Genomic DNA, 288,358 nt, shown 5'->3' with positions numbered 1-288,358 from the left:
CAATCACACGAGCGACCAGCCACACAATCACATGAGAGACCAGTCACATAATCACGAGCGGCCAGCCACACAATCACACGAGCGACCAGCCACACAATCCCACGAGCGACCAGCCACACAATCACATGAGAGACCAGCCAGGCAATCAGATGAGTGACCAGCCATGTAATCACACGAGCGACCAGCCACGCTATCACACGAGCGACCAGCCACGCAATCACACGAGCGACCAGCCACGCAATCACACGAGCCAGCCACGCAATCACACGAGCGACCAGCCACACAATCACATGAGAGACCAGCCACGCAATCACATTAGAGACCAGCCACGCAATCACATGAGTGACAAGCGACGCAATCACACGAGCGACCAGCCACGCAATCACACGAGTGACCAGCCACGGAATCACACGAGCGACCAGCCATGCTATCACTCGAGCGACCAGCCACGAAATCACACGAGCGAGAAGCGACGCAATCACACGAGCGACCAGCCACGCAATCACACGAGCGACCAGCCACGCAACCAGAAGAGCGACCAGCCACACAATCACACGAGCGACGAGCTACGCAATCACACGAGCGACCAGCCACACAATCACATGAGAGACCAGCCACACAATCACATGAGCGACCAGCCACACAATCACACGAGCGACAAGCAACGCAATCACACGAGCGACCAGCCACACAATCACATGAGAGACCAGCCACACAATCACATGAGAGACCAGCCAGGCAATCAGAAGAGCGACCAGCCATGTAATCACACGAGCGACCAGCCACGCTATCACACGAGCGACCAGCCACGCAATCACACAAGAGACCAGCCACACAATCACATGAGAGACCAGTCACATAATCACGAGCGGCCAGCCACACAATCACACGAGCGACCAGCCACGCTATCACACGAGCGACCAGCCACGCAATCAAACGAGCGACCAGCCACGCAATCACAAGAGCGACCAGCCATGCAATCACACTAGCGACCAGTCACACAATCACATGAGAGTCCAGTCACATAATCACATGAGCGGCCAGCCACACAATCACACGAGCGACCAGCCACACAATCCCACAAGCGACCAGCCACACAATCACACCAGAGACCAGCCACACAATCACATGAGCGACCAGCCATGCCATCACATAAGCGACTAGCAACGCAATCACACGAGCGACCAGCCACGCAATCACACGAGCGACCAGCAACGCAATCACACGAGCGACCAGCCACGCAATCACATGAGTGACCAGCCACGCAATCACATGAGAGACCAGCCACACAATAACATGAGAGACCAGCCACGCAATCACATTAGAGACCAGCCACGCAATCACATGAGTGACAAGCGACGCAATCACACGAGCGACCAGCCACGAAATCACACGAGCGAGAAGCGACGCAATCACACGAGCGACCAGCCACGCAATCACACGAGCGACCAGCCACGCAACCAGAAGAGCGACCAGCCACACAATCACACGAGCGACGAGCTACGCAATCACACGAGCGACCAGCCACACAATCACATGAGAGACCAGCCACACAATCACATGAGAGACCAGCCACGCAATCACTTTAGAGACCAGCCACGCAATGACATGAGTGACAAGCGACGCAATCACACGAGCGAACAGCTACGCAATCAAACGAGCGACCAGCCACACAATCACATGAGAGACCAGCCACACAATCACATGAGAGACCAGCCAGGCAATCAGATGAGCGACCAGCCATGTAATCACACGAGCGACCAGCCACGCTATCACACGAGCGACCAGCCACGCAATCACACTTAGCGACCAGCCACACAATCACATGAGAGACCAGTCACATAATCACATGAACGGCCAGCCACACAATCACACGAACGACCAGCCACACAATCACACGAGAGACCAACCACGCAATAACACGAGCGACCAGCGACGCAAGCACACGAACGACCAGCCACACACTCACATAAGCGACTAGCCACGCAATCACATGAGCGACCAGCTACACAATCACACGAGCGACCAGCCACACAATCACACGAGCGACCAGCCACACAATCACATGAGAGACCAGCCACACAATCACATGAGAGACCAGCCAGGCAATCAGAAGAGCGACCAGCCATGTAATCACACGAGCGACCAGCCACGCTATCATACGAGCGACCAGCCACACAATCACATGAGAGACCAGCCAGGCAATCAGATGAGCGACCAGCCATGTAATCAAACGAGCGACCAGCCACACAATCACACGAGCGACCAGCCACGCAATCACACGAGCGACCAGCAACGCAATCACACGAGCGACCAGCCACGCAACCAGCCACACAATCACACGAGAGACCAGCCACACAATAACATGAGAGACCAGCCACGCAATCACATTAGAGACCAGCCACGCAATCACATGAGTGACAAGCGACGCAATCACACGAGCGACCAGCCACGCAATCACACGAGTGACCAGCCACGGAATCACACGAGCGACCAGCCATGCTATCACTCGAGCGACCAGCCACGAAATCACATGAGCGAGAAGCGACGCAATCACACGAGCGACCAGCCACGCAATCACACGAGCGACCAGCCACGCAACCAGAAGAGCGACCAGCCACACAATCACACGAGCGACCAGCTACGCAATCACACGAGCGACCAGCCACACAATCACATGAGAGACCAGCCACACAATCACATGAGCGACCAGCCACACAATCACACGATCGACAAGCAACGCAATCACACGAGCGACCAGCCACACAATCACATGAGAGACCAGCCACACAATCACATGAGAGACCAGCCAGGCAATCAGAAGAGCGACCAGCCATGTAATCACACGAGCGACCAGCCACGCTATCACACGAGCGACCAGCCACGCAATCACACAAGAGAGCAGCCACACAATCACATGAGAGACCAGTCACATAATCACGAGCGGCCAGCCACACAATCACACGAGCGACCAGCCACGCTATCACACGAGCGACCAGCCACGCAATCAAACGAGCGACCAGCCACGCAATCACAAGAGCGACCAGCCATGCAATCACACTAGCGACCAGTCACACAATCACATGAGAGTCCAGTCACATAATCACATGAGCGGCCAGCAACACAATCACACGAGCGACCAGCCACACAATCCCACAAGCGACCAGCCACACAATCACACAAGAGACCAGCCACACAATCACATGAGCGACCAGCCATGCCATCACATAAGCGACTAGCAACGCAATCACACGAGCGACCAGCCACGCAATCACACGAGCGACCAGCAACGCAATCACACGAGCGACCAGCCACGCAATCACATGAGTGACCAGCCACGCAATCACATGAGTGACCAGCCACGCAATCACACGAGCGACCAGCCATGCCACCAGAAGAGCGACCAGCCACACAATCACACGAGAGACCAGCCACACAATCACATGAGCGACAAGCGACGCAATCACAGGAGCTACCAGCCACGCAACCAGAAGAGCGACCAGCCACACAATCACACGAGCGACCAGCTACGCAATCACATGAGCGACCAGCCACGCAAACACATGAGCGACCAGCCACATATTCACACGAGTGACCAGCCACAATCACACGAGCGACCAGCTACGCAAGCGCACGAGCGACCAGCCACACACTCACATAAGCGACTAGCCACGCAATCACATGAGCGACCAGCCACGCAACCAGAAGAGCGACCAGCCACGCAATCACACGAGCGACCAGCCACGCAATCACACGAGCCAGCCACGCAATCACATTAGAGACCAGCCACGCAATCACAGGAGTGACATGCGACGCAATCACACGAGCGACCAGCCAAGCAATCACAAGAGCGACCAGCCACGCAATCACACGAGCGAAAAGCCACGCAACCAGAAGAGCGACCAGCCACACAATCACACGAGCGACCAGCTACGCAATCACACGAGCGACCAGCCACATATTCACACGAGTGACCAGCCACACAATCACACGAGCGACCAGCTACGCAACCACACGAGCGACCAGCCACACACTCACATAAGCGACTAGCCACGCAATCACATGAGCGACCAGCTACACAATCACACGAGCGACCAGCCACACAATCACACGAGCGACCAGCCACACAATCACATGAGAGACCAGCCACACAATCACATGAGAGACCAGCCAGGCAATCAGAAGAACGACCAGCCATGTAATCACACGAGCGACCAGCCACGCTATCACACGAGCGACCAGCCACACAATCACATGAGAGACCAGCCAGGCAATCAGATGAGCGACCAGCCATGTAATCAAACGAGCGACCAGCCACACAATCACACGAGCGACCAGCCACACAATCCCACGAGCGACCAGCCACGCAATCACACGAGCGACCAGCAACGCAATCACACGAGCGACCAGCCACGCAACCAGCCACACAATCACACGAGAGACCAGCCACACAATAACATGAGAGACCAGCCACGCAATCACATTAGAGACCAGCCACGCAATCACATGAGTGACAAGCGACGCAATCACACGAGCGACCAGCCACGCAATCACACGAGTGACCAGCCACGGAATCACACGAGCGACCAGCCATGCTATCACTCGAAAGACCAGCCACGAAATCACATGAGCGAGAAGCGACGCAATCACACGAGCGACCAGCCACGCAATCACACGAGCGACCAGCCACGCAACCAGAAGAGCGACCAGCCACACAATCACACGAGCGACCAGCTACGCAATCACACGAGCGACCAGCCACACAATCACATGAGAGACCAGCCACACAATCACATGAGCGACCAGCCACACAATCACACGATCGACAAGCAACGCAATCACACGAGCGACCAGCCACACAATCACATGAGAGACCAGCCACACTATCACATGAGAGACCAGCCAGGCAATCAGAAGAGCGACCAGCCATGTAATCACACGAGCGACCAGCCACGCTATCACACGAGCGACCAGCCACGCAATCACACAAGAGAGCAGCCACACAATCACATGAGAGACCAGTCACATAATCACGAGCGGCCAGCCACACAATCACACGAGCGACCAGCCACGCTATCACACGAGCGACCAGCCACGCAATCAAACGAGCGACCAGCCACGCAATCACAAGAGCGACCAGCCATGCAATCACACTAGCGACCAGTCACACAATCACATGAGAGTCCAGTCACATAATCACATGAGCGGCCAGCAACACAATCACACGAGCGACCAGCCACACAATCCCACAAGCGACCAGCCACACAATCACACAAGAGACCAGCCACACAATCACATGAGCGACCAGCCATGCCATCACATAAGCGACTAGCAACGCAATCACACGAGCGACCAGCCACGCAATCACACGAGCGACCAGCAACGCAATCACACGAGCGACCAGCCACGCAATCACATGAGTGACCAGCCACGCAATCACATGAGTGACCAGCCACGCAATCACACGAGCGACCAGCCACGCAATCACACGAGCGACAAGCGACGCAATCACACGAGCGACCAGCCACGCAATCACAAGAGCGACCAGCCACGCAATCACACTAGCGACCAGCCACACAATCACATGAGAGACCAGTCACATAATCTCATGAGCGTCCAACCACGCAATCACACGAGCTACCAGCCACGCAACCAGAAGAGCGACCAGCCACACAATCACACGAGCGACCAGCTACGCAATCACACAAGCGACCAGCTACGCAAGCGCACGAGCGACCAGCCACACACTCACATAAGCGACTAGCCACGCAATCACATGAGCGACCAGCCACGCAACCAGAAGAGCGACCAGCCACGCAATCACACGAGCGACCAGCCACGCAATCACACGAGCCAGCCACGCAATCACATTAGAGACCAGCCACGCAATCACAGGAGTGACATGCGACGCAATCACACGAGCGACCAGCCACGCAATCACACGAGTGACCAGCCACGCAATCACACTAGCGACCAGCCACGCTATCACTCGAGCGACCAGCCACGCAATCACACGAGCGACAAGCGACGCAATCACACGAGCGACCAGCCACGCAATCACAAGAGCGACCAGCCACGCAATCACACTAGCGACCAGCCACACAATCACATGAGAGACCAGTCACATAATCTCATGAGCGTCCAACCACGCAATCACACGAGCTACCAGCCACGCAACCAGAAGAGCGACCAGCCACACAATCACACGAGCGACCAGCTACGCAATCACACAAGCGACCAGCTACGCAAGCGCACGAGCGACCAGCCACACACTCACATAAGCGACTAGCCACGCAATCACATGAGCGACCAGCCACGCAACCAGAAGAGCGACCAGCCACGCAATCACACGAGCGACCAGCCACGCAATCACACGAGCCAGCCACGCAATCACACGAGCGACCAGCCACACAATCACATGAGAGACCAGCCACGCAATCACATTAGAGACCAGCCACGCAATCACAGGAGTGACATGCGACGCAATCACACGAGCGACCAGCCACGCAATCACACGAGTGACCAGCCACGCAATCACACTAGCGACCAGCCATGCTATCACTCGAGCGACCAGCCACGAAATCACACGAGCGAGAAGCGACGCAATCACACGAGCGACCAGCCACGCAATCACACGAGCGACCAGCCACGCAACCAGAAGAGCGACCAGCCACAAAATCACACGAGCGACGAGCTACGCAATCACACGAGCGACCAGCCACACAATCACATGAGAGACCAGCCACACAATCACATGAGCGACCAGCCACACAATCACACGAGCGACAAGCAACGCAATCACACGAGCGACCAGCCACACAATCACATGAGAGACCAGCCACACAATCACATGAGAGACCAGCCAGGCAATCAGAAGAGCGACCAGCCATGTAATCACACGAGCGACCAGCCACGCTATCACACGAGCGACCAGCCACGCAATCACACAAGAGACCAGCCACACAATCACATGAGAGACCAGTCACATAATCACGAGCGGCCAGCCACACAATCACACGAGCGACCAGCCACGCTATCACACGAGCGACCAGCCACGCAATCAAACGAGCGACCAGCCACGCAATCACAAGAGCGACCAGCCATGCAATCACACTAGCGACCAGTCACACAATCACATGAGAGTCCAGTCACATAATCACATGAGCGGCCAGCCACACAATCACACGAGCGACCAGCCACACAATCCCACAAGCGACCAGCCACACAATCACACCAGAGACCAGCCACACAATCACATGAGCGACCAGCCATGCCATCACATAAGCGACTAGCAACGCAATAACACGAGCGACCAGCCACGCAATCACACGAGCGACCAGCAACGCAATCACACGAGCGACCAGCCACGCAATCACATGAGTGACCAGCCACGCAATCACATGAGTGACCAGCCACGCAATCACACGAGCGACCAGCCATGCAACCAGAAGAGCGACCAGCCACACAATCACACGAGAGACCAGCCACACAATCACATGAGCGACCAGCCACATATTCACATGAGCGACCAGCCACACAATCACAAGAGCGACCAGCTACGCAATCACACGTGCGACCAGCCACACAATCACATGACCGACTAGCCACGCAATCACACGAGCGACCAGCCACGGAATCACACGAGCGACCAGCCAAACAATCACATGAGAGACCAGCCACGGAATCACATGAGAGACCAGCAACGCAATCACATGAGTGACAAGCGACGCAATCACACGAGCGACCAGCCACACAATCACACGAGCGACCAGCCACGCAATCAGAAGAGCGACCAGCCACGCAATCAGAAGAGCGACCAACCACGCAATCAGAAGAGCGACCAGACACACAATCACACGAGTAACCAGCCACACAATCAGAAGAGCGACGAGCCAACACAATCACATGAGCGACCATCCACACAATGACATGAGAGACCAGCCACGTAATCACACGAGCGACCAGACACGCAATCACACGAGCGACCAGCCACGCAATCACACGAGCGACCAGCCACACAATAACACGAGCGACCAGCGACGCAAGCACACGATCGACCAGCCACACAATCACATGAGAGACCAGCCACATAATCACACGAGCGACCAGCCACGCAATCACACGAGCGACCAGCCACGCAATCACACGAGCCAGGCACGCAATCACACGAGCGACCAGCAACACAATCACATGAGAGACCTGCCACGCAATCACATTAGAGACCAGCCACGCAATCACATGAGTGACAATGACGCAATCACACGAGCGACCAGCCACGCAATCACACGAGCGACCAGCAACACAATCACATGAGAGACCAGCCACGCAATCACTTTAGAGACCAGCCACGCAATGACATGAGTGACAAGCGACGCAATCACACGAGCGAACAGCTACGCAATCAAACGAGCGACCAGCCACACAATCACATGAGAGACCAGCCACACAATCACATGAGAGACCAGCCAGGCAATCAGATGAGCGACCAGCCATGTAATCACACGAGCGACCAGCCACGCTATCACACGAGCGACCAGCCACGCAATCACACTTAGCGACCAGCCACACAATCACATGAGAGACCAGTCACATAATCACATGAACGGCCAGCCACACAATCACACGAACGACCAGCCACACAATCACACGAGAGACCAACCACGCAATAACACGAGCGACCAGCGACGCAAGCACACGAACGACCAGCCACACAATCACACGAGCGACCAGCAACACAATCAAATGAGAGACCAGCCACGCAATCACATTAGAGACCAGCCACGCAATCACATGAGTGACAAGCGACGCAATCACACGAGCAACCAGCCACACAATCACACGAGCGACCAGCAACGCAATCACACGAGCGACCAGCCACGCAATCACATGAGTGCCCAGCCACGCAATCACACGAGCGACCAGCCACGCAAACAGAAGAGCGATCAGCCACGCAATCACACGAGCGACCAGCCACGCAATCACAAGAGCGACCAGCCACGCAATCACACGAGCGACCAGCCACGCAACCAGAAGAGCGACCAGCCACACAATCACACGAGCGACCAGCTACGCAATCACACGAGCGACCAGCCACATATTCACACGAGTGACCAGCCACACAATCACACGAGCGACCAGCTACGCAACCACACGAGCGACCAGCCACACACTCACATAAGCGACTAGCCACGCAATCACATGAGCGACCAGCTACACAATCACACGAGCGACCAGCCACACAATCACACGAGCGACCAGCCACACAATCACATGAGAGACCAGCCACACAATCACATGAGAGACCAGCCAGGCAATCAGAAGAGCGACCAGCCATGTAATCACACGAGCGACCAGCCACGCTATCATACGAGCGACCAGCCACACAATCACATGAGAGACCAGCCAGGCAATCAGATGAGCGACCAGCCATGTAATCAAACGAGCGACCAGCCACACAATCACACGAGCGACCAGCCACACAATCCCACGAGCGACCAGCCACGCAATCACACGAGCGACCAGCAACGCAATCACACGAGCGACCAGCCACGCAACCAGCCACACAATCACACGAGAGACCAGCCACACAATAACATGAGAGACCAGCCACGCAATCACATTAGAGACCAGCCACGCAATCACATGAGTGACAAGCGACGCAATCACACGAGCGACCAGCCACGCAATCACACGAGTGACCAGCCACGGAATCACACGAGCGACCAGCCATGCTATCACTCGAGCGACCAGCCACGAAATCACATGAGCGAGAAGCGACGCAATCACACGAGCGACCAGCCACGCAATCACACGAGCGACCAGCCACGCAACCAGAAGAGCGACCAGCCACACAATCACACGAGCGACCAGCTACGCAATCACACGAGCGACCAGCCACACAATCACATGAGAGACCAGCCACACAATCACATGAGCGACCAGCCACACAATCACACGATCGACAAGCAACGCAATCACACGAGCGACCAGCCACACAATCACATGAGAGACCAGCCACACAATCACATGAGAGACCAGCCAGGCAATCAGAAGAGCGACCAGCCATGTAATCACACGAGCGACCAGCCACGCTATCACACGAGCGACCAGCCACGCAATCACACAAGAGAGCAGCCACACAATCACATGAGAGACCAGTCACATAATCACGAGCGGCCAGCCACACAATCACACGAGCGACCAGCCACGCTATCACACGAGCGACCAGCCACGCAATCAAACGAGCGACCAGCCACGCAATCACAAGAGCGACCAGCCATGCAATCACACTAGCGACCAGTCACACAATCACATGAGAGTCCAGTCACATAATCACCTGAGCGGCCAGCAACACAATCACACGAGCGACCAGCCACACAATCCCACAAGCGACCAGCCACACAATCACACAAGAGACCAGCCACACAATCACATGAGCGACCAGCCATGCCATCACATAAGCGACTAGCAACGCAATCACACGAGCGACCAGCCACGCAATCACACGAGCGACCAGCAACGCAATCACACGAGCGACCAGCCACGCAATCACATGAGTGACCAGCCACGCAATCACATGAGTGACCAGCCACGCAATCACACGAGCGACCAGCCATGCCACCAGAAGAGCGACCAGCCACACAATCACACGAGAGACCAGCCACACAATCACATGAGCGACAAGCGACGCAATCACAGGAGCTACCAGCCACGCAACCAGAAGAGCGACCAGCCACACAATCACACGAGCGACCAGCTACGCAATCACATGAGCGACCAGCCACGCAAACACATGAGCGACCAGCCACATATTCACACGAGTGACCAGCCACAATCACACGAGCGACCAGCTACGCAAGCGCACGAGCGACCAGCCACACACTCACATAAGCGACTAGCCACGCAATCACATGAGCGACCAGCCACGCAACCAGAAGAGCGACCAGCCACGCAATCACACGAGCGACCAGCCACGCAATCACACGAGCCAGCCACGCAATCACATTAGAGACCAGCCACGCAATCACAGGAGTGACATGCGACGCAATCACACGAGCGACCAGCCAAGCAATCACAAGAGCGACCAGCCACGCAATCACACGAGCGACCAGCCACGCAACCAGAAGAGCGACCAGCCACACAATCACACGAGCGACCAGCTACGCAATCACACGAGCGACCAGCCACATATTCACACGAGTGACCAGCCACACAATCACACGAGCGACCAGCTACGCAACCACACGAGCGACCAGCCACACACTCACATAAGCGACTAGCCACGCAATCACATGAGCGACCAGCTACACAATCACACGAGCGACCAGCCACACAATCACACGAGCGACCAGCCACACAATCACATGAGAGACCAGCCACACAATCACATGAGAGACCAGCCAGGCAATCAGAAGAACGACCAGCCATGTAATCACACGAGCGACCAGCCACGCTATCACACGAGCGACCAGCCACACAATCACATGAGAGACCAGCCAGGCAATCAGATGAGCGACCAGCCATGTAATCAAACGAGCGACCAGCCACACAATCACACGAGCGACCAGCCACACAATCCCACGAGCGACCAGCCACGCAATCACACGAGCGACCAGCAACGCAATCACACGAGCGACCAGCCACGCAACCAGCCACACAATCACACGAGAGACCAGCCACACAATAACATGAGAGACCAGCCACGCAATCACATTAGAGACCAGCCACGCAATCACATGAGTGACAAGCGACGCAATCACACGAGCGACCAGCCACGCAATCACACGAGTGACCAGCCACGGAATCACACGAGCGACCAGCCATGCTATCACTCGAAAGACCAGCCACGAAATCACATGAGCGAGAAGCGACGCAATCACACGAGCGACCAGCCACGCAATCACACGAGCGACCAGCCACGCAACCAGAAGAGCGACCAGCCACACAATCACACGAGCGACCAGCTACGCAATCACACGAGCGACCAGCCACACAATCACATGAGAGACCAGCCACACAATCACATGAGCGACCAGCCACACAATCACACGATCGACAAGCAACGCAATCACACGAGCGACCAGCCACACAATCACATGAGAGACCAGCCACACAATCACATGAGAGACCAGCCAGGCAATCAGAAGAGCGACCAGCCATGTAATCACACGAGCGACCAGCCACGCTATCACACGAGCGACCAGCCACGCAATCACACAAGAGAGCAGCCACACAATCACATGAGAGACCAGTCACATAATCACGAGCGGCCAGCCACACAATCACACGAGCGACCAGCCACGCTATCACACGAGCGACCAGCCACGCAATCAAACGAGCGACCAGCCACGCAATCACAAGAGCGACCAGCCATGCAATCACACTAGCGACCAGTCACACAATCACATGAGAGTCCAGTCACATAATCACATGAGCGGCCAGCAACACAATCACACGAGCGACCAGCCACACAATCCCACAAGCGACCAGCCACACAATCACACAAGAGACCAGCCACACAATCACATGAGCGACCAGCCATGCCATCACATAAGCGACTAGCAACGCAATCACACGAGCGACCAGCCACGCAATCACACGAGCGACCAGCAACGCAATCACACGAGCGACCAGCCACGCAATCACATGAGTGACCAGCCACGCAATCACATGAGTGACCAGCCACGCAATCACACGAGCGACCAGCCACGCAATCACACGAGCGACCAGCCACACAATCACATGAGAGACCAGTCACATAATCTCATGAGCGTCCAACCACGCAATCACACGAGCTACCAGCCACGAAACCAGAAGAGCGACCAGCCACACAATCACACGAGCGACCAGCTACGCAATCACACAAGCGACCAGCTACGCAAGCGCACGAGCGACCAGCCACACACTCACATAAGCGACTAGCCACGCAATCACATGAGCGACCAGCCACGCAACCAGAAGAGCGACCAGCCACGCAATCACACGAGCGACCAGCCACGCAATCACACGAGCCAGCCACGCAATCACATTAGAGACCAGCCACGCAATCACAGGAGTGACATGCGACGCAATCACACGAGCGACCAGCCACGCAATCACACGAGTGACCAGCCACGCAATCACACTAGCCACCAGCCACGCTATCACTCGAGCGACCAGCCACGCAATCACACGAGCGACAAGCGACGCAATCACACGAGCGACCAGCCACGCAATCACAAGAGCGACCAGCCACGCAATCACACTAGCGACCAGCCACACAATCACATGAGAGACCAGTCACATAATCTCATGAGCGTCCAACCACGCAATCACACGAGCTACCAGCCACGCAACCAGAAGAGCGACCAGCCACACAATCACACGAGCGACCAGCTACGCAATCACACAAGCGACCAGCTACGCAAGCGCACGAGCGACCAGCCACACACTCACATAAGCGACTAGCCACGCAATCACATGAGCGACCAGCCACGCAACCAGAAGAGCGACCAGCCACGCAATCACACGAGCGACCAGCCACGCAATCACACGAGCCAGCCACGCAATCACACGAGCGACCAGCCACACAATCACATGAGAGACCAGCCACGCAATCACATTAGAGACCAGCCACGCAATCACAGGAGTGACATGCGACGCAATCACACGAGCGACCAGCCACGCAATCACACGAGTGACCAGCCACGCAATCACACTAGCGACCAGCCACGCTATCACTCGAGCGACCAGCCACGCAATCACACGAGCGACAAGCGACGCAATCACACGAGCGACCAGCCACGCAATCACAAGAGCGTCCAGCCACGCAATCACACGAGCGACCAGCTACGCAATCACACTAGCGACCAGCCACACAATCACACGATCGACAAGCAACGCAATCACACGAGCGACCAGCCACACAATCACATGAGAGACCAGCCACACAATCACATGAGAGACCAGCCAGGCAATCAGAAGAGCGACCAGCCATGTAATCACACGAGCGACCAGCCACGCTATCACACGAGCGACCAGCCACGCAATCACACAAGAGAGCAGCCACACAATCACATGAGAGACCAGTCACATAATCACGAGCGGCCAGCCACACAATCACACGAGCGACCAGCCACACAATCCCACGAGCGACCAGCCACACAATCACATGAGAGACCAGCCAGGCAATCAGATGAGTGACCAGCCATGTAATCACACGAGCGACCAGCCACGCTATCACACGAGCGACCAGCCACGCAATCACACGAGCGACCAGCCACGCAATCACATTAGAGACCAGCCACGCAATCACATGAGTGACAAGCGACGCAATCACACGAGCGACCAGCCACGCAATCACACGAGTGACCAGCCACGGAATCACACGAGCGACCAGCCATGCTATCACTCGAGCGACCATACACGAAATCACACGAGCGAGAAGCGACGCAATCACACGAGCGACCAGCCACGCAATCACACGAGCGACCAGCCACGCAACCAGAAGAGCGACCAGCCACACAATCACACGAGCGACGAGCTACGCAATCACACGAGCGACCAGCCACACAATCACATGAGAGACCAGCCACACAATCACATGAGCGACCAGCCACACAATCACACGAGCGACAAGCAACGCAATCACACGAGCGACCAGCCACACAATCACATGAGAGACCAGCCACACAATCACATGAGAGTCCAGCCAGGCAATCAGAAGAGCGACCAGCCATGTAATCACACGAGCGACCAGCCACGCTATCACACGAGCGACCAGCCACGCAATCACACAAGAGACCAGCCACACAATCACATGAGAGACCAGTCACATAATCACGAGCGGCCAGCCACACAATCACACGAGCGACCAGCCACGCTATCACACGAGCGACCAGCCACGCAATCAAACGAGCGACCAGCCACGCAATCACAAGAGCGACCAGCCATGCAATCACACTAGCGACCAGTCACACAATCACATGAGAGTCCAGTCACATAATCACATGAGCGGCCAGCCACACAATCACACGAGCGACCAGCCACACAATCCCACAAGCGACCAGCCACACAATCACACCAGAGACCAGCCACACAATCACATGAGCGACCAGCCATGCCATCACATAAGTGACTAGCAACGCAATCACACGAGCGACCAGCCACGCAATCACACGAGCGACCAGCAACGCAATCACACGAGCGACCAGCCACGCAATCACATGAGTGACCAGCCACGCAATCACATGAGTGACCAGCCACGCAATCACACGAGCGACCAGCCATGCAACCAGAAGAGCGACCAGCCACACAATCACACGAGAGACCAGCCACACAATCACATGAGCGACCAGCCACATATTCACATGAGCGACCAGCCACACAATCACAAGAGCGACCAGCTACGCAATCACACGTGCGACCAGCCACACAATCACATGACCGACTAGCCACGCAATCACACGAGCGACCAGCCACGGAATCACACGAGCGACCAGCCAAACAATCACATGAGAGACCAGCCACGGAATCACATGAGAGACCAGCAACGCAATCACATGAGTGACAAGCGACGCAATCACACGAGCGACCAGCCACAAAATCACACGAGCGACCAGCCACGCAATCAGAAGAGCGACCAGCCACGCAATCAGAAGAGCGACCAACCACGCAATCAGAAGAGCGACCAGACACACAATCACACGAGTAACCAGCCACACAATCAGAAGAGCGACGAGCCAACACAATCACATGAGAGACCAGCCACACAATCACATGAGCGACCAGCCACACAATGACATGAGAGACCAGCCACGTAATCACACGAGCGACCAGACACGCAATCACACGAGCGACCAGCCACACAATCACACGAGCGACCAGCCACACAATAACACGAGCGACCAGCGACGCAAGCACACGATCGACCAGCCACACAATCACATGAGAGACCAGCCACATAATCACACGAGCGACCAGCCACGCAATCACACGAGCGACCAGCCACGCAATCACACGAGCGACCAGCAACACAATCACATGAGAGACCTGCCACGCAATCACATTAGAGACCAGCCACGCAATCACATGAGTGACAATGACGCAATCACACGAGCGACCAGCCACGCAATCACACGAGCGACCAGCAACACAATCACATGAGAGACCAGCCACGCAATCACATTAGAGACCAGCCACGCAATGACATGAGTGACAAGCGACGCAATCACACGAGTGAACAGCTACGCAATCACACGAGCGACCAGCCACACAATCACATGAGAGACCAGCCACACAATCACATGAGAGACCAGCCAGGCAATCAGATGAGCGACCAGCCATGTAATCACACGAGCGACCAGCCATGCTATCACACGAGCGACCAGCCACGCAATCACACTTAGCGACCAGCCACACAATCACATGAGAGACCAGTCACATAATCACATGAACGGCCAGCCACACAATCACACGAACGACCAGCCACACAATCACACGAGAGACCACCACGCAATAACACGAGCGACCAGCGACGCAAGCACACGAACGACCAGCCACACAATCACACGAGCGACCAGCAACACAATCAAATGAGAGACCAGCCACGCAATCACATTAGAGACCAGCCACGCAATCACATGAGTGACAAGCGACGCAATCACACGAGCAACCAGCCACACAATCACACGAGCGACCAGCAACGCAATCACACGAGCGACCAGCCACGCAATCACATGAGTGCCCAGCCACGCAATCATACGAGCGACCAGCCACGCAAACAGAAGAGCGATCAGCCACGCAATCACACGAGCGACCAGCCACGCAATCACAAGAGCGACCAGCCACGCAATCACACGAGCGACCAGCCACGCTATCACACGAGCGACCAGCCACGCAATCAAACGAGCGACCAGCCACGCAATCACAAGAGCGACCAGCCATGCAATCACACTAGCGACCAGTCACACAATCACATGAGAGTCCAGTCACATAATCACATGAGCGGCCAGCCACACAATCACACGAGCGACCAGCCACACAATCCCACAAGCGACCAGCCACACAATCACACCAGAGACCAGCCACACAATCACACGAGCGACCAGCCACGCAATCACACGAGTGACCAGCCACGGAATCACACGAGCGACCAGCCATGCTATCACTCGAGCGACCAGCCACGAAATCACATGAGCGAGAAGCGACGCAATCACACGAGCGACCAGCCACGCAATCACACGAGCGACCAGCCACGCAACCAGAAGAGCGACCAGCCACACAATCACACGAGCGACCAGCTACGCAATCACACGAGCGACCAGCCACACAATCACATGAGAGACCAGCCACACAATCACATGAGCGACCAGCCACACAATCACACGATCGACAAGCAACGCAATCACACGAGCGACCAGCCACACAATCACATGAGAGACCAGCCACACAATCACATGAGAGACCAGCCAGGCAATCAGAAGAGCGACCAGCCATGTAATCACACGAGCGACCAGCCACGCTATCACACGAGCGACCAGCCACGCAATCACACAAGAGAGCAGCCACACAATCACATGAGAGACCAGTCACATAATCACGAGCGGCCAGCCACACAATCACACGAGCGACCAGCCACGCTATCACACGAGCGACCAGCCACGCAATCAAACGAGCGACCAGCCACGCAATCACAAGAGCGACCAGCCATGCAATCACACTAGCGACCAGTCACACAATCACATGAGAGTCCAGTCACATAATCACCTGAGCGGCCAGCAACACAATCACACGAGCGACCAGCCACACAATCCCACAAGCGACCAGCCACACAATCACACAAGAGACCAGCCACACAATCACATGAGCGACCAGCCATGCCATCACATAAGCGACTAGCAACGCAATCACACGAGCGACCAGCCACGCAATCACACGAGCGACCAGCAACGCAATCACACGAGCGACCAGCCACGCAATCACATGAGTGACCAGCCACGCAAACACATGAGCGACCAGCCACATATTCACACGAGTGACCAGCCACAATCACACGAGCGACCAGCTACGCAAGCGCACGAGCGACCAGCCACACACTCACATAAGCGACTAGCCACGCAATCACATGAGCGACCAGCCACGCAACCAGAAGAGCGACCAGCCACGCAATCACACGAGCGACCAGCCACGCAATCACACGAGCCAGCCACGCAATCACATTAGAGACCAGCCACGCAATCACAGGAGTGACATGCGACGCAATCACACGAGCGACCAGCCAAGCAATCACAAGAGCGACCAGCCACGCAATCACACGAGCGACCAGCCACGCAACCAGAAGAGCGACCAGCCACACAATCACACGAGCGACCAGCTACGCAATCACACGAGCGACCAGCCACATATTCACACGAGTGACCAGCCACACAATCACACGAGCGACCAGCTACGCAACCACACGAGCGACCAGCCACACACTCACATAAGCGACTAGCCACGCAATCACATGAGCGACCAGCTACACAATCACACGAGCGACCAGCCACACAATCACACGAGCGACCAGCCACACAATCACATGAGAGACCAGCCACACAATCACATGAGAGACCAGCCAGGCAATCAGAAGAACGACCAGCCATGTAATCACACGAGCGACCAGCCACGCTATCACACGAGCGACCAGCCACACAATCACATGAGAGACCAGCCAGGCAATCAGATGAGCGACCAGCCATGTAATCAAACGAGCGACCAGCCACACAATCACACGAGCGACCAGCCACACAATCCCACGAGCGACCAGCCACGCAATCACACGAGCGACCAGCAACGCAATCACACGAGCGACCAGCCACGCAACCAGCCACACAATCACACGAGAGACCAGCCACACAATAACATGAGAGACCAGCCACGCAATCACATTAGAGACCAGCCACGCAATCACATGAGTGACAAGCGACGCAATCACACGAGCGACCAGCCACGCAATCACACGAGTGACCAGCCACGGAATCACACGAGCGACCAGCCATGCTATCACTCGAAAGACCAGCCACGAAATCACATGAGCGAGAAGCGACGCAATCACACGAGCGACCAGCCACGCAATCACACGAGCGACCAGCCACGCAACCAGAAGAGCGACCAGCCACACAATCACACGAGCGACCAGCTACGCAATCACACGAGCGACCAGCCACACAATCACATGAGAGACCAGCCACACAATCACATGAGCGACCAGCCACACAATCACACGATCGACAAGCAACGCAATCACACGAGCGACCAGCCACACAATCACATGAGAGACCAGCCACACAATCACATGAGAGACCAGCCAGGCAATCAGAAGAGCGACCAGCCATGTAATCACACGAGCGACCAGCCACGCTATCACACGAGCGACCAGCCACGCAATCACACAAGAGAGCAGCCACACAATCACATGAGAGACCAGTCACATAATCACGAGCGGCCAGCCACACAATCACACGAGCGACCAGCCACGCTATCACACGAGCGACCAGCCACGCAATCAAACGAGCGACCAGCCACGCAATCACAAGAGCGACCAGCCATGCAATCACACTAGCGACCAGTCACACAATCACATGAGAGTCCAGTCACATAATCACATGAGCGGCCAGCAACACAATCACACGAGCGACCAGCCACACAATCCCACAAGCGACCAGCCACACAATCACACAAGAGACCAGCCACACAATCACATGAGCGACCAGCCATGCCATCACATAAGCGACTAGCAACGCAATCACACGAGCGACCAGCCACGCAATCACACGAGCGACCAGCAACGCAATCACACGAGCGACCAGCCACGCAATCACATGAGTGACCAGCCACGCAATCACATGAGTGACCAGCCACGCAATCACACGAGCGACCAGCCACGCAATCACACGAGCGACCAGCCACACAATCACATGAGAGACCAGTCACATAATCTCATGAGCGTCCAACCACGCAATCACACGAGCTACCAGCCACGAAACCAGAAGAGCGACCAGCCACACAATCACACGAGCGACCAGCTACGCAATCACACAAGCGACCAGCTACGCAAGCGCACGAGCGACCAGCCACACACTCACATAAGCGACTAGCCACGCAATCACATGAGCGACCAGCCACGCAACCAGAAGAGCGACCAGCCACGCAATCACACGAGCGACCAGCCACGCAATCACACGAGCCAGCCACGCAATCACATTAGAGACCAGCCACGCAATCACAGGAGTGACATGCGACGCAATCACACGAGCGACCAGCCACGCAATCACACGAGTGACCAGCCACGCAATCACACAGCCACCAGCCACGCTATCACTCGAGCGACCAGCCACGCAATCACACGAGCGACAAGCGACGCAATCACACGAGCGACCAGCCACGCAATCACAAGAGCGACCAGCCACGCAATCACACTAGCGACCAGCCACACAATCACATGAGAGACCAGTCACATAATCTCATGAGCGTCCAACCACGCAATCACACGAGCTACCAGCCACGCAACCAGAAGAGCGACCAGCCACACAATCACACGAGCGACCAGCTACGCAATCACACAAGCGACCAGCTACGCAAGCGCACGAGCGACCAGCCACACACTCACATAAGCGACTAGCCACGCAATCACATGAGCGACCAGCCACGCAACCAGAAGAGCGACCAGCCACGCAATCACACGAGCGACCAGCCACGCAATCACACGAGCCAGCCACGCAATCACACGAGCGACCAGCCACACAATCACATGAGAGACCAGCCACGCAATCACATTAGAGACCAGCCACGCAATCACAGGAGTGACATGCGACGCAATCACACGAGCGACCAGCCACGCAATCACACGAGTGACCAGCCACGCAATCACACTAGCGACCAGCCACGCTATCACTCGAGCGACCAGCCACGCAATCACACGAGCGACAAGCGACGCAATCACACGAGCGACCAGCCACGCAATCACAAGAGCGTCCAGCCACGCAATCACACGAGCGACCAGCTACGCAATCACACTAGCGACCAGCCACACAATCACACGATCGACAAGCAACGCAATCACACGAGCGACCAGCCACACAATCACATGAGAGACCAGCCACACAATCACATGAGAGACCAGCCAGGCAATCAGAAGAGCGACCAGCCATGTAATCACACGAGCGACCAGCCACGCTATCACACGAGCGACCAGCCACGCAATCACACAAGAGAGCAGCCACACAATCACATGAGAGACCAGTCACATAATCACGAGCGGCCAGCCACACAATCACACGAGCGACCAGCCACACAATCCCACGAGCGACCAGCCACACAATCACATGAGAGACCAGCCAGGCAATCAGATGAGTGACCAGCCATGTAATCACACGAGCGACCAGCCACGCTATCACACGAGCGACCAGCCACGCAATCACACGAGCGACCAGCCACGCAATCACATTAGAGACCAGCCACGCAATCACATGTGTGACAAGAGACGCAATCACACGAGCGACCAGCCACGCAATCACACGAGTGACCAGCCACGGAATCACACGAGCGACCAGCCATGCTATCACTCGAGCGACCATACACGAAATCACACGAGCGAGAAGCGACGCAATCACACGAGCGACCAGCCACGCAATCACACGAGCGACCAGCCACGCAACCAGAAGAGCGACCAGCCACACAATCACACGAGCGACGAGCTACGCAATCACACGAGCGACCAGCCACACAATCACATGAGAGACCAGCCACACAATCACATGAGCGACCAGCCACACAATCACACGAGCGACAAGCAACGCAATCACACGAGCGACCAGCCACACAATCACATGAGAGACCAGCCACACAATCACATGAGAGTCCAGCCAGGCAATCAGAAGAGCGACCAGCCATGTAATCACACGAGCGACCAGCCACGCTATCACACGAGCGACCAGCCACGCAATCACACAAGAGACCAGCCACACAATCACATGAGAGACCAGTCACATAATCACGAGCGGCCAGCCACACAATCACACGAGCGACCAGCCACGCTATCACACGAGCGACCAGCCACGCAATCAAACGAGCGACCAGCCACGCAATCACAAGAGCGACCAGCCATGCAATCACACTAGCGACCAGTCACACAATCACATGAGAGTCCAGTCACATAATCACATGAGCGGCCAGCCACACAATCACACGAGCGACCAGCCACACAATCCCACAAGCGACCAGCCACACAATCACACCAGAGACCAGCCACACAATCACATGAGCGACCAGCCATGCCATCACATAAGTGACTAGCAACGCAATCACACGAGCGACCAGCCACGCAATCACACGAGCGACCAGCAACGCAATCACACGAGCGACCAGCCACGCAATCACATGAGTGACCAGCCACGCAATCACATGAGTGACCAGCCACGCAATCACACGAGCGACCAGCCATGCAACCAGAAGAGCGACCAGCCACACAATCACACGAGAGACCAGCCACACAATCACATGAGCGACCAGCCACATATTCACATGAGCGACCAGCCACACAATCACAAGAGCGACCAGCTACGCAATCACACGTGCGACCAGCCACACAATCACATGACCGACTAGCCACGCAATCACACGAGCGACCAGCCACGGAATCACACGAGCGACCAGCCAAACAATCACATGAGAGACCAGCCACGGAATCACATGAGAGACCAGCAACGCAATCACATGAGTGACAAGCGACGCAATCACACGAGCGACCAGCCACAAAATCACACGAGCGACCAGCCACGCAATCAGAAGAGCGACCAGCCACGCAATCAGAAGAGCGACCAACCACGCAATCAGAAGAGCGACCAGACACACAATCACACGAGTAACCAGCCACACAATCAGAAGAGCGACGAGCCAACACAATCACATGAGAGACCAGCCACACAATCACATGAGCGACCAGCCACACAATGACATGAGAGACCAGCCACGTAATCACACGAGCGACCAGACACGCAATCACACGAGCGACCAGCCACACAATCACACGAGCGACCAGCCACACAATAACACGAGCGACCAGCGACGCAAGCACACGATCGACCAGCCACACAATCACATGAGAGACCAGCCACATAATCACACGAGCGACCAGCCACGCAATCACACGAGCGACCAGCCACGCAATCACACGAGCGACCAGCAACACAATCACATGAGAGACCTGCCACGCAATCACATTAGAGACCAGCCACGCAATCACATGAGTGACAATGACGCAATCACACGAGCGACCAGCCACGCAATCACACGAGCGACCAGCAACACAATCACATGAGAGACCAGCCACGCAATCACATTAGAGACCAGCCACGCAATGACATGAGTGACAAGCGACGCAATCACACGAGTGAACAGCTACGCAATCACACGAGCGACCAGCCACACAATCACATGAGAGACCAGCCACACAATCACATGAGAGACCAGCCAGGCAATCAGATGAGCGACCAGCCATGTAATCACACGAGCGACCAGCCATGCTATCACACGAGCGACCAGCCACGCAATCACACTTAGCGACCAGCCACACAATCACATGAGAGACCAGTCACATAATCACATGAACGGCCAGCCACACAATCACACGAACGACCAGCCACACAATCACACGAGAGACCACCACGCAATAACACGAGCGACCAGCGACGCAAGCACACGAACGACCAGCCACACAATCACACGAGCGACCAGCAACACAATCAAATGAGAGACCAGCCACGCAATCACATTAGAGACCAGCCACGCAATCACATGAGTGACAAGCGACGCAATCACACGAGCAACCAGCCACACAATCACACGAGCGACCAGCAACGCAATCACACGAGCGACCAGCCACGCAATCACATGAGTGCCCAGCCACGCAATCATACGAGCGACCAGCCACGCAAACAGAAGAGCGATCAGCCACGCAATCACACGAGCGACCAGCCACGCAATCACAAGAGCGACCAGCCACGCAATCACACGAGCGACCAGCCACGCTATCACACGAGCGACCAGCCACGCAATCAAACGAGCGACCAGCCACGCAATCACAAGAGCGACCAGCCATGCAATCACACTAGCGACCAGTCACACAATCACATGAGAGTCCAGTCACATAATCACATGAGCGGCCAGCCACACAATCACACGAGCGACCAGCCACACAATCCCACAAGCGACCAGCCACACAATCACACCAGAGACCAGCCACACAATCACATGAGCGACCAGCCATGCCATCACATAAGTGACTAGCAACGCAATCACACGAGCGACCAGCCACGCAATCACACGAGCGACCAGCAACGCAATCACACGAGCGACCAGCCACGCAATCACATGAGTGACCAGCCACGCAATCACATGAGTGACCAGCCACGCAATCACACGAGCGACCAGCCATGCAACCAGAAGAGCGACCAGCCACACAATCACACGAGAGACCAGCCACACAATCACATGAGCGACCAGCCACATATTCACATGAGCGACCAGCCACACAATCACAAGAGCGACCAGCTACGCAATCACACGTGCGACCAGCCACACAATCACATGACCGACTAGCCACGCAATCACACGAGCGACCAGCCACGGAATCACACGAGCGACCAGCCAAACAATCACATGAGAGACCAGCCACGGAATCACATGAGAGACCAGCAACGCAATCACATGAGTGACAAGCGACGCAATCACACGAGCGACCAGCCACAAAATCACACGAGCGACCAGCCACGCAATCAGAAGAGCGACCAGCCACGCAATCAGAAGAGCGACCAACCACGCAATCAGAAGAGCGACCAGACACACAATCACACGAGTAACCAGCCACACAATCAGAAGAGCGACGAGCCAACACAATCACATGAGAGACCAGCCACACAATCACATGAGCGACCAGCCACACAATGACATGAGAGACCAGCCACGTAATCACACGAGCGACCAGACACGCAATCACACGAGCGACCAGCCACACAATCACACGAGCGACCAGCCACACAATAACACGAGCGACCAGCGACGCAAGCACACGATCGACCAGCCACACAATCACATGAGAGACCAGCCACATAATCACACGAGCGACCAGCCACGCAATCACACGAGCGACCAGCCACGCAATCACACGAGCGACCAGCAACACAATCACATGAGAGACCTGCCACGCAATCACATTAGAGACCAGCCACGCAATCACATGAGTGACAATGACGCAATCACACGAGCGACCAGCCACGCAATCACACGAGCGACCAGCAACACAATCACATGAGAGACCAGCCACGCAATCACATTAGAGACCAGCCACGCAATGACATGAGTGACAAGCGACGCAATCACACGAGTGAACAGCTACGCAATCACACGAGCGACCAGCCACACAATCACATGAGAGACCAGCCACACAATCACATGAGAGACCAGCCAGGCAATCAGATGAGCGACCAGCCATGTAATCACACGAGCGACCAGCCATGCTATCACACGAGCGACCAGCCACGCAATCACACTTAGCGACCAGCCACACAATCACATGAGAGACCAGTCACATAATCACATGAACGGCCAGCCACACAATCACACGAACGACCAGCCACACAATCACACGAGAGACCAACCACGCAATAACACGAGCGACCAGCGACGCAAGCACACGAACGACCAGCCACACAATCACACGAGCGACCAGCAACACAATCAAATGAGAGACCAGCCACGCAATCACATTAGAGACCAGCCACGCAATCACATGAGTGACAAGCGACGCAATCACACGAGCAACCAGCCACACAATCACACGAGCGACCAGCAACGCAATCACACGAGCGACCAGCCACGCAATCACATGAGTGCCCAGCCACGCAATCATACGAGCGACCAGCCACGCAAACAGAAGAGCGATCAGCCACGCAATCACACGAGCGACCAGCCACGCAATCACAAGAGCGACCAGCCACGCAATCACACGAGCGACCAGCCACGCAACCAGAAGAGCGACCAGCCACACAATCACACGAGCGACCAGCTACGCAATCACACGAGCGACCAGCCACATATTCACACGAGTGACCAGCCACACAATCACACGAGCGACCAGCTACGCAACCACACGAGCGACCAGCCACACACTCACATAAGCGACTAGCCACGCAATCACATGAGCGACCAGCTACACAATCACACGAGCGACCAGCCACACAATCACACGAGCGACCAGCCACACAATCACATGAGAGACCAGCCACACAATCACATGAGAGACCAGCCAGGCACAGAAGAGCGACCAGCCATGTAATCACACGAGCGACCAGCCACGCTATCACACGAGCGACCAGCCACACAATCACATGAGAGACCAGCCAGGCAATCAGATGAGCGACCAGCCATGTAATCAAACGAGCGACCAGCCACACAATCACACGAGCGACCAGCCACACAATCCCACGAGCGACCGGCCACGCAATCACACGAGCGACCAGCAACGCAATCACACGAGCGACCAGCCACGCAACCAGCCACACAATCACACGAGAGACCAGCCACACAATAACATGAGAGACCAGCCACGCAATCACACGAGCGACCAGCCACATATTCACATGAGCGACCAGCCACACAATCACACGAGCGACCAGCTACGCAATCACACGTGCGACCAGCCACACAATCACATGACCGACTAGCCACGCAATCACATGAGCGACCAGCCACGCAATCACACGAGCGACCAGCCAAACAATCACACGAGCGACCAGCCACACAATCCCACGAGCGACCAGCCACACAATCACATGAGAGACCAGCCATGCTACCAGAAGAGCGACCAGCCACACAATCACACAAGAGACCAGCCACACAATCACATGAGCGACCAGCCACATATTCACATGAGCGACCAGCCACACAATAACACGAGCGACCAGCCACGCAATCACACGAGCGACCAGCCAAACAATCACATGAGAGACCAGCCACGGAATCACATGAGAGACCAGCCACGCAATCACATGAGTGACAAGCGACGCAATCACACGAGCGACCAGCCACGCAATCACACGAGCGACCAGCCAAACAATCACATGAGAGACCAGCCACGGAATCACATGAGAGACCAGCCACGCAATCACATGAGTGACAAGCGACGCAATCACACGAGCGACCAGCCACGCAATCCCACGAGCGACCAGCCAAACAATCACATGAGAGACCAGCCACGGAATCACATGAGAGACCAGCCACGCAATCACATGAGTGACAAGCGACGCAATCACACGAGCGACCAGCCACGCAATCCCACGAGCGACCAGCCACACAATCACATGGGAGACCAGCCACACAATCACAAGAGCGACCAGCCACGCAATCACAAGAGCGACCAGCCACGCAATCACACAAGCGACCAGCCACACAATCACATGAGAGACCAGTCACATAATCACATAAGCGGCCAGCCACACAATCACACGAGCGACCAGCCACATAATCCCACGAGCGACCAGCCACACAATCACATGAGAGACCAGCCACACAATCACAAGAGCGACCAGCCACACAATCACATGAGAGACCAGCCAGGCAATCAGATGAGCGACCACCCATGTGATCACACGAGCGACCAGCCACGCTATCACACGAGCGACCAGCCACGCAATCACAAGAGCGACCAGCCATGCAATCACACTAGCGACCAGTCACACAATCACATGAGAGACCAGTCACATAATCACATGAGCGGCCAGCCACACAATCACACGAGCGACCAGCCACACAATCCCATGAGCGACCAGCCACACAATCACATGAGCGACCAGCCATGCAATCACATGAGCGACTAGCGACGCAATCACACGAGCGACCAGCCACGCAATCACACGAGCGACCAGCAACGCAATCACACGAGCGACCAGCCACGCAATCACATGAGCGACCAGCTACGCAATCACACGAGCGACCAGCCAAACAATCACACGAGCGACCAGCCACACAATCCCACGAGCGACCAGCCACACAATCACATGAGAGACCAGCCATGGAACCAGAAGAGCGACCAGCCACGCAATCACACGAGCGACCAGCCACGCAATCACATGAGTGACAAGCGACGCAATCACACGAGCGACCAGCCACGCAATCCCACGAGCGACCAGCCAAACAATCACATGAGAGACCAGCCACGGAATCACATGAGAGACCAGCCACGCAATCACATGAGTGACAAGCGACGCAATCACACGAGCGACCAGCCACGCAATCCCACGAGCGACCAGCCACACAATCACATGAGAGACCGCCACACAATCACAAGAGCGACCAGCCACGCAATCACAAGAGCGACCAGCCACGCAATCACACAAGCGACCAGCCACACAATCACATGAGAGACCAGTCACATAATCACATAAGCGGCCAGCCACACAATCACACGAGCGACCAGCCACATAATCCCACGAGCGACCAGCCACACAATCACATGAGAGACCAGCCACACAATCACAAGAGCGACCAGCCACACAATCACATGAGAGACCAGCCAGGCAATCAGATGAGCGACCACCCATGTGATCACACGAGCGACCAGCCACGCTATCACACGAGCGACCAGCCACGCAATCACAAGAGCGACCAGCCATGCAATCACACTAGCGACCAGTCACACAATCACATGAGAGACCAGTCACATAATCACATGAGCGGCCAGCCACACAATCACACGAGCGACCAGCCACACAATCCCACGAGCGACCAGCCACGCAATCACACGAGCGACCAGCAACGCAATCACACGAGCGACCAGACACACAATCACATGAGCGACAAGCCACGCAATCACACAAGCGACCAGCCACACAATCACATCAGAGACCAGCCACATAATCACACGAGCGAACAGCCACACAATTTCACGAGCGACCAGCCACACAATCACACGAGCGACCAGCCACGCAATCACACGTGCGACCAGCCACACAATCACATGAGCGACCAGCCACGCAATCATATGAGCGACCAGCCACGCATCCAGAAGAGTGACCAGTCACGCAATCACACGAGCAACCAGCCACATAATCACACGAGCGACCAGCCACGGAATCACACGAGCGACCAGCCACGCAATCACACTAGCGACCAGCCACACAATCACATGAGAGACCAGTCACATAATCACATGAGCGTCCAACCACGCAATCACACGAGCTACCAGCCACGCAATCAGAAGAGCGACCAGCCACACAATCACACGAGCGACCAGCTACGCAATCACACGAGCGACCAGCCACGCAAACACATGAGCGACCAGCCACATATTCACACGAGTGACCAGACACAATCACACGAGCGACCAGCTACGCAAGCGCACGAGCGACCAGCCACACACTCACATAAGCGACTAGCCACGCAATCACATGAGCGACCAGCCAAGCAATCACAAGAGCGACCAGCCATGCAATCACACTAGCGACCAGTCACACAATCACATGAGAGACCAGTCACATAATCACATGAGCGGCCAGCCACACAATCACACGAGCGACCAGCCACACAATCCCACGAGCGACCAGCCACACAATCACATGAGCGACCAGCCATGCAATCACATGAGCGACTAGCGACGCAATCACACGAGCGACCAGCCACGCTATCACACGAGCGACCAGCAACGCAATCACACGAGCGACCAGCCACGCAATCACATGAGCGACCAGCTACGCAATCACACGAGCGACCAGCCAAACAATCACACGAGCGACCAGCCACACAATCACATGAGAGACCAGCCATGGAACCAGAAGAGCGACCAGCCACACAATCACACGAGAGACCAGCCACACAATCACATGAGAGACCAGCCACGCAATCACATGAGCGACCAGCCACATATTCACACGAGCGACCAGCCACACAATCACACGAGCGACCAGCTAAGCAATCACACGTGCGACCAGCCATGCAATCACACGAGCGACTAGCGACGCAATCACACGAGCGACCAGACACGCAACCTGAAGAGTGACCAGCCACACAATCACACGAGAGACCAGCCACACAATCACATGAGCGACCAGCTACGCAATCACACGAGCGACCAGCCACACAATCACATGAGCGACTAGCCACGCAATCACATGAGCGACCAGCCGTGCAACCAGAAGAGCGACCAGCCACGCATTCACATGAGCGACTAGCGACGCAATCACACGAGCGACCAGCCACAAATCACACGAGCGACCAGCAACGCAATCACAAGAGCGACCAGCCACGCAATCAGAAGAGCGACCAGCCATGCAATCACACGAGCGACCAGCCACGCAATCACACGAGTGACCATCCACGCAATCACACTAGCGACCAGCCACGCTATCACTCGAGCGACCAGCCACGCAATCACACGAGCGACCAGCCACGCAATCACAAGAGCGACCAGCCACGCAATCACACTAGCGACCAGCCACACAATCACATGAGAGACCAGTCACATAATCTCATGAGCGTCCAACCACGAAATCACACGAGCTACCAGCCACGCAACCAGAAGAGCGACCAGCCACACAATCACACGAGTGACCAGCTACGCAATCACACGAGCGACCAGCCACGCAAACACATGAGCGACCAGCCACATATTCACACGAGTGACCAGCCACAATCACACGAGCGACCAGCTACGCAAGCGCACGAGCGACCAGCCACACACTCACATAAGCGACTAGCCACGCAATCACATGAGCGACCAGCCACGCAACCAGAAGAGCGACCAGCCACGCAATCACACGAGCGACCAGCCACGCAATCACACGAGCCAGCCACGCAATCACACGAGCGACCAGCCACACAATCACATGAGAGACCAGCCACGCAATCACACGAGCGACCAGCCACGCAATCACACGAGTGACCAGCCACGCAATCACACTAGCGACCAGCCACGCTATCACTCGAGCGACCAGCCACGCAATCACACGAGCGACAAGCGACGCAATCACACGAGCGACCAGCCACGCAATCACAAGAGTGACCAGCCACGCAATCACACTAGCGACCAGCCAAACAATCACATGAGAGACCAGCCACGGAATCACATGAGAGACCAGCCACGCAATCACATGAGTGACAAGCGACGCAATCACACGAGCGACCAGCCACGCAATCACACGAGCGACCAGCCAAACAATCACATGAGAGACCAGCCACGGAATCACATGAGAGACCAGCCACGCAATCACATGAGTGACAAGCGACGCAATCACACGAGCGACCAGCCACGCAATCCCACAAGCGACCAGCCAAACAATCACATGAGAGACCAGCCTCGGAATCACATGAGAGACCAGCCACGCAATCACATGAGTGACAAGCGACGCAATCACACGAGCGACCAGCCACGCAATCCCACGAGCGACCAGCCACACAATCACAAGAGCGACCAGCCACGCAATCACAAGAGCGACCAGCCACGCAATCACACAAGCGACCAGCCAAACATTCACATGAGAGACCAGTCACATAATCACATAAGCGGCCAGCCACACAATCACACGAGCGACCAGCCACATAATCCCACGAGCGACCAGCCACACAATCACATGAGAGACCAGCCACACAATCACAAGAGCGACAAGCCACACAATCACATGAGAGACCAGCCAGGCAATCAGATGAGCGACCAGCCATGTGATCACACGAGCGACCAGCCACGCTATCACACGAGCGACCAGCCAAGCAATCACAAGAGCGACCAGCCATGCAATCACACTAGCGACCAGTCACACAATCACATGAGAGACCAGTCACATAATCACATGAGCGGCCAGCCACACAATCACACGAGCGACCAGCCACACAATCCCACGAGCGACCAGCCACACAATCACATGAGCGACCAGCCATGCAATCACATGAGCGACTAGCGACGCAATCACACGAGCGACCAGCCACGCAATCACACGAGCGACCAGCAACGCAATCACACGAGCGACCAGCCACGCAATCACATGAGCGACCAGCTACGCAATCACACGAGCGACCAGCCAAACAATCACACGAGCGACCAGCCACACAATCCCACGAGCGACCAGCCACACAATCACATGAGAGACCAGCCATGGAACCAGAAGAGCGACCAGCCACACAATCACACGAGAGACCAGCCACACAATCACATGAGAGACCAGCCACGCAATCACATGAGCGACCAGCCACATATTCACACGAGCGACCAGCCACACAATCACACGAGCGACCAGCTAAGCAATCACACGTGCGACCAGCCATGCAATCACACGAGCGACTAGCGACGCAATCACACGAGCGACCAGACACGCAACCTGAAGAGTGACCAGCCACACAATCACACGAGAGACCAGCCACACAATCACATGAGCGACCAGCTACGCAATCACACGAGCGACCAGCCACACAATCACATGAGCGACTAGCCACGCAATCACATGAGCGACCAGCCGTGCAACCAGAAGAGCGACCAGCCACGCATTCACATGAGCGACTAGCGACGCAATCACACGAGCGACCAGCCACAAATCACACGAGCGACCAGCAACGCAATCACAAGAGCGACCAGCCACGCAATCAGAAGAGCGACCAGCCATGCAATCACACGAGCGACCAGCCACGCAATCACACGAGTGACCATCCACGCAATCACACTAGCGACCAGCCACGCTATCACTCGAGCGACCAGCCACGCAATCACACGAGCGACCAGCCACGCAATCACAAGTGCGACCAGCCACGCAATCACACTAGCGACCAGCCACACAATCACATGAGAGACCAGTCACATAATCTCATGAGCGTCCAACCACGCAATCACACGAGCTACCAGCCACGCAACCAGAAGAGCGACCAGCCACACAATCACACGAGCGACCAGCTACGCAATCACACGAGCGACCAGCCACGCAAACACATGAGCGACCAGCCACATATTCACACGAGTGACCAGCCACAATCACACGAGCGACCAGCTACGCAAGCGCACGAGCGACCAGCCACACACTCACATAAGCGACTAGCCACGCAATCACATGAGCGACCAGCCACGCAACCAGAAGAGCGACCAGCCACGCAATCACACGAGCGACCAGCCACGCAATCACACGAGCCAGCCACGCAATCACACGAGCGACCAGCCACACAATCACATGAGAGACCAGCCACGCAATCACACGAGCGACCAGCCACGCAATCACACGAGTGACCAGCCACGCAATCACACTAGCGACCAGCCACGCTATCACTCGAGCGACCAGCCACGCAATCACACGAGCGACAAGCGACGCAATCACACGAGCGACCAGCCACGCAATCACAAGAGTGACCAGCCACGCAATCACACTAGCGACCAGCCACACAATCACATGAGAGACCAGTCACATAATCTCATGAGCGTCCAACCACGCAATCACACGAGCTACCAGCCACGCAACCAGAAGAGCGACCAGCCACACAATCACACGAGCGACCAGCTACGCAATCACACGAGCGACCAGCCACGCAAACACATGAGCGACCAGCCACACACTCACATAAGCGACTAGCCACGCAATCACATGAGCGACCAGCCACGCAACCAGAAGAGCGACCAGCCACGCAATCACACGAGCGACCAGCCACGCAATCACACGAGCCAGCCACGCAATCACACGAGCGACCAGCCACGCAATCACAAGAGCGACAAGCCACGCAATCACACTAGCGACCAGCCACACAATCACATGAGAGACCAGTCACATAATCTCATGAGCGTCCAACCACGCAATCACACGAGCTACCAGCCACGCAACCAGAAGAGCGACCAGCCACACAATCACACGAGCGACCAGCTACGCAATCACACGAGCGACCAGCCACGCAAACACATGAGCGACCAGCCACATATTCACACGAGTGACCAACCACAATCACACGAGCGACCAGCTACGCAAGCGCACGAGCGACCAGCCACACACTCACATAAGCGACCAGCTACGCAATCACATGAGCGACCAGCCACGCAACCAGAAGAGCGACCAGCCACGCAATCACACGAGCGACCAGCCACGCAATCACACGAGCCAGCCACGCAATCACACGAGCAACCAGCCACACAATCACATGAGAGACCAGCCACGCAATCACATTAGAGACCAGCCACGCAATCACAGGAGTGACATGCGACGCAATCACACGAGCGACCAGCCACGCAATCACACGAGTGACCAGCCACGCAATCACACTAGCGACCAGCCACGCTATCACTCGAGCGACCAGCCACGCAATCACACGAGCGACAAGCGACGCAATCACACGAGCGACCAGCCACGCAATCACAAGAGCGTCCAGCCACGCAATCACACGAGCGACCAGCTACGCAATCACACTAGCGACCAGCCACACAATCACATGAGAGACCAGCCACGCAAACACATGAGCGACCAGCCACATATTCACACGAGTGACCAGCCACACAATCCCACGAGCGACCAGCTACGCAATCACATGAGAGACCAGCCACACAATCACATGAGAGACCAGCCAGGCAATCAGAAGAGCGACCAGCCATGTAATCACACGAGCGACCAGCCACGCTTTCACACGAGCGACCAGCCACGCAATCACATGAGCGACCAGCCACGCAATCACACGAGCGACCAGCCAAACAATCACACGAGCGACCAGCCACACAATCCCACGCGCGACCAGCCACACAATCACATGAGAGACCAGCCATGGAACCAGAAGAGCGACCAGCCAGACAATCACACGAGAGACCAGCCACACAATCACATGAGAGACCAGCCACGCAATCACATGAGCGACCAGCCACATATTCACACGAGCGACCAGCCACACAATCACACGAGCGACCAGCTAAGCAATCACACGTGCGACCAGCCATGCAATCACACGAGCGACTAGCGACGCAATCACACGAGCGACCAGACACGCAACCTGAAGAGTGACCAGCCACACAATCACACGAGAGACCAGCCACACAATCACATGAGCGACCAGCTACGCAATCACACGAGCGACCAGCCACACAATCACATGAGCGACTAGCCACGCAATCACATGAGCGACCAGCCGTGCAACCAGAAGAGCGACCAGCCACGCATTCACATGAGCGACTAGCGACGCAATCACACGAGCGACCAGCCACAAATCACACGAGCGACTAGCAACGCAATCACAAGAGCGACCAGCCACGCAATCAGAAGAGCGACCAGCCACGCAATCACACGAGTGACCAGCCACGCAATCACACTAGCGACCAGCCACGCTATCACTCGAGCGACCAGCCACTCAATCACACAAGCGACAAGCGACGCAATCACACGAGCGACCAGCCACGCAATCACAAGAGCGACCAGCCACGCAATCACACTTAGCGACCAGCCACACAATCACATGAGAGACCAGTCACATAATCTCATGAGCGTCCAACCACGCAATCACACGAGCTACCAGCCACGCAACCAGAAGAGCGACCAGCCACACAATCACACGAGCGACCAGCTACGCAATCACACGAGCGACCAGCCACGCAAACACATGAGCGACCAGCCACATATTCACACGAGTGACCAGCCACAATCACACGAACGACCAGCTACGCAAGCGCACGAGCGACCAGCCACACACTCACATAAGCGACTAGCCACGCAATCACATGAGCGACCAGCCACGCAACCAGAAGAGCGACCAGCCACGCAATCACACGAGCGACCAGCCACGCAATCACACGAGCCAGCCACGCAATCACACGAGCCAGCCACGCAATCACACGAGTGACCAGCCACGCAATCACACTAGCGACCAGCCACGCTATCACTCGAGCGACCAGCCACGCAATCACACGAGCGACAAGCGACGCAATCACACTAGCGACCAGCCACACAATCACATGAGAGACCAGCCACGCAAACACATGAGCGACCAGCCACATATTCACACGAGTGACCAGCCACACAATCACACGAGCGACCAGCTACGCAATCACATGAGAGACCAGCCACACAATCACATGAGAGACCAGCCAGGCAATCAGAAGAGCGACCAGCCATGTAATCACACGAGCGACCAGCCACGCTATCACACGAGCGACCAGCCACGCAATCACAAGAGCGACCAGCCACGCAATCACACTAGCGACCAGCCACACAATCACATGAGAGACCAGTCACATAATCACATGAGCGGCCAGCCACGCAATCACACGAGCAACCAGCTACGCAAGCGCACGAGCGACCAGCCACACACTCACATAAGCGACTAGCCACGCAATCACATGAGCGACCAGCCACGCAACCAGAAGAGCGACCAGTCACGCAATCACACGAGCGACCAGCCACGCAATCACACGAGCCAGCCACGCAATCACACGAGCGACCAGCCACACAATCACATGAGAGACCAGCCACGCAATCACATTAGAGACCAGCCACGCAATCACAGGAGTGACATGCGACGGAATCACACGAGCGACTAGCCACGCAATCACACGAGTGACCAGCCACGCAATCACACTAGCGACCAGCCACACTATCACTCGAGCGACCAGCCACGCAATCACATGAGCGACAAGCGACGCAATCACACGAGCGACCAGCCACGCAATCACAAGAGCGTCCAGCCACGCAATCACACGAGCGACCAGCTACGCAATCACACTAGCGACCAGCCACACAATCACATGAGAGACCAGCCACGCAAACACATGAGCGACCAGCCACATATTCACACGAGTGACCAGCCACACAATCACACGAGCGACTAGCTACGCAATCACATGAGAGACCAGCCACACAATCACATGAGAGACCAGCCAGGCAATCAGAAGAGCGACCAGCCATGTAATCACACGAGCGACCAGCCACGCTATCACACGAGCGACCAGCCACGCAATCACACGAGCGACCAGCCACGCTATCACAAGAGCGACCAGCCACGCAATCACACTAACGACCAGCCACTCAATCACATGAGAGACCAGTCACATAATCACATGAGCGGCCAGCCACGCAATCACACGAGCGACCAGCAACGCAATCACACGAGCGACCAGCATCGCAATCACACGAGCGACCAGCCACACAATCACATGAGAGACCAGCCACGCAATCACATTAGAGACCAGCCACGCAATCACAGGAGTGACATGCGACGCAATCACACGAGCGACCAGCCACGCAGTCACACGAGTGACCAGCCACGCAATCACACTAGCGACCAGCCACGCTATCACTCGAGCGACCAGCCACGCAATCACACGAGTGACCAGCCACGCAATCACACTAGCGACCAGCCACGCTATCACTCGAGCGACCAGCCACGCAATCACACGAGCGACAAGCGACGCAATCACACGAGCGACCAGCCACGCAATCACAAGAGCGTCCAGCCACGCAATCACACGAGCGACCAGCTACGCAATCACACTAGCGACCAGCCACACAATCACATGAGAGACCAGCCACGCAAACACATGAGCGACCAGCCACATATTCACACGAGTGACCAGCCACACAATCACACGAGCGACCAGCTACGCAATCACATGACAGACCAGCCACACAATCACATGAGAGACCTGCCAGGCAATCAGAAGAGCGACCAGCCATGTAATCACACGAGCAACCAGCCACGCTATCACACGAGCGACCAGCCACGCAATCACACGAGCGACCAGCCACGCAATCACACTAGCGACCAGCCACACAATCACATGAGAGACCAGTCACATAATCACATGAGCGGCCAGCCACGCAATCACACGAGCGACCAGCAACGCAATCACACGACGACCAGCCACGCAATCACACGAGCGACCAGCCACGCAATCACAAGAGCGACCAGCCATGCAATCACACTAGCGACCAGCCACACAATCACATGAGAGACCAGTCACATAATCACATGAGCGGCCAGCCACACAATCCCACGAGCGAACAGCCACACAATCCCACGAGCGACCAGCCACACAATCACACGAGAGACCAGCCACACAATCACATGAGCGACCAGCCATGCAATCACATGAGCGACTAGCGACGCAATCACACGAGCGACCAGCAACGCAATCACACGAGCGACCAGCAACGCAATCACACGAGCGACTAGCCACGGAATCACATGAGTGACCAGCCACGCAATCACACGAGCGACCAGCTACGCAATCACACTAACGACCAGCCACTCAATCACATGAGAGACCAGTCAAATAATCACATGAGCGGCCAGCAACGCAATCACACGAGCGACCAGCAACGCAATCACACGAGCGACCAGCCACACAATCACATGAGAGACCAGCCACGCAATCACATTAGAGTCCAGCCACGCAATCACAGGAGTGACATGCGACGCAATCAAACGAGCGACCAGCCACGCAATCACACGAGTGACCAGCCACGCAATCACACTAGCGACCAGCCACGCTATCACTCGAGCGACCAGCCACGCAATCACACGAGCGACAAGTGACGCAATCACACGAGCGACCAGCCACGCAATCACAAGAGCGTCCAGCCACGCAATCACACGAGCGACCAGCTACGCAATCACACTAGCGACCAGCCACACAATCACATGAGAGACCAGCCACGCAAACACATGAGCGACCAGCCACATATTCACACGAGTGACCAGCCACACAATCCCACGAGCGACCAGCTACGCAATCACATGAGAGACCAGCCACACAATCACATGAGAGACCAGCCAGGCAATCAGAAGAGCGACCAGCCATGTAATCACACGAGCGACCAGCCACGCTTTCACACGAGCGACCAGCCACGCAATCACATGAGCGACCAGCCACGCAATCACACGAGCGACCAGCCAAACAATCACACGAGCGACCAGCCACACAATCCCACGAGCGACCAGCCACACAATCACATGAGAGACCAGCCATGGAACCAGAAGAGCGACCAGCCAGACAATCACACGAGAGACCAGCCACACAATCACATGAGAGACCAGCCACGCAATCACATGAGCGACCAGCCACATATTCACACGAGCGACCAGCCACACAATCACACGAGCGACCAGCTAAGCAATCACACGTGCGACCAGCCATGCAATCACACGAGCGACTAGCGACGCAATCACACGAGCGACCAGACACGCAACCTGAAGAGTGACCAGCCACACAATCACACGAGAGACCAGCCACACAATCACATGAGCGACCAGCTACGCAATCACACGAGCGACCAGCCACACAATCACATGAGCGACTAGCCACGCAATCACATGAGCGACCAGCCGTGCAACAAGAAGAGCGACCAGCCACGCATTCACATGAGCCACTAGCGACGCAATCACACAAGCGACCAGCCACAAATCACACGAGTGACCAGCCATGCAATCACACTAGCGACCAGCCACGCTATCACTCGAGCGACCAGCCACACAATCACACGAGCGACAAGCGACGCAATCACACGAGCGACCAGCCACGCAATCACAAGAGCGACCAGCCACGCAATCACACTTAGCGACCAGCCACACAATCACATGAGAGACCAGTCACATAATCTCATGAGCGTCCAACCACGCAATCACACGAGCTACCAGCCACGCAACCAGAAGAGCGACCAGCCAGACAATCACACGAGAGACCAGCCACACAATCACATGAGAGACCAGCCACGCAATCACATGAGCGACCAGCCACATATTCACACGAGCGACCAGCCACACAATCACACGAGCGACCAGCTAAGCAATCACACGTGCGACCAGCCATGCAATCACACGAGCGACTAGCGACGCAATCACACGAGCGACCAGACACGCAACCTGAAGAGTGACCAGCCACACAATCACACGAGAGACCAGCCACACAATCACATGAGCGACCAGCTACGCAATCACACGAGCGACCAGCCACACAATCACATGAGCGACTAGCCACGCAATCACATGAGCGACCAGCCGTGCAACCAGAAGAGCGACCAGCCACGCATTCACATGAGCGACTAGCGACGCAATCACACGAGCGACCAGCCACAAATCACACGAGCGACTAGCAACGCAATCACAAGAGCGACCAGCCACGCAATCAGAAGAGCGACCAGCCACGCAATCACACGAGTGACCAGCCACGCAATCACACGAGTGACCAGCCACGCAATCACACTAGCGACCAGCCACGCTATCACTCGAGCGACCAGCCACGCAATCACACGAGCGACAAGCGACGCAATCACACGAGCGACCAGCCACGCAATCACAAGAGCGACCAGCCACGCAATCACACTAGCGACCAGCCACACAATCACATGAGAGACCAGTCACATAATCTCATGAGCGTCCAACCACGCAATCACACGAGCTACCAGCCACGCAACCAGAAGAGCGACCAGCCACACAATCACACGAGCGACCAGCTACGCAATCACACGAGCGACCAGCCACGCAAACACATGAGCGACCAGCCACATATTCACACGAGTGACCAGCCATAATCACACGAGCGACCAGCAACGCAATCACACGAGCGACCAGCCACACAATCACATGAGAGACCAGCCACGCAATCACATTAGAGACCAGCCACGCAATCACAGGAGTGACATGCGACGCAATCACACGAGCGACCAGCCACGCAATCACACGAGTGACCAGCCACGCAATCACACTAGCGACCAGCCACGCTATCACTCGAGCGACCAGCCACGCAATCACACGAGCGACAAGCGACGCAATCACACGAGCGACCAGCCACGCAATCACAAGAGCGTCCAGCCACGCAATCACACGAGCGACCAGCTACGCAATCACACTAGCGACCAGCCACACAATCACATGAGAGACCAGCCACGCAAACACATGAGCGACCAGCCACATATTCACACGAGTGACCAGCCACACAATCCCACGAGTGACCAGCTACGCAATCACATGAGAGACCAGCCACACAATCACATGAGAGACCAGCCAGGCAATCAGAAGAGCGACCAGCCATGTAATCACACGAGCGACCAGCCACGCTTTCACACGAGCGACCAGCCACGCAATCACATGAGCGACCAGCCACGCAATCACACGAGCGACCAGCCAAACAATCACACGAGCGACCAGCCACACAATCCCACGAGCGACCAGCCACACAATCACATGAGAGACCAGCCATGGAACCAGAAGAGCGACCAGCCAGACAATCACACGAGAGACCAGCCACACAATCACATGAGAGACCAGCCACGCAATCACATGAGCAACCAGCCACATATTCACACGAGCGACCAGCCACACAATCACACGAGCGACCAGCTAAGCAATCACACGTGCGACCAGCCATGCAATCACACGAGCGACTAGCGACGCAATCACACGAGCGACCAGACACGCAACCTGAAGAGTGACCAGCCACACAATCACACGAGAGACCAGCTACGCAATCACACGAGCGACCAGCCACACAATCACATGAGCGACCAGCCGTGCAACCAGAAGAGCGACCAGCCACGCATTCACATGAGCGACTAGCGACGCAATCACACGAGCGACCAGCCACAAATCACACGAGCGACTAGCAACGCAATCACAAGAGCGACCAGCCACGCAATCAGAAGAGCGACCAGCCACGCAATCACACGAGTGACCAGCCACGCAATCACACTAGCGACCAGCCACGCTATCACTCGAGCGACCAGCCACGCAATCACACAAGCGACAAGCGACGCAATCACACGAGCGACCAGCCACGCAATCACAAGAGCGACCAGCCACGCAATCACACTTAGCGACCAGCCACACAATCACATGAGAGACCAGTCACATAATCTCATGAGCGTCCAACCACGCAATCACACGAGCTACCAGCCACGCAACCAGAAGAGCGACCAGCCACACAATCACACGAGCGACCAGCTACGCAATCACACGAGCGACCAGCCACGCAAACACATGAGCGACCAGCCACATATTCACACGAGCGACCAGCCACAATCACACGAACGACCAGCTACGCAAGCGCACGAGCGACCAGCCACACACTCACATAAGCGACTAGCCACGCAATCACATGAGCGACCAGCCACGCAACCAGAAGAGCGACCAGCCACGCAATCACACGAGCGACCAGCCACGCAATCACACGAGCCAGCCACGCAATCACACGAGCGACCAGCCACACAATCACATGAGAGACCAGCCACGCAATCACATTAGAGACCAGCCACGCAATCACACGAGTGACCAGCCACGCAATCACACTAGCGACCAGCCACGCTATCACTCGAGCGACCAGCTACGCAATCACACGAGCGACAAGCGACGCAATCACACGAGCGACCAGCCACGCAATCACAAGAGCGTCCAGCCACGCAATCACACGAGCGACCAGCTACGCAATCACACTAGCGACCAGCCACACAATCACATGAGAGACCAGCCACGCAAACACATGAGCGACCAGCCACATATTCACACGAGTGACCAGCCACACAATCACACGAGCGACCAGCTACGCAATCACATGAGAGACCAGCCACACAATCACATGAGAGACCAGCCAGGCAATCAGAAGAGCGACCAGCCATGTAATCACACGAGCGACCAGCCACGCTATCACACGAGCGACCAGCCACGCAATCACACGAGCGACCAGCCACGCTATCACAAGAGCGACCAGCCACGCAATCACACTAGCGACCAGCCACTCAATCACATGAGAGACCAGTCACATAATCACATGAGCGGCCAGCCACGCAATCACACGAGCGACCAGCAACGCAATCACACGAGCGACCAGCAACGCAATCACACGAGCGACCAGCCACACAATCACATGAGAGACCAGCCACGCAATCACATTAGAGACCAGCCACGCAATCACAGGAGTGACATGCGACGCAATCACACGAGCGACCAGCCACGCAATCACACGAGTGACCAGCCACGCAATCACACTAGCGACCAGCCACGCTATCACTTGAGCGACCAGCCACGCAATCACACGAGCGACAAGCGACGCAATCACACGAGCGACCAGCCACGCAATCACAAGAGCGTCCAGCCACGCAATCACACGAGCGACCAGCTACGCAATCACACTAGCGACCAGCCACACAATCACATGAGAGACCAGCCACGCAAACACATGTGCGACCAGCCACATATTCACACGAGTGACCAGCCACACAATCACACGAGCGACCAGCTACGCAATCACATGAGAGACCAGCCACACAATCACATGAGAGACCAGCCAGGCAATCAGAAGAGCGACCAGCCATGTAATCAAACGAGCGACCAGCCACGCTATCACACGAGCGACCAGCCACGCAATCACAAGAGCGACCAGCCACGCAATCACACTAGCGACCAGCCACACAATCACATGAGAGACCAGTCACATAATCACATGAGCGGCCAGCCACGCAAACACATAAGCGACCAGCCACATATTCACACGAGTGACCAGACACAATCACACGAGCGACCAGCTACGCAAGCGCACGAGCGACCAGCCACACACTCACATAAGCGACTAGCCACGCAATCACATGAGCGACCAGCCACGCAACCAGAAGAGCGACCAGCCACGCAATCACACGAGCGACCAGCCACGCAATCACACGAGCCAGCCACGCAATCACACGAGCGACCAGCCACACAATCACATGAGAGACCAGCCACGCAATCACATTAGAGACCAGCCACGCAATCACAGGAGTGACATGCGACGGAATCACACGAGCGACTAGCCACGCAATCACACGAGTGACCAGCCACGCAATCACACTAGCGACCAGCCACACTATCACTCGAGCGACCAGCCACGCAATCACATGAGCGACAAGCGACGCAATCACACGAGCGACCAGCCACGCAATCACAAGAGCGTCCAGCCACGCAATCACACGAGCGACCAGCTACGCAATCACACTAGCGACCAGCCACACAATCACATGAGAGACCAGCCACGCAAACACATGAGCGACCAGCCACATATTCACACGAGTGACCAGCCACACAATCACACGAGCGACTAGCTACGCAATCACATGAGAGACCAGCCACACAATCACATGAGAGACCAGCCAGGCAATCAGAAGAGCGACCAGCCATGTAATCACACGAGCGACCAGCCACGCTATCACACGAGCGACCAGCCACGCAATCACACGAGCGACCAGCCACGCTATCACAAGAGCGACCAGCCACGCAATCACACTAACGACCAGCCACTCAATCACATGAGAGACCAGTCACATAATCACATGAGCGGCCAGCCACGCAATCACACGAGCGACCAGCTACGCAATCACACGAGCGACCAGCATCGCAATCACACGAGCGACCAGCCACACAATCACATGAGAGACCAGCCACGCAATCACATTAGAGACCAGCCACGCAATCACAGGAGTGACATGCGACGCAATCACACGTGCGACCAGCCACGCAGTCACACGAGTGACCAGCCACGCAATCACACTAGCGACCAGCCACGCTATCACTCGAGCGACCAGCCACGCAATCACACGAGTGACCAGCCACGCAATCACACTAGCGACCAGCCACGCTATCACTCGAGCGACCAGCCACGCAATCACACGAGCGACAAGCGACGCAATCACACGAGCAACCAGCCACGCAATCACAAGAGCGTCCAGCCACGCAATCACACGAGCGACCAGCTACGCAATCACACTAGCGACCAGCCACACAATCACATGAGAGACCAGCCACGCAAACACATGAGCGACCAGCCACATATTCACACGAGTGACCAGCCACACAATCACACGAGCGACCAGCTACGCAATCACATGACAGACCAGCCACACAATCACATGAGAGACCTGCCAGGCAATCAGAAGAGCGACCAGCCATGTAATCACACGAGCAACCAGCCACGCTATCACACGAGCGACCAGCCACGCAATCACACGAGCGACCAGCCACGCAATCACACTAGCGACCAGCCACACAATCACATGAGAGACCAGTCACATAATCACATGAGCGGCCAGCCACGCAATCACACGAGCGACCAGCAACGCAATCACACGACGACCAGCCACGCAATCACACGAGCGACCAGCCACGCAATCACAAGAGCGACCAGCCATGCAATCACACTAGCGACCAGCCACACAATCACATGAGAGACCAGTCACATAATCACATGAGCGGCCAGCCACACAATCCCACGAGCGAACAGCCACACAATCCCACGAGCGACCAGCCACACAATCACACGAGAGACCAGCCACACAATCACATGAGCGACCAGCCATGCAATCACATGAGCGACTAGCGACGCAATCACACGAGCGACCAGCAACGCAATCACACGAGCGACCAGCAACGCAATCACACGAGCGACTAGCCACGGAATCACATGAGTGACCAGCCACGCAATCACACGAGCGACCAGCTACGCAATCACACTAACGACCAGCCACTCAATCACATGAGAGACCAGTCACATAATCACATGAGCGGCCAGCAACGCAATCACACGAGCGACCAGCAACGCAATCACACGAGCGACCAGCCACACAATCACATGAGAGACCAGCCACGCAATCACATTAGAGTCCAGCCACGCAATCACAGGAGTGACATGCGACGCAATCAAACGAGCGACCAGCCACGCAATCACACGAGTGACCAGCCACGCAATCACACTAGCGACCAGCCACGCTATCACTCGAGCGACCAGCCACGCAATCACACGAGCGACAAGTGACGCAATCACACGAGCGACCAGCCACGCAATCACAAGAGCGTCCAGCCACGCAATCACACGAGCGACCAGCTACGCAATCACACTAGCGACCAGCCACACAATCACATGAGAGACCAGCCACGCAAACACATGAGCGACCAGCCACATATTCACACGAGTGACCAGCCACACAATCCCACGAGCGACCAGCTACGCAATCACATGAGAGACCAGCCACACAATCACATGAGAGACCAGCCAGGCAATCAGAAGAGCGACCAGCCATGTAATCACACGAGCGACCAGCCACGCTTTCACACGAGCGACCAGCCACGCAATCACATGAGCGACCAGCCACGCAATCACACGAGCGACCAGCCAAACAATCACACGAGCGACCAGCCACACAATCCCACGAGCGACCAGCCACACAATCACATGAGAGACCAGCCATGGAACCAGAAGAGCGACCAGCCAGACAATCACACGAGAGACCAGCCACACAATCACATGAGAGACCAGCCACGCAATCACATGAGCGACCAGCCACATATTCACACGAGCGACCAGCCACACAATCACACGAGCGACCAGCTAAGCAATCACACGTGCGACCAGCCATGCAATCACACGAGCGACTAGCGACGCAATCACACGAGCGACCAGACACGCAACCTGAAGAGTGACCAGCCACACAATCACACGAGAGACCAGCCACACAATCACATGAGCGACCAGCTACGCAATCACACGAGCGACCAGCCACACAATCACATGAGCGACTAGCCACGCAATCACATGAGCGACCAGCCGTGCAACAAGAAGAGCGACCAGCCACGCATTCACATGAGCCACTAGCGAAGCAATCACACAAGCGACCAGCCACAAATCACACGAGTGACCAGCCATGCAATCACACTAGCGACCAGCCACGCTATCACTCGAGCGACCAGCCACACAATCACACGAGCGACAAGCGACGCAATCACACGAGCGACCAGCCACGCAATCACAAGAGCGACCAGCCACGCAATCACACTTAGCGACCAGCCACACAATCACATGAGAGACAAGTCACATAATCTCATGAGCGTCCAACCACGCAATCACACGAGCTACCAGCCACGCAACCAGAAGAGCGACCAGCCACACAATCACACGAGCGACCAGCTACGCAATCACACGAGCGACCAGCCACGCAAACACATGAGCGACCAGCCACATATTCACACGAGTGACCAGCAACAATCACACGAGCGACCAGCTACGCAAGCGCACGAGCGACCAGCCACACACTCACATAAGCGACTAGCCACGCAATCACATGAGCGACCAGCCACGCAACCAGAAGAGCGACCAGCCACGCAATCACACGAGCGACCAGCCACGCAATCACACGAGCCAGCCACGCAATCACACGAGCGACCAGCCACACAATCACATGAGAGACCAGCCACGCAATCACATTAGAGACCAGCCACGCAATCACAGGAGTGACATGCGACGCAATCACACGAGCGACCAGCCACGCAATCACACGAGTGACCAGCCACGCAATCACACTAGCGACCAGCCACGCTATCACTCGAGCGACCAGCCACGCAATCACACGAGCGACAAGCGACGCAATCACACGAGCGACCAGCCACGCAATCACAAGAGCGTCCAGCCACGCAATCACACGAGCGACCAGCTACGCAATCACACTAGCGACCAGCCACACAATCACATGAGAGACCAGCCACGCGAACACATGAGCGACCAGCCACATATTCACACGAGTGACCAGCCACACAATCACACGAGCGACCAGCTACGCAATCACATGAGAGACCAGCCACACAATCACATGAGAGACCAGCCAGGCAATCAGAAGAGCGACCAGCCATGTAATCACACGAGCGACCAGCCACGCTATCACACGAGCGACCAGCCACGCAATCACACGAGCGACCAGCCACGCTATCACAAGAGCGACCAGCCACGCAATCACACTAGCGCCCAGCCACTCAATCACATGAGAGACCAGTCACATAATCACATGAGCGGCCAGCCACGCAATCACACGAGCGACCAGCAACGCAATCACACGAGCGACCAGCAACGCAATCACACGAGCGACCAGCCACACAATCACATGAGAGACCAGCCACGCAATCACATTAGAGACCAGCCACGCAATCACAGGAGTGACATGCGACGCAATCACACGAGCGACCAGCCACGCAATCACACGAGTGACCAGCCACGCAATCACACTAGCGACCAGCCACGCTATCACTCGAGCGACCAGCCACGCAATCACACGAGCGACAAGCGACGCAATCACACTAGCGACCAGCCACACAATCACATGAGAGACCAGCCACGCAAACACATGAGCGACCAGCCACATATTCACACGAGTGACCAGCCACACAATCACACGAGCGACCAGCTACGCAATCACATGAGAGACCAGCCACACAATCACATGAGAGACCAGCCAGGCAATCAGAAGAGCGACCAGCCATGTAATCACACGAGCGACCAGCCACGCTATCACACGAGCGACCAGCCACGCAATCACAAGAGCGACCAGCCACGCAATCACACTAGCGACCAGCCACACAATCACATGAGAGACCAGTCACATAATCACATGAGCGGCCAGCCACGCAATCACACGAGCAACCAGCTACGCAAGCGCACGAGCGACCAGCCACACACTCACATAAGCGACTAGCCACGCAATCACATGAGCGACCAGCCACGCAACCAGAAGAGCGACCAGCCACGCAATCACACGAGCGACCAGCCACGCAATCACACGAGCCAGCCACGCAATCACACGAGCGACCAGCCACACAATCACATGAGAGACCAGCCACGCAATCACATTAGAGACCAGCCACGCAATCACAGGAGTGACATGCGACGGAATCACACGAGCGACTAGCCACGCAATCACACGAGTGACCAGCCACGCAATCACACTAGCGACCAGCCACGCTATCACTCGAGCGACCAGCCACGCAATCACACGAGCGACAAGCGACGCAATCACACGAGCGACCAGCCACGCAATCACAAGAGCGTCCAGCCACGCAATCACACGAGCGACCAGCTACGCAATCACACTAGCGACCAGCCACACAATCACATGAGAGACCAGCCACGCAAACACATGAGCGACCAGCCACATATTCACACGAGTGACCAGCCACACAATCACACGAGCGACTAGCTACGCAATCACATGAGAGACCAGCCACACAATAACATGAGAGACCAGCCAGGCAATCAGAAGAGCGACCAGCCATGTAATCACACGAGCGACCAGCCACTCTATCACACGAGCGACCAGCCACGCAATCACACGAGCGACCAGCCACGCTATCACAAGAGCGACCAGCCACGCAATCACACTAACGACCAGCCACTCAATCACATGAGAGACCAGTCACATAATCACATGAGCGGCCAGCCACGCAATCACACGAGCGACCAGCAACGCAATCACACGAGCGACCAGCATCGCAATCACACGAGCGACCAGCCACACAATCACATGAGAGACCAGCCACGCAATCACATTAGAGACCAGCCACGCAATCACAGGAGTGACATGCGACGCAATCACACGACGACCAGCCACGCAATCACACGAGCGACCAGCCACGCAATCACAAGAGCGACCAGCCATGCAATCACACTAGCGACCAGCCACACAATCACATGAGAGACCAGTCACATAATCACATGAGCGGCCAGCCACACAATCCCAAGAGCGAACAGCCACACAATCCCACGAGCGACCAGCCACACAATCACACGAGAGACCATCCACACAATCACATGAGCGACCAGCCATGCAATCACATGAGCGACTAGCGACGCAATCACACGAGCGACCAGCAACGCAATCACACGAGCGACCAGCAACGCAATCACACGAGCGACTAGCCACGGAATCACATGAGTGACCAGCCACGCAATCACACGAGCGACCAGCCATGCAACCAGAAGAGCGACCAGCCACACAATCACACGAGAGACCAGCCACACAATCACATGAGAGACCAGCCACGCAATCACATGAGCGACCAGCCACATATTCACACGAGCGACCAGCCACACAATCACACGAGCGACCAGCTACGCAATCACACGTGCGACCAGCCACACAATCACATGACCGACCAGCCACGCAACCAGAAGAGTGACCAGCCACACAATCACACGAGAGACCAGCCACACAATCACTTGAGCGACCAGCCATGCAATCACACGAGCGACCAGCCACACAATCACACGAGCGACCAGCAACGGAATCACACGAGCGACCAGCCACGCAATCACATGAGTGACCAGCCACGCAATCACACGAGCGACCAACCATGCAACCAGAAGAGCGACCAGCCACACGATCACACGAGAGACCTGCCACACAATCACATGAGAGACCAGCCACGCAATCACATGAGCGACCAGCTACGCAATCACACGAGCGACCAGCCAAACAATCACATTAGCGACTAGCCACGTAATCACACGAGCGACCAGCCACACAATCACACGATCGACCAGCTACGCAATCACACGAGCGACCAGCCACACAATCACATGAGCGACTAGCCACGCAATCACATGAGCGACCAGCCGTGCAACCAGAAGAGCGACCAGCCACGCAATCACATGAGCGACTAGCAACGCAATCACACGAGCGACCAGCCACAAATCACAGGAGCGACCAGCAACGCAATCACATAAGCGACCAGCCATACAATCACATGAGAGACCAGCCAGGCAATCACATGAGAGACCAGCCACGCAATCACATGAGTGACTAGCGACGCAATCACACGAGCGACTAGCAACTCAATCACATGAGCGACCAGCCACACAATCATACGAGCGACCAGCCACACAATCACAAGAGCGACCAGCCACGCAATCAGAAGAGCGACCAGCCATGCTATCACACAAGCGACCAGCCACATAATCACACGAGCGACCAGCCATGCAATCAGAGGAGCGACCACCAACACAATCACATGAGAGACCAGCCAGGCAATCACACGAGCGACCAGCCACGCAATCAGAAGAGTGACCAGCCACGCAATCAGAAGAGCGACCAACCACGCAATCAGAAGAGCGACCAGACACACAATCACACGAGCAACCAGCCACACAATCAGAAGAGCGACCAGCCAACACAATCACATGAGAGACCAGCCACACAATCACATGAGAGACCAGCCACACAATCACATGAGAGACCAGCCACGTAATCACACGAGCGACCAGTCACGCAATCACACGCGCGACCAGCCACACAATAACACGAGCGACCAGCGACGCAATCACACGAACGACCAGCCACACAATCACACGAGCGACCAGTCACGCAATCAGAAGTGCGACCAGCCACGCAATCACACGAGCGATCAACCACCAATCAGAAGAGGGACCAGCCACGCAATCACACGAGCGACCAGCAACATAGTCACACGAACAATCAGCCACGCAATCACACAAGCGACCAGCCACACAATCACATGAGAGACCAGCCACGCAATCACATGAGAGACCAGCCACGCAATCACACGAGTGACCAGCCACGCAATCACACGAGTGACCAGCCACGCAATCACACTAGCGACCAGCCAAACTATCACTCGAGCGACCAGCCACGCAATCACACGAGCGACCAGCGACGCAATCACATGAGCGACCAGCCACGCAATCACAAGAGCGACCAGCCACGCAATCACACTAGCGACCAGCCACACAATCACATGAGAGACCAGTCACATAATCACATGAGCGTCCAGCCACACAATCACACGAGCGACCAGCCACACAATTCCACGAGCGACCAGCCACACAATCACACGAGCGACCAGCCTCGCAATCACCCGAGCGACCAGACACACAATCACATGAGCGACAAGCCACGCAATCACACAAGCGACCAGCCACACAATCACATCAGAGACCAGCCACATAATCACACGAGCGAACAGCCACACAATTTCACGAGCGACCAGCCACACAATCACACGAGCGACCAGCCACGCAATCACACGTGCGACCAGCCACACAATCACATGAGCGACCAGCCACGCAATCATATGAGCGACCAGCCACGCAACCAGAAGAGTGACCAGTCACGCAATCACACGAGCAACCAGCCACATAATCACACGAGCGACCAGCCACGGAATCACACGAGCGACCAGCCACGCAATCACACTAGCGACCAGCCACACAATCACATGAGAGACCAGTCACATAATCACATGAGCGTCCAACCACGCAATCACACGAGCTACCAGCCACGCAATCAGAAGAGCGACCAGCCACACAATCACACGAGCGACCAGCTACGCAATCACACGAGCGACCAGCCACGCAAACACATGAGCGACCAGCCACATATTCACACGAGTGACCAGACACAATCACACGAGCGACCAGCTACGCAAGCGCACGAGCGACCAGCCACACACTCACATAAGCGACTAGCCACGCAATCACATGAGCGACCAGCCACGCAACCAGAAGAGCGACCAGCCACGCAATCACACGAGCGACCAGCCACGCAATCACACGAGCCAGCCACGCAATCACACGAGCGACCAGCCACACAATCACATGAGAGACCAGCCACGCAATCACATTAGAGACCAGCCACGCAATCACAGGAGTGACATGCGACGCAATCACACGAGCGACCAGCCACGCAATCACACGAGTGACCAGCCACGCAATCACACTAGCGACCAGCCACGCTATCACTCGAGCGACCAGCCACGCAATCACACGAGCGACAAGCGACGCAATCACACAAGCGACCAGCCACACAATCACATCAGAGACCAGCCACATAATCACACGAGCGAACAGCCACACAAATTCACGAGCGACCAGCCACACAATCACACGAGCGACCAGCCACACAATCACACGTGCGACCAGCCACACAATCACATGAGCGACCAGCCACGCAATCACATGAGCGACCAGCCACGCAACCAGAAGAGTGACCAGCCACACAATCACACGAGAGACCAGCCACACAATCACATGAGCGACCAGCCATGCAATGACACGAACGACCAGCCACGCAATCAGAAGAATGACCAGTCACGCAATCACACGAGCAACCAGCCACATAATCACACGACCGACCAGCCACGGAATCACACGAGCGACCAGCCATGCAACCAGAAGAGCGACCAGCCACACGATCACAGGAGAGAACTGCCACACAATCACATGAGAGACCAGCCACGCAATCACATGAGCGTCCAACCACGCAATCACACGAGCTACCAGCCACGCAACCAGAAGAGCGACCAGCCACACAATCACATGAGCGACCAGCTACGCAATCACACGAGCGACCAGCCACGCAAACACATAAGCGACCAGCCACATATTCACACGAGTGACCAGCCACAATCACACGAGCGACCAGCTACGCAAGCGCACGAGCGACCAGCCACACACTCACATAAGCGACTAGCCACGCAATCACATGAGCGACCAGCCACGCAACCAGAAGAGCGACCAGCCACGCAATCACACGAGCGACCAGCCACGCAATCACACGAGCCAGCCACGCAATCACACGAGCGACCAGCCACACAATCACATGAGAGACCAGCCACGCAATCACATTAGAGACCAGCCACGCAATCACAGGAGTGACATGCGACGCAATCACACGAGCGACCAGCCACGCAATCACACGAGTGACCAGCCACGCAATCACACTAGCGACCAGCCACGCTATCACTCGAGCGACCAGCCACGCAATCACACGAGCGACAAGCGACGCAATCACACAAGCGACCAGCCACACAATCACATCAGAGACCAGCCACATAATCACACGAGCGAACAGCCACACAATTTCACGAGCGACCAGCCACACAATCACACGAGCGACCAGCCTAGCAATCACACGTGCGACCAGCCACACAATCACATGAGCGACCAGCCACGCAATCACATGAGCGACCAGCCACGCAACCAGAAGAGTGACCAGCCACACAATCACACGAGAGACCAGCCACATAATCACATGAGCGACCAGCAATGCAATGACACGAGCGACCAGCCACGCAATCAGAAGAATGACCAGTCACGCAATCACACGAGCAACCAGCCACATAATCACACGACCGACCAGCCACGGAATCACACGAGCGACCAGCCATGCAACCAGAAGAGCGACCAGCCACACGATCACACGAGAGAACTGCCACACAATCACATGAGCGACCAGCTACGCAATCACACGAGCGACCAGCCAAACAATCACATGAGCGACTAGCCGTGCAACCAGAAGAGCGACTAGCCACGCAATCACATGAGCGACCAGCCGTGCAACCAGAAGAGCGACCAGCCACGCAATCACATGAGTGACTAGCGACGGAATCACACGAGCGACCAGCCACACAATCACAAGAGCGACCAGCCACGCAATCAGAAGAGCGACCAGCCATGCAATCCAACGAGCGACCAGCCACATAATCACACGAGCGACCAGCCATGCAATCAGAGGAGCGACCAGCCACACAATCACATGAGAGACCAGTCACATAATCACATGAGCGGCCAGCCACATAATCACAAGAGCGACCAGCCACGCAATCACACCAGCGACCACCCACACAATCACATGAGGGACCAGTCACATAATCACATGAGCGGCCAGCCACACAATCACACGAGCGACCAGCCACACAATCCCACGAGCGACCAGCCACACAAACACACGAGCGACCAGCCACACATTCCCACGAGCGACCAGCCACGCAATCACACGAGCACCAGGCCACGCAATCACATGAGCGACCAGCCACGCAAACCAGAAGAGTGACCAGCCACACAATCACACGAGAGACCAGCCACACAATCACATGAGAGACCAGCCACGCAATCACATGAGTTACAAGCGACGCAATCACACGAGCGACCAGCCACGCAATCACACGAGTGACCAGCCACGCAATCAGAAGAGCGACCAGCCACGCAATCACACGAGTGACCAGCCACGCAATCACACTAGCGACCAGCCAAACTATCACTCGAGCGACCAGCCACGCAATCACACGAGCGACCAGCGACGCAATCACACGAGCGATCAGCCACGCAAGCACAAGAGCGACCAGCCACGCAATCACACTAGCGACCAGCCACACAATCACATGAGAGACCAGTCACATAATCACATGAGCGTCCAGCCACACAAACACACGAGTGACCAGCCACACAATCCCACGAGCGACCAGCCACACAATCACACGAGCGACCAGCCTCGCAATCACCCGAGCGACCAGCCACACAATCACATGAGCGACAAGCCACGCAATCACACAAGCGACCAGCCACACAATCACATCAGAGACCAGCCACATAATCACACGAGCGACCAGCCATGCAATCAGAGGAGCGACCAGCCACACAATCACATGAGAGACCAGTCACATAATCACATGAGCGGCCAGCCACATAATCACAAGAGCGACCAGCCACGCAATCACACCAGCGACCACCCACACAATCACATGAGGGACCAGTCACATAATCACATGAGCGGCCAGCCACACAATCACAGGAGCGACCAGCCACACAATCCCACGAGCGACCAGCCACACAATCACACGAGCGACCACCCACACAATCCCACGAGCGACCAGCCACGCAATCACACGAGCACCAGGCCACGCAATCACATGAGCGACCAGCCACGCAACCAGAAGAGTGACCAGCCACACAATCACACGAGAGACCAGCCACACAATCACATGAGAGACCAGCCACGCAATCACATGAGTTACAAGCGACGCAATCACACGAGCGACCAGCCACGCAATCACACGAGTGACCAGCCACGCAATCAGAAGAGCGACCAGCCACGCAATCACACGAGTGACCAGCCACGCAATCACACTAGCGACCAGCCAAACTATCACTCGAGCGACCAGCCACGCAATCACACGAGCGACCAGCGACGCAATCACACGAGCGATCAGCCACGCAAGCACAAGAGCGACCAGCCACGCAATCACACTAGCGACCAGCCACACAATCACATGAGAGACCAGTCACATAATCACATGAGCGTCCAGCCACACAAACACACGAGTGACCAGCCACACAATCCCACGAGCGACCAGCCACACAATCACACGAGCGACCAGCCTCGCAATCACCCGAGCGACCAGCCACACAATCACATGAGCGACAAGCCACGCAATCACACAAGCGACCAGCCACACAATCACATCAGAGACCAGCCACATAATCACACGAGCGAACAGCCACACAATTTCACGAGCGACCAGCCACACAATCACACGAGCGACCAGCCACGCAATCACACGTGCGACCAGCCACACAATCACATGAGCGACCAGCCACGCAATCACATGAGCGACCAGCCATGCAACCAGAAGAGTGACCAGCCACACAATCACACGAGAGACCAGCCACACAATCACATGAGCGACCAGCCATGCAATGACACGAGCGACCAGCCACGCAATCAGAAGAGTGACCAGTCACGCAATCACACGAGCAACCAGCCACATAATCACACGAGCGACCAGCCACGGAATCACACGAGCGACCAGCCATGCAACCAGAAGAGCGACCAGCCACACGATCACACGAGAGACCTGCCACACAATCACATGAGAGACCAGCCACGCAATCACATGAGCGACCAGCTACGCAATCACACGAGCGACCAGCCAAACAATCACATGAGCGACTAGCCACGCAATCACATGAGCGACCAGCCGTGCAACCAGAAGAGCGACCAGCCACGCAATCAAATGAGCGACTAGCGACGGAATCACACGAGCGACCAGCCACATATCACACGAGCGACCAGCAACGCAATCACATGAGCGACCAGCCATACAATCACATGAGAGACCAGCCACGCAATCACATGAGAGACCAGCCACGCAATCACATGAGTGACTAGCGACGCAATCACACGAGCGACCAGCCAACGCAGTCACACGAGCGACTCGCAACGCAATCACATGAGCGACCAGCCACACAATCATACGAGCGACCAGCCACGCAATCACACGAGCGACCAGCCACGAAATCAGAAGAGCGACCAGCCATGCAATCACACGAGCGACCAGCCACTTAATCACACGAGCGACCAGCCATGCAATCAGAGGAGCGACCAGCCACACAATCACATGAGAGACCAACCACGCAATCACAAGAGCGACCAGCCACGCAATCACACTAGCGACCACCCACACAATCACATGAGAGACCAGTCACTTAATCACATGAGCGGCCAGCCACACAATCACACGAGCGACCAGCCACACAATCCCACGAGCGACCAGCCACGCAATCACACGAGCACCAGCCACACAATCACATGAGCGACCAGCCACGCAACCAGAAGAGTGACCAGCCACACAATCACACGAGAGACCAGCCACACAATCACATGAGCGACCAGCCATGCAATCACACGAGCGACTAGCGACGCAATCACAGGAGCGACCAGCCACACAATCACACAAGCGACCAGCAACGCAATCACACGAGCGACCAGCCACGCAATCACATGAGTGACCAGCCACGCAATCACACGAGCGACCAGCCATGCAACCAGAAGAGCGACCAGCCACACGATCACACGAGAGACCAGCCACACAATCACATGAGAGACCAGCCACGCAATCACATGAGCGACCAGCCACATATTCACACGAGCGACCAGCCACACAATCACACGATCGAACAGCTACGCAATCACATGAGCGACCAGCCACACAATCACATGAGCGACCAGCCGTGCAACCAGAAGAGCGACCAGCCACGCAATCACATGAGCGACTAGCGACGCAATCACACGAGCGACCAGCCACAAATCACACGAGCGACCAGCAACGCAATCACATAAGCGACCAGCCATACAATCAAATGAGAGACCAGCAAGGCAATCACATGAGAGACCAGCCACGCAATAACATGAGTGACTAGCGACGCAATCACACGAGCGACCAGCCAACGCAATCACACGAGCGACTAGCAACGCAATCACATGAGCGACCAGCCACACAATCACAAGAGCGACCAGCCACGCAATCAGAAGAGCGACCAGCCATGCAATCACACGAGCGACCAGCCACATAATCACACGAGCGACCAGCCATGCAATCAGAGGAGCGACCACCCACACAATCACATGAGAGACCAGCCAGGCAATCACACGAGCGACCAGCCACGCAATCAGAAGAGCGACCAGCCACGCAATCAGAAGAGCGACCAGCCACGCAATCAGAAGAGCGACCAACCACGCAATCAGAAGAGCGACCAGACACACAATCACACGAGCAACCAGCCACACAATCAGAAGAGCGACCAGCCAACACAATCACATGAGCGACTAGCCACGCAATCACATGAGCGACCAGCCGTGCAACCAGAAGAGCGACCAGCCACGCAATCACATGAGCGACTAGCGACGCAATCACACGAGCGACCAGCCACAAATCACACAATAGCGACCAGCAACGCAATCACATGAGCGACCAGCCACACAATCACAAGAGCGACCAGCCACGCAATCAGAAGAGCGACCAGCCATGCAATCAGACGAGCGACCAGCCACATAATCACACGAGCGACCAGCCATGCAATCAGAGGAGCGACCACCCACACAATCACATGAGAGACCAGCCAGGCAATCACACGAGCGACCAGCCACGCAATCAGAAGAGCGACCAGCCACGCAATCAGAAGAGCGACCAACCACGCAATCAGAAGAGCGACCAGACACACAATCACACGAGCAACCAGCCACGCAATCAGAAGAGCGACCAGCCACACAATCACATGAGCGACCAGCCGTGCAACCAGAAGAGCGACCAGCCACGCAATCACATGAGCGACTAGCGACGCAATCACACGAGCGACCAGCCACAAATCACACGAGCGACCAGCAACGCAATCACATAAGCGACCAGCCATACAATCAAATGAGAGACCAGCAAGGCAATCACATGAGAGACCAGCCACGCAATAACATGAGTGACTAGCGACGCAATCACACGAGCGACCAGCCAATGCAATCACACGAGCGACTAGCAACGCAATCACATGAACGACCAGCCACACAATCACAAGAGCGACCAGCCACGCAATCAGAAGAGCGACCAGCCATGCAATCACACGAGCGACCAGCCACATAATCACACCAGCGACCAGCCATGCAATCAGAGGAGCGACCACCCACACAATCACATGAGAGACCAGCCAGGCAATCACACGAGCGACCAGCCACGCAATCAGAAGAGCGACCAGCCACGCAATCAGAAGAGCGACCAACCACGCAATCAGAAGAGCGACCAGACACACAATCACACGGGCAACCAGCCACGCAATCAGAAGAGCGACCAGCCACACAATCACATGAGAGACCAGCCACACAATCACATGAGAGACCAGCCACACAATCACATGAGAGACCAGCCACGTAATCACACGAGCGACCAGCCACGCAATCACACGTGCGACCAGCCACACAATCACACGAGCGACCAGCCACACAATAACACGAGCGACCAGCGACGCAATCACACGAACGACCAGCCACACAATCACACGAGCGACCAGTCACGCAATCAGAAGAGCGACCAGCCACGCAATCACACGAGCGATCAACCACCAATCAGAAGAGCGACCAGCCACGCAATCACACGAGAGACCAGCAACATAGTCACACGAACAACCAGCCACGCAATCACACAAGCGACCAGCCACACCCACATGAGAGACCAGCCACATAATCACACGAGCGACCAGCCACACAATCACATGAGCGACTAGCCACGCAATCACATGAGCGACCAGCCGTGCAACCAGAAGAGCGACCAGCCACGCAATCACATGAGCGACTAGCGACGCAATCACACGAGCGACCAGCCACAAATCACACGAGCGACCAGCAACGCAATCACATAAGCGACCAGCCATACAATCAAATGAGAGACCAGCAAGGCAATCACATGAGAGACCAGCCACGCAATCACATGAGTGACTAGCGACGCAATCACACGAGCGACCAGCCAACGCAATCACACGAGCGACTAGCAACGCAATCACATGAGCGACCAGCCACACAATCACAAGAGCGACCAGCCACGCAATCAGAAGAGCGACCAGCCATGCAATCACACGAGCGACCAGCCACATAATCACACGAGCGACCAGCCATGCAATCAGAGGAGCGACCACCCACACAATCACATGAGAGACCAGCCAGGCAATCACACGAGCGACCAGCCACGCAATTAGAAGAGCGACCAGCCACGCAATCAGAAGAGCGACCAGACACACAATCACACGAGCAACCAGCCACGCAATCAGAAGAGCGACCAGCCACACAATCACATGAGAGACCAGCCACACAATCACATGAGAGACCAGCCACACAATCACATGAGAGACCAGCCACGTAATCACACGAGCGACCAGCCACGCAATCACACGTGCGACCTGCCACACAATCACACGAGCGACCAGCCACACAATAACACGAGCGACCAGCGACGCAATCACACGAACGACCAGCCACACAATCACACGAGCGACCAGTCACGCAATCAGAAGAGCGACCAGCCACGCAATCACACGAGCGATCAACCACCAATCAGAAGAGCGACCAGCCACGCAATCACACTAGCGACCAGCAACATAGTCACACGAACAACCAGCCACGCAATCACACAAGCGACCAGCCACACCCACATGAGAGACCAGCCACATAATCACACGAGCGACCAGCCACACAATCACACGAGCGACCAGCCACGCAATCACACGAGCGACCAGCCACGCAATCACACGAGCGACCAGCCACGCAATCACATGAGTTACAAGCGACGCAATCACACGAGCGACCAGCCACGCAATCACACGAGTGACCAGCCACACCCACATGAGAGACCAGCCACATAATCACACGAGCGACCAGCCACACCCACATGAGAGACCAGCCACATAATCACATGAGAGACCAGCCACGCAATCACATGAGAGACCAGCCACGCAATCACATGAGTTACAAGCGACGCAATCACACGAGCGACCAGCCACGCAATCACACGAGTGACCAGCCACGCAATCACACTAGCGACCAGCCAAACTATCACTCGAGCGACCAGCCACGCAATCACACGAGCGACCAGCGACGCAATCACACGAGCGACCAGCCATGCAACCAGAAGAGCGACCAGCCACACGATCACACGATAGACCAGCCACACAATCACATGAGAGACCAGCCACGCAATCACATGAGCGACCAGCCACATATTCACACGAGCGACCAGCCACACAATCACACGATCGACCAGCTACGCAATGACACGAGCGACCAGCCACACAATCACATGAGCGACTAGCCACGCAATCACATGAGCGACCAGCCGTGCAACCAGAAGAGCGACCAGCCACGCAATCACATGAGCGACTAGCGACGCAATCACACGAGCGACCAGCCACAAATCACACGAGCGACCAGCAACGCAATCACATAAGCGACCAGCCATACAATCACATGAGAGACCAGCCAGGCAATCACATGAGAGACCAGCCACGCAATCACATTAGCGACTAGCGACGCAATCACACGAGCGACCAGCCACGCAATCACACGAGCGACTAGCAACGCAATCACACGAGCGACCAGCCACGCAATCACATGAGTGACCAGCCACGCAATCACACGAGCGACCAGCCACGCAACCAGAAGAGCGACCAGCCACACAATCACACGAGAGACCAGCCACACAAATCACATGAGAGACCAGCCATGCAATCACATGAGCGACCAGCCAAATAATCACACGAGCGACCAGCTCCGCAATCACACGAGCGACCAGCCACAAAATCACATGAGCGACTAGCCACGCAATCAGAAGAGCAACCAGTCACGCAATCAGAAGAGTGACCAGCCACACAATTACACGAGCAACCAACCACACAATCACATGAGAGACCAGCCACGCAATCACATGAGAGACCAGCCACGCAATCACAAGAGCGACCAGCCACGCAATCAGAAAAGCGACTAGCCACGCAATCACACGAGCGACCAGCCACATAATCACACGAGTGACCAGCCACGCAATCAGTACTGCGACCAGCCACACAATCACTTGATAGACCAGCCACACAATCACATGAGAGACCAACCACACAATCACACGAGCGACCAGCCACGCAATCAGAAGAGCAACCAGTCACGCAATCAGAAGAGCGACCCGCCACACAATCACACGAGCAACCAGCCACGCAATCAGAAGAGCGACCATCCACGCAATCAGAAGAGCGACCAGCCACGCAATCACACGAGCGACCAGCCACATAATGACACGAGGGACCAGCCACACAATCACACGAGCGACCAGCCATGCAATCAGACGAGTGACCAGCCACACAATCACATGAGAGACCAGCCACACAATCACATGAGAGACCAGCCACGCAATGACACGAGAGACCAGCGACATAATCACATGAGAGACCAGTCAGAGCAATTTGAAGAGACAGAAACAACTACACACACACTCACTGACACACAGACACACACACACGCATTGACACAGACACACAGAGACACACACACACACACTGACACACACATGCCATTAAGATTTCAGCGATGCTGTTCAAGCACATTGTAAATATGGATTATTTGACACATTCTTTTTTCATAATGGGAGCTGGCAACTGGGAGATTGTCAACAGATATTAAAAACACGCTTGTAAAACTGAGAAGAAGAATGGAGGAAAGAGACGCCGTAAAAATAAAAAATATCAAACTTCACCAGAGCATGGATTTGAATCTCTGTGCTTGTATTTATTGAAGCACAGTGTAGGTGTGTTTATTATATTTGTATAAGGATTGTTGGAGTTTATTTTCAGAGGAAGCGTTTGAAGGGCTGTAGGATCTCCAGAGCTTAAAGTGTTTCCCATGTCAGTGATCTGTGAGAGTCCAAGACATGCGCGCAGGTTATTCAATTATTCACTGTAAAAAACACTAGCTCTGAGGAAGAGGATTCCTAGTGCAATCACACCGAGCTTTCATAGAAACACTGGTAGTCACCCAGGAGGGGAAAAAGAGAAGGGGGAAGAGAGAGAAAGAGAGAGAGAGAGGGGAGAGGGGGGAGAGAGAGACAGAGGAGAGAGAGAGCAGGAGAGAGGCCTGTGGACACTGGCTTTGTAGAGCTGCTCAAACCCTGAGCTCCGAGAGAGAGAGGGAACAGACTCTAGCAGCAGCACAGGGACTTGTCACAAGTCAATAAGGTGGCTAGTCATACAGTAGGGATTAAACTCGGAGCTACTTCAGTATATTGCAGGCACATCAGTATTGGCACTGTAGAGACCTGTATCAGCAGTGTGAGCTCTATATAAACCAAAAGAGAGTTAGAAGTGCAAGGAAGTCAATCATTCCCCCCACAATGATCTCACCAGCTTTGTTCTTTAGAAATCTCTTTCACTTAGATGAAGGCTGCCTGGCTGGGGGAAGGAGGGAGAGAGGCAAAGAGAGCTGACAAAACAGTTTTCATTGTAGTTTCATTTTCATCATCATAAATAATAATAATAAAAAAAATCATTCCCACATGACATGACAAAAAAGCTAAAAAACAACCCACACAGGCAGACAGACTTATAAAATATACAGGAGCAAATAATGCATGCTGAGGTTAGATTGATGGAGTTTGTCATGCTGATCTGCACATGGCTGCATGCTGAGCTCTGAGGTTAGATTGATGGATTTTGTCATGCTGATCCGCACATGGCTGCATGTTGAGCTCTGAGGTTAGATTGATGGAGTTTGTCATGCTGATCCACACATGGCTGCAAGCTGAGCTCTGAGGTTAGATTGATGGAGTTTGTCATGCTGATCCGCACATGGCTGCATGCTGAGCTCTGAGGTTAGATTGATGGAGTTTGTCATGCTGATCTGCACATGGCTGCATGCTGAGCTCTGTGGTGCCTGCAAAGGAGACGCCTCTGTGTGCAGCTCAGACTGGCAGCTGTGGGCACAGCCTCTGCTCCCAGCAAGGGCAGCCAGGGGCACAACGAGAGCGTTGGCCATAGATGCAACTACAAATTCATGATTGTACAGTCGCATTTACACGTACTGTATGGAAGCAGTGTGGCAAACATCGCTTTCAACCAATAAAAACCATGTATGTACACAGCTTACAAAATGCGACCAATGGAAACTTTGCATGTAGGCAGGTGCTTACCAATGTTTTCCATTTAGAAAACATACAGCTCACTTCTGGGAAAAATAAATATGACAAAAAATAAAATCACAGACTTTTTTCCCTTGGTGCCAGCACCAGTATTATCATCAAAACAGCCTCGATCTCCATCGGCAGAAAAAAACGAAATCAAGGAAAGGGCCAAGTAGAGATAATCTCGACTTTTCCATGACAACGTGTGAAAAAAAAGGTTGGTTTCTTTTGTGATCATGTGACAGCAACCGAATGGTTGTACTGCTGGACACTGTAAATGGCAAGAAACAGAAACATACTTTTCAGCACAAATAGCTGGCGTACAGTGCTGCACAGCCGGGTGGATTTTGTAAATTCTGTGTGCCATTTGCACCTGGCTGCGTTACATGAATCGAGCAGAAACTCTGGAGGCTTTACAAACTATAAAGACGCCAAAGAAGTCTTAATTTCTACGAGATTACTCAATATCATAAGAACACACAGAAGGCCAATGACTTATTTTAAGTGTTCAGTGACAAGAGTACCGATGTTACAAATCTTATTGACATTGGCAGGCAAAAGGCGGTTGTAAGAAATCGGGAATGTCTTGTCCACATCTTCAAAATGCTTCAGTTTTGTGGATGTGAAGAGCTGCCTCTCAGAGGGCATCGTGGTTATGGATCATTTCAACTGGAACAGACGACTGTCAATGAAGGAACCTTCCGAGCTGCATTACGTCTTTGCTAAGAGGAGAAAGTCAAGCAAAACGTTCAATCCACTCCAGGAAATGCATTATAACTGAGCTGGAAAATTCAAAATCAAATAGCAGCTATGGGCCATCAAATTCAACAACAAATTGTTGCCAATGTTTTGAGATTTCTGTTCGGTGCTCGCTGACGAAACAACAGACTTGTCCTGACTTTTTTGAGGATGCAACATTGAAAATGGATAACTGCAAAGCATACGACATGGTTTATTCAGATTTCCAGAAAGCTTTTGACAAAGTCCCGCATAAAAGATTAATTCTCAAACTGAACGCAATAGGGATTCAAGGAAATGCATGCACATGGATTAGGGAGTGGTTAACAGCTAGAAAACAGAAAGTACTGATTAGAGGCGAAACCTCAAAATGGCGCGAGGTAACCAGTGGTGTACCACAGGGATCAGTATTAGGTCCTCTGCTATTCCTAATCTACATTAATGATTTAGATTCTGGTATAGTAAGCAAACTCATTAAATTTGCAGACGACACAAAAATAGGAGGAGTGGCAAACACTGTTGAAGCAGCAAAGGTCATTCAAAATGATCTAGACAGCATTCAAAATTCGGCAGACACATGGCAAATGAAATTTAATAGAGAAAAGTGTAAAGTACTGCATGCAGGCAATAAAAATGTGCATTATAAATATCATATGGGAGATAGTGAAATTGAAGAAGGAACTATGAAAAAGACCTAGGAGTTTATGTTGACTCAGAAATGTCTTCATCTAGACAATGTGGGGAAGCTATAAAAAAGGCTAACAAGATGCTTGGATATATTGTGAGAAGTGTTGAATTTAAATCAAGGGAAGTAATGTTAAAACTTCTACAATGCATTAGTAAGACCTCACCTAGAATATTGTGTTCAGCTCTGGTCACCTCGTTACAAAAAGGATATTGCTGCTCTAGAAAGAGTGCAAAGAAGAGCAACCAGTATTATCCCGGGTTTAAAAGGCATGTCGTATGCAGACAGGCTAAAAGAATTGAATCTATTCAGTCTTGAACAAAGAAGACTACGCGGCGATCTGATTCAAACATTCAAAATCCTAAAAGGTATAGACAATGTCAACCCGGGGGACTTCTTTGACTTGAAAAAAGAAAAAAGGACCAGGGGTCATAAATGGAGATTAGATAAAGGGGCATTCAGAACAGAAAATAGGAGGCACTTTTTTACACAGAGAATTGTGAGGGTCTGGAACCAACTCCCCAGTAATGTTGTTGAAGCTGACACCCTGGGATCCTTCAAGAAGCTGCTTGATGAGATTCTGGGATCAATAAGCTACTAACAACCAAACGAGCAAGATGGGCTGAATGGCCTCCTCTCGTTTGTAAACTCTCTTATGTTCTTATGTTCTTATCTGTACGCTGTGTTCACAAGGATACCATAGGAGCTGAGTATCTCTGTACGCTGTGTTCACAAGGATACCATAGCAGCTGAGTATCTCTGTAAGCTGTGTTCACAAGGATACCATATCAGCTGAGTATCTCTGTACGCTGTGTTCACAAGGATACCATAGCAGCTGAGTATCTCTGTACGCTGTGTTCACAAGGATACCATAGCAGCTGAGTATCTCTGTACGCTGTGTTCACAAGGATACCATAGCAGCTGAGTATCTCTGTACGCTGTGTTCACGAGGATACCATAGCAGCTGAGTATCTCTGTACGCTGTGTTCACGAGGATACCATAGTTGAGGATTTTTTAACTTACACCGACGTGGAGGATGCAACCGGCTCTGGCTTAGCTTCTGGAATTTTTCAGGAGCTGCAAAACTCCACTCAAGACTCAAGCCCATGTGTGAAACCTAGTGGGTAGATCACCATGACGGTGTGGTTGTACAGTGCCTTGCGAAAGTATTCGGCCCCCTTGAACTTTGCGACCTTTTGCCACATTTCAGGCTTCAAACATAAAGATATTAAACCTTAATTTTTTGTGAAGAATCAACAACAAGTGGGACACAATCATGAAGTGGAACGAAATTTATTGGATATTTCAAACTTTTTTAACAAATAAAAAACTGAAAAATTGGGCGTGCAAAATTATTCAGCCCCCTTAAGTTTATACTTTGTAGCGCCACCTTTTGCTGCGATTACAGCTGTAAGTCGCTTGGGGTATGTCTCTATCAGTTTTGCACATCGAGAGACTGAAATTTTTGCCCATTCCTCCTTGCAAAACAGCTCGAGCTCAGTGAGGTTGGATGGAGAGCATTTGTGAACAGCAGTTTTCAGTTCTTTCCACAGACTCTCGATTGGATTCAGGTCTGGACTTTGACTTGGCCATTCTAACACCTGGATATGTTTATTTGTGAACCATTCCATTGTAGATTTTGCTTTATGTTTTGGATCATTGTCTTGTTGGAAGACAAATCTCCGTCCCAGTCTCAGGTCTTTTGCAGACTCCATCAGGTTTTCTTCCAGAATGGTCCTGTATTTGGCTCCATCCATCTTCCCATCAATTTTAACCATCTTCCCTGTCCCTGCTGAAGAAAAGCAGGCCCAAACCATGATGCTGCCACCACCATGTTTGACAGTGGGGATGGTGTGTTCAGGGTGATGAGCTGTGTTGCTTTTACGCCAAACATAACGTTTTGCATTGTTGCCAAAAAGTTCGATTTTGGTTTCATCTGACCAGAGCACCTTCTTCCACATGTTTGGTGTGTCTCCCAGGTGGCTTGTGGCAAACTGTAAACGACACTTTTTATGGATATCTTTAAGAAATGGCTTTCTTCTTGCCACTCTTCCATAAAGGCCAGATTTGTGCAGTATACGACTGATTGTTGTCCTATGGACAGAGTCTCCCACCTCAGCTGTAGATCTCTGCAGTTCATCCAGAGTGATCATGGGCCTCTTGGCTGCATCTCTGATCAGTCTTCTCCTTGTATGAGCTGAAAGTTTAGAGGGACGGCCAGGTCTTGGTAGATTTGCAGTGGTCTGATACTCCTTCCATTTCAATATTATCGCTTGCACAGTGCTCCTTGGGATGTTTAAAGCTTGGGAAATCTTTTTGTATCCAAATCCGGCTTTAAACTCCACAACAGTATCTCGGACCTGCCTGGTGTGTTCCTTGTTCTTCATGATGCTCTCTGCGCTTTAAACGGACCTCTGAGACTATCACAGTGCAGGTGTATTTATACGGAGACTTGATTACACACAGGTGGATTCTATTTATCATCATTAGTCATTTAGGTCAACATTGGATCATTCAGAGATCCTCACTGAACTTCTGGAGAGAGTTTGCTGCACTGAAAGTAAAGGGGCTGAATAATTTTGCACGCCCAATTTTTCAGTTTTTTATTTGTTAAAAAAGTTTGAAATATCCAATAAATTTCGTTCCACTTCATGATTGTGTCCCACTTGTTGTTGATTCTTCACAAAAAATTACAGTTTCATATCTTTATGTTTGAAGCCTGAAATGTGGCAAAAGGTCCCAAAGTTCAAGGGGGCCCGAATACTTTCGCAAGGCACTGTATATGTGGAACTCTTCATGGCTGTTACTGATGCCCCAGAAGAAATGAAAAGCATGCCACATAGGGAAGCTGCACTCAAAGCTCAAACGGTGCCGTGAACAATAGTCAATTTAATGTCGCCTGACAGTCATAGAAAGTATTTTGAGTGGCGTCCTGCCGTTCTCCAGAGTACTACAAAAAACAAACCTAGACATTTTTGCTGCTAATCAGTTAGTGGAAGAAGTTACTTTACTAAAAAAAATGACAAGGTAACCATGAAAGAGTATTTAGAAACACCTTTACCAATGCAGTTAGAATATGTGAAGAGCTGAGCATTCCTGTAACAACTCCAAGGCTAGCAGGTGTACAGACATTGCAGCAACTACGCAACACCTGGCTGGCACTTCTGACCAATCAAGAATGGAGCCACTTCAGGTAAGCGATTACATATTTTGTATGGTGTTGCTACTAATTTGCAAATGGGCTTGGTTAAAGAATATATTCACAGGATTTAGAACACAAAATATGATTTAATTTTACTATGGTGTGAAGGATGGCGATGATCATTTTATAAACGAGTGGAGATGGACTCACTTTTATAAACGAGTGGAGAGGGACTCACTTTTATAAACGAGTGGAGATGGACTCACTCTTATAAACGAGTGGAGATGGACTCACTCTTTTATAAACAAGTGGAGATGGACTCACTCTTTTATAAACAAGTGGAGATGGACTCACTCTTTTATAAACAAGTGGAGATGGACTCACTCTTTTATAAACAAGTGGAGATGGACTCACTCTTTTATAAACAAGTGGAGATGGACTCACTCTTTTATAAACGAGTGGAGATGGACCTGCTCTTTTATAAACGAGTGGAGATGGACACTCTTTTATAAACGAGTGGAGATGGAATCGCTCTTTTATAAACGAGTGGAGATGGAATCACTCTTTGTGGAAGGGTGGTGGGTAATTCACTGACACAGGAGACAGAGAAATGAGGCTGAAAACACCGCACAGGTGCCCAGTTTTATTAGAAACTTATTTTGGGTTCAGCCCGCAGAGGGCGCTGTTGTCTGTGGCCTGCCGTACCAACTATGGTAGCGACAGAGCCAGAACTATACCGGAGCGGTACAGGGTACAGAGGTTAGAACAAGAATACTAATCAAAAGGCAAAAGAAACAGAGAAAACAAAACACAGTAAACAAAACTACAAAATAAAAAGTGCTGCACTCGGCAGCTTCACCCCAACCGTCGCTACTCGTACGGCCCGGGTCTCCGTCCTACCCTAGCGGCTCCCTCAGCCTGCTATCCACTTTATCGGGGCTGCCCAAGAGTTTTTCCCCCGCTACCGCTAAATCTTTCTTTCTTTCTTTTATTATTTATTTGTCTCGCCGGGATTTTCGTCCCGGCTGATTTTCCTCCAGCGCTTCCGCACGCCGTTTACGTCTCCGTGGGCAGAGCTGAGGGAACAGCAGAATGAAACTTATAGGGTCAGCAATTCCCCCAAGACCCGCCTCCCAGCCACTCAGAGAGAAGGAAAGTCCGCACACCCACTCTCCCCCCTCTCCGTGTCACTGCCATGACTGACAGGCAGATATTGACGAGCTGCTGCCCTCTCCCTGCAGCACTATGAACACGTCAGAAGAGTCAGCACAGGTCTCCCCCTGTTACACTCTTTTATAAACAAGTGGAGATGGACTCACTCTTTTATAAACGAGTGGAGATGGACTCACTCTTTTATAAACGAGTGGAGATGGACTCGCTCTTTTATAAACGAGTGGAGATGGACTCGCTCTTTTATAAACGAGTGGAGATGGACTCACTCTTTTATAAACGAGTGGAGATGGACTCACTCTTTTATAAACGAGTGGAGATGGACTCACTCTTTTATAAACGAGTGGAGATGGACTCACTCTTTTATAAACGAGTGGAGATGGACTCGCTCTTTTATAAACGAGTGGAGATGGACTCACTCTTTTATAAACGAGTGGAGATGGACTCACTCTTTTATAAACGAGTGGAGATGGACTCACTCTTTTATAAACGAGTGGAGATGGACTCGCTCTTTTATAAACGAGTGGAGATAGACTCACTCTTTTATAAATGAGTGGAGATGGAATCACTCTTATAAAGGTGGAGATGGACTCACTCTTTAATAAACGAGTGGAGATGGACTCACTCTTTTATAAACGAGTGGAGATAGACTCACTCTTTTATAAATGAGTGGAGATGGAATCACTCTTATAAAGGTGGAGATGGACTCACTCTTTTATAAATGAGTGGAGATGGACTCACTCTTTTATAAACGAGTGGGGATGGACTCACTCTTTTATAAACGAGTGGAGATGGACTCACTCTTTTATAAACGAGTGGAGATGGACTCACTCTTTTATAAACGAGTGGAGATGGACTCACTCTTTTATAAACGAGTGGAGATAGACTCACTCTTTTATAAATGAGTGGAGATGGAATCACTCTTATAAAGGTGGAGATGGACTCACTCTTTTATAAATGAGTGGAGATGGACTCACTCTTTTATAAACGAGTGGGGATGGACTCGCTCTTTTATAAACGAGTGGAGATGGACTCACTCTTTTATAAACGAGTGGAGATGGACTCACTCTTTTATAAACGAGTGGAGATAGACTCACTCTTTTATAAATGAGTGGAGATGGAATCACTCTTATAAAGGTGGAGATGGACTCACTCTTTTATAAACGAGTGGAGATGGACTCGCTCTTTTATAAACGGGTGGAGATGGACTCACTCTTTTATAAACGAGTGGAGATGGACTCACTCTTTTATAAACGAGTGGAGATAGACTCACTCTTTTATAAATGAGTGGAGATGGAATCACTCTTATAAAGGTGGAGATGGACTCACTCTTTTATAAATGAGTGGAGATGGACTCACTCTTTTATAAACGAGTGGAGATAGACTCACTCTTTTATAAATGAGTGGAGATGGAATCACTCTTATAAAGGTGGAGATGGACTCACTCTTTTATAAACGAGTGGAGATGGACTCGCTCTTTTATAAACGGGTGGAGATGGACTCACTCTTTTATAAACGAGTGGAGATGGACTCACTCTTTTATAAACGAGTGGAGATAGACTCACTCTTTTATAAATGAGTGGAGATGGAATCACTCTTATAAAGGTGGAGATGGACTCACTCTTTTATAAATGAGTGGAGATGGACTCACTCTTTTATAAACGAGTGGAGATAGACTCACTCTTTTATAAATGAGTGGAGATGGAATCACTCTTATAAAGGTGGAGATGGACTCACTCTTTTATAAATGAGTGGAGATGGACTCACTCTTTTATAAACGAGTGGGGATGGACTCACTCTTTTATAAACGAGTGGAGATGGACTCACTCTTTTATAAACGAGTGGAGATGGACTCACTCTTTTATAAACGAGTGGAGATGGACTCACTCTTTTATAAACGAGTGGAGATAGACTCACTCTTTTATAAATGAGTGGAGATGGAATCACTCTTATAAAGGTGGAGATGGACTCACTCTTTTATAAATGAGTGGAGATGGACTCACTCTTTTATAAACGAGTGGAGATGGACTCACTCTTTTATAAACGAGTGGAGATGGACTCGCTCTTTTATAAACGAGTGGAGATGGACTCACTCTTTTATAAACGAGTGGAGATGGACTCACTCTTTTATAAACGAGTGGAGATAGACTCACTCTTTTATAAATGAGTGGAGATGGAATCACTCTTATAAAGGTGGAGATGGACTCACTCTTTTATAAATGAGTGGAGATGGACTCACTCTTTTATAAACGAGTGGGGATGGACTCGCTCTTTTATAAACGAGTGGAGATGGACTCACTCTTTTATAAACGAGTGGAGATGGACTCACTCTTTTATAAACGAGTGGAGATAGACTCACTCTTTTATAAATGAGTGGAGATGGAATCACTCTTATAAAGGTGGAGATGGACTCACTCTTTTATAAATGAGTGGTGATGGACTCACTCTTTTATAAACGAGTGGGGATGGACTCACTCTTTTATAAACGAGTGGAGATGGACTCGCTCTTTTATAAACGAGTGGAGATAGACTCACTCTTTTATAAACGAGTGGAGATGGACTCAATCTTTTATAAACGAGTGGAGATGGACTCACTCTTTTATAAACGAGTGGAGATGGACTCACTCTTTTATAAACGAGTGGAGATGGACTCACTCTTTTATAAATGAGTGGAGATGGAATCACTCTTATAAAGGTGGAGATGGACTCACTCTTTTATAAATGAGTGGAGATGGACTCACTCTTTTATAAACGAGTGGAGATGGACTCACTCTTTTATAAACGAGTGGAGATGGACTCGCTCTTTTATAAACGAGTGGAGATGGACTCACTCTTTTATAAACGAGTGGAGATGGACTCACTCTTTTATAAACGAGTGGAGATAGACTCACTCTTTTATAAATGAGTGGAGATGGAATCACTCTTATAAAGGTGGAGATGGACTCACTCTTTTATAAATGAGTGGAGATGGACTCACTCTTTTATAAACGAGTGGGGATGGACTCACTCTTTTATAAACGAGTGGAGATGGACTCACTCTTTTATAAATGAGTGGAGATGGACTCGCTCTTTTATAAACGAGTGGAGATGGACTCACTCTTTTATAAACGAGTGGAGATAGACTCACTCTTTTATAAATGAGTGGAGATGGACTCGCTCTTTGTAACACTGGAATTTGTTCTGTTTGCATTTTGTATGTATCCGCTCTTGCTCTAAAACCTGAACATTCATTGCTTACAAATAAAAAATATTTATATTTTTGTATCTTTGTCTTTTGAATGAGTCCATTTCGAATGAGTGCACTTCTCCTGAGGCGATCATTGTATGTCATTGTAGGTGTATCAGTCAGATGTGACACAGCAGCTGTGGTTGCTGCTGAAGTAGACTCAGATGTGACACAGCCGCTGTGGTTGCTGCTGAAGTAGACTCAGATGTGACACAGCAGCTGTGGTTTTGCTGAAGTAGATTCAGATGTGACACAACCGCTGTGGTTGCTGCTGAAGTAGACTGCTGACATGACCCACCCACACTCATCCACATACACAGGAGAGATGGTTCTTTCGTCGTGTAGGAGGGTGGTACTGTAGCAAACTGTGTTGCAGTGCACTTTTATACAGTTATCAATTACATCTTTGTTCAGCAAGTCAAAAAGGTATGTGGGCAATAGTACACTTAACAGGCAATTAAACTACATCTACCCAGATCTAAAATATCATATTTTACATGTTTGTTTACAAATAATTTTGTCATGAGATATTTCCTTTTTACAAAATATTACAACTATGGGGGTGGGTGTTGATAATTTAGCACCAGTAGGCTCTCTGGTGCTTAACTTTCAAAACAGTTTAGCACCAATTTTCTAAATGATTTGCACCCGTGACGCTGTAGCTGCAGCTCATCATGTTGGCCCCTCGCAGGTATGAGTCCTGTGAAAATGCTGCAGCACATGCATGGAAACAGAGGAGCCGACAGAGCATTCCACTGACGGCTGCTTCTGGTCAGTGCCGCTTTGCCAGGCTGAAACTGATCAAGACGTGTTTGCACCCAATGAGGCCTCAAAAAAGATTGTCAAATTTGTACATACTGTCAAATGAGTGCGAAGCTGCCAAGAATTTAGATTCAGATTTGATGACTTTGCTGCGGAGCTGGGAAAAGGTATTTGTAATGTATATCAGGGCAGCAGTGTGGAGTAGTGGTTAGGGCTCTGGACTCTTGACTGGAGGGTCGTGGGTTCAATCCCCAGTGGGGGACACTGCTGCTGTACCCTTGAGCAAGGTACTTTACCTAGATTGCTCCAGTAAAAAAAAAAACCCAACTGTATAAATGGATAATTGTATGTAAAAACAATGTGATATCTTGTAACAATTGTAAGTCGCCCTGGATAAGGGCGTCTGCTAAGAAATAAATAATAATAATAATAATAATATATTCTTACATCATTTAGAACATAAAATGAAAAAAAAAAGTATTTGATAATGCCCAGGGATTCATTTGATAAAAAATAAAAATGTAAAAAGTGGCATTGCACACAGTGTCAAGTGTCTAAGAGGATTTTTATCATTATTATTTATTTCTGTCTGGTTATTCTCTTCTACGACCTGACAGAACCCACTTATAGTCGGGCATTACAGTATTTTTCAATAGGCCTACTGGGACAGGGTCATTTTAGTAAAACTTAATACATGATATGTTTGAAGTAGACTGGAATTCTGAGTGCTTTAAAGTTGTGCATTATATAAAATGATAAAGTCTAACAACCGAATGGAAACAAGTTTTAATATCATTAATATTATTTACTGTATCTTAACGTTAGTATATGTGGGTGCATATGATTACATGATGCACCTGTATACCATACTTACTTTAAGACATGGTTGCTACTGTAGCATTCATTTGATGTTCTGGACCCTGCACTTAATCATCAAGGTATTGACAATGTCCACCCAGGGGACTTTTTCAAACTAAAAAAAAGAAACAAGGAGGACGTGTCAGCACACGTTAAGCAGGAGGCAACGTCACCGTGGGGCAGAAGTGGGGCAGAACACAGGGCTCTGAGCGTCCATTGAGAAAAAAATGTCAAGGAGGAAGTGACGTCATCACGGGGCGCAGGAGCGACAACAGAGCTGCAGGATCAAAACAAAGGGGCCTTGAGGCAGAGATGGCTGTAGGGGTTACATCAGACAAGGAAAGCACTACACAGACAGAGGCACCGGGTTGAAAACAGCCATAGCCGGATATTTATTAAATAATAAATCAATAAACACTTTCACAAAACACAAAAGGGCACTACCCCTCTCCACGCTCCACTCCAGCAACTATACAGCTCCGCTCCAGAAACTACCCCGCTCCACACTCCGCTTCAGCAACTATACAGCTCCACGCTCCGCTCCAGCAACTACCCAACTCCACGCTCCACACCAGCAACTACCCCGCTCCACGCTCTTCTCCAGCAACAACCCCGCTCCGCTCCAGCAACTACCCCACTCCACGCTCCGCTCCAGCAACTACCCCGCTCCACGCTCCTCTCCAGCAACTACCCCACTCCACGCTCCGCTCCAGCAACTACCACACTCCGCTCCAGCAACTACCCCCCTCCACGCTCCGCTCCAGCAACTACCCCGCTCCGCGCTCCACTCCAGCAACTATACAGCTCCGCTCCAGAAACTACCCCACACCACACTCCGCTCCAGCAACTATACAGCTCCACGCTCCGCTCCAGCAACTACCCCGCTCCACGCTCCACTCCAGCAACTACCCCGCTCCACGCTCCTCTCCAGCAACTACCCCGCACCACGCTCTTCTCCAGCAACTACCCCGCTCCACGCTCCGCTCCAGCAACTACCACACTCCGCTCCAGCAACTACCCCTCTCCACGCTCCGCTCCAGCAACTACCACGCTCCACTCCAGCAACTATACAGCTCCGCTCCAGAAACTACCCCGCTCCACACTCCGCTTCAGCAACTATACAGCTCCACGCTCCGCTCCAGCAACTACCCCGCTCCACGCTCCACTCCAGCAACTATACAGCTCCGCTCCAGAAACTACCCCACTCCACACTCCGCTCCAGCAACTACCCAGCTCCACGCTCCTCTCCAGCAACTACCCCGCTCCACGCTCTTCTCCAGCAACTACCCCTCTCCACGCTCCGCTCCAGCAACTACCACGCTCCGCTCCAGCAACTACCCCTCTCCACGCTCCGCTCCAGCAACTACCCCGCACCACTCTCCACTCCAGCAACTATACAGCTCCGCTCCAGAAACTACCCCGCTCCACACTCCGCTTCAGCAACTATACAGCTCCACGCTCCGCTCCAGCAACTACCCCACTCCACGCTCCACACCAGCAACTACCCCGCTCCTCGCTCCGCTCCAGCAACTACCCCGCTCCACGCTCTTCTCCAGCAACTACCCCGCTCCACGCTCCGCTCCAGCAACTACCACACTCTGCTCCAGCAACTACCCCCCTCCACGCTCCGCTCCAGCAACTACCCCGCTCCACGCTCCACTCCAGCAACTACCCCGCTCCACGCTCCTCTCCAGCAACTACCCCGCTCCACGCTCTTCTCCAGCAACTACCCCTCTCCACGCTCCGCTCCAGCAACTACCACACTCTGCTCCAGCAACTACCCCCCTCCACGCTCCGCTCCAGCAACTACCCCGCTCCACGCTCCACTCCAGCAACTATACAGCTCCGCTCCAGAAACTACCCCACTCCACACTCCGCTCCAGCAACTATACAGCTCCACGCTCCGCTCCAGCAACTACCCCGCTCCACGCTCCACTCCAGCAACTACCCCGCTCCACGCTCCTCTCCAGCAACTATACAGCTCCACGCTCCACTCCAGCAAGTACCCCTCTCCACGCTCCGTTCCAGCAACTACCCCACTCCACGCTCCGCTCCAGCAACTACCCCGCTCCACGCTCCGCTCCAGCAACTACCACGCTCCGCTCCAGCAACTACCCCTCTCCACGCTCCGCTCCAGCAACTACCCCACTCCACGCTCCGCTCCAGCAACTACCACGCTCCGTTCCAGCAACTACCCCACTCCACGCTCCGCTCCAGCAACTACCCCTCTCCACGCTCCGCTCCAGCAACTACCCCTCTCCACGCTCTGCTCCAGCAACTACCCCACTCCACGCTCCGCTCCAGCAACTACCCCGCTCCACGCTCCGCTCCAGCAACTACCACGCTCCGCTCCAGCAACTACCCCTCTCCACGCTCCGCTCCAGCAACTAACCCGCTCCATGCTCCACTCCAGCAACTATACAGCTCCGCTCCAGAAACTACCCCGCTCCACACTCCGCTCCAGCAACTATACAGCTCCACGCTCCACACCAGCAACTACCCCCCTCCACGCTCTGCTCCAGCAACTACCCCGCTCCACGCTCTGCTCCAACAACTATACAGCTCCGCTCCAGAAACCACCCCGCTCCACATTCTGCTCCAGCAACTACCCCGCTCCACACTCCGCTCCAGCAACTACCACGCTCCGCTCCAGCAACTACCCCTCTCCACGCTCTGCTCCAGCAACTACCCCGCTCCACGCTACACTCCAGCAACTATACAGCTCTGCTCCAGAAACTACCCTACTCCACACTCCGCTCCAGCAACTATACAGCTCCATGCTCCGCTCCAGCAACTACCCCGCTCCACGCTCCACTCCAGCAACTACCCCGCTCCACACTCCGCTCCAGCAACTACCCCGCTCCACGCTCTTCTCCAGCAACTACCCCTCTCCACGCTCCGCTCCAGCAACTACCCTGCTCCACACTCCGCTCCTGCAACTATACAGCTCCACGCTCCGCTCCAGCAACTACCCCGCTCCACGCTCCACACCAGCAACTACCCCGCTCCACGCGCCGCTCCAGCAACTACCCCACTCCAAGCTCCGCTCCAGCAACTACCCCGCTCCGCGCTCCGCTCCAGCAACAACCCCACTCCACACTCTTCTCCAGCAACTACCCCGCTCCGCGCTCCGTTCCAGCAACTACCCCTCTCCACGCTCCGCTCCAGCAACTACCCCGCTCCACACTCCACACCAGCAACTACCCCGCTCCACGCTCCGCTCCAGCAACTACCCCGCTCCACGCTCTTCTCCAGCAACTACCCCGCTCCGCGCTCCGTTCCAGCAACTACCCCACTCCACGCTCCGCTCCAGCAACTACCCCGCTCCACGCTCCTCTCCAGCAACTACCACGCTCCGCTCCAGCAACTACCCCCTCTCCACGCTCCGCTCCAGCAACTACCCCGCTCCACACTCCGCTCCTGCAACTATACAGCTCCACGCTCCGCTCCAGCAACTACCCCGCTCCACGCTCCGCTCCAGCAACTACCCCGCTCCACGTTCCGCTCCAGCAACTACCCCACTCCACGCTCCGCTCCAGCAACTACCCTGCTCCACGCTCCTCTCCAACAACTATACAGCTCCGCTCCAGAAACCACCCCGCTCCACGTTCTGCTCCAGCAACTACCCCGCTCCACACTCCGCTCCAGCAACTACCACGCTCCGCTTCATCAACTACCCCTCTCCACGCTCCGCTCCAGCAACTACCCCGCTCCACGCTCCACTCCAGCAACTATACAGCTCCGTTCCAGAAACTACCCCGCTCCACACTCCGCTCCAGCAACTATACAGCTCCACGCTCCGCTCCAGCAACTACCCCACTCCACGCTCTACACCAGCAACTACCCCGCTCCACTCCAGCAACTACCCTGCTCCACGCTCCGCTCCAGCAACTACCCCGCTCCACGCTCTTCTCCAGCAACTACTCCGCTCCACGCTCAGCTCCAGCAACTACCCCACTCCACGCTCCGCTCCAGCAACTACCCCGCTCCACGCTCCTCTCCAGCAACTATACAGCTCTGCTCCAGAAACCACCCCGCTCCACGTTCTGCTCCAGCAACTACCCCGCTCCATGCTCCGCTCCAGCAACTACCCCGCTCCACGCTCCTCTCCAGCAACTATCAGCTCCGCTCCAGAAACTACCCCGCTCCACACTCCGCTCCAGCACTATACAGCTCCACGCTCCGCTCTAGCAACTACTCCGCTCCACGCTCCACTCCAGCAACTACTGTCTGTCTACAGGGATTGAAGCTGTATGTGTGTCTATCTGTCTGTCCTCAGGGATTGAAGCTGTCTGTCTGTCTGTAGGGACTGAAGCGTCCGTCTGTCTGTCTGTAGGGATTGGAGCTGTTAGTACTAAAAAAATAATAAAAACACCAAACACTCATGGTATAGCAATGTATTTAATATACATTTATTTAAATGTACAGCGTGTTGTCTGATCACAAATTCACCTGCTTAGGACAGGTCTCCCAAATAAACTACAGTATTTATTTCATTCTGTACATACAGGTTCCCCTGGGTCCTGGCTATAGTTAACAGCAACAGTGGATTACATTGATATGAAATGCAGCCGGCGATAGACTGCAGTGCTGCTCAAAGCAGATTTAAATAGATATTTCTTCCTGGTTGAAGCAAGACCCAGAGAAGGAGTGGAGGGTTAAACCCTCCCTATTGCAGAAGCTCAGCAGAGTGATGTCTGAACAAGAGCAAGGCAGACAGTCATATCTAGATATAGATAGATAGATAGATAGATAGATAGATAGATAGATAGATAGATAGATAGATAGATAGATATATATTCAGGTATGTATTGTAGAGTTCCAGGGTGCGCTGGCGCCCCCTCATAGCTGCACTTCCACTGAGCTGTTTGTGACTCGAACCCCGAACCAGCCGTCCCAGTACTTGGAGTCCTGACCTCCATGTTCAAAACTAACAAAGCGAACTCCAGGGCCGTAACCCTCAAAGGTGTGTGTCACCTAGGAGAGAAGAGAAGAGATGAGAAAAGGAGAGGAGGAGAGGGAGAGGGAGGAGAAGAGAGAGAGAGTTAGGTAAGTGGAAAGGAGAGGAGAGGAGATGGACATAGGTAGGAGGAGAGGGGGGAGGGAGGGGAGGAGATGAGAGGGAGAGGGAGGAGAAGAGAGTTAGGTAAGGGGAGATGGAGATAGGTAGGAGGAGAGGACAGGAGAGGAGAGGGGGAGAGGGAGGAGAAGAGAGAGAGAGAGTTAGGTAAGGGGAGAGAAGATGGAGATAGGTAGGAGGAGAGGACAGGAGAGGAGAGGGAAAGGGAAAGGAGGGGGAGGGAGAGATAGGAGGAGGAGAGGAGAGGTTATATGGATCTAAGAGTAACCACCCTTCCTTTCACTGACACACACACACACTGACACACTGACACACACACACTGATGCTGACACACACACTGACACACACACACTGATACACACACACTGACACTGACACTGACACACACACACTGATACACACACACTGACACACACACACTGATACACTGACACTGACACACACACACTGATACACACACACACTGACACACACACACAGACACTGACACACACACACAGACACACTGACACAGACACACACACACACTGACACTGACACACACACACTGCTACACACACACACATACACACTAACACTGACACACACTGACACTGACACTGACACACACACTGATACACACACACAGAGACAAACACACACACACACTGACACTGACACACACACACATTGACACTGACACACACACTGACACACACACTGACATGCACACACACTGACACACTGACACTGACACACACACACACACACTCTCTGACACACACACACACACACACTGATGCTGACACACACACACTGATACACACACACTGACACACAATGACACACATACACACTGACACTGACACACTGACACTGACACACACACACACTGACACCCACACACTCTGACACCCACACACACTCTGACACACACACACACTCACACACACTCACACACACACACACACTCTGACACACACACTCGGACACACACACACACACACACTGACTGAAACACACACACACACTCTGACACACACACACACTCTGACACACACACACACACTCTGACACAAACACACACACATACTCTGACACACACACACTGACATACACACTGACACACACACACTCTGACACACACACACACTCTGACACACACACACACTCTGACACACACACACTGATACACACACACTGACACTGACACACACACTGACACACACACATTCACACTGACACTGACACACACACTGACACACACACATTCACACTGACACTGACACACACACACACTGTGACACACACACTCTGACACACACACACACACACACTGACACACACACTCACACTCTGACACACACACACTCTGACACACACACTGACATACACACACACTCTGACACACACACACATTGCTGACCTGGCTCCAGCTGCAGTCCGAGTTCTCCGGCTCCAAGCTCACAGGGTCTGGTTTGAACTCCTGGACCGTCTCCTGGCTCTCATTGAGCAGAGACACACACAGCTGGTAAATGCAGCCGCAGTCTGAGCGCCCCGCATACCTGCACAGTACAGAGAGGGAGGAGAGGGCAGTGACTCACCCAGGAGAGAGGAGAGGGCAGTGACTCACCCAGGAGAGAGGAGAGGGCAGTGACTCACCCAGGAGAGAAGAGAGGGCAGTGAGGGAGGTAGGGAGAGAGGAGAGGGCAGTGACTCACCCAGGAGAGAGGAGAGGGCAGTGACTCACCCAGGAGAGAGGAGAGGGCAGTGACTCACCCAGGAGAGAGGAGAGGGCAGTGACTCACCCAGGAGAGAAGAGAGGGCAGTGACTCACCCAGGAGAGAGGAGAGGGCAGTGACTCACCCAGGAGAGAGGAGAGGGCAGTGAGGGAGGCAGGGAGAGAGGAGAGGGCAGTGACACCCAGGAGAGAAGAGAGGGCAGTGAGGGAGGCAGGGAGAGAGGAGAGGGCAGTGACTCACCCAGGAGAGAGGAGAGGGCAGTGACTCCCCCAGGAGAGAGGAGAGGGCAGTGACTCACCCAGGAGACAGGAGAGGGCAGTGACTCACCCAGGAGAGAAGAGAGGGCAGTGACTCACCCAGGAGAGAGGAGAGGGCAGTGACTCACCCAGGAGAGAGGAGAGGGCAGTGACTCACCCAGGAGAGAGAAGAGAGGGCAGTGAGGGAGGCAGGGAGAGAGGAGAGGGCAGTGACTCACCCAGGAGAGAGGAGAGGGCAGTGACTCCCCCAGGAGAGAGGAGAGGGCAGTGACTCACCCAGGAGACAGGAGAGGGCAGTGACTCACCCAGGAGAGAAGAGAGGGCAGTGACTCACCCAGGAGAGAGAAGAGAGGGCAGTGAGGGAGGCAGGGAGAGAGGAGAGGGCAGTGACTCACCCAGGAGAGAGGAGAGGGCAGTGATTCACCCAGGAGAGAGAAGAGAGGGCAGTGACTCACCCAGGAGAGAGGAGAGGGCAGTGACTCACCCAGGAGAGAGGAGAGGGCAGTGAGGGAGGCAGGGAGAGAGGAGAGGGCAGTGAAGGAGGCAGGGAGAGAGAAGAGGTTAAGACACATTCTCACCAGTCTTGCACCGTGATCTTGGGCTGCACTGTGTCCAGCAGCTCCTCAGAGTAGCCCTCAGCTTGCAGGTCCAGCACCTGCTTTTTTAGACACAGCCTGTAGAGCACAGAGGGGCAGTTAGGAGTCTCTGACGATGGAGAGACAGAAGGGCCTGCACAAGGGGCTGGGTATGAGGAGGCTCCCCAGGGGTACATTACTATTTGATTAACTGGGAGGAGGGAGGAGGGTGTATGGAGCAAAGAGTAGAGAGTTGGGGGCCAGTAGGGGGCAAAGAGCTGGGAGTAGGGAGCTGGGAGGAGGGAGCTAGGAGTAGAGAGTAGGGAGCTGAGAGTAAGGAACTCGCTCGTACTCAAAGGACGTAGCAAAGTAGCTCTGGACCGTCTCGTCTGGGAATTCCTTCCCACAATCTCCTGGGAGCTCCTCCACACGCCACTGACTGCCACCATTCTCTGTGATCTCCCAGCCTTCAAACTGCTCTGTGAGGGAGTGAGAGAGAGAGAGAGAGAGAGAGAGAGAGTCAATTCAACTATATATCAATACCCCAGCCCTCAAACTGCTCTGTGGCTGAGGAGAGAAAGAGAGAGAGGGATATCCCTCTTTATAGATATCTGGCAGCCCTCACACTGCTGTTCTGGGCTTTACAAATCTCACAGTGTGGAGAAACACGTGCAGTAAAAAGCAAAGTAAAAGACAACACAAACAGCGCAGCATGACTGTGGCGGAGTGTCCCACCCCTTTATATATATATATATATATATATATATATATATATATATATATATATATATATATATATATATATATATACAGTACTGTGCAAAAGTTTTAGGCAGGTGTGAAAAAATGCTGTAAAGTAAGAATGCTTTCAAAAATAGACATGTTAATAGTTTATATTTATCAATTAACAAAATGCAAAGTGAGTGAACAGAAGAAAAATCTACATCAAATCAATATTTGGTGTGACCACCCTTTGCCTTCAAAACAGCATCAATTCTTCTAGGTACACTTGCACACAGTTTTTGAAGGAACTCGGCAGGTAGGTTGGCCCAAACATCTTGGAGAACTAACCACAGTTCTTCTGTGGATTTAGGCAGCCTCAGTTGCTTCTCTCTCTTCATGTAATCCCAGACAGACTCGATGATGTTGAGATCAGTGGGGGCCATACCATCACTTCCAGGACTCCTTGTTCTTCTTTATGCTGAAGATAGTTCTAAATGACTTTCGCTGTATGTTTGGGGTCGTTGTCATGCTGCAGAATAAATTTGGGGCCAATCAGATGCCTCCCTGATGGTATTGCATGATGGATAAGTATCTGCCTGTACTTCTCAGCATTGAGGAGACCATTAATTCTGACCAAATCCCCAACTCCATTTGCAGAAATGCAGCCCCAAACTTGCAAGGAACCTCCACCATGCTTCACTGTTGCCTGCAGACACTCATTCGTGTACCGCTCTCCAGCCCTTCGGCAAACAAACTGACTTCTGCTACAGCCAAATATTTCAAATTTTGACTCATCAGTCCAGAGCACCTGCTGCCATTTTTCTGCACCCCAGTTCCTGTGTTTTTGTGCATAGTTGAGTCGCTTGGCCTTGTTTCCACGTCGGAGGTCTTCCATGAAGGCCACTTCTGACCAGACTTCTCCGGACAGTAGATGGGTGTACCAGGGTCCCACTGTTTTCTGTCAATTCTGAGCTGATGGCACTGCTGGACATCTTCCGATTGCGAAGGGAAGTAAGCATGATGTGTCTTTCATCTGCTGCAGTAAGTTTCCTTGGCCGACCACTGCGTCTACGGTCCTCAACGTTGCCTGTTTCTTTGTGCTTCTTCAAAAGAGCTTGGACAGCACATCTGGAAACCCCTGTCTGCCTTGAAATTTCTGCCTCGGAGAGACCTTGCTGATGCAGTATAACTACCTTGTGTCTTGTCGCTGTGCTGTCTTGCCATGGTGTATGACTTTTGACAGTAAACTGTCTTCAGCAACCTCACCTTGTTAGCTGAGTTTGGCTGTTCCTCACCCAGTTTTATTCCTCCTACACAGCTGTTTCTGTTTCAGTTAATGATTGTGTTTCAACCTACATATTGAATTGATGATCATTAGCACCTGTTTGGTATAATTGTTTAATCATACACCTGACTATATGCCTACAAAATCCCTGACTTTGTGCAAGTGTATCTAGAAGAATTGATGCTGTTTTGAAGGCAAAGGGTGATCACACCAAATATGGATTTGATTTAGATTTTTCTTCTGTTCACTCACTTTGCATTTAGTTAATTGATAAATATAATCTATTAACATGTCTATTTTTGAAAGCATTCTTACTTTACAGCATTTTTTCACACCTGCCTAAAACTTTTGCACAGTACTGTATGTGCACTGTTTATTATTATTTGTATTATTGTTTGCGGCGCAGATGAAAGTGCCGTGTATTTGTTATTTTTTTTGTATTTTTAAAAATCTTGTGAGGATGCGTGACTGATCAGCTAGTGATTTATTTAGCTAGCTGACAGTCATGCATCCTTATTAAACTCGTGCAGACAGTGACCATCTCGGGAGATGGTCACTGTATATAAACCTGCAGCTCTCTACCCTCGGGGAGAGTGTACAGAGGAGAGTACGGGAGAGCGAACGAGGAAAGGAATTAAATAGAAACAACTGCTAAACGTGCTGGTTTTTCCACCAGCACGAGACTTATTTGTTTATTTGTTTGGCCAACGCGCCTTTTGGTTTTGTTGTTTGTTTAAATCTTTTGTTTGTTTTATTATTTAATAAAATAACTGAGCAACGTAGCGCTCAGTTTCACCACCACCATTCCTTGTTTTGGTTCCGTGACGTCACCACTGCAAGCCTTTATTATTATTATTTATTTCTTAGCAGACACCCTTATCCAGGGGTACTGCATTGTAAAAGAATACGGAAGAGGGAACAGCAGGGACTACTGGATAGCAAGGAAACTGCACCAAATGAACATCAAAACTAAAGCTGAATCACAGCAAGCAGTCACCACAGGCCTCCGATGCATCATTGAATAAAAGCACAGGCAGGGGAGCTGGGGGTGCAGACCTGCTCCATGGGGGTTCTTGATGAGATTCCTCTTCTCCAGAGACAGCAGCTCTGCAACCATCTCCTCACTGAGCTCAGACATCCTCACGCAGGAACCTGCCAGCAACCGAAGGGTTAAAACTAGATCCACAGGGACTGCTTATTACTGTAGCATTGAAATCTACAGATCATAACATTGACCAGAGAGGCTGTGTCCACAACACTGCATTACCACACATGATCCCTCCCTGCTCACCCCTCAGACTGCATGACCACACATGATCCCTCCCTGCTCACCCCTCAGACTGCATTACCACACATGATCCCTCCCTGCTCGCCCCTCAGACTGCATTACCACAATCCCTCCCTGCTCACCCCTCAGACTGCATTACCACACATGATCCCTCCCTGCTCACCCCTCAGACTGCATGACCACACATGATCCCTCCCTGCTCACCTCTCAGATTGCATGACCACACATGATCCCTCCCTGCTCACCCCTCAGACTGCATTACCGCAATCCCTTCCTGCTCACTCCTCAGACTGCATGAACACACATGATCCCTCCCTGCTCACCCATCAGACTGCATTACCACACATGATCCCTCCCTGCTCACCCCTCAGACTGCATTACCACACATGATCCCTCCCTACTCACCCCTCAGACTGCCCTGCAGAGCACAGACACACAGACACAGCTGCTGCTAGGAGTGCTGGGGTTTTAAATAAAGATTATTGAAGTGAGAGAACTTGACCTGTAGCAGAAACAGCACCATCACGCTTATTGACACCAAAAACAAAATCTAAACTCAATCTTTGATTCCCAGCAACTTGTACCCAGTTTAGAGGCCCCACCATTCCAATTCCAGTGGCTCAGTGTACTCACCCTTTGGGGTTTGAACCTGGATCTCCAGCCCTCAGTAAACACTGAAGCAAAAAGCAACCACACAAGCAGTGACACAGCGAGACTGACCTGTTTGCTAGTGCTCTGGAAGTGCATCGACGGTCTGTGTTATGAGAGGGCACTGGCTACGCCCACCCTCCGTCCCTCCCTCCCTCTCTCACTGCAGAGCTAGGATTGCAGACAGTGCAGTCTCCGCAGGTTCTCTGCAGTGTTTCTCTTAAAGGGACAGAGTGGGTTGCACACTCACATCAGCAAGGCCCCCTGGGTCACATTGCCAGGAATAGCCCTGGATCTCTCTGGAGCTGCTTGTGCCTCTTCCTGGTCTGTGTCTGGTCTCTCACATACTATTGCAATGGACTGCGGGCTGGGGGAGGGGGCATCATGCACATAGAAATCCCCTCCAGTTTTCACAGGTACTCGTATTGAATTAGAAACCTCTAGATAATCACATGCTGTGTGTGTGTGTGTGTGTGTGTGTGTGTGTGTGTGTGCGTGTGTGTGTGTGTGTCAGTGTGTGTGTGTGTTTGTGTGTGTGTGTGCATGCGTGCGTGTGTGTCAGTGTGTGTGTGTGTGTGTAAGTGTGTGTGTGTGTATCAGTGTGTGTGTGTGCGCGTGTGTGTGTGTGTCAGTGTGTGTGTGCGTGCATGTGTGTGTGTGTCAGTGTGTGTGTGTGTGCGTGTGTAAGTGTGGGCAGGTATTAGTACAAATGTGCAGACAAAATTTGAGAAAATGTCCCCACAAAGATAGTAACTCCTGAAAAAACAACATTGTGGGGACATCCACACTTTGTAAAACACCTTTTTAAGAACTACATGACTGACTGGAGTTTGAAATAGTAAATAAAAATATAGTGAGAGTCAATGAGAAGTCCCCACAAATATAGGAATGCAAACGTGTGTGTCAGTGTGTGTCTGTGTTAGTCAGTGTGTGTGTGTGTGTTAGTGTTGGTGTTAGCAGAAAGAGGAGGGGAGAGGGGGGGCTGCATATCTCAGAGTGAAACAGACTCATTTCACTTCACTTCTATAAAGGGTACAAATGTGCACAGAGCTCTCATTTCCTGATTTGCATGTTGTTTGATGTTGCTGCGTTATGAAGAATTCTGTATTTCTTTGAAGTTAAAGTTTGCACTAGTGACCGGCCTGTAGCTGCGTGATTGTAAAATATACCCCACCCCCACCCCAGATGCATTCCAGTTAACGATGCTTTCATTTTTAATCAGAGGTTACAAAACTAACAGAAAGTGAAACCGCGAAAACTTCTTTCTCGGTGTGGCGCGACGCTGCCGAGCTCACAGTGAGATCGTCAAGCCTATCCTTCCGTGCGCAGTCTACGGGTTCAAAGGGTGAGCTGAAATAGCAAGTTTCTGAAATGTATACTCCCTGCCGCACAGGGACCGGGATATTGTATTACAGTGTGCTGGGATGGATGGGGATATTACAGTGTGCTGGGAGGGACTGGGATATTGTACAGTGTGCTGGGAGGGACTGGGATATTGTACAGTGTGCTGGGAGGCACTGTGAGAGAGCAGACAAGGATGAACACGCATGATGTAAGAAGTAGCCGTACAAGGCTTTGTTATTTACTGTGTATATAACACAGAGGATCGTTGTTCCAAAGTGTAACCCATCCTGTCTTCACTTCTCGTTGCGTAGGACAGTCTGGAAGAAGAATGGGCCAATCACAGGCAAAGAAGGAAAGCTACGTAAGGAAGCCGGAAGGAACGGTAAGATAATACAGTGGCCTTCATCCTCACGGTTAATTAGTCAGTTTTTAATTAAAGCACGGGAGAGGGACAGGATGAAGAGGCGGAACTTTAATTTTGTCATCGTACTTGTATGGCTTCTTGTTTATTTGTCGTTATAATGTAGCAGTACAGTATATCGAGTGTGACAGGGGTATGTTTATTGTTTATGAGTAACCGGTCAGCTACTTACGCGATTTGCGCTTCATTTCTAACTTTAATTTTGCGCAGAAAATAATTCAGCTGCAGATACCCGGTTGTATTCTCCACCACTTCTGTGTTGTAGTCGTTATAGAGCTCCTCTCGTGACTTTGAATCATGTCTCATGTTTACTTCGTCAGTGAGCTCACAGACAGTTTAGGTGTCTTTTAGGTAAAACAAATAACGACAAGAGGTATAAACAGCTTTTTACAGAGGTCTGTTCTTGTGAAAATAAGAACTGAGAATGAATACATTTCCTGTTGTAGACCTACACTCAGCTCCCAGCTCAGAGTAAAGGGTTATTCCCTGCCTGTGTGAACACAGGGTTGCTGTACCAACACTTGCCACTAGATGTCCTTATTGTTCTGTACTGAAGAAAAAAGAAAGTTGTTTACTGCTATATATAAATACACACACACACACACACACACACACACACACACAGTGGTTGGCAGAAGCATTCACACCCCTGCAAAGATTTCATATTTTGTTGAATTACAAATATGTATGCACAGCTTTTCAAAATAACTTTTTTTTTATCCAAAACTGTAGTGGTTAAACTGAACACTGTTATATGAGGAGGGGGTTAAATGTCAGCAAAACTTGCAAAGAAAATGTACACAATGAAATTTACTGGTTGCATAAGTATTCATCCCCTTAAGTCAGTACTTGGTAGAAGCACCTTTTGGAGGTTGGAAACAAATTAAAGAACAAAAAAATTTAATATTGAAGGGAAAATAATACTGTTAATGCTAAAAAAAAATAATAATCAAAGAAAATAATTAAAATAATGATATATATAAAAATAAATACAAAATAAATAGTACAGTGGCTACAAGTAATACATTTCCTCTCCTCCCAAGTTGTGCTCCTCATGCAGAGTGTCACTGCGTGCCCCTTTGGTTGTGGCAGGCGGCTCCGTATTGGGGCTGTATGTCCCTCCCCTAGGAGTACAGCCAGTGGGGCTGTATGTCCCTCCCCTAGGAGTACAGCCAGTGGGGCGGTATGTCCCTCCCCTAGGAGTACAGCCAGTGGGGCGGTATGTCCCTCCCCTAGGAGTACAGCCAGTAAGGCTGTATGTCCCTCCCCTAGGAGTACAGCCAGTGGGGCTGTATGTCCCTCCCCTAGGAGTACAGCCAGTGAAGCTGTATGTCCCTCCCCTAGGAGTACAGCCAGTGAGGCTGTATTTCCCTCCCCTAGGAGTACAGCCAGTGGGGCGGTATGTCCCTCCCCTAGGAGTACAGCCAGTGGGGCTGTATGTCCCTCCCCTAGGAGTACAGCCAGTGGGGCGGTATGTCCCTCCCCTAGGAGTACAGCCAGTGGGGCGGTATGTCCCTCCCCTAGGAGTACAGCCAGTAAGGCTGTATGTCCCTCCCCTAGGAGTACAGCCAGTGGGGCTGTATGTCCCTCCCCTAGGAGTACAGCCAGTGAAGCTGTATGTCCCTCCCCTAGGAGTACAGCCAGTGAGGCTGTATTTCCCTCCCCTAGGAGTACAGCCAGTGGGGCGGTATGTCCCTCCCCTAGGAGTACAGCCAGTGAGGCTGTATGTCCCTCCCCTAAGAGTACAGCCAGTGAGGCTGAATGTCCCTCCCCTAGGAGTACAGCCAGTGAGGCTGTATGTCCCTCCCCTAGGAGTACAGCCAGTGGGGCTGTATGTCCCTCCCCTAGGAGTACAGCCAGTTTTTCTGGGTCTGCCATGTTTGGAAAATGTGGAATACTTCCCTTGTTTGGCTGTATTTCTTGCAGTGTAGGAGAAAGTGCAACTCTGTCTCGACCTCTCCTGTCTCACAGTGACCACAGAGCCTCTCTCTGGGTAGCCAGGTCTGCCTGTGACGGCCTTTTTCTATGGCCAGGTTGTGGTCACTGAGCCTGTACTTGATCAGGACCTGTCTCTGCTTTGTATCTCTGACAGTGGAGAGATACTCTGCTTGGGTATAGTTTCTTTTTAGGGCCCGATAACAATCAAGTTTATTTGGGGATTTTGTTTCTATGTCCCAATGTTTAACATAGGAGTTTTTGGTTTGTTTTATAATTTGGTTTACTCTGATTAGGGGCTGATAGTGTTGACCTGAAGCTGGTTTGTGTTAGTATTAGTGGGGGTCAGTGCAGTGAGCTTCAGGGCCAACAGACTTATGGGACTCTTTTCAGGGCTGAGCTCTTGGGTTTGGAGGGCCTTATATTGGAGTCTGACTCACTTTTCTTTAGATGCATCCAAAATTGGAGTGCTGTTTTTTAATATTTATAAGTGTTGGGTAGCGGCCAACACTTATAAATATTTGATTTGGTGTTTTTCTTTGCACCGTATGTTTTTGTAGAGTTCAGCATGCAGGGTTTCGATTGGGTGTTTGTCCTATTTAGTGTAATCCTGTTGACTGAGTGGACCCCGTACCTCACAATGGGCTGGATGACGCTGTCAATTAATTTAGCCATATTTTGACAGGTAGATTAATTTCATAGAATGTTTTTTGATGGCATAAAAAGCTCTTCTGGCTTTTTCCTTTAGTGCATTTACTGTCAGGTTAAAGCTCCCTGACGCACTGATAGCCAGGCCCAGGTCAGTGTAGTTTGTGGTGTGTTCTAGGGTGGTGTTGCCTAGGGTGAAGTGGTATCTGTTTCCCTGAGATCTGGCCTTTTTTTGAAAAAATCATTATATTGGTCTTTTTAAGGTTTAAGGTTTACTGCAGGTTCCGCTGCAGCCCCTGCTCTGTGGGCGACAGCAGGACCAGGTCATCTGTGTAGAACAGGAATTTAATTTGTGTGTCGTGGAGAGTGAGGCCAGGGGCTGCAGACTGTTCCTGCATCATCGCTAATTCATTGATGTAAATATTGAACAGTGTTGGACTCAGACTGCAGCCCTGTCTCACCCCACGGCCCTGAGTGAAGAATTCTGTTCTTTTGTTGGCAATTTTTACTGCGCACTTGTTTTATGTGTACATTGATTTTATTATATCATAGACTTTACCCCCTACACCACTTTGAAGAATTCTATAATATAAACCCTCATGCCACATGGAATCAAATGTTTTTTTAAAGTCACTGAAACAGGCAAAGATTTTGCCTTTACTTTTTTGGTGTACATGTTTGTCAATTAGGATGTGGAGGGTGTAAATATGGTCAGAGGTGCGGTGATTTGGTAGAAAGCCAATTTCACTCATACTCAAGACACTGTTCGATAAAGAAGGCTATTATGCGGGCATTGATTATACTACAGAATACCTTCCCCAGATTACTGCTCACACAGATGCCTCGGTAGTTATTGGGGTCGAATTTGTCTCCACTCTTGTGAATTGGGGATATAAGTCCTTGGTTCCAGATTTCAGGGAAGTAACCAGTACTTAGTACCATGTTGAATAATTTAAGCATTACCTCTTGTAACTCAGGGCTGCTGTGTTTGACCATCTCAGTACTGATGCTGTCAGGGCTGCAGGCTTTTCTGGGTTTAAGTGCCTGGAGCTTCTCAGTTAACTCTTGTAGGGTGATTGGAGCATCAGTTGTATTTTGGTTATCTTTAATTGATTGTTCTAGTAATTTTCAGTTTTTCTCTAGTTAAATTTTGGTTATTTGTTAGATATTTTTGTTGTATATCTTTATAAAGGGTTTCAAAATATTTTTTCCAAATTGTTCCATTGTGTATTGTTAATTCTTGTTGTTTTGTTGAGTTTAAATTATTCCACATTTCCCAGAACTGGTTTTGGTCGATAGATTTTTCTATGTCTGTGAGGGTTTTGTTTGTGTGTTTTTGTTTTTTCTGTTTGAGTGTGTGTTTGTAGTGTTTTAGGGTCTCACAGTACCTCAGACGTAAATCTGGGTTTTGTGGTTGACAGTGTTTTTGATTAGATAAATATCTTAGATTTGTTCGTATGGATTTACATTCATCATCAAACCATTTTTGTGTGAGTTTTTGTTTCTGGTTTATTTTCTTTTTGTTTTTTTTGAGATTTGCCATTATGGCTGCATTTTCAAATATGTTATTGATGTGTTTAACTGCCAGATTTCGTTCTGTCACATTTGGTTGGCACTGTGTGTTGAGGAAACTGTTCATGAGGTTTGTCATTTCCATAGAACTGATTGCTTTGTTAAATTCCTCTGTGCTGTTTGGAGCCCATCTGTATTTTTTATTCAGATTGTACAGCTTACTGGGCTGTGTCTGTGTGTTGTTAGGCTGCCCTCTTCTTTTCAGGAACACAGTGATTTGATTGGTCCGACAGGGGGGTTTGTTGCCTGACATTGAATGCATTAAGAGAAGAGGGGCCCATGTCAGTGATGGCATAGTCCATTTCACTTTTCCCAAGAGCTGAGCAGTAAGTAAACCTCCCTAAAGAGTCCCCTCTGATCCTTCCACTAACGATGTACAGACCCATGGCTTGACAGAGATGCACTAACTCTCTCCCATTCTTTTTTACAGCACGGTCAGGGTTGTTTCTCTGTGTTGTGGTAGGTGTGAGGTACGAATGGGTCTGTCCAAATATATGGCTGTTTCCCAGAGTGTTTATACCGTCAGGCTTTGAGCCTGTCCTGGCATTGAAATCCCCACAGAGCAGCACATTTCCCTGGGCCTGGAAATGGCTGATCTCTGTGTGGAGGGGGTTAAAATACTCTTTGTTATAATAGGGGGATACAGAAGGGGTGGTGTATGCTGCACACAGGTACAGTATATATAATTTTCACACTGGGTCATTCCCTTGTTAATTTTGAACCATGTGTGTGTTTGACCCTGTTTAACTGGGCTGATGTAGTTGGCGAGCTCCCCTCTGTACCACACTATGTGGGAGGAGCCAGACACTCCCGTATGTGCTGGATGTCGGTGGGGGTGGGTTGGTTGCTGTCTGAGGTTGGAGCTGAATCTTCAGGGTCGGTGTCCTTGGGGTTGTTGGATGTAGTGTGTGTTTTCTCTTTCTCTGCCGCCTCTTTTAGTTGTTTAAAGGTTTTTTCGAAGGAGGTCAGGCTAACCTCACTGCCCTGGATCAACAAGGTCCCATTGTGGTAGACATTAATAATCAGGACTGTGCTGTCTGGGTCAGAGTCTTCTCTTAAAAGGATTTGTCTACCTTGGCAGATCCCTCTTTTTGTAATGTTGTTGTACTTCTTACACACAGCAGTGTGCCAGGCATTGCTGTGTTCAGTATAGAAGATGAGGTTGATTTTCATCTTGTTGTCTCCTGTCCCAGAGTAGTCTGTGTACAGACACTCCGGGTTCTCTCTCAGCACACTCAGTTTGTGCTGCTTCCTGACCTGTGCCCGTGTCAGTTCAGCAGGCTACTGGATCTCCCTGCTCTCTGCACTCTCACTGCTCTCCATGGCAACCGTGAGAATTTGCTACAATTTGTTGCAGTTTCTAACTGTCACTGCCAACTGCTGCTTTTCTTTTGAAAGTAAACTGAACTTTTTAAAAGCAAACTACTACTCTGTCTCTCTCTCTCTCTTTCTCTCTCTTTCTCCCCCTCCCCCTCCCCCTCTCCTCTCTGCAGCCCGGCAGCATGCAGTCCCGGTTCAGTGAAGTGTCTGTATTTCTGTTGGAGGAGATCCTGGTGCAAGTGCCAGCCACGGACCTTGTCCATCGCTGCCGGCTGGTGAGCTCGCTGTGGCGTGACGTGGTGGACAGCGCCTCCCTGTGGAAGAGGAAGTGCAAGAGGGAGGGGCTACGACCAAGAGACCCCACCTTCTCACCGGTGGACTGGAGACTCTTCTACTTCCTGAGCCAATGGAGGAGGAACCTGCTGAGCAACCCGCGAGCTGAGGGTGGGTACAGAGGGGTCAGAGAGGGGTCCCATTACAGGGGTCCCAGGAAGGTCACATCACAGTGAGGTCACTCTATATTGCACAGGAACTCTGAGCACTTTGACAGAAATGTGTAAGAGTACAGTCCAGTAGTATTGAGAGACTGGGTTATGTTTCAGAGTGAACAGAGATCAGTCCAAGACACTCTAGGAGTGCATTCTAAACTAGGAGAGGGATCCAGACTGACCCAGTGCTCCTCTGTCTGTCTCTCAGAGGGTTTTAACAACTGGACATTGTGCTCAAACGGAGGTGACAAGTGGAAAATCGAATCCATTGAACCGGAGCATGCCCTCCCTGATGACACCGTCCAGAAGTACTTTGTCACATCGTACTCGTGAGTACCTCCCCAGACCCGCTTTTACACAGGTTTCTACCCTCCACATGAAATAGAAATATATTCATTTGATGTCACTGACTCTGTCCTCTCAGTCCCTGCATGAAGTCCCAGTGTGTCTCTGACTCTCTCCTCTCTCCTCTCAGTCCCTGCATGAAGTCCCAGTGTGTCTCTGACTCTCTCCTCTCTCCCCTCAGTCCCTGCATGAAGTTCCAGTGTGTCACTGACTCTCTTCTCTCAGTCCCTGCATGAAGTCCCAGTGTGTCACTAACTCTCTGCTCTCAGTCTCTGCATGAAGTCCCACTGTGTCACTGACTCTCTCCTCTCTGCTCTCAGTTCCTGCATGAAGTCCCATGTGTATCTGACTCTCTGCTCTCAGTCCCTGCATGAAGTCCCAGTGTGTCACGGACTCTCTCCTCTCAGTCCCTACATGAAGTCCCAGTGTGTCACTGACTCTCTGCTCTCAGTCCCTGCATGAAGTCCCAGTGTGTCACTGACTCTCTCCTCTCAGTCCCTGCATGAAGTCCCAATGTGTCACTGACTCTCCTCTCTCCTCGCAGTCCCTGCATGAAGTCCCAGTGTGTCTGTTGACTCTCTCCTCTCTCCTCTCAGTCCCTGCATGAAGTCCCAGTGTGTCACTGACTCTCTCATCTCAGTCCCTGCATGAAGTCCCAGTGTGTCACTGACTCTCTGCTCTCCATCCCTGCATGAAGTCCCAGTGTGTCACTGACTCTCTGCTCTCAGTCTCTGCATGAAGTCCCAGTGTGTCACTGACTCTCTCCTCTCAGTCCCTGCATGAAGTCCCAATGTGTCTCTGACTCTCTGCTCTCAGTCCCTTTAGAAGTCCCAGTGTGTCACTGACTCTCTGCTCTCAGTCCCTACATGAAGTCCCAGTGTGTCTCTGACTCTCTCCTCTCTCCTCTCAGTCCCTGCATGAAGTCCCAGATCGTTGATCTGCGGAAGGAAGGCTACTCAGTCCGCATGCTTGATGAGATCCGGCCCGACATCGTCTGCAGCGACTGGTGAGAATTCCCCTGTCTTTCCCTGTCTGTCTTTCATTCAGTGATTCATTAGTGTGGAGTCGGGACAGTGCCCTGGTGGTGCAGGGGAGCTGCACCCAGCTAACCTCTCTCAGCATCTGTCTCTACCTGTTCCCAGCTAGCCAATTGTGTGCCGCCCCCTGGGAGCTCCTGTCCACCGTCGACAGTGGAATAGCAGTGGACAGTGGGGCGCCGTTTATTCTCAAACAACAAAATAAAAGGTTTGAACAAAAATAAACACAGAGTAAAAATAAATAGTCAAACAAAACAAAATCACGAACACTAAGCAATACAAGTCAGGCTGGGCAGTAGCCTTCATTGATCCTTGATTTTTAGTTTCTTTCGTTTCAGACGCCTTCTCTCGCTCTCGTTCCCTCCACTACTGTCCACACAGAGCACAGAAAACTGCAGGCTTTTTATACAGGTGACCATCTCCCAATTAACAACAATGAATCAATTAATTGACGGGAGATGGTCACCTTCTGCACAAGGTTTTTATGATGGGTCTTAACCCCATCCATGCGCCAAACAATAACAAAACACACACGGCTATTCGCCGTCATTTATAAACAATAAATCATAATACAATAAATAATAACAGCGCACATATACTATATACATAGGGGGCAGGCACTTTGCCACATACCCCCCCCCCCCCCCCCCCCTTGTGCGCAGCACACATGGCCTCAATGGCCACCTCCCCCCTTAGTCCCAAAGTCCCAGGGCAGCAATGGGGCAAGGCTGGCGGTCATGGTGTGAGGTCCTCCTCCCACATCAACAGCTGTAGCGGCCAAGCTGACCGCACACAGGCAGGCTCCTCTGGCCAAGGCAATCCCGGCAGCCGAACGGCTGCTTGGGGGGTGGTCTCCTGACCTCCCTTCTTTGTAGCTGGCAGCTCCCTCTTCTGGGGCTCTAGCCACAATATCTCCGACAGTGAAAGTCCTGCTAGGGAAGGTGGTCTCCTGACCTCCCCCCCTTCTTCATGGCTGACAACTCCCTCTTCCGGGGCTCCAGCCACATGCTCTCCAGCAGCGAAACTGCGACGGCGGCAACAGCCCCGAACCCTCGGGAGGTGAACTCGGGAGGGGAGCCCCTGGCCATGAAGGTGGCAGTGGGAGCTCCACTTCTCCTTCGTACTCTGTAACTGGTGGCTCCCCAGGCGATGCGGAGAAGCAGGCAACCCCAGGAGATGTGGAGCAGCAGGCAACCCCAGGCGATGCGGAGCAGCAGGCAACCCCAGGCAATGCGGAGCAGCAGGCAACCCCAGACGATGGCAAGGCAGGCATCCTTGGGCGGTGCAAGGCAGGCATCCCCGGGCGGTGATGCGAAGGCATCCCCGGGTGGTGACGCAAAGACATCCTCAGTGATGGCAAACCGGCATGGGTGGTGGAGGTAGCTCCAGCTCCTCTAGTGAAGGAGGTGGGAGTGGCAAGCAGTCCTCCCACGGCGGAGGAGGCGAAACCAGCAGGTATTCACCCTCTACTGGTGGAGGTGGGCAGATCTCCTTCTTAGGCTGTGGACACACAAATCATAATACAATAAATAATAACAGCGCACAGCTATATTTGTCCCTAAAGCCAGGAATATCTTCTGCCTGGGTGTTATTAGTATTGGATGTTACATCATTTTCTAATGTTGAATTCAGATAAAACAGAGGGTATGCTAGTGGGATCACAGAACCAACTAAAAGGAAATGTGGGATTACATGAGCTTGACCCTTGCAGTCTGTCATCAAAACTTAAACTAGAAATTAAGAGTTTGGGGGTCATCTTTGATCCTGATCTAGCATTTGAGACTCATATTAGGGAAGTTACTAAAGTTTTACCATTTGAGAAATATAACTTAGACCAATTATTTCTGTATCTGATGCCAAGAGACTAATGTTTCATCTAGAATTGATTATTGTAATGCACTTTTTTCTGGTGTCCCAAAATGTGTGGTATCCCGCTTGCAGCTTGTTCAGAATACCACTGCTAGAATTCTGACTAAAACCAGAAAAAGTGAACATATTACCCCTGTTTTGGCCCCTTTACATTGGCTCCCTGTGCAGTATAGAATTGATTTTAAGATGTTGCTGTTAACTTAGAAGGCCCTGAATTGATTAGCACCTAGTTATTTGCAGGAGTTACTGACCCCATATCTTCCAAACCGCACTCTGAGATCACAGGATGCGGGGCTGCTGGTTATTCCTAGGGTCAAAAAAAGCAACACGGGAGGTAGGGCTTTTTCTTATAGAGCTCCTAAGTTATGGAATGCTCTGCCTTCGTTTGTCAGGGAAGCTGGGACCGTTACAGTTTTCAAGTCAAGACTAAAAACGCACTTTTATAAAATGGCTTTCTTATCTTCGTGGGTTTTATTGTAACTTTAAAATTGCTGCTTTTGTATTATGTGTATACTGTTATTTAAATAGTCTGAGTGTTGTGGTTTGTATTTTTTTCTGCTATGCACTGTACAGTGCTTTGTGATACTTTTGTATAAAAAGCGCTATATAAATGCAATAAATAAATAAATAAATAAAATCTAATTCAAAAGAGTCTTAATTGGCATTAAATAATAAATTATGTTTTGCCAAAGCATTTAAACAACTGATCAATACAAACAGACAACCCCGTACCCCCCTCCCTCTATACACCCCTCCATCTCGTATACAGCCCCCCCCCATATTCACTGTTGTGACGGGTCCCAGTGCAGAGTGCCTCTTTGGCGTCTTTTAGGCAATGGCAGGCAGCTACATGCTGTGCAGCTAGTTCTGCTGCCTGCTGTCCCTCTCCTAACAGGACTGCCAGTTTCTCTGTGTCATAGTCCAGGGAATTCTGTCACCTGATGGGCACATTTGGGGAAGTACATGTCTCTGGTGTGTTTGTATTTGGGGCAGTGTAACAGGGAGTGCAGCTCTGTCTCGACATCTTCCATTTCACAGTGACAGCACAGCGGGTTTCTCTGGCGCGCCAGGATATTTTATGTCGGCCAGTTTCAATGGCCAGGCTGTGGTCACTGAGTCTGTACTTGGTCAGGATTTGCCTCAGTGTTGTGTCTTTGACCCTGACCAGGTATTCAGCCAGGGTAAAGTCTCTTTTTAGGGCCCGATAGAACTCTAGTTTGTTCTGTGTTTTTAACTTGTCTTTCAAATGTGAGAATTTTAAATTGATGTACATTTTTGTCATGATTTGAGTCTGAGTTGATTTTTCTTGTTGGTGTTGTGACACTCACAGCGGTTCATTGAGCTCAGTTGCGTGAGTTTCAGTACCAGTTGGCTGAGGGGATTCTGTTCTGGGTGCAGTGTGTCGCTCTGCAGTGCTGAGGGGATTCTGTTCTGGGTGCAGTGTGTTGCTCTGCAGTGCTGAGGGGATTCTGTTCTGGGCGGTGTGTCGCTCTGCAGTGCTGAGGGGATTCTGTTCTGGGCGGTGTGTCGCTCTGCAGTACTGAGGGGATTCTGTTCTGGGTGCAGTGTGTCGCTCTGCAGTGCTGAGGGGATTCAGTTCTGGGCGGTGTTTCGCTCTGCAGTGCTGAGGGGATTCTGTTCTGGGTGCAGTGTGTCGCTGTGTAGTGCTGAGGGGATTCTGTTCTGGGCGCAGTGTGTCTTTCTGGAGTGCTGAGGGGATTCTGTTCTGGGTGCAGTGTGTCGCTCTGCAGTGCTGAGGGGATTCTGTTCTGGGTGCAGTGTGTCGCTCTGCAGTGCTGAGGGGATTCTGTCCTGGGTGCAGTGTGTCGCTGTGCAGTGCTGAGGGGATTCTGTTCTGGGTGCAGTGCGTCGCTCTGCAGTGCTGAGGGGATTCTGTTCTGGGCGGTGTGTCGCTCTGCAGTGCTGAGGGGATTCTGTTCTGGGCGGTGTGTCGCTCTGCAGTGCTGAGGGGATTTTGTTCTGGGCGGTGTGTCGCTCTGCAGTGCTGAGGGGATTCTGTTCTGGGTGCAGTGTGTCGCTGTGCAGTGCTGAGGGGATTCTGTTCTGGGCGCAGTGTGTCTCTCTGGAGTGCTGAGGGGATTCTGTTCTGGGTGCAGTGTGTCGCTCTGCAGTGCTGAGGGGATTCTGTTCTGGGTGCAGTGTGTCACTCTGCAGTGCTGAGGGGATTCTGTTCTGGGCGCAGTGTGTCTCTCTGGAGTGCTGAGGGGATTCTGTTCTGGGTGCAGTGTGTCGCTCTGCAGTGCTGAGGGGATTCTGTTCTGGGTGCAGTGTGTCGCTCTGCAGTGCTGAGGGGATTTTGTTCTGGGTGCAGTGTGTCGCTGTGCAGTGCTGAGGGGATTCTGTTCTGGGTGCAGTGTGTCGCTGTGCAGTGCTGAGGGGATTCTGTTCTGGGCGCAGTGTGTCGCTGTGCAGTGCTGAGGGGATTCTGTTCTGGGCGGTGTGTCGCTGTGCAGTGCTGAGGGGATTCTGTTCTGGGCGGTGTGTCGCTCTGCAGTGCTGAGGGGATTCTGTTCTGGGCGGTGTGTCGCTCTGCAGTGCTGAGGGGATTCTGTTCTGGGCGGTGTGTCGCTCTGCAGTACTGAGGGGATTCTGTTCTTGGTGCAGTGTGTCGCTCTGCAGTGCTGAGGGGATTCTGTTCTGGGCGGTGTGTCGCTCTGCAGTGCTGAGGGGATTCTGTCCTGGGCGGTGTGTCGCTGTGCAGTGCTGAGGGGATTGTGTTCTGGGTGCAGTGTGTCGCTGTGCAGTGCTGAGGGGATTCTGTTCTGGGCGCAGTGTGTCTCTCTGCAGTGCTGAGGGGATTCTATTCTGGGTGCAGTGTGTCGCTCTGCAGTGCTGAGGGGATTCTGTTCTGGGTGCAGTGTGTCGCTCTGCAGTGCTGAGGGGATTCTGTTCTGGGCGGTGTGTCGCTCTGCAGTGCTGAGGGGATTCTGTTCTGGGCGGTGTGTCGCTCTGCAGTGCTGAGGGGATTCTGTTCTGGGCGGTGTGTCGCTGTGCAGTGCTGAGGGGATTCTGTTCTGGGCGCAGTGTGTCTCTCTGCAGTGCTGAGGGGATTCTGTTCTGGGTGCAGTGTGTCGCTGTGCAGTGCTGAGGGGATTCTGTTCTGGGTGCAGTGCGTCGCTCTGCAGTGCTGAGGGGATTCTGTTCTGGGCGGTGTGTCGCTCTGCAGTGCTGAGGGGATTCTGTTCTGGGCGGTGTGTCGCTCTGCAGTGCTGAGGGGATTCTGTTCTGGGCGGTGTGTCGCTGTGCAGTGCTGAGGGGATTCTGTTCTGGGCGCAGTGTGTCTCTCTGCAGTGCTGAGGGGATTCTGTTCTGGGTGCAGTGCGTCGCTCTGCAGTGCTGAGGGGATTCTGTTCTGGGTGCAGTGCTATGTGCTGGTAGGCGCGTGGGTGGGCCTGGTTTAGATGGACACTTTTATTGCTTCTTTTAAATTTTGAGGAGCAATGGGAACCGACCCAGTTCAGCCCTGCACACATTGTTAGGTACCAGCGTTCCCTCTAAGCTTTTTAGATACTGAGAAACTTGCCGTTTTGACTGAGAAAGTGTACATTACACCGTGTAACAATTTTTTTTTTTTTTTTTGGTTCCTGGGTAGTAAGTGTTATTTCCTAATTGCTTATGCCTCAAAAGTATAGAAAATGGCTATTATTCCCCACAAACTTTGCTATTTTCCAGAACATTCCAGATAGATTCAGTGCTGAGTAAACTTGGAGTAACTTCTAGAACTTTCTAGAACCTTCCAGTAATATAAATAGTAGTATAAATACAGGGGCTTTAAGCCCACCAGTTCAGTTTAGTTCCACTTGCCTAAGTGGATACATATCTGCATTTTTCTGAGATGGCAACAAGAGGCTGCAAGCTTCTGGTAGACGCATTTTGCTATGTCTGCGGCCAATTTATCAAGACAAGAGCGAAAAAGTACTCCGTGGAAGCATCTGCTAAGATGTGTGAGGCCTACAAGGCATATTTCGGCATGCCTGTCGGGGATCAAGACAAACCCTGGGCACCTCATTTCACCTGCGCGCACTGCAAAAAAACTCTGGAAGGTAAGATGGACAATTGTTGCTCGGAATTTTATGTTATAAAATTTGTTAAAATTTTTTAAATTGTAAAAGTTTTTAATTTTAAAATGTTTTACAATTTTCAATGTTATTGAAAAAATATATCATATATGAAAAATGTTGCGAGAATCTCTTACACATTAGTCATGGGTGAAATAAATGTATTTTTGTAGGATGGTACAGAGGGGAAAAGAGAGCCATGAAGTTCGCTATCCCAAGAATTTGACGGGAACCCACTGACCACTCAAGCAACTGCTACTTCTGCATGGTGGACCCTTCCAAACGTCGGACTGGCAAGAATGCACCTGCTATCACGTATCCGGACCTTCCTTCATCCATCGCCCCGGTGCCACACTGCCATGAGCTCCCCGTACCCACTCCTCCGGAGAGAGAGCAGCCGTCTTTAGAAGAGAGCAGCAAGTCAGAGAGCGAGGAAGACGTTGTAGATCCAGATGACAATTTCAGAGGTGGAGCTGAGGAGAGAAACCCATACTACCCCAACCAAAAAGACCTCAACGACTTGATTATCAAAAAGAAATCAATATTGCTAAGGGGGCTAAAACCAATTCCAAAATGTTTTTCCAATATTATAACAGCAAGAGAACATTCAAAGAGGAGGTTAAATGTCTAAGAGACGCAAATGGCAAAATCATAGATGAAGAAAAAAAAAAAGCAAATATATTAAATGATTACTTTTCACAGGTTTTTACAAAGGAGGACACGGACAACATGCCCCACATGTCGACCTGTTCCTATCCAGTTCTAAATAACTTTAGCATAACAGAGGCAGAAGTGTTAAAGGGACTAGGAGCTCTTAAAATAGACAAATCCCCTGGGCCGGATGAGATCCTCCCAATAGTACTCAAAGAAATGAAAGAAGTTATTTACAAACCGCTAACCAAGATCATGCAACAGTCTCTTGACACAGGGGTTGTACCAACAGACTGGAAAATAGCAAATGTAATACCAATCCACAAAAAGGGAGACAAAACCGAACCAGGTAACTACAGACCAATAAGCCTGACTTCTATTATATGTAAACTTATGGAAACTATAATAAGATCCAAAATGGAAAATTACCTATATGGTAACAATATCCTGGGAGACAGCCAGCATGGTTTTAGGAAAGGGAGATCATGTCTAACTAACCTACTTGACTTTTTTGAGGATGCAACATTGAAAATGGATAACTGCAAAGCATACGACATGGTTTCTTTAGATTTCCAGAAAGCTTTCCCACATAAAAGATTAATTCTCAAACTGAACGCAGTAGGGATTCAAGGAAATGCATGCACATGGATTAGGGAGTGGTTAACATGTAGAAAACAGAAAGTACTGATTAGAGGAGAAGCCTCGAAATGGAGTGAGGTAACCAGTGGTGTACCACAGGGATCAGTATTAGGTCCTCTGCTATTCCTAATCTACATTAATGATTTAGACTCTGATATAGTAAGCAAACTCGTTAAATTTGCAGACGACACAAAAATAGGAGTGGCAGACACTGTTGAAGCAGCAAAGGTCATTCAAAATGATCTAGACAGCATTCAAAATTGGGCAGACACATGGCAAATGAAATTTAATAGAGAAAAGTGTAAAGTATTGCATGCGGGCAATAAAAATGTGCATTATAAATATCATATGGGAGATAGTGAAATTGAAGAAGGGAACTATAAAAAAGACCTAGGAGTTTATGTTGACTCAGAAATGTCTTCATCTAGACCATGTGGGGAAGCTATAAAAAAGGCTAACAAGATGCTTGGATATATTGTGAGAAGTGTTGAATTTAAATCAAGGGAAGTAATGTTAAAACTCTACAATGCATTAGTAAGACCTCACCTAGAATATTGTGTTCAGTTCTGGTCACCTCGTTACAAAAAGGATATTGCTGCTCTAGAAAGAGTGCAAAGAAGAGCAACCAGAATTATCCCAGGTTTAAAAGGCATGTCGTATGCAGACAGGCTAAAAGAATTGAATCTATTCAGTCTTGAACAAAGAAGACTACGCGGCGATCTGATTCAAACATTCAAAATCCTAAAAGGTATAGACAATGTCAACCCGGGGGACTTCTTTGACTTGAAAAAAGAAAAAAGGACCAGGGGTCATAAATGGAGATTAGATAAAGGGGCATTCAGAACAGAAAATAGGAGGCATTTTTTTACACAGAGAATTGTGAGGGTCTGGAACCAACTCCCCAGTAATGTTGTTGAAGCTGACACCCTGGGATCCTTCAAGAAGCTGCTTGATGAGATTCTGGGATCAATAAGCTACTAACAACCAAACGAGCAAGATGGGCTGAATGGCCTCCTCTCGTTTGTAAACTTTCTTATGTTCTTATGTTCTTATGATTAGAGATCTTGGTCTCACCAAGTCCAATGCCGAGCTTTTGACGTCTAGGCTCAAGCAGTGGAACTTGTTGGATGAAAGTGTGCAAGTCGCAGATCAGAGGAAGCGTCACCAACCTTTTTCCAGCTTCTTCACCCATCAAGATGGGCTCTGCTTCTGCCACAATGTGACCAGTCTGTTCGAGGCAATCGGTATCGCCTGTAACCAAAATGAGTGGCGCCTCTTCATTGACAGCTCATCCAGGAGCCTCAAAGCTGTGCTGCTCCATAATGGTAACAAGTACCCGTCTCTTCCCCTGGCTCACTCGGTGCACCTCAAAGAGGATTACAACAGCATCAAGACCTTGCTGGACGCCTTGAAGTATGATGAGTACGGCTGGGAGGTCATAGGAGACTTCAAAATGGTGGCATTCCTGATGGGTCTCCAAGGCGGTTTTACCAAGTTTCCCTGCTATCTTTGCCTTTGGGACAGCAGGGACACCAAGGCGCACTACCACAGGCGGGACTGGCCACAGCGGACCGAGTTCTGTGTGGGGAGGAACAACATCAAGTGGGAGCCACTGGTGGACCCCCGGAAGGTGCTGATGCCACCACTGCACATCAAATTGGGCCTTATGAAACAATTTGTCAGAGCTCTAGATAAGGAGTCGGTAGCCTTCAAGTACCTTCAAGACTTCTTCCCTAAGCTGTCTGAGGCAAAGGTCAAAGCCGGTGTCTTTGTCGGACCACAGATAAAGAAGATCCTGGAGTGCAATGAATTCCCCAAGAAGCTCACTAGTAAAGAGAAAGCAGCTTGGAACAGCTTTGTCGCAGTGGTTCGGGGCATCCTGGGCAATCACAAGGCCGAAAACTATGTGGAGCTGTTTGAGACTGGTGAAGAACTACGGCACAATGGGCTGTAGGATGTCCCTCAAAGTCCATATCCTTGATGCTCATCTTGATAAATTCAAGGAGAACATGGGAGCGTACTCGGAGGAGCAAGGCGAGCGCTTCCACCAGGATATACTGGACTTTGAACGCCGCTACCAAGGACAGTATAACGAGAACATGATGGGAGACTACATTTGGGGGCTGATTCGTGAAAGTGATTTACAGTATAATCGTAAATCTCGAAAAACTACTCCCTTCTAAATCTTTTGTAGTCATTTTTGTATTACTTTAGTATAAATACATCTTAATTTGGATTCATATGTTGTTTTTTTCTGACTTTATGTGAACGAAAAGACACAAATTCGCCCGTTTTCTCATTGGAAATAGGTAAATTTCAAAATATCACTGTCCTGGTCACAAAAGCAAAGTTTGTGGGGAATAATAGCCATTTTCTATACTTTTGAAGCATAAGCAATTAGGAAATAACACTTACTACCCAGGAACAAAAATTGTGTTACATAGTGTTATCAGTGAGAAACCTTCGGCCACGCATAACCCTTTTAATATATTTTTTGTTGCATTATACAATTATGAAACAATATTCCAACACAAGTCTCTCAACAATTTTACAATTTAGTTTACATTTAAACAAGACATTTACTGTGGCTCTGCCTCTGATTTCGACTCATCCTCTGATCCTATGCAGCCCTGTCGGTTGTTCTCACAGATATAGACAGCATGCTTAACTGGTGGCCTGCATAAAATTGCTTTATACAACTGCATAAAACACTGGCGTCTGCACTGCCTTCAATTGGAACCATCTTCAGGGCTACTAATTGTACCATTCTTGGGAATACCAAATTCCGTTTTTCAAAAATGGCCAATTCCATTTGTTCCCACTTTTTATCAACATATTCATAATTAAATAAGGCATTTTAACATAAATATAATGTTGGTAGTTAAAATTAGTAAATTTAATAAATGTTACCACAATTATTATTTTTTCAATCAGACTCTTGTTGCTGTAATAGTAAGTGAAGCTCCTGAAGACACTTCAAACCTGTCATAATGTTTATAAACATCACTTGGCTCATTGCTGGCATTAAAATAAGCAGGAAAACCTAAGAATTATATTACAACAGTTCAGAAAACCAAATGTCCAGCACAGTTGTGAGAATCTTGTTTACAGTCTTCCACTAACACAGTAGTTCAGTCTACAAATAAAGGTGTTTTGAAAAGACCTGTTTAGCCTATTGCTGGCATTACAATAACAATAAAAATATGAAACAGTTTAGTAACAGAGTAATCCTTTCTGTACACTACTGCACAAATGAAGTGTAGCGTTTTACTGGCATTATAATAATGACCAGGATAAAATATGAAACACTGATAAAGGTGTGTTGACTGACTCGTTGCTCTAAAACAGGTTCACTGCTGTGTATTACCCAATTGTAATTTAAATAGCGCCCCTTTTAATGTAAACGCAGAATGAATCCTCTCAATTGTTTCTTTCCTAAATCTGCTGTATTGTTTGCAAGATTTAAAAAGAGGCGTGTCTCCAGACAGAATGTCTTTATGACACCAGCGGTGTGTAGTGTAGGGACTACATCCTTTACACAGTAAAGTGATCAATTTCCTGTACCGTGTGGTGACTGGGTGCATCAGAGAGGGACAGCTCCCTCCGAGCTGCCGCGGCATGCTGCCTAAAAAGGGGGACTTGTGCAACCTTAAGAACTGGCGTCCAGTGTCTGCTCTGTTGTGACTATAAGCTGTCCAGTGCCTGGCGTCGGTGGTGCACCGGCATCAGTCTTGCTGTGAGCCTGGACGCTGTGCCGACAGTCTCTTTTTTAATTAGGGACCTTTTAAATGTATCTAAACTTTTTAACCTCAACTATGGCTTAATTTCGCTTGACCGTGGATGGGAGTTCCCAGGGACCGGCGCACAATTGGCCGAGCGCCACCCGGAGGGCGGTGGCTTAGGTCGGCTAAGGTTTCCTCGGTTCACCGCGCACCAGCGACCCCTGTAGACTGGCCAGGCGCCTGTGGGCTTGCCTGTAAGCTGCCCAGAGCTGCGTTGTCCTCTGACACTGTAGCTCTGGGATGGCTGCATGGCGGGCCTGCAGAGTGAAAAGAAGCGGTCGGCTGATGGCACACACTTTGGAGGACAGCGTGTGTTCGTTTTCACAGCTCCCGAGTCAGCGCAGAGGTGGTATTGGTGAGCTGAGCCAAAAATTACAATTGGACATTTCAAACTGAGAAAAATGAAAATAAAAAAATGCGTGCTTGTTAATTTTATCCTTGGTCAAGTGAAGTTAGCCATTTTTAAATCCTGAAAAAACAAGATTTTAGCCACTGGTTTTACCAATGCCTGGAGTGTTTGCTTGGACAAGTTTACACAGAGATGTTGTGAGGGGATGAGCTGTGTGATGTCAGTGAGGAGGGAGAGCTCATTTTGTTATTTTAACCGTCACGCTAAAGAATATTTATATTTGTTGATTTTTGACAGTTTTTATTGCTGTCTGTGCTGTGATGGTTTTCATTTTGTAGCTGTCTTGTTTTATGTAATGTTGTTATTGGTTCAATAAAGGGATTTTAAACTCTGTCTCTCTGGACTCTGTTCTGTCTTTATTCTTTTCCTTTTGTTTCAGTACATTTGTACTTGTCTTCAGTTTGTTTGGTCTCTTTTTCTGTGATATTTTACACAGATTTGTTTAATTATTTCACAAATTATTACATTGTAAACATCATAAAACTATGTTATTTAAAGTGACATTGTGCTCTCTCTCTCTCTCTCTCTCTCTCTCTCTCTCTCTCTCTCTCTCTCTCTCTCTCTCTCTCTCTCTCTCTCTCTCTCTCTCTCTCTCTCTCTCTCTCTCTCTCTCTCTCTCTCTCTCTCTCTCTCTCTCTCTCTCTCTCTCTCTCTCTCTCTGCTCAGGTACGCTCCACGCTGGGACTGTGGCTCGAAGTACGAGGTCTGCATCCAGCTGCTCTCTGCAAAACACAAAGTGATCCAGCAATTCGAACCCGAGCCTGTCATCTTCCTGCAGTGGAACGACATGGAGTGGAAGGAGGTGAGGGAGGGGAGATGGGGCTGTGCTGTTGTTTCATGGAGTGGAAGCAGGTGAGAGAGCAGTGAGGGAGGGGAGAGGGGGCTGTGCTGTTGTTTCATGGAGTGGAAGGAGGTGAGAGAGCATTGAGGGAGGGGAGAGGGGGCTGTGCTGTTGTTTCATGGAGTGGAAGGAGGTGAGAGAGCAGTGAGGGAGGGGAGAGGGGGCTGTGCTGTTGTTTCATGGAGTGGAAGGAGGTGAGAGAGCAGTGAGGGAGGGGAGAGGGGGCTGTGCTGTTGTTTCATGGAGTGGAAGGAGGTGAGAGAGCAGTGAGGGAGGGGAGAGGGGGCTGTGCTGTTGTTTCATGGAGTGGAAGGAGGTGAGAGAGCAGTGAGGGAGGGGAGAGGGGGCTGTGCTGTTTCACAGACCCTTGTGTGTTCAGTCCCTGTTGATGTGTAGCTCAGTGTCTTGTCCCTTTTCAGATGACACACGTGTTCAGTGGCTATGGGCGTGGGGTACGGTTCGTGAAGTTCAGCCATGGAGGCAGCGACACGCAGTTCTGGGCGGGCTGGTACGGGATCCGAGTCACAAACAGCAGCGTGGTGGTGGAGGCTGAGCGCAGAGCGAGGCAGTGAGGCATGGGACAGCCTCCCTGCAGAGGCACCTAGCCTGACAAACACAGCTTCTAGGTCCCCTAATACAGGACCCCCCTTCCTTAAACTTGCCACAGCCATCATTCCAGCACAGTTTGATAGGAATGTTCCAGGATCACGGGAATCCTGAATGCACATAGACAGGGTATAAAGGGTTAGTCAGTCAGCTGTACCTGGTCATGAAGGGGTTACCAGCTTGCTGTCCAGTGAGAATCTCTCGCTTTAGATTTCGCTGACTCTCCATTGGGTTACACCATGAATATGATGTGAGCGTGGACAGTGAAAGCAAGGCAATGCACAGGCGGCAGCTCGCTGAAGCAGCGCTACAAACCCTGGTGAAGCACAGGGAGTGCCTGGAATGAGCACAGGAAACTGTGAACGCTCCACAAACTTTTACTCTGAATAAAGCAGCGACTATCCCAGCATTCCCTGGCTCATTAACCACACACCCAGTCAGGAGCCTTTGGGGGGTTTTGTTTTTCTCGCTATGGTCACCATCCCAGAGAAGCTATCTTTTTAAAGTAGTGTCAGGTACCAGGAAGTAACCTCACTCAGATCACATTGAAGACAGTAGAAATGCTTGTCATTGAATGTATTTTCTTGTAGTGTTTGTTTTATCCGTCTGTCATGAGTATGTGTTATGTATATACAAATTTAAATACATAATGCTGCAGTCCAGCCTGTTGATTTCATGTGTTTATTTCATTCTCACCTCTGCAGTTTAGGGGTGGTAGTAAAACAATGGAAGTGAACATCATCCAGCACCCCCAGAAACACTGGACTGTGTGCTCTGTAACCGCTGGAGTGACCAAATGAACACAATGCAATGGAACTGCTCCATTTCACCTGCGTTAAATATTAAATGATCAATCACAAACCTCAGACCTTGAACTTCTGATCAGTATTCCCCTCCCCCCAACACGGGTGTAATGAGATCCATTTCTCTTTGATCCAGTTTAAAAGGATTGTTAATGAGAGTCAGCCTAGTTTTACAGACATATTACAATGGTGTGTCAAAGACAATCTAGAACTAATCTGCAGCAAGAATTATACATTACATCCAATTTGTGTAAAGGCTGCTTGGAAGCAAACTCATATAGTCACCATGGGGCATTTCTGTGAAAAAATGTTTTTTTAAAGGATAGAACACTTTAAATAAATACATAAATGACAGCTAATTAGTCCAAGTTCTTACCTTTTTAAATAAGAACATTAGAACATAAGAAAGTTTACAAACGAGAGGAGGCCATTCAGCCGATCTTGCTCGTTTGGTTGTTAGTAGCTTATTGATCCCAGAATCTCATCAAGCAGCTTCTTGAAGGATCCCAGGGTGTCAACTTCAACAACATTACTGGGGAGTTGGTTCCAGACCCTCACAATTCTCTGTGTAAAAAAGTGCCTCCTATTTTCTGTTCTGAATGCCCCCTTATCTAATCTCCATTTGGTCAAAAAAGTCCCCTGGGTCGACACTGTCTATACCTTTTAGGATTTTGAATGTTTGAATCAGTTCACCGCATAGTCTTCTTTGTTCAAGACTGAATAGATTCAATTCTTTTAGCCTGTCTGCATACGACATGTCTTTTAAACCTGGGATAATTCTGGTTGCTCTTCTTTGCACTCTTTCTAGAGTAGCAATATCCTTTTTGTAACGAGGTGACCAGAACTGAACACAATATTCTAGGTGAGGTCTTACGAATGCATTGTAAAGTTTTAACATTACTTCCCCTTGATTTAAATTCAACACTTTTCACAATATAACCGAGCATCTTTTTGGCCCTTTTTATAGCTTCGCCACATTGTCTAGATGAAGACATTTCTGAGTCAACATAAACTCCTAGGTCTTTTTCATAGTTCCCTTCTTCAATTTCAGTATCTCCCATATGATATTTATAATGCACATTTTTATTGCCTGCATGCAATACTTTACACTTTTCTCTATTAAATGTAATTTGCCATGTGTCTGCCCAATTCTGAATGCTGTCTAGATCATTTTGAATGACCTTTGCTGCTGCAACATTGTTTGCCACTCCTCCTATTTTTGCTTACTATACCAGAATCTAAATCTTTAATGTAAATTAGGAATAGCAGAGGACCTAATACTGATCCCTGTGGTACACCACTGGTTACCTCGCTCCATTTTGAGGTTTCTCCTCTAATCAGTATTTTCTGTTTTCTACATGTTAACCACTCCCTAATCCATGTGCATGCATTTCCTTGAATCCCTACTGTGTTCAGTTTGAGAATTAATCTTTTATGCAGGACTTTGTCAAAAGCTTTCTGGAAATCTAAATAAACCATGTCGTATGCTTTGCAATTATTCATCATCAATGTTGCATCCTCAAAAAAGTTTACATAAAATAGAAGTCATGCTATTGGTCTGTAGTTACCTGGTTCGGTTTTGTCTCCCTTTTTGTGGATCGGTATTACGTTTGCTATTTTCCAGTCTGTCGGTACAACCCCTGTGTCAAGAGACTGTTGCATGATCTTGGTTAGCGGTTTGTAAATAACTTCTTTCATTTCTTTGAGTACTATTGGGACGATCTCATCCGGCCCAGGGGATTTGTTTATTTTAAGAGCTCCTAGTCCCTTTAACATTTCTGCCTCTGTTATGCTAAAGTTATTTAAAATTGGATAGGAACAGGTCGACATGTAGGGCATGTTGTCTGTGTCCTCCTTTGTAAAAACCTGTGAAAAGTAATCATTTAATATATTTGCTATTTTTTTTTCTTCATCTATGATTTTGCCATTTGTGTCTCTTAGACATTTAACCTCCTCTTTGAATGTTTTCTTGCTGTTATAATATTGGAAAAACATTTTGGAATTGGTTTTAGCCCCCTTAGCAATATTGATTTCTATCTCTCTCTTGGCCTTTCTAACTTCCTTTTTGACTTGTGTTTGCAGTTCCAAGTACTCTTTCTGTGTACTTTGTTTTTGGTCCCTTTTAAACGTTCTGTAAAGTGCCTTTTTTCGCTGATTTTTTTTTTTTAATTGATCTATTAAACCATTTTGACAATTTTGTTTTAGATTTAGATTTGTCTACTTTTGGGATGTAATCCTTTTTCTGTGGATGTTTTCTCTATTTTACTCCAATCTACTTCTGTTAGTCTCTGTTTCATACCTTCATAGTTTGCTTTTCTAAAATTGTAAACCTTAGCTTTAGTAATTACTTTTGGGGTTTTAAAAAATACTTCAAATGAGACAATGTTGTGGTCTGAGTTTGCCAATGGCTCTCTGACCTCTGTTTTATTTATTCTGTCTTCATTATTTGAAAAGACTAAATCAAGGCATGCCTCCCCTGTAGTCGGTGGCTTGACAAATTGTGTTAGGCAGCAGTCATTTGTCATTTCCACCATTTCAATTTCGTCCGTCGTGCTCCCCATCGGGTTTTCCCATTTTATATGGGGGAAGTTGAAATCCCCCATTAGTATGGCTTCTCCTTTTCTACACACATTTCGAATGTCATTGTATAACATTATTTTGCTCAGCGTCTGAATTTGGCGGTCTATAGCATGCTCCTATTATTATGCCCTTTGAATTTTTGTCCATTATTCTGACCCATATTGATTCTGCATTGTTTCTTATGTATAGCGCTACCCCTCCGCCTCTTCTGTCCTGCCTGTCTTTCCTATACACAGTGTGTACCCACTAATATTATATTCGTCTCCATCACTCTCAGACAACCAAGTTTCTGTAACACCTATCACATCGTAGTTACTTGTTAGTGCAGTAGCTTCAAGTTCTAACATTGTTTCTCAGACTTCTAGCATTAAGATAAATACATTTAATAGTTGTCTTACCTGAGTTGTTGCCCTTGTTTTGATGTGGTCTCCCTTCTGTTTTTTTGTTTTCTCCCCCCTTCCTTTCTAGTTTAAATGCTTCTGGAACTCCTCAAGGATCCTTTCTCGGAGTAGATTGGTTCCCTTTATGTTTAAGTGCAGTCCGTCCCACCTATATAGATAGAGCCATGGACGATCACTCTAGAATTTGTAGAATCAGAGAAATTATGTTTGAAGTGGCAACTGTGTCAGTGAAACTGCAGTGAACGGGGGCGACAAGTGCAAAAAAAAAAAGCACTAATGTTCAGGTATTTTTTTACAGATTTAATGTAAATCTCATATTTTTTCCTAGACTTCATCAGAACAGTCCAGATTTAGCAAAATACATAGATGTTAACAAACACATTGTTAAAAGTCGGAGTGTAGCACAGCTTTGCAGCATACAATGCCAAATCAAACGGGTCAATGAGCGTGAGCTTTCATGTTAAAAGGCTATGCACACTGGACACAAACGACTCGAGCAAGCAAATAAAAAAACTATTTAAACTATTGATTTAAATGGAGTAATGCACACCGCAAGCGAAGAGGACGGCGCGAATGAAGCGAGCAAATATAGAAATACATTTGTTTTATTTGTATTTGCGCTATGAGCTGCAGCGGAAAGGAATATCCACTATAAACTGTCCTCAGGGCATCAGATGATTCCAGGGCATTTGCCAAGCACGCCCACCTTTCACTTCCCAAGCTCTGCACCTCTCCGACATCAACCCACCCTGACCTTAAGCAACCCCAGCCCTAAAACCTAACCCTAACCATTAAGGATGATCTGATGCCCTGTGCTGCCTACGCACTGTTTGCGTCACAATGAGCCAATCAGAACCGTTTCGTTGTTTTAGTGTGTGGTGTACCCATACTCTAGTTCTTTGTGTTTTATTTATTTTATTTCGTCTCCACAACTTTCATGACTAGCTACAGTTCTGGTTTATTTTTTGTACTCTGTATTTGTGTTGTTTGCTTCGTTCCCGGTGTGCATACTTTATTTTGTGAAAACCCAGATTGATTTTTTCAGATTTAATTGTGAACTATAATGTTTTTCAGATTTATCTGTTAGGTAAAGGTTGAATCGCCAAGTTTAAAAAAAAAAAAGAAAGATTTAAGTTACATGTATTTTTTCACAGATTTATTTGTTAGCAATGTTAGCTAAATGTTGATTTGCCTTGCCGGCATTTAAAAAAAGGGGGGGGGGGGGCAGCATTTAAAAAGTTTGCGCACCAATGGTCTAGGATAGGAAGATTAGCAGCAGTCTGCTAGACTGAGAAAAAACCTTATTCTAATTGGGGCCTAATTATGAAGTCAATTTTAATATGATAGTTAAACTTAAGATGCTCATCAACTTTCTTAAATATTTCTCCATGCAATGTAACAATAACCCAGGACAGATTTCTAATCTTCTTCCCATTAGAACAGAACAACATTGTTTGCGTCTTTTAGTAAACATTTAGTAAAAATCTATGTTGAATTAGGTTTTGCTGTCCAATATCAAATGCAGTCTGCAGATCCTGCTATACTGCCTGCCGGGTACAAAATAGTGTCATAGGCATACAGTGCCGTGAAAAAGTATTTGCCCCGTCTGATTTTCTGCATTTTTGCACATTTTCCACATTGTATTTGGTCAGATTTTCTTGTGGGTTGTAGTAGTATATAGAGGGAGTCTGAGAGAAAAATGACACCAAAGTTTGGTGCTTCTTTCATTTGTTTGGTGTGCAAGGTAATCAAACATGCAATTTTCAGGTGTGAAAAAGTTATTGCCCAATTAAAGGGATAATTAGGGTCAGCTGTTTGAGTACTTTGGTTAACAACCAGGCCTGATTTGGGCCAGCCCTGCCCAATATAAATCTGACTAACTTTGGCCCTTACCATCAGAGTGAAGTTGTCAGCACACAGGTTCTAGAGGCACATCATGCCACGAACAAAATAAATTCCTAAAGATCTCCGGAAAAAAGTTGTTGATGCCTATCAGTCTGGAAAGGGTTACAAAGCCATTTCTAAGGCTCTGGGGCTCCAACGAACCACAATCAGAGCCATATTGTCCAAATGGAGAAAGTTTGGGACAGTAGTGAATCTTCCCAGGAGTGGCCGTCCTGTCAAAATCTCTCCAAGAGCAAGGCATAAAATCATCCAGGAAGTCACAAAGAATCGTAGAACAACATCCAGGGATCTGCAGGCCTCTCTCGCCTTGGCTAAGGTCAGTGTACATGACATCACCATCAGAAAGACACTGGGCAAAAATGGGATTCATGGCAGAGTAGCAAGGCGGAAACCATTGCTCACTAAGAAGAACATGAATGCTCGTCTCAAGTTTGCCAAAAAGCACCTGGATGATCCTCAAGAGTTCTCGAACAATGTTCTATGGACAGATGAGTCAAAAGTGGAACTTTTTGGCCGACATGGGCCCCGTTATGTCTGGCGAAAACCAAACACTGGATTCCACAGTAAGAACCTCATACCAACGGTCAAGCATGGTGGTGGTAGTGTCATGGTTTGGGGATGCCTTGCCATCATTTAAGGAACCATGAATTCTGCTCTGTATCAGAGAATTCTACAGGAGAATGTCAGGCCATCCGTCCGTGAGCTGAAGCTGAAGCGCAGCTGGGTCACGCAGCAAGACAATGATCCGAAACACACAAGCAAGTCTACATCAGAATGGTTGAAGAACAAGAAATTTAAAGTTTTGGAATGGCCTAGTCAAAGTCCAGACCTAAACCCCACTGTGATATTGTGGCAGGACCTGAAACGAGCAGTTCATGCTTGAAAACCCACAAATGTCACTGAAGCAGTTTTGCATGGGCCAAAATTCCTCCACGGTGCTGTGAGAGACTAATCAATAACTACAGGAAGCGTTTGGTTGTAGTTATTGCTGCTAAAGGTGGCGTAACCAGTTATTGAGTCTAAGGGGGTGATTACTTTTTCACACGGGGGCATTGGGTGTTGCATAGCTTTCTTTAATAAATAAATGAAACATGTATCAAATTTTTGTGTTATTTGTTCACTCCGGGTCCCTTTTATCTAATATTAGGTTTTGGTTGAAGATCTGATAACAGATGTGTCAAAAATCAGACAAGGGGCAAATACTTTTTCATGGCACTGTGTATGTGTAATGTTGTGTTTGTGCTACCCAAATCAGATCCTAGGACCTAGGGAAGAGTTTCAATATCAGGAGTGTGTGTATTACAAAATAGCAAAGACCCATAAAAATACATGTGTTGACATCAGGCCAGGAAATGAATGCAAGACACACAGCAAGGGTGCTGTGGCCTGCCATGCGCAGGTGCAGAGGTGATGCGATTATGAAACAGAAGACAGACAACAAAGTTTATGATCCAAACAGGTTTTATTTTTATAATCCTGGTCTGGCGACCACAAAGAATAATCCTAGGCAATACACAGCAATGTGTATTGCACTGTTCCAAAACAACAGGTTGCAGTCCCAAAATAATACAAGTATTAACACACACAAATACACACACGACCACAAGTCCAGAGTGAGTGGTTTACGTGCAAGTTGTGAAATACAATTTATCGGTGTACAATGGTGAAGTGTTGTCTGGGTTGGTGCTGGCTTTACAAGTGACAGCTCCCGGTATGTGTTAGCCATCTAATAATAACAAACAAGAACAATTAGTATTCGACAAAACAAAACAAACACTGATCACTCACGGTTATTTTACTCTTGGTCCTTTTAGGTTCATCTCAACCATAAACAACGCACAGATCGCTTAGCCATGTCCCCTTGGTTAGTGAGTGCAATCGTTTTTCCTCCAATCTGTGGTTGTCACATCGCTTCCCTTCTAGGGCGATGACTTTGTGTACCGTGGCACCACCCCCTTTCTAGATGGCCGACTTCCACCTTTCCCTGGAATGAATTGTCAGACCACGTGGCACACTGTTCCCTTTTCACAGCGCCCTCACAGGTCGGGAGGGAGATTTATAACCAAGATTCATTTGTTCACTGTCACAGTTACCAAGTTACGTTATTGAAGGAGACACTTCTTCACACAGAGAGCAGTGAGGGGATGGAATGGGTTACCTAGTCATGTGATTGAGGCAGAAGCATTTGGCTCCTTTAGAACCCAACTTGACAAAGTTCTGAGCTCAATCAACTACTCGGAACCAGACAAGCTTAAATGGGCCAAATGGCTTCCTCTCATTCATAAATGTTCTTATGTTCTTAAAGTAGTCTACCTCTCATTTAGTACGTCCATCAAATGTAGGCATTATAAGAAGAGAATTTACAATTATTCATTATTATATTGATTTCCCTGACATCAAAGAGCAAAATAACTAAATACCTAGTACACCGAAGAATGAGGTGAACCAAATGACATCCTCAGACAAGTGGGGGAAATGACAAAAATAGCAGTTATATCCACTTGACATTTGTTTTGTCTGTGTTAAAACTTGGCTGTAATTCCATCACTAGGTTTACATGGATATTGTTATTCTCTTGTGTTAACTTGTCATCATAAGCTGGTCCATTAAAAAGATATCAAAAACAAACCCTTGAAGAAATACTAATACAATCAACAGAAAAACAAAACTGTGTGATATACAGTTGGAACTTCATTAAAGCAGTACAAGATTAGGTCTAACAATTACATATGAAAATAAATCTATATATAAAAATCTATGTATTCCAATGGAATCTCAAGATCAATGTTTCCCCTGTCAGATTGTCACTGCGTGCGGTATGTCACACTACTTCCTGTGACTAGTAAACATGTTCATTAGGAACAGACACAGTATTCACACATGAAGACAATTTCTTTCAATTAAAAAAATCTATTCTGTACAAAATGTAATGCTGACAATATTGAAATGCACTTATGTGATTGGTCCCTTCCATGCTAAGAGCGTAAAACTGCAAATATGCAAGTTTCAGTGGTGCAGCAGGCAAATGGAGGCCTGGGTTTGGTGATCTCAGCTCAGCATTCAAAACCACCATGCCACCTGGCCCAATCCTGCACCGCTATGAACTGTGAAGGTATCAGGGAATTTGGGATTGAGGTGTGCTTTTCTACTTGCACAACTTTGTAGGGAAGCTCTTGTGCCAAATTAAAGTTATTCCATGAAATACACCACCAATACAAACAACTTGGAATGTTTAGTGTGACACTGAAAACAACTGAAGTTTTTCCTCTTGAGACACACACATCTGTCAAACACAAGGTGAAGTGTTCATTTCACCTGTTCAGCACAGTGCATTAAATACCTTGCCCTTCCAGGCACTCAATACTTCACTGTTACTGGGAGACGTTGCCTTTTGCAGTTTGACTCATTTAGCACAAAGGGGACAAGCTAATTGCATCAAGATGTAAATTGAATAGTGTAGGCAAATTATGACAGAGTATTCGATTGGTCATTCAATAGTTCACTTGGAAGAAGAGGCGTTTCCGCAGGAAATTGAAGGATCCAGGCATCTGTTTGAAGATTCCTTTAGCTGAAATCTGTGACACCTTGTCTGTTACCTGCAGAATAGATGAAAACATTAAAACAATGTTTGCCATTGTAACAGTTGTGGATGATAGGCCTTGGCCCTGGACAGAATGAAGTATGTGTGTCTGTGTTCAGGGTTGAAACGATATCAAAAGGGCAGTTTGAGATTATTGAGAGCTGTTTTTATTCTACGATTACTGAAATTTCAATATCTACGATACCATATTTAAATGCGTTTACATCATTTTAGCATTACAAATGGCAGTAATTGTTTTCTATTTTTTGTAAGTGGTTTGAAATAATGTACTACAAATTCAAGTTAACAGGTACAACTCACTTATTTTTAAAGTGTTTTAAATGATGTTATGTATTTAGATAGAAACGTTCTGATGTGAATGACTAACAATCCTGATTGAAACACTTTATTGTATACGTGACGTTTAACAGTACCAATCACATTTCTACAGCCAAGCTAACAACTTCCCATCCTATTGAATTTTGTTCACTCAGAATTGGATTACACACTGCAACACCAAACCAGTAAACAGTTAGTGATATAGGCTACAGCAAGGGGTTTCAACCTTGTTTTGACTGCAAATTTCAACCTGAGGCGCGAGCAGCCAGTTTCATCAAAAACGGTCCGCCAAGAACTCCACAGAGCGAGATACTGTAGTGGCCCAACGCCCTATTAAGTGACTTTACATTGGTGTTTCCATTTTTTTGTCCACTACCTGTAATTGTTTATAAGGCTATCCTAGGCAAAATTCAAAATGATCTGAATAAACTGCTAATTCCCTCTAGTAGTACAGTGCTTACAATCTTACATCTCAAACTATTAAACGTTTCTCAGTTTCTAAAGTTTGACAAGAAAATGGTTTCTTGTAATTTGATGAACTTGTTCATTTCAATGTGTGGGTTTGTTTTGTATTTCATGCCACCTCCTTGACCAGGTCTCCCTTAAAGAAATTTTAATCTCAATGGGATTTTCCTGGTTAAATAAAATGATAGAATAAAATCTCTAGAAGCTTGATGCATTGGCTCACATTTCAGTACCAATCACTGCTGGGCTATACGGATATATCTGTCAGGAGCTTTCAATACATATTCTATGCGTTTATCATATATGATATATGACAATAGGAAAGATGCACTGGAATTATTTTGTTCGCACCATGTACTTTAAATTATTATTATTATTATTTATTTCTTAGCAGACGCCGTTATCCAGGGCGACTTACAATCGTAAGCAAATACATTTCAAATATACAACTATAAGAAACTAAATGAAGCAGATAAAGACCAGTACACACAATGCAGGCACAAGCCAACATGCTTGTATACTTGACCTTCTGATAGTTCAGAAGTCAAGGACAGAACTATAAGACACTAAATCAAGTAGACGTTCACCTGAAGCATTTATCAGAGCTGTGTTTCTTACATTGAGTTGCTCTACAGCAGAATTCATCCATAAATTCTGAGGTAAGTTAGACAAACGTTTTAGACAATACCTTCAACAGTTCCCCATGGGTTTTTAAAAGGTTCAATGTTTTTTTTTTATTATTATTATTATTTTTATTTGGAATGGCCAATTGTTTTTTTTTTTTTTTACCTCATTTTCTCCCCAATTTAAAGTGCCCAATTTTATGCCTGGCTCACACTGTAACTCCCACACTGACTCGACTGTCTGCTTCTTTTCACTCTGCAGGCACGCCATGCAGCTACAGCATCGGAATACCACACAGCTCTGGGCCGCTTGCAGGCAGACCCGCAGGTGCCTGGCCAGTCTACAGGGGTCGCTGGTGTGCGGTGAGCTGAGGACACCCTGGTCGACCTAAGCCCTCCCCACCCTGGGCAGCGCTCGGCCAATTGTGCGCCGCCCCCTGGGAACTCCTGTCCACGGCCGGCAGTGGAATAGCCTGGACCAGAACTGGCGATCTCCAGGCTATAGGGCGCATCCTGCACTTCACGTGGAGCGCCTTTACCGGCGATCTCCAGGCTATAGGGCGCATCCTGCACTCCACGTGGAGCACCTTTACCCGGCGATCTCCAGGCTATAGGGCGCATCCTGCACTCCACGTGGAGCACCTTTACCGGCGATCTCCAGGCTATAGGGCGCATCCTGCACTTCACGTGGAGCACCTTTACCGGCGATCTCCAGGCTATAGGGCCAATCCTGCACTCCACGTGGAGCGCCTTTACCCGGCGATCTCCAGGCTATAGGGCGCATCCTGCACTTCACATGAAGCACCTTTACCGGCGATCTCCAGGCTATAGGGCGCATCCTGCACTCCACGTGGAGCACCTTTACCCGGCGATCTCCAGGCTATAGGGCGCATCCTGCACTCCACGTGGAGCGCCTTTACCCGGCGATCTCCAGGCTATAGGGCCCATCCTGCACTACACATGGAGCGCCTTTACCGGCGATCTCCAGGCTATAGGGCGCATCCTGCACTTCACGTGGAGCACCTTTACCGGCGATCTCCAAGCTATAGGGCGCATCCTGCACTCCACGTGGAGCACCTTTACCGGCGATCTCCAAGCTATAGGGCGCATCCTGCACTTCACGTGGAGCACCTTTACCGGCGATCTCCAAGCTATAGGGCGCATCCTGCACTCCACGTGGAGCGCCTTTACCCGGCGATCTCCAGGCTATAGGGCCCATCCTGCACTCCACGTGGAGTGCCTTTACCTGGCGATCTCCAGGCTATAGGGCGCATCCTGCACTCCACGTGGAGCGCCTTTACCCGGCAATCTCCAGGCTATAGGGCGCATCCTGCACTCCACGTGGAGCGCCTTTACCCGGCAATCTCCAGGCTATAGGGCGCATCCTGCACTCCACGTGGAGCGCCTTTACTGGATGCGCCACTCGGGAGCCCAAGGTTCAATGCTTTTATGGCTGTTTGCTTAAATGTTAATCATTTTCGTACATATGCATGTCAAATTTAACCGTATCTTGTCACTGTGGAAATACAAATAAAAAGGAAAACAGAAAGTTTGATTTCATTGAGTAGAATACGAATGTAGGAAAGCTTTGCCAAGACTGCGCAGCACTCTTCATAGACCCCCTAGAACGCTGTGTCCAGTTCCGGTCACCTCGCTAGCAAGACAATGAGGCACTCGAGATCATACAGAGCAGGACACTAGGCATGAGATATGAGGACAGGGTTAGGGTTAGGGTTAGGCATGAGATATGAGGTCAGGGTTAGGGTTAGGCATGAGACATGAGGACAGGGTTAGGGTTAGGCATGAGACATGAGGACAGGGTTAGGGTTAGGCATGAGACATGAGGACAGGGTTAGGGTTAGGCATGAGACATGAGGACAGGGTTAGGCATGAGATATGTGGACAGGTGTGACAGGAATGGACGAGTGGTGACGTCACGGCAGAAGAAGGGACAACAAAAACAAAAGGTACGGTGCAGTGGCGCGGGCGCCGTTTTATTTAAAGAAAACCAAAAATAAATAAAATATTCAAACAGAAAACACTTTGCTCAAAGAGCGAAAATAAAAGGTTAAACAAAAACAAATCACGAACACAAAATAAACAATAAATAATACGATCCCAGGTCAGGCTGGGCAGTTGCTGTCACTGTTCCTGGAATCTTTATGTTTTGTTTCATTTCGTTTCGTTTCTCTCCTCTCCTCTTGTTCTCGCTCTCTCTCTCTCCTTCCAACACCCCACCCTGAACTAGAGAGCTGCAGGCTTTTTATAACAGGTGACCATCTCCCGATTAGCAACAAATTAAATCACTTAATTCGGGAGATGGCCACCTTCTGCACGAGTTTTTAAATACGTTGTGGATGGGGCTACCCATCCACGCTAAACAAAACAAATCGGCTACGCCATCAAAATAAAACAATAAAACATACGGCGCTCGCCGACATAAATACAATAAATCATAATAAACAAAAACAATAATCTGCACAGGGGCGGAGGATGAACCCTCGTTCTAAAAATAAACAAACAAACAATATACAGGGCTGCTCGCCCTGTTACATATCCCCCCCCTTGTGCGAAGCACACATGGCCCCAACGGCCACCTCCCCCCTCAGTCTCAATGTCCTGGAAGAGGGGGAAGCAAGTTGCTTCTGGGGGGTGGCCATGGTGGAATTTCTGGCACCCCCCAATTCTTCGTGGCCGGCAGCTCCCTCTTCCGGGGCTCCCTCCACACTCTATCCTGCCGCGAAAGTGCGGCTGGGGGAGCTGGTCTCCTGACCTTCCCCCTCCTCTTCACGGCCAGCAGTTCCCCTCCGTGGGGCTCTGACCACATGATCTCCGGCCGCGAAAGTGCGGCTGGGGGAGCTGGTCTCCGGACCTCTCCCCCTTTCTTCATGGCCGTCCGTTCCCCTCCGTGGGGCTCCGGCCATAGCGTAGTGATCCCAGGCGAAGCCGGATCTCTGGCGACCCCAGGCGAAGCCGGATCCCTGGCGACCCCAGGCGAAGCCGGATCCCTGGCGACCCCAGGCGAAGCCGGATCCCTGGCGACCCCAGCCGAAGCAGGATCCCTGGCGACCCCAGGCGACGGCAGCGGACCCTTGGGAGGCGACGGCAGCGGACCCTCGGGAGGCGACGGCAGCGGACCCTCGGGAGGCGACGGCAGCGGCGATGGACCCTCGGGAGGCGACGCAGGACCGGCAGCAACCCTAGGAGATGCAAGGGAGACACAGGCGACCCAAGGCGATGCTGACGGCGGGAGGGGAGCCCCTGGCCATGAAGGCGGCAGCAGGAGCTCCACTTCTCCCAATGGTGGTGGTGGTGGAGGTAGAGGTAGCTCCTGCTCCTCTCCTCTTGACGGCCAAGGCGGCAGGGGCTCCTCCCCTTAAGGCGGCCAAGGCGGCAGGGGCTCCTCCCCTTCAGGCGGCCAAGGCGGCAGGGGCTCCTCCCCTTCAGGCTGCGAAGGCGGCAGGGGCTCCTCCCCTTCAGGCAGCGAAGGCGGCTCCTCCCCTTCTGGCAGCGAAGGCGGCTCCTCCCCTTCTGGCAGCGAAGGCGGCTCCTCCCCTTCTGGCAGCGAAGGCGGCTCCTCCCCTTCTGGCAACGAAGGCGGCAGGGGCGCCTCCCCTTCTGGCTGCAACAGGGAAACCAGCAGGCATGTTCCCTCTGCTGGCGGTGGTGGAAGCGGAACCAGCAGGCATGCTCCCTCTGCTGGTGGTGGTGGGAGCGACAAATCGTCCTCCCATGGAGGTGGAGGTGGCACCAGCAGGAACTCTCCCTCTGCTGGCGGAGGCGGGAGCTACACACAGTCCTCCCAGGGCGGTGGAGGTGGAACCAGCAGGTATGCTCCCTCTGCTGGCGGAGGTGGGAGCGACTCACAGTCCTCCCAGGGCGGTGGAGGTGGAACCAGCAGGAACTCTCCCTCTGCTGGCGGAGGTGGGAGCGACTCACAGTCCTCCCAGGGCGGTGGAGGTGGAACCAGCAGGTATACTCCCTCTGCTGGCGGAGGTGGGAGCGACTCACAGTCCTCCCACGGAGGTGGAGGTGTAACCAGCAGGAACTCTCCCTCTGCTGGCAGGTACCTGGGCTGTGGACGCACTGGCTCCTCCCTCTTGGGCTGTGGACGCACTGGCTCCTCCCTCTTGGGCTGTGGACGCACTGGCTCCTCCCTCTTGGGCTGTGGACGCACTGGCTCCTCCCTCTTGGGCTGTGGACGTTCGGCCTCCCCCCTCTTGGGCTGTGGACGCACCGGCTCCTCCCTCTTGGGCTGTGGACGCTCGGCCTCCTCCCTCTTGGGCTGTGGACGCTCAGTCTCCTCCCTCTTGGGCTGTGGACGCTCAGTCTCCCTCTCCAGGTCTCCTCTCTCAGGTGGTGATGGGACCAGCAGGCACTCTCCCTCTGCTGGTGGGAATGGGCATAGCAGGCACCCCTCTGACAGGAGAGGGCAGTTGAGTGGAGAATGCCCTCGCTCACCGCAGATGGGGCACCAGCAGTCATGCATGACCGCCCGGAGGATGGCATCCCAGCTGCTCTCCCGCTTGGTGGCCGCGGCTGGTAGCTCCCGCTTCTGGGGTCTCCCCCGGGGTATCTGGTCCTGGCTCGCTTGGGCAGCCCACTCCTCTCCCTGGTATTGGGTGGGGCAGATGGCCACGGTGTGCCCAAACTCCCCACAACCAGGGCACCACTCCTCCACCACAACAACCCCTGGTGGCCGCTGTTGCAGCTCCTTTTTCTGCCTTCTGCAGCTCTTCCTCTCCACACACAATTAGAAACGGAAAACAAAAAAACGAGAAAAAAAACTGAAAAAGCTGCAGTACCCTCTTCTGCCTGCGTCAAGGAGGCACTGCGATCCCACGCAGGACACCACGTGTGACAGGAATGGACGAGTGGTGACGTCACGGCAGAAGAAGGGACAACAAAAACAAAAGGTACGGTGCAGTGGCGCGGGCGCCGTTTTATTTAAAGAAAACCAAAAATAAATAAAATATTCAAACAGAAAACACTTTGCTCAAAGAGCGAAAATAAAAGGTTAAACAAAAACAAATCACGAACACAAAATAAACAATAAATAATACGATCCCAGGTCAGGCTGGGCAGTTGCTGTCACTGTTCCTGGAATCTTTATGTTTCGTTTCGTTTCTCTTCTCTTCTCTTCTCTTCTCTTCTCTTCTCTTCTCTTCTCTTCTCTCCTCTCCCTGAACTAGAGAGCTGCAGGCTTTTTATAACAGGTGACCATCTCCCGATTAGCAACAAATTAAATCACTTAATTCGGGAGATGGCCACCTTCTGCACGAGTTTTTAAATACGTTGTGGATGGGGCTACCCATCCACGCTAAACAAAACAAATCGGCTACGCCATCAAAATACAAACAATAAAACATACGGCGCTCGCCGACATAAATACAATAAATCATAATAAACAAAAACAATAATCTGCACAGGGGCGGAGGATGAACCCTCGTTCTAAAAATAAACAAACAAACAATATACAGGGCTGCTCGCCCTGTTACAACAGGTTCAAAGAATTCATCTCTTCAGCCTACAAAAAGACGAGTAAGAGTTTATAAAATCCTAAATGGGATAGGAAACATTAACAAGACACTGCGAGTAGGACGAGACACACACGAAAGACACTGCGAGTAGGACGAGACACACACGAAAGACACTGCGAGTAGGACGAGACACACACGAAAGACACTGCGAGTAGGACGAGACACACACGGAAGACACTGCGAGTAGGATGAGATGCACACATGGAAGACACTGCGAGTAGGACGAGAGGCACACATGGAAGATACTGCGAATAGGACGAGAGGCACACGAAAGACACTGCGAGTAGGACGAGAGGCACACATGGAAGACACTGCGAGTAGGACGAGACACACATGAAAGACACTGCGAGTAGGACGAGATGCACACACGGAAGACACTGCGAATAGGACGAGAGGCACACACGGAAGACACTGCGAGTAGGACGAGAGGCACACACGGGAGACACTGCGAGTAGGACGAGACACACACGGGAGACACTGCGAGTAGGACGAGACACACATGAAAGACACTGCGAGTAGGACGAGAGGCACACATGGAAGACACTGCGAGTAGGACGAGAGGCACACATGGAAGACACTGCGAATAGGACGAGAGGCACACATGGAAGACACTGCGAGTAGGACGAGAGGCACACATGGAAGATACTGCGAATAGGACGAGAGGCACACGAAAGACACTGCGAGTAGGACGAGAGGCACACATGGAAGACACTGCGAGTAGGACGAGACACACATGGAAGACACTGCGAGTAGGACGAGACACACACGGAAGACACTGCGAGTAGGACGAGACACACACGGAAGACACTGCGAGTAGGACGAGATGCACACATGGAAGACACTGCGAATAGGACGAGAGGCACACACGGAAGACACTGCGAGTAGGACGAGACACACATGAAAGACACTGCGAGTAGGACGAGACACACACGAAAGACACTGCGAGTAGGACGAGACACACATGAAAGACACTGCGAGTAGGACGAGAGGCACACATGGAAGACACTGCGAGTAGGATGAGAGGCACACACGGGAGCTGAGTAAAAGTATGTTTAAACAGAAGTTAGGAAGCCCTAACAGGTCAGGTAGTAACTTGTTAAACACTAGAAACAATTCCACTCTGTCTTATTTAATAAGATCCCTTAGTAGGAGCAAATGGTGTGCTAAGAAAGGCCATGCCTTGATGAAGCTGAGTGGCCTCTTCTCCCCCAAACATTTCTAACCCTAACCTCTTCTCCCCCAAACATTTCTAACCCTAACCTCTTCTCCACCAAACATTTCTAACCCTAACCTCTTCTCCTCTAAACATTTCTAACCCTAACCTCTTCTCCTCCAAACATTTCTAACCCTAACCTCTTCTCCTCCAAACATTTCTAACCCTAACCTCTTCTCCTCCAAACATCTCTAACCCTAACCTCTTCTCCTCCAAACATCTCTAACCCTAACCTCTTCTCCTCCAAACATTTATTTTGTTCTTAAATATAGATGTTCCTTAATGATATTATTCAGTTGTAAGTTTTCCATGTAACAGAATCTAACACCATTAGTACTTCCTCTTGCTTTAAGAAGATCTTGATGATTTAGTGTTTGAAGTTATGGATGACGAATAAAGCTTGTAAAACATACAGGTCAACAAACCTAATTGAAAAAGAAACACTTTCTAGAACTGTAAATGTTTTCAAATAACTGGAAAAAAAATGTGTTTGTTTGTTACAGTGGGATATAACAAAAACAAGAAACAAACAAACAAATATATGTATATTTACCATTGTCAGCAAAGTAAGCAGGTCTTCATATCCAGCAAATTCTTCCAAAACATTGTTTAGAGTTTCCACATACCAAGAACCTGCTTGTGTGTCTCGCCAAGACACATACCCTTAAAAATACAAATGATATGAGAGGGAAAGAATAAGGAAATGTTCAACTGTGCCACTTTTATAAGGGGCCTGTAGCCAATATCATTCCACACATCTTACCTGCTGTGCACTTCCATTCACTACATAGCTCTATGTGCAGTTTTGAAAGAACCACATGTTATAAAAACATGTATTTTCATTTTAAAACAGATCTGGCACTACACAAAATTACACAAATCTGTGTACACCATATTATCAGTTAGTATTGCACTTCCTTGGTCATTTCACCTGGAGAATGAAATTGTCCTTCAACGCCTGCTTCCCTTTGACTGACATGTTTTGCAGTCAGTAAAACACTGAGGTGAAATGACCAAGGCAGTGAAACAGTCACACAGGACTTAGGGCATAGGGCAGTCACTTTAAGGCAAAGTTTCTAAAGTCCTGCTAATATGGGGTTTGTATCTCGATTTTTATTTTTTTATGTAGTGGTGACAGGTTTATTTTAGTTTTTATGTTCTATCTGAGATGAACTCTGTTTTTGTACCTGGAAAAGTGGAGTATGACACTAAGATATCACTGGGAGTAGGCAGGCTTGCTCTGGCATCGGGCTCATCAGAGTCTTTCCCAAGCTCCTCCCTGGGTGACATCGGCGTGGCGTCTGTGTGATCGTCAATGCCACCGGCCGCTGGCTCAAACTCATCTGGAGAGACCTCAAACCCAATGTCTTTCTGATCTGAGACACCAAGAACAAACAGCTGTAGATACATCCCTAACCCTAACCCTGTGTCTGTCTGATCTGAGACACCAAGAAAAAACAGCTGTAGATACATCCCTAACCCTAACCCTCCCAAACCCTAACCCTGTGTCTGTCTGATCTGAGACACCAAGAACAAACAGCTTTAGATACATCCCTAACCCTGTGTCTGTCTGATCTGAGACACCAAGAATAAACAGCTGTAAATACATCCCTAACCCTCCCAAACCCTAACCCTGTGTCTGTCTGATCTGAGACACCAAGAACAAACAGCTGTAGATACATCCCTAACCCTAACCCTCCCAAACCCTAACCCTGTGTCTGTCTGATCTGAGACACCAAGAACAAACAGCTGTAGATACATCCCTAACCCTAACCCTCCCAAACCCTAACCCTGTGTCTGTCTGATCTGAGACACCAAGAAGCAGCAGCTGCAGATACATCCCTAACCCTAACCCTGTGTCTTTCTGATCTGAGACACCAAGAACAAACAGCTGTAGATACATCCCTAACCCTATGGGCAGCAGTGTGGAGTAGTGGTTAGGGCTCTGGACTCTTGACCGGAGGGTTGTAGGTTCAATCCCCAGTGGGGGACACTGCTGTTGTACCCTTGAGCAAGGTACTTTACCTAGATTGCTCCAGTAAAAACCCAACTGAATAAATGGGTAATTGTATGTAAAAATAATGTGATATCTGTATAACGTGAAATAATGTATAATGTGATATCTTGTAACAATTGTAAGTCGCCCTGGAAAAGGGCGTCTGCTAAGAAATAAATAAATAAATAAATAAAATAACCCTCCCAAACCCTAACCCTGTGTCTGTCTGATCTGAGACACCAAGAACAAACAGCTGTAGATACATCCCTAACCATCCCAAACCCTAACCCTGTGTCTGTCTGATCTGAGACACCAAGAAGCAGCAGCTGCAGATACATCCCTAACCCTAATCCTGTATCTGAGACACCAAGAAGCAGCAACCATTAGAAAATGTTGCTTTTTAATCATGCTAGTAACATGCATCCCCTGGCACAGCAGTTCAATCTAAATGACAGCTATCAGTATGGCCATGACTTATACCAACAGTTTGTACAGAATAGTCTACAGCAGTTTAGAATTAGAAATTAGCAATGAAATGTTTTATGACAATTTGAAAAGCAATTCTCGCAAACATGCAAGTGGTGCAGTTTACTGTATTTCTGCAGAGGTGCAGTTTACTGTATTTCTGCAGAGGTGCAGTTTACTGTATTTTTGTAGAGGTACAGTTTACTGTATTTTTGTAGAGGTACAGTTTACTGTATTTCTGCAGAGGTGCAGTTTACTGTATTTTTGTAGAGGTGCAATTTACTGTATTTCTGCAGAGGTGCAGTTTACTGTATTTTTGTAGAACAAATGTAGTATGTATCCACTGGTGCAGGTTATTGCTTCCACTGTCGTGAGCCAACTTAGACAGAAAGATATTTGTGAGAGTTCAATAGAGCTCATAGTTTTATACAGTCACAAAGACATACACAGTGGTTCTAAACAAGAACAATACATAAATGTAATAGTTAAATGTAACTTCTCAGACCCTACCAAGTTTCTCTCTCAATTATTTTTCTCTATGATTTTTTGCAGACAGTACTTGCCTCCACCACACGCTTGGATGAAAAAGATCTTGGGTTTCCCTTGTAGTGTTGGGCAGTTTTGTCCATTAAAATAATTGGTAATATTCTGAACTGGAACTATTGGGCCATCAACACCATGGATAGCACCAGGAAACCTGTTGTGGTTCACCTATGGAACATAATTGAGAGTAATCATTTGAATCCGGGTCACTAAATTCAATACAATGAGAAGACACAACCTTTAAGTCAGGTGATTGTAGCTAACACAATAATCCCTTCAATGTGACCCATTCCACTTCCATTGGCTACACAGCTCTGAAATGGGCACTTCTCAAAGAGACGCATGTTAAGAAAGCATGGATTTAATTTTACACAGACCTCTGTATCACACTAGGTTAAAGAATGTGCTTGCCTTGACTTCCAGCAGGTCTGTTACTGCTTTACTTCCTAGGTCGTTTCACCCCAGCAGTGTCTTCTGGTAACGTTACTGACTGAAAGGATATCAGTCAACAGGGGAAGCAGCTGATTAGTTATTAACAGGAACAGATGAAATGACCCAGGAAGCGTACCACAGTCTTAAAGCATGGCTTGCAAACAGAGATTTCTTTAACCTAGTGTACTAAACTAATGTTTACTAAAACATGTTTATTTGCTTTTTTATTTTAAAAAATGTAATAACTGAACTGCACATTTGAGACCTACATATTGAACAGTGTTGGGGAGGTTAGTTTGAAAAAGTAATCCATTACAGTTACAAGTTACCTGAACAACATTTTAACTAGTTACAGTTACAAATAGTTACTTCTCAGGTACAGTTTACATTTTATAGCAACATATTTTTATATTTTTCAGTTTGGTCAGGCTGCAACTGGAAATATTCTTATGAGATCCAGTTATGGAACCCACTGGTGCCCTTTTCCAGCTGTGAAAAGCATGTTCCTGTGACATGCAAGGTTTGTCTTGCACTGTGGAAGCACTTTCTGATTCCCACGTCATGTCTTAGCCTTTTTTAAATGTAATAAACAGTAACTGTGTAATTGTTTACATAAAGTGTAATTCATTGCCTACCTGAAAAAGGAGCCATTACAGTTACTAAAAAATCTAATCAGATTAGATTAGAGTGTCACGGCCCAATACTGATCATGAATGGATGTGCATGGTGGAAAAATGTATGAAACTTACATGTATGTATGTATGTCAGCAACAAATAAGAGAAAAGCAACATTCTGTCAGTTTATCTCAGTGCCATGTGACAGGATTATTACAACACAGCAGTGAAAGGCGGTGTGGTCTTTCTGTGACAAGGTATTCTAACCCCAACCCCAACCCTAACCCTAACCCTAACCCCAATGCCAACCCCAACCCCCACCCCAACCCCCTAACCCCCTAACCCCAACCCCCACCCCCAACCCCCATAACCCCAACCCCCTAACCCAACCCCCCTAACCCAACCCCAACCCCAACCCGCTAACCGCAGGATTATTATAACACAGCAGTCGAAGGCGGTGTGGTCTTTCTGTGACAAGGTATTCTAACCCAAACCCCCTAACTCCAACCCCATAACCCCAATGCCAACGCCAACCTCAATCCCAACCCGCTAACCTCTGTGCCATGGGACAGGATTATTACAACACAGCAGTCGAAGGCGGTGTGGTCTTTCTGTGACAAGGCATACAGCTCTTGTCTTATTGCCTATATTGGGAGAAAGGTTAATAGTATTTACAGGATGACACCAAAGCAACATTATAGACAGGGTTCCTAAAAACTAGAGATGTGCAAAGTTCTTTCTTAAGATAATGTCAAGGTGGATTTCTTATTACATTTGTATGTGACCATATAAAAAAAAAAGTTATCTTAGTTTTTGTTCTATTTCAATGGTAAAGTTTACAGATATACTTTGCTTATGTTAACCATATTTTCAAAAAATATTTGAGTGAAATTTCATAAAGTGACCAGTTATTTTGTATATATTAGCTCCCTTCTGTGGTTTCTCTGTTTCTTTTCCAAAGTCAAGGCAAGCTGAATTCCCTGTTTGGCCATCACTGGGCTTGTAAACACACTTAAGAACATAAGAACATAAGAAAGTTTACAAACGAGAGGAGGCCATCGGCCAATCTTGCTCGTTTGGTTGTTAGTAGCTTATTGATCCCAGAATCTCATCAAGCAGCTTCTTGAAGGATCCCAGGGTGTCAGCTTCAACAACATTACTGGGGAGTTGGTTCCAGACCCTCACAATTCTCTGTGTAAAAAAGTGCCTCCTATTTTCTGTTCTGAATGCCCCTTTATCTAATCTCCATTTGTGACCCCTAGTCTTCGTTTCTTTTTTCAGGTCAAAAAAGTCCTCTGGGTCGACATTGCAAATTAGAAGTCAGGTTTATGCAGGGAAGGCCACTGGGATGAAGAACAAGCAAGTCAAATTATCACTGGCCGTCCCTTTTAAAATGTGCAAGCCAAATTATCACTGGCCGCCCCTTTAAAAATGTGCAAGCCAAATTATCACTGGCAGCCCCTTTAAAAATATGCAAGCCAAATGATCACTGGCAGTCCCTTTAAAAAGCGTTTGCTACAGACTTAATTAAGTCCTATTCTTTGGATGGAGAGAAACACCTGCCAATGACAAAGCCAGAACCAAACAACTAAGTAATATGTCCCTTTTTATTTTAAATAGCAGAGTGTATACTGTTGGGAGCATAAGTGCGGGATGCAAAATCAATCCAGGTGAATTCCTCTTTACCTGCGATGTGAGGTTTCTCTTCACCTCAACAATGAAGTGAAATGACTTGAACCGTTTCTCAAGTCTGGCACAATCAATGTCAGATCCTGTGCGGTTCTTCAGGTTACTGTTTGGATGAAATTCCACGTTATTAATAATCAGGCATTGACCGCAAGGCCTTGCATCCATTCTGTACATCTGCAAAAAAATAAAGAAATAAATAGAGAGAGGGAGAGAGACAAAGAGGAAGAGCAAGAGAGAGATGTGAGAGGGAGAGAGATACTTTGCTCTGGCATGACCCCCTACTGAAAAGAGTAATTTACAATGAAATGAAAAATATATCAATTCAGATTTTATTGCATCTACATGAATAACACATCAAAGAGTTATACTGTAGTATTCTTAGTCTGATAATGTTTACATGCAATGTGTACTTCATTTTAAAAATCTGCTGCATTGCTCTGCTGTCATATAGTAAAGTGGGGCTGCTTGTCATGTTGTTTTAGAACATAAGAACATAAGAAAGGTAACAAATGAAAGAAGACCATTCGGCCCATCTTGCTTGTTTGGTTTGGTTATTAGTAGCTTATTGATCCCAATAAGGGATTTTGAGACCCCCAGGGAGACCCGACCCTTAGTGTGAGAACATTCATAGTCCTGTAGTCATGCATAGAGTCCTGTAATCATTCACAGAGTCATGTAGACTTTCATAGTCCTGTAGTCATTCATAGTCCTGTAGTCATTCATAGAGTCCTGTAGTCATTCATAGAGTCCTGTAGACTTTCATAGAGTCCTGTAGTCATTCATAGAGTCCTGTAGTCTTTCAGAGTTCTGTAGACTTTCATAGAGTCCTGTAGACTTTCATAGTCCTGTAGTTATTCCACAAAGGATGATAGCTGAATATTACGACTGTCCTCGTGTGGAAAATAACCACAGCACTATGACCGTTCCTAGAGTGTTGAGTTTAGATAACAAGTACAATGTTTAGACAATAAAGTAAGTTTGAACCTATATTTAACAGCTGGTATCAGCAAATGTTTCCTTAGATCAAGCTCTGCATCTGCTTAGCAGTGTGGTGGGTTTTGTAACAGAGCAATTCACCTGCTCACTCTGTCATCGGATTTGAATGAATGCAAGAAAGATTCCAGAATGAGATCCGATAAGAAAGATAATTCACTCAGGAACCCCGAATGTGAGAAAGTTATTGGATGTTCAAATGATGGTGTCCCCAGCCTTGAAAGAGAATGACTGGGAATGAGCCTGTTATCCCACTCAGACCCTTTACTTATTAAATACCTTCATATCCTGAAGAGGTAATCGTTTCCTCTCGAAACACATGCAAACAACTGGAATGATCTCACAAGTGCACTGTGCCTCTAAATGTTTCACATCATGGGTGGGGCTTTTGTTGCACACTAAATATATTGGTATCCCTGATGAGATAATTGTCTTCTCTTTGAATATTAATTAGAAATCTGTCCCACAAGTGCAATGGTAGCCCAAATACTATCAATTGACTAACAATGCAGAATGACTGTGTAAGACAGCTGAAACCAAAAAAAGGAAGTTTGTTATTTTTGAACATGTCGAGGGTAAGGAATAGAACCAAACAAACTCAACGTAGTCGGATCTGAAGCTTCCTCTCGTGGTCACATACTGTATATACTGGCAGCTCTCTGATCTAACTAACCTGCTATCGAGATCAGTAATAGGAGTTCTATTTGGACTGGCTTGGCTTGCATACTCAAAAACAACATTCAGGAAAAAGGCAAACCACCTTTTATACTGCTTTTTGCTGTTGGGGTTTTACTAGAGCTTGAAGATGCAATGTAACCTTCAGCTGCTGCAGGTAGTGTCTATTTGGCTCATTGTGTTTTCACAAGTAGGTTTTAAGGGGAGGAGCTTATCACTGCTTGTGGGGAATGGAAATTAAGTGGGCTGTCAACCAGTTTACTTTATGATACAAGTTCACAGAAGACTAAACTATGGAAGAATTTGGTCAATTAGGGATTAGCATTGTAAAGTTTTTTTTAGTTTAAATCTATTTTCAAATCAAGCTATGCTTATTTAACAGAACAATGAAAGTTTTCCCCATTTGACATCCAAGATTAAAGGTCTGTACCTGAAGACTGTCTCTCCTTATTCTGGGTATAGAAGGCAGCTCATCTCCTTCAGAACCTAAAACAAACAGAGCCCTGTCACTTCTTGCATAGATTTTCTTGATCAGAAATGGTCTGTATTTTTAAGAGGAAGTAGCAAGGTTTCTTAAAATATAGCGTTATACGTCCCCATGTGTTGCTACAACTGTTTGAATGATGTACTTGTCATTTTTCTTTTCGTTGTTAACATCCTGACAACTTTTTTACATGTAATAGTTTGAAGTCTGTTTCAAAGCTATTTTCAAGATGTCAGCTCTAATGGACTCATGTTTGGGATCGGACCTGATGATTAGAAAATAAAAACTAGGCTGTGTTTTCCGCATGACATCATGGGTCCTTACTGCTGTGTTATCTGTTTGGCAATGTGGGCAATAATCCTGACACTGAAATTCTAATAATAATGATACAAGCACAGCAAGAGATTTTGTTTTTGATAAGCATGCAGTGTAAAAGGCATGTGGTGTGTAATGGACTCACATGGAATGGGGTAATCATGCCTGTCCTTTCTAGATATGTGTCCTCTGTCTGGTTTGTCCATTTTCTTTTCTGCAAAATAAAACCACACCATTTAACTACAGGTATAGGGATTTGGTATTGGGATGCATATTGGGATGGGTATTGGGATGGGTATTGGGATGGGTATTGGGTTGGGTATTGGGTTGGGTATTGGGAAGGGAACGAGGGCATCATACCCACGCTGTGTTCCATCATTGTGAGGGATGGGTATTGGGATGGGTATTGGGATGGGATTGGATTGGGATTGGGTATTTGATTGGGTATTGGGATGGAAAGGGAACAAGGGCATCATACTCACGCTGTGTTCCATCATTGTGAGAGATGGGTATTGGGATGGGACTGGATTGGGATTGGGTATTGGATTGGGTATTGGGATGGGATGGGAAGGGAACGAAGGGCATCATACTCACGCTGTGTTCCATCATTGTGAGGGATGCGTATTGGGATGGGCATTGGGATGGGTTGAATGGGAAGGGAATGAGGTGGCTGAATCCCAAGGCCAGCGCTCAGGAGGTCTGCCACACGGCTCTGGTCTGTTTCCACAAGGCACTCCAGAAAGGCAGGGAAAGCCCGGCTTCCACGAGTCTCCAGGTCTATCACAAGCTGCCTGGCCTGATCTCTGCGAGGTCCTGCACCCTGAACACAGAAAAACAACAACAGCAACACCCCCCCCCCTTTAAAAACACAGCACCCTCACTTACTTACTTGCTTAGTTGCAAATGCAGTTGCACTTGGCAGTCTCTATTGCAGAAAGTAACTAGAGGTTTTAACGTATTCATTGAACAAATATCCCACAAAGTTGTACTGAAAAAAGAAGCTGAACAACCAAGGTGTTACCATTCCTATAATGCTGGGGTAATTCTGCATGTATTAGAAGTTACTATGTTGTTTGTAGGGTGTCTTATTGGATATTCTGTGAGCAAAGGTATTGATTGGGCAGGTCATAGTAAATAATCCTGCTCCAATCACAACCAGGTAGAATGGTAGCTGCTCTTTTTTTTAAAAATGTAACATTTTTCAATTTTTGGAAAACTAAAAAGCGATATGGAATTCAATATGGTAACGTAACATTCTGAATTCTATAGGGTGTGATGCAAAACTTTTGGCCATAGCTGTAATGCCCCACATATAATCTACTGTTTATCAAACTTGTTTTTCTGTCATCTAGGCAGAAAGTGATAACAGTATCAAATTGGCTACAGGGACAGACAGGCACGGCTCGGCACATGAGGCACTTTGCTGCCTGTATCGCTGCCATTGCTGATCTGCCTGTCCTTGTATGAAATATTCTCAGGCAACCAAACCAATATGTTGTTTCAGGTCTGCCGATAGTACTGACTAATTTCAATCACGGAAACAAAGCAAATACATTGTGTCAAGTTTACACAGCAGTTAACTCATTTACAGTTGCACATGATACACGCACACACACACACACAGAGCACAAGCAACAACCAGGGAAAGGAAGGACGGACATACACATTCAGATAAGAAGAGGCACTAATTGCCATGAAAATAAACTACTAATAATGATGTTATGTTCATAATTATTTGTAGTAAAGTGGTATTTTGTATTGTTTTCACAGGCTGAAGTGAAGGTGTGGAAATCTTTACCGGAGCGCAGCTCCATAGCTCCGGCTGAATTGAAGCTTTGATTGAATAAAACCTTACAACAGGATTGTATAGCTGGCCATGAAGCCACAATGTAAGATTGAATCAGGCCCATAGACAGATCAAATGTGAGAGTCTACCTTTATTTCATCAATCATGTCTTGACTGAAAATTCCTCTGGAAATCAGTCCGTCGTACAGCTGAGATGGATTCAATTCACGCACCAGCATGGAGCGGCTGCTTTGCAGAATTTTCTTGTGTCTGGAATCCATTATGACCCTGGAAAAAATTTCTATTGTAGAATAAAGAAAGAAAAAAGTCCACTGTGAAAATAGGTTTATTTGTTTTCCTATATAAATCTACATGCTAATGCATCAGTATATGTGTTGATCAGAAATGTGAAGGGTTGTTCCATGCCAGCTCAGAACATCCAGACAAATGACTCTGGGTCAACATCTCAGAATGTGACAACATTATCAGTGCTGGCCAAACAGTCCCTCGTAGTATTATCCCACAATCAGTCTCCTGGAGTTTTAACTGAACCCATGCAAGTGCATATAGGCTTAAAAAGGCAGGTTTACCTGGTGACTTGTGAATGGGACTATAGTTTACAACTGGATAATGACATGGGATAGCGTGATTGTTTATAAAATAACGTGAAGAGATTGTTTTTGCCATTTTAATCAATGTAATTCTAATATTAGATTTGTTAAGGGTTGACACTGTGCATTAGATGAACTGTGATATACAAACACGGTCTAAGGGCATTCTCCTGCAGACATATGGACACTATGTGCCTGAATTATGACATGTGTGGAACCTGTATTAACAATCTCCAAACACTATAGGATTTGATTTACTTTCTTTCATAACCTTTCGTATGATCACAATGGGGCCCCTGCCCATGTTGTTTGTACAACATTGTATAAAAGACAGAAGTCATTAAGCTTAAAGAGGAAGCAGCAGGGTTCCAAAAATACAGCATTACCCGTCCCCACACGCTGCTACACTGTTTCAATAACTACCTGTCATTTCTCTTTTCACTGTTAACATCCTGATACACTTAGAACTTTAAAGTCTGTTTCAAAGCTCTTCTCAGAATGGCCGCTGTAGTGCACTGACAGTGTCAGGATTATTGTCCACATTGTGAGGCAGGTAACACAACAACAACGATCCATGATGCTGTATGGAACAGAAAAGCCAGAGCACTTGTTATGTTTTTTGTTTCGCTCTTCCTGCAGTGATTTTGAGGACAGATCTCAAACCCCAGTGCACTTTAAAAGTATGTGTAAAAAGTTGTCAGGATGTTAACAATGAAAAGAAAAATGATAGGTATGTTATTTTAACAGTTGTCGCGACACGTGGGGACGGGGAACGCTGTATTTTTAGGAATCCTGCTACTTCCTCTTTAATGAAGGCATGAGCCTAAACGCCTGTCTATTACAAGTGAACACTTCAGAAAGCTGCAGCTTCAACAGGGGACTTTTGAAAACAATGTTTCCATGAATATATGCTGTGTGTTCAGTATGGTTCTCTATTGCTGTTTCCTTTTACATCATTATTATGCTAACTATTCCATCAAAAGTTTCTTCTAAAAAGATCTCTCCAAGCTGACTGTGAGGAAGTGGGGAAGCAGATTATTACTGCTCTGTACACTGAAGCCAATGTGCAGCATGGTTCACTGAAGTCTGTGAGATGCTAATATGCTTCCCCACAGTCACATCCTCACAATCAGTCTTAAGAACTCTTCAGAAGCATTTTTGCTGGATTTGTTATTATACTTAGAGAATAATACAGAACACAAAGATTAGTACGATATATTAAACAACAAAAAAAAAAAATACTGTATTCGTAAAATGTTGATTGTATAAAGTACATCTTTAAGTCAGCACCCTGTATCAGAGATGTGTCTACACACCGCACCTTACAGCCAGGTATTTATAGTGTGTTGCAGTTTCAGAGTAGCTATTGCAACACATTAAAATGAAGTGAAACTGACTAGACTAATGCTGCTGGTGAGGTAGTGAGATTCACACCAAACCTATGGAGAAGTGAAATTTATACAATTGGATTTTCATAATGAACGCTCCTCCCGTCAGGACTGTCTAAAAGGGTTTTCATATTTCAGACAGTTGTTACCTGTACAATGATATTGGTCATGGATGGAAATAAGACTCTTATTGCATAACAGTTTCACCAATTCTGGATTTTAACACTAGCTTGATTAGCTCCAGTGTATAGGTAAGAAGCCCAGATGTGTCTCACAGTAATAAAGCCAGGAATGGACCTAACTACTATGCAATGGGAGTCTTATTTCCATCCCTGCTGGTTAAAAAAATATGCCCATTTTTAAATTCATGTTTTGCTTCTGTATTGGTGGCCTATACAACACTAAGCACAAAAGTGGTTTCGGCTAACAATATGCTTTGCTTGAGATACAGTATTACACTATGCTTTGAGATACAGTATTACACTATGCTTTGAGATACAGTATTACACTATGCTTTGAGATACAGTATTACACTATGCTTTGAGATACAGTATTACACTATGCTTTGATTGAGATACAGTATTAACACAACCATGTCTTCCTTTCGCTCTACCTGGATTTCTTAAAGCTAAAAACATAAATCAGTCCTGCCTAACAAAGGAAGGTGCACAAAGGTGTACAGTTGTGTCAAATGTGTTTGCCTGCCTCTGACAAGCCTGCCTCTTTGACAAGGTTTACAATTTTAGAAAAGCAAACTATGAAGGTATGAAACAGAGACTAACAGAAGTAGATTGGAGTAAAATAGAGAAAACATCCACAGAAAAAGGATGGCTGTTTTTTAAAAATATAGTACTAGAGGCGCAAAACAATTACATCCCAAAAGTAGACAAATCTAAATCTAAAACAAAATGGCCAAAATGGTTTAATAGATCAATTAAAAAAAATATTCAGCGAAAAAAGGCACTTTATAGAACGTTTAAAAGGGACCAAAAACGAAGTACACAGAAAGAGTACTTGGAACTGCAAACACAAGTCAAAAAGGAAGTTAGAAAGGCCAAGAGAGAGATAGAAATCAATATTGCTAAAACCAATTCCAAAATATTTTTCCAATATTATAACAGCAAGAGAACATTCAAAGAGGAGGTTAAATGTCTAAGAGACACAAATGGCAAAATCATAGATGAAGAAAAAAAAAATAGGAAATATATTAAATGATTACTTTTCACAGGTTTTTACAAAGGAGGACACGGACAACATGCCCGACATGGCGACCTGTTCCTATCCAATTTTAAATAACTTTAGCATAACAGAGGCAGAAGTGTTAAAGGGACTAGGAGCTCTTAAAATAAACAAATCCCCTGGGCCGGATGAGATCCTCCCAATAGTACTCAAAGAAATGAAAAAAGTTATTTACAAACCACTAACCAAGATCATGCAACAGTCTCGACAGGGGTTGTACCGACAGACTGGAAAATAGCAAACGTAATACCGATCCACAAAAAGGGAGACAAAACCGAACCAGGTAACTACAGACCAATAAGCCTGACTTCCATTATATGTAAACTTATGGAAACTATAATAAGATCCAAAATGGAAAATTACCTATATGGTAACAATATCCTGGGAGACAGTCAGCATGGTTTTAGGAAAGGGAGATTGTGTCTAACTAACTGTGGCGGAGTGTCCCGCCCCTATTTATTATTATTATTTGTATTTTTGTTTGCGGCGTGGATAAAAGCACTGCGTCTTTTGTTATTGTTTTATATTTATAATTTAAAACCCTGTGAGGATGCGTGGCTGATCAGCTACTGATTATTTAACTAGCTGACAGTCACGCATCCTTACCAAACGCGTGCAGACTGTGGCCGAGGGGTAATAAGATAATTAACAGCTAGTTAACCCCTCGGCCAGAGTATAAGAACCTGCAGCTGTCCGTGCTGCGGGGTGGAGTGTACAGAGGAGAGTACGTGAGAGCGGAGAGAGAGCGAGGAGAATATAAAAAAAAACAATTGCTATATTTAAAAATATACTTGTTTCTGTTTGTTTGGCCATCGCGCCTTTTTGCTTTATGTTTTGTTATTGTTTAAATCTTTTGTTTTTGGTTTGTTTATTTAATAAATCCAGCTGAGTGCCGTAGCATTCAGCTTCACCCGCCCATACATTGTTTTGATTTCTGTACTTCCTGGTCCGTGACGTCACCACACCTCACCACTGCAAGCCATCCTGCCACACTAACCTACTTGACTTTTTGAAAATGGATAACTGCAAAGCATACAACATGGTTTATTTAGATTTCCAGAAAGCTTTTGACAAAGTCCCACATAAAAGATTAATTCTCAAACTGAACGCAGTAGGAAGGAAATCAAGGAAATGCATACACATGGATTAGGGAGTGGTTAACAGGTAGAAAACAGAAAGTACTGATTAGAGGAGAAACCTCAAAATGGAGCGAGGTAACCAGTGGTGTACCACAGGGATCAGTATTAGGTCCTCTGCTATTCCTAATCTACATTAATGATTTAGATTCTGGTATAGTAAGCAAACTCGTTAAATTTGCAGACGACACAAAAATAGGAGGAGTGGCAAACACTGTTGAAGCAGCAAAGGTCATTCAAAATGATCTAGACAGCATTCAGAATTGGGCAGACACATGGCAAATGACATTTAATAGAGAAAAGTGTAAAGTATTGCATGCAGGCAATAAAAATGTGCATTATAAATATCATATGGGAGATACTGAAATTGAAGAAGGGAACTATGAAAAAGACCTAGGAGTTTATGTTGACTCAGAAATGTCTTCATCTAGACAATGTGGGGAAGCTATAAAAAAAAGGCCAACAAGATGCTCGGATATATTGTGAGAAGTGTTGAATTTAAATCAAGGGAAGTAATGTTAAAACTCTACAATGCATTAGTAAGACCTCATCTAGAATATTGTGTACAGTTCTGGTCACCTCTCTACAAAAAGGATATTGCACTCTAGAAAGACTGCAAAGAAGGACCAGAACTATTCCTAGTTTATGTCGTATGCAGACAGGCTGAAATAATTGAATCTATTCAGTCTTGAACAAAGAAGACTATGCAGTGATCTGATTCAAGCATTCAAAATTCTAAAAGGTACACACAATGTCAACCCAGGGGACTTCTTTGACCTGAAAAAAAGAAACAAGGACCAGGGGTCACAAATGGAGATTAGATAAAGGGGCATTCAGAAGAGAAAATAGGAGGCACTTTTTTACACAGAGAATTGTGAGGGTCTGGAACCAACTCCCCAGTAATGTTGTTGAAACTGACACCCTGGGATCCTTCAAGAAGCTGCTTGATGAGATTCTGGGATCAATAAGCTACTAACAACCAAACGCGCAAGATGGGTTGAATTGCCTCCTCTCGTTTGTAAACTTTCTTATGTTCTTCTTATGTTCTTATGTAAGCCTAATACCTATTTTGGAAGCAGAAGACTTTTGTGTGAAGCACAAAGTAATTAGTGATATAAAATGTACTTTGAATTGTATTGAAATTCAAATGCAAATGTAAACAAGAACCCCCATTACCTTACATTTCCACTTACAGTGCCTTGCGAAAGTATTCGGCCCCCTTGAACTTTGCGACCTTTTGCCACATTTCAGGCTTCAAACATAAAGATATGAAACTGTAATTTTTTGTGAAGAATCAACAACAAGTGGGACACAATCATGAAGTGGAACGAAATTTATTGGATATTTCAAACTTTTTTAACAAATAAAAAACTGAAAAATTGGGCGTGCAAAATTATTCAGCCCCCTTAAGTTAATACTTTGTAGCGCCACCTTTTGCTGCGATTACAGCTGTAAGTCGCTTGGGGTATGTCTCTATCAGTTTTGCACATCGAGAGACTGAAATTTTTGCCCATTCCTCCTTGCAAAACAGCTCGAGCTCAGTGAGGTTGGATGGAGAGCATTTGTGAACAGCAGTTTTCAGTTCTTTCCACAGATTCTCGATTGGATTCAGGTCTGGACTTTGACTTGGCCATTCTAACACCTGGATATGTTTATTTGTGAACCATTCCATTGTAGATTTTGCTTTATGTTTTGGATCATTGTCTTGTTGGAAGACAAATCTCCGTCCCAGTCTCAGGTCTTTTGCAGACTCCATCAGGTTTTCTTCCAGAATGGTCCTGTATTTGGCTCCATCCATCTTCCCATCAATTTTAACCATCTTCCCTGTCCCTGCTGAAGAAAAGCAGGCCCAAACCATGATGCTGCCACCACCATGTTTGACAGTGGGGATGGTGTGTTCAGGGTGATGAGCTGTGTTGCTTTTACGCCAAACATAACGTTTTGCATTGTTGCCAAAAAGTTCGATTTTGGTTTCATCTGACCAGAGCACCTTCTTCCACATGTTTGGTGTGTCTCCCAGGTGGCTTGTGGCAAACTGTAAACGACACTTTTTATGGATATCTTTAAGAAATGGCTTTCTTCTTGCCACTCTTCCATAAAGGCCAGATTTGTGCAGTATACGACTGATTGTTGTCCTATGGACAGAGTCTCCCACCTCAGCTGTAGATCTCTGCAGTTCATCCAGAGTGATCATGGGCCTCTTGGCTGCATCTCTGATCAGTCTTCTCCTTGTATGAGCTGAAAGTTTAGAGGGACGGCCAGGTCTTGGTAGATTTGCAGTGGTCTGATACTCCTTCCATTTCAATATTATCGCTTGCACAGTGCTCCTTGGGATGTTTAAAGCTTGGGAAATCTTTTTGTATCCAAATCCGGCTTTAAACTTCTCCACAACAGTATCTCGGACCTGCCTGGTGTGTTCCTTGTTCTTCATGATGCTCTCTGCGCTTTAAACGGACCTCTGAGACTATCACAGTGCAGGTGCATTTATACGGAGACTTGATTACACACAGGTGGATTCTATTTATCATCATTAGTCATTTAGGTCAACATTGGATCATTCAGAGATCCTCACTGAACTTCTGGAGAGAGTTTGCTGCACTGAAAGTAAAGGGGCTGAATAATTTTGCACGCCCAATTTTTCAGTTTTTTATTTGTTAAAAAAGTTTGAAATATCCAATAAATTTCGTTCCACTTCATGATTGTGTCCCACTTGTTGTTGATTCTTCACAAAAAATTACAGTTTCATATCTTTATGTTTGAAGCCTGAAATGTGGCAAAAGGTCGCAAAGTTCAAGGGGGCCGAATACTTTCGCAAGGCACTGTACTCCTGAAGAGCCCTCTGAAGTGTTCACAACGAGTGTTTGAATATCACAGGTAACAAACACTACAAACTACGAGTTATTTCAATTACCAATCACAATAGAAGACAAGCAGTACTTTACCAAAGTGCTAAACTGCACGCTTACTGGGTAAAAACACAGATTCGTTTGTTAACTGAATAACTGGGTAAGACACTCCTAACAACAACCGATATACATTATCCGCCTGAGCTGATAATCGATACAGTTATACTACACAAACGCCATACCTGTGTGAACCAGCGACGATTCAACACAGGTTCTAACTGTGTTGACGATTCACTGTTCTAACACTAAACACATGATACACATAATCAATTTTAGGACCCTGAACGCACATGTATGTAATGTGTAGTAAAATACCCGTAGAATGTAAAGTTACCGGTGTTCTAAGTTTAGAACTAGTGTATTAATTTACTGTGCATTGAAAGTGAATGTAACGTAACAGTGTACGAGCAGTACTTACCAAACCAGTTCCGTATGTGATCTCCCTTGCTTACTTGTCATTTGTTAGAACCTGCTTTTGTGGTTGGCCGAGCACTGACACATACTTAGTTTCGTTTGAAATGCCTTTAATCAGTTCTAACTCACGATGCGTCCCTGAAAACGATTCAGCGCAGGTTACATTTTGTGAGTTCCTTCCTTGTTTTCATTGAAGCCACGCCTCTCGTAAATGATGCTATTACGTTGGGTGACCGGAAGCGCTTACTCAAAATTTGCAGTGCAATCTGGATGGAGAGTTAAACTGTGGTTTATTAGGTGTGAGAGAGCGAGTCGTTTTACAAAAAAATACACCTAAAGGACTGCGACTGAAAAGGCGTGTTATGTGAACTTGGAAGCGGTGCAGTCGTCTATTGATTTGGAGCTGTGGAGTATATAATCGGATTGCTGATAGGAAATTGTATGTATTTCTATTTCTGGAATGCTACAAAATGTATTTTTATTTGTCTCTATCGTTATCAAAGCCTACAATATCAGGGTGACAGTCAAATTTATTAATAGGATGTGCTCTCTTAAATACTCTGCTAAAAAAAAATCCAGTGTTTTTGTTGCTATTAATAATTAAATTACTGTTAGCCAAACCAATGGCTTTAAACCCTTTCAATAGTCCATTAGAGCTTAGTAAATGCATGTTGGTCTTTTTCAGTTAAAAACACTGTTTTTTTTCAGGTGCAGAAAAAGTCTCCATTGTTGGAGGAGACAGCAAAACCCGTAAGCTTGCAAAGCTTCATTCTCACGTATTAATACTATAGGGACCCCAGCAGAACCCTATAGCCCTAGTTTATATAGGAACACGACGGCAGACGAAGGGACATCATAGGTAGCGTATTCCAATACTGAACATGTGAATTGTTCTGTGTGTTGAGTCTACTGCGTTATTAAACAGTTACACAGTCTTGCCTTTCAAATTATGTTTTATGAATAAATTAAACGCAGAATTTATTATGAAAGCGGAAACAGCTGCGCTTATTAAGAAATGTTTGACATTGATTAAATAACATATTTTTTAGGCGAATGAAAATGACAAGACTTGTGTTTTCAACATTGCAAGTTGTTGTGTCGATTTTCCTGCTGGTGTCCTGCTGCCCTGCCTCGCTTGCTGCTGGCGAGTTTGACCCGTATACAGTGTTAGGAGTCAGAAAGAGTGCCACTCAAGCTGAAGTTAAGAAGGTTTACAAGAAACTCGCTCGAGAATGGTAAGAACTTTGCTCTTTTCTGTTAACTTGTTGCGCTGCTAATTTGTAAACTGTTTGGGGGGGGGGCTAAATATGTTTTGACTGCGCTGCACACCAGTGTGCTCTTGTGCTGTTGCATTCATGATTACAGCCAGTCTGGGAATGCTAAAGCCTCTCACACTGGCACTCCTACCCAGGTCGCAATCCCGGGTCATGTGAAACCACGTACCTGGGTCGTACCCGAGTCCCAGCAACCCACCTCGGGATGTGGGTCAATACGCTTTGACCCGGGTTGAGCGAGACAAAATGCATGACGGCCGTTCGTGAGCCGACGAAATAACAAACCGCCACGCCTGGGTGAAGGTTTCACTTCTGCAAGGAACAGTTCTGTTTATTCGGTTTAGCCATATTTTTGTTGATTTGAGACGCACCATGAGTCAGATTGCAGCAGGGGTGAAGAAACATTCGGTCTAAGCAACATTTGGGCCGACGGTTCAGTCCAGAGAAGCCTGGATGGAAGCGTCCGTAACAAGCTGCTCCCGGGTCATTGATACCCGCATTGTGTACTTGCGTCTGTCAACCAGGTCAACCCTGCTTTATCAAAAGCAGTGTGAAATCACATAGCCGACCCGCATGACACCGGGTCCTGACCTGGGTACAGCATGCCAGTGTGACAGGGGCTTAAGATACATGCTTTTAGTAGACTTACCTGCACGGTCTACACTTTTCAGTGTGGATATGGTTTTGCTGGAGAACAATATCCAGTTGATTATTTGTTGACCAGATGGCCAAATAAGGTAATTGATCAAAAGCCTTGTGTACTTTGTCGTTTGGTTCTCTGAGCCTATGGGACCCACCAACATTGGTTTCATGATGCATTTGCCACCACTACTAAAAGCAGTTTTAGCCAGTTAAGCAGGTTAGGAGATGCTTTTCTGAAGGAGAAATAGCTTTTATTTTTAGTTTTAATATTTGCAATCATTCTGAGTTTGTATTGCAATTACTAAAATACTGTGTGTTTAATTTAGTCTGTGTGTTTAATTTAGTCTGTGTGTTTAATTTAGTCTGTGTGTTTAATTTAGTCTGTGTGTTTAATTTAGAGTCTGTGTTTTAAGTGGAGTCTGTGTTTAAGGTGCTTTGGTCTGAGTTCAGAAGCTGCTTTTGTTCTGCTTGCCAGTCATAGACATGCAGTACCAGTTAGATCAGCCCAGGTATCTTTGTTAGGAAGCTCCAGCACCATCTAGTGTACAGCAACTGTAAACTGAGCTTCCATTTGTGTTTGTCAGTACACAGTAGGTGTTCAGTAGATGGCGCTGGTGCTCACGAGCATAAAGTCATGGCTGATCTAGCCAAGGCTAGGGCTGGCAACTGGTACTTTCTTTGGGAATAGCTGGTACTTTACTCTTATTTCACTGGCCAATGCACAGTTCTTCTCTTGTTTTAGTGGTTACTGATAGGAATCAAATGTCTGCAATTCCAGATTTCTAATACATACTTGAAACAAAAAAAATACATATGATGTAGGGATTCCTAAATTATGAACAATAGATCACTCAGTAACTCTCAAATAGTTTGCAAGTACACCACTTGGTTTGGAATTTCTTGCCAACATCTTAACTACTTAATCCTTTAACCATTTTGCCACGATAAAAAGTAAAATAGATTTTAGATTAATATATATCTGATGAACTTGTCTATTTGATTTTTATAGTTGTTTAAATTTTAGATTCATATCTGATGGATTTGTCTTTTATATTTATAGTTGTTTATAATAGATTGTAGATTCCTATATATCTGATGAACTTGTCTGTTTTATATTTATAGTTGTTTTTTTCCCCCCCCTCAGGCATCCAGATAAGAACAAAAGCCCTGGAGCAGAGGATATGTTTATTAAAATTACTAAATCTTATGAGGTATACTATGAATGTTGTACAGAACCTGTTGCCATCTGTCCCAGTGCTTTACTCACATACAAATATTAATATCATCTACAGGTTTCTAATATTTTTTTACTTGTTCAGTATAATTTTCAGTGTGTTCTATATGATTATCTATGGTTTCTGTTTAGGTCATTGCCTTGCTTAATAACTATTCCAGCAAAATAAACAAACGCTTCTGAAAAGACTCCTTGGAGCTGCTGTTTCTGAAACGAGGTGTTCCCAGGCTTCAGTGCCCACTGCAGCGCTACTATGCTTCTCCCCCCCTTCATTGCAACACTGCTGTGCTTCTCCTTCATTGCAGCACTGCTGTGCTTCCCCCCTTCATTGCAGCACTGCTGTGCTTCCCCTCCTTCATTGCAACACTGCTGTGCTTCCCCACTTCATTGCAACCCTGCTGTGCTTCTCTCCTTCATTGCAACACTGCTGTGCTTCCCCCCTTCATTGCAACACTGCTGTGCTTCTCCTTCATTGCAACACTGCTGTGCTTCTCTCCTTCATTGCAACACTGCTGTGTTTCTCTCCTTCATTGCAACACTGCTGTGCTTCCCTCCTTCATTGCAACACTGCTGTGCTTCCCTCCTTCATTGCAACACTGCTGTGCTTCCCTCCTTCATTGCAACACTGCTGTGCTTCCCTCCTTCACTGCAACACTGCTGTGCTTCTCCTTCATTGCAACACTGCTGTGCTTCCCTCCTTCATTGCAACACTGCTGTGCTTCCCTCCTTCATTGCAACACTGCTGTGCTTCCCCCCTTCATTGCAACCCTGCTGTGCTTCCCCACGTCCCTTTAGAAAATCAGCCTTGAGGTCTGTTCAGAGCATGTTTTGCTACAATAGATAGTAAGCATGGCAAATAATGATCTAAGCAGAATATAAAACAAACAATAGGATTTAAAACGCAGACAACCTGAAATACTAGGAAGTTGATAGTATCCATTACATTTTACAGTACACATTTTGTTTTAATGTACAGTACTAGAAATGCATTAATGTCACATACAAAGTATTATTTAAAATAACTCATTGAATTGCAGATATTTATTCTGATGCAACATCAACATTTATGTATTTATTTTTTTTTTTTACATTTTGAAACAGCTTCTGTCTAATGAAGAGAAGAGAGCTAACTATGACCGGTACGGAGAAACGGCTGGAAACCAAGGCTATGCACAGCAGCGGCAGCAGTTTCAGCACTTCCACGACAGCTTCTACTTCGATGAATCTTTCTTTCCTTACCAGTTCAACAAAGGGAGCAGAGACTTTGCAGACACTAAGTACATGTTGCATTTCTCTCAGTACATGAACGACATTGTCCCCGACAGCTTTAAAAAACCGTACCTTATTAAGATTACCTCGGACTGGTGTTTCAGCTGCATTCACATTGAGCCTGTGTGGAAAGAGGTTGTGCAGGAGCTGGAAGCCCTGGGTAAGTGCTGCTTCTTACACTGAATGACATTTACAATAAGAACTGTGGCTGGAGGAGCAAGAGCTGCTCCTTTTTCATGTATTGTGTAGAGTTTCATGACCCCTGCTAGGATCCCGTCAATGGGGTAGAGAGAGCTGACTGTACATGTCTAACACTAGAGTTTCCCATGTATCTGGAGCTGTGGTGCGACTGGGTGAGAACGTTCTTCAGTACACATTATTGAGAGTAGCATTATCTAGGGTTAGGGTTATAGTCATAATAAATTAAGCTTCCCTTTATGTTGTGGGCGATACACAGCAGCTTTCTAGTAGATGATGCTGGTTCTTAATACACTTTGACACTTGTGTTACACATTTAGCAACAATAATTAACAAAACACCAAGTCTAGAGAATAAACAAATAACACAGTAATAATAATAGACTTCTCTGAATGATTACAAAGGTAAGGAGTAGAACTATAGACGTGTAAGCTACTTGCTGTGCTCATGATTTTAGATTCTGGTATAGAAGGCAAACTCGTTAAATTTGCAGACGACACAAAAATAGGAGGAGTGGCAAACACTGTTGCAGCAGCAAAGGTCATTCAAAATTATCTAGACAGCATTCAGAACTGGGCAGACACATGGTAAATGACATTTAATAGAGAAAAGTGTAAAGTATTGCACGCAGGCAATAAAAATGTGCATTATAAATGTCATATGGGAGATAGTGAAATTGAAGAAGGGAACTATAAAAAAGACCTAGGAGTTTATGTTGACTCAGAAATATCTTCATCTAGACAATGTGGGGAAGCTATAAAAAAGGCCAACAAGATGCTTGGATATATTGTGAGAAGTGTTGAATTTAAATCAAGGGAAGTAATGTTAAAACTTTACAATGCATTAGTAAGACCTCACCTTGAATGTTGTGTTCAGTTCTGGTCACCTCGTTACAAAAAGGATATTGCTGCTCTAGAAAGAGTGCAAAGAAGAGCAACCCAAAGAATTATCCCGGGTTTAAAAGGCATGTCGTATGCAGACAGGCTAAAAGAATTGAATCTATTCAGTCTTGGTGATCTGATTCAAGCATTCAGAATCCTGTAAGGTATAGACAATGTCGACCCAGGGGACTTTTTTGACCTGAAAAAAGAAACAAGGACCAGGGGTCACAAATGGAGATTAGATAAAGGGACATTCAGAACAGAAAATAGGAGGCACTTTTTTACACAGAGAATTGTGAGGGTATGGAACCAACTCCCCAGTAATGTTGTTGAAACTGACACCCTGGGATCCTTCAAGAAGCTGCTTGATGAGATTCTGGGATCAATAAACTACTAACAACTAAACGAGCAAGATCGGCTGAATGGCCTCCTCTCGTTTGTAAACTTTCTTATGTTCTTATGTGCTGTGCTTCCCTCTTGTAGGTGTGGGGATTGGTGTAGTGGATGTGGGATATGAACGTCGCCTGGCGAACCACCTCGGAGCACACCGCACACCCTCTATACTTGGACTCATTAATGGGAAAGTTACGTTCTTTCATTATGCTGTGGTGAGGGAACATCTGCGGCAGTTTGTGGAGAACCTGCTTCCAGCAAGACTTGTGGAGAAGGTATGTAGATTATACCATGCTAGAAATACACATCCAGTATTGGACATGGTCAGTTGGATATTGGGCCAGGACGGCTCGGTGATTTGACACAAGTATGCAAGGTGATCAAAATAATGAGAGATTCACTTGGAAAGAAATGCCTTCAGAGAAGCTAATGAAATGCATTTCCATCAGACCCTCTTTGACAGTCAGTTTTACAAAAGCACATGTTACTGTAATGGAATTGGCTTTTATCTACAGCTGTGCTGGGACTCGGTTGCTAATTAATCATTCACTTGAATCCCGGCACAGTCTGCATGTGAACTAGATGGGAGATGTTTGTGGTGTTAAATCTGGGTGGGAGATGTATGTGGTGTTAAATCTGAAACAAAAACACATTGGAAGTGTGAAAAAATGGCAAATTATCAAAAGTGCCCAGCCATTTAAAGTGGAGATATCAAAAACACAAACCAAGTTTCAAGAAACTATAACTGGCAGCGGACGATCTAATCGGCCCAGGTGTTTGCTTTTAGGATGTGCAGTCTGATTGAATCGGCCCAGCTGCGCACACGGTCTTTACCGCTGTTATTCTCGTATTAAAAGTAATGGACTGCTTTCAAAACTACACTACCCAGAAGCCCAGCTATAACGTGTGTGTTATGCTTTTGTATCTATTTGGCTATTGGATAACGTGAAATCAGGTGGTTTTGTGGGTGTTTCAGTTGGCGTTGCACTGTCGGTCTGTCTCTTGTGCAGTGCTGCCTGCTTGTGTGCTGTGTGAGAGGAGTGATTTGAAAAAAACAACTAGCTGTTTTATGAGAGTTTATTGTGTGGAAAAATTTTGGAGTTGTATATACAAAAAAATCAAAAGTACCTGAAAAAAAACTATAGTCAAAGTAGGTTAAGGTAGGTTAATTTAAGGTATGTATTTATTTAGTTATTATCGCAAATCCGTTGCCTCTTCACCCCTCAACACAAGGAAACGATACAGTGGTACTTTAGTTTTATAATTTATTATTCCTAATGTATCATTAACTCCTTAATAATACTATTAGCCCCTTCAACATGTTTTTTTTAATTTGTCAAAAAAAGCAACAACAAAAAAAGAATATTCTTATTATTATTTCATAACAGCAACAGTATTTTGATAGTTTTAAAATCACTCATTTCTCTTTGGCTAGCTTTTTCTTTCTTTCTTTATATTATATTACAGTGAAAATACAAATTGTTACACTTTCAAATTCTAGCAAGTTACAAGCTTACCATTGCCATTAATCAATAAAACTTTTTTTTATTTTTTTTACTTCAAATAGTTCATGTTAGTTCAGCTCTGAGTTAGTCTTCATCATCCGGGTGGCTGTTGTAAAATTGAGCTGCAGCGTTCTCCAGCCAGGTCGTCGTGAGACGCTGGCGTTGAGCACAGAAAAGAATCCCAAGTCTGGTGTTTACGTTTCCTTTCATTCAATTTATGTTTAGCACTTCCCATGTATTCTGCAATGGTGTGCCTGCGGGTGTAATCTACAGCCGTACTGCATGAAGTACAAAACAGCACATTGCCGTCACCGTGAAATCTGTCCTTGACAAACTCCTTGACCCGATCTTCAGGTTTGATTGTTGTTGTTTTCGGCATCTTTGAACAGCTCTGAATACTGACTGAAGTAAACTGAAGCCTCATTCAACACTGAGCTTGAATACCGGAAGAAGTTTTATTAGACAGGCATGTTTATGTAAATTTAAAGCAAAGTTGTCTGTGTTAATGTTTATATATGGTTGTCACAAAGACGGCCGGAGTGGGTGGTGTCAGACCAGAGCCAGGAAATAAACAACGGAGATTTGGGGTTTTGGTTAAGCTGAGCGCGTGATCGCGCTCAGCATTTAATAATTAACAGAACAGAAAATAAAAGGTTTGAACAGACAAAAACACTGGACACGGCACTTGCGCCAAAATAAATAGACAAACAAAACGTACTAAACACTTAACAAACAGTGCACGGAGAGACAAACAAACACGGTGAGTACAAACACTTATAGATTATTATTTTCCTTTACTTTACGTTCTCCTTCTCTCTCACCCGTTCTCCACTCTCGAACACCCAACCCCGACTGAATGAAACGTGCATCTATTTATGCAGTTGTACCGAGACTCGACTGCTAATCAATCATTCAATTGGAGTCGCGGTACAACTGCACGTGAATAAATAAAGTGCAATTCCCCGTGCTCACATATTACATTTTACTTGCACGTGAAGTGCTGTGCCATCCTCGTGCCTAAATACAAATATACATTTTAAACACTCGTGTTACACAGACCCGTTTATATCCCGTGTACCAATGACTATACACCAACATTTAACACACCCAACATACAACATATAACACAGAAAATACACACAGGGGCGGGCACTTCATCACAATGGTACTTATGTTGATTTGTTTATTATCAAACCTTGCGTGTTTTTTTTTTCCCCTCCCCAAATGTAAAACAAAAAAATCTCCGGCATCATAGAAAATGCACGTTTTTATTCCACAGCAAATGGACTCCTTGGATCGCTGCTACTGAGCTACATAATCAAATTGGTCATGTGATATGAAAAGACGGCCCTCGGTCTGCTTTGCTTCATATAGATGTAGGGCCAGCTCTGGTCCCGGATTGCAGGCCCTGGGCCACATCGAAACAGGGCCTACATCTAGAGCAGCCCTGGTCCCGGATTGCAGCCCCTGGGTCACATCCAAACAGGGCCTACATCTAGAGCGGCCCTGGGCTGACGTTTCTTTTTTGGAGTGTTCACATGTGAGGAAAGGCGGCCCTGGGACGCTTAAATTGCAAGTGTGAGGGGTCTTGGTTGCCCATTTAGTGATACATGGAGACTGGCAGAAAGGCTGCCAGTCATTCTGCTCCTCAGATCCTGAATGTTTGATGATGAGTCTCGGAGACTCGGCGCTGCATATTTTCTAAGAAGGAAACGATTTTAAATTGCATTTGATATTTTTGGCCTAACACTCTTTTGCTTCTTGCTCTCAGGTCACGGATCAGAACTACATGCAGTTCTTGAATAGCTGGCATGAAGAAAACAAACCACATGTGCTGCTGTTTGATCAAGTGCCTGTTGTACCTCTTTTATATAAGGTGAGCGGCCCTTCCTTTGAAATGAAACATGTCTAATGCAAGCTGCTTTACCATTCTAGAACTTTGACGTTGTAAAGAAGATTCTTTAACTATGTACTGTGTGCTTGTTTTACGTGCAGATTTAAGCATCGCATATTGAGGAACAATTCAAACTCCATGTCCCCTCCAATAATAATTCTCTCCCTCACACAGCTGACGGCTTTTGCCTATAAAGATTATGTCCGATTTGGATACGTCGACCAGGGTCTGGTTGAGACCGAGGCTTTGCTCCAGCAGTACAAGATCAACACATACGCTCCCACCATGTTACTCTTCAAGGAGAGCACAGACAAGCCTGCTGACATCATTCAGGTATTTAATATCTCTCTGAACTCAATTGTGAGATTCTGTACAATGCAAATGGCATGATTAGAGAGTTGCAGTTGGGAGGTTTGCATCCTTCTACAGTATAATATTTGATATTTCAGATTGGTCAAATTCTATAACAAAACAATAAGTATTCAGAAAAGATGTTGGTTCTAAATGACAGTAAACGCCTTGTGTTTTAATCCAGAGTATAACAGTAGACTGTTTAACAAAAATGCACTTGTCCCTTATTTATCAGCCACGATTGCTTTATTATTACACAGGTGACACAGGCGTTATTAGGATAGAGTCAATGTTTGCGTTTTTAATGGTAGGCAATTTTTATGCCACTCTGCTTGCATTGTGAATATCTTAAATATCTCACAACTCAGACTAACTCAACTGATGCAGGTGTGTTTGCGTCCGAGGTGAGACGATGGCTCAAAAGCACAGAAAGGGCAGCTCTACTGAAGAGGAGACTAGAATAATAGCTGACTAAAAGAAAAAGAATAGAAGTGAGATTTGACACTAAACGATGTGAAACGTATTACAAACGATACCACGCGATTACTGCGTCACTATAGTCTACATATTAAAAATAATTATCAGTTCATATTTAATACATTCAAATGTTTCCAAACCAAGGTAAACCTGTCCATAGGGACGATAAACCAATGAGAAACGTCTAATTTATACCACACGATTAAAGAAGTATGATAGACAGTGATAGACATATGACGGTGCTTTTTAATATATAGAGGCTGTGATACAGTTTTCAAGATGTTTTGCCCTGTTGTGTCCCTTCTGGGCAGTTTTGTCTTCACCTGGCTTTCAAATTAGTTGGGTGAAGTCAAACACATGCAGAAAATGTTTCCCAACATTGTGATTTGTGGAAAACATATTTTTGGAATTTCACAGTTGTCAGTGAACTTGCTTCTTCACCACTCCTTGAAGTTAAAAAAAAAAAAAATGTGGAAGGTTTGTTTCTCCCACAGCACCCGTTTTAGATTTCACTCGCAGCACAACTTTTCCTCAAGGCAGAACTTAGGGATCCATCCCTTCAGCTGCCCTTGCGAAACGCACATCCCTTTTGATATTTGGCCCTCATTTCTTTGTTTACAGTTCAATATATTTGAATGTAAACCTGCTTTTATATTGTGCATTTGCAAAGTAATTTACATGTTAAGTTACGGAATTTGTAGGAAAAGAGGAAATTACATCTGTCACATTTTTTTTGTAAAATACATAATTATACATTGTTAGTTTAACACTTTTTAATATAACAATGTACAAAATTGACTCTTTAAATTTCTATACAATAGGCATTATAAAGTTTATAATTATGCCCAGATGACATGTCCCAGTGTGACCAAGCCCAAATAAAATGATTCAGCAGCTCCAGTTCTGTAGGAAACAAGCCCAGCTCAAGTTGTATCCATGACACACACACTAACCCACCCATCTCCTGATCAGCAGCTCCAGTTCAATAGGAAACAAGCCCAGATCAAGATGTACAGTGCCTTGCGAAAGTATTCGGCCCCCTTGAACTTTGCGACCTTTTGCCACATTTCAGGCTTCAAACATAAAGATATGAAACTGTAATTTTTTGTGAAGAATCAACAAGAAGTGGGACACAATCATGAAGTGGAACGAAATTTATTGGATATTTCAAACTTTTTTAACAAATAAAAAACTGAAAAATTGGGCGTGCAAAATTATTCAGCCCCCTTAAGTTAATACTTTGTAGCGCCACCTTTTGCTGCGATTACAGCTGTAAGTCGCTTGGGGTATGTCTCTATCAGTTTTGCACATCGAGAGACTGAAATTTTTGCCCATTCCTCCTTGCAAAACAGCTCGAGCTCAGTGAGGTTGGATGGAGAGCATTTGTGAACAGCAGTTTTCAGTTCTTTCCACAGATTCTCGATTGGATTCAGGTCTGGACTTTGACTTGGCCATTCTAACACCTGGATATGTTTATTTGTGAACCATTCCATTGTAGATTTTGCTTTATGTTTTGGATCATTGTCTTGTTGGAAGACAAATCTCCGTCCCAGTCTCAGGTCTTTTGCAGACTCCATCAGGTTTTCTTCCAGAATGGTCCTGTATTTGGCTCCATCCATCTTCCCATCAATTTTAACCATCTTCCCTGTCCCTGCTGAAGAAAAGCAGGCCCAAACCATGATGCTGCCACCACCATGTTTGACAGTGGGGATGGTGTGTTCAGGGTGATGAGCTGTGTTGCTTTTACGCCAAACATAACGTTTTGCATTGTTGCCAAAAAGTTCGATTTTGGTTTCATCTGACCAGAGCACCTTCTTCCACATGTTTGGTGTGTCTCCCAGGTGGCTTGTGGCAAACTGTAAACGACACTTTTTATGGATATCTTTAAGAAATGGCTTTCTTCTTGCCACTCTTCCATAAAGGCCAGATTTGTGCAGTATACGACTGATTGTTGTCCTATGGACAGAGTCTCCCACCTCAGCTGTAGATCTCTGCAGTTCATCCAGAGTGATCATGGGCCTCTTGGCTGCATCTCTGATCAGTCTTCTCCTTGTATGAGCTGAAAGTTTAGAGGGACGGCCAGGTCTTGGTAGATTTGCAGTGGTCTGATACTCCTTCCATTTCAATATTATCGCTTGCACAGTGCTCCTTGGGATGTTTAAAGCTTGGGAAATCTTTTTGTATCCAAATCCGGCTTTAAACTTCTCCACAACAGTATCTCGGACCTGCCTGGTGTGTTCCTTGTTCTTCATGATGCTCTCTGCGCTTTAAACGGACCTCTGAGACTATCACAGTGCAGGTGCATTTATACGGAGACTTGATTACACACAGGTGAATTCTATTTATCATCATTAGTCATTTAGGTCAACATTGGATCATTCAGAGATCCTCACTGAACTTCTGGAGAGAGTTTGCTGCACTGAAAGTAAAGGGGCTGAATAATTTTGCACGCCCAATTTTTCAGTTTTTTATTTGTTAAAAAAGTTTGAAATATCCAATAAATTTCGTTCCACTTCATGATTGTGTCCCACTTGTTGTTGATTCTTCACAAAAAATTACAGTTTCATATCTTTATGTTTGAAGCCTGAAATGTGGCAAAAGGTCGCAAAGTTCAAGGGGGCCGAATACTTTCGCAAGGCACTGTATCTATGATACACACACACACACACTAACCCACCCATCTCCTCTGAAGGAGTACGTTTCCATGCCAATAAGCCTGGATCACGTCTGGAGATGTTCTGAAGATTCATCAGGCTCTTTTCCTGTCTTTCAGGCTAGAGGAATGAAGAAGCAAATCATTGATGAGTTTGTTTCCAACAATAAGTTCCTCTTGGTTCCCCGACTCGTAAACCAGAAGCTCTTCGAGGAGCTGTGCCCAGTGAAACAGTTCCATCGGCGGAAAAAGTAAGAGAGCTGTTACCGGGTTCTTGTTTCTGTGTCCTACCTGACAACACTGTGTCAGTATTTATGATATCCTTTTATATAGAATCAGTGATTCATCGCTTAGTTGTTGTTCCCACTTAAAACATGGAATTCAACTGAAAGTCGTTCATTTGAAAATATGAATAGATCTCAAGAATGACTAAGTTTCAACTCCAGCACTTTCTTGGTTTGTAGCATATGGTATAAAGACGTGTGAATACTGTGGTGTTTTCAATGCAAGCAACATAGATTCACTGATGAATTCACAATTTTCAAACTAACCCACAGTTTTGTGACAAATCCACAGTTCAGTTGAACTAGAAAATGAGTCCATTAAAAGATCAAAGGTGTGACAATATAAAAATATTTTAAGATGGAAATCTCAATATTCTTTGCTTAAATACGTGGGTTTGAACTACAATTTTTAGTATTTTTTATAATAAACGGTTCCCTTATCATTTTATAATGTTTGCAGTAGTGTTCGACCTGAAGAGAGGACTATTTAAGAGCCCTGTTTGTTTATCTCTAGAGTTCCAAAGCAACATGTTGTCAATGGTGTCAAATGGAGCTGAAATACCCCAAAGTACATTAGCAGAATGAGCTCCATTCTCAACATTGATATGAGCATCCCAGCAAGCACGGCCTCTCTGCTATGATGAAGTCTAAAGCCAGATTGAAAACATTCAAATAGGTCACTGTCTGTAGAGGATGCAGGAGCTGCTTGGCAACAACACGCTCAAAAATCTTTGAATTTGAGAACTAGAAATGGGAGTTGAGAACAAAAACAAAGAATCCCCTGTAGCATATTCTCAAGGTTATGTCATAGCAGGTTGACTATTGTAAAGTGAGACCAATCAAAGAATACAGCTGTGTAGCAAGCACCAAGACGATAACTCGGTGTACTGTCTCTATAGAGCTGAAACTTCACAGAAGAGGCTCTGTGGCAGCCCCGTTGGGTCAGTCAGTCACACATTCACATGTGGGGGGGGTGGGGTTTGCTGGATGCTGAGTTAACTTGAGCTGCAGCATGGAGATTGGAGCAGCACCGGCACATTGAAGAGATGGATGGACACTGCCAATGCTGAAGGACAGATTAATAGTATGAGCCAAGAATGGAGCCAGCTTATTCCCATACTGGCAAACTAAACTACAGAGCAGGTAGCAGATTCGACCGTACAAATCAGGTCCAAGATGTCGCTGGATGAAGCTGCTGTGATAGTTAGGACAGGGACTGTCAAGTCCTGCTCATCAAAGAGAGAAGTTGTTCAGATCTCATGACGAGCTTCTATGTGTACCCTGTTTTTTAGGTATTGTGTCCTGTTGGTAACCAGTGGAGAGGACTCCTTTACCAATGGAAATGAGGAATTCCTCTCGTTTGCTGCTTCTAACACCAAAGAGATTTTTAGGTTTGCCTACGTCTATCAGAAACAGCAACAAGCCTTGTGTGATGTGTTGCTGAAGGACATGGAGAGCGTCCCATCTCAGGTACTGTATACCTGGCTGCATTGTTCAGGGCATTGCAGAATAATAATAATAATAGCTTATATGAATGATCCCATGGCACTTAACCATTAAAATGTATAAAACAATGGAATTATGGAACCCATCAAAACGCTTTACATATAATAAAACAAAATATAGAAACAAGGCATCAAGGCCATCTAACGAAGCGTTGCATTGGCTCTGCTGCTCCCTGTTACTGGTTCACCTCCTCATGCTGCAGCGCACCCTACTGGCCAGGCTCCAGTGAGCTTGAGCATATGTATTGATGTATTTCTTTCTTATTTGTAGGTTTTAATTCTGGAGAGGCGCAACACAGCAGGAAAGGTGAGCTATAAAGCAGTGCCAGGCGGGTGGAATGGAAGTGAAGAGGAGAAGTTTCAACTTCAGGAACAGCTGGAGCTGCTGCAGAAGGACCCTGCTTTCCTCACCAGCGTTGCTGTACTTCCAGAGCTCAACAACGAGTTTGCTTCTGTAAGTTTCATGACTTCAAAGTATTTCACCTGTATTACAAGAGAGTAAAACATCCCGTTTACAACAAACCAATGACTTTACCTTTGTATGTTGTGTTATATGTGTCACATATTTAATCAACTGTTCTGATATTTGTATTCATTCATCCTGGGTCATAAATGAGCTAGCTATTCCCAGTGTATTCCTGGCAACATTCATTAAAAGAAGTAGAAATGTCTTGCGTCTGTATCGCAATAATACCTCCCCCTACAACAACACTGATGCTGTTTTTCTGTTTCCACAATTCATTCAATCAGATTATTAGCCTAGTTGAGGGAGTTGAGTGTTGATGTGGATGAGACTGCAGCAACACACAGAAGGAAGTTCCTGCAAATGCTACCCAAATTCATTCGCAAAATGTGTTCAATTTCATTCCCCATCTGAATTTTAAAAGGAGTCATATAGTTAACCTGATCTAATACTTTAAGTGCATCACAAAAACCAGAGCCAGAGGTCACAGTTGGAAATTACAGAGAGAGATCAATGAGCCACAAGGAACCCCTTATATGGGTAGATTGGCCTCCTCACATTCGTACATTTTCTTATCTCTTAATAGAAATATCAGAGTAATTGTGATGACCTCTATGTTGAAATGTACATCTGTCTCTCTGATACATACCACACGGGCTGCAGCACAGGTAAAGTCATGCATTTGTTGTAAACCCTACAGGGTGTTCTCTGGCCTTGTAGAACTGGTGCTAATGATCTTTCAAACAAGGCAATGGTGTGAATCCTCTTCATGCACAGATGGATGAAATGGGGCAGCATGTTCTCATATTAGAAGGGGCCGCGCCACTACAGCCAAAGTTGCTCTAGTGAAAATCTTTCAAGATCTGAAAGTATGTAATATTCCATTTCATTTGTGACTAATGTTTTAGCTGAGGGTATTAGAACTGCTCAATGGTAGTACTAGTCACAATAATGCTACCATTTTATAAGCATTGTGTCCGATGAATGTTCAAGGCATCTTTTAGATATCACAGGTTTGCAAAGCATTCATTGTTGGAGGTTATTTGAAATTGCATTAACCCTTTACTACCTGGTGCCTAGTGACAGCATATCAAAAGCTCAATGCTAACTACAAAAAGAGTTTAGTTTGGGGTCCTAACCTGTATTATGTTTGGGGATTTTAGTTTAGCTTTGCAGTATTTTTCACTCTTTGGGATTTTAGTTTAGCTTTGCAGTATTTTTCACTCTTTGTGATTTTTTTTTTTTTCTATTTTAGATGTTTCTTCTGCAGTGGATCTATGCTGCGTATGACTATGTCTCCCAGATTGGTGATGATTTACTTCACAACAACTGGTATGGACGTCTACAGTATCAAACACCTTGGTCCTTCACTTCACATCCTTTTGGAACATTGCTACATTGCAACATTGCAAACTTGCGTAATCTAGTTTTTCTGCCCTGAAACTCTTCCCATTTTTACCCTACCTTTCTCTGTTTAAACACCATGGCCTATATTCTCACCTACTGACAAACCACATGCACATAGTAAAGTATTACATGGAAAACCAGGCCATAAAGCTCATGAACAGAGTTAGACACTGACACTAATCCTGGTTGAACAGAGTTAGACACTGACACTAATCCTGGTTTTCTTAACTCACCTTCTTTGGTATAATTCTGAAATCGTACTCCTCACAGCATGAGAAAGTCTTCACTCCATAGGGTTTCTTTGACAAGCTGTTCCTGCAGCTGTATTGAACAGGGTCTGATTCAGTCGTTTAAATACATATTTCATCCAGGGTAGTTCTGGAACCCAGGAGTTCATTAAACCCAGAATGGCTCAAACTGCAGTACAGTGGTTAAAGAAAAGGGCTTGTATCCAGGAGGTACACGGTTCAAATCCCACCTCAGCCACTGATTCATTGTGTGACCCTGAGCAAGTCACTTAACCTCCTTGTGCTCTGTCTTTCGGGTGAGACGTAATTGTAAGTGACTCTGCAGCTGATGCATAGTTCACACACCCTAGTCTCTGTAAGTCGCCTTGGATAAAGGTGTCTGCTAAATAAACAAATAATAATAATTTGTTTTGTAGGCGTGAAATGATGCCTCTCCTGTCCTTGATCTTCTCTGCACTCTTCATCTTGTTTGGAACAGTTGTTATTCAGGCTTTCAGGTAAGTTAGGATTTGCATTTTATTGTCTTCAGGAGCATTTAAAATATACAGTGGTTTGCAGAAGTATTCCCCCCCTGCAAAGTTTTCACATTTTGTTGGCAGCTGAGCGTAGTCGACGCTTTCAAATTAGACTTTACATGTAGAATCTACACAAACTACTCCACATTGATAAAGCTAAAAAATGCATATAGAATATAAATAAGTAAGACGTACAGAGAAAAGCAGATTAATCTCGGTTGCATAAGTATTCAAACCCTTTGCTACTGCAGCCCTAGTCATCTCATCAGCTCAGGTATAAATGATTTGTTTGAAAGGTCACAAAATTAGTGAAATGGTTTCAGCCTGTGTGTACTCAAAGTGGTTTAACTTGTAGATAATTTCCCTGAAGACTGAGCAAAAATTTCACCATCTTACTATGCAAAGCTAGTAGAGACCTATCCAAAAAGACTCTTCTACCAAGTACTGACTTAAGGGGCTGAATCTTATGCAACCAGTAAATTTCATTGTGTACATTTTCTTTGAAAGTTTTGCTGACATTTAACCCCCTCCTCATATAACAATGTTCAGTTTAGCTTTGGATAAAATAACTGAAAAACTGTGCATACTTTATTTGTAATTCAACAAAATGTGACATTATTGGTAGGAGGTGAATACTTCTGTATGTATAATATATATAAATAACTAGGAACTGGGGAGGGGAGGAAGTCTGAAGAGGGCTGCCATGAAATTGAAGTCAGATATCTAACCAGTTCCACTACTCTCTGCCATTGCCTTTGAGCAGACCCAGGGGGGTGTTCCAGTAATCTGCATATCCCTATTACCTCTGCTCAATCACACGCTGTTAATGGAACCCATTCTACACTTGGCTTTATTTAATGTTAGGTCTCATAAAGCTCCCTAATCAGTGATTTTATTGTGGACTATAACCTTGATATTGTATCTTTAACTGAAACTGAGGGTCGTAATCGGCGCACAGATCTGCATCTTCATTACTTTGCATGGAAAAGCCATCAAGCTAAATATAGGAAGGCTCTGTCCCAGGCTAGATCTTCATACTATTCTAACCTGAGTGAAACAAATACAAATAACCCTAGGTTTCTTTTCAGTTCCATAGATAAATTAGTAAATCCACCTTCTAATGCTTCTACCCTCACAACTGGCTCCTCTTTTAGCTGCAATGACTTCTTAAAGTTTCTCCAAAATAAATGACTTGACATTAGAGATCAGATTTTACAGACGCCTTCTATTATAGACCATTCTTTCTTGCCTGAACCTGTTAGACTGATAGAGTGACGTTGGAGGCTTTTTCTCTGATTACCTTACAAGACCTGACAGCATTAGTTCTGCATATGAGACCTACTACTTGTGCCCTCGATCCAATCCCTGCCAAATAATTAAAAGATGTTTTCTGTGTTATTAATACACACATTTTAACAATTCTGAATGAGTCACTTTCCTCTGGTATAGCTTCTGAATGAGTCACTTTCCTCTGGCATAGCTTCTGAATGAGTCACTTTCCTCTGGTATAGCTCCCTCTGCATTTAAGGTTGCGGTGGTAAAGCCTCCACCCTAAAGTCCTCAGCAACTATAGGCCAATATCCAGTCTGCCATTTTCATCAAAGGTTCTGGAGAGAGTTGTTACTAATCAATTACACAAGTTTCTAACTTGCAATACTGTATTTGAGAAATTCCAGTCTGGATTTCATTGCACCGAGACGGCCCTTGTTAAGGTAGTAAATTATCTTTTGATAAGCTCTGACTCTGGCTTTCCTTCAGTTTGAATTATCTTTTGATAAGCTCTGACTCTGGCTTTCCTTCAGTTTGAATTCTCCCAGATCTAGGTGCTGCTTCTGATACTGTGGACCATTCCATTATATGGAATCGTCTTGAAAGTTCAGTGGTTTGCCAGGAGGTGTCCTGTCTTGGTTTCGGTCTTATCTTTCCGATAGGTTCCAGTTTGTCTCTATTGGGGAGATGAAGTCTGATTTGTCAGAAGTTGCCTGTCGTGTTCCGCAGGGCTCTATCTTTGGTCCTTTGTTGTATTCATTATATATGCTGCCATTAGGTGACATTATCCGCAGGCATGGAGTGAATTTCCATTGCGTGCAGATGACACGCAGTTATACTTGTCTTTTAAATCCAGGCAATCCTTCTACTGGGGTGCTATTAGCTGCTTGCAAGTGTTTGATGTCACTGAACTTCTTAATGTTGAATTCTGATAAAACAGAGGTCATGCTGGCGGGATCACAGCACCAACTAAAGTTAGACCTTAGCAGTCAGTCTTTCATCAGAACAAAAAACTGGAAATGACAAATTTGGAGGTCATTTTTTGTCCTGATCGATCATTTGAGACTTGTATTAGGAAAATATATTTGAGAAAGCTTAAATTTAGACCTATTATTTCTGTACCTGATGCTGAGAGGCTAATGCATGGTTTTGTTTCATTAAGAATTGACTATTACAATGCACTTTCTCTGCTATTCCAGAACATTTGCCGCTGCAAGAATACTATCCAAAACCAGAACAAGTGAACAAATTACCCCTTGGCCTCTTTGCACTGGCTCCCTGTGCAGTTTAGAATACATTTTAAGACTTTGCTTTTAACAGATAAAGCCCTCAGTGGATTAGCACCCAGTTATTTGCAGGAGTTGCTGACCTCGTGCACTCCTAGCGCACTCTCAGATCACAGGATACGGGGCTGCTGGTTACTCAACCTGTATACTCCTAACCGCACTCTCAGATCACAGGATGCAGAGCTGCTGGTTACTCACCCTGTATACTTCTAACTGCACTCTTAGATCACAGGATGCGGGGCTGCTGGTTAGTCACCCTGTATACTCCTAACCGCACTCTCAGATCACAGGATGCGGGGCTGCTGGTTACTCACCCTGTATACTCCTAACCGCACTCTCAGATCACAGGATGCGGGGCTGCTGGTTAGTCACCCTGTATACTCCTAACCGCACTCTCAGATCACAGGATGCGGGGCTGCTGGTTACTCACCCTGTATACTCCTAACCGCACTCTCAGATCACAGGATACGGGGCTGCTGGTTACTCACCCTGTATACTCCTAACCGCACTCTCAGATCACAGGATGCGGGGCTGCTGGTTACTCACCCTGTATACTCCTAACCGCACTCTCAGATCACAGGATGCGGGGCTGCTGGTTACTCAGGGTGAATAGAAGCAGTATGGGAGGAAGAGCCTTTTCTTGTAAGGCTACAGAACGCTCTGCCTTATTCTGTCAGAGAAGCCAGGACTCATACTGCCTTTGAATCAGGTCTGAAAACACATTTTTACAAACTAGCCTTCTTATCATAGTTTTTTATTATACAATGTAACTGCTTTGTTGTCCTTTTCTAATTTCAAATTGTATTCATGTTCCTATTATGTTGTTTATATTCTTTTTATATGAACTGGCTTTCTTTCTGTTACCAAATTTTGTATTTAACTGTTTTATTACAATGGATTAGTTTAACTTTCTGTTAAGCACCTTGGGGTGCTATATAAATGTGACTAAGTGAAATAAATAAATACATTTTAGTGCTGTATACACTTGCATTAGTGTCAGTTCATTTACACATTAGCCACATGCACAGGTTTAAGAGAAAAGATTTAGCATTAGCGCTGTACACGTGGGTGACGTTGCTGAAGAGCTTGATCGTCGTGGATAAACGGTCAGGGTGGATATGGATGGATTACTGTATATTCAGTTGTGATCTTTCTTTGATTTCAGTGACTCGAGTGATGAAAAACAAACCAAGCCAAAGACAAAAGAAGGACCTCAAAATAATTCTGAGAACGGCTCCCCCAACGCAAATACATCCAGGTATGGGACACTGCAGCTGTGAATACTACAGTGTAATAGAAAAACAATCTGAGGACACAGATTGCATTTCTTTTTATTAAACTGCATTTAGACCAGCCAAGCTTCCTGCGATGCAATGCAAATGATGTTTTTACATTTTGCAATAGGTTTGAACCAAAATTGTGTAAGTGGTTGTCACAGCAGCAGAGATGTGTTACTAGCAAGCTGGTAGAGTTAAATACATTAGCACTGGGCTGTGCTTATTGAATACTATTTGCCATCGTTAAATATTAAAAAGGTCTGGTACTTGAATGGATTTGCATGCGATTGAAAAGGAAATGGAACAGCATAGACCAAACCTCTGTTTACAAATGCTAGGAAATCACATGCACACACATGGCCTTGGTGGCAAAATACTCGTTAGCTTCACTAACTAGATTGCATTGCACAAAAGCTGGTACAACAGTGTGTTACCATTAACACCCCCTCCCCCCCCCCCCAACACTGTACCCTCAGTGTGGTAGAAATACTGCACAGAATGGCATTTCTTCCATCCACTTGTAACGTAGTGTTGCGGGGGACAGGTTACTGGTGTCCCAGCTGTGCTTAGAGATGAGCCGTGTTTGAGAGTCTATTGGGGTTACAGGGATGCCTTTATAGTTCAGAGTTTTAAACAGTCACCAGCATATGATGATAATACAGCATATTAAGAGAACAGTCATTTTTATATGCATATTAATGTAGAATTAGTTATATAAAATGCTTATAGCAAACAAAAGCATTTCCCTTTGTCCCCTGCTGTATTTCCGTCTGATTTGTCTGTCTTTCAGGTTTGCACTTTAACATGCTGTTTAATATTCCCCTTTCCAGCAGAGCTCCAAAGAAAAGCTTTGTGGAGGTCACTGAGCTGACGGATATCACCTACACCAGTAACCTGGTTCGTCTGAGGCCTGGCCACATGAACGTCGTGCTCGTTCTCACAGACGCTGCCAAGAATGCTCTGCTCAGCAAGTTTGCAAAGGAAGTCTACTCCTTTACTGGGTTTGTAGGGCTATACTGACAGTACGGGTTCACAAACACTGACACGCAACACATTTCAAGTAAATTACACCAACAGTGTTCGACAGTTTCAAATATCAATCCATACTTTATTCATAAAAACAACTCGGTAGAACGTCTGCAACCTTGTAATATTAATAACTAGACCCCGTTCATTGTACCAAACACACTGGATTGTAAATACAATATTACTATATGGCAAAGTAGTGAACGGGGATTCAAAACGGAACCAGAAACGGAACGATAAAAAAAAGAAACAAAATTAATTTATTACGTTACGGAACGAAAACGATATTCACGATTTTGTTTATCGGTTAATAACGTTTATTTTTCGTACCCTTTCAGCCTGGTCTCTGTCTCTCTTCATTGTTTTCAAACATACAATAATTTGAAAAAGTGTTCTTCTCATGGTCTTCCACTTCAGTGGTCAGCGACAAAGCATTACATCACAGCCAGCTAATGAAGTTCAACATTACATTTAGCTTGCTTTTTCAGAGCAGCCAGCGAATCAAATCGCACTGTATTTGCCTTCAGTTCAGGCTTCCACCTTGCAGTCAGCTACGTGCTGGATCCACGTTACCTGATCAGTCTTGTATTCGCTCAAAATAAACAGGTGCTGTTTATTTTAAGTTATGTTCACAGAAAACAAGCTACAGAAGTATGTGTGGCAAGTGAAGCACTTTGTCAGTAATCAGAGTTTTGCTAGTTATATTCCTGGATATTAAGAGTTAAGACATTTTACAATAAGCAGTGCTTATTGTATAACACATTTATTTCATTGTATTCTCAATCATTTAATGATTCATGATTTAATTGTTCTGTAGAAGTTGAAACATGCATACCGATGATGACAATGTTCCCCTTAGTGCTTAATAATGGAGTGCCCATACATAATTGATTAATTGGAGAGGATTTTTTTCTGCATATCTTCTGTTTTAAACAGGAGTAGCTGTGCAAATAAGAAATATATAGGTTATGGTAAATATATCATGCTTTGAAGAGATGTTTGAAAGGTAACACCAAAAAAACATTTCTGTGACAAATATATGGCAGATGTGTAGAGCCCTGGGGGGAAAAATGTTTTTATTCAAAACACCACAAAGTTTAAAGGTTGAACAGAACAGAGAAAAAAAAGCAAGTAGCATATTTGATGGAGCCATGATCTCGATTAGCTGCAGAGTTTATTTCAGACAAACATTGCATTAAGTTATTACGTTGAATGTAAGGATGCTGACTCTAACTCACCGAGATTGTTGGGAAATGTCGCTGTTTTGAATTGTTTAAAAAAAAAAAAAAAAATGGGAAATTTGAACCGAGACAAAAGAAAGTTGCAATGGTGAAAAGGACTGCTGTCATTTTCTTTTAAGGCTGCAACGTAGGCATTGTTGTTTCTATAGACAGGAAGTAAGTGCATTTATTGATACAGACGAAAATGTTGTAACACCATTTTCCCTTTGCATCCGAGTTATCTAGAGTTTACTGTATTTCATGCTTGTTTGTTTAATTTGAGAAAATTTGTTCAAACCGGAACGGAACGAAATCAGCCGTTTTGGAGCTGTCTGAACCTGAGCAGAAAATTCCAGGTTCGGTTTGGAGCCGAACTGAATCTTATTTGATATGATACACAGGCTAAGTTAGCTCTGTGAAGTTTACAATAAAGGGGAACTGTTTTAATTATAGCAGAAACATAACTTAAGCATTGATAACAGCAAATTAACAAGACCAGCTCTTTAAAAAAATTGGTGGAAATAGCTTCAAATTTCAGTGACCTTTTTGTGATAATTGGTTCTTACTACAGTTACTCAGATTTCTTTATTTTATTATTTATTTTTAATACGTCTTTTATAGCAGTAAAAACCAGCACTGTCCAGTAATCTGTCACTTAGATCTTGTCACTTTCTGGCTAATGCACTCTAGGTGGTGCTGGTGTGATCTGTATTGAATCACGACCTGATGACCTGACGTGATCCATATCGTGTCATGACATTAGTGTATAATTACACCCTAATTGCAAACATCATTAATGTAAGAAAACAGTACAAATTAAATTTCATCTAGTTGCTTGTGTTTCATGATTCCCCTCCTGTGTTCCCAGGAGCCTCACCTTGCACTTCTCCTTTCTGAACCTGGACAAACACAAGGAGTGGATGGAGTCCCTTCTGGAGTTCGCTCAGGACGCTGTGCAAATTGACAGCGACGAGGGCGACAGCCAGCACAAAGCGGACTACACGGGATACGTGTTGGCCTTGAATGGACACAAGAAGTACCTGTGCTTATTCAAACCCGTGTACACTGGGGAGGACCTCCACGTGGACAGCAGCAGAGCCTCTTCATCCTCCAGAGACGAAGCAGCGACTCGCAAGAAAACAGCTTCATCCAGTCTGCAGATCCACCACAAACTAGACAGGCTGGGCTTGTGGATGGAGAGGCTACTGGAGGGAACATTACCTAGATACTATATCCCATCCTGGCCGGGACTGGACAAAATCACTACATCCAAATAACACTGGACTGTTAAGCAATGATTTCCATTAGCTCAATAATACCTATTCTGCTTACCTGACTAGGAGAAAGCACTGCATTTCTGATTCCACCCCATTTTAATGTTTAGCTAAAAAGTGTAAATAGATGGAATTGTATACACTGTTTGTGTGTGTTTGGGAGCTGCACCAGGGGCATTGTGTTCTTATGGTTTCTGTAGCAGGCTCACTGTTACAAACCCTTCTTGAGTAGGGTGAAGATATTTAACAAAGGTTATCCAAGTCAGTCATATTGTAAATGTTGAATATAGTGAATAAGCAGCAAGGTTTTAAATGAATTTCTCACCTCTACAGTGGTAGAACAGTAGTCTCCATTATGGATTTGTAGTTTGTTTTCCTGACTCTTTCACTTGAACTCAGCTGAAGCCTGTGTGAGCATGTGGCTTCTAGTCTTCATTTGTGTCCTGTGTTGCAAGTAATAGGGACCCACGGCTTCCTGTGTGCAGTTTAGGGGGATCCCTTGTAACACAAAGAAGTGCAGGAAAAGTGGCTTCACTGAGCCGAAGTGAAAAACATCAGGGAGCGAGCGTGGTGTTCCAGTCGTACTCCATTGATATTTCTGAATGAAGGGAATGGGCTAAGACTCCATTCAGACATCATGTTTTAATTTACCAACCTTGTGGGGAAAACTAAATAAAATGGTTCACAGCCATAGGAAATTGAGTTTGTTTTAACCAGAAATGTACAATTATTTCCAGATTATACTTTAAAGAATGTTTGAACTTTTGCTTCAAGCTGGTTTAAAATACAAATCTCCATCAGGACCTGGAGGATTGTAAAGCTTATAAGAATCCTCTTAGGCGTGAAGGTTAATGAAAAGCTGCAACAAAGGTGTTTTTTTCATTTCAATAATTCAATTGAATCCCACCAATGGTACCCACTGTATAACCCTATATTGACAAATTCCTTTTTAATGCAACGCACTATTTAGTTGTTGTTTATTTTTTTAAATGCCTTAAGTAGTGTTTCTTGACTCTACAGCTTCTTTTTTTGCAGCGGTCTGGAATCAGGTTCCATGGTATGTTGTGCGAATGTGTTAGAAAGAGTTAAGAGCTCAGAGTGCCTTCGTATTTGAAGGACAGAGCAAGTGATTTCAAGTGCAAAACACTCAAACATTGTGGTACATGTGTGTTTTGATTTTTAAATGTTTTTCTTGTCAAATTTACTGATCAAAAAAATACACACTGCTCTTGTAAAAATGTCAATCTTGCACTCGCATGGTGAACACAGACATCTTAAACACATGAGTCAGAGAAAAAGCAGTTACTGAAGGAAAGCAGGTTTTACAAAAGCACTGAATATAGCAACTGCTGTGAAACAATATCAAAAATCAAATACATGTTTAATCAAACAGTCATTTTTATGAGCTAAGATTTACAGGAATCATTTCGCCAGTGCTAATTCTTTTGCATGTTTCCTTGATAAACTGCTTTGCATCATGATTTGGCATGCATTGGATTCCTAATTCACCATCGCTTCAGACTCTTAAATGCTCAGTTACTGCATGTTAGCTGTTTGGTCACCTTTTAGATGCCTAATTATTGTGCTGTAATCAGAAACAGAACAGCAGCTTCATAGACAATGCACCACTGTGAGGTTCCCTAGTGTATGAAAAGTATACAACTAATTCTACTATAGATTGTACACCAGGAGTCTGGGGATGTGATGCTGGTTAAAATAAAAAGGGAAAGTTTAGTACATGGGCAGAGGTGTAAAAGTTTATATACAGATCTAATATTCATATTTAGAACAGTTATGCTTGTTTTATATGTAAAGGCCTCTTGCTGGGATAATATAAATGGGTTTTGGAAGAGATTTTTATGTTTTGCACTGTTGGAATGTGTGATAACTAATTAAAATAATTTGTTTAGTTTTTTTTCTGTTTTATCTCATGCAATACATAGGTCGTGATGTGGTTTATATATGTTGCATCAATGTTCCAGAACTAAAATAAAGTAGATTTTTAAAAGTAAACTTTTCTCTGAGATATGTTCTAGAGCCGGTGACTATAGTACTGGCACTGGAGCTCTGACTAGGAGTTCAGGAGCTCCTCTTCAGTTCAAATTGCCTGTCAGACGTATGTAATGAATGGAACTAGAACTGAAGAGCAGTTTCCGGACACAGTCAAATACTGACTGGTCTATGTTAACCTAAGGGCAATAAGAACCACTCAGAATTATTGGATTGGTGAAGATGGGAGGCAGGGTTAGAAGAGGAGCTACTCTGGGGAGCTCAGACCTCTCTCAGAGGTCGGAGTGAGGAGGGATTGGTGATGGGAGGCAGGGTTAGAAGAGGAGCTACTCCGGGGAGCTCAGGCACTCAACAAACTAGGAGGCTTTATCAGTCATGCCACATCCCGTATACCTTTCAACATAGTAACAAGGTTTTGCATGGTATTTATTCATTAAGAAGATAGCAGGTGTAATGTAATCTGGAACTTTAAATTCATTTTTTGAGTATTTAACTCTAAAATATTTAACTATAAAATATGTTTTATACTTTTGTTTCTTAAATTACAGTAAAAGTTTCTTACTATAAAGTCACCTCATTATTTTTCAGTAGCTAAAACAGTAGATATGCAGAAATGTGATAAAGTACCGGTTTTATATATTTAAGGTTTGCTTATAACATGTTATAATTCTGAAGAGAAGTTTGTACAACTGAAATCTGAAGATGGCTTGAAAGATCAGAAGTATTTTATCTTTGGAAGAACGCACATCATTTCAAATAGCAGGTTGGCAGCAGTCAAGGCTGTGTTACCTAAACAAAACCAAAAAAAGAAGAAATACATATTAATACTCTTTTAAAAAACAAAAACACCAAGAAGAAATACATATCAATCATCTTAAAAAAAAACAAAACAGAAAAAATAAATACATATCAATCATCTTTAAAAAAAACTAAGAAAAAATAAATACGTGTCAATACATATCAATCATCTTAAAAAACAAAACAAAAAAAACGCTGTTTGTCTAAACCAGAGTGTTGCAGAACATCTCCTTCTCCGGGCAACTTCTTTCACAGACAGGCAGCCTTCAATCATGCCAATAGCAACCAGGCGATCTTCATTACTCAAGCGGGGTGTGGTCGTATCTTTCGCTGTGCTTGTATTAATTAAAATCATGTCTTTTCGAATGGCTATTTATACAGATTCTTAATCAATTCATTTTGGCAATTGGAACTCAATTCAAATACCAAACACTGAACACCTGGTGTTTTTATGAAATCACAGGACTTGAGCTCAGTATTTTGTTATCCCAAAGGAACAATACTACTCAAACAGTCAACAAACCTATCTGATCACTATTTCAAATGTAAATAACATTGTGTATGTGTCCAATGAGCTAGTGATGTAGAACTGAGGGAAGATGTGAGGGAAGCTAGACAGGAATTCATATGGGAGATACTGAAATTGAAGAAGGAATCTATGAAAAAGACCTAGGAGTTTATGTTGAATCAGAAATGTCTTCATCTAGACAATGTGGGGAAGCTATAAAAAGGTCAATATATTGTGAAAAGTGTTGAATTTAAATCAAGAGAAGTAATGATATAAAACTTTACAATGCATTAGTAGGACCTCATCTAGAATATTGTGTACAGTTCTGGTCACCTCTCTACAAAAAGGATATTGCACTCTAGAAAGACTGCAAAGAAGGACCAGAACTATTCCTAGTTTATGTCGTATGCAGACAGGCTGAAATAATTGAATCTATTCAGTCTTGAACAAAGAAGACTATGCAGTGATCTGATTCAAGCATTCAAAATTCTAAAAGGTATTGACAATGTCGACCCAGGGGACTTTTTCGACCTGAAAAATGAAACAAGGACCAGGGGTCACAAATGGAGATTAGATAAAGGGGCATTCAGAACTGTGCTGTTCCAGAACTCAGAACTCTCTGGCTGCTATCTGCTGCAGCCATGCTCTTTTGGTATGCTATGGAATCCATTTTACCATGTAATGAAACTAAATTTCCTGTGCCATTAGAGTAAAAACCACCCCACAGAAGGATACTACCACCTCCATGCTTTGTATGCCTCACCAGACTTTCTCCAAACGTAACGACTAACAGCGTGACCAAATAGCTTGATTTTTGTTTCATCACTACACAAAACCTTTGACCAGAACTCATATTCATCATTCAAATGCTGTTTTGCAAACTTTAAGCGATTTTCCTTGTGAAATTTTCCTAAGAGTGGCTTTTTCCTTGGCCTGCGACCATTGAGACCTTCTCCATGCAATACTTGACTTATGGTTGAAATAGAAACCCCAGTCCCACTTGCAGCCAATTCACTTTGAATATCTTTGGCAGTGAATCTCGGATTGTTATTAACCTTCCTCACAATTCTTTTACTTGTTCTTGGTGAAAGAACCTTCTTTCTTCCAGACCGAGGGAGCGTTGTGAATGTACCATGAGTCTTGTACTTGTTACTAGATAATAGAAACAATAGTTGAAATTGGGATACTCAAATGATTGGAAATGTTCTTGTATCCTTCTCCAGCTTTATGACAATATATCATTTTCTGCCTAAGGTCTTCATATAGCTCTTTACTTTTTCCCATATTGACATTGGTAATAACAGCAATCATCCTATGTCTAACCCTTTTATACTCTCTAAGAATGTTCACCTACAATCCAGCATTTTCTAGAATTAGGTTCTACATTATCATATTGAAATTTCTAGCACCTTGTATATAATATTATCATAGCATCAACAGGTATGAATACTTTTGAGTTAACATTTTTGGAGTTTTGCAAAAAAGTAAATAAATAATCTATTTCTTGTAACTTTTTTTGCTACAAAAGATTTTCTCTATAATTCTTTGTTCTTGAGAAATTCCTAGAAGTTTTAAATTTCCATTGGGGTATGTAAACTTCTGACTACAACTGTATATATGCAATAAGGCCCAACAGGGTGTCCGTATACGTCGAATATACGGACACCTCAGGGTGTTGTGCGGCACAAGACGAAGTCGAGTCCCTCCAACCCCCGAGAAGTCTGTATATTCAATGTATACGGAAACCCTGAAGGGCCTTATTGCATTTATAATTCAGGTAAAACAGGATTTCAAGAAAATAAATCAAGTTTTGAGAATTTTTTTTTTTTTTTTTTTTTTAATTAAATATCCTTACACCAATGCAGTCCCATTTTTTATTTGGAACTACACATTAAGTTAAGCTGAGTAAATTAATTAAATTGAAACATGCAAAAGAAAGTGCATCTGTATTTTTGATATTGTGTACATTGCCATTGAAAAGACAAACCAGGGGGCAGAGTTGAGACAACACTGAGTTATTTTTTCCCTTGTCAGTGCAGACACTGTTTGAGCAGAACAGATGGGAGAAATAAAAATAAATTTCTCGGATTTCAGTAATTTTTCAAGGTCTGTATCAGAGAGGGATGGATAATGTGTAGAAGTGTCTTTTTTGTGTTTTTCTGTAGTGTTTACAAACCATTAAAAATACATTATTTGAGTGACAAAGTCAGGGTGAGTGAGTATAAAGACAGCAATTTTTATTTTTTATTTTTTTTATTTTGTAAAAAAAATCGGCATGTCTACACTTACTACTTTTGAGGGGTTTTATTTTTTGCAGATAATAGGTCACTCAGTTTTATAGTTACAGCTGTACATCTGTAACTGTAAACAAGATGGCTACCGGTACTTTAAATTGTGTGAGACAGCGCAGTGATTTCGAATATATGACAAGGTTCCAACTGTCAGTATCCATCCAATATACGGACAGCTGGAATCTTGCTCAACCAATCACATTGCTTGTTTCACGTTCCATTGCCAGCCCTGGATTTTATTTATATATATATATATATATATATATATATATATATATATATATATATATATATATATATATATATATATATATATATATATATATATATATATATATATATATACACAGTGCTCACTCGCTATAACGCGGGTCTCGGGGGACACACAATATGAGCGTTATAACCGAAGACCATTATAAACCTCAAAATGGAGCGAGATAACCAGTGGAGTACCACAGGGATCAGTATTTGTCATCTGCTATTCCTAATCTACATTAATGACTTAGATTCTAGTATAGTAAGCAAACCTGTTAAATTTGCAGATGACACAAAAATAGGAGGAGTGGCAAACACCGCTGCAGCAGCGAAGGTCATTCAAAATGATCTAGACAGCATTCAGAACTGGGCAGACACATGGCAAATGACATTTGATAGAGAAAAGTGTAAGGTACTGCATGCAGACAATAACAATGTGCTTTATAAATATCATATGGGAGATACTGAAATTGAAGAAGGAATCTATGAAAAAGACCTAGGAGTTTATGTTGAATCAGAAATGTCTTCATCTAGACAATGTGGGGAAGCTATAAAAAGGTCAATATATTGTGAAAAGTGTTGAATTTAAATCAAGAGAAGTAATGATATAAAACTTTACAATGCATTAGTAGGACCTCATCTAGAATATTGTGTACAGTTCTGGTCACCTCTCTACAAAAAGGATATTGCACTCTAGAAAGACTGCAAAGAAGGACCAGAACTATTCCTAGTTTATGTTGTATGCAGACAGGCTGAAATAATTGAATCTATTCAGTCTTGAACAAAGAAGACTATGCAGTGATCTGATTCAAGCATTCAAAATTCTAAAAGGTATTGACAATGTCGACCCAGGGGACTTTTTCGACCTGAAAAATGAAACAAGGACCAGGGGTCACAAATGGAGATTAGATAAAGGGGCATTCAGAACAGAGAATTGTGGGAGTCTGGAACAACTCCCCAGTAATGTTATTGGGGCAGCAGTGTGGTGTAGTGGTTAGGGCTCTGGACTCTTGACCAGAGGGTCGTGGGTTCAATCCCCAATGGGGGACACTGCTGCTGTACCCTTGAGCAAGGTACTTTACCTAGATTGCTCCAGTAAAAACCTAACTGTATAAATGGGTAATTGTATGTAAAAATAATGTGATATCTTGTAATAATTGTAAGTCGCCCTGGATAAGGGCGTCGGCTAAGAAATAAATAATAATAATAATAATAATAATAATAATAATAATAATAATAATAATAATTGAAACCGACACCCTGGGATACTTCAAGAAGCTGCTTGATGAGATTCTGGGATCAATAAGCTACTAACAGCCAAGCGATCAAGATGGGCCGAATGGCCTCCTCTCATTTGTAAACTTTCTTATGTTCTTATGTGATTGGTTCTCATCACTGTCAGTCTTGCCCCTTTTCAAAGGAATGCCTTTCATCTCCACTCCTCACAAGAGAAAATGGCTAAATGTAAAAAAAAAAAACACTTCTGAATCAGGTTATTACTGGATGTAATATACACTGTTTAAACGTGTTTGAGAGTTTCAAGTTAATATTTTTTCTCTTTCCCTCCATCTCTTGCTCAAAGTAGATTAGATTAGAGTTGTAGAAATTCCTTTGCGTTATCACAAACTGAAATCTCTGCACAGGCCATTCTGGAAGACTTTGACGAATCACCTTTTGACAAGACAACGGATATTTGAGTGAACTGCCAATCATGAGCTGTGGGCAAGACCAAGGAATGGCTCAGAGACGAGCTAACCAGTGTTTAGGCACATTGTGTCACGTCAAACCCCGCCCATGAATTCAACGATCCAATCACGATGGGTCGGCGTTTAATTCAAAAAGACTGGGACAGGCAAAGAAAGTAGTGATGGGGAATGTAAGGGAAGCTGAACCGCTCTGAAGAAAGTAGTGATGGGGAATGTAAGGGAAGCTGAACCGCTCTGAAGAAAGTAGTGATGGGGAATGTAAGGGAAGCTGAACCGCTCTGAAGAAAGTAGTGATGGGGAATGTAAGGGAAGCTGAACTGCTCTGAAGAAAGTAGTGATGGGGAATGTAAGGGAAGCTGAACTGCTCTGAAGAAAGTAGTGATGGGGAATGTAAGGGAAGCTGAACCGCTCTGAAGAAAGTAGTGATGGGGAATGTAAGGGAAGCTGAACCGCTCTGAAGAAAGTAGTGATGGGGAATGTAAGGGAAGCTGAACCGCTCTGAAGAAAGTAGTGATGGGGAATGTAAGGGAAGCTGAACCGCTCTGAAGAAAGTAGTGATGGGGAATGTAAGGGAAGCTGAACCGCTCTGAAGAAAGTAGTGATGGGGAATGTAAGGGAAGCTGAACCGCTCTGAAGAAAGTAGTGATGGGGAATGTAAGGGAAGCTGAACCGCTCTGAAGAAAGTAGTGATGGGGAATGTAAGGGAAGCTGAACCGCTCTGAAGAAAGTAGTGATGGGGAATGTAAGGGAAGCTGAACCGCTCTGAAGAAAGTAGTGATGGGGAATGTAAGGGAAGCTGAACTGCTCTGAAGAAAGTAGTGATGGGGAATGTAAGGGAAGCTGAACTGCTCTGAAGAAAGTAGTGATGGGGAATGTAAGGGAAGCTGAACTGCTCTGAAGAAAGTAGTGATGGGGAATGTAAGGGAAGCTGAACTGCTCTGAAGAAAGTAGTGATGGGGAATGTAAGGGAAGCTGAACTGCTCTGAAGAAAGTAGTGATGGGGAATGTAAGGGAAGCTGAACTGCTCTGAAGAAAGTAGTGATGGGGAATGTAAGGGAAGCTGAACTGCTCTGAAGAAAGTAGTGATGGGGAATGTAAGGGAAGCTGAACTGCTCTGAAGAAAGTAGTGATGGGGAATGTAAGGGAAGCTGAACTGCTCTGAAGAAAGTAGTGATGGGGAATGTAAGGGAAGCTGAACTGCTCTGAAGAAAGTAGTGATGGGGAATGTAAGGGAAGCTGAACTGCTCTGAAGAAAGTAGTGATGGGGAATGTAAGGGAAGCTGAACTGCTCTGAAGAAAGTAGTGATGGGGAATGTAAGGGAAGCTGAACTGCTCTGAAGAAAGTAGTGATGGGGAATGTAAGGGAAGCTGAACTGCTCTGAAGAAAGTAGTGATGGGGAATGTAAGGGAAGCTGAACTGCTCTGAAGAAAGTAGTGATGGGGAATGTAAGGGAAGCTGAACTGCTCTGAAGAAAGTAGTGATGGGGAATGTAAGGGAAGCTGAACTGCTCTGAAGAAAGTAGTGATGGGGAATGTAAGGGAAGCTGAACTGCTCTGAAGAAAGTAGTGATGGGGAATGTAAGGGAAGCTGAACTGCTCTGAAGAAAGTAGTGATGGGGAATGTAAGGGAAGCTGAACTGCTCTGAAGAAAGTAGTGATGGGGAATGTAAGGGAAGCTGAACTGCTCTGAAGAAAGTAGTGATGGGGAATGTAAGGGAAGCTGAACTGCTCTGAAGAAAGTAGTGATGGGGAATGTAAGGGAAGCTGAACTGCTCTGAAGAAAGTAGTGATGGGGAATGTAAGGGAAGCTGAACTGCTCTGAAGAAAGTAGTGATGGGGAATGTAAGGGAAGCTGAACTGCTCTGAAGAAAGTAGTGATGGGGAATGTAAGGGAAGCTGAACTGCTCTGAAGAAAGTAGTGATGGGGAATGTAAGGGAAGCTGAACTGCTCTGAAGAAAGTAGTGATGGGGAATGTAAGGGAAGCTGAACTGCTCTGAAGAAAGTAGTGATGGGGAATGTAAGGGAAGCTGAACTGCTCTGAAGAAAGTAGTGATGGGGAATGTAAGGGAAGCTGAACTGCTCTGAAGAAAGTAGTGATGGGGAATGTAAGGGAAGCTGAACTGCTCTGAAGAAAGTAGTGATGGGGAATGTAAGGGAAGCTGAACTGCTCTGAAGAAAGTAGTGATGGGGAATGTAAGGGAAGCTGAACTGCTCTGAAGAAAGTAGTGATGGGGAATGTAAGGGAAGCTGAACTGCTCTGAAGAAAGTAGTGATGGGGAATGTAAGGGAAGCTGAACTGCTCTGAAGAAAGTAGTGATGGGGAATGTAAGGGAAGCTGAACTGCTCTGAAGAAAGTAGTGATGGGGAATGTAAGGGAAGCTGAACTGCTCTGAAGAAAGTAGTGATGGGGAATGTAAGGGAAGCTGAACTGCTCTGAAGAAAGTAGTGATGGGGAATGTAAGGGAAGCTGAACTGCTCTGAAGAAAGTAGTGATGGGGAATGTAAGGGAAGCTGAACTGCTCTGAAGAAAGTAGTGATGGGGAATGTAAGGGAAGCTGAACTGCTCTGAAGAAAGTAGTGATGGGGAATGTAAGGGAAGCTGAACTGCTCTGAAGAAAGTAGTGATGGGGAATGTAAGGGAAGCTGAACTGCTCTGAAGAAAGTAGTGATGGGGAATGTAAGGGAAGCTGAACTGCTCTGAAGAAAGTAGTGATGGGGAATGTAAGGGAAGCTGAACTGCTCTGAAGAAAGTAGTGATGGGGAATGTAAGGGAAGCTGAACTGCTCTGAAGAAAGTAGTGATGGGGAATGTAAGGGAAGCTGAACTGCTCTGAAGAAAGTAGTGATGGGGAATGTAAGGGAAGCTGAACTGCTCTGAAGAAAGTAGTGATGGGGAATGTAAGGGAAGCTGAACTGCTCTGAAGAAAGTAGTGATGGGGAATGTAAGGGAAGCTGAACTGCTCTGAAGAAAGTAGTGATGGGGAATGTAAGGGAAGCTGAACTGCTCTGAAGAAAGTAGTGATGGGGAATGTAAGGGAAGCTGAACTGCTCTGAAGAAAGTAGTGATGGGGAATGTAAGGGAAGCTGAACTGCTCTGAAGAAAGTAGTGATGGGGAATGTAAGGGAAGCTGAACTGCTCTGAAGAAAGTAGTGATGGGGAATGTAAGGGAAGCTGAACTGCTCTGAAGAAAGTAGTGATGGGGAATGTAAGGGAAGCTGAACTGCTCTGAAGAAAGTAGTGATGGGGAATGTAAGGGAAGCTGAACTGCTCTGAAGAAAGTAGTGATGGGGAATGTAAGGGAAGCTGAACTGCTCTGAAGAAAGTAGTGATGGGGAATGTAAGGGAAGCTGAACTGCTCTGAAGAAAGTAGTGATGGGGAATGTAAGGGAAGCTGAACTGCTCTGAAGAAAGTAGTGATGGGGAATGTAAGGGAAGCTGAACTGCTCTGAAGAAAGTAGTGATGGGGAATGTAAGGGAAGCTGAACTGCTCTGAAGAAAGTAGTGATGGGGAATGTAAGGGAAGCTGAACTGCTCTGAAGAAAGTAGTGATGGGGAATGTAAGGGAAGCTGAACTGCTCTGAAGAAAGTAGTGATGGGGAATGTAAGGGAAGCTGAACTGCTCTGAAGAAAGTAGTGATGGGGAATGTAAGGGAAGCTGAACTGCTCTGAAGAAAGTAGTGATGGGGAATGTAAGGGAAGCTGAACTGCTCTGAAGAAAGTAGTGATGGGGAATGTAAGGGAAGCTGAACTGCTCTGAAGAAAGTAGTGATGGGGAATGTAAGGGAAGCTGAACTGCTCTGAAGAAAGTAGTGATGGGGAATGTAAGGGAAGCTGAACTGCTCTGAAGAAAGTAGTGATGGGGAATGTAAGGGAAGCTGAACTGCTCTGAAGAAAGTAGTGATGGGGAATGTAAGGGAAGCTGAACTGCTCTGAAGAAAGTAGTGATGGGGAATGTAAGGGAAGCTGAACTGCTCTGAAGAAAGTAGTGATGGGGAATGTAAGGGAAGCTGAACTGCTCTGAAGAAAGTAGTGATGGGGAATGTAAGGGAAGCTGAACTGCTCTGAAGAAAGTAGTGATGGGGAATGTAAGGGAAGCTGAACTGCTCTGAAGAAAGTAGTGATGGGGAATGTAAGGGAAGCTGAACTGCTCTGAAGAAAGTAGTGATGGGGAATGTAAGGGAAGCTGAACTGCTCTGAAGAAAGTAGTGATGGGGAATGTAAGGGAAGCTGAACTGCTCTGAAGAAAGTAGTGATGGGGAATGTAAGGGAAGCTGAACTGCTCTGAAGAAAGTAGTGATGGGGAATGTAAGGGAAGCTGAACTGCTCTGAAGAAAGTAGTGATGGGGAATGTAAGGGAAGCTGAACTGCTCTGAAGAAAGTAGTGATGGGGAATGTAAGGGAAGCTGAACTGCTCTGAAGAAAGTAGTGATGGGGAATGTAAGGGAAGCTGAACTGCTCTGAAGAAAGTAGTGATGGGGAATGTAAGGGAAGCTGAACTGCTCTGAAGAAAGTAGTGATGGGGAATGTAAGGGAAGCTGAACTGCTCTGAAGAAAGTAGTGATGGGGAATGTAAGGGAAGCTGAACTGCTCTGAAGAAAGTAGTGATGGGGAATGTAAGGGAAGCTGAACTGCTCTGAAGAAAGTAGTGATGGGGAATGTAAGGGAAGCTGAACTGCTCTGAAGAAAGTAGTGATGGGGAATGTAAGGGAAGCTGAACTGCTCTGAAGAAAGTAGTGATGGGGAATGTAAGGGAAGCTGAACTGCTCTGAAGAAAGTAGTGATGGGGAATGTAAGGGAAGCTGAACTGCTCTGAAGAAAGTAGTGATGGGGAATGTAAGGGAAGCTGAACTGCTCTGAAGAAAGTAGTGATGGGGAATGTAAGGGAAGCTGAACTGCTCTGAAGAAAGTAGTGATGGGGAATGTAAGGGAAGCTGAACTGCTCTGAAGAAAGTAGTGATGGGGAATGTAAGGGAAGCTGAACTGCTCTGAAGAAAGTAGTGATGGGGAATGTAAGGGAAGCTGAACTGCTCTGAAGAAAGTAGTGATGGGGAATGTAAGGGAAGCTGAACTGCTCTGAAGAAAGTAGTGATGGGGAATGTAAGGGAAGCTGAACTGCTCTGAAGAAAGTAGTGATGGGGAATGTAAGGGAAGCTGAACTGCTCTGAAGAAAGTAGTGATGGGGAATGTAAGGGAAGCTGAACTGCTCTGAAGAAAGTAGTGATGGGGAATGTAAGGGAAGCTGAACTGCTCTGAAGAAAGTAGTGATGGGGAATGTAAGGGAAGCTGAACTGCTCTGAAGAAAGTAGTGATGGGGAATGTAAGGGAAGCTGAACTGCTCTGAAGAAAGTAGTGATGGGGAATGTAAGGGAAGCTGAACTGCTCTGAAGAAAGTAGTGATGGGGAATGTAAGGGAAGCTGAACTGCTCTGAAGAAAGTAGTGATGGGGAATGTAAGGGAAGCTGAACTGCTCTGAAGAAAGTAGTGATGGGGAATGTAAGGGAAGCTGAACTGCTCTGAAGAAAGTAGTGATGGGGAATGTAAGGGAAGCTGAACTGCTCTGAAGAAAGTAGTGATGGGGAATGTAAGGGAAGCTGAACTGCTCTGAAGAAAGTAGTGATGGGGAATGTAAGGGAAGCTGAACTGCTCTGAAGAAAGTAGTGATGGGGAATGTAAGGGAAGCTGAACTGCTCTGAAGAAAGTAGTGATGGGGAATGTAAGGGAAGCTGAACTGCTCTGAAGAAAGTAGTGATGGGGAATGTAAGGGAAGCTGAACTGCTCTGAAGAAAGTTTCTGAAGCATGGAGAAAGCAATGGGAAAGTGTGCTGGCATCATGGGAGAATCTATGGCTAAAATCATGGAAGGCTGAAATCAGCTTTGAAGAGAGCCTTAGCTCTTTGCCCTACAAGAGACTGAAACAGTAAACAGGACACTGCCTTGATCTGAAAGCGGGTCTTGGTCTTCACGTCAAAGCATAGCCAGCAGCTGGGCCTACAGCATGATCCTTTTTTATATTTCTGACACGTTGTGTGAAAGTTGATTATTGTCAAGGAAATCCGAGTTTACATGATCATGAACTTAAATAAGGTATATCTTATTTCTCATTTTGACGTGGAGAGGACCCAACAGAGTGAAGAATAAAATTGACTACATACTCACCAACAAGAAGCACACCATACAAGATGTCTCAGTACTAAACAATTTTAACACAGGAAGTGACCACAGACTTGTAAGATGCAAAATACACCCAAACACAGCACTGGAGAGAGCGAAACTCGTGATGACGAAATCCAGTACAATCAAAGTAGAAATTCTCCAGAAGCAAAGCCTGGTGTTTCAACCGGAACTGAAGAAAAGATTCAGTGCTCTTCAAGATCTGCAGAAAGATGAAGCATCGAGGTAAACAAAATCTATGAGGAAGTGATGCAAGTAGTTGCAGAAACAGCAAAAAACATCGCTGGAACACAGAGTACAAAATGTGATCAGAAGATCACACAAGAGACAAAAGACCTCATGAAGAAAGCAGCAGTGTGGAGTAGTGGTTAGGGCTCTGGACTCTTGACAGGAGGGTCGTGGGTTCAATCCCCAGTGGGGGACACTGCTGTTGTACCCTTGAGCAAGGTACTTTACCTAGATTGCTCCAGTAAAAACCCAACTGTATAAATGGGTAATTGTATGTGAAAATAATGTGATATCTGTATAATGTGAAATAATGTGATACCTTGTAACAATTGTAAGTCGCCCTGGATAAGGGCGTCTGCTAATAAATAAATAATAATAATAATAAAAGAAAGAAAGGGAAATGAAACAAACAGCAGCTCTGCAGTCAAAGATTGAATACATTGAGCTCTGCAAGACAGTAAGAAAGCGCATTACTGAGGATATACGGTCGTTCAGCTGTAGGTTGGTAGAAAAAACTATTGATAGCAACCAAAGCATGAAGAAAGCAAAACAAAGACTAATCGTCGGGGAAAAAACAGATTTTAGCAATCAAACAAGAGGACGTCATCAAGAACCAGAAATTGATTTTGAAGAGAGTCGAAGACTTTTACAGAAAATTATATCAAGCGTGCAGCAGATGATGAAGACGAGACGGAAAAAACACAACCCGAGGAAGAAGCATGCTATCAAACATATGAAGACAGGAAAGTGATACTTTTACATAAGAAAGGAGATAAAGAAGACCTTAAGAACTACAGACCTGTTAGTTTACTTCCTATAATCTACACAAATTTGCCAAGATACTCACCAACATACTGCAAGATAAGTTTGACACGTCACAATCAAATGAGCAAGCAGGATTCAGGAGTAGATTTAGCACAATGGATCATCTTCAAGTTGTTCTGCAAGTGATCAAACCAGCAACGAGTACGAACTACCACTTTGCTTGGGATTCATCGACTATGAAAAAGCCTTTGACTCTGTTTACACAAGATCTGTATTAAGCTCTGAAAAAACAAGGATTTGAGAAAAAGGAATTGAGAGACTTGATCAGCACTATATACAAGAACGCAACATCCACAGTAAGACTCCATAAAAACAGCAACAAAATCAAGATTAAAAAAGGAGTGTCAAGGAGATACAATTTCCCCAAAGCTCTTCACGGCCACCCTAGAAGACATTTTCAAAACACTGGATTGGGAAAGTAAGGGGCCGACGATCATGGAGCCTACTTGAATCACCTATGATTTGCTGACGACATCCTCATATTTACAACGTGCCCACAAGAATTAAAAACAAAGATGCATGCTGGGAATAACAAGAAGAGAAGGAAATGAAAGGAATGGACAAGAGTGCAACAAAGTTATGCAATGTTATGAGTGAAAAAACTGAAATGCATACCTGTCAACTCCTATGGGTTTTCTGTATTTCTTACGTTTTTTTACGGGAAAAGCAAAACCTCACGGCCAGGGAAAAACATGCAGGGCACGCGAGTCACTGATTGCTTCCTTCAAAAAAGGCTGAAGCAGTTCACAAAAATGCCACCGCCAACAAAAAAACACAAAACTGGAAAGTTGTACAGTGGACGGTACCTTAAGGAATGGGAGGACAAACCTGAATTTTGTGGCTTGATAAGGGCTTCTCCTGACAGCGGGGGTTACGCATTGTGTATTCCATGTAAGAAGAATGTGAAATGTTAAAGATGTTAATAATAATGAACACAGCAAATGATGAAAAAGCTTTTTCTGCAGATTTCAATTAATAAACTGGGAGAAGTTCTTCAGGTTTGGAAGCATTCCTTAAGGGTTTGAAAGCTCTGGTATACAAGTTGGGCTCAGAAAGGGTTGACAGGGATGGAAATGGCAGTGGGGCAGACATGTAGCAAGAAGAACAGACCATCGCTGGACCAAGGAGGTACTAGACTGGATACCAAGAGATATTAAGCAACCAAGAATATCTCCAGGAAGATGACAAGATGAAATTAGGAAACACGCCGGAGCAACGTGGATGAGGGACGCAGCAGACAAGCAGGGGAGGCCTTCATCCAGCAGTGGATTGAAAAAGGCTAATGGATGAAGAGATATATATATATATATATATATATATATATATATATATATATATAACAAAATAATTCCAGCAACTATTATTTTCTATGTACAGTAACATCACTTTGTAGATCTCTCGTTTGCCTATGTGAAAGATGCACACATTCCACTCCCTGTCCCGTTGCAGGAATGCATGGCACACGTTTAGACAAAGACTCAATTAAAAAAAAACAACATTCTGAATGTTTGCTATAATTTAGTGCATTTTTCATAGAAGAATAATAGTGAAATATGAGACCTATGAAACTACATTAGAGATGTACACTGTAACACAGCGTTTCACCAGCAGGGGTCTCAGACGGAAGCGCCTGTTTTGTTAGAATTAGACAGAAAAGTGCTGTTGGTGATAAAAATGAAACCTCTTCAGGTCATAATCACTTGTGTTTGCTTTAGCCCACAACGCTCCATTCACGGAGGTGTGGCTGCATTTCCCTGTGTAAAATCAATGAATTTAGGTTTTCATAGTCTATAACTGCAGACAACTAAGACCATGTCTAAAATTAGCATGTAGATGTTTCATCTGATATAGTGTGTATTAGCATGTAGATGTCTCATCTGATATAGAGTGTATTAGCATGTAGATGTTTCATCGGATATAGAGTGTATTAGCATGTAGATGTTTCATCGGATATAGAGTGTATTAGCATGTAGATGTTTCATCTGATATAGAGTGTATTAGCATGTAGATGTTTCATCGGATATAGAGTGTATTAGCATGTAGATGTTTCATCTGATATAGAGTGTATTAACATGTAGATGTTTCATCTGATATAGTGTGTATATGCATGTAGATGTCTCATCTGATATAGTGTGTATTAGCATTTAAGTGAGGCTGAAACCATGACCCCAGTACAAAGAAATGAGGCTGCTTTGCTTTGGTCTTTTTGTTCATTCCTACCTGTGGTGTCGTAGGGAGGAGATACCTCCACTAGATCACAGCCGACAATGTTCATCCCACGACATCCACGGATTATTTCCAGAGCCTGAAAAACATGGTACAGCATAGAACAACCCCCATGTCTGCATCTAGTATTTGAAGTGTAAGAAATCCATCAGTAACCCTACAAATACAGTAGAACAAACATGGGGTTTCTTGCACCACTTGTTGTAAGAGGACAGGTTAATTGGTACACACTGGTGTACCAGGTATACCTGGAGATTAAGGGATGTAACAAGTTGCTCTTAAGCTCTCAAGTTTTGTGTTTCTTTATTTGTAGTTTTGTCATGACATCCTTTTAAAAAATCAACTGGAGTAAATGCTTTGCTGTTTTTGAGTCAGAGTTTATTGTGCACTTCCAAGAAGCTAAAACATCTGCTTGACTAGATTTCTCATAGTTTTGCTTTATAAACTGAACAGGAAACACCAGTCCAGATCCCCTGTTCACCTACCTGACTGGGAGTGAGCCCTGCGATCTCTGGAGTGCCTGTGCCGGGTGCGTAGGAAGGATCCAGAGCATCAATGTCAAAGCTGAGATACACAGGGCCATCGCCAACCTGCTTTCGGATTGCTGTCATCAGCGGGGTCAACGACTTCCACCAGCACTCCTCCGCCTGTACCACTCGGAAACCCTGTGACATCAATTCACAAATCACTTCACAAAGCCTACCACTTATCCATTACATACACAGGTGAAATGTGCAGTGTTGCGAGAGTTTTGTTACAGCACACATGTATTTTCATTTTCAAACCTCTGGTACTTCTTTAGGTTAATGGAGGCTCAGTTTCTATTCTTATTCTCGGTTATCTGTTTGCACTTCCTGGGTCATTTCACCTCAGCAGTGTCTTCTGGGTCGTGTTACTGGCTGAAAGCATGTCTACCCTCCAGGTGTAAGACCATGCAAGTGCAACACTATCTTAAAGCATGGCTTGCAAACAGAGATTTCTTTCAAAACTGGACATTTGAGACTCCCATATGGAATGGGAAGATGCACATGTACCCTGATGACGGTGGTTACTTTCAAGACGATAGAACACTAATCCACCATGTCAGAATTGTATGTGAATGCTTTGAGAAGCATGACCCAGACATCACATTACATTGAACCAGTAACCAGGACCAGTGGACAGCTGAAATTAAGTTGAGAGACGTAGGACAAAGGAGACACTTTTACATACAGAGTGGTGATGGTATGAAATGGGTTACCAAGCTGAAATGTTATTGATGCTGAGAAGACTGTCTGAAAGAACCAGCCCAGTTCTGTGCATCTGTTGGTTGAGATGGCTGGTTTGGAGCCCCACCTGTTCTCTGTTCCACTGGTATGCGTCAGCTGAGTAGGCCGAGCCTCGCAGTCCGATCTGGGCAACTCTTTGACAGTCCAGGAGCCCCTCCTCCACGCAGCGGCGGAACGGTGTGCCGTGACCAATCTTCTCTCCGAGGACCACGTCGCTGGTGTCTGCATGGGCGTCCACGTGGATTAGTCCCACCGGCCCGTGTCTGCAGGAAACAAGAATAGGAGGGCACTGTCAAACCTGCTGGGGACCATCTAAGCATATAACAGAAGCTCCAATACATTATCACTGCTCTCAGTATCATCACAATGCATTACCACAGCTCTCATCAGCATCATCACAATACATTATCACTGCTCTCATCAGCATCATCATAATGTATTATCACTGCTCTCAGCATCATCACAATGCATTATCACTGTTCTCAGCATCATCACAATACATTATCACTGCCTCAGCATCATCACAATGCATTATCACTGCTCTCATCAGCATCATCACAATACATTATCACTGCTCTCATGTGGTTTCACAGGGCAGGGCATGTGGTTTCACAGGTCATGTGGTTTCACAGGTCAGGTGGGTTTTCTCTGGAATGCTCTTGAACAGAAAGTAGTTTGCAGGGGGGGAATGACATTTTAAATACACACTTACTTCTCAGAAACTGCCTGGAGAATTGGATAAGATATTGTATGATCTCCACCTGTAAAGAAACAAATATCACAACTCAAATTAGGCTAAACATTGTAAGGAGACTGTGTCCTGGAATCAATAGTTTTTCCTAGAGAGACTGCAGCTGCTACACTTCTTCCAGTTCACTCTTCTGGCACGGTGCTGCATGAGAAACAGCCATTGCTGGCTTTCCAGTTTGTTTACATGGTAATGGTATTTTCAATGTGAATGAAAACAGGCCTTTAAATAAAATAATCCCACCCTTTTCTTAATCTATTTATATCTGAATTTCCAACAAAGTCATCCTTAACTGTCTGGAAACATTTCACTGTATAGAAAAACACCCAACTTAGAGTAAAGGGAACAGCCATTACAGATGTGATATCTGTGAGATCTACAAAATGGGCCGAGTTATATTCAAAAGAGTCAGCCCTGTAAATATGGAATAAAGTAAAGACACATGTTCCCCTATTTGTATTGCAGTATAAACTGGTAGCAACATGAACTGACAAGTTTGTGTTTAACATGACATTACACTTAGCATGACATTTTATGGCCAAATTAGAAAAAAAAGACAGAACAAGTATCCAGATGTTAGAGACTGGACTGCCTTTTGACTGCCCATCTCTATAATGTATATGTTAGGACCCCAGCATCGGGTTGAATCTTCTCGTGTTTGGGGAGGGGTTGTCTTGTGAATGACCCCGTCATCGCAATGCAGAAAATTCACTGAAGAAGATCATCTGAAAACACAAAGTAACTCAAGCAGTGAGCAGCAAGGTCACAGTGTGGGTCAGCTCCAATTAAAGCTGCACTACCACATTAGCTGCACCGTGCACAACAGAGTACCATCATTTTTTCTGTATTCAGAATTATTATTTATTCATTTATTTATTTTATTAGCAGACGTCCTTATCCAGGGCAACTTACAATTGTTACAAAATATCACATTTCACAATATCACATTACAGATAAGAGCAGTTGTAAAGTTCAAAGAAATCAGTAGCAAAAGATCAAATCCAAATAAGAGCAAACATAAAGAACACAGTAAATAATTACCTTTAAGAGAGAGTTCAACTAAGAGCAGTTAGCTTATAGTAAAAATATTTGCTTATACGAGTAAGGTCCAGTAAGAGCACGCAGTAAGTACGCTGAATGGATGAGAATGATTACCTGTAGATAACTGACCTTGTCTTTCGTTACTGTTGTCTAGCAACTAGCAGGTCCATGGCTGCTGCGTCGGACTTGAATGCTAATTACTCCAAAGTATTCCTTGCTACCATGGTAACTGTGAAACAGGCTCAACCTCACAGAACAGCGAGCAGAACTGTGATTACATGATAACTGTGGAACAGACACAACCTCACAGAACAGCGAGCAGGAGAAGTGTGATTACATGATAACTGTGGAACAGACAAACCTCACAGAACAGCGAGCAGAAGTGTGATTACATGATAACCGTGGAACAGACACAACCTCACAGAACAGCGAGCAGAAGTGTGATTACATGATAACCGTGGAACAGACACAACCTCACAGAACAGCGAGCAGAAGTGTGATTACATGATAACTGTGGAACAGACACAACCTCACAGAACAGCAAGCAGAAGTGTGATTACAGTGGCTCTCAAAAGTATTCACCCCCCTTGGACTTTCCGACATTTTATTGTGTTACAACATGGAATCAAAATGAATTTAATTAGGAGTTTTTGCCACTGATCAACACAAAAAAAGTCCATAATGTCAAAGTGAAAATTAAAATCTACAAATTGTTCTAAATTAATTACAAATATAAAACAGAAAATAATTGATTGCATAAGTATTCACCCCCTTTGCTATGACACACCTAAATAAGCTCTGGTGCAACCAATTGTCTTTAGAAGTCACATAATTAGTTGAATGGAGTCCACCTGTGTGCAATTAAGGTGTTTCACATGATTTCAGGTTAATCAGTGTTAGGATCAGTGGTAGGATATAAGAACATTTCCAAGGCATTGAATACCCCCCGGAGCACAGTAAAGTCCATTATTAAGAAATGGAGAGAATATAGCACAAATGTGAATCTGTCTAGAACAGGTCGTCCTCAAAAACTGAGTATCCGAGCGAGAAGGGCACTAGTCAGGGAGGCCACCAAGAGGCCTATGGCAACTCTAAAGGAGTTACAGTCTTCCACGGCTGAGCTGGGAGACACTGTACATATGGCAACAATAGCCCGGGTGCTTCACAAAACTGGCCTTTATGGGAGTGGCAAAAAGAAAGCCATTGTTGAAAAAATCTCACATCAAATCTCGGCTACAGTTTGCCAGAAGGCATGTGGGAGACTCTGAGACCACGTGGAAGAAGATTCTAATGTCTGATGAGACCAAAATAGAGCTTTTTGGCCTCAACGCTAAGCGTTATGTTTGGCGCAAGCCTAACACCACACATCATCCTGAGAACACCATCCCTACCGTGAAGCATGGTGGTGGCAGCATCATGCTATGGCGATGCTTCTCTGCGTCAGGGCCTGGAGAGCTCATGAAGATAGAGGGCAATATGGATGCAGCAAAGTACAGAGAAATCCTGGAGGAAAACCTGCTGAAGTCTACAAGAGACCTGGGACTTGGGAGAAGATTCATCTTCCAGCAGGACAATGACCCCAAACATACAGCCAAAGCCACACTGGAGTGGCTTAAAAACAAAAAGGTCAATGTCCTGGAGTGGCCCAGTCAAAGCCCGGACCTTAATCCAATTGAGAATATGTGGAAAGAGTTGAAAATTGCTGTTCACCAAAGGTCCCCATCCAACTTGACGGAGCTTGAGCAATTTTGCAAAGAAGAATTGGCAAAAATTGCAGTGTCCAGATGTGCAAAGCTGGTAGAGACTTATCCAAATAGACTCATGGCTGTAATTGCTGTCAAAGGTGTCTTTACCAAATATTGACTCAAGGGGGTGAATACTTATGCAATCAATAATTTTCTGTTTTGTATTTGTGATTAATTTAGAACAATTTGTAGATTTTATTTTTCACTTTGACATTATGGACTTTTTTGTGTTGATCAGTGGCAAAAACTCCTAATTAAATCCATTTTGATTCCATGTTGTAACACAATAAAATATGGAAAAATCCAGGGGGGTGAATACTTTTGAGAGCCACTGTACATGATAACCATGGAACAGACACAACCTCACTGAACAGCGTGCAGAAGTGTGCTTACATGATAAACGTGGAACAGACACAACCTCACAGAAAAGCGAGCAGAAGTGTGATTACATGATAAACGTGGAACAGACAAAACTGCATGTGAGCCTACATGGAAAATATAAGAAATGTGTTAATAGACATTTCCATAGTAAATCCTTCAGTGTCGTTTGAAAGTCACTTGTAGGCAAAGTTCCCATCTTGTAGACCCTTGTAGTTTCAGCAATTAAAATAAGAAATCTAGATCCAGGTACTTGGTTTCATTAAGCTTTGGATAAAAGCGTCTGCTAAACAACTAATTCAATAAGATGACTAAACCATCCCAACACATTTACATTAATGAATGAATGTTCAATACCAAGCTATACAGTTGGATTTAAAGAGAAACTGCATAAACTGTCATTATCTGTGCACTTGTCATTGAATCTGTTTGTTTGCCAGGACCTAGAACAGGGCAATATCCAACCGTTGTGCTTTTAAAGTGGGTGAATGGTGATTACAAAGTTCACTTTATTAACACAACACAATTTGGACCCACATTTTTAATGTCAGTTAAGACAATAGTCTCACAGAAAGAAACTCCAGTTTAGACAACGTTTGAAGCTGACTTTCAGTCTAGTGTAGCTGTGTTGTGTCGAGCTGTGCGGAGTGCTGCAGGGGGTGTGGCTACGCTGCTGTGTGTCACATGTTTCTGAGAATTCTATTGAAGGACAGGTGTCAGATTCCATTAACAAGGCACACAGACACTACACGCGGGTCATTATCTTTATTATTATTATTATTATTATTATTATCATCTTTATGACCTCCACCATTGGGCACAACTGCAAAGATGAAGCCCATGTTTAGTATGAATGCAGAGTAAGGGTGACATTACAGCCGTGATCTGTTCATATCACCCTAACACTTGAATTCTTTGGGATTCGTTTCTTACCCAGTGTTAATGGAATACAGCCGCCTGCAACAATCTTCTGGTAGGCTTCTCTGATTCGTCTGCAGGTGTCTTTCAGATCGTACATGTTGACATTCACATCCCCAATGTCTGCAACCATCAGAGATTGGTAGGGTGCAGCACGAGTGCTGCCATTGTAAACTCTCATCATGGAGGATTCAGCTCTGATCTGACGAGGTCCAAACCTGCAAACACATTCAGAGAACCCAGACTGTATAATCAATCATCCTACAAATAATCTGCCACTTCCAGATACCCAATCACTTCCTCTTCTGAAGGGTTACGTGATTGCAATTCTACTAGACCATTAGAGTGGAATTGACCCACTTCATTTCCAGCTGTCCTCTGTCCTGGTTTCTGTGCTGCAAAGTATTAGTTAGGGTTAACTTTGTCAACTCCTTTTATATTTTAAAGACTTCAGTCATCCCTCTTAATTCTTCTTCGCTCCAGGCTAAAGAGATTCAGAGCTCGTTCCTTTAAGACCTGGAATTGGTCTTGTTGCTCTTCGCTGGACTCTCACCAGGACCACAATGTCCCTTTGGTGCTGTGGTGACCAGAAATGAACACAATTCTCACCTGTGCATTATACAACCTCATCACAACCTCATTCAATTTGTACTCTACACTTTGCTATCTACCCAAGCATTCTGTGTGCCTTTTTACTGGCTTCCCCTCACTGTCTGGTTGTTGACAGGTTGACAACGCTGAGTCTGTCCTTCTAAGGCAGGAATCTGTTGGGGCCTGTAGGGAGTTCCAGCAATGCTGTAGATACACACAATGCACAATGCTGTAGATACACACAATGCTGTAGATATTATTAATAATAATAATAATAATAATAATAATAATAATAATAATAATAATAATAATAATATTATTATTATTTATTTCTTAGCAGACGCCCTTATCCAGGGCGACTTACAATCGTTACAAGATCTCACATTATGTTTACATACAATTACATTATTTTTTACACATTATTTTTACATACAATTACCCATTTATACAGTTGGGTTTTTACTAAAGCAATCTAGGTAAAGTACCTTGCTCAAAGGTACAGCAGCAACGTCCCCCACCTGGGATTGAACCCACGACCCTCCGGTCAAGAGTCCAGAGCCCTAACCACTACTCCACACTGCACACTCCACCACGTCATATGCTTTGCAATTATCCATTGATGTTGCATCCTCAAAAAAATCAAGCAGATTAGTTAGACACGATCTCCCTTTCCTAAAGCCATGCTGACTGTCTCCCAGGATACTATTACTATATGGGTAATTTTCCATGACAGAGGGAGACTATTGCCCGGTGCTGTAAGGGTGATGTTAAGGCAATAGTTCAACCTATTGTTGCGCCTATGATGAGGTTTTAACCCATTACAGGCCAGAATTTTCAACCACTGATTTATATATATATATATATATATATATATATATATATATATATATATATATATATATATATATATATATATGTACACACATACAGTGCTTCCTCGCTATAAGAGGCTCTCATTAACAAGTTTCCTACGTTATGATGGATTTTTTTCTGGTTATTTTAAAATCTCCTTCAGAAAATGGAATGCAAAACCAAATTATGCAAATTCCATTATTCAACACTTCACTCATAATGGAGCACACTCAGTAGCAGTGCTTCAGCAGGGAGCGGGAGGGTTTGAAACCTGTGCTCAAATCACGTGATCTGCTACTGCTAGTATTGTGGTTCGTAGCAGATAGGATTTTATAATGGAGACTTGCCTCCTCTGAGGAGCCATGACTGCTGTTAATATAGGAATGTTGAATCTGGGGTTTAGTTATATATATGGCCAATGATATTTAAATATATATCTTTTTTTCACTTTGACATTTTGAGGAGGCCTCCCTTGTCTCCCCAGGTCCGGGGTACTGTGTGGACGTTACCGGTTTCAAGTGGTAGTGAAACAATTAGTTTTTTGCTTCACATTGAACTTCACAACAAAGTTTGCAGATGACATTCAAAATGTGAATGCTGTCAGATCAGGATTTTGGTAACACTGAGCATGGGAGCTGCAGCATGCTATTTCCCATATTACAACTGTACACAATTAAAGGGGTGGTCACCAATTCCAGACACAACACTTACAAAATATTTACAATATAAACATACTGAGTTCATTTCAGTCATCAGCTGATAGCAACCAACTTGCTCCTGAAGTGGCACCCTGCAATTGGATTTGGCAACCTTTTTTTTTTCTTGCAAAAGCTTTTGTTAAAGATTTAAAAGATATTGAAATATGATATAACAGTATACTGTTCTAAAAATATATATATTTTAAATATATTTTTGTAAACATATTATTCATATAAAACTCAGTCGTTAGGAATGAAAAAATATATGGAAAAATATATGTATTATGTATGTAACGTTATATAAAATATATTTAACATTTTACAACATATGGAAAATATATTTACAATGTATTTGCTTAAAAATATTTTAAATATATTTAAAATATAATTTCAGGTAACAATATATCAATTATATTGTCCATGTATTTTAGAAATGTATTATTCAATATATTTACTAAACATGTATTATATAATGTATTCACAATATATTACATAATGTAAAGTGCCTGGACACACACCATATTTTGCATGTGTTCCACCAAACAGATTTGAAGCAAATAAATAAGAAAGGAATGGAATTCCGCAGTTTCACCTAAAAATAACTACTAGCTTTAAACATAACGGAATATATCAACATTTTGTAAAACTTCAGTGTATATAAAACACTCAAGTACAAAAATGAAAAGCTTTCAACATATGCTAAAAGGCTGTTTGCATTACAACAGGTGTTGGGCTGCTTCTCTGTAGACCTACTAACACTGTTCTTCTGAAACTATGAGACGTTACAAAAAACTGCTGCTTCCAATTAATTCATTAATAGCTATGGAATTGTTACTGAAAATAGAGCTATGAATGTAAAAAAGAAAAACACTAATAAACTAGAAATACATTTTTACAATTTCATTCTTTTTTCATATTGGTGGGCATACAGTTTAAATATAAGGTGACTTAAAATATGAACAGCCTATTGTGTCCTTGATAGTTATTTTTTATGAGGTATCTGTAACACTTCGGTATCTGCAGAAAGATTGATTAACGACCATATTTGTTCCGTCAAGAATAAACTTACTTACCGAATTAAAATCACAGTGTCTGTGTTTTTATCTGCTGTACATGGATAAACTTATGAAGCCTTGTTTTAAATTTAGTGCTGCCTGACCGTCGCAGTCTCCCATTATATGCAATATATAAATATATTGTTTGAAAACACTGCATACACTTTTAAATATATTAATGTGAATATATTTATTTACAACATATTTTACAATGTATTTTGAATATAATTTAGAAAAATAAAATGTATAAATGTGAATATGTTGATTTACAAAATACATTTATAGTATATTATAAATATATTTAAGCAACATGTCATGTTTAAGAAAATATATTATAAATACATTTCAGGTTTTAAAAATATATAATTCTATATATTAAAAATATATTTATTTTCCGTATGGGTACCTTGCTCCAGGGCGATTGGAGGTGCCAGTGTCAATCGGGACTCCCACAAAAGCTGCGTCAAGTCCCACAGGTGAGTCCTGGATCGGTAGCTTAAACATGGAAGCAATCCCTGAGGGTCTTGCAACAAATTCAGCACTTGGTGGTACATTGAAACGGGATCCAGACAGCCCTCTATATGGGGCCAGCTGGAAAAGGAATCCCTTTGAAAGGAGCTGCTCCCCCCTGTTTGGAGTATGCAAAGCAAACGGCCTCGCACAGCTCTGGTTAATCCTTGCACTATTATTTAAAACCAGAGTTCCAAAAAACGTTCCTCTGTTTAGCATGGATCCACGTATAGAACGAGCAAACATGACTGCAGAAGGTTCGTGCAAATCTGGTGACAAAGACGTTACACAATGCTAGCTGACTGCTGCTGCAGGGCTCTGAGGGGCTGAACTTGAAACTAAAAACACCACCACAACGTGGAGGCATTCTGGGAAATGTAGTCTGCCCACCAGATGCATGTTGGGAAATATACTTCAGCCAGCCTGCTCTTTTAAATGCACATATCCCCTTCAGGCACTGTGTGCACAATAGTGCACTACTTTCTAACTATGAATACCCTTTGATTTATGACACTGACCTTACATTTGAGGTATGCAGCATGTTTGTGTGCTAGAAGGAATGATGTAACTCTATGCAGTGGCGCCAATTCAGCAAAACTTTGGGGGAAGGGGCAAAGTTTGTTTATTTAGCAGACGCCTTTGTCCAAGGCAACTTACAGAGACTAGGGTGTGTGAACTATGCATCAGCTGCAAAAGTCACTTACAATTACATTTCACCCGAAAGACGGAGCACAAGGAGGGTAAGTGATTTGCTCAGGGTCACACAATGAGTTAGTGGCTGAAGTGGGATTTGAACTGGGGACGTTCTGGTTACAAGCCCTTTTCTTTAACCACTGGACCACACAGCCTCCTGAGTTGAAAGTTGAAAGTTGAAAGTTGAAAGTTGAAATTTGTTTACTTACTGGTGCTCATTGAGTTTCATCAGAGGAAACACCATGTTGGGTTAGTTGGGTTAGAAGGTCAAACATGACTTCTTCACATGTTTAATGAACAAAACACCAATACATCAACATGTCACAGGCAAATAATAAAACAATAGCAAAACTCCAACACAACACCACACAACCACAACAACACAACACCACACAAACACACATATTTAACAAAATGAGTAAACTTGTGATTGAATGCTGTATCCTCAAGCAAAATCCACAGGCAACAATTTATCCATGATAATAATAACAGTTATAAAGTTAAAAATATACAGCTGTCTTCCCCTGTAAATCCTTGTATTGTAATGTACTGTATCCAGCACGAATGAGCTTCAACGTAACCATTGCATTTTATTAGCTGTTTACGTGTATTTTAGTCCTTCAGCTACAGACAACAGTTCAAACTCCATAGTAACAAGGCAATAATTAAACAGTGTAACAAGACGTGTGTGTGTGTGTGTGTGTGTGTGTGTGTGTGTGTTGTGCGGTGTGGAAACACTGGCTCTGAGGCAAGGGTAGGCTGCTAGTGAATTGGATGTTTTTATTCATAATCCATTATGTTCTGTGCCGTGTTTTTGGATACACACAGTGAGTTATGTTCCTCGCAGGGACACAAACATGGTGCACAATATATACAGTGAAATAGAAAATCTAAAAACACTTTTCCCCATTAAATGAAAACAAAAATCTATCTCTTCCTTGAGCACTAACTAAACTTATAAATGTCCCTTAACTAACAACAGGGCGACTCAATACCTGCAAACCTGTAAAGCATCGGTGTTATATACAATAAACAGTGCACACAGTTTTTATACACAATATTTGTTCTTGGCAGATATTACAAAATTTACAGCTACTTGTACATTGATATTATGGGAACTATAATAAGATCCCAAATGGAAAATTACCTATATGGTAACAATGTCCTGGGAGACAGTCAGCATGGTTTTAGGAAAGGGAGATCATGTCTAACTAACCTGCTTGATTTTTTTGAGGATGCAACATTGACAATGGATAATTGCAAAGCATACGACATGGTTTATTTAGACTTCCAGAAAGCTTTTGACAAAGACCTGCATAAAAGATTAATTCTCAAACTGAACGCAGTAGGGATTCAAGGAAATGCATGCACATGGATTAGGGAGTGGTTAACAGGTAGAAAACAGAAAGTACTGATTAGAGGAGAAACCTCAAAATGGAGCGAGGTAACCAGTGGTGTACCACAGGGATCAGTATTAGGTCCTCTGCTATTCCTAATCTACATTAATGATTTAGATTCTGGTATAGTAAGCAAACTCGTTAAATTTGCAGACAACACAAAAATAGGAGGAGTGGCAAACAATGTTGCAGCAGCAAAGGTCATTCAAAATGATCTAGACAGCATTCAGAAGTGGGCAGACACATGGCAAATGACATTTAATAAGAGAACAGTGTAAAGTATTGCATGCAGGCAATAAAAATGTGCATTATAAATATCATATGGGAGTGTGGCAATGCGCCCCGCCCCTGTGTGCATTTGTGTGTTATGTGTTGTATGTTGCGTGTGTAAATGTTGGTGTATAGTCATTGGTACACGGGATATAAACGGGTCTGTGTTTCACGTGTATTTAAAAAGTGTAGATTTATATTTAGGCACGGGATTGCACATCACGCACGTGCATTTAAAATATAATATGTGAACACGGGGTTGCACAGAATGAATTCACGTGCTGGGATTCAAGTGAATAATTAATTAGTAATTGAATCCCAGCACAAACAGTATAAATAGATGCACGTTTAGTCACTCGGGAGTGAGGTGTTCAGTGAGTGGAGAACGGGATTGGAGACGGTGGTAATTATAATAAGAAGAAGAATAGTTAAGTGTTTTCACTCATCGTGTTTGTTTGTCTCTCCGTGCACCGTTTGTTTAATGTTAGTCCGTTTTGTTTGTCTTTTTATTTTGGCGTGTAGTGCCGTGTCCAGTGTTTTTGTCTGTTCCAACCTTTTATTTTCTGTTCTGTTTATTAAATGCTGAACGCGATCACGCGTTCAGCCTCACCAAAACCCCATCTCTCTGTCGTTTGTGTTCCTGTTTCTGGTCTGACGCCACCCACTCCGGCCGTCTTTGTGACAGGGAGATACTAAAATTGAAGAAGGAATCTATGAAAAAGACCTAGGAGTTTATGTTGACTCAGAAATGTCTTCATCTAGACAATGTGGGGAAGCTATAAAAAAGGCCAATAAGATGCTCAGATATATTGTGAGAAGTGTTGAATTTAAATCAAGGGAAGTAATGTTAAAACTTTACAATGTATTAGTAAGACCTCACCTAGAATATTGTGTTCAGTTCTGGTCACCTCATTACAAAAAGGATATTGCTGCTCTAGAAAGAGTGCAAAGAGGGACCAGAGCTATTCCTGCTTTAAAGGCATGTCGTATGCAGACAGGCTAAAAGAATTGAATCTATTCATTCTTGAACAAAGAAGACTACGATCTGATTCAAGCATTCAAAATTCTACAAGGTATTGACAATGTGGAACCAGTGAACTTTTTTGTCCTGAGAAAGAAACAAGGACCAGGGGTCACAAATGGAAATTAGATAAAGGGAGCATTCAGAACAGAAAATAGGAGGCACTTTTTTATACAGAGAATTGTGAGGGTCTTGAACCAACTCTCCAGTAATGTTGTTGAAGCTGAGACACTGGGATTATTATTATTTATTTCTTAGCAGACACCCTTATCCAGGGCGACTTACAATTGTTATAAGAAATCAAATTTTGCTCAAGGGTACAGCAGCAGTGTTCCCCTACCTGGGATTGAACCCATGACCCTCCGGTCAAGAGTCCAGAGCCCTAACCACATCTCCACACTGCTGCCCCCAAGATCCACTGCTGGATCCTTCAAGAAGCTGCTTGATGAGATTCTGGGATCAATAAGCTACTAACCAAACGAGCAAGATGGGCCGAATGGCTTCCTCTCATTTGTAGACTTTCTTATGTTCTTGTTGTTCTTAAATGAGAAAATGTTGGAAGTCCTTAGTCATGCTAAAGATACATTTCCAATATATAATAGAATTTGATATTGATGTGCTACAGCCATCTGAGATTTCTTTTTATCAGATAGTTCATACAAGATGGAAATGATGTTCCATTAAATAAGCTATAATGTTTAATTATTTTGATATTATAAAAATAACATAGTATAGGGTTCTGTCTATGAAAGTCCACTTTAGGAGTCTTTTCAGATGGTCCATTAGTAAAAGGTCATTTGTTAGCAGAAAAATCAGATAGTGAACACAATAGGCTATCCAACGGATAGAAATGCCATGTTATGAAAATGTAGTTGATATCAATGGAATATTGTTCAGGGCGCTGCACAATACAATCTGATTTTCACCCTCAAGGTCAGAGCAGTCAGTAGCTGCTCCGTTTCTTTGGAGTGGATCTCAGTAGTGCATACAAATATTACCAAGGAGGCCATTCAGCCCATCTAAGCTGGTCTGGTTTCTAGTACCTCATTGATCTCAGAACATTTGTCAAGTTGGGTGCTAAAGGATCCAAGTGATTCTGTAGTTTGAATATTGACTACTAAGGATGTGCAGCTGTAATGTCTGTCCCTTTGAAACTGTGATTGTGTATATAGATTACCACAGTTGCAGAGGGGGCTGAAACTGCATTTGCTAACCCTATTATATACCCTTCAAAAAAGAAACACATAGCAGATATTTTTTCTTCAATCTCTTAAAAATTGCAACAAAACTTGATCAAAAGAATTGTATTTTATTTGAACACGTTTTGCTGACAGTGTCACATTTGCTTAAGACTTGCAATATTCACGTGCATTCACTGCACATGCAACATGCTGAGATGTGGCTATAAAAGTGAAGGGTTCTCATCTTGCATGTCTTATTGGTGTTCGCTGTAGACACATTTGAAATTATGCTTAGACTTACAGAGGTTCAATGGAATAATGCTATTGGACATTTGGAAGCCGGCAAATCTCAGTCCGCCATGGCACAGCATCTGAATGTTTCCCAGAGCACTATAGGACGACTTTGGCACCGATACCAGCAACGTGGAACAATACTTGACCGCCCAAGATCCGGTAGACCACGCGTGATGATGGCAGCCGAGGACAGATTTATATGCCTACATCATTTATGTGACAGGTTCACCACTGCAACCTCTACAACATATGCAGTACCAGGAATGTGTAGAATTTCCAACCAGACTGTCAGAAACCACCTACGGGAGGCAGGTATCCAAGCAAGAAGGCCAGTTAGAGGTGTGATTCTTACGCCACAACATCGTCAACTACTTCAGTGGTGTCATACTCACAGAGTATAGCCCATACAAAGATGGAGAAACATAGTGTTCAGTGATGAATCCAGATTTCTGCTTCGACGTGCAGATGGAAAAGCCCGGGTATACAGGCAACGTCATGAATGTTTTGCTGCCAACTGTGTGCGACAGGTTGACAGATTTGGTGGGGGGAGTGTCATGGTGCGGGCGGCAATCTCAGTGGCAGAACCAACCTTGTTCATGTTCAATGATCCCATTCATGAACCATCGTAATGTCATTTTCCAGCATGACAATACACGACCACACACAGTCTGGGCCACCACAGCTTTCCTCACTCAGAACAATTCAAGTGCTTCCCTGGCCATATTGATCACCAGATCTGAGTGGGTTGCCATTCCCCGGCATGTTATCCAGGCTCTGATTCGATCCATGGGCAGGAGATGTCAGGCCATCATCGATGCCAATGGTGGGCATACCCGTTACTTATTTCTATTGACCTTGAACTTTGTTTGACCTTTGAAAGTGACTTTATTGAATATTTTAATGATTTCTGTACAGGTTAAGGATCTTTGGAACTGTCTGTTTTACTATGCAAACTGCCATACTAATGCTATAAAAATTCAAAACACTTATGTTTTTTTGTTTTTTTTTGAAGAGTATATCACATTCGGATACCTAAACTAAAGTATTACCAAAGCATCACTGCCTGGAGGGGTCTTCTGTGTAGAAGGTGCTACAGGAAATCAGCATAATTGAAGATAACGCTTTCTTAGTCTGCTTGGGGTCTAAACGCCACTAAGGGAACTCATTTTTGTGTCAGTGTGTACAGGCGTATAGAGTGTGTGGTTCAGTGTACGTAAGCCAATGACAACTAAAGACTACAAGGGTGCTTGTCACGGCATAAAAGTGTAAAAACAGTCATATGAGTATCTACAAGAACACCTTCAGTACTAACTCTACAGTCATAAGAGTATCTACAAGAACACCCTCAGTACTAACTCTACAGTCATGAGTATCTATAAGAACACCCTCAGCACTAACTCTACAGTCATGAGTATCTACAAGAACACCCTCAGCACTAACTATACAGGAATGTTGTATCTCTGTTTAATACCTTATTGCATTCTGTATGATTTTCTATTGTTTCTTCTTCAAATTTCAAAACTTTATCAAGGCTTCTCTGTATATATGTAAACATGTACTGTATGTGTGGCATACATACAAAACAGATCAGAATTCTGAAATGTGACACACTCCACTTTATCCCTGTCGCTGGGGTATAATAATTATACAATGATCCCTTGCAGGGTATTACACATTAGGAGAACCACTTTATTAAGCTAGGAAATACTGTATCCAACAAGATACAGGCTTGAAAGTATAATTATGAATGTTTATATGCACACGTGTTGTTATACAGTATCTGAGAAAACATTTAAAAACAGCCAAGTTACTATACATGGATCAACCATTTAAAAAAATACAAACAAACTGCATTCCCTAGTTCATATCTCTACTACTCAGTTTCATGAAAACTTCCATTCCATTTAGGACCAGGGGTCCTAAATGGAGATTAGATAAAGGGGCATTCAGAACAGAAAATAGGAGGCACTTTTTTACCCAGAGAATTGTGAGGGTCTGGAACCAACTCCCCAGTAATGTTGTTGAAGCTGACACCCTGGGATCCTTCAAGAAGCTGCTTGATGAGATTCTGGGATCAATAAGCTACTAACAACCAAACGAGCAAGATGGGCTGAATGGCCTCCTCTCGTTTGTAAACTTTCTTATGTTCTTATGTTCATTTTCATTACATTTTGCTTCTTCAACATTTCTTCCATAATGGATTTTTAAATGATGTTTGTATGTGATGCTAGATATGACTCATGGCTTCCTAATAATGGTTGGGCACAACCCGAGATCTCCAACAATATGGTCCTGTTTAGAGGAGTGTTTCTTCTCCACTCAATATGAATCATCACCACTTACAAAGTATCCAAAAAGCTCCAACAAAGCTCGGTTTTGAACTGGACATGATTTGCATTGATCAGATGGCAAAATAAGATGAGAACTTGCAATGCTTTCTCTTTACAACGGTAAAGTGCTCTATCAGGAGGTTCCCTGCCCTGGATTCAACTGTCCTATACTGACCAGGCTGAATTTCTACTAGACTCACACTAATGGGCTGTGCTGCTCCACTAGAATTTCTAGAAGCCTTTGTCAAATATACAAGTGCATATACTCTACCGGCGAAATAGAGATAGTGGATTGAGGGGCAATACCAGATATTTCTTTTCTTGAACCTGTAGATAATCTAATTGAGAATTTAGAAACAAAAAGACAGTTTCTAGACAAAGCAACAAAATACAATGTATTTAATTTTGTAACTTTGTTTGTGTTATTCCATCCATAACTATAAAACACTCAACAGTGCTAAAAATCAGGAAGCACTGAAACAAACTAAATATATTCAATGACAAACATTTGGACTAGAAGTCTTTTTCATTGAAGACACTGAATGGGATTTCTAGTTGAACATAGTTACATTTATTGAGTTGCTTTTAATATTTCTTAAGTAGTGTTATTGCAAGAATTAAATACTTTTATAATTCATACACCAACTTAACACTAGTTATATTTAAAGTTTACCTGCAAGAATATACTTGTTTAACCGGTATAGCTTAATGAATACACCCTTAGTCTCTATGGCCCTTAAAATAAAATATTTGTGAAGATATTTTCAATCCTAATGTATGCAAACCAAGTCCCTCGTTACACAGAACTCTGACTCTTTAATTGCAGTAATCAAAACCCAAGACATACTGTATATGCTTGAGACTGTTCGTTGTTCTATGAAGTCCGTCTGGCCTGGCAGTGACAGATTAACAGTTGATGCTGTGTTCTTGTCCGAACAGCAGAAAAGCCATGGCCATTCGCAGCTCAGAAAAGCCATGGCCATTCGCAGCTCTCCCAAGTCAACATTGGAGAGGAAGTTTCTCTGCAGCTCTGCCTCCACCATGTTTCCAGCATTGTACCCAGCATGCAGTAGTGTAGCAGCGGAGCGGCACAGAAGCCAGTCAGTAATCTTCTGCATCTTCATTCTGTCCACATTCTGGAGATTTCCACCCCACTGACAAATGTGGAGCAAATTAGCAGCAACTCTAGCACTTGGCCGCTAAAACACAAAACACATAATTGATCAATTTAGACCATGACAGTGTAGTAGTGTGAGGATACTTGAATCACCTTCTATAATTTCTAGGCCTTCTGCAATAAATACGGTTTCAATAATAAACCACTTATAGAAGTCTGTGGGTCTCGCAAGTGTATTTAAGGATTCATTTTGACTGGACAACACTGTTAACGGAAGTTAAGCAATAACATCATAGGATGTAGCTGTGTACCAAATATTACTAAATGGTCATTAAATAGTTTGTGTCTTATATTAATACACACACAAGGGTAGTTTACTGGTTCTATTTCCATACTGAATTAGCAGTCAGCATGGCATTATCTTTCATGGACCTGTATAGAGCCTGCTGTGTTGAAAGTGTAAAGATCAATACAATTAACCTGTGTGTTTTTAGTAGCAATGTGTGTAGAACTCTATGAACACATCACTATGTAGAAGGTCATGGGGGAGGGGGTTGAAATACACATTTAAGTGAAGAGATTCCCACCTTGTTTGCATTTCTGCGCAGCAGCAGTTTTACCACGAGCCGAGCTTCAGGAGGCACAGTGCTGGGCAGCGGGGGGAGCTGCTTCTCCTGGTAAGTCCTGCTTTCTAGTCCTTCTGGGCCTGGAGTATAGAAGGGGTTGGGCAGCCCAAAGATTTCATAGGCAATAGCACCCACTGCCCAGACGTCTGCCTTGCTGTAGTCAATGACAACACCAGGACCTGGGACTGCAGATGCAACCTGAACATCCAAATAAGAGACTAAGTAAAACATTTTTCGGCTAATACCTTTAGCAGTATTAAGATCTTGACGAAGGGAAAAGCTGAACACTGATGAAGGCAATGACCAAAACAACTGTCAAATGTTCTGACATTTTAAACTATGATATAGCAACAAAAAAAAATCTAGCAATTATAGGTAACCCCATTGTTGCTTTGTATTAAATTAATTTCAACTTGTTACCTTTATGCCAATGTTGAAAACAGAGTAGAGGATGTCTCCTTTAAAATGTTAATCAGTGTACCAAAAGCACCATTTAGAAAAAACAAAAAAAGGAGTTTTCTCTTTATGTACATTTGTAGTGCTTCCTCAATAGCAGCTTGCAGATCCCATTTCTAGCACCTGTTTACATTAGCTGATTGGCACAGTTTCACAAAGGGAAGAAACCGTAGTGTGAAGTACTTACTTCAGGTGCCATGAGGCAAGCATTTCCACCCCTATCGACACAGCAGCTATTAAAGGGCAGCTTCAACCACAAGTGCTGCTCAGCCAGACAGCAGCCAAAATCTGTGATCACCAGGCATGGGCTGCCAACTGAAAGCACAACAAGTATGTCAGGAACACACATACCCCCCCTCCTCTGTGCATACAAACTCAGCATGGAAACTGCATTCACAGCATGTACAAATAGGACAGGCCTAGGAACGTACAGCCAGACAAACAGATGCTTTGATACATTCCCAGGCTCTGACACTCAGTTCATTATCCTTTTGATAAGCAGTAACTTGTTCTGTATAAATGTGTCACGTAAGAATATAGAAGTGAGATTGACAGACAGGAGCCTCTGTATATCCACAGTTTCTGATTCTCCCAAACTTCATTACAAATGCGTATTGGATCTCCAGATATATGACAAACGCTAAAGGATCCATGCATGTACATATAAACAGGGTCTCCTCATATTCACAGCTTCTTGCATTTGGGACTACAATGCATATTTAAATGTGTTCCCTTTCAAAGCAAATTCTGTACACTCACATCACCATTTAAAGGCAATTGGAGACAAGAGACCAAGATACTTGCAGTATTAGTGTAACTGAACTGATCTAAAACATGGTTCATACAGTACAGTAGACTCGATAATTGGAAATGATCTTTATTATTTGTTTATTTAGCAGACTGAGAATCACTCCACTGCAATGAAATGCAGGCTCATATCAGCTTTAGAAACCACTGATATTTGATGAAATGGAAGTATCAAAAACATAAAAAGACTAAACAAGCCATGTTTAGTACTGTACAGATTACATTCAACCAATCACATCACTAATGTGAACAGGGTCCAGACCCGACTCATTTGGGTTAATGAGAGTCTGCTATACTCCGTATCACCAGAAACACAAACACAGCGTGTTCAATATTACTGGAACTATTAGAAACACAGTGTGCTAAATATTACTGGAACTTAGAAACACAGCATACTAAATATTACTGGAGTTATTTCTGTATTTATTTTCTTTTTGACCTGACTCATGCTCCAGCAGGATGTTGTCAGATTTCAGGTCTCTGTGAGCGATTCCTTGTCTGTTTAGATGATCCACTCCTTCTAGCAGCTGCAGAATCAGCAGAATCGCCTCCCTGTTATCAGGAAGGGAAACTTGCAGGGACTGCCACAGAGTGCAGGGGTAGCTGCAAGCACACAAACACATCCCTTTAAACAGCTAAGAGGACTTTCTCAACTCATGTTCCAGTTTGGTTGTCTAAACAAGCCCCCAGTGGACATGCATCGATGTCAACATTTTGGATTTCATTCTTTTTTTACACTGTTCCATACTAAAGAAATTTGAGTACGATAAAAATGTGTTTGGCAATTATGATTTAAAACTCATGCTTTTTATTACAGACTGCTGAGGATCTTTCAGTTAGTCAGAGCATACTTTCTACCTTCTGTATTCCAAGACTCATCACCCAATTCATTACAACAACCGGACCATACTGAGTTTATACAGTGATGTATTCTCAATATTCATACAACTGACCTGCTTCACAATATCACCTCTTGGAATTCCATTAAACGCTAAATTAATTTAAAACTGTGACATCACAATTGGCCACCTACCTCAGCCATTTAACGGTATTCTCTTCATCAACCTTTTCCCGCTTCACAAAAATAAAGGTGGGGCATCAATGGGAAACAAATATTGTTTCATTTGTAAATGAACAATAAAAGCAGTATATAAGATTCTAGAACTACGAGCATCTGTGAATGGGTTGTATTGACATTTGTACTGCGTACACAGACCATGGCTTTCAGCCTCAGTCTATTCACTTCTACTTGTTTATTTATTTATTGCATTTATATAGCGCTTTTTATACAAAAGTATTGAATAGTCAGAATTCTAGCGGCAGTATTCTGAACAAGCTGCAAGTGGGTTACCACATATTTTAGGACACCAGAAAAAAGTGCATTACAATAATCAACTCTAGATGAAACAAAGGCGTGCATTAGTCTCTCGGCATCAGATACGGAAATAATTGGTCTGTTTGGCTATATTGTACAGATATTACCCACATACACAGACAAAACCTTGCAATATGTAGGTTTATCCAGTATTCAAAGAGTCTTCAATTGCTTACTTCTTCATTACTAAGAACAGAGTGCGGTTGTGTCCGATGCCAGCTGGATTGATTCTGGCAGGCAGCACATCAGGATAATCAGCAAAGGCACCAGGCAGCAGAGGCACATCCGCAGTAAAAGCTCGGAAAACCTGGATTACATTGGGATGAGGCTCCAGCTTCTTCCTGGTGCAGCCAAATTGCCTGAAAAGAACTCCAGAAATAAGCCATCTCTAAACCAGATCAACAAGTCAGATTACAAAATGGAAGTTAAATTAGCATTAAAGGCAATTCCATGATAAAGTGACCATGGCATGATAAAAAAGGGTGTATATTTATGAATGCTGTATTATTTTTGTTCAGTTTGTGCCTTTTCTTTACAGACATTTAAAGTTACTGTTAAAAAAAACAGAAACATTTCTGAAGTCCGACTTCCATACATTTCAGGTATCAATGCTAGGATAAATGTTTTAGTTACACATTTGTAAATGTCACATTTTGACTCTATGGATATGTAATACCAAGTTACTAATATTAGATTTTCTTGGGATAAAGGAACATATTTTACAGCGATTCAAAATGATGGTGTTTAAATAAAACCAAATGTCACATCCATAACATTTCTTGGTAAAGTTTTTATAAAAGTTGTATACTACATTATATTGTTTTCAAACTTTCTCTGCAAAGCTAACTTTTTAAAATATATGTTATGAAATAAAAACGTTGACCCTTAATAGTAAGTGCCCAGATTAGCGTAATGGACGTGCCTGGTACTAAGCTTGATTAGATTGCAAAGAAATCACAGGTCTTATCATGCACAAGCTAAATCACTGAAGAACACCATAGCAAACTGCCATGAGACCATATAAACAAATCACAATACCAAAAATGTGTGTCTGTCATTTGAATGGGTATTAAAAGTGTTTTCTTTCATCTGCTGATCTTACATTCCTCTGTTCACGTTAACACTCCTCCTTAGTAAAACATCTCGCACTGTGAAGTGCCGCTAGTTAAATTGACAAAGTTAGTGGCAATGTGCTAAAAACATGTGTATACTACATGCAAGGTATACAAATCTTCATTGATTTAAGATCGCCCAAATACACATACCTTTAAACTGAAGTGACATCAGGGTGTTTGTTCAGTTTCATTTTACATCACGTTATTATAACAATTCAGGACACACTTCAAGAAGTTTTTTTTATTATTATTATTAAATTGTATTTGTTTACCAGTTTACATGTTTTTATTTAATAATTCAACTTATGTCTCATGTTTTAACTACTTGTAGCACGTGTCCACAAAGGGACAAAGGTACAAACAAACAAACTTTCCTGTTCTGGTCTCTCTGTCTCTCACTGCTGACACGTTATGTGGTCATTTATCAGCAGTTCAGAAAGCTGTCAGAGAACACTGCATTCTTACACAGAAGATCCTTCTACATTCAACATCAAGAGAATCTCATTAGAGGTATTAATTATATTCTTAACTAACAAAATATAAAATAAAATAATACAGTGTTTATTAATCTTGTCAGTCCTGCCAGATTTTTCACTGAAACCTTACCATCTTATCTTGTGTCCCATATGCGAAATGTAGTGTGTATATAACAAATTAAATCAAGTGTAATCATAATTATTTATATTTCACGATATTAAAACAAATAAATAAATACATTATATATATATATATATATATATATATATATATATATATATATAGAGAGAGAGAGAGAGAGAGAGAGAAGAAAGAGAGAAAGAGAGAGAGAGAAAGAAAGAGAGAGAGAGAAAGAAAGAGAGAGAGAGAGAGAGCAAGCGAGCGAGAGAGAGAGCAAGCGAGCGAGAGAGAGAGAAGAAAGAGAGAGAGAAGAAAGAGAGAGAGAGAGAGAGAGAAAGAAAGAAAGAGAGAGAGAAAGAAAGAGAGAGAGCGAGAGAGCAAGAAAGAGAGCGAGAAGAAAGAGAGAGAGAGAGAGAAAGAAAGAGAGAGAGAGAAAGAAAGAGAGAGAGAGAGCGAGCGAGCGAGAGAGCAAGAGAGAGAGAGAGAAGAAAGAGAGAGAGAGAGAGAGAGAAAGAAAGAGAGAGAGAGAGAAAGAGATATTTTGGACAAATATCCATTTAAAGTTTTATTTTTAAACATGATTGTAATTAATTTCTTGATTACATTTCAGACACTGTCACACTCAGAACGCTGGACTTCGGGTTGTACTATTAAAATATTAAAAATCTGATATATTCATTAATATGATTTTGGGGAGCAGCCAAGTCTTTCTTACAACATTACAGTGAAGGTTTTGGGTGCAGGTCCCACAAATCACAGACTTCTGAGAACATGTAAAGTGATCCAGCAATGCTCAGCCATTTCTGTCACATCCATAACGATTGTTTCTTTGGGCAACAAAACATTTTTTGTGAGACTGTGAACCATGGAATTTTAACAGACAGTTTAAAACACCCTTTATCTAAATCATCTATAATGTTTCTTTAATTCATTAAAGGAGCCCTGGTGTATGGTAACAAACTTACATTGTGTGCAAATGTCACATCCACAATGCTGGAATAGCCCTTAAATAAATAATAATAACATAAAATGTCAGGGGTGCTAAGAAAACGAGAAATATATTAGTGATCTGTTCAAATCCATGAACTACATTTCTTTGTCTTATCCAGGAAATGGTAATACAGATCTGTCCTAATTGACATGAGCTTGAACAATTACAAGTCTTGGCATTGACTTCTCTAATATACAGTATAGATATGTCCTAATTGACATTTGAATATACAGTAACTGTATTTGCAATCTTTCACCATTTTCACAAAAAAGACATTTGCTGCCGATTTCATTTAGTAGAGTTTTATTTAATCTTTAACTTGAAGGCAACATAATGTGATATGATATTGCATTACACACAGCTCACCCATTTAGTGCAGCTGTTCCTCTCTCTCTATTCATAGCAAGGGGAGGAGCTGGAACCAATTCCTGACCCATGGCTCTCAGGATAGACTCACTGGAAGACCCTGCCTGCAATAGGGAACACACAGAGCAATCTGTAACGTACTGCAAAGCATGTGTGGATCAGATCTACAAAAAAACAAAAAACAAAAACAACCCTCTGCATCAGATCTCTCAATTGCTCAATACTATTTTCTCTCCAGTTTCAACATTTAAAACTCAATTGTAAAAATAAGTTGTTAATAGTTGTTTAAACATTTAGAATTTTTCCTAAACATTTAACTGTTGTCAAAAATATGCATGAATATATAGGTGTTAGCTTTAGTGTGTGCATAATAGTAAGTGTAGAGCACAAAGCACTTTTGTATTTAATTTCCCACATTTCTTCAGTCTTGTCCCTGTACACATACAGTCTCATACATGCCATATTGTGTCGTTTATACATGCACACATGTTGCAGTCATTGTTATGATGTCTTTCCTGATTGGTTACAGGTGTTTCTAATATAGTTGAAGCTCTATAATAATGCTGTATTATGGGTTGCTTTAAACGACACCAACCCTGATATTCCACATCATTTTCACAGCCAGCGGGAGCCGAGCTGGATGGCTTGTCAGAGGGAGGCCGGTGTCCAGGAACACTTCCCCCCTGGGGGGTGACTGCACATGGGAGGCTTGCTCAGGTTTCCAGGGGGAAGCGAATGGAGCAGCAGCCTCATACACTGCAGCGTTACAGCCTTTCCCAATCAGCTGTTCAATCAAGTAATCCTCCAGTTTGTAGCCGGTGGTGAAGGACTTTAGTGGGCTTTCATGTTTCTTTGCTTTGCTATAGAAAAGTGCCTTTCAAGAAAAGGAATGAAAAATAAACCATTAGAATGCCTTTATTGAGAACATAATGACAAACGTATTTTCAAATGTTCTTGTGAGTGTTCGTCTGCCATCCTGATACTGTGCAGTGCACTTAAACTGCAGTAAAACAAATTACCGGTAGATTGTGCCATCTTTTCTGTAACCTGTGGATTCCATTTCAACTTTCACTAAATTCAGTTTTGCTCTGGAATCCTAAGTACATGTCTTTGATTTCCTCATCCAAGAAAGAAGTTGGCTGCTGTGACCTTTCACCTCCCAGAGTGCAGACAGCGCTAAAGAGTTGATTGGTCACATAATCCTCACATGCTGATACAGTACTAACGCTTTCTGTATGAAGAATGTATTTTCAAGTGTAACCACGAGTTCCCTTTACATCGGTGTCATTACAATTTTTAATACAAAGCTGGCTTCGCATACTGTACTATGAAATCTTAGAGGTCTTAAATGTGTATTTTTTGTTTTAAAATGTAGGCATTTTAATGTGTTTATCATCAAAACGATCCTTTGCATTTAAATAATGTTGTCATTTGTGTTAAAAAATGCGTGTCGTTATTGCATTTGGGCAACATTTCAAAACGTTAGCGTGGGTTACGGCTACACAATTTTTGTTTTATTTTTTATGAAAACAACAAAACATGATTTGAGTACTTTCCCATAAGCTATAGAAAATGTACATAAAGAACACGCGTTATTGCCGGGTCCCTGTGTTTCTATGTTTCTTTTTTCCCAAACTAACTCACGTGGTTCAGTGCAAATCTGCCCCCTCCTGTCCCAAACTTGTAAACAAAACAAGGCCATACCTGAATGTCCTGACATGTCGCGGCGACCTGTCTGTCTTCTTCCAGCTGTTGTTCAATAAGACCCAAGCCTACCCCGAAAGCCAAAAACACAGCTCTGTTCCTGGGGGCGCCCGAACCGGGAATCCTCCAGAAGACCCGCCGGTGCAGCTGAGCCGCAAGCCCGCTGAGAGACACTCTGTAATACCGATAACGACCCGGCAGGAAAGTCTGAGACTGTACTCGACTGGAGGGTTGGCCTAGCCTGAGTCGGTCTCCTCGGAACAGCTGCAACGCGTGCCGCTGGTTTCAGAAGCCCGAGCTGCAGTACCGAGCGTCCCAGCTCCAGCCCACGGCCAATAACATGTTTAACAGACATGTTTGGCGCCAGAAGACCCAGTTTTACTGTAAACACAGAGCAGTCTTGAATCGAGTTTGCTAATGTCGGGAAGTCCAAGGACACACAAAGTAAACTGGCTTATCAAGTCACATGACATAACAAGTCTAAAATAAGCACACATTACATAGCACCTGTTTTATTCACCTTATATGCGTCATTATTGGCGTGTCTATTGTTATTCATGCGTCGGTATAATACAATATTTACATTTAATATATTCCTTAGCTTTTTTATATTATTAAAGGGAATCGTGGTTTCTCGCACGCAAGTTCCTTACCTTAGTTTTCCATACTTTATTTATTTTTATTTTTTTACTTTTCCCAAAAAGTGCATCTATAGTGTGCTGGTAAGATCGAGTTGTTTTACTTGTCAAAATTAAGAAAGTCTAGAAAACTAAACCATGACCAACAAAAAAATAGTAAATAACACATCTCCATAGCAACACAGTGTGACTTGGAACAGCAATTTGCCGTCATTCGGTTGATGGACTTGAATGGAAGATACGATTCCAAAAAGAGAAACATGCGCACTCTGCTGTGTTGAACACAAGGTTATTCACACAAAGAATTGGTTCAATTTTAATGACATGGACATCCATTTAGCAGTTTTTAAGAAGTACCAAATAACAAACATACATCTGTGATAAACACAACCAAATGCTTTATATCATTTGATGCAGCGTTAGACTTATTTAAGTACATACAGTTTTGATAGTTTTTGAATTTTGTGGAGAGGGGTGCAATAATAAAACGATGTTCCTATGGTAACAGTTGCAGGTAAGCAGTTGGTTTGTCCCGAGGAGTTGTTAGGATTGTAGTTCAAGTGGTTTCATTTCTTGTGTCACTTTGTCATGTGTGTGTTTTAAATAATGATTCATATTCAGAGGATATTTGCACCCTGGCTGTGCAAAGCTAACGGGCTCCGCTGGGGATTCCACAGGGAGTGTTGCATTGACTCTGGCGCTACTTCAGGTTAGGGAAGTCTCCTCGTTGTGCTACAGCGGCCCCCTACTGGCCAGACACGCGGTGAGGTAAAGCACACAGTCTGGCCTGCGGTGGACCTTCTGGCCCTTACCATTAACAACGCATTTGAAAGAATTCTGCATCAAAACGAAGTCTATTTAATTTTGAAAACAAAACAGTGTACATCTATCTTTTCACAAATACCTTTTTTTATAACTTAAAATGTATTGAACTGAAAAATAAAATGCTAAATAGCTTCATTACAATCATTGGTGGAACTGGACATTTTTCAAACTAAAATATACAAAAAACTGCCTTAATATAATAATGTATTCTGCTATTGTTATTATCAATGGGTAGACTATATCATCTTTTTTCTCCCATATATTAAAATCTTTGGCAATATTGTGAAAATAATAGAGAATATAGAGAGCAATACAGGGCTGCAGTGACTCTGGTGCTAGCACCCATTGTGAACTCTGAACACTTTCTTCTTCCTCAGGTCGTCAGGTCCAAAAGACATGGGTAAGAGTTCATCCACGGTCATTTTCAAATAGGACCCATCAGGTCTAGAGAGGAAAACATCCCATTCAGTCCCAAACTGCAAAACAGAAACATGATAAGCACTCACTTCATAAAAGGCACGATTTTGCAGTTCTAAATTTAAAGGATATACATTATTATTATTTTATTAGTAAATCTTACTCTGAATGAAGTGCTGTTCGTTATGCAATGCTTAAATCCCTTTTTAATCATATTTTTAGAACACTTTTTAGTCTATTATCTATTAACAGCTAGTTACTAATATACTGTATTATTACATATTTGTTATTTGTTAATGGCTAATTCATATATGTTGTACAACACCTTTCAGCCATTCTGCCATCACTCAATAATGGAACGTCAAATCAAGCTGATCATATCATTGAAATGGGGCTCCATGTATTACAAGATCAACTTTTATATTTGTCTTTATTTGTTTATAATTGGTTACTATATATTAAAGTGTAAATTGCTTCATTTACCCCTAAATCTGCTTTTACCTGCCGTTAGGCTGCTGTTGAGCTTGTCTGCAGAACCCCAAGTGCTCTCTTCATTCCATTGAAATCCTTCAGAAGCACCCAGTCTACATGTGTACAGAGAGGGGGTACAGGGCTGGCATTGAAATCCTTCAGAAGCACGCAGTCTACATGTGTACAGAGAGGGGGTACAGGGCTGGCATTGAAATCCTTCAGAAGCACGCAGTCTACATGTGTACAGAGAGGGGGTACAGGGCTGGCATTGAAATCCTTCAGAAGCACGCAGTCTACATGTGTACAGAGAGGGGGTACATGGCTGGCATTGAAATCCTTCAGAAGCACCCAGTCTACATGTGTACAGAGAGGGAGTACAGGGCTGGCATTGAAATCCTTCAGAAGCACCCAGTCTATATGTGTACAGAGAGGGAGTACAGGGCTGGCATTGAACAGACGGGGAGAGCTGAAGGGTCGGACTGTCACATAAGAACATAAGAAAGTTTACAAACGAGAGGAGGCCATTCAGCCCATCTTGCTCGTTTGGTTGTTAGTAGCTTATTGATCCCAGAATCTCATCAAGCAGCTTCTCGAAGGATCCCAGGGTGTCAGCTTCAACAACATTACTGGGGAGTTGGTTCCAGACTCCCACGATTCTCTGTGTAAAAAAGTGCCTCCTGTTTTCTGTTCTGAATGCCCCTTTATCTAATCTCCATTTGTGACCCATGGTCCTTGTTTCTTTTTTCAGGTTGAAAAAGTCCCTTGGGTCGACATTGTCAATACCTTTTAAAATTTAAAATGCTTGAATCAGATTGTCGTGTTGTCTTCTTTGTTCAAGACTGAATCAATTTAATTATTTTAGACTGTCTGCATATGACATGCCTTTTTAAACCCGGGATAATTCTAGTTGCTCTTCTTTGCACTCTTTCCAGAGCAGGAATATCCTTTTTGTAACGAGTTGACCAGAACTGAACACAATATTCTAGATGAGGTCTTACTAATGCATTGTAAAGTTTTAACATTACTTCCCTTGATTTTAAATTCAACACTTCTCACTATATATCCGAGCATTTTGTTGGCCTTTTTTATAGCTTCCCCACATTGACTAGATGAAGACATTTCTGAGTCAACATAAACTCCTAGGTCCTTTTCATAGATTCCTTCTTCAATTTCAGTACCTCCCATATGGTATTTATGATGCACATTTTTATTGCCTGTGTACAATACCTTACACTTTTTCTGTATTAAATGTCATTTGCCATGTGTCTGCCCAGTTCTGAATGCTGTCTAGATCATTTTGAATGACCTTTGCTGCTGCAACAGTGTTTGACACTCCTCCTATTTTTGTGTCATCTGCAAATTTAACAAGTTTGCTTACTATACCAGAATCTAAGTCATTAATGTAGATTAGGAATAGCAGAGGACCTAATACTGATCCCTGTGGTACACCACTGGTTACTTCGCTCCATTTTGAGGTTTCTCCTCTAATCAGTACTTTCTGTTTTCTACATGTTAACCACTATGCATGCATTACCTTGAATCCCTACTGCGTTCCGTTTGAAAATTAATCTTTTATGTGGGACTTTGTCAAAAGTTTTCTGGAAATCTAAATAAACCATGTCATATGCTTTGCAGTTATCCACCGTCGATGTTGCATCCTTGAAAAACCCAAGCAGGTTAGTTAGACAGGATCTCCCTTTCCTAAAACCAAGCTGACCGTCTCCCAGGATACTGTTACCAAATAGGTAATTTTCCATTTTGGATCTTATTATAGTTTCCATAAAATAGAAGTCAGGCTTATTGGTCTGAGGTTACCTGGTTCAGTTTTGTCTCCCTTGTGTTTAGTAGACATTCCCATAGTAAATCTTTCAGTGTCGTTTGAAAGGTGGTAATAGACATTTCCATAGTAAATCCTATATGAAAAGTAATAAATATATTTGCTATTTTTTTCTTCATCTATGCTTTTGCCATTTGTATCTCTTAGACATTTTAGCTCTTCTTTAAATGTTCTCTTGCTGTTATAATATCGGAAAAACATTTTGGAATTGGTTTTAGCCCCCTTAGCAATCTTCATTTCTATCTCTCTCTTGGCCTTCTAACTTCTTTTCTGACTTGCGTTTGCAGTTCCAAGTACTCTTTCTGTGTACTTTGTTCTTGGTCCCTTTTAAACACTCTGTAAAGTGCCTTTTTTCTCGGAATATTTTTTTTTAATTGATATATGAAACCATTTGGCCATTTAGTTTTAGATTTAGATTTGTCTACTTTTGGGATGTAATTGTTTTGCGCCTCTAGTACTACATTTTTGAAAAGTGCCCATCCCTTTTCTGTGGATGTTTTCTCTATTTTACTCCAATCTACTTCTGTTAGTCTGTGATTCATTACTTCATAGTTTGCCTTGTTAAAATTGTAAACCTTAGCTTTAGCTGTTAGTTTGGGGGTTTTAAAAAGCACTTCTGTCTTTGTTATTTGAAAAGACTAAATCAAGGCTTGCCTCCCCTCTAGTCGGTGCCTTGACAAATTGCATTAGGAAGCAGTCATTTGTCATTTCTACCATTTCAATTTCGTCTGTCGTGCTCCCCACCGCGTTTTTCCATTTTATATGGGGGAAGTTGAAATCCCCCATTAATATGGCTTCTCCTTTGCTGCATGCATTTCTAATGTCATTGTATAACAGATTATTTTGCTCGTGCCTGAATTTGGCGGTGTAGTAGTGTGCCACGCCCCAGGGTGTATTTTGTATTATATGTTGCATGTGGTGTGTTAATGTTGGTGTATAAATATTGGAGCACGGGATATAACGTGGGATATTTAGCACGAGTGTTGTAATATGTAATATGTATTCATGTGAGCATGGGTTAGTTAGTTCACGTGCTGAGATTCAAGTGAATAATTCATTGGTAATTGAATCCCGGCACAACAGTATATATAGATGCACGTTTCACTCACTCGGGGTTGGGTGTTCAGGGAGAAAGAACAGGAGAGAGAAGGAGAAAAATAATTAAAATAAAACCAATAGCTATTGTGCTGGAGGGCCAGCATGATACTTGTGTGTTTAGCGTTTGTTATTGTCTGTTCGTTTTGTTTGTCTCTTTATTTTGGCCCAAAGTGCTGTGTTCTGTTTTGTTTAACCCTTTATTTTCTGTGTGTTAATAAAACACTGAGCGCCGCAGCGTCTCAATTTCGGCCACAGTTGCTGTGTGTTTTGGTTTTATTTCATGGCCTGACATCACCCCTACAGCCATCCTGTGACAGACGGTCTATAGCATGCCCCTATTGTTATGCCCTTTGAATTTTTGTCCATTATTCTGACCCATATTGATTCTGCATTGTTTTTTTCTTCCAGATTTAGTGCCTGGACTCCAAGACTATTTTTGATGTATAGCGCTACCCCTCCGCCTCTTCTGTCCTGTCTGTCGTTCCTATACTGTGTATACCCACTAATATTATATTTGTCTCCATCACTGTCTGATAACCAAGTTTCTGTAACACCTATCACATCGTAGTTACTTGTTTGTGCAGTAGCTTCAAGTTCTAACATTTTGTTTCTGAGACTTCTAGCATTTAGATAAATACATTTAATGGCTGTCTTACTTGAGCTGTTGCCCTTGTTTTGATGTCTCCCTTCTGTTTTTTTTGTTGATTTCTCCCCCCTTCCTTTCTAGTTTAAATGCTTCTGAACCTCCTCGAGGAGCCTCCGAGCCTCTCCGAGTAGATTGGTTCCCTTTTTGTTTAAGTGCAGTCTGTCCCACCTATATAGATAGTCCTTGAAGCCTTCCCGTGTGCACCACGATTTCAGCCACGTGTTCAGATTAATTATTTCCAGCTGGCCGTATGCTCCTTTGCAAGGTGCCGGCAATCCCAGAAAACACCACAGATTGGTCTTGTCTTTTAATTTCCTTCCTAGCCCTCTGAATTTGTTTTGCAGGGATCTTGGTCTGTCTCTTCCAATGTTGTTTGTACCGATGTGGACAACTACTACTGGGTCGTCTCCTGTTCGTTGTAGGAGCCTGTCCACGTTCTCAGTGATGTGCATGACAGAGGCTCCTGGAAGGCAGCACACTGTTGTTGTAAGGGGGTCCAGACTGCGCACTGAACTTGCTGTGTTTCTCAATATGGAGTCCACAACAATCATGACATCCCTTCTTTTTTCTGCCTGGCCAGCACTGTTTACAGGATCATGGATGTTGTTCCTTTCATTCTCTTCATGTTGGTTTTGATCATCTAAATTATAAAGTGGGCCAAATTTGTTTGCTGTTTTGATTTCTGGTGGTTGTGTTTCTTTTTTTCCCTGTCTCTGCCTATCTGAACCCAGCTGTTTCAACCCTCTTCCATCTCTCTGGTGGCTTTCTGTCTGTTAGAGTTTTAACATTCCAAGAATTTCGGGTGTGCCAGCTCCTCAGACTCCTGTTGTTCTCTCATATCTCTCATATTTACTGAATTCCATTCCACCATTTCACATGGTGGAATGGAATGAGGAAGGCTGTTCCGTTCTGGCTCTTCAGATTCTCAGACAAGCTCAAAGCAGCTCAAACTCAAACCAGAGGGATTGATACAGAAATATTAAACTGCAGCTTCCTTACCACAGCACTTCACTCTTTACTGAATTCAAATATAAAAAACAAGCAAAACCAAAGCGGGGAACCAGTGCTGACTGGTGACAAAAAACAACAAAACCTGCTGTTAGTAACCCTACCTCTCTCATGACCTGTCGGCAAGCTCCACAAGGAGAGATAAACTGGTCTTCTAAATCACTGGAAAATATGAAGCACACAACCAAATAGTGAAGCAAAGTCCAGGGATGACACTAGCTAAAATCACATAGAACATATCAAATGTTATTGCTGCTGACAATGCAAAATACTGCGGGTGTGTTTGAGAGGTCTTGCTCTCACATGAGTAAAATACAAATACAATGCAAGCTTGGGAGAGTATATTCCCTTCATCTAGAAAATAAAGTAGCAGCCATTCAATTGATCTTAACCAATGCAAACTGAAATGCTGCAGCTGTTCAGATCATTAAATCAGGGCCTTTTGTGCAACATTACAAAATGACTTCATACAATTGAAAATGCAGTAAAAGCAGGTTTAGAGATCTCAGGACCTGCCCCTGTTTATACCAGTAACAGACCTCAGTGCCTTACCTTGCAATGGCGATTGCTCGGAAGTTCATGTGCCCTTCTGAAATGGCTTTTTGAATTGCGGTCCTTTCAGCGCAGACTCCCAAGTTGTAACAAGCGTTTTCAACATTACATCCTGAAGGACAGCAAACAAAATCATCTTACTACAATAATGAGACACAATGGGCCATATCTTCAAAGCGTTTACTCCACTCTTAATTACTTCCTATTTTTTGAGAATGGTGAAACACCTGTTCATTTTAAAAAACTAGAACCAAACAACTGAGAATTCAAAATGTGCTGGTGCAGAGGTAGACAGTGGATTGACAGCCAGAGATTGCTGTACCCATGGAAGATGCAGAGAGACAGAGGATTGAGATCTGTTACACCCATGGAAAATGCAGAGGTAGACAAAGGATTGAGATCCAGGGATTGTTACACATGGAAGATGCAGAGAGACAGAGGATTGAGATCCAGGGATTGTTACCCATGGAAGATGCAGAGAGACAGAGGATTGAGATCGAGGGATTGCTTTACCCATGGAAGATGCAGAGAGACAGATGATTGAGATCTGTTGGACCCATGGAAGATGCAGAGAGGTAGACAAAGCATTGAGATCCAGGGATTGGAAGATGCATGAAGACTGACAGGCTCTTCAAACCACTTGTGCACAACTCTGGCACAGTGGATGGGTGTCTTGAAAGAAGCCATCACCCTCAGGGTACAAGGGCAACATTGTTGCGTGGACTTGATCCACAACAATGCTCAGGTAAACTATGGCATTTGTTTGGCTTTCCAGAGTAATCAAGGTACCAGGGTATACCAGGAGAACACAACACATCCAATTGGGTAGACTGGTCATAATAAGTGGCTAGGCAGTATATATGTTGAATCTTTTTAGAACACTACAGCTTTAAAATAAAATATTGGAAACAAACACTGCTTGCATATGCTAACCTTGAACTCCGTAAAGTACAGTTCACTTTCACTGTGATGTTTACCAGGATCCAGTCTCATGTCATGAAAACTCCAGTACTAGATGTCCTTTAAAATACAGATGTTTTTGGCAAGCGATCATGCATTTGCATGTCCTGTACAGTATGTGATATCACATTATTTGTGTGACTGTGGTTGCCACAGTCTTATTATTAATTAAAAAGAAAATTGAGAAATATGGGGAAAATGTCCAATTGTATTTTATCACTGCTTAGATCATGTGAGTGCCCACTTGTTGGGCATAGGAAGCTTGTATCCCTTGCAGTGTTATAGTTTGCAATGGGGGGTATAGGAAGCTTGTATTCCTCGCAGTGTTATAGTTTGCAATGGGGGGTATAGGAAGCTTGTGTTCCTCGCAGTGTTATAGTTTGCAATGGAGGGTATAGGAAGCTTGTATTCCTCGCAGTGTTACAGTGGCTCTCAAAAGTATTCACCCCCCCTTGGACTTGTCCACATTTTATTGTGTTACAATTACAATTATAAATGAGCTACACAGATAGGAAACTTAACACCGTACAATTATACACCTTGGGGTCAATTACCGCGTACCTGTCACAGGATAGCTTGTGTGGTGATGGCAGGCCAGGAAGAAACACACAGTACTGTGAGCAAATGAAGCGCTGTTGTGCGAGTTTATTGTAAATAATAAATAAAAGGTTTAAACAAAAGGGTTGAACAAAACACAAACACTTTTACAAACAAAACAGCACGGTGGCCAAAACAAATAAACAAACAACACAGACACAAAACAAAACAAAACTAGTATCATGCTGGTGGAAAACCAGCACGGGTAGCAATTGTTTTGTATACTGACTCTCTTGTCTCACGACTCACATCTCTCGTTCCACCCTGAGTGAGTGACTCGTGCATCTATACAGCTGTGCCGGGACTCAATTGCTAATTAATCATTCAATTGAATCCCAGCATGTGAACTAATTTGTGCAATCCCTGTGCCACATATTAATACACATTATATCTGCATGTGAAGTGATTGTGCAATCTCTAGGCCTAAATACAACTATACATTTTAAATCACTTGTGCTACATAGCCCACATTATACCCTGTGCACCCATACATACACACCAACAATAACGCACCACATAAAACACTTAAACATGCAGAGGAGCGCAGCACCCCACCACAGCACCACATCGTCCACTGTGTCTAACTCGTGGATTAAGCAGGTTTAGTCCACTAAAATTAGTACACCTGCTAATCTGGATTGCAGCATACCAGAAGTTAATCATCACACTAACCAGGATCCTGATTGCATGTACCAAATCAGATTTGTGATGATCCTGTTGAAGTGGATTAATTTAATACTGTAAAGGATAAGACGCTTGCTCGTTCAAGCATTTACTACAGTGTTTTGCTACATTTTTCCCCTGAAATGACAAGTACATCTGAAAACTTTATTCTGTACATTTCTCATGTCCGTCATGTTCGGGCAATCAGATACGTGAGAATAAAGTATCTCACAATAAGTTAATTATATGTATAGACTGTACATTTAAAATAAACTTTTTATGCATGTACATTTGATACCGTTTTCAGTTTAACTCAATAACATGTCAGTTAATATGCTTTAACTTTAAACAACTAATTGTCCATTATCATGCAATTAAATGTTCTGTGCCTATGCAGCAATGTGGGCAGCTTAAATGCAAGTATGATCTGCCAGTTTGAAATGTGAACGAAAAGACTAAAATCCTCCATATTGAAAATAAAATGTGATTTATTTTTACTTAAATATGTTTGCGTGAATCACACTGATGTAATGCAAATGTATCTTTCTTTTTGTACAGGGATCCCTTTAATATTTATCACTGAATTCTACATATCGGATTAGTAAAGAAGGGTTTATAGGTTAGTCCTCATTAATCGGTCTAACTTGTTCCGATCAGTTAAACCAAGTACCGGGATCATCGTTTGGTACGCCACAATCAGGATTAAGTTAGTACAGATTTGCAGGACTTTCTAGTCCGCATTTCAGTCCACTCGATATGGACTGATCACTTGAACTTGTAGATTCAGTACGGAGCTGCGTACTAAGTTGTGGTCTCGCTAACATGGTACTATCTCAAGATCATCCGAGCTCCGTATTAACTCAGTACCAATTGCAAAGATGGGGATGAGCTGATCCCCAGCTTTAGTACAGAGCTCGGGGTTCAGCTCTTTATTGTTGTGCGCTACCATACAGGAACTGAAGGGTGATTGGTTCCAGCTATTATATTTTAGGAGTGTTATATTTCCTAATTGTCTTCAAGCAGTGCTTAATTTGTGCCTGGTCACCTCTGGGCTTCTGAGGCATAGCCACACCCTAGGCTGATACAAATCTCATAAAATGTTTTGCTCTCAAATTCGTTTTCTTAAAATTCTCAACATAATTGTATCCATTCTGCAAGTCAGTGCGCACAAGAGAGACAGTCTGCGGGGACGATCGTACAGTGCTTTATGATTTCAGGACTGCAACTCTATTGTCATTTTTTATACACAATTCACGGGGTGTGGGCTGGGGGTGGAAGGCTAGGGCAGAAGAAGCAAAAAGGAGCAGTTAGTAGGACAGGGTGCTGGCTAGAAAGGACCGGACTTAGGATAGAGGAGTGGGCCGAAGCCCTGACTAGTTGCAGACCGACGGGCCCGGACTTGGAAATTAGAATTGAAAATGGTCGCTAACTGAGTGCGATGATGCCAACATATCCCAGGGGCAAAGGACCCAGCAACCGAAAACACATACGAGGCTTATGACTCGAGGAGCCGCCCCTCGGGAGGAAGTCAGTCCCGATAGACCAAGACACGAAAGGAGGTAAAAAGAGAGAGATACCCAGCATCTGAGACTTCTGTAAAGGGGCGCTCGTTAAACCCTTGATTGGCTGAGACTTCACGCTGCCTGGGATCTGAAATAAGGACAAAGGATGGAGGTTAGTATGGGACTCAAGCACTGAGAGTGGCCACGTCCCAAAAGAAAGGCCGAATATAGAACAGAGCCTCGAGTGAGGTAAGATAAGCGCAGGAGCTGCGACAGGACAGAGTGTGGCTGGGGGTCCGCTCTGACTCACATGGTGAGAACCCCCTGAAGGTAAGGGAGGCGGATGCCTAGCCCTGAGGTTGGGGAAGTGAGACTCACTTGCCCCCCAAAGGATGGACCCCCAACTCATCATGAAATCCCCCACACCGTGAGACAAACAAAGGGTTCGCAGCGATAGCAAACCGGCTTAAAATACACCCACCCTTTGTTATATCACCCTACTGCAGATTCGGATATATCGCAGGCCTGGAATTGGCTCCCCATTTTTACAGTCTAACTGCGCATGCCTTAGCTGCACTATACATAGACAATTTCACGAATTACTGTTAGTTTTATTTTGTACTGCACATCACAAACTAAGACATACAGAACAATTAACAACAAATCATTAATATCGTACTGTTATTATATACACACACATTGCCCAATAACACAAAGAAAATTAAATATATACGTGCCGACGCGTTTATTTAAGCAATGCACTAGCAAAAGTCACAGGGCAGTGACGTCAACTCCCTAGCAACAAGCCTCCTACGTAATAGGAATGGATTCTTTCAATGTAGCGATTTGGGCATTTGAGAAAGGAGAGGAAGATTCATGGAATTAATTGGAGACTTAAGTTGATGAGAAGCAATTACCCTCGGCAGTATGAATTAAAACGGTGTGCTGCTGTTTATACGAAAAATGAGAAAAAGCGGGTTGCATAGATGATTTCTATTGGACCATGACGCCCCAGATTAAAACAAGGGAGTGGTTGTACAGTATTTGTTATTAGTCTATTTGTTTTTCTGTGGGTCTCTATCTATATCGCCCCGTGGTTGGACATTTCTCTGTGAAGTTTTTTTGATTATTTTGCGGAGGGCTCGTATACAACAAGCTCGGAGGAGGCACTGGCAGCGTGTGCTCCGTGCAAGACGTAACCTTTCAGGTTACCACGACAACAAGCACAATCTCGGATGCTACTTTTAAGTTTATTTTTGTTCCATCCAGCTGCTGCTTGATATTTTCGTTTGCTCAGACTGATCGGCTCCCAGGACCTCATCATCGCTCCACAACACTCTTGCCATTATCACGTCGCCACGAGCGAAACGTTTTCCCTTGTGGCTCAACTATTTTTCACCAAGTTCTCCGCGGTGGTGAAGGCTTTGAAAAATGTAATCGTTTAAGACTGCCAGCACGATTACTTTCAACGTGTGCTGGTAGATGATTAATACAGACTGTTCAGTTTGATTTCATTTCGCCCAATGAAAGCCCTTGAGCTTGATCACGTAAAGTGTATGCCACAAACGTCGTGCTTGGCGGGAGGACAGAGGCTCTTATTAGAAACTGTGAGCGGACGGCGCTGCTTGCAAAAAAAGAAAATTAAAACATGGCATCCAAACGGAAAAATAAATAAATAAAAATGTACACACAAATGATCAGAATCATGCTCCAAAAGATGTAGCCCAAGGAATACCAACCGTGTAAACACAACTAAAATATGACCGTGATTGGGAGGTGAAGCAGTCATGGTTTCAAACATACCCTCTGGTCCCGAAAGAACATTTTCACAGACGGCAAGCCTGAATCACGCAGCTTCAAAAAATCATAGATGGTTTTTTTTTTTCTATCTCTTAAAATGTGTTGAAATATATTTTGGAAATAGTAAAATAAACACATTATTTTTAAAAAGAAGGATTCGTCTCACTATGATAAGCTATATTGAGCTTTAATTTCAGATTTTTTTTTAACACATTAGTGGCCTACTAATATTATTAATCACATTAGTACAAGCTTGTATAACTAGAGATGCGGTTGGTCAGGTAGGCATTCATATTAACACGCACTAATAGCACTGTCCTGCAGTGGAAAGAAAACCGCGTCACAGTCAAAATAATGTAAAGGATTATGCAGTACATGAATATCTGCATACCTATTCAGAATTTATGAAATCTGTAATTACTTTTTTCACGTGGTACTAAGTTTGGCATTTATTAAATGGTAATCAGAGTTATAGTTCCCTTTACATATACTGTTTATGTGTATTGTAAAGATATGGTCTGCCATTTAAGTATTTACGTGTTTTCAAATAAAATTCACGTCTTTTTGCCTTGTGAAACAGTATGTTTAACTTGTTTACAGTATTGTTAAGTGGCGTAAGTTTTTCCAGTGTGAGTAAAAAATGTTAAGTTACTTTAGTCACAGTGGCTAACTAAATGAAAGTGAGAGGCAACGTAGCCTCCCGGGAACTGCTGGTCAATTCTGATTCGAGCATGTACAGCAACTAGCTGATACTGCTGGAAAACTGGAGACAAAGTGAAATGTATATAGTTCACTTTACTGTTTTTGGAATGCCGATTATGCTGTGCTGCAAGACCAGTGCAGTATTGCTGGTGTGACTTTTTGGCAACAAAGTGGAATGTATATAGTTCATGTTTATGTTTCTGTTTCTGAAATTGTGATTATGCAGAGGTGCAAGACCAGTGCAGTCGGTAAGTGTACACATTTGATTGATCTTTCTTTGTTAATTGCTATTAGTATTGGTGTTATAATACAAATGTATTAGGGTGTGTAAGGGGTTGTATGCCCCACCCCTCCTTACATTTTTCAAATTAATTTTAAACCGGAGCTGCGCGTTCCCCCTCTGCCTTGTGGGTAGACGCTTGTGTATACTTACAGGCACATTTTTTCTTTATTTTTTTGCTCTGCGGTTGCTTTTAATGTATTTTTCTGCACATACTCCTACTTTATGATGTACGTGATTGTAACATCTAACAGTAGTGTCAATACTCTTTCAAATAAACGAGTTATGATTTTGAATGTCAGGTTCTTAAGAACTGTATTATTGTCATTGCTTCCTCTTCTGTACAAATTAAGCACTGGCTACTGATGGTGCAATTATTGAGCAAACGAAGTGTATGTGGGGATTTGAAAAACATGACTAACCCAGCAGGGACAATCTCGTCACAGACGTTATTTGACTGCTTGTTTTATTTTTATTGTAATATTATTTTTTTTTATAATATTCATCTAAGTGAATACTGGGCTACAAACTGTAGTATGAATGTGATTACATGTTAAGTTTATTAACATACGAAATAAAGTAATGCCGTCTTACTGTCGAATTCTCAAAAATGTAAATACTTTCCTCACCGACAAAAATGTTCCCCTCGTTTGTCATCAGGGCAGCGCCGACACGGAATTTACTGTACGGACAGTAAGCAAACTCCTTCGCCTGCAGGCACTCGTGAAGCAGGGTTTTGATCATATCCTTCTCTGACGTGAGAGAATGCGTGCTGCCAGACTCCAGCGGTACAACGCGGCTGCCATCTGACACTGTCGCAACTGGGACGTCTTCGGGTGTTAAAGCCATTGGTGTTTGCCTGCGTGGGTCTCCCGGTTATGAATGAATACAATAAACTGTTTAGCGGAGACTGCTTAGTCAGACATTGCCAGTCATGACCGTTTCTGGAAAGAAGTGTGGGGGCGGTGACAGCTTTGATTATTGGTAGGCTACTGTCCATACAGTAACTACACTGCTAGTGTTGCACAATTTGTTTGTGTTATACTTTCAGTATGAGAAGGTCCGGTTCAATGACAAACACGGCCTGTCTGCTCCCCAGTTGAGAAGGTTAAATGCCTAACAGCCAATAACACATTTCAGCTGCTGTTCAACAAAGGTAATGGGTTACATTATAACGGCAGAATAGGCAGGTTAGCTACATAGCAGCTGATTGGTGTTTTAAGAGGCGTTTCTGTCTGAAAACTGCAGTTTGTGATTATTGTTGTTATTATAAAACATGAATACATCATGTTTTGTGTGTATGTTGTACATTTATTTTTAAATACTTATAGAATAGGCATATTTCTTTTACCATCCGATTTTAAATGTTAACAATTGGGCTAGCTGTAAAATGCTAATAATTAGTCCTGGGGGAAATTTTTAAAAGTTATTGAAAAGATTATCAGGCTGAAATGTATTGGCCATGCATGAGGTCCAATGCGGTCTTCTCTCCTCCACTTGCACAATTGTTTTCTAGAGCAATGTGAACTGTTTTATTGGAACAGTCTTAAGTCCATAAGAAACACTGTGTAAAGTATTGCACGCAGGCAATAAAAATGTGCATTATAAATATCATCTGGGAGATACTGAAATTGAAGAAGAGAACTATGAAAAAGACCTAGGAGTTTATGTTGACTCAGAAATGTCTTCATCTAGACAATGTAGGGAAGCTATAAAAAAGGCCAACAAGATGCTCAGATATATGGTGATGGTCGGAAAAGCTTTGATATTCAAGACAACTGTGTCTGCTGGTTTTCATTCCAACTGAGTTCTCAATTACTTAATTAAACCCTTACTTGAACTGATAATTTGTTTAATTTGATCTTTTTACTTGTTTTCAGCTCTTAAACAGTGCCGATTTCAAGTTAGCTATAACATTTTATAAGCAACTTGAACGCTACAACTGTTTAAGACCTGAAAACTACTAAAAAGGTCTAATTAAGCAAATGATGAGTTCAATGAAGTGCCTAGTTAAGTAATTGAGAGCTCGGTTGGAATGAAAACCAGCAGACACGGGGTCCCCAGGACCAGGATTGGAAACCCTGCTCCAGAAGATGAAATCTGCAGTCCATGTCTGTTTGATTAACTGTGATGTCACAGGGAAATTGTGCTTCGACTGTTGACAGCTGAGTGACATCAGAAGGCAAAAGTTATTTAACTTCTGACTTTTAGTTACTGTTGGCCAGTTTGTGGTCATGTGACACCATATTGACCTATAGGGTTAAACATTTTAACTAAGATTAAAAAATTATCAATTTTTTGTGGGAGAATTATTTTAAACACTTTATTTTAATTGAATGTAAATTAACCTAATGGGGTTTCAAGTTCTATTGCATAAGTACAGGTGTATTTAGTCAAAGGGTTTATCCATGTAGACTAAATAAATATTTTAAGATTTAAAAAGTTACGCACTGGTTTTGCACCTCTGTGTGGGTGACCTCAACTCTTACGACTTTGCTTCAAAGGCGAATAGGGTCTGGGAAGCCAGCTGATTTATTTGCAATTCTAAGCAGTCATTTGATTTACATTTGAACTGAAAACACCTGTGACAATAAATTGCACGCTTGTGAATGTAGGCCCTTGTTTCTACCTGCCATACGGTCATGACTGGACTCATGCTTGTGAATGTAGGCCCTTGTTTCTACCTGCCATACGGTCATGACTGGACTCATGCTTGTGAATGTAGGCCCTTGTTTCTACCTGCCATACAGTCATGACTGGACTCATGCTTGTGAATGTAGGCCCTTGTTTCTACCTGCCATACAGTCATGACTGGACTCATGCTTGTGAATGTAGGCCCTTGTTTCTACCTGCCATACGGTCATGACTGGACTCATGCTTGTGAATGTAGGCCCTTGTTTCTACCTGCCATACGGTCATGACTGGACTCATGCTTGTGAATGTAGGCCCTTGTTTCTACCTGCCGTACGGTCATGACTGGAATCCATTGTCTCTGCTACTTTGCAGACTGCGTTCACAAACTTTCCCATTACAAAAGTACTTCTTATTGCTCTATATATAGTGTGAAGATGTATGTATTCTAAAATAAATAACCAATAGGCTGTAGAATTACAAGAAAAACAGTTGTTGACATTCCCAGGGCTGTAGTTCTTTTCTTGTAATTCAACACAGCCTTTCAGTGAGTATATAAAACACACAGCTAAGGATTAAATGTAATGTACTTACAGGAATTTGAGATTGTTCAGTCCCTGGACAGTGAGGGAAAGCAATTAAAGTAAGTGTTGGCAACAACACCATTTAAATCTTACCTGTGTTGCACTTTCATTAGCTATGGAGGTCTGAAGTGTGCTGTCATGTGTTATAGTGAACATGCATATTCATTACCTATGGAGGTCTGAAGTGTGCTGTCATGTGTTATAGTGGACATGCATATTAATATTCATCTGCTACTACATTAAGTTCTCAGTTCCCATGCTTTATTCTCAGTGAATCTGTTACACTTACACGCTCTGGAAACATGTTCCTGTCTGAAAGCATGTCACACCACAAGGGAAGCAGCGGGTTGTGAATCTGTTACACTTACACGCTCTGGATCACTTCACCTCAAACATGCTCCTGTCTGAAAGCATGTCACACCACAAGGGAAGCAGCGGGTTGTTTGATGACAGGATAGAAGCTTTTGAAGGGCAGGGACAATGTCCACTTCCAGGAGAAATGACCATTAATATGCAATGTGAAAGCAGGGCCTGCTGCAGACTTCTTTACCCCAGTGCAGTCACAGACAGTATGTTTATACAAACATATCAAAACTCCACATATGACACCTAAATAACAAGCAGGAGTGCACAGGTATTGATGACATCGTCTTGTTTGCTCCCATCTCTTTAAAAAGGCAAACAGAATGCTTGGTTATCATGGTAAAGTCTTAGAGCACAAATGAGGTGTATAATGTACTGGTGAGACCACTGTGGCTTTGGAGAGAGTCCAGTGACAGGCAACCACACTAATCCCAGGGTTTAAGGTAATGAGCTAGGGAACAGAATCCATTTAGAAAGAAGCATTAAGGAGGACTTGATTGAAATCTTAAATGAAATGGACAAACCCTAGCCAGTACTTTTAAGAGCAGCCCAGAAACCAGGACCAGAGGATACAGTTAGAAAGTGGAGATAGACACTTTTTCACACAGAGAGTGCTGAGAGGATGGAATGGGTTACCTAGTCATGTTGTTGAAGGAGACTCTTCTTCACACAGAGAGTGGTGAGGGGATGGATTGGATTACCTAGTCGTGTTGTTGAAGGAGACACTTCTGCACACAGAGAGTGGTGAGGGGATGCTGAATCATTGGGCTCCTTCAAGAATGAACTCGTCAAAGTTTTGAAATCAACCAGCTACTCAGAACCAGTGGAGAATAGACGACCCGAACAGCCTCCTCTAATGTGCAAATGTTTTTCTGTTATCATGTAGGGCTGTATTGTGTATTAAAGACTCCTTCATTATGTTCTCATGTAGGGCTGTATTGTGTATTAAAGACTCCTTCATTCTGTTCTCATGTAGGGCTGTATTGTGTATTAAAGACTCCTTCATTATGTTATCATGTAGGGCTGCATTGTGTATTAAAGACTCCTTCATTCTGTTATCATGTAGGGCTGTATTGTGTATTAAAGACTCCTTCATTATGTTATCATGTAGGGCTGTATTGTGTATTAAAGACTCCTTCATTATGTTATCATGTAGGGCTGCATTGTGTATTAAAGACTCCTTCATTATGTTATCATGTAGGGCTGCATTGTGTATTAAAGACTCCTTCATTACAGTCCCTGAGTGGCTCATCCAGTTAAAGCGCTGCTGTTGGGAGTGCAGGATGAGTCACACAGCTTGGACGGCGCCAGTTCGCGTCCAGGCTGTGCAAAGAGGCCGAACTTTCCTGGGAACACAGAGGGGGGCGTCACATTGGCTCTGACGCTCCCTGGGTGGGGGATGGGAAACAGGCAGGAACTCATTCTCCTCATTAGGCAACAGCAAACCCTACTGGCCAGACACGGAGCACATTCAGAGTGGATTAGAGGCAGGGCTGCTCTCTGTTCTCCAGGATCGGTAGCAAGCCCACCTCTCCTCTAGATTGCTCAGCGTAAAAGCGATTCTGGCTTTATAATTATAATTAGGCTTGTGAGATCGGAGGATGTCACACACCCTAAGAACATCTGTGCTGTGTGGGGGAAAAAGCATAACTGGACATTCCAAATTGGAGGAAAATAAATAAAAATAATAACTGGTCACTCTAAATTAAAAAAAATAATAAAATAAAATAAACGCCTTCATTATGTTATCATGTAGGGCTGTAGCGTGTATTAAAGACTCCCTCATGTTAGCTATTTCTAGAGGACAGAACATTGTAACAGATGAAGGCAAACATATTGAAGACAACACACAATGACAAGTACAGTATGCAGGGTTATTTAAAAGGTACGAGGTATCACTACAGACGTAGGAACATAACTACTAACTTCACTACTAAATACAAACAAAGGTAAAAGGTACACTTTTAATATGACTATGTATTGATTATTTTCACCACTTCCCACAGGTTTATATTTGAAGAAATGTTTTCCAAACACCATTGGTCAACTATAGCCAATCAGATCAATACAATTGTTGCGAGACTGAGCAGCTGATTATACATACATTATACAGAGCCATACATTCTGAATCAAATCTGTAGAGAAGAATTAAGAAGTTAACATCCATCTAATGGCTCTTATCAGTGGGACTTTACAGATATCTGTTGGGCATCAACATCTGTTGGACATCAAGTTTAAGCCAAAACATTTTCAACTTGCAACATCTCATAGGGGCCCCATAAGCACATCACAGTGGAACCACTAATGGAACATGTCTACCAAACTGGAAACACATTTACAGCAATGAGTGTTCAGTTCAGCCCTTACAAGAGTGATTAAAGCACAGCAAAGTGTAGTGAAGCATAATGAAGACACGGTAACACACAGGATAGCATGTGTAATCAGTGGGGACTGTGGAAAAGAACAGATAACATGATTACCCATGGGAAAGCCATGCTATACCCTGCTAAACCTCTATGAGGGAAGTCAGGTTCCTGAATACTGCAGAATTGTGTGTACCACTAGAGGGCACTGTTCTGGGATTAACAATGGCGACTGCCTGCAGATGGGTTATAGATGTATCTAAATAATCCAACCCATTAAAATATTACCAATCTTGGCCCTTTACTTACTTAACACAAAAATGCCCTTAAGAGACGCATTCTCCTTATTCTATTGAGTTGATGTATATATGTTCTATTCTATGGAATTGATACTTATGAAGCTGCTAGGCTGGGAGGCTAAAGTGCTCTACAGTATTTCCTTTCTAATCTTCATGTGCATGTAAATGTGGCAGCTCGCTTCGCTTGGTGAAATATGTCAAATGTACGAGGAGAATCTGACTTGTATCTATTGAGAATAACATATTCATGTAATAGCCTATGCATGTCTAGTTCTTCAAGTAGTAATGTCCTTTAAATGTCCACCCCAAAAATGATAGTATTATGATACACTTTCATCATATGTATACAACATTCCCTCAATTCAGACTGATGAATATTGCAGAACTACTGGCTGCCTTTGCTCTTCATTGAGAAATGGGCTCATGCAATGGAGACTGTCCAGAACAGGACAAAGGTCCTGCCCAGTCTTTCTGCATTGAGTTATTAACATTCCTGATTTACATGTACATTCATCAGAAGACATTTATCTGTTCAGGGAGACTGCGTTAAATAAGCAAGTGGTTTGAGTGGGGAGCCAGTAATGCTGCTGTCTTCATGTGTCAGCTGGGAGGGTTGTGTACATGATTGCGATTACATTGTAAGAAATATTCAAAACACTCTAATTAGCTCTGCAATGTGACGTCACACAGGTGCTGTTGGGACCAGGCGCTCTTGCTCAGTAGTTTGCTATTACTAGTTGTATCCATGGCACATAGTTGGCCACCTTTGTGTAAACCCCAGGGAAGCGTGCATTGGCACAGCTTATTCCCCAGGAAACAATGCCTTGAATTACACCATCGCAGATCAACGGTCCCCCAGAGTCCCCCTGTCGAAAAAACAAGCATTTTATTCTCAAGAAAACAGTTTTCAATTTGTCTGCAAATGTCAGTGATGTGTGCCGTCACACTGAGCTGTTCTTATTGCAGCGTGGAGCTCTACAGTAGATGTCAGTGATGTGTGCCGTCACACTGAGCTGTTCTTATTGCAGCGTGGAGCTCTACAGTAGATGTCAGTGATGTGTGCCGTCACACTGAGCTGTTCTTATTGCAGCGTGGAGCTCTACAGTAGATGTCAGTGATGTGTGCCGTCACACTGAGCTGTTCTTATTGCAGCGTGGAGCTCTACAGTAGATGTCAGTGATGTGTGCCGTCACACTGAGCTGTTCTTATTGCAGCGTGGAGCTCTACAGTAGATGTCAGTGATGTGTGCCGTCACACTGAGCTGTTCTTATTGCAGCGTGGAGCTCTACAGTAGATGTCAGTGATGTGTGCCGTCACACTGAGCTGTTCTTATTGCAGCGTGGAGCTCTACAGTAGATGTCAGTGATGTGTGCCGTCACACTGAGCTGTTCTTATTGCAGCGTGGAGCTCTACAGTAGATGTCAGTGATGTGTGCCGTCACACTGAGCTGTTCTTATTGCAGCGTGGAGCTCTACAGTAGATGTCAGTGATGTGTGCCGTCACACTGAGCTGTTCTTATTGCAGCGTGGAGCTCTACAGTAGATGTCAGTGATGTGTGCCGTCACACTGAGCTGTTCTTATTGCAGCGTGGAGCTCTACAGTAGATGTCAGTGATGTGTGCCGTCACACTGAGCTGTTCTTATTGCAGCGTGGAGCTCTACAGTAGATGTCAGTGATGTGTGCCGTCACACTGAGCTGTTCTTACTGCAGCGTGGAGCTCTACAGTAGATGTCAGTGATGTGTGCCGTCACACTGAGCTGTTCTTACTGCAGCGTGGAGCTCTACAGTAGATGTCAGTGATGTGTGCCGTCACACTGAGCTGTTCTTACTGCAGCGTGGAGCTCTACAGTAGATGTCAGTGATGTGTGCCGTCACACTGAGCTGTTCTTATTGCAGCGTGGAGCTCTACAGTAGATGTCAGTGATGTGTGCCGTCACACTGAGCTGTTCTTATTGCAGCGTGGAGCTCTACAGTAGATGTCAGTGATGTGTGCCGTCACACTGAGCTGTTCTTATTGCAGCGTGGAGCTCTACAGTAGATGTCAGTGATGTGTGCCGTCACACTGAGCTGTTCTTATTGCAGCGTGGAGCTCTACAGTAGATGTCAGTGATGTGTGCCGTCACACTGAGCTGTTCTTATTGCAGCGTGGAGCTCTACAGTAGATGTCAGTGATGTGTGCCGTCACACTGAGCTGTTCTTATTGCAGCGTGGAGCTCTACAGTAGATGTCAGTGATGTGTGCCGTCACACTGAGCTGTTCTTACTGCAGCGTGGAGCTCTACAGTAGATGTCAGTGATGTGTGCCGTCACACTGAGCTGTTCTTATTGCAGCGTGGAGCTCTACAGTAGATGTCAGTGATGTGTGCCGTCACACTGAGCTGTTCTTATTGCAGCGTGGAGCTCTACAGTAGATGTCAGTGATGTGTGCCGTCACACTGAGCTGTTCTTATTGCAGCGTGGAGCTCTACAGTAGATGTCAGTGATGTGTGCCGTCACACTGAGCTGTTCTTATTGCAGCGTGGAGCTCTACAGTAGATGTCAGTGATGTGTGCCGTCACACTGAGCTGTTCTTATTGCAGCGTGGAGCTCTACAGTAGATGTCAGTGATGTGTGCCGTCACACTGAGCTGTTCTTATTGCAGCGTGGAGCTCTACAGTAGATGTCAGTGATGTGTGCCGTCACACTGAGCTGTTCTTATTGCAGCGTGGAGCTCTACAGTAGATGTCAGTGATGTGTGCCGTCACACTGAGCTGTTCTTATTGCAGCGTGGAGCTCTACAGTAGATGTCAGTGATGTGTGCCGTCACACTGAGCTGTTCTTATTGCAGCGTGGAGCTCTACAGTAGATGTCAGTGATGTGTGCCGTCACACTGAGCTGTTCTTATTGCAGCGTGGAGCTCTACAGTAGATGTCAGTGATGTGTGCCGTCACACTGAGCTGTTCTTATTGCAGCGTGGAGCTCTACAGTAGATGTCAGTGATGTGTGCCGTCACACTGAGCTGTTCTTATTGCAGCGTGGAGCTCTACAGTAGATGTCAGTGATGTGTGCCGTCACACTGAGCTGTTCTTACTGCAGCGTGGAGCTCTACAGTAGATGTCAGTGATGTGTGCCGTCACACTGAGCTGTTCTTACTGCAGCGTGGAGCTCTACAGTAGATGTCAGTGATGTGTGCCGTCACACTGAGCTGTTCTTACTGCAGCGTGGAGCTCTACAGTAGATGTCAGTGATGTGTGCCGTCACACTGAGCTGTTCTTATTGCAGCGTGGAGCTCTACAGTAGATGTCAGTGATGTGTGCCGTCACACTGAGCTGTTCTTATTGCAGCGTGGAGCTCTACAGTAGATGTCAGTGATGTGTGCCGTCACACTGAGCTGTTCTTATTGCAGCGTGGAGCTCTACAGTAGATGTCAGTGATGTGTGCCGTCACACTGAGCTGTTCTTATTGCAGCGTGGAGCTCTACAGTAGATGTCAGTGATGTGTGCCGTCACACTGAGCTGTTCTTATTGCAGCGTGGAGCTCTACAGTAGATGTCAGTGATGTGTGCCGTCACACTGAGCTGTTCTTATTGCAGCGTGGAGCTCTACAGTAGATGTCAGTGATGTGTGCCGTCACACTGAGCTGTTCTTACTGCAGCGTGGAGCTCTACAGTAGATGTCAGTGATGTGTGCCGTCACACTGAGCTGTTCTTATTGCAGCGTGGAGCTCTACAGTAGATGTCAGTGATGTGTGCCGTCACACTGAGCTGTTCTTATTGCAGCGTGGAGCTCTACAGTAGATGTCAGTGATGTGTGCCGTCACACTGAGCTGTTCTTATTGCAGCGTGGAGCTCTACAGTAGATGTCAGTGATGTGTGCCGTCACACTGAGCTGTTCTTATTGCAGCGTGGAGCTCTACAGTAGATGTCAGTGATGTGTGCCGTCACACTGAGCTGTTCTTATTGCAGCGTGGAGCTCTACAGTAGATGTCAGTGATGTGTGCCGTCACACTGAGCTGTTCTTATTGCAGCGTGGAGCTCTACAGTAGATGTCAGTGATGTGTGCCGTCACACTGAGCTGTTCTTATTGCAGCGTGGAGCTCTACAGTAGATGTCAGTGATGTGTGCCGTCACACTGAGCTGTTCTTATTGCAGCGTGGAGCTCTACAGTAGATGTCAGTGATGTGTGCCGTCACACTGAGCTGTTCTTATTGCAGCGTGGAGCTCTACAGTAGATGTCAGTGATGTGTGCCGTCACACTGAGCTGTTCTTATTGCAGTGTGGAGCTCTACAGTAGATGTCAGTGATGTGTGCCGTCACACTGAGCTGTTCATTCCTAGGAAGGACAATGCTGTGTAAGTGTGTGTTAACCAGTCTGATTGTTTATCAGTTTGTTTCCTTTAGTTTTGCAGCAATAGACTGCCTGTATTGACGCTTACCAATACAAAGACACTGCAGATGACAGGCAACTAGAAGAGAAAAGCAGCTCCTGAATTCAGCTACCTAACAAAAAACCTCCATATATATCTTACCCAGTGTGCACTTCCATTCGCTACATAGCTCTCAAAGTGCAGTTTCTAAAGAAACACGCTATAGCAAACATGGATTTTCATTTTAAAACAGACATTTGGTACTACACAAAGTTCACAGTTTGCTTGCCTTTCCCTTTCCAGTCTGTTACTGCTTTACTTCATTTTATCCCAACAGTGTCTTCTGGGTCAAAGCATGTCACTGGCTGAAAGCATGTCAGTCAATAGGCAAAGCAGATGATTGGTTATTGACTGGAAATATGCCAGTGAAGGGGTGGGGACAATTCCACCCACCAGGAAGTGGCGTTTCTTTCAAAACTGCACATTTGAGAGCTATAAGCAGTAGGAGTGCATGGATGAGGAATGTATGGCACTATTCTGATAGCTACAACGATGTCAAAACCAGTGCAGCATACTGTACAGAGAGACCTCATAACCCTGTAACAACCGGACAGTCGCACAGGTGCAAAAGCAAGGCACTTACTGTGCTCACCATGCAGAGTGTGAAAGACAGAGGACAGACAGGTGCTCAGTTCTTTGAATGGGGGGCCTAAAAATGAACACAATGAAATATGAAGCTACTTCGTCTAGGAATGTAAATACAGTCTCATGCTATGAAGGGTTTAAAGCATGCAGGCTTGTGTAGAATGTTGTATACAGACAACAGAACATTGTAGAGTAAAATCTAACATTTGTGGCACGACGGCATCCACCCCCACACACATCGCAGCAGTGCCACAGAAAGATAGACTAATAATACTCACATAGGGGCTATAGTAAGTGGCGCTGCAGGGTGATGCATGTACAAAGGGTTAAATCAGGTCACAAGCGGACTCAAATGTAACCAGTTCAATTGCCCATCGCTTTTCATAAGCACTAAATTCAGATACACCCAATTTCCTAAATAATCTGTTTTAAAAAAACACACAACTTACTTGACATGAGTCTTTTCCTCCAGTGTACGATCCAGCACAGACCATGTTATCTGTGATTTTCCCAAAGTACATGATATTACAGGTGCTAGGAGAGATCACAGGGACCTGGACTGCTCGGAGGTCATCAGACAGGGTGTAGCTGTAGACGTAGGTCACCCCCCATCCACTCACTGTGCACACAGTGCCTAGAGGGATGGAACTGTAATACTCGGGAAGGGGGGCTGTTTGAACATAGGCATTAAGATGAGCTGACTGTTCAAGCTGAAAATACAAACAACAAACCCTTTCATCACCCCAAGAATGAACAAAAAAACAGGTAGGAGGGCGTCTTAACTGAATCACAGCATGTAGAAAATCACCCCAATCAGCTCTGCAGTAAAATAGGGTTTATTACAGTGAAAATGTTCCTTAATTCAATCTGTAACCGACTCTTCCCTTACCTTTCAATTCACAAAAGTGGCTAGTGAGAAGTATGTATACCATCTTTAGCCACCAGAGGGCATGCTAAGACAAGAATGGTACAGAAGGTCTGAGTATATTTAGGCTTAAACATACACTATCTTCTATACTTTGTACTTGTTATATATAAACACAATACATACATGTTCAGTGAGTGCTGTGGTTATTTCACTCAAAGCACTTTTCAATGTTCTATTTCACCTTCAAGGCTATAACAGAACTGTAACACAGATATGTCATCATTTATAACCTGTTACTGCTGCAAGCATTCGCAGGGCCATACATATAGAAGCACGCTTTCAAGAAGAATTCAATTGCAGAACCCTTATAAAAGTTTACCATAGTAAAAGCAAAAGGTATGTAAAGCGCATGTAAACCAGGGTACATTACAGTTAATGCATGGTATTACCCATGGAAAGAGCAGGCAAAAGTGCAAAAACGAAAATACCATGGTAGACTTGCATAAGGGAATGGAAACAAAAGGTGTTTTTTTCCTTTAAAACAATATGTTTGTGGGACTGACACATTACTTACCTTCAGCAGCATGATGTCACCGTTGAATGTGGATGGGTTGTAGTAGTTATAAACAATAGCTCTAGAAACATTGATCACCTGCTCAAAGCCCTCATTCTCTGCCAAAGAGTGTTCACTTAGAACCACACTGAGGTATTTGGCCCTACAGAAACACAGCACATATAGCACTATTTCAAAGTTTGTAAAAGGTAAAACAGTCACAGACAAAAGTAAAGGCACCCTGTACTTAATATTGTAGAAGATCATTTAAGAAAGCACAATAATTCAATCATTTAGTGAACATTAGCCACTTAGTAATATGACAAAGACCAAAACTCACAATTTCAAATAATCTTTATACTGTAAGAAGAGTACCAATATTTTTCATGACAAAAGTATTGGTACTGTTACATTAAAAGTCTGTAAAAATGTTAGAACTAATAGAAATATATATTCATTGAATGAAAACCATTACACAGTAATTAAGCTGCATTATAAAGTCAATAGCCAGAAAAGTGGTAACTAATTCCAACATCTATTGAAGAAAAACATATTGGCAACCAAGCAGATGGTCAAGACACAGGAGTTGGATTCATGTTTGAGAAAATCACCATAGCAACTACAACAAAGGAAATGCCTACAAAACAGAATCAAAGAAATATGAAATCCTCACTCAATTAATTCAACAGTTATTCAACTGAAATGCTTGAAGTGGAGATCCAAAGAAAAGTACTGGCACAGCAGGTAGGAGAATCGTCTGAGCAGCTAAAAAAAAATCCAAGACTATCAGCCAAGGACTTAAAGAAAGATTTAGAAGCATCATGCATAATAGTGCACCAAAGAACTGTAGAAAGGCACCTGAACACAGAAGAGCTGTGTGCACGGAGACCTCACTGCTTAAAACTAACTAACTGTCTTAAATATGCCAAGAAACATTAACAGGGATCTGAAGCATCTGAACTAAATTCTCTTGTCCAATGAGACTGAAAAAGGACCCCCCCTCCCCTTCTTACTTCTGGACCTCTGCATCCAATAAAATTACAAATCACACAACGTTCAATTATTTTTTATTCGTCACCAATTTAATAACACATTTAATAACTATCAGTACAAGTAAAACAATTTTGTTTTTGAAATTTATTTTTAAAGACTTCTGCTGTCATCTGTCTTCGCCTTCTTAAAGTAGTACTGTAGTGTGTAATAGAAATCCCTAATGTTCTCTTCACTGCATCACAAGGACGACTGACTGAATCAGACGATCGTGCGGGAGATATGACTCTGCAAACATTTAAAATACGCGCCAGTTATCAGAGATGCCAATTCACAGCGTACCGTCAAAACTGGTACGTAGGGAATCGGACACTGATTTTTCCTCGGGCGTATTCAATGGAAATACTAATTTGATTTCCAGACAGAAAATAGATTGCTTCTTGATGCCCAGGCACCGAAATTAGAGTGGTCGGGCGCTAAGCATTTTCATAACAGATCTGTAAATGTTCTCAAGTTAATTCTTAAGTCAAGGTTCTACCTACAGATAGAAGTACCAGAACTTCTGGCTGGACTACACACCACTGATGATGTGGGGTGTTAGCAGTTCAGGGACGGGGGACATTGATGTGACTGAAGATTGAGTTATTGCAGCCATCTATCAAACCATTCTACAAAGTACAATGATACCATCTGCTCGTAGGCGGATTGGAAGACAGTTTATTTTCCTCAACTCTGGAATTCTTGAAGAAAACGAAGATAAAAGTTCTGTCACAATCACCAGATCTCAATCCAATAGAAATGCTTTGGACTGATGTGAAAAAAGCTGTAGCCAAGAATTGTGTATCCAGTCTGTCTGATCTGAAGGAAATATGCCAGAATGGGCCTAGATTTCACCAAGAAGATGTAACATACAGGTTAAAAATGATCATAAATGTTTGAAAGCCGTAACAAAAGCAAAAGGAGGAACACAAAATATTAAAAGCAGGGGTGGCAATACTTTTGTCATGAACAAATATTTGTCATGAACGAATATTTCACTTTTTGTTATATTAAAAAGTGGTCAAAGCTTAATAAATGTTTGTCCTTAAACTGTTACCTTGAAATGTGGTATAATAAGTATAGTGTGCCAATATGTGTGGTACAATAAGCATAGTGTGACAATACATGTGTATGCGACTGTAAACTACTAGCCCCTACTTTCGAAGTGGCTCAGGACAGTGACCCTCTAACAGGGGTCCCCTAGAAAGTTATGTTACTTACAGACAAACATGTTAGTGCAGTACAGTTTAAGACAAACATGTTAGTGCAGTACAGTGTTATTCTTGAGAACTCACCATCACTGAACACAGACTTCAGAACTCACCATCACTGAACACAGACTTGTGAACTCACCATCACTGAACAGTGACTTGAGAACTAACCATCACTGAACACAGACTTGAGAACTAACCATCACTGAACAGTGACTTGTGAACTCACCATCACTGAACACAGACTTGTACAATTGCAATGACAATATCAGAAAAAGGTAAACTCACGGCCGCAGACAGTGGGCTGCAGACAGGACCCACTGGGGGTGAATCAGGGTCCCACCACAGTAATGTGAGGATCGGAACTGGATGGAAGCCTGGTATTTGATAGAGTAGGGAGTTACCTCATACCCCCCAATGATCTTCTGCTCACAGAATCCTAAACAAAGAGGGGAAAGGAAACTCACATCAGCAACTCATTTTATCAGTTCCTGGAACAAGGTTAGACATTTGAATTATGGAACCATTAACTAATAATAAAAACTGTGATGTAGTTGAACATTGTGTTCTCTTCTTGTAGGTGGTGATTTACAGTTTTCCTATAAACTTACCGTCCCCTGTAGTAACTGAGACGGCAAACGTCTGACGTCAGCTTTTCAAAATGAATTCTGTTTCTACCCGTACATGAACACAACACAACAGACAAACAAACAAACAGTGGCCTGCGGTGTTAAAGTTTGATCCGAGGAAGACAGAGAGAAATTCTTACAAGAGCAGAACACAACTACAATAAGAGACAAATTCAGTTACAAACAACCTCAGAGAAGCTGATGAAACGCAAGATATGCATGAAATTCGGTTAGTCCCAGTTGAAATAATAATAATAAACATAATCATAATAAAATTCATTATGGAGTGGGCAATTGATCCACAGTGAAAAATACAGCAATTGAAAGTATGATTCAGATCCAATTTGCATTTAGAAACACTAATATACTTTAATATCCTGCAGTTATATTAAACAAGAATACACAGATTACAAAACAAACAGCAGTGATTTTCTTTAAATGCACACAGAACAAATAATATTAACACAATAACTTGTGGATTACTCAAATATGTCTTTAATAACTATTAAAACAGATAATGACACCAAACATGACAGCATTGTTAATGCTAAATGTAAATAGTAGGTATCGTCACAATTCATTTTCACTGTGAGTGGAAAGTCTGTGTTAATGTGCTTTCACCCGAGTTCAGGAGCTGTTCCACTCGCCTGCCTTGAAATAACAGCTACATGTAATGGGGCGACAAGTGTAAAAAAAGCACTAATGTTTTAACAGCTTTTTCCCCCCCCCCAGATTTAATGTAAATCGCATATTTGTTCCTAGATAACTAAAAAAAGTCCAGATTTAGCAAAATACATAAATGTTAACAAACACATTCTTTAAAAAGTCAGTGTGTAATGGCAACTCTGCAGCATAGAATGCCAAATCAAATGCGTCAATGGGCGTGGGCTTGCATGTTAGTTTCAGATTTAGCTGGAAAAATATATATTTTTGTGAAAAACCAGATTTAAGATTTATTTTTTTAATTAATTGCTGAACGATAATGTTTTTCAGATGTATTTGTTAGGTAAATGTTGAATCGCCAAGTTTAAAAAAAAAAAAAAGATTTAATAAACTGACTTTAAATGCCGGAGTTGTGATACTCTTATGTATTTAGCTTAATCTGGACTTTTTTGGGGTTAAATCTAGGAAAAAATACACGATTTACACGAAATCGGGAAAAAAACACCTGGTATAATATAAAAGGTCAGTTATAATGTTTTAATGTGTGTGTCAACGGGAGGTTGGGGGGGGGGGGGGGGGGGGGGGCGGCATATAAAAATTTGGTGCACCACCGATCTACTGTTCAGACACTGCTGGCTGAATCTAGCGCTAGCCAGTGTTCAGACACTGCGGAATCTAGCGCTAGCCAGTGTTCAGACACTGCGGAATCTAGCGCTAGCCAGTGTTCAGACACTGCGGAATCTAGCGCTAGCCAGTGTTCAGACACTGCGGAATCTAGCGCTAGCCAGTGTTCAGACACTGCGGAATCTAGCGCTAGCCAGTGTTCAGACACTGCGGAATCTAGCGCTAGCCAGTGTTCAGACACTGCTGATACCATTTCCTTTTGTAACACTTACTAATGTAAAGACAGTTTGGCTAATCTACCAGTGTTACATCTATCTGTGACAGACACCTGGAACTGAAGAGCAGCTCCTGAACTCACAGCAAAGCACCTCGACACAGAATCAGCAACACAAAAGAATTGAGGATTGAGATAAGAAGCAGTCTGAATGAATGCAAACATGATAAACAGGTAAAGAAAAGAAAGAAGAAAAGGAATTGAACACACTGAGCTAGATACTGTGCAAGGATAACGTATATTACCTCTTAAAACGAACAACAGCAGAAGAGCTGTTATATGCAAATAGAGTACATCCATGTTTAATTCTCATCTGCAACTGAAAAAAACAAAACATGTCAAAATGTCATTTATTTTTAATTGAGATCTTTTTACATGATGTAAAACTTTAAAGAAAAAAACGTTCAAGTTATTTATTATAAAATCCCTGCTTCAAATCAGAATTGTAACGATCATCAAGTTATTATAAAATCCCTGCTTCAAATCAGAATTGTAACGATCATCAAGTTATTATAAAATCCCTGCTTCAAATCAGAATTGTAACGATCATCAAGTTATTATAAAATCCCTGCTTCAAATCAGAATTGTAACGATCATCAAGTTATTATAAAATCCCTGCTTCAAATCAGAATTGTAACGATCATCAAGTTATTATAAAATCCCTGCTTCAAATCAGAATTGTAACGATCATCAAGTTATTATAAAATCCCTGCTTCAAATCAGAATTGTAACGATCATCAAGTTATTATAAAATCCCTGCTTCAAATCAGAATTGTAACGATCATCAAGTTATTATAAAATCCCTGCTTCAAATCAGAATTGTAACGATCATCAAGTTATTATAAAATCCCTGCTTCAAATCAGAATTGTAAGGTTAAACTGTAAGACACTAAGTCAAACAGACACATGTTTTGGCTAGCACCTTTTTCAATGTACTGTTATGTGTAGTTTTACCTGATTACAAAATCTAACAAAGGCTACATTTCTAAATACCTTATACAAACAATATGAAACACAATCTAGCTAAAGTTATGTACTTTAAACAATGTTAAATATATAACAGGTGTGTGTTTAATCCAGTCCTCACCTCTCCCCTCCACTGCCTTGGACAATTCTCAGACTGCAGTGCCTGGGATTTAGTTTATTACTTTTTATAATGTAACTGTATCTGTGTTGCTGCTATTATCATATACAATGAAAGATGCCTACAGTGTAACTGAAACACAATTAAAAACGAGTGACCTAATATAAGACAAAGAGCCCCACCCTGCAGCATTGTCACTTCACTGCTAAGAAGCCTTTAAGAGCTCTCCATTGCTCATTGTGCACTTTATTCAACGAGAAATCAAATACTATCTGACAGAGATAATAGTATATCAAATATATATATACTACAAAAGAATATTGATAATCACAAGTAAATATCAAAGCAGGGATACATGATAAATGATACTAATGTGTCTTAAATATAGTATCTCTTTCTCTCGATCTATATAGTCTCTCTTTCTCTTGATCTATATAGTATCTCTTTCTCTCAATCTATATAGTCTCTCTTTCTCTTGATCTATATAGTATCTCTTTCTCTCAATCTATAGGACCGACACAAATTATGGAAACAGAAAGACTGGGGTTGGGATTTTACTGCCCATTCTCTTCACTCACAACAACAACACTGCACTTATATAGAGCCTTTCCAGGGCAGGTTCCCTCACAGCACTCAGACCCCGTACTCACAACAACAACACTGCACTTATATAGAGCCTTTCCAGAGCAGGTTCCCTCACAGCACTCAGACCCCGTACTCACAACAACAACACTGCACTTATATAGAGCCTTTCCAGGGCAGGTTCCCTCACAGCACTCAGACCCCGTACTCACAACAACAACACTGCACTTATATAGAGCCTTTCCAGGGCAGGTTCCCTCACAGCACTCAGTCCCCGTACTCACAACAACAACACTGCACTTATATAGAGCCTTTCCAGAGCAGGTTCCCTCACAACACTCAGACCCCGTACTCACAACAACAACACTGCACTTATATAGAGCCTTTCCAGGGCAGGTTCCCTCACAGCACTCAGACCCCGTACTCACAACAACAACACTGCACTTATATAGAGCCTTTCCAGAGCAGGTTCCCTCACAGCACTCAGTCCCCGTACTCACAACAACAACACTGCACTTATATAGAGCCTTTCCAGAGCAGGTTCCCTCACAGCACTCAGTCCCCGTACTCACAACAACAACACTGCACTTATATAGAGCCTTTCCAGAGCAGGTTCCCTCACAGCACTCAGACCCCGTACTTACCAAATACCAGACATCTCTCAAGAGATCCTTTTCTCCTCTTTAAAATTATACAATATATTTTAATGAGCAAGACCTCTCCTAGCAGAACACACACACTGTCACTCAGACTCTCTCACTAAATATCTTGGGATCCCTGAATAGATCATTGTGTCCTCTTTAATAACATGCTATGGATTTCAATGAGCAATCCGTCTCAAAATTTCAGTGCGGTCCTAAATACCATAGCAATGCGGAATGACAGTGGAGCATGTGTTCTCGATTGTCCTGAGTGGTGACTGCTGAGACTGGTGCATATTCAATGCAGCGTTGTCCTTAAAATGTAGAATATCATAGCAGCTGCTTTACAATCCAAGCCAAGGCCAGAGCAGCTAACCATGAGCATGCTTACTGGCTGTGTCTTACACAGCATCCTAAACATGAATGTGCTTACTGGCTGTGTCTTACACAGCATACTAGAAAATATTGTGTATAATATATGGTTGGATAATAATTATAAAATGGTATTAATATTTGAATGTGACGTCATTTCCATTTGATCCAATCAAACTGAATAGATTAACATGACTTGAAACCCCTTCCAGCCCCTTGTGGAGTCCATGCCATGTCGTTTCAGGGCTGGGCAAACAGCCGTCCAACCTGATATAAGCTACAGGCCATAGCTTGCAGAGTTACCTTTCATTTGCCATGGGTCTTGCAGGTCAGCTGTGTGACAGATGGCCCCAAGTTAGATTGTCTTTAATGAAGAACAAAACCCACGACAGCCCCGCAAAGCAGCTCTGTGTCCTGAGCTGAAGGAAGGGCACTAACGAAAGAGAAGCTCAGTTATCTCCAGGTAATTCCCACAGCAGAGGATATTATTAGTATTGTAGAGGGGCACATGCCCATTCCTCAGTGACTCTGGCAGGTTCTAATAAGGAATTGCAGCATGAGAAGGGAACTTTGTGAGGGTTTTTCAGCTGCTGTAACCAGAGAGGTTTCCTTATTGATAAATATTAGTAATGTAACAACCTCCAGAGGTAAATCAAAATAATTTTTATTACCTAATCGCAATTATATTCCCACCCGCAGTAAGCCATATATTATAAGGTAGGTGAGCTGAGTGCCCAATTCAAGAAATAAAACATGGGGTGAAAACAAACCACAAAGAAAGAATAGATATACTGGATAACAATAAAACTGGTAGAAAAAAGAATATATAGAAAGTTGATTTAAGAAAAGTAATCTAGCAGCAGAAAGAGTAAATAGGTTTGATCTCACCCAGCATTTGGGAAACGATACAACAGCAAAATCACCCTGGTTTGGAAATGTCCGTCCAATAAATGATTTCCCAATGTAGAGGCAGCTCGGACGAATAATCCTTTTAAATCAGAGGGTAAAACAGGAACAGCTTGGTGAGACAATGAACAGGAATCCAGAGGGTGGACATAAAGACTTCAATAAATCTCTATTCATTTGCTGAAGCAAAGTTCAAACTCAGCTAAAGAAGTTAATTATAGCATTGATTCCATTTTTTGATATACACTTCTTGCCTAAGTGTTTTTTTTTATTCTTCAAAAGCAGTATCTTGAAAATACTTTTTCTAACTAACAAACCCACACCCTACACCCTACACCCTACACCCTACACCCTTCTCTCTTCTCTCTTCTCTCTTCTCTCTTCTCTCTCCTCTCTCCTCTCTCCTCTCTACACAAAAACTGACTCCCTCTTAACCAGATAGGTGCCTGTAATAAAGAAATTGCAAATGGCTCAATGAGACAAAGATAATCAATTAAGTAGAACCAGGCCATTGCTATAAGGACACTTAAAAACAATTAACAAGATAAATAGGAGAACAGATGTATGGATAATTACTAATATGTTATGTATGGAAAACAGAATATATAAAGATTTCAATAACTTTCAGCATCTACCAGGAAAAATTACATTTGTGGCTTTAATATATAAATGCTTAATAAGCTTCAATTAAACTTTGATAACCTGGCCAGGTTTTCTGCCATTCAATTAAGTATAGCAGGCAGCAAACTTCTACTGCTGCACAAGTGTAGCTAATGCTACAAGTAAAGGGCAGGATTTGTTGTGTAATTCTCAAAATAGGCCATGAGGGAATTCCCTGAAGTACTGTGTCATGTTCTCTGCTACTATATTTATATAGATGTTTATTTGTAGTTTTGTTTTCAGGTCTTTTCTTGTTATCTACAACCATCAGTCACAGAATGTCCTATCACTGTTTATTTATTTATTTATTTTATTTATTGCATTTATATAGCGCTTTTTATACAAAAGTATTGCAAAGCACTGTAGAGTACATAGCAGAAAAAAAGAACAAACCACAATACATTTGTATAGCATGTCACACATACAACTGCCACAATCAGACCATATAAATAACATGCTTTCCATTACATGATATGTTAAAAATTTGAACTTGGCTCTCACCAAGATAAGCGCCAAATAAGACTGCCGAGGTTGCTGTGGCCACTGACTGTGTACGAGGTTTCTTTGACAACAGTAGAGAAGCTGGAAGCTTTAATCAGTTCATACATCAGGAAATGGTTGGGAGTTCCACGCTGCCTCAGCAGAGTGGGACTTTATGGTAAAGGAATACTGCAGCTACCAGTCTCTGCTCTAACCGAGGAGTTTAAGTGCGCCAAGGTCAGACTGGAAATGACATTAGTAGAGTCACGCGATAAATGCGTAAGGGAGGCAGCACCTGTGTTGAAAACTGGAAGAAAGTGGGCGGCAAAGAAAGCTGTGGAAGATGCAAAGGCTGCCCTTCGAATTGGTGATATCATGGGGCAAGTTCAGCATGGAAGAGGGGGTCTTGGTTTCAGTTCAACTCCTCCTACATGGCACAAGGCGGCCCCAGCTCAAAGAAGGAAGCTGGTAGTCAACGAGGTGCAAAAGCAGGAGGAGAGGATGAGGTGTATAAAGGCCATTTCCCAGGCCAAACAGGGAGAATGGATGAGATGGGAGAGTGTGGAACAACGCAAGATTGGCTGGCAAGACCTATGGTCAATGGAACAGAGCAGGATCAGTTTCCTCATCAGGTCAACATATGATGTTCTCCCATCACCACAGAACCTAAACCTCTGGGTTGGAGAGGATCCCTCATGTCCTTTGTGTTCATCACCTGCAACATTAAGGCACATTTTGACAGGATGTAAGGTGGCTCTTAGCCAAGGACGGTTTACTTGGCGCCATGACCAGGTGCTGCGATGTTTGGCCTTAGCATTGGAAGACAAGCGTAACATGACCAATAAGTTGCCACCTGTTCCATCAAAACATTACACACAAAAGACAACATTCCTCCGCCCAGGAGAGCAACCACCAAGAAAAGGTGTTAAAACCAATCCTCGCCCAGGACAACTGGAAGCTGCTAGAGACTGGAATATGCTGGCAGATGTTGGTCAACGGCTTATTTTCCCACCTGAGATTGCCACCACTAACCTTCGACCAGATATTGTCTTGTGGTCTGGATCAGCACGCCTTGTTCACCTGGTAGAGTTAACAGTGCCATGGGAGGACGCTGTAGATGAGGCGTATGAGAGGAAGAAACTGCGGTATGCTCAACTAGCCACTGAAGTGGAACAGCGAGGATGGAGAGTTCGGGTTTACCCAGTGGAAGTGGGTTGTCGAGGATTTGTGGCACACTCTACAACCCGGTTTCTCAGAGACGTCGGATTCAGTGGCCAAGAGTTGCGTCGCACAGTGAAGAACTTATCTGAAGCAGCAGAGAGGAGCAGCAACTGGCTGTGGTTGAGACGGAAAGATTCTGGCTGGGGACAGGTAAGTAAGCTGGGCTGAGTTGAGTGGGGGACGGAGGGGGGTGAAGCTGGGACGCCAGAATCACCGTCGAGCCCTCTTGAGGTGTCGTGGGCTAGTCGACGAAACACTGAGGATGGAAGGTGCCCACTTGAAAACCCCAGAGATGTACCCTACTTAGCTCAATCCAGACGGTTGTCATGCTGATGCGCTGGGGAGGCCGCACTTTGGTTGATCCCCGGAGCCAGCATCGCAGCCGTTGTGTGTGCTGATGCGCCAGGGAGGCAAAATAAGCTGATCCCTGGAGCCAGCATTACACTTCAGCCATTAACACCAGACAGAAGGATATCTACATCATCATATGGAAGGAAACGTAAATGGATGGAGATGCATATGGATCACATTAGTTTACTGTAAAGCTACGTCTTAGTTGGTGCTTATCTTGGCGAGAGCCGAGTTCAAATCAGCATGAAGTTTTAACATCTACTCTCGTGTAATGGAAATCAGCTTTACAGTAAACTAATGTGATCCAGCGCATCAGCATGACAACCGTCTGGATTGAGCTAAGTAGGGTTGTGGCAAAGTGCCCCGCCCCTGTGTGCATTTGTGTGTTTTGTGTATGTATGCGTGCGTATGTAAATGTTGGTGTATAGTCATTGGTACACGGGATATAAACGGGTCTGTGTTTCACGTGTATTTAAATTGTGTATTTGTATTTAGGCACGGGGATGGCACATCACATCACGTGCAAGTAAAAAGTAATATGCGAGCACGGGGAATTGCACTTTAATTAATTCACGTGCAGTTGTACCGAGATTCCAATTGAATGATTGACTAGCAATCGAATCTCGGTACAACTGCATAAAAGCTGCATGTTTTCACTCACTGGGGGTTGGTGTTCGGTGAGTGGAGAACGAGTGTGGAGAAGGAGAAAGTAAATAGTAAGAAAGTAAGAACGTAAATAACTGTCTCACTCACCGTGTTTCGTTTGTCTGTCTGTTTACTGTCTAGTCCGTTTTGTTTACCTGTTTATTTTGGCGCAAGTGCCGTGTCCTGTTTTTTGTGTTTTGTTACAAACGTTTATTTTCTGTCTGTTTATTCATTAAATGCTGAGCGAAAGCATTCGCTCAGCTCCACCAAACTCCACATCTCTCTGTCGTTTGTGTTCCTGTCTTCTGGTCTGACGTCACCCACTCAGCCATTCTTGTCACACGTGGTGTCAGAACCGGGACAACAGCGCCTCCAGGGCTCAGGCCAGAGCGGGAACCGCAGTTTTTTTTTTTGTGGAAAAGTAAATAAAAAAAAAATAAATAAAAAAAAATGGAAGGCTGGAACTGGAGAGACGGCTGCAGTGAGCTGGAGGATCTCCTCGGCAGGTTGGAGGACCAAGGTTGGTGCCTTGCCTGCGGGGTGTATGGGCACACGGTGGCTGTCTGCCCCTTCCAGGAAGAGGAGGAGGAACCAGCCCAAAGGAGGAAGGTTAGCAGAAGGAGGCAGAGAGGGGGAAAAATGAGGAGGAAGCAGAGGGAGCCAAGGTGGTGCACCATGTGCATTGCATATGGGCATGAGGACGAGGACTGCCCAGAGCAGGAGCCAGGGGAGGAGGAGCCCGAACGTCCTGCGCCTGAGTGGGAGGAGCCCGAACGTCCTGCGCCTGAGTGGGAGGAGCCCGAACGTCCTGCGCCTAAGTGGGAGGAGCCCGAACGTCCACAGTCCGAGTGGGAGGAGCCCGAACGTCCACAGCCCGAGTGGGAGGAGCCCGAACGTCCACAGCCCGAGTGGGAGGAGCCGGTGCGTCCACGTCCCAAGAGGGAGGAGTCGGTGCGTCCACGTCCCAAGAGGGAGGAGTCGGTGCGTCCACGGCCCAAAAGGGAGGAGTCGGTGCGTCCACGGCCCAAAAGGGAGGAGTCGGTGCGTCCACGGCCCGAGAGGGAGGAGTCGGTGCGTCCACGGCCCGAGAGGGAGGAGTCGGTGCGCCCTGTGTCCGGAGGGGAGGAGCTGAAGGCCCAAACCCCTATTTTTTTTTGGGAGGGACGAGGGCGTGAAGCTCAGGCTCCACAGCAGCCGCTGTTTTTGCTGCTGAAGGGAGCCCAGCGGAGACGCCCGCCACTAGCTCTACCCCCGCTGTCGGAGGAGCCGGCAGCGCCACCAGCCCTACCCCCGCTGTCGGAGGAGCCGGCAGCGCCTCCACCACCACCCGAGGGAGAGGAGCAGGAGCTGCCTCTGCCTCCACCACCACCCGAGGGAGAGGAGCAGGAGCTGCCTCTGCCTCCACCACCACCCGAGGGAGAGGAGCAGGAGCTGCCTCTGCCTCCACCACCCGAGGGAGAGGAGCAGGAGCTGCCTCTGCCTCCACCACCCGAGGGAGAGGAGCAGGAGCTGCCTCTGCCTCCACCACCTGAGGGAGAGGAGCAGCAGCTGCCTCTGCCTCCACCGCCACCACCACCGCAAGGAGCAGAGGAGCAGGAGCTGCCTCTGCCTCCACCATCTCCAGGAGCAGAGGAGCAGGAGCTGCCTCTGCCTCCGCCACCACCACCGCAAGGAGCAGAGGAGCAGGAGCTGCCTCTGCCTCCACCATCTCCAGGAGCAGAGGAGCAGGAGCTGCCTCTGCCTCCGCCACCATCACCGCAAGGAGCAGAGGAGCTGGAGCTGCCTCTGCCTCCACCACCGCCAGGAGCAGAGGAGCTGGAGCTGCCTCTGCATCCACCACCGCCAGGAGCAGAGGAGCTGGAGCTGCCTCTGCCTCCACCACCACCACCGCAAGGAGCAGAGGAGCAGGAGCTGCCTCTGCCTCCGCCACCACCACCGCAAGGAGCAGAGGAGCTGGAGCTGCCTCTGCCTCCACCACCGCCAGGAGCAGAGGAGCTGGAGCTGCCTCTGCCTCCACCACCGCCAGGAGCAGAGGAGCTGGAGCTGCCTCTGCCTCCACCACCGCCAGGAGCAGAGGAGCTGGAGCTGCCTCTGCTGCCCGTACCTCCGCAGGGAGTACGGTGGCCGGAGCCCCAGAAAGGGGAGCTGCCGGCCACGAAGAAGGGGGAGGAGGTCTGGAGACAACTTTCCCCAGCAGCAGTTTCGCTGCAGGAGTTCTTGTGGCCGGAGCCCCACAGGAGGGAGCTGCCGGCTATGAAGAAGGGGGAGGTCGGGGGACCACCTGCCCCCGCAGCTTTTTCGCTGCAGGACGGGACCAACAGGCTGTCAGCCGTGCCACTACCGGCAGGGGTGCTGACAGCATTGCCAGCCAAGGGCCCACTGAAGCCTCCCTTCCCAGCCCGAGACTTTGTCCTGGACTGTTGGGTTTTTAAGGGGGGAGGTGGCCGTTGAGGCCATGTGTGCTGCGCACAAGGGGGGGTATATGTGGCAAAGTGCCCCGCCCCTGTGTGCATTTGTGTGTTTTGTGTATGTATGCGTGCGTATGTAAATGTTGGTGTATAGTCATTGGTACACGGGATATAAACGGGTCTGTGTTTCACGTGTATTTAAATTGTGTATTTGTATTTAGGCACGGGGATGGCACATCACATCACGTGCAAGTAAAAAGTAATATGCGAGCACGGGGAATTGCACTTTAATTAATTCACGTGCAGTTGTACCGAGATTCCAATTGAATGATTGACTAGCAATCGAATCTCGGTACAACTGCATAAAAGCTGCATGTTTTCACTCACTGGGGGTTGGTGTTCGGTGAGTGGAGAACGAGTGTGGAGAAGGAGAAAGTAAATAGTAAGAAAGTAAGAACGTAAATAACTGTCTCACTCACCGTGTTTCGTTTGTCTGTCTGTGCACTGTCTGTTTACTGTCTAGTCCGTTTTGTTTACCTGTTTATTTTGGCGCAAGTGCCGTGTCCTGTTTTTTGTGTTTTGTTACAAACGTTTATTTTCTGTCTGTTTATTCATTAAATGCTGAGCGAAAGCATTCGCTCAGCTCCACCAAACTCCACATCTCTCTGTCGTTTGTGTTCCTGTCTTCTGGTCTGACGTCACCCACTCAGCCATTCTTGTCACAAGGGTACATCTCTGGGGTCTTCAAGTGGGCACCTTCCGTCCTCTTTGTTTCGTCGACTAGCCCATGACATTCTGGCATCCCAGCATCACCCCCCTCCATCCCCCACTCAACTCAGCCCAGCTTACTTACCCGTACATCAGCGTTGCTTTCTTTCTATTGTGCTTGAGATCCCCAGCCAGAATCTTTCCGTCTCAACCACAGCCAGTTGCTGCTACTTTCTGCTGCTTCAGATAAGTTCTTCACTGTGCGACGCAGCATCTGCCAGCATTTTCCAGTCTCTAGCAGCTTACAGTTGTCCTGGGTGAGGCTTGGTTTTAACACCTTTTCTTGGTGGTTGCTTTCCTGGACGGAGGAATATTGTCTTTTGTGTGTAATGGAACTGGTGGCAACTTATTGGCCATGTTACGCTTGTCTTCCAATGCTAAGGCCAGACATCGCAACACCTGGTCATGGCACCAAGTAAACCATCCTTGACTAAGACCCACCTTACATCCTGTCAAAATACACATAATACAAAAGCAGCAATTTTAAAGTTACATTAAAACCCACTAAGATAAGAAAGCCATTTTATAAAAGTGTGTTTTTAGTTTTGACTTGAAAACTGTAAAGGTCACAACTTCCCTGACAAATGAAGGCAGAGCATTCCATAATTTAGGAGCTCTACAAGAAAAAGCCCTACCTCCCATGTTGCTTTTGTTGACCTTAGGAATAACCAGCAGCCCCGCATCCTGTGATCTCAGAGTGCGGTTTGGAAGATACGGGGTCAGTAACTCCTGCAAATAACTAGGTGCTAATCCATTCAGGGCCTAGTAAGTTAACAGCAAAATTTTAAAATCAATTCTATACTGCACAGGAAGCCAGTGTAAAGAGGCCAAAACAGGGGTAATATGTTCACTTTTCCTGGTTTTAGCCATAATTCTAGCGGCGGTATTCTGAACAAGCTACAAGTGGGATACCCCCTCAGCTCTATACACTTGCTGCACTTTGAATTTACTGAGGAAAATTGATCATCATGATTACTTTTTCAGTGATGCTGAGTTCACATGTGCACATGTTTATAACCTTTCTTATTTCTAGCCCCCAGTGAGTACTTTCTAACTGATGTAACACAAGCATGGTTGTCAATTTTCAAATTAAGAGAAAGTGGCCAAGACTTCCTCAGTAAATTCAAAGTGCAGCGAGTGTACAGAGTTGAGGGGGGATTATATTGAAACACAGTGAAGGAATCCTGCCTCCACCTCCTCAGGTAGATCACCTTTCTAGTGTCCATTTTAGGTATTCCAATGGCAACTAAATTATTCATTTTAAAAAAGTACTGCTTTTGCATGGCTTTAACACCTTGATCATTATTATTTATTTCTTAGCAGACGCCCTTATCCAGGGTGACTTACAATTGTTACAAGATACCACATTATTTTTTACATACAATTACCCATTTATACAGTTGGGTTTTTACTAGAGCAGTCTTGGTAAAGTATCAGCAGTGTCCCCCACCTGGGATTGAACCACGACCCTCCGATCAAGAGTCCAGAGCCCTAACCACTACTCCACACTGCAGCCCACACTAACTAGTTCTCATGCTTAGATTTTAATTGGTGCCAGAGGTCACAGGTGTACATGTTTATAGCCTGCCTTAAATCACTGGTTTTAGCTGTCGGATGGTGGTTCAAAACTGCACCTGGAAAAAAAAATGAAATCATATTTTTATCAGTAAAAAATAAATACCTGCAGCCTATCAACTGGTAAGGATGAAATGATTGTGTATCAAATCCCAATCAATAATTCATACATGAGTGTCATTACAGCACTACACGCCTTTTTGTCAAAAGGTTCCTTGATTGATAATAATTAGTCTATAACATGTATCTTAAAAGTGAATAGTAAAAAATAAACAAATCAAATTGACAGGCATGAGAATTACTAGTTAATGTCCCTCTAGGTTACATTTATGCCAAGTCAAACATGAGATCCCCCATATTTTACAAAACATCTTACAAAATCTTTGTGACCTTTGAGAACAGTCAATAATTATGCCTTTTTTAATCTAAAAGCAGTGTTTAGTAATAATAAAAAAATATCGATGAATCCAAGTCCTTGACTGCTAGCATGCCGGGCTAACGAGGCAGCCTAGCAATCATGCAAATCAGCTAGCATCACCAGGATTGGGGTGTTTGTTTTCCAGCCAAGGAAGTGCAAGCTACCCCACTGCCAAGCCCTGAATTGCTCTGTGTGATCTCAGTAGTGATGACTGTGTCTGTCTGGACAGCAATCATCTCCAGAAGAGATTGCATGATTCTGTTCAATGTAAAGACTGCTTGCTCGGAAAGTGGAGGAGCGGAGACACCTGAGATGTTCCTGTGCACTTCTTAGACCTGTGCTTTTCCTCTACACTTTAGACCTGAGATGTTCCTCTGCACTTCTTAGACCTGAGCTGTTCATCTGCACTTTAGACCTGAGCTGTTCCTCTGCACTTCTTAGACCTGAGCTGTTCCTCATCTGCACTTCTTAGACCTGAGCTGTTCCTCTGCAGTTTAGACCTGAGCTGTTCCTCTGCAGTTTAGACCTGAGCTGTTCCTCTGCACTTCTTAGACCTGAGCTGTTCTTCTGCACTTCTTAGACCTGAGCTGTTCCACTGCACTTCTTAGACCTAAGCTGTTCCTCTACACTTTGGGCCTGAGCTGTTCCTGGGCACTTAGACCTGAGCTGTACCTCTGCAGTTTAGACATGAGCTGTTCCTCTGCACTTCTTAGACCTGAGCTGTTCCTCTGCACTTAGACCTGAGCTGATCCTCTACACTTTAGACCTGATCTGTTCCTCTACACATTAGACCTGAGTTGTTCCTCTGCACTTTAGATCTGAGATGTTACTCTACACTTCAGACCTGAGCTGTTCCTCTGTGCTTTAGACCTGAGATGTTCCTCTGCACTTCTTAGACCTGAGCTGTTCCTCTGCACTTTAGAACTGAGCTGTTCCTGTGCACTTCTTAGACCTGAGCTGTTCCTCTGCACTTCTTAGACCTGAGCTGGTCCTCTGCATTTCTTAGTCCCAAGCTGTTCCTCTGCATATCTTAGACCTGAGCTGTTCCTCTACACTGTAGGCCTGAGCTGTTCCTCTGCACTTAAACCTGAGCTGTTCCTCTGCACTTTAGACTTGAGCTGTTCCTCTCCACTTTAGACCTGAGCTGTTCCTCTGCACTTCAGACCTGAGCTGTTCCTCTCCACTTTAGACCTGAGCTGTTCCTCTGCACTTTAGACCTGAGCTGTTCCTCTACACTTTAGACCTGAGCTGTTCCACTGCACTTGAACCTGAGCTGTTACTCTGCAGTTTAGATCTGAGATGTTACTCTACACTTTAGACCTGAGCTGTTCCTCTGTGCTTTAGACCTGAGCTGTTCATCTGCACTTTAGACCTGAGCTGTTCCTCTGCACTTCTTAGACCTGAGCTGTTCCTCATCTGCACTTCTTAGACCTGAGCTGTTCCTCTGCAGTTTAGACCTGAGCTGTTCCTCTGCACTTCTTAGACCTGAGCTGTTCCTCTGCACTTCTTAGACCTGAGCTGTTCCACTGCACTTCTTAGACCTAAGCTGTTCCTCTACACTTTGGGCCTGAGCTGTTCCTGGGCACTTAAACCTGAGCTGTACCTCTGCAGTTTAGACATGAGCTGTTCCTCTGCACTTCTTAGACCTGAGCTGTTCCTCTGCACATTAGACCTGAGTTGTTCCTCTGCACTTTAGATCTGAGATGTTACTCTACACTTCAGACCTGAGCTGTTCCTCTGTGCTTTAGACCTGAGATGTTCCTCTGCACGTCTTAGACCTGAGCTGTTCCTCTGCACTTTAGAACTGAGCTGTTCCTGTGCACTTCTTAGACCTGAGCTGTTCCTCTGCACTTCTTAGACCTGAGCTGGTCCTCTGCACTTCTTAGACCCAAGCTGTTCCTCTGCATATCTTAGACCTGAGCTGTTCCTCTACACTTTAGGCCTGAGCTGTTCCTCTGCACTTAAACCTGAGCTGTTCCTCTGCACTTTAGACTTGAGCTGTTCCTCTCCACTTTAGACCTGAGCTGTTCCTCTGCACTTCAGACCTGAGCTGTTCCTCTCCACTTTAGACCTGAGCTGTTCCTCTGCACTTTAGACCTGAGCTGTTCCTCTACACTTTAGACCTGAGCTGTTCCACTGCACTTGAACCTGAGCTGTTACTCTGCAGTTTAGATCTGAGATGTTACTCTACACTTTAGACCTGAGCTGTTCCTCTGTGCTTTAGACCTGAGATGTTCCACTGCACTTCTTAGACCTGAGCTGGTCCTCTGCACTTCTTAGACCTGAGCTGGTCCTCTGTACTTCTTAGACCTGAGCTGTTCCTCTGCATTTCTTAGACCTGAGCTGTTCCTCTACACTTTAGATCTGAGCTGTTCCTCTGCACTTTAGACCTGAGCTGTTCCTCTCCACTTTAGACCTGAGCTGTTCCTCTACACTTTAGACCTGAGCTGTTCCTCTGCACTTTAGACCTGAGCTGTTCCTCTGCACTTTAGACCTGATCTGTTCCTCTGCACTTCTTAGACCTGAGCTGTTCCTCTACTCTTTAGACCTGAGCTGTTCCTCTGCACTTAAACCTGAGCTGTTCCTCTGCACTTTAGACCTGAGCTGTTCCTGTGCACTTCTTAGACCTGAGCTGTTCCTCTGCACTTATTAGACCTGAGCTGGTCCTCTGCACTTCTTAGACCCGAGCTGTTCCTCTGCATTTCCTAGACCTGAGCTGTTCCTCTACACTTTAGGCCTGAGCTGTTCCTCTGCACTTAAACCCGAGCTGTTCCTCTGCACTTCAGACCTGAGCTGTTCCTCTGCACTTTAGACCTGAGCTGTTCCTCTGCACTTTAGACCTGAGCTGTTCCTCTACACTTTAGACCTGAGCTGTTCCACTGCACTTAAACCTGAGCTGTTACTCTGCAGTTTAGATCTGAGATGTTACTCTACACTTTAGACCTGAGCTGTTCCTCTGTGCTTTAGACCTGAGATGTTCCTCTGCACTTCTTAGACCTGAGCTGTTACTCTGCACTTTAGACCTGAGCTGTTCCTGTGCACTTCTTAGACCTGAGCTGTTCCTCTGCACTTCTTAGACCTGAGCTGGTCCTCTGCACTTCTTAGACCTGAGCTGTTCCTCTGCATTTCTTAGAGCTGAGCTGTTCCTCTACACTTTAGGCCTGAGCTGTTCCTCTCCACTTTAGACCTGAGCTGTTCCTCTACACTTTATACCTGAGATGTTCCTCTGCACATCTTAGACCTGAGCTGTTCCTCTACACTTTAGACCTGAGCTGTTCCTCTGCACTTTAGACCTGAGCTGTTCCTCTGCACTTTAGACCTGATCTGTTCCTCTGCACTTCTTAGACCTGAGCTGTTCCTCTACACTTTAGACCTGAGCTGTTCCTCTGCACTTAAACCTGAGCTGTTCCTCTGCAGTTTAGACCTGAGCTGTTCCTCTGCAGTTCAGTCCTGAGCTATTCCTCTGCACTTTAGACCTGAGCTGTTTCTCTGCACTTTAGACCTGAGCTGTTCCTCTGCACTTTAGACCTGAGCTGTTCCTCTGCACTTTAGACCTGAGATGTTCCTCTGCACTTAGACCTGAGCTGTTCCTCTACACTTTAGACCTGATCTGTTCCTCTACACATTAGACCTGAGTTGTTCCTCTGCACTTTAGACCTGAGCTGTTCCTGTGCACTTCTTAGACCTGAGCTGTTCCTCTGCACTTCTTAGACCTGAGCTGTTCCTCTGCACTTTAGACCTGAGCTGTTCCTGTGCACTTCTTAGACCTGAGCTGTTCCTCTGCACTTCTTAGACCTGAGCTGGTCCTCTGCACTTCTTAGACCTGAGCTGTTCCTCTGCATTTCTTAGAGCTGAGCTGTTCCTCTGCACTTCAGACCTGAGCTGTTCCTCTGTGCTTTAGACCTGAGATGTTCCTCTGCACTTCTTAGACCTGAGCTGTTCCTCTGCACTTTAGAACTGAGCTGTTCCTGTGCACTTCTTAGACCTGAGCTGTTCCTCTGCACTTCTTAGACCTGAGCTGGTCCTCTGCACTTCTTAGACCCAAGCTGTTCCTCTGCATATCTTAGACCTGAGCTGTTCCTCTACACTTTAGGCCTGAGCTGTTCCTCTGCACTTAAACCTGAGCTGTTCCTCTGCACTTTAGACTTGATCTGTTCCTCTCCACTTTAGACCTGAGCTGTTCCTCTGCACTTTAGACCTGAGCTGTTCCTCTACACTTTAGACCTGAGCTGTTCCACTGCACTTAAACCTGAGCTGTTACTCTGCAGTTTAGATCTGAGATGTTACTCTACACTTTAGACCTGAGCTGTTCCTCTGTGCTTTAGACCTGAGATGTTCCTCTGCACTTCTTAGACCTGAGCTGTTACTCTGCACTTTAGACCTGAGCTGTTCCTGTGCACTTCTTAGACCTGAGCTGTTCCTCTGCACTTCTTAGACCTGAGCTGGTCCTCTGCACTTCTTAGACCTGAGCTGTTCCTCTGCATTTCTTAGAGCTGAGCTGTTCCTCTACACTTTAGGCCTGAGCTGTTCCTCTGCACTTTAGACCTGAGCTGTTCCTCTCCACTTTAGACCTGAGCTGTTCCTCTACACTTTATACCTGAGATGTTCCTCTGCACATCTTAGACCTGAGCTGTTCCTCTACACTTTAGACCTGAGCTGTTCCTCTGCACTTTAGACCTGAGCTGTTCCTCTGCACTTTAGACCTGATCTGTTCCTCTGCACTTCTTAGACCTGAGCTGTTCCTCTACACTTTAGACCTGAGCTGTTCCTCTGCACTTAAACCTGAGCTGTTCCTCTGCAGTTTAGACCTGAGCTGTTCCTCTGCAGTTCAGTCCTGAGCTATTCCTCTGCACTTTAGACCTGAGCTGTTTCTCTGCACTTTAGACCTGAGCTGTTCCTCTGCACTTTAGACCTGAGCTGTTCCTCTGCACTTTAGATCTGAGATGTTACTCTACACTTTAGACCTGAGCTGTTCCTCTGTGCTTTAGACCTGAGATGTTCCTCTGCACTTCTTAGACCTGAGCTGTTACTCTGCACTTTAGACCTGAGCTGTTCCTGTGCACTTCTTAGACCTGAGCTGTTCCTCTGCACTTCTGAGACCTGAGCTGGTCCTCTGCATTTCTTAGACCTGAGCTGTTCCTCTACACTTTAGGCCTGAGCTGTTCCTCTGCACTTAAACCTGAGCTGTTCCTCTGCACTTTAGACCTGAGCTGTTCCTCTGCACTTAAAACTGAGCTGTTCCTCTGCACTTTAGACCTGAGCTGTTCCTCTGCACTTCAGACCTGAGCTGTTCCTCTGCACTTTAGACCTGAGATGTTCCTCTGCACTTTAGACCTGAGCTGTTCCTCTACACTTTAGACCTGAGCTGTTCCTCTGCACTTAAACCTGAGCTGTTAGTCTGCAGTTTAGATCTGAGATGTTACTCTACACTTTAGACCTGAGCTGTTCCTCTGTGCTTTAGACCTGAGATGTTCCTCTGCACTTCTTAGACCTGAGCTGTTACTCTGCACTTTAGACCTGAGCTGTTCCTGTGCACTTTTTAGACCTGAGCTGTTCCTGTGCACTTCTTAGACCTGAGCTGGTCCTCTGCACTTCTTAGACCCGAGCTGTTCCTCTGCATTTCTTAGACCTGAGCTGTTCCTCTACACTTTAGGCCTGAGCTGTTCCTCTGCACTTGAACCTGAGCTGTTCCTCTGCACTTTAGACTTGAGCTGTTCCTCTGCACTTCAGACCTGAGCTGTTCCTCTGCACTTTAGACCTGAGCTGTTCCTCTGCACTTTAGACCTGAGCTGTTCCTCTACACTTTAGACCTGAGCTGTTCCACTGCACTTAAACCTGAGCTGTTACTCTACAGTTTAGATCTGAGATGTTACTCTACACTTTAGACCTGAGCTGTTCCTCTGTGCTTTAGACCTGAGATGTTCCTCTGCACTTCTTAGACCTGAGCTGTTACTCTGCACTTTAGACCTGAGCTGTTCCTGTGCACTTCTTAGACCTGAGCTGTTCCTCTGCACTTCTTAGACCTGAGCTGGTCCTCTGCACTTCTTAGACCTGAGCTGTTCCTCTGCATTTCTTAGAGCTGAGCTGTTCCTGTACACTTTAGGCCTGAGCTGTTCCTCTGCACTTTAGACCTGAGCTGTTCCTCTCCACTTTAGACCTGAGCTGTTCCTCTACACTTTAGACCTGAGATGTTCCTCTGCACATCTTAGACCTGAGCTGTTCCTCTACACTTTAGACCTGAGCTGTTCCTCTGCACTTTAGACCTGAGCTGTTCCTCTGCACTTTAGACCCGATCAGTTCCTCTGCACTTCTTAGACCTGAGCTGTTCCTCTACACTTTAGACCTGAGCTGTTCCTCTGCACTTAAACCTGAGCTGTTCCTCTGCAGTTTAGACCTGAGCTGTTCCTCTGCACTTTAGACCTGAGCTGTTCCTCTGCAGTTTAGACCTGAGCTGTTCCTCTGCACTTTAGACCTGAGCTGTTCCTCTGCACTTTAGACCTGAGATGTTCCTCTGCACTTAAACCTGAGCTGTTCCTCTACACTTTAGACCTGAGCTGTTCCTCTGCAGTTTAGACCTGAGCTATTCCTCTGCACTTTAGACCTGAGCTGTTCCTCTGCACTTTAGACCTGACCTGTTCCTCTATACATTAGACCTGAACTGTTCCTCTGCACTTTAGATCTGAGATGTTACTCTACACTTTAGACCTGAGCTGTTCCTCTGTGCTTTAGACCTGAGATGTTCCTCTGCACGTCTTAGACCTGAGCTGTTCCTCTGCACTTTAGAACTGAGCTGTTCCTGTGCACTTCTTAGACCTGAGCTGTTCCTCTGCACTTCTTAGACCTGAGCTGGTCCTCTGCACTTCTTAGACCTGAGCTGTTCCTCTGCATTACTTAGACCTGAGCTGTTCCTCTACACTTTAGGCCTGAGCTGTTCCTCTGCACTTAAACCTGACCTGTTCCTCTGCACTTTAGACCTGAGCTGTTGCTCTGCACTTCTTAGACCTGATCTGTTCCTCTGCACTTCTTAGACCTGAGCTGTTCCTCTGCACTTTAGACCTGAGCTGTTCCTCTGCACTTTAACCTGAGCTGTTCCTCTGCAGTTTAGACCTGAGCTGTTCCTCTACACTTTAGACTCGAGCTGTTCCTCTGCACTTAAACCTGAGCTGTTCCTCTGCAGTTTATACCTGAGCTGTTCCTCTACACTTTAGACCTGAGCTGTTCCTCTACACTTTAGACCTGAGATGTTCCTCTACACTTTAGACCTGAGATGTTCCTCTGCACATCTTAGACCTGAGCTGTTCCTCTACACTTTAGACCTGAGCTGTTCCTCTGCACTTTAGACCTGAGCTGTTCCTGTGCACTTCTTAGACCTGAGCTGTTCCTGTGCACTTCTTAGACCTGAGCTGTTCCTCTGCACTTTAGACCTGAGCTGTTCCTGTGCACTTCTTAGACCTGAGCTGTTCCTCTGCACTTCTTAGACCTGAGCTGGTCCTCTGCACTTCTTAGACCTGAGCTGTTCCTCTGCATTTCTTAGAGCTGAGCTGTTCCTCTACACTTTAGGCCTGAGCTGTTCCTCTGCACTTTAGACCTGAGCTGTTCCTCTCCACTTTAGACCTGAGCTGTTCCTCTACACTTTAGACCTGAGATGTTCCTCTGCACATCTTAGACCTGAGCTGTTCCTCTACACTTTAGACCTGAGCTGTTCCTCTGCACTTTAGACCTGAGCTGTTCCTCTGCACTTTAGACCCGATCAGTTCCTCTGCACTTCTTAGACCTGAGCTGTTCCTCTACACTTTAGACCTGAGCTGTTCCTCTGCACTTAAACCTGAGCTGTTCCTCTGCAGTTTAGACCTGAGCTGTTCCTCTGCACTTTAGACCTGAGCTGTTCCTCTGCAGTTTAGACCTGAGCTGTTCCTCTGCACTTTAGACCTGAGCTGTTCCTCTGCACTTTAGACCTGAGATGTTCCTCTGCACTTAAACCTGAGCTGTTCCTCTACACTTTAGACCTGAGCTGTTCCTCTGCAGTTTAGACCTGAGCTATTCCTCTGCACTTTAGACCTGAGCTGTTCCTCTGCACTTTAGACCTGACCTGTTCCTCTATACATTAGACCTGAACTGTTCCTCTGCACTTTAGATCTGAGATGTTACTCTACACTTTAGACCTGAGCTGTTCCTCTGTGCTTTAGACCTGAGATGTTCCTCTGCACGTCTTAGACCTGAGCTGTTCCTCTGCACTTTAGAACTGAGCTGTTTCATGTGCACTTCTTAGACCTGAGCTGTTCCTCTGCACTTCTTAGACCTGAGCTGGTCCTCTGCACTTCTTAGACCTGAGCTGTTCCTCTGCATTACTTAGACCTGAGCTGTTCCTCTACACTTTAGGCCTGAGCTGTTCCTCTGCACTTAAACCTGACCTGTTCCTCTGCACTTTAGACCTGAGCTGTTGCTCTGCACTTCTTAGACCTGATCTGTTCCTCTGCACTTCTTAGACCTGAGCTGTTCCTCTGCACTTTAGACCTGAGCTGTTCCTCTGCACTTTAACCTGAGCTGTTCCTCTGCAGTTTAGACCTGAGCTGTTCCTCTACACTTTAGACTCGAGCTGTTCCTCTGCACTTAAACCTGAGCTGTTCCTCTGCAGTTTATACCTGAGCTGTTCCTCTACACTTTAGACCTGAGCTGTTCCTCTACACTTTAGACCTGAGATGTTCCTCTACACTTTAGACCTGAGATGTTCCTCTGCACATCTTAGACCTGAGCTGTTCCTCTACACTTTAGACCTGAGCTGTTCCTCTGCACTTTAGACCTGAGCTGTTCCTGTGCACTTCTTAGACCTGAGCTGTTCCTGTGCACTTCTTAGACCTGAGCTGTTCCTCTGCACTTTAGACCTGAGCTGTTCCTGTGCACTTCTTAGACCTGAGCTGTTCCTCTGCACTTCTTAGACCTGAGCTGGTCCTCTGCACTTCTTAGACCTGAGCTGTTCCTCTGCATTTCTTAGAGCTGAGCTGTTCCTCTACACTTTAGGCCTGAGCTGTTCCTCTGCACTTTAGACCTGAGCTGTTCCTCTCCACTTTAGACCTGAGCTGTTCCTCTACACTTTAGACCTGAGATGTTCCTCTGCACATCTTAGACCTGAGCTGTTCCTCTACACTTTAGACCTGAGCTGTTCCTCTGCACTTTAGACCTGAGCTGTTCCTCTGCACTTTAGACCCGATCAGTTCCTCTGCACTTCTTAGACCTGAGCTGTTCCTCTACACTTTAGACCTGAGCTGTTCCTCTGCACTTAAACCTGAGCTGTTCCTCTGCAGTTTAGACCTGAGCTGTTCCTCTGCACTTTAGACCTGAGCTGTTCCTCTGCAGTTTAGACCTGAGCTGTTCCTCTGCACTTTAGACCTGAGCTGTTCCTCTGCACTTTAGACCTGAGATGTTCCTCTGCACTTAAACCTGAGCTGTTCCTCTACACTTTAGACCTGAGCTGTTCCTCTGCAGTTTAGACCTGAGCTATTCCTCTGCACTTTAGACCTGAGCTGTTCCTCTGCACTTTAGACCTGACCTGTTCCTCTATACATTAGACCTGAACTGTTCCTCTGCACTTTAGATCTGAGATGTTACTCTACACTTTAGACCTGAGCTGTTCCTCTGTGCTTTAGACCTGAGATGTTCCTCTGCACGTCTTAGACCTGAGCTGTTCCTCTGCACTTTAGAACTGAGCTGTTCCTGTGCACTTCTTAGACCTGAGCTGTTCCTCTGCACTTCTTAGACCTGAGCTGGTCCTCTGCACTTCTTAGACCTGAGCTGTTCCTCTGCATTACTTAGACCTGAGCTGTTCCTCTACACTTTAGGCCTGAGCTGTTCCTCTGCACTTAAACCTGACCTGTTCCTCTGCACTTTAGACCTGAGCTGTTGCTCTGCACTTCTTAGACCTGATCTGTTCCTCTGCACTTCTTAGACCTGAGCTGTTCCTCTGCACTTTAGACCTGAGCTGTTCCTCTGCACTTTAACCTGAGCTGTTCCTCTGCAGTTTAGACCTGAGCTGTTCCTCTACACTTTAGACTCGAGCTGTTCCTCTGCACTTAAACCTGAGCTGTTCCTCTGCAGTTTATACCTGAGCTGTTCCTCTACACTTTAGACCTGAGCTGTTCCTCTACACTTTAGACCTGAGATGTTCCTCTACACTTTAGACCTGAGATGTTCCTCTGCACATCTTAGACCTGAGCTGTTCCTCTACACTTTAGACCTGAGCTGTTCCTCTGCACTTTAGACCTGAGCTGTTCCTGTGCACTTCTTAGACCTGAGCTGTTCCTCTGCACTTCTTAGACCTGAGCTGTTCCTCTGCACTTTAGACCTGAGCTGTTCCTGTGCACTTCTTAGACCTGAGCTGTTCCTCTGCACTTCTTAGACCTGAGCTGGTCCTCTGCACTTCTTAGACCTGAGCTGTTCCTCTGCATTTCTTAGAGCTGAGCTGTTCCTCTACACTTTAGGCCTGAGCTGTTCCTCTGCACTTTAGACCTGAGCTGTTCCTCTCCACTTTAGACCTGAGCTGTTCCTCTACACTTTAGACCTGAGATGTTCCTCTGCACATCTTAGACCTGAGCTGTTCCTCTACACTTTAGACCTGAGCTGTTCCTCTGCACTTTAGACCTGAGCTGTTCCTCTGCACTTTAGACCCGATCAGTTCCTCTGCACTTCTTAGACCTGAGCTGTTCCTCTACACTTTAGACCTGAGCTGTTCCTCTGCACTTAAACCTGAGCTGTTCCTCTGCAGTTTAGACCTGAGCTGTTCCTCTGCACTTTAGACCTGAGCTGTTCCTCTGCAGTTTAGACCTGAGCTGTTCCTCTGCACTTTAGACCTGAGCTGTTCCTCTGCACTTTAGACCTGAGATGTTCCTCTGCACTTAAACCTGACCTGTTCCTCTATACATTAGACCTGAACTGTTCCTCTGCACTTTAGATATGAGATGTTACTCTACACTTTAGACCTGAGCTGTTCCTCTGTGCTTTAGACCTGAGATGTTCCTCTGCACGTCTTAGACCTGAGCTGTTCCTCTGCACTTTAGAACTGAGCTGTTCCTGTGCACTTCTTAGACCTGAGCTGTTCCTCTGCACTTCTTAGACCTGAGCTGGTCCTCTGCACTTCTTAGACCTGAGCTGTTCCTCTGCATTACTTAGACCTGAGCTGTTTCTCTACACTTTAGGCCTGAGCTGTTCCTCTGCACTTAAACCTGACCTGTTCCTCTGCACTTTAGACCTGAGCTGTTGCTCTGCACTTCTTAGACCTGATCTGTTCCTCTGCACTTCTTAGACCTGAGCTGTTCCTCGGCACTTTAGACCTGAGCTGTTCCTCTGCACTTTAACCTGAGCTGTTCCTCTGCAGTTTAGACCTGAGCTGTTCCTCTACACTTTAGACTCGAGCTGTTCCTCTGCACTTAAACCTGAGCTGTTCCTCTGCAGTTTATACCTGAGCTGTTCCTCTACACTTTAGACCTGAGCTGTTCCTCTACACTTTAGACCTGAGATGTTCCTCTACACTTTAGACCTGAGATGTTCCTCTGCACATCTTAGACCTGAGCTGTTCCTCTACACTTTAGACCTGAGCTGTTCCTCTGCACTTTAGACCTGAGCTGTTCCTCTGCACTTTAGACCTGATCTGTTCCTCTGCACTTCTTAGACCTGAGCTGTTCCTCTACACTTTAGACCTGAGCTGTTCCTATGCACTTAAACCTGAGCTGTTCCTCTGCAGTTTAGACCTGAGCTGTTCCTCTGCACTTTAGACCTGAGCTGTTCCTCTGCAGTTTAGACCTGAGCTGTTCCTCTACACTTTAGACCTGAGCTGTTCCTCTGCACTTCAACCTGAGCTGTTCCTCTACACTTTAGACCTGATCTGTTCCTCTACACATTAGACCTGAGTTGTTCCTCTGCACTTTAGATCTGAGATGTTACTCTACACTTTAGACCTGAGCTGTTCCTCTGTGCTTTAGACCTGAGATGTTCCTCTGCACTTCTTAGACCTGAGCTGTTCCTGTGCACTTTAGAACTGAGCTGTTCCTGTGCACTTCTTAGACCTGAGCTTTTCCTCTGCACTTCTGAAACCTGAGCTGGTCCTCTGCATTTCTTAGACCTGAGCTGTTCCTCTGCACTTAAACCTGAGCTGTTCCTCTGCACTTTAGACCTGAGCTGTTCCTCTGCACTTAAGACTGAGCTGTTCCTCTGCACTTTAGACCTGAGCTGTTCCTCTGCACTTCAGACCTGAGCTGTTCCTCTGCACTTTAGACCTGAGCTGTTCCTCTACACTTTAGACCTGAGCTGTTCCACTGCACTTAAACCTGAGCTGTTAGTGTGCAGTTTAGATCTGAGATGTTACTCTAAACTTTAGACCTGAGCTGTTCCTCTGCACTTTAGACCTGAGCTGTTCCTGTGCACTTCTTAGACCTGAGCTGTTCCTCTGCACTTCTTAGACCTGAGCTGGTCCTCTGCATTTCTTAGACCTGAGCTGTTCCTCTACACTTTAGGCCTGAGCTGTTCCTCTGCACTTAAACCTGAGCTGTTCCTCTGCACTTTAGACTTGAGCTGTTCCTCTGCACTTCAGACCTGAGCTGTTCCTCTGCACTTTAGACCTGAGCTGTTCCTCTGCACTTTAGACCTGAGCTGTTCCTCTACACTTTAGACCTGAGCTGTTCCACTGCACTTAAACCTGAGCTGTTACTCTGCAGTTTAGATCTGAGATGTTACTCTACACTTTAGACCTGAGCTGTTCCTCTGTGCTTTAGACCTGAGATGTTCCTCTGCACTTCTTAGACCTGAGCTGTTCCTCTGCACTTTAGACCTGAGCTGTTCCTGTGCACTTCTTAGACCTGAGCTGTTCCTCTGCACTTCTTAGACCTGAGCTGGTCCTCTGTACTTCTTAGACCTGAGCTGTTCCTTTGCATTTCTTAGACCTGAGCTGTTCCTCTACACTTTAGGCCTGAGCTGTTCCTCTGCACTTTAGACCTGAGCTTTTCCTCTGCACTTTAGACCTGATCTGTTCCTCTGCACTTCTTAGACTTGAGCTGTTCCTCTACACTTTAGACCTGAGCTGTTCCTCTACACTTTAGAGCTGAGCTTTTCCTCTGCACTTAAACCTGAGCTGTTCCTCTGCACTTTAGACCTGATCCATTCCTCTGCACTTTAGATCTGAGCTGTTCCTCTGCACTTTAGACCTGAGCTGTTCCTCTACCCTTTAGAGCTGATCTGTTCCTCTGCACTTAAACCTGAGCTGTTCCTCTACACTTTAGACCTGATCTGGTCCTCTGCACTTTAGAACTGAGCTGTTCCTCTGCACTTTAGACCTGAGCTGTTCCTCTGCACTTTAGAACTGAGCTGTTCCTCTACACTTTAGACTTGAGCTGTTCCTCTACACTTCTTAGATCTATATATGGATGCAAAAAGTTATGGATAAAGAACATATTACCAGTTAGTGCATGGATCTTGGTTTTGTCCAGTTGCTCTCAGCGTTCTGCTTCCAGATTCATTTTATTCTTACCACCAGTCAGATTCTATTTGATGAGTACATCCAATCTGGTCTCACTGGTTGGTTTGTTCTGTTTTTCTGTTCTAGCATCATGACTGACAGCGAGATTTGGGGATGCTGTTTATGCTTTGTGATGATTGTTTTTTTCTGTCAGAAAGTTCCAAGCAGTATTTATATCATATGTAATAAACTATACCATTAATAATATTATTATGGTTCAAATATATAAAAGAAATCTTGTATACAATACAGACCATCGTAAACCAAGTCTATGTTTATTGTAGTTAGCCAGTATTGCAAGTACAGGTAGTTTCTCTAATATTAGAATACAGAGAATCAGCAGTACAGCTATAGCCAAAAGTTTTGCATCCCCCTGCAGGGGTTTTCAACTGGGGGTGCGCGTACCCCTAGAGGTACTTCAAAGGATTGTAAGGGGTACGCAGGACAACTCAGAAATGCCAAAGTACAAATTTAAATAATAGAAAATAATGGTCTTGAATGCATTTTTTAACATCATTATATATTATCTCTAAAACACAGTGCAGAAAGATTAGATTTTTGTTTAGTAACTGACTGTATACTTTTAAAATTATAACTCACAGATGCTTGATTTCGATTGCACAGATTTCCACTTTTATGCACGTATGCATTTAACTGACTGTATACTTTTAAAATGATAATTGACGCATGGGTGATTTCTTTTTTTTATTTCTTTTTAAAAATATAGTTGTTGCCAATTATTTTTATTATTTTCTCCCAATTTGGAAAGGCCAATTATTTTATTATGCTCAGCTCACCGCTACCACCCCTGCGCTGACTCGGGAGGGCAAAGACAAACACACTATGTCCTCCAAAGACTGTGCCGTCAGCCAACCGCTTTTTTCACACTGCAGACTCACCATGCAGCCACCCAAGAGCTACAGCGTCGGAGGACAACGCAGCTCTCGGGCAGCTTACAGGCAAGCCCGCAGGTGCCCAGCCAGACTACAGGGGTCATTGGTGCGCGGTGAGCTGAGGACACCCTGGCTGACCTAACCCTCCTTCCCCCCGGGCGGGCCCCGCCAATTGTGCACCGCCCCCTGGGAACTCCCATCCTCGGTCGGCAAAGGAATAGCCTGGACTCAAACTCGCGACGTCCAGACTGTAGAATGCATCCTGATTCTACCCAAGTGCTTTTACTGGATGTGCCACTTGGGAGCCCTCATGGGTGATTCCGATTGCGCGGGTTTACACTCACACAGATGCATTTTAGTAACAGCAATACAGCGGTCGGTGGAAGAGTGTTTGACAGAGTTCATTCAGATTATGCCCTGTATCATTTCGTACATTTCTCACTTGCAAAAGAAACACAAAGGAAGAAAACACAAAATAGTCTACAGAAAGTGCAAAGCAACAGAAATATCTTAATACAGCGATGTGTACTTGCAGTTAGGATTTACATGTGTGGATCACGAAGATAAACCCAAACCCAAGTGCGTAGTTTGTTTGGAGGAGCTCTCCAATGATTGTATGAAACTATCTTTATTAAAAGCCACTTGGAAACTAAGCATTCAAGCTTAGTGGGAATTCCGACTGAATACTTTGAAAGAAGGCTGGCACATTTCAAACGGCAGCAGGAGCTTATCAGTTAGTGAGAGTGCTCTGAAAGCCTCATATCTGATATCACACCGGATTGCCAAATGCAAGAAAGCACATACGATCGGTGAATCTTTTGTAAAGTAATGTTTGGCAGCGAGCAAGCAAATCAAGTTAAAAAGCTACCGCTTTCAGATAACACTGTTCCTTGAAGAATTTCTGAAATGGCACTTGACATGGAGACGCAGCTAATAAACAGTTTCTGCATGTGCACTGCAGGCTGATGAAGCCACAGACGGGGGAAATCAGGCTCAGCTGTTAGTATTGGTTCGCTACGTTTGGGAAAAGAAGTTGGTTGAAGATTTTGTTTGTTGTCTTACACTGCCAACACGAACAACATGAGCGGATATCTTTGAAATACTTAACCTGTACATTATCCTGAAAGGCCTTTCGTGAAACAGCTGTATTGGTATTTGCACAGAGGGGGCAAGGGTAAGACTGGCAATAAGAGTGGTTTGATAGCGAGAATAAAGCATTTAAACCCATTGTATTTTACACAGAGTTCAATTGGCATTGAAAAAACTGAGCCCACACCTGAATGAAGTTTTACTTTCTGTTGTAAAAATTGTGAATTTCAGAAGGCCAGACCTCTGAACTCCCTCATTGTTGCTGCTCTGTGCAATGAAATGGATGCAGACTATCAAGGGCTGCTTCTCCATTTTGAAGTTCCCCGTGGATCTGTATTGCGAAGAGTGTTTGAAGTTTTGTTGGACCAGAATTCTTTGGTAGATTATTTCAGGGATCCCAAATGGAATGCAGAACTTGCGTACCTGGCAGACTTATTTGATGAACTAAACAGGCTGGAATGAACGAGTGAGAATGGGAATAACAATGATGTTCACCTGCCTAACTGACTTCAATGATGGAGAATCTCAAGTGATGGACATCTCGGTGACAATCTGCATCCATTTCACAGGGCTTGCTGCTCAGTTCAATATGTACTTCAGTGAAATGGAAAACTCATTAAAAATTGACTGGGACTGGATCGGTTCAAATGTTACCAACAAGGAAATGTTGTACAGTCTAAATGTTAATGAAGAGGACAAACTAATTGAACTTAGCAATGACAGTTTGAACTTAGCAATGACAGTTTGAACTTAGCAATGACAGATTGAACTTAGCAATGACATTTCTTTTAAACTTAACAATGAGAATTTTTTGAACTTAGCAATGACAGTTTTTCTGAACTTAGCAATGACAGTTTTTTGAACTTAGCAATGACAGTTTTTTTTAACTTAGCAATGACAGTTTTTTTGAACTTAGCAATGACAGTTTTTTGCATCAGAAGTATCAGAGCTGTGGACGAAACATCTCAAATTTTTGGTTGGATCTCTCAAATGAATGTCCAGAGCTTACTTGGAAAGCATTGAATGTTCTGCTATTGTTTGCAATCACATATCTCTGCAAGTCTAGATTTCCTGCCTTGGCTCCTATTAAAACAAAGCACAGAGCAAAATGAGAGGTGAAGGATGAGATGAGAGTTTGTCTTTCTGACATTGTACCAAGGATTGACGAGCTGTGCAAGATCCACCAGGCTCAAGTGTCCCATTGAATGGTAAGTTTTAAATAAAAATATTAGATTTTAAGCTTGTTTTATCTTAAGGATAATGCTGTTGATGTTGTAAATATTTTAAAAGGCATAATTTAGATTGGAAGTAAGGTAGGCTAACATGTTAAACAGTTACAGTGCAGACTATGTTGCGTTATTTATAATAACTTAACAATAGAAATGTGTGCATCCAAAGTTTAAATTAAAAGCTTTAAGAACTTCTGTTTGGTATTCTGTCCTAACCCAGCAGTGTCAGTTCTGTTATGATGTAAATTATGGATTAAATAAATGGGGAAAACATGTTAATTAGAAACATGTTAATTAGGCTATTCTGCCTTTTATTGCAACTGTGGTACCATTCAGTAGAGCGAAAACTATGAAGGGGTTCTTGAGGTGAAACCTCGAGACAGAAGGGGTACAGTTTCTAAAAAAGGTTGAAAACCCCTGCCCTATAGAATTAACTATTTTTGCTTCGTAAAGTCGAATGAAACTTGCTGAATGATGTTACCGATTATTCAGCAGGTAATAGTTTTCCATATATTTAACGATAAACTGACAACAATTGAAAAATGGGACATTGTGGCGGAGTGTCCCGCCCCTATTATTATTATTTGTATTATTGTTTGCGGTATCAAATATCATTTTGTATGCGATATCAGTTTCTTTGATTACATGAAGGTAAATAAAAGATTTAATGGTGTTCATATAGTTTGTTTTTGTATTGTGTCTCAGTAACTGCGTGAAGTGTTACGTGAGTGGGTCGTCCCTGAATAATAATGAGTCAGACACAGAGCAGTGGGTGTTAACACGCCGCACAGACCTGCAGATTTCATTAACACAGGTGCTGCCACTCAGGTACCAGCAATGGTAGTCCTAGTGTCGGATTTAATAAAGAAAACAAAACAAAGTTAGACACAGTTTGCCACACAAGGTGAGCGCTAGCCTCATTAAAAGAGACGTCCCATTCCAGGAACCTACAACACTATGAAACCATCTCTATACTGTTTGGGATCAACAGCCCCTAAACTAATGTACTGCTGTTGCTCCCGAAGTCCCGGCCTCCCAGCGACTCCAGGTCGTTGTGACGGTCCTGGCTGAGCAAAGCCTTCACAAGCACTGTCTTGCAGTTGAAGGGTTCCGTAGTAGTTAATCCTGCGGAGCGGGTGCTGTCCTCTCCAATGTAAACAAAGCGCCCGCCTGTGTAGCATGGCGGATCAGTCGCCTCAGGCTATGGCGCAGACACCCTTTTAGCTGCGTGCAGCATCCCTGGGCACGCCCCCCAGCCAATCCGGACCTCCCGATCAGCTCAGTGTTGGGCGAGCCTACCTGCTCAATTAGTTGCCTAGCAACGCGTCTCCTGTTCCGCATCCCAGCTGCACACATTTACGCAAGAACCAGTGACAGGGCTTTCCCTGTCACAGTCTCAATCCTAAAATTCTAGGTGACGCAAAACCTAGCTGTATCTGCGTGGCAGCTGAAACGTTGGTTTCTTTCTCAATACATTTTGAAAACTTTTAGGAGTATGTTTGAGTGTGCGGCTTCCCTTTGATTTAAGCTTTGCTTCGTTGTCCCTCACCTCAGCTATGCTGCTTGGGTGTGCGTCTACGCTTTGTTTTTCTACCACCGAACAAGTGGAACACGTTTCACGGCAGGACAGTGAACGGTTTCGCCTAGTTTAGTGTTAGTTTTCCAGCAAGCTATGTTCTACTTACCAGCAGTTTAGTGTAAGTTTTCCAGCGAGCTATGCTCTGCTCACCAGCAGTTAAGTGTTAGTTTTCAAGCAAGCTATAATCTGCTTACCACAGTTAAGTGTTCGTTTTCTAGCTAGCTATGCCCTGCTCACCAACAGTTACCAACTGTTTCATGCTGTTCATGAAGCTCATATTAATAATAAGAATAGCACCACATGTAAGCTCCAGGACTCATAGCGCTTATATGCATCTGCTGGTACTTCACCTTGCTGTGAGTGGTTTTCTACAAAGTGACACACTGACTGTGTAATCCCCTGGGCATGCATTCACAAAGCAAAGCTCTGGCACTGTGCACTGACTGGCAAAGCAAGTATTCAGTGAAGGGTTCTTCAGAACAATAGCTGAAGATCACACACAACCATAAGAGTCTGTTTAAACACAGAATGTATAAGAAGTCACTATCAACTTGGGGTCACTTAAAATGGTATTTTATAAACAATATTAGACTGTTATTATTAAGAATAACAGGATATAACATTAGTAACAAAGGCATTTATAAGAAAACATATAATTACTCTATAACATGACATGAAGTTTCACACTAGTAATCTGCATGTGAAATTGTATTTTAATAAACTGTTTTTCAGTTTTTAAAAACTCTCAATCAATACTGTAAATTGTATTGGAACAATTCAAGAAGACTTCAGCTCAAACATGTGTCTGCCTGACTTTGTTTCTGATAGGTTATTCCTTGTCCTTAATCTATAATACAGTAAGTTTAATATCTCATTTATAGATTTTTATAAATTGATGCTTAAACTGAAGTGTTTGTATATGTATAGACTCATATTTCCAACCAAAGTGCTGCTCCACAAATCTGCAGTTCATATAGGTTGAGAATTTATTTTGAGTTGTATTCTGAATAATACTGACTTTCCAGTTACTTTACAAATGCTGTTTCCAACTAACTATTGGCCAAGCAAAAAGAAAGCGTTCAACTGCTTTTTTATAAAATGTATATTTCTGGATGTGATAATATTTTCTTGTGTTTGTTAAATGATAAAGACTGTTTTAATGTTGTTTCATTACTGGAACACCAATATTAAGCAATTTACAAAATTCTAGGGGTCCTTCTCATTAAATAGAGGGATCACCATGCATGTTTAGAGAATTTCAGTTAAATAGAGGGAACATCATGCATATTTAATTCTAGGGGTCCTTCTCATTAAATAGAGAGAACACCATGCACGACTATGGAGAGCTGTAGTTATTTCATGAATGGCTGAGTAACAGACAACCCACCGAATGTATGGAAAAGAAAGTATGTTTAAACACAATATAACAGGTGGAATCCGAGAATTCATTTTCTTTACACAAGCTCTGCAAGATCGATTTGAGCACTAATTCACTCACTAACGGACTTGTGTATGTGTTTTGTGTTTCGTGCGGGTGTATAAAGAACAGGACTATTATTTCGGGACAAACCTGGGGATTATAAATAAAGTAATACAAGCCGCTGTATTACTAAGCATCATTTATTGTTTACTGTTTGTTTTGCCGTCAGGCACTGGAATTACAAGTCATTAAACAACATTGCACCTGGATTATAATTGTCTGTCTGTTTATTGATCACCTGCACACTGTTAACCACTTTGCCACCATTTCTTATTAAGCTTATTACATTTCTTTTACTGTTTCTAAACCTCGGTTTTTAGTAATATAATTATGCTGGTACTAAACACTTTGTAGGGGATCATAAAGAACAGCAGAGTCTTCAGTCACTACTTTATAAACAGTAGTGTACACCCACTGTACTACAATATCTTTAACTGCAGATTTTATTCATCAGGTCAAGACATCAGCACGGGTCGCATCATAGGAGGCTATGTCCCTGCACCTCATTCAATCAGGTACATCGTGTCAATACAGACGACAGGAGGGGCACACTTTTGTGGAGGATCGTTAATAAACAGATATTGGGTTTTGACGGCAGCCCACTGCAATATTGGGTAAGCACTCTTTTACTTTGCTTTGCCCTTACGTGACTTTTCCAGTCATCTGATGACTTAAACGACCCACAAACCAAACACCCTTGATCTGTCATCCTGGCATGTGCTGATGCCAGGTGATGCCAAGTGCCATCAGGTTGTTGTGCTAGCAAAGGACAGTGTGCCTAAGCAAGCACATGAACATGGCACCAGTAATATCCTGCACATGTAACAATGAGAGGCATTGTACATGCAGCTTTGTGCAGACTCAAACTGCAAAACTCTAACTGTGCACTATACAGTACACAAGGTCCACTGATTACCGTAACATTCAGTAACAACTCAGCTGCAGGAAAAAAGAATATTAACTGTTCAGAATCTTGTGTTGTTTTGTGCTAAATTGCGACCTACAAACTCCTTTCAGAATACTGTAGCGGCATTTATCTTGGTGTCAGCCTTTTATTATAAATCACATTTGATACATCACTGCTAACCAACATTCCTGTAAATCGTGTGTATAAAACATAAGGCATATGGTTTAATAAGAGTTCCGGAGTACAGCCTCTGCCTTTGTGAATTAGAAATAATCTTTTATTAAAACAGAAATCATGTTGTTTGAGCAGCCAGCTTTGCCCAGGGTTTCTCTTAATGTTATATGATATGAGATCAGCATCATTCAAACTGAATTGACTCACCCCATGCCAGCAGACCTGATTGATAATGATGAACCCACTCTTGAACTCTCCATAAGATCGGACCGCTCTGCCTTCTCACAATATCTCAAATCCCAATAGGGAGGGGTAGCACTTTGTTCCTCTAATAAAATTTTTCTCTGATTTTGTGTTGTTTTGTGATGTATTATGTTTTTCTTTTCAGTATGGTAGGACAACTAAAGAAATACAAACACCAATTACATTTCTAAAACAAATAAGAAACAATTTACTTACGAGTTGTGCTGGGACGAATAAGGATTTGCAATGAATATTCTTCCATATTCACACATACATTTTGAATTAGCTGTACCATCTTACAGCAAAAACAACAATATCTCAGGAGTGAAATAAAGAATGTTATCTATTTCAGGTGTCATTGATGCCTGAGTTTCTTTGCATGATATCCTTTTGATACAGTCAAATTCTGTTATATAAACTAAATACATTTCAAGCAGTGTTGGTTCAAACATTCAATAAATCTAAAGACTACTTGAAGTAGACAGATCTGAGAATCTAGCTCTGTAATATTCCTTCTTTTGAAAGCTTTAGTGAACTTTCACTTTATTCTTCCAGATGTGACCAGATGGTAATAGTTGCAGGAGACTATTCTCTTAATACGTATGATGGCACTGAGCAGTACTTTCAACCTCTGCGTATGATCTCTCATCCACAATACGACAACAAAACCAACAATGCAGACATCATGCTCATTAAGGTAAAACAATAGAAAACCTTTGTGCTCCTCATATTTCCATCAGTGATATTGTAAATGGAACAATTCATGTATTCATTATATGGAAGCATTGTGGTCTGTGGTCAGTTTTTATACACTAGACTAGCATCATTTAAAAGCATCAAGAGCAAGAGCATATTCACTGGCCTTTCATCACCTCTGGAGGCCTGGGTGTAGATGCAACACACTGGTGGTGGGTTAACCTTGCCTCCAATAGACATTAGTCGCATCTTGAACACAAAGATCAGCACACTTTTCTGCTTGAGAGAGGCCCAGGACTGAATGGTAGGGGATCAAGTCAGGATTGAGGTTGCACCTCACGATGTATGTCTAAAAGAAGTTTTCTACAATAAACCAGTACCTAAAGGTTGCATCAGATATACATAATGATATCCATACCACAGTTTAAAGGACTGAGCTTTGATGATAAGCTGAAATAACTTAATCTATTTAGCTTGGAACAAAGCTAAATGATTGAAGTCTTTAAAATCTTAAAAGGAGTTGACCTAGTTAACCCGAACCAATACATTAAGCGTAGTACTGAAACCAGGACACAAGCTGGAAATGAAATGGAGTGAAGGAGACAGCTCTTCACACAGAGAGGCATCAGGGTACGGGATTACTTGGATCTTTGAAAACCCAACTTTACAAAGTTCTGAGATCCATCAGCTACTAGGAACCAGATTAGCTTAGATGGTCCAAATGGCCTTGTCTCATTCATAAATCTTCTAATATGTAGATTTGTCACCTCAGTTCACCTCAGGCACCCTATATTATTGGGCTCCTGTTATTGCTGGATACTGTGATACAACTGAAAGAGTCCCTGTCTCATCATGTTTTGATGAATTTTTGTCTGTGCTAAACAGAAGCAAGTAAAAGTAAAGCAGCGACGGTTTGTTTGGAAATTAAGTCAAGGCTTGTAATGACGAAGGACATCATATGTTACTGGAGAATATGTTTTGCACCTGCCTATGTATGCATTGTAGCATTCTATCTTAGTAGAACACAGTAAACGTTGTTTGCTCAAACCTTGACGAATTCTCTTTATGCGTTTTCATGTTGATACAGCTCAAGAGGCCAGTGAAACTCAATGGCTCTGTTACGATTGTGGCTCTGCCTCACCACGAGGCTTCCCTTTTTGAAGGGCGCATCTGCAGGGTGTCAGGGTGGGGCTACACCAGCACTGCAGGAGGACAGATTCCCAACACACTGAGGACTGTCAAGCTACCCATCGTGTCATCCTCCAGGTGTAACAGCACAGAGTCTTTTAATGGAAACATTACATACAGCATGATCTGTGCTGGCTATAACTCAGGAGGCAAGGATGCATGCAAGGTGTGGCATTATTATTTATTTCATTTCAAATCCCACAAATGTGCTGACTGCTAAGACAACACTCAGGGTACTACTGCACTGAGACAACTTGTTTAGAGTACATGTGTTTGAGGAGGGGTGATTATCTATTCAACTTGTCTGAACGGAGTAGAACACATTCTCGAGAAACACAAACCAGCTAAGGTTTTCAGTGTTCTTCAGTGTTTTTAGGGTAGAGAGAGCAGCCTGGACTGTATCCTGCACACAGTGAGAATCACCAGACACAGCAATGTCATAATAATAATAATAATAATAATAATAATAATAATGATAATATTTATTTTGTATAGCGCCTTTCATTAAAATAAATCTGGAAACACTTTAGATTTTAAAAAATGACATAAAATGCATAAAAATACATAAATATACACAAAACAATACAATAGAAACTATGCAGTGCAGTAAGCCAATGTGTACAAATGGGTCTTGAGGGGCGATTTAAACATAGACACAGAGTCTGAGTCCCTGATAGACCCTGGAAGGGAGTTCCAGAGATGAGGGGCCAAACAGCAAAAGGCACGATCTCCCATAGTTTGTGATTTTGTTCTGTAATAATTTTGTTAATTATTCTGTGAGGATCTTGATGGAAGAAGTACTTTCAAGTTAATACCTTGTGAAATATCAGCCATCTGTAAAGGTGGAATCAGCAACCAGTTTCCTAAGTGGATATCTGCCTGCTGAATGCAGGGCATCTATAATGGTCAGGAATTTGAATCCAAAAAGAATCATAGATCTTATGAAAAATAACCTGCAGGTTGAAGCAGACACTTCTTTAAAATGAGATTCTGCTGCTCATCAAAACAAACGGATGAGCTTCAGTCTAGCAATGCGCAAGGAATGCTGGGTAGCTAGCTATGTGAGGCTTCAAGGAATGTTTAATTGAGGCTTGCATAATAAAAACTATGGCAATTTATAATCAATTAGTAAAATATTAGTAATTTAGTCTGTAGCCAGCCAGATATACAAGTGCATGCTATTGTACTGAACTGGCATCTCATCCCATTGAACTGAATGGGAAGGCAAGGGCTGGACTTGAACCGCGATCCATACGGGTCAAAGACAAAAGCCTTTTCATTCAGCTCTGTTCAGTGGGCTGAGATGCTGATTCATTACACTATGCCCATTCCACTGTGATAACTGGAGAGTGGCTTGTTTGGAGATCAAATAGGGCTCTTTGACAAGGCTTTGTGTGTGTTCATGTCTTCCCAGGGGGACTCAGGCGGGCCGCTGGTTTGTGAAGGCCGGGTTTATGGCATTGTGTCCTGGGGAAACGGCTGCACGGACCCCCGATACCCCGGAGTCTACACAGCTGTGGCTGCGTTTAGAAGATGGATCGACAGAACTATCTTCAGCTCCAATGGCAGATGTTCCCAGCAGTAGCTTAGTATTTGTGTACTGTGAAAGTAAAGTGATCCAGAAAACAGGTACAGATTTCATTGAAGGGAAAAAAGCAACTCAGAAGGATAACTCTGAACTGTTGCTTAGTTAGTTTTACTAGGTTTATAATTACATAACAAGTTTCAAAAGGTGCACATTTCCCTACCTTGACAAGTCTGCCCTGTTACTTTCTGTCATTTTGTTTTAAAATAAAGTGTTTTGTCAAGTGAACTTTTATATGGTTCTATAGCAAAATTCAGGCAGAAATGAATTTAGGACTGCTTCGCAGTACCCAGTGTAAAATGTATTTCTGTTATCTGTATGCAGGCAAGCATTGTGGAAACAGTGTGTTCTTTTACTTGATCCAGTACCAGTCTAGCACAAGATGACTTTGGCAAGGTATGCTCTGGGATGTTTCCTAGCAACCGGAAAAAAAGTCTCTTCTGTTCTTATGTACCTTATCTTAAGATCAGTCCAAATCAGGATCTCTGAAATCATACAATAGAAATCATTATCTAGATTTATTTATGCTTTTGGTTAGTGTTATAACATTAAAGCAATGATATTATTAAGATGATTGGTCAAATAGATTTGTGTCTGTTGTCTAATTTATTTTTTGTTTAGACATTATAAACAAAGCCATTTTTAAAGGATTAGACACAATTTTGTATGTAACTCAATAAACCAGCAACAGTGTAGAACACTTTCATGAGTATTAAACATTGTCATTTAACCAAAGAGCAGCCTTTAATAACTCCTGAGTGAAAGCTGTGTGAATGGGATTCCTTTCGCTCAATATACAGGCATGAGCTTCTGTTGCAATGCTGTACTGGACCTGTGTAGCAAAAGCTACACTAATAACCTCTTCATTGCGTGATTAACCGCTGGTTTCACAGACACTGATTCACACTCATTTTGGACTACCTAGTAAGGGTAGAATGACTGCAAATTTGCCATAGTTGAATAGTTGAGGTAAAAATAGTCAACTCGTCGCCACATAAAAAAACCCTAAATATTAATAAAACATGTTTTTGCTAATGTCTAGTGCTCTATTTGTGCATGCTGTGCTATACTGTTACTTCAGGTGCTCTGCTGCCTCCCAGGACATTGCTGTGAACGAGACGCTGAATCTCAGCTCATCATATCCTGGTACAGTATTTTAAAGAAAGAAAGAAAGAAAGAAAGAAAGAAAGAAAGAAAGAAAGAAAGAAAGAAAGAAAAAAAATACACTCTGAAACTTGTCTTATAAATTACTTCTAACTTCATTTTGCATCAAACTTAAATTTTAGACCTTCAGATCAGGTATAAATTGTAATTATATATTGTCCATTTAGAAATTAAAGTGTAATATTATAATTATGCACCTAATTATAATATAAATTATTATTATTGAAACTTCTTGCAACTGTATAAATAATGTTCTTCTGCCATTGTTGGCCCATTGTAAGAGTAACACGCATGTCAGTGACTTCAGAATGGAAGAGCAGATCACCATGGCCTTCAGCCACTGTACAAGCATGACTTCTATTACATGTAAACTTATGGAAACTATAATATATGGTAACAGTATCCTGGGAGACAGTCAGCATGGTTTTAGGAAAGGGAGATTGTGGCTAACTAACCTGCTTGACTTTTTTGAGGATGCAACATCGACAATGGATAACTATAAAGCATATGACTTGGTTTATTTAGATTTCCAGAAAGCTTTTGACAAAGACCCGCATAAAAGATTAATTCTCAAACTGAACGCAGTAGGGATTCAAGGAAATGCATGCACATGGATTAGGGAATGGTTAACATGTAGAAAACAGAAAGTACTGATTAGAGGAGAAACCTCAAAATGGAGCGAGGTAACCAGTGGTGTACCACAGGGATCAGTATTAGGTATTCTTAATTTACATTCATGATTTAGATTCTGGTATAGAGGGCTAACTTGTTAAATTTGCAGACGACACAAAAATAGGAGGAGTGGCAAACACTGTTGAAGCAGCAAAGGTCATTCAAAATGATCTAGACAGCATTCAGAACTGGGCAGACACATGGCAAATTACATTTAATACAGAAAAGTGTACAGGCAATACAAATGTGCATTATAAATATCATATGGGACATACTGAAATTGAAGAAGGAATCTATGAAACAGACCTAGGAGTTTATGTTGTCTCAGAAATGTCTTCATCTAGACAATGTGGGGAAGCTATGAAAAAATGCCAACAAGATGCTCGGCTATATTGTAAGAAGTGTTGCATTTAAATCAAGGGAAGTAATGTTAAAACTTTACAATGCATTAATAAGACCTCACCTTGAATATTGTGTTCAGTTCTGGTCACCTCGTTACAAAAAGGATATTGCTGCTCTAGAAAGAGTGGAAAGAAGAGCAACCAGAATTATCCCGGGTTTAAAAGGCATGTCGTATGCAGATAGGCTAAAATAATTGAATCTATTCAGTCTTGAACAAAGAAGACTATGCGGCGATCTGATTCAAACATTCAAAATCCTAAAAGGTATAGACAATGTCAACCCAGGGGACTTCCAGGGGAATACTAATATGTACATATACCATATTTTCAAATCACTGCTTAAATAAATAAAACCAACTACATTTAATACATTTAGCCTATTCGTTTTATTTCGTCAATGTGTTTTGTTGTTAGTAACCTAAACATGTGTAAAATATGTGTCTAATAATTGTGCTAATCTAAATGTGTCTAAACAAGACTAAATATGAATGTCATTCTGTTTTTGACTAAAATTGTAGAGCAAATACTATTTACTGTAGCTAACTAAACTATACATAAAAGAATGCAATTCTGCCTCAGGTTTGTTGTTGATATGTGCATGTGACAGAAATATAATGAGTTTTGGTTGTAAATCTCCCTCCTGACCTGTGAGGGCGCTAAGTAGCGAAAGGGAAAGGCTTTGGACGGGTTGGCCTGACAGTTTATTTCCTGGGTCGGAAAGTCAGTCATCCTGGAAAAGGGCAAGACTCCGTTGCAGAAACGTATTGACCCGGAAGGTAAACGAAATAGCAGCTGCAGGCAATAGAGTCAGCTGTAATCGTATACCAAGGGGTCATGCATGATCGCATAAAGGGGGCCGGAGAATTGTAAATTTTTTCCTTCGCTTTTGGTTTCGAAATAGACCCGGAAGGACCCGTGCACTGTGTATTAAGAGTATTGTGAGTGGTTGTTTTGTTTGTCTTGTCTATAATTGTCTGTGGCGGAGTGTCCCGCCCCTATGTATTATTATTTGTATTTTTGTTTACGGCACGGATAAAAGCGCTGCGTCTTTTGTTATTGTTTTTTATATTTATCATTTAAAACCTCGTGAGGATGCATGACTGATCAGCTACTGATTATTTAACTAGCTGACAGTCATGCATCCTTATCAAACGCATGCAGACTGTGGCCGAGGGGTAATAAGATAATTAACAGCTAGTTAACCCCTCGGCCAGAGTATAAGAACCTGTAGCTGCCCGTGCTGCGGGGTTGGGTGTACAGAGAGGAGGTACGGGGAGATAGAGAGGAATTTAACAATTGCTAAAACGTGCTGGATTAGCCAGCACGACACTTACTTGTTTGTCTGTCTGATTCGTTTGGCCCTCGTGCCCTTTGGTTTTGTTGTTTTGTTTAAATCTTTTGTTTTTGTTTTGTTTGTTAATAAATCAGTTGAGTGCCGTAGCATTCAGCTTCACGCGCCCATCCATTGTTTGGTTTCAGTTACTTCCTGGTCCGTGACGTCACCACACCTCACCACCGCGAGGCAGCCTGCCACATTGTTACTTGTGTGTTTATAGACGGCTAACACGTTCCGGAGCTGTTGCTAAGAGCCAGCACTGAACCCGGAACAGAACGGCACTATTTGTCACTTTTTAAACTGTATCACCCACCACGAGCACTACAGCACGCACCCAGGACTGGTGACCGTGGTTGTATATTGTGGGAGAGATACTGTGTTTATTGTTTAGGGCTGCAATCCCTGTTACTGTTCTCTGTGTTTTACGCATCGCTGTGTATAACCGGAGTTTATTATTTGGGCACCAGACCTAGATTATAACAAAAATAAAACAACTATTTTCCATACCGGATTACAAATCTCTGTCTGTTTATTCCTGCACTGCATCACCTCTGCACCTGTACATAATCAGCAACCACTTTGCCACAATATGACATGCCTTTTAAACCCGGAATAATTCTGGTCGCTCTTCTTTGCATTCTTTCTAGAGCAGCAATATCTTTTTTGTAACAAAGTGACCAGAACTGAACACAATATTCTAGGTGAGGTCTCACTAATGCATTGTAAAGTTTTAACATTACTTCCCTTCATTTAAATTCACCACTTTTCACTATATATCCGAGCATTTTGTTAGCCTTTTTGATAGCTTCCCCACATTGTCTAGATGAAGACATTTCTGAGCCAACATAAACTCCTAGGTCTTGTTGCATCTTCAAAAAAGCCAAGCAGGTTAGTTAGACACATCTCCCTTTCCTAAAACCATATGAGAGCTACTACATGCTCTCTTGAGCCTATTCCTACAAAACTATTAAAAGATGTTCTTGGTGTTATTAATACCCACATTTTAAAAATTATAAATGGTTCACTTCCCAGTATAGTTCCCTCAGCACTTAAGGTATGCTTAAGAAAGACAATTTGGACCCTAAAGTCCTCATTAACTATAGGCTAATCTCCAACCTACCATTCTTAGATGATTATTATTATTATTATTTATTTCTTAGCAGACGCCCTTATCCAGGGTGACTTACAATCGTAAGCAAATACATTTTAAGTATCACAGTACAAGTAATAATATAATTAAGAGCAAGATAAATACAATAAGGTATTTATCTCTCTAGAGAGAGCTGCAATTCAATTACAAAATTTTTGAACTCTTAATGTTATATTCAAGAAGTTTCAGTCTGGTTTTTGTGCTGCACATAGTACCGAGACGGCCCTTGTCAGAGTTGTGAATGATCTGCTGATAAGCTCTGACACAGGCTTTCTATCATTATCAATTCTTCTTGATAAGTGAGGCCTTTGATACCATAGACCATTCTATCATACTGAATCGTCCTGAGAGTACAGTGGGACTGCCTGGCCTTGTCCTATCCTGGTTCAAATCTTATCTTTCTGGTTTCAGTTTGTCTCTATTGAGGAGGTAAAATCTGCATTATCGGAAGTGGTCTGTGGCGTTCCACAGGGCTCCATTCTAGGTCCCTTGCCCTTAGATGACATTGTCCGCAGACAGTGAATGTCCATTGTTATGATTTGTCCCTAAAGCTAGGAATTTCTTCTGCCTGGGTGTTATTAGCTACTTGCCTTACAGACATCAAACATTGGATGTTACAGAATTTTCTAATGTTGAATTCAAATAAAACAGAGGTTATGCTAGTGAGATCACAGAACCAACTAAAAGCAAATGTAGGATTACATGAGCTCGACCCTTGCAGTCTCTCATCAAGAGAGTTTGGGGATCATCTTTGATCCTGATCTCCCATTTGAGACTCATATTAGGGAAATTACTAAAGTATCTTTTTACCATTTGAGAAATATAGTCAAACTTAGACCAATTCCATATCTGATGACGAGAGATGAATGCATGCCTTTGTTTCATCTAGAATTGATTATTGTAATTCATTTTTTCATGGTGTCCCAAAACGTGTGGTATCCCGCTTGCAGCTTGTTCAGAATACAACCGCTAGAATTATAACTTAAACCAGGAAGTGTGAACATATTACCCCTGTTTTGGCATCTTTACACTGGCTCCCTGTGCAGTATAGAATTGATTTTAAGATGTTGCTGTTAACGTACAAGGCCCTGAATGGATTAGCACCTAGTTATTTGCAGGAGTTACTGACCCCGTATCTTCCAAACCGCACTCTGAGATCACAGGATGCGGGGCTGCTGGTTATTCCTAGGGTCAACAAAAGCAACACGGGAGGTAGGGCTTTTTCTTGTAGAGCTCCTGAATTAAGGAATGCTCTGCCTTCGTTTGTCAGGGAAGCTGGGACCGTTACAGTTTTTAAGTCAAGACTAAAAACGTACTTTCATATAATGGCTTTCTTATCTTAGCTTATTTTAGCTTATCTTAGTGGGTTTCAATGTAACTTTAAAATTACATGCTATACAAATGTATTGATTTTTTCTGCTATGTACAGTACAGTTTTTTGCGATACTTTTGTATAAAAAAAGTTATAAATGAGATTTTTTCTTTCTGAGTCAGCCCAGCAGGTTCAGTTTGTTCATAGAGGATTTGAAACAGGAACACTTTAATCTTGTTTCTGCACAGAGCAGGGCATCAAAACACTCGTAACTTTGTTCCTAACAAAGCCTAACAAGTAACATATCATTTTTTTTAGTGAAAAGTCAGACAGCCCTCATCGCAAACACACCCACACACAGCAAATAACATTGAAGATCAGATGGAATATCTAATTAGTTCCAGCTACCTTATGTCTAGTGTGAAATGCAGCATTTCTGTTAATTTTCTTTTTACAGTTTCTAAAGATATTGATTTCATGTGAAAATAAAGACATCTAGTAGTGATATTTTGTTTTCTATCCAGTGAATAAATAATCAAGTTAGTTTGAAGGAGACACAACTATATAATGGTGCATTGAACTGTTTTCAATTGGGACCCCTACCTGAAAACACAAATCACAAACACAAAGAAAAACTGTACTGCAGTGAATGTAAATGCTTAATGTAAGTATTGCAAGGCCATTTTTTTGTACAGTTAAGTAAAAAAATACCATTCAAGTTCAGTGGCTCTCAAAAGTATTCACCCCCCTTGGACTTTTCCACATTTTATTGTGTTACAACATGGAATCAAAATGGATTGAATTAGGAGTTTTTGCCACTGATCATAAGAACATAAGAAAATAAGAAAGTTTACAAACGAGAGGAGGTCATTCAGCCCATCTTGCTCGTTTGGTTGTTAGTAGCTTATTGATCCCAGAATCTCATCAAGCAGCTTCTTGAAGGATCCCAGGGTGTCAGCTTCAACAACATTACTGAGGAGTTGGTTCCAGACCCTCACAATTCTCTGTGTAAAAAAGTACCTCCTATCTTCTGTTCTGAATGCCTCTTTTATCTAATCTCCATTTGTGACCCCTGGTCCTTGTTTCTTTTTCAGGTCAAAAAAGTCCCCTGGGTCGACATTTTGAATGTTTGAATCAGATCAGAGCGTAGTCTTCTTTGTTCAAGACTGAATAATTTTAATTCTTTTAGCCTGTCTGCATACGACATGCCTTTTAAACCTGGGATAATTCTGATTGCTCTTCTTTGCACTCTTTCTTTCTGTAACAAGGTGACCAGAACTGAACATAATATTCTAGGTGAGGTCTTACTAATGCATTGTAAAGTTTTAACATTACTTCCCTTGATTTAAATTCAACACTTCTCACAATATACCCGAGCATCTTGTTGGCCTTTTTTATAGCTTCCCAACATTGCCTAGATGAAGACATTTCTGAGTCAACATAAACTCCTAGGTCTTTTTCATAGTCCCCTTCTTCAATTTCAGTATCTCCCATATGATATTTATGCATCTGCATGCAATACTTTACACTTTTCTCTATTAAATGTAATTTGCCATGTGTCTGCCCAATTCTGAATGCTGTCTAGATCATTTTGAATGACCTTTGCTGCTGCAACAGTGTTTGCCACTCCTCCTATTTTTGAGTCGTCTGCAAATTTAACAAGTTAGCCCTCTATACCAGAATCTAAATCATTAATGTAGATTAGGAATAGCAGAGGACCTAATACTGATCCCTGTGGTACACCACTGGTTACCTCGCTCCATTTTGAGGTTTCTCCTCTAATCAGTACTTTGTACTAATCAATTATTTTCTGTTTTCTACATGTTAACCACTCCCTAATCCATCAACACAAAAAACGTCCATAATGTCAAAGTGAAAAATAAAATCTACAAATTGTTCTAAATTAATTACAAATACAAAACAGAAAATAATTGATTGCATAAGTATTCACCCCCTTTGCTATGACACACCTAAATAAGCTCTGGTGCAACCAATTGTCTTTAGAAGTCACATAATTAGTTGAATGGAGTCCACCTGTGTGCAATTAAGGTGTTTCTCATGATTTCAGGTTAAATACACCTGTCTCTGGGAGGTACCACAGTTGGTTAGTACATTTCCTAACAAAAACTACATCATGAAGACGAAGGATCATTCAAAGCAAATCCGGAATAAGGTTCTTCCAAAGCACCAATCAGGGGTAGGATTTAAGAACATTTCCAAGGCATTGAATATCCCCCGGAGCACAGTAAAGTCCATTATTATGAAATGGAGAGAATATGGCACAAATGATGAATCTGTCTAAACAGACCATCCTCAAAAACTGAGTATCCAGGCGAGAAGGACACTAGTCAGGGAGGCCACCAAGTGGCCTATGGCAACTCTAAAGGAGTTACAGTCTTCCACGGCTGAACTGGGAGACACTGTGCATACTGCAACAATTATTTTCTGTTTTGTATTTCTAATTAGTTTAGAACAATTTCTAGATTTTATTTTTCCCTTTGACATTATGGACTTTTTTGTGTTGATCAGTGGCAAAAACTCCTAATTAAATCTATTTTGATTCCATGTTGTAACACAATCAAATGTGGAAAAGTCCAAGGGGGGTGAATACTTATGAGAGCCACTGTACATGTACAGAATATTGTGAGAATCACAAGGCCTGTCTCCTCACCACAGCAGTGAAAGAATTTTTAATTTCACATGAAATATCTATGCTGTTTTACAAAAGATTTTCCTGGGGACCCCCTGGGTAACCGTCACAGACCCCAGTTTGAGAACCACTGCTTTAAATCACTAAAGACCCTCCCTGATGTTTTATATATTTTTACAGATAAAAATACACTGAAGAGACTTCAAGAATCAACAAGAATCAATGGCTTGGATTCCATGTAGTTTAGAAACACCAAATTCTCTCTGAGAATGTGACGTAGTATGCACATACCACCCCCATTCCTCACGCTATCAGAAGATACCACCCCCATTCCTCACACTATCAGAAGATACCACCCCCATTCCTCACGCTATCAGAAGATACCACCCCCATTCCTCACGCTATCAGAAGATACCACCCCCATTCCTCACACTACCAGAAGATACCACCCCCATTCCTCACGCTATCAGAAGATACCACCCCCATTCTTCACGCTATCAGAAGATACCACCCCCATTCTTCACGCTATCAGAAGATACCACCCCCATTCCTCACGCTATCAGAAGATACCACCCCCATTCCTCACACTATCAGAAGATACCACCCCCATTCCTCACGCTATCAGAAGATACCACCCCCATTCCTCACACTACCAGAAGATACCACCCCCATTCCTCACGCTATCAGAAGATACCACCCCCATTCCTCACAATATCAGAAGATACCACCCCCATTCCTCACAATATCAGAAGATACCACCCCCATTCCTCATGCTATCAGAAGATACCACCCCCATTCCTCACACTATCAGAAGATACCACCCCCATTCCTCACACTACCAGAAGATACGACCCCCATTCCTCACACTATCAGAAGATACCACCCCCAT

At 45.4% G+C, this 288,358-nt stretch overlaps 8 protein-coding genes across 24 annotated transcripts; 2 read left to right on the top strand and 6 right to left on the bottom strand.

Annotated features, from left to right (window-relative positions):
- Positions 1-79,013: 79,013 nt before the first annotated feature.
- Positions 79,014-86,391, bottom strand: LOC117972145 (F-box only protein 2-like). Of its 2 annotated transcripts, none has more exons than XM_034920496.2 (6): positions 86,277-86,391; positions 85,325-85,420; positions 82,613-82,739; positions 82,264-82,359; positions 81,113-81,251; positions 79,014-79,603 (listed from the first exon to the last, which is right to left on the bottom strand). In XM_034920496.2, exons 2-6 carry the CDS (start codon positions 85,404-85,406, stop codon positions 79,469-79,471), a joined length of 579 nt encoding a protein of 192 aa, XP_034776387.1. In that variant the 5' UTR covers positions 85,407-85,420; positions 86,277-86,391; the 3' UTR covers positions 79,014-79,468. The 2 variants fall into 2 exon arrangements, with proteins under 2 accessions (XP_034776387.1, XP_033898271.1); XM_034042380.3 differs by having other exon boundaries at positions 86,190-86,341.
- Positions 86,392-86,481: 90 nt separating this feature from the next.
- Positions 86,482-119,399, top strand: LOC117425434 (F-box only protein 44-like). Of its 5 annotated transcripts, none has more exons than XM_058993485.1 (8): positions 86,482-86,620; positions 87,427-87,549; positions 87,860-87,930; positions 93,618-93,888; positions 94,141-94,261; positions 95,188-95,283; positions 107,410-107,545; positions 119,149-119,399. In XM_058993485.1, the coding sequence occupies exons 3-8, from the start codon at positions 87,877-87,879 to the stop codon at positions 119,251-119,253; spliced, it is 783 nt and encodes a 260-aa protein (XP_058849468.1). In that variant the 5' UTR covers positions 86,482-86,620; positions 87,427-87,549; positions 87,860-87,876; the 3' UTR covers positions 119,254-119,399. The 5 variants fall into 5 exon arrangements, with proteins under 5 accessions (XP_058849468.1, XP_058849464.1, XP_058849465.1 ...); XM_058993481.1 differs by lacking the exon at positions 119,149-119,399 and adding an exon at positions 108,004-108,852; XM_058993482.1 differs by lacking the exons at positions 87,427-87,549; positions 119,149-119,399 and adding an exon at positions 108,004-108,852 and having other exon boundaries at positions 86,483-86,620.
- Positions 115,334-143,513, bottom strand: LOC117425431 (caspase-9-like). Of its 2 annotated transcripts, XM_034042370.3 has the most exons (11): positions 143,331-143,513; positions 135,782-135,933; positions 134,441-134,666; positions 133,992-134,060; positions 133,478-133,533; positions 131,377-131,553; positions 130,245-130,334; positions 128,664-128,811; positions 126,827-127,015; positions 126,193-126,302; positions 115,334-117,475 (listed from the first exon to the last, which is right to left on the bottom strand). In XM_034042370.3, the coding sequence occupies exons 2-11, from the start codon at positions 135,911-135,913 to the stop codon at positions 117,371-117,373; spliced, it is 1,302 nt and encodes a 433-aa protein (XP_033898261.1). In that variant the 5' UTR covers positions 135,914-135,933; positions 143,331-143,513; the 3' UTR covers positions 115,334-117,370. The 2 variants fall into 2 exon arrangements, with proteins under 2 accessions (XP_033898261.1, XP_058849461.1); XM_058993478.1 differs by lacking the exons at positions 134,441-134,666; positions 135,782-135,933; positions 143,331-143,513 and adding an exon at positions 134,211-134,355.
- A 75-nt stretch (positions 143,514-143,588) lies between these two features.
- LOC117425430 (dnaJ homolog subfamily C member 16-like) lies at positions 143,589-169,884 on the top strand. Of its 4 annotated transcripts, none has more exons than XM_058993477.1 (16): positions 143,589-143,765; positions 144,035-144,185; positions 144,376-144,561; positions 146,387-146,453; positions 147,578-147,905; positions 149,308-149,492; positions 152,494-152,598; positions 152,791-152,949; positions 156,218-156,348; positions 157,674-157,851; positions 158,158-158,340; positions 159,605-159,681; positions 160,421-160,501; positions 164,240-164,332; positions 165,185-165,352; positions 167,466-169,884. In XM_058993477.1, the coding sequence occupies exons 3-16, from the start codon at positions 144,380-144,382 to the stop codon at positions 167,872-167,874; spliced, it is 2,346 nt and encodes a 781-aa protein (XP_058849460.1). In that variant the 5' UTR covers positions 143,589-143,765; positions 144,035-144,185; positions 144,376-144,379; the 3' UTR covers positions 167,875-169,884. The 4 variants fall into 4 exon arrangements, with proteins under 4 accessions (XP_058849460.1, XP_033898259.1, XP_058849459.1 ...); XM_034042368.3 differs by having other exon boundaries at positions 143,590-143,765; positions 144,035-144,076; positions 165,182-165,352; XM_058993476.1 differs by having other exon boundaries at positions 143,590-143,765; positions 165,182-165,352.
- Positions 169,234-195,045, bottom strand: LOC117425432 (agmatinase, mitochondrial-like). Of its 4 annotated transcripts, none has more exons than XM_058993479.1 (8): positions 194,591-195,045; positions 191,004-191,206; positions 186,871-186,919; positions 186,226-186,421; positions 185,376-185,555; positions 184,885-184,969; positions 182,687-182,885; positions 169,234-170,670 (listed from the first exon to the last, which is right to left on the bottom strand). In XM_058993479.1, the coding sequence occupies exons 1-7, from the start codon at positions 194,938-194,940 to the stop codon at positions 182,863-182,865; spliced, it is 1,086 nt and encodes a 361-aa protein (XP_058849462.1). In that variant the 5' UTR covers positions 194,941-195,045; the 3' UTR covers positions 169,234-170,670; positions 182,687-182,862. The 4 variants fall into 4 exon arrangements, with proteins under 4 accessions (XP_058849462.1, XP_033898263.1, XP_033898265.1 ...); XM_058993480.1 differs by lacking the exon at positions 169,234-170,670 and adding an exon at positions 181,186-181,813; XM_034042372.3 differs by lacking the exon at positions 182,687-182,885.
- Positions 195,046-201,218: 6,173 nt separating this feature from the next.
- LOC117425008 (serine/threonine-protein kinase PINK1, mitochondrial-like) lies at positions 201,219-211,513 on the bottom strand. Its single transcript, XM_058993470.1, is given in 9 exon segments — positions 201,219-203,079; positions 203,585-203,821; positions 204,267-204,394; positions 205,326-205,489; positions 206,438-206,620; positions 209,331-209,434; positions 209,926-210,204; positions 211,035-211,296; positions 211,298-211,513. Coding segments are annotated over 9 exon segments (1,878 nt in total). The 5' UTR covers positions 211,390-211,513; the 3' UTR covers positions 201,219-202,650.
- Positions 211,514-211,975: 462 nt separating this feature from the next.
- On the bottom strand, positions 211,976-226,103 carry LOC117425344 (cytidine deaminase-like). The gene is made up of 4 exons (XM_034042205.3): positions 225,660-226,103; positions 218,527-218,638; positions 218,079-218,136; positions 211,976-212,973 (listed from the first exon to the last, which is right to left on the bottom strand). The coding sequence occupies exons 1-4, from the start codon at positions 225,877-225,879 to the stop codon at positions 212,833-212,835; spliced, it is 531 nt and encodes a 176-aa protein (XP_033898096.1). The 5' UTR covers positions 225,880-226,103; the 3' UTR covers positions 211,976-212,832.
- Positions 226,104-230,550: 4,447 nt separating this feature from the next.
- Positions 230,551-252,170, bottom strand: LOC117425516 (trypsin I-P1-like). 5 transcript variants are annotated; one of them, XM_058993473.1, is made up of 6 exons: positions 251,939-252,170; positions 242,355-242,428; positions 240,208-240,358; positions 237,701-237,842; positions 236,708-236,968; positions 230,551-232,136 (listed from the first exon to the last, which is right to left on the bottom strand). In XM_058993473.1, exons 2-6 carry the CDS (start codon positions 242,407-242,409, stop codon positions 231,987-231,989), a joined length of 759 nt encoding a protein of 252 aa, XP_058849456.1. In that variant the 5' UTR covers positions 242,410-242,428; positions 251,939-252,170; the 3' UTR covers positions 230,551-231,986. The 5 variants fall into 5 exon arrangements, with proteins under 5 accessions (XP_058849456.1, XP_058849458.1, XP_058849455.1 ...); XM_058993475.1 differs by lacking the exon at positions 251,939-252,170 and adding an exon at positions 249,160-249,178; XM_058993472.1 differs by lacking the exon at positions 251,939-252,170 and adding an exon at positions 245,092-245,257.
- Positions 252,171-288,358: the final 36,188 nt, after the last annotated feature.

Source organism: Acipenser ruthenus, chromosome 20 (genome assembly GCF_902713425.1).
Source record: "Acipenser ruthenus chromosome 20, fAciRut3.2 maternal haplotype, whole genome shotgun sequence".
Classification (NCBI taxonomy): domain Eukaryota; kingdom Metazoa; phylum Chordata; class Actinopteri; order Acipenseriformes; family Acipenseridae; genus Acipenser; species Acipenser ruthenus.
This window is presented reverse-complemented; position numbering and strand designations above follow the sequence as displayed.

What these genes read in the sequence shown, in the direction of transcription:
- LOC117972145 (XM_034920496.2), bottom strand. Translation starts at nt 85,406, where the DNA reads ATGTCTGAGCTCAGTGAGGAGATGGTTGCAGAGCTGCTGTCTCTGGAG. An exon ending in CAAGAACCCCCATGGAGCAG is followed by an intron (nt 82,740 to 85,324) that starts GTCTGCACCCCC and finishes ACTCCCTCACAG; the next exon opens with AGCAGTTTGAAGGCTGGGAG. An exon ending in CGGACTGCAGCTGGAGCCAG is followed by an intron (nt 79,604 to 81,112) that starts GTCAGCAATGTG and finishes CTTCTCTCCTAG; the next exon opens with GTGACACACACCTTTGAGGG.
- LOC117425434 (XM_058993481.1), top strand. Translation starts at nt 87,877, where the DNA reads ATGGGCCAATCACAGGCAAAGAAGGAAAGCTACGTAAGGAAGCCGGAA. An exon ending in GAGCAACCCGCGAGCTGAGG is followed by an intron (nt 93,889 to 94,140) that starts GTGGGTACAGAG and finishes TCTGTCTCTCAG; the next exon opens with AGGGTTTTAACAACTGGACA. An exon ending in TACTTTGTCACATCGTACTC is followed by an intron (nt 94,262 to 95,187) that starts GTGAGTACCTCC and finishes CTCTCCTCTCAG; the next exon opens with TCCCTGCATGAAGTCCCAGA.
- LOC117425431 (XM_034042370.3), bottom strand. Translation starts at nt 135,913, where the DNA reads ATGGATTCCAGACACAAGAAAATTCTGCAAAGCAGCCGCTCCATGCTG. An exon ending in GCATGATTACCCCATTCCAT is followed by an intron (nt 133,534 to 133,991) that starts GTGAGTCCATTA and finishes TGTTTGTTTTAG; the next exon opens with GTTCTGAAGGAGATGAGCTG. An exon ending in GTCATACTCCACTTTTCCAG is followed by an intron (nt 126,303 to 126,826) that starts GTACAAAAACAG and finishes TGTATTTTTAAG; the next exon opens with GGTATGTGTCTTGGCGAGAC.
- LOC117425430 (XM_034042367.3), top strand. Translation starts at nt 144,380, where the DNA reads ATGAAAATGACAAGACTTGTGTTTTCAACATTGCAAGTTGTTGTGTCG. An exon ending in AAATTACTAAATCTTATGAG is followed by an intron (nt 146,454 to 147,577) that starts GTATACTATGAA and finishes ATTTTGAAACAG; the next exon opens with CTTCTGTCTAATGAAGAGAA. An exon ending in GTTGTTATTCAGGCTTTCAG is followed by an intron (nt 160,502 to 164,239) that starts GTAAGTTAGGAT and finishes CTTTGATTTCAG; the next exon opens with TGACTCGAGTGATGAAAAAC.
- LOC117425432 (XM_034042372.3), bottom strand. Translation starts at nt 194,940, where the DNA reads ATGTTTGCTCGTTCTATACGTGGATCCATGCTAAACAGAGGAACGTTT. An exon ending in CTCCAGGCAGTTTCTGAGAA is followed by an intron (nt 186,422 to 186,870) that starts GTAAGTGTGTAT and finishes TGTTTCCTGCAG; the next exon opens with ACACGGGCCGGTGGGACTAA. An exon ending in ACCAGTGGAACAGAGAACAG is followed by an intron (nt 185,556 to 186,225) that starts GTGGGGCTCCAA and finishes TTGATGTCACAG; the next exon opens with GGTTTCCGAGTGGTACAGGC.
- LOC117425344 (XM_034042205.3), bottom strand. Translation starts at nt 225,879, where the DNA reads ATGGCTTTAACACCCGAAGACGTCCCAGTTGCGACAGTGTCAGATGGC. An exon ending in CGAGCAATCGCCATTGCAAG is followed by an intron (nt 218,137 to 218,526) that starts GTAAGGCACTGA and finishes CATATTTTCCAG; the next exon opens with TGATTTAGAAGACCAGTTTA. An exon ending in GCCGACAGGTCATGAGAGAG is followed by an intron (nt 212,974 to 218,078) that starts GTAGGGTTACTA and finishes TCTGTTTTGCAG; the next exon opens with TTTGGGACTGAATGGGATGT.
- LOC117425516 (XM_058993473.1), bottom strand. Translation starts at nt 242,409, where the DNA reads ATGGATGTACTCTATTTGCATATAACAGCTCTTCTGCTGTTGTTCGTT. An exon ending in GCAGCCCACTGTCTGCGGCC is followed by an intron (nt 237,843 to 240,207) that starts GTGAGTTTACCT and finishes GTGTTTCTGTAG; the next exon opens with GGCCAAATACCTCAGTGTGG. An exon ending in GAGGAAAAGACTCATGTCAA is followed by an intron (nt 232,137 to 236,707) that starts GTAAGTTGTGTG and finishes TTTTTTCGACAG; the next exon opens with GGGGACTCTGGGGGACCGTT.